The sequence below is a fragment of the Orcinus orca genome, chromosome 18 (assembly GCF_937001465.1).
Source record: "Orcinus orca chromosome 18, mOrcOrc1.1, whole genome shotgun sequence".
NCBI classification, from domain to species: domain Eukaryota; kingdom Metazoa; phylum Chordata; class Mammalia; order Artiodactyla; family Delphinidae; genus Orcinus; species Orcinus orca.
In genome coordinates this window covers 32,219,481-32,462,912 of record NC_064576.1, presented here as the reverse complement: position 1 = coordinate 32,462,912, position 243,432 = coordinate 32,219,481, and the positions used below count along the sequence as shown (strand labels likewise).

General features: G+C 36.5%; 2 protein-coding genes and 2 pseudogenes across 12 annotated transcripts; 2 read left to right on the top strand and 2 right to left on the bottom strand.

The window, feature by feature from the left end:
• Nucleotides 1-1,700: 1,700 nt before the first annotated feature.
• On the bottom strand, nucleotides 1,701-29,709 carry DIS3 (DIS3 homolog, exosome endoribonuclease and 3'-5' exoribonuclease). Of its 4 annotated transcripts, XM_033403255.2 has the most exons (22): nucleotides 29,482-29,620; nucleotides 29,148-29,214; nucleotides 28,721-28,878; nucleotides 25,927-26,120; nucleotides 25,438-25,511; nucleotides 18,358-18,525; nucleotides 17,441-17,605; nucleotides 16,159-16,272; nucleotides 15,890-16,027; nucleotides 15,162-15,308; nucleotides 14,669-14,785; nucleotides 14,304-14,405; nucleotides 13,288-13,352; nucleotides 13,117-13,201; nucleotides 11,524-11,651; nucleotides 8,509-8,595; nucleotides 6,234-6,390; nucleotides 4,725-4,939; nucleotides 4,448-4,616; nucleotides 4,162-4,320; nucleotides 3,345-3,467; nucleotides 1,701-2,697 (listed from the first exon to the last, which is right to left on the bottom strand). In XM_033403255.2, exons 4-22 carry the CDS (start codon nucleotides 26,018-26,020, stop codon nucleotides 2,614-2,616), a joined length of 2,391 nt encoding a protein of 796 aa, XP_033259146.1. In that variant the 5' UTR covers nucleotides 26,021-26,120; nucleotides 28,721-28,878; nucleotides 29,148-29,214; nucleotides 29,482-29,620; the 3' UTR covers nucleotides 1,701-2,613. The 4 variants fall into 4 exon arrangements, with proteins under 4 accessions (XP_033259146.1, XP_004278550.1, XP_033259145.1 ...); XM_004278502.4 differs by lacking the exon at nucleotides 29,148-29,214 and having other exon boundaries at nucleotides 29,482-29,709; XM_033403254.2 differs by lacking the exons at nucleotides 17,441-17,605; nucleotides 29,148-29,214 and having other exon boundaries at nucleotides 29,482-29,709.
• On the top strand, nucleotides 29,673-242,390 carry PIBF1 (progesterone immunomodulatory binding factor 1). 8 transcript variants are annotated; one of them, XM_049700971.1, is made up of 19 exons: nucleotides 29,673-29,805; nucleotides 30,131-30,360; nucleotides 31,392-31,691; nucleotides 46,069-46,169; nucleotides 48,997-49,195; nucleotides 51,876-51,995; nucleotides 74,302-74,435; nucleotides 79,431-79,539; nucleotides 79,811-79,992; nucleotides 81,310-81,435; nucleotides 103,019-103,117; nucleotides 157,717-157,882; nucleotides 162,857-163,007; nucleotides 169,446-169,536; nucleotides 176,771-176,873; nucleotides 207,589-207,719; nucleotides 213,956-214,040; nucleotides 230,770-230,943; nucleotides 241,884-242,390. In XM_049700971.1, the coding sequence occupies exons 3-19, from the start codon at nucleotides 31,440-31,442 to the stop codon at nucleotides 241,932-241,934; spliced, it is 2,274 nt and encodes a 757-aa protein (XP_049556928.1). In that variant the 5' UTR covers nucleotides 29,673-29,805; nucleotides 30,131-30,360; nucleotides 31,392-31,439; the 3' UTR covers nucleotides 241,935-242,390. The 8 variants fall into 8 exon arrangements, 7 of the variants coding, with proteins under 7 accessions (XP_049556928.1, XP_049556929.1, XP_004278548.1 ...); XR_004476096.2 differs by lacking the exons at nucleotides 29,673-29,805; nucleotides 241,884-242,390 and adding an exon at nucleotides 209,961-210,125 and having other exon boundaries at nucleotides 30,020-30,360; nucleotides 230,770-230,798; XM_049700972.1 differs by lacking the exon at nucleotides 29,673-29,805 and having other exon boundaries at nucleotides 30,020-30,234.
• On the top strand, nucleotides 113,897-125,872 carry LOC105748446 (rab GDP dissociation inhibitor beta-like; annotated as a pseudogene).
• Nucleotides 187,254-188,059, bottom strand: LOC101275463 (small ubiquitin-related modifier 2-like; annotated as a pseudogene).
• Nucleotides 242,391-243,432: the final 1,042 nt, after the last annotated feature.

Sequence of the window (243,432 nt, the reverse complement as noted above, 5' to 3'; positions counted from 1 at the left end):
AATTTTTAAAATTAAACAAACATATTCATGTTGGGAGTAGAATGGGTATATAATTTGGAGGGAAAATATTCTTTACCTTGGGAGAATGTATACTCGTATTTTACAAATTACCTTTTAAAAACTGTCTCATTCAGGACGGAATAATTCATACGTAGCCCTAGGAAATAAAGACATACTCTCATTGTGTCACGTCCTTCCTTACTTTTCTGCAACTTGTAAACTTCCTGCCAACCTGCAAGACTTATTTCTTGCTACGTACCTGGCTCATCCTCTCCCCTCTGTACACTAAACATTAAAGCCATTAGCCACTAGGTCCATTGCTAAAGATTAGTGCATTAGGAGGCTGAGTCCTTAATCACAGGCTTTAGAATTAATAGGAGCTTAAAACAATTGTACATAAGAGGAATTCTAGATCCTAAGGGTAGGTGCTTCCCTGGCTGTGTTTTTTTTAATAGCAAAACTCAAGAAACAACAAAGTTGTGATTGTAACTTGGATTCAAATCCTCCTCTGTCACTTATGACCCAAAATAGGCCATAAACCATCAATCTCCCACGGGTTAAATGGGGATAATAGTCCTTACCAAACAGGGTTTTTTGTTTTTTTTTTTCGGTATGCAGGCCTCTCACTGTTGTGGCCTCTCCCATTGCGAAGAACAGGCTCTGGACACGCAGGCTTCGCGGCATGTGGGATCTTCCCGGACCATGGCACGAACCCGTGTGCCCTGCATCGGCAGGCGGACTCTCAACCACTGCGTCACCAGGGAAGCCCAAACAGTGCTTTTTAAATGAACTATTTTATGTCAGCTGTGTAGCATAAGTAGTGGCATTCAAAGCATTTCAGATTAGCAAGGAAGAGGCTTCAGGGTGAAAATAAGGTTTCTGGTCATCTTGAACTACTCAACAGGGACTAGAGCCTGAAGCAGGCCTTCTTCATAGAAGAGGTGTAAGAAAACAAACCTGGAAAGACAGATGTGAGGTCAGCATAGCCTTGTTTTACCCAGAAGCCTTCCTTTTCCTCGACTGCAGGTAAACTATGGCCCATGAGCAAAGAATTTTTCAATGGCTGGGGGGAAAGGTGCAGCATGGAAATTGAATTTAGTAGTATTTTGTTAAACACATGAAAATTAGGAAATTATTTCAATTTCCCTGCCCGTAAACAAGGTCTTGTTGGAACGTAGCCATGCTCGGTTGTTTACATATAGTCCGTGGCTGCTTTCATTCTGTAAGAGCAGAGGAGTGAGTGGAGAGCTATGGTTGTGACAGAAACCACCCGGCTGGCACAGCCTGACTTGTCCGGCCTTCACAGAAAAGGCTTGCCCACCGCTTTAGGCGTTAGTCCCCTCAAGGCTCTCCGAATGAAACAAGTTCTGCCTCAATGTATGGATGTTTTCCTCAGTAACAGGAAATGGGAACAATCATTTTAATTACTGAAGTGCCTGAATGTACACATTGGAACTATTCTCACTTACTACACCTGCCGATGTGTTCGCCAGTCACTTCTCACTGTACTGCAAGCTCCTTCAGGGCAGAGATCGTTTACTTGACTGGTGAGGAACCTGGTACAGTGTCGGTACTTCAGAAATTGAATGAGCCAAGTAAAATGTTTTAAGGTAACTCTATCTCGAAATATTCTTGAAGACACCTATTTTATCATTAATAATCTTTGTGGTTGACAAGGAAGTAGGCACGGGCACACCAAGTAGCAGTACTTCAATCTGTTCCCTTTAATGTCCTCATGCAACCCCTCCTTTCCTCCATAATCTGATATATATGCAATTTAAAAGCCATTATTAATTGCCTCCTTATTTTATAAGTAACACGATGTGATGTTTAAAGGGCCATCTCTATTCTTTCTTTGAACCCTAATGCCTTATTTTTGGGGAGATATTTGAGCTGAAGGTCAAGGATGAAGATCACACTTATTATCTGGTATTAAAAAAAAACTATTTTTCCAGTTAGATCAAAATATTCTACTTCACCTTCCTTCAATACCCAATTCCCAAACATTCACAGCTGTTCAAGAACCACTAATAAAATGCAGGAGGCTTTTTAACAGTACAGGAACACTTAGTATAAGTCAGGTAAATTAAAGGTGGCAAAGGAGATTAAATGCTGAAGTCCCTGACAGCTCCTGACTTCACTGTCTTGAAATCTAAAAACTGCCGTACCACACACTGACAGCTTTCAAGACTCAGAAAGAATAGACTGTTCCTTCTAAAAATGTTATATTTTCTCCATAGGAAAATTACAGTTTTTTTCTATCAATAGTAGATAATCAAATTACTTATGCAAAATTCATCTCCTCTTCAGTGAGCAGATGAGTGCTCCCTTTAAATGATCTTTACAGATCCCTCAAGTTGTTATCCTGTCACTATTTAAGTGATGGTTATTCAATCGAATTTTTCTGCATAAATAGTTCTGTTCAATCCAGAAAGGAAGTAGTATGATGGGACAGACACAGTCAACAGTTCAATAAAAATGCAAATTTCAAAAATTATTAAAATGTGCTTAGAAGTAACAAACTATCACACACTTCTTAGGTTTACAAGTGTTCCCTCAAGATTTTTTTTTTAAGGAAACCAATCTTTGAAGCTTTTTTTTTCTTGACTGTAGCTATTTTTGAAGCTTCTTCTTCTTTGTCTCTGGTTCACTAATGTCCATGTTTGAAGTATCAGTAGGAACGCTTATTCCTGGTATCTGAAGTAATGCAAATGGGAAAAATAGATGAGTAAAAGCGTAAAATAAGGAATAAATCTTTCTCATCTTCCCCTTCCCCACTGACGCTTTTAAGTTCAAAAAGATGCAGGGGTGGTAGGGGGAAGAAGGAGCAGATTTTCCACAGGATATATGTGTTGGTATGTATTTCACACACAAAGGAACAGTGGTTCAGAATGTAAAAGGCAGACATGATCTCAGCAGGTAGAAGCATGTCATTTGGGAAGGGTGGGTTTAACCAAAACGTTCAATTTATCCTAGCTGTGAGCCACTCTGTCAGGATCAGAGGCCTCAGGTGTGTCGGGGGCAGAGCCAAGGTTAAGAACCAATGTCTTAGGTGGAAACACACTTTAACTTGATCTTCAAAAGTGCGGATTTCAGAAAGAACTAGGCAGATCTCAGAACTCCACTTTTGGCCCCAAGGACCTCAGAAGAAGCCCAGATGCCTGGGTTCCCATGGCCTAAGGAAATCAGTGAGAAAATAGGATTTCCTATGCAGGTATTTGTCTTCCACAATACTTACAGGATTCTATCCTTAAACAGGAATAACTTATGACTATATCACTCTCTTTCACAAAATACATACTGTTTATTCCACCACAACATGGACACTCTAAGTTTGGTCTTACCTGTGGTTCTACCAGGGACATTCGGATCTTCTGATGCTGAAGATTAGATGAGTCTAACATGATTTTCACTTTAACTTTATCAAATATATGAAACACTGTATCTTCTATTTTAAGTGATGGTATCTAAACAAAACACATTTTACTATTTTTAATTGCTTTCTTACACTTGAGGCTTGGTTCTAATTCTTTATAATTTATCTTCCATATTAATTTAAAAGTTTAAATTCTAAAATAACTTCAATATTTATTCAGTATCTAGGTGTTCAACATAACAAAAACCACTAATCTAACAAACTCATACATATGACCTAATTATGTGCAAACCTCCCCCTTTCATTAATGTGGTCCCAATATATATTCATTAACTGTAGGATTCTCACCCCTTTAATTAGCAAATTGTTGGTGTTATACAGGAGCACAAAGGTAATGTGGGCAGAATTTATTGTTCTGTATTTCTACTAAGATTAGGGAAGTAGGGAGTGTGTCAGGTAAGAGACACTTGGAATTGGTTGAAAAAATTCCCTTCTTGGAGCTATAAACAGCCATTTATTCCTTTACTTTAATCCATTTGTCCACTAGGGACAAAGCATAATTCAAGTTTTCCTTAGAGGGGAAAACTTTTCATGGTATAAAAGAAAGAAATCAAGAAAAACTTTTGTATATGGCAAGAAACACTGAGCTGAGAAATAGTAAAATGATAAGCTTAGCTAGCATAAAGTTCTGTAGGGTACAAAAATAATTTTACCCTTTATAGGTACCATTTGCAACTGTCCCCCCTCCAAAAAAAGCCAAAATAAAAACATTAGAAATACTGTACCTCATCATCGTAAGTAAGCCGTGGCTTTGGTTTGTCCTTTTCTTCAAAAAACACTGTACCTTCTAATCCATACTTTGGAATTAACACCACAAGAGCATTCTTTCTCACAAATAGAATATAAGCTTCTTCACTTACTATTCCTTTGCTTTTGAAAAATAACTGTAAAAAAGCATACAACCTTATCAAGGATTGTCTTAAGATATTTTGAAGTTAACAAAAAAAAAAAATTCTGCAATTAAAAGTGAACGAAACTTCATTTCTAACATTAGTAATAGAAGGCAAATACCTGGGTATGAAAAGCCACAGATGCACGCTGAGCGTACTGTGCCATTTTGTGCCGAAAATTGAGATTTTTACATAATTCTGCAAGCTTGTGTTTGTTTGTCAACTCTGGGTAAGTGCAGTCAGCCCCGACAGCCACAGCCAATAACCGATGAACGATGATGTCTGCGTATCTAGATATATGAAGGAGAAATAAGAATCATGCTATGTTAGCATTAAAATGTCTTTTTAAAATTTGAAATCAACTGTTTTCTATCTCTAATTTCATAAGGAAAAAGTACCTTCGTATGGGTGAAGTAAAATGTGTGTATATTGGGGACGCTAAGCCATAGTGATGAAAATCGGTATCCATTCCAGAGCAGAAGTACACAGCTTGCATCATGCAGCGAGTTGCCAATATTCTTAACAGGGTGTTTAGATATGGGAAGGTAAGTGAATCAGCCCGGTCCAAAGAGTCAGCCAAAGCCTTGGCTGTATCAGTTTTAATTTCCAAATTCTGTGGATAAAAAAGAGGGGAAAACGCATCATATTAAACATTTTAAAATCACTACCAGCATGTCTTCAAAATATAACCAATCAGATTGAACAAATATGGTGGTTTTTGACCACATATTAAGTGTTTATATCTTTTATCCTAAACCTAGGAGAACTAAAAATAAAGTCATAAAAAGTAATGGCTGTTTTTTGCAACATTAAACCTTAAATTTTTCTGAACGCATTTGAAGGTACTACAGTATCAACATTCTTAAGAAATTTCAAGGGGAAGAGAATATTGGGAGCAGTAGTGCTATCTCTCAAAGTCCAATCTGTACTTGCCTTATCTCTGTTGGGGCAGAAAAAAATCAAAGTAGATCTGGATATTTTTCAGCATATCTGGATTTTCTCTGCAGAGTTTCCCTCCATTCAAAGTAGAAGATCAGAGGCAAAATAAAACTGTATTGGTTACTACAGCTCAACGTGCTGATACAGCAACTGGCTGCTTGTTTTACTTTGGGAGATGAGGCAAAAATACTTATATCTTCCTTCCTCTACCCAGGTCATAGAAAGAAATAGGACAGTAAGAGAAAATTCTCCAATTTACAGTACAATCCTTAGAGCAGAGGAGAAGCTGATTCTGTTCTGATGGATATGATAGGAGCAGGCCCACCATAAAGGTCTGAAAAATCAGAAATCAACGTCATCCTGTTAGAATAATACCCTGAAATCCAAGCCACAGTCACCCCAAGTGTAGGGATAATCATGCCTAAATAAGTCTACTAACCAGAGGCAGGGAGCATAAGGGGCTGAGGAAACGGGTGCCCTTTCTATGTTTTTCCTTTTTTCCACATATGCAAAAATGGACTTCTTTCTTAGGGACATGACATAAAGAGGGCTTAAGTGAGTTGAAGATAAAGAGAAAAAAAAACTATCTGTTAAGTCTCTAAAGGTAGACAGTTTGGAGGAGGCATGAAATAATACAGGCATAAAAAACATGTGTAAAGGCACAGAGATATGGAAGAGCTTAATACGTTCAGGATATTATAAATAACTTAGTCTGGAATATCTGGCTTTAGTATAGGGCTCTCTTTATTTAAAGACATTAAAGGATTTTATTAAACAAATGATTTCAAGGTGCGAAGAGATGACCACACCCAAGTTAGATGACTTCTTTTTTTAATTGAAAGAACTACGGGCATATTTTTGCATCAGGAGACAACAAAATTTTTATGGAACTGTAAATATAGATTGTTCAGTGCAATGGCTGGATCACTACACAAATACAGATGCTTTTTCAAACTATGTGACCTTACCTTGGATTTAGCTGCCTTAACAAGAATTTCGTAATTTGATGGAGGAGGGGCAGGATGTTTTCGAAGCAGAGCATGCTCAGGAAATTCTTCGTGAATTTTTTTTGCAACAGAGATGTTGGCAAGTAACATAAATTCTTCCACCATGGAATTTGTTTCTCTGCCAATGGCAAAATCGTTAAATAAGGAAAAAGAATGAGACTTCTATATATCGTTCACAGGTTACCTTCTCTACCAAGAGATAATGAAAATTCCTATGTAAACATTCATGTGTGTATGCACATGTGTTTTTTTAAGAACTTAGTATCCCTTTCATTTCTCAGCTACTGTGCTAACGATCTCTTACTAGGCATCTACTCCATGAATAAATCTCACGCTAGAAGAGACTTTACAAATGGCAATAAAAAACAGAAGTTTTGGGCTTCCCTGGTGGCGCAGTGGTTGAGAGTCCGCCTGCCGGTGCAGGGGACTACGGGTTCGTGCCCCGGACCGGGAAGATCCCACATGCCGCGGAGCGGCTGGGCCCGTAAGCCATGGCCGCTGAGCCTGCGCGTCCGGAGCCTGTGCTCCGCAACGGGAGAGGCCACAACAGTGAGAGGCCCGCGTACCGCAAAAAAAAAAAAAAAAAAAAAAACCAGAAGCTTTAGTAACTCTAGTAATATATAAAATCTAAATCATAAGCATTTTCACCTCTTTATACTGAGTACAAAGAGATTTTTATTCAATTATAAGTCCACAGAAATAAAGTTTTCTAAGAATTAAAAGCTATTTAGGTCATATCAATTTTGGCTTTAAAAAAATGAAAACTTTCACTAATAAACTTTCACCCCAAAACGAAGAGATATTTAAAATAGCTATTTTGGGTGCGTATTATGGCCCAGGCATTGTGCTATAAGTGCTATATACATTGCAATATGTGTGTGTGTATACATACACATATACAATACATATACACACATATGTATATATATATATGGATATAGATACTAGTCCTGTTTTGCAGGTGAGAAAACTAAAGATGTGTAACATTATTCTCTTGCTCAAGATTAGAATTATCAGTAGAAACAGGATCTGAGCCCATATAATCTGACTTCAAAGCTCTTAACCAATGTGATATTGTTTTTCATTCTACATAGCCTATGTCCACTTAAAATTTAGTTTAGTAAATGATCTGTGTTGTTTAATAGTGCTTTCTTTCTCCCAAGTTACTGAACATGCATTATTAATCTGTCATTCATGTTTCCATTTTTAACAACATCTTATAACTTCTTGACAAGATTCCTAAAATATATTAATTTTTTTTTTTTAATATTAGGAAGACCTCTAATTGTACCTTTAAAACTATGGGACAATCTCTTAGAAATGTGGTTTTTCTTCTTGGTAAGAAGAAATGGGTGATGTTCTGCTTTGGCAAAACTAGATTCAAGATCTTCCTCAAAAAAGCCCTTGGTATTGGGTTCACTGTTCCTATTAACATTAGACTTATTTGCACAGAAATTCACCCAAAGGTATTTTTAAATTTTAGCTCTAATGCTATAATGCACACACTGGTCCTAACTAACAAACTTGAGAATATTCCCATTTTTAATCCTTGGTCATCTACTAGAAAAGTGTAAATGCATGATTAATTTCAGATCACCTTACATAACAGGCATGGAAAAGAGGCCTAACTCTGATTTAATCCAAAACAACCTTGCTCCCTAAATCTTAGCCCAAATCAATAAAACTGTAACAACAATACCTAACCTCTGACTATTCTTCGCAACACCCTATGAGGTAGGTACCATTACCAATCCTATTTTACTGACAAATAAATCGAGTCATAGAGAGGTCAAATAACTTGACCGGAGTCACTGGCAGAAGTGGGATCCAAATCTAGGCAGTCTGGCTTCAAAGCCCAGTGTTTGGCCACTATTCTACCCTATCACAGTATATTCTCTATTAAATACATAAGAAATTAATGCGGGTAATCTTCCTTTACTTACCATAGCTATTACTAGTCAAGTTCTAATATACCACACATTAAGACAAACCAAACTGGCAGTTTTCCTTTTATAATATTTATCTTATAAATAAGATACATAGGTTTTATATAAAAAAGACTAGAAAGTGAAATCATTTACTTTTCTCTATATTTCATAAGTAAAAAAAACTCTGTAGAAATCATAACCCTACTAAAAATAGATATTTGGGGTACAAATATGTTTTATTAATATATATACTAGATATTACCTTAAAATCAAAATCTTATCTACTACCCATCAAAAAAATTGCATACCTAAGTTCCTTGGTCTGCAGATCTATAGGATCATGAGTTTCACTGTCCATGTGGAATCGAACTTCTGGAGAAGAAAGAGTCAAAGCCCTAAATAAGATAAAGAGGTGAATCAGTCATGTGAGCAGTAACAGATATAATTCTGGAAGTGATTCTTTTAAAACAGAAAATGATTAGAGCAAGTTTTTCTTATGAAAGCTTTATGACCATCTGCTAAGTTTTATAACAGTTTTTCTTATGAAAACAGTTTTTCTTATGAAACAGTTTTTCATAAGTTTTTCTTATGAAAGCTTTATGACCATCTGCTAAGTTTTATGTTCCATTTTCACGGATAGCCTAATATTTTACAGCTCTAAAATGCATTTAAAAAGGGAGGACAGTAGCAACACAACAAAATGAGTCCTTGTGTTTCTCAGGATTTGAATGACTTCTGTACCGAAACTGAGTTTTTACTTAGCTACAAGAGTTTGTAATCAGTTTTATAAATAAAGAAGGTAATCAATAGTATTTTATTTACTATAGGAAACAATGTATTAGGGTGAGGGATGGTGGAGAGAGGCAAAAGGGAAGCTGCCATGGGTAGATCAGTAACATCAGAAGATCCCCAGTTCGAAAGTATCTTCCACATACACTCAACCAAGGAGAGGAGACAAACTACAACTAATGTCACAAACACTAATGGCTATTAATATCTGAGTGCTGTGGGTCAGAGAGTGCACTAGGCTAAGTGCTTTACATGCACAGTTCATTTAATGATTTGGCAAGTTCTCCTTTGAAAAGTAAATTCCCACAAGGCAAGGCAAGTATAATGTTTCTACACACCTTGATGCTATTTTCATCAGGTCAGCTCCAAATCAACCTAAAACTAAGAATTTTAATGAGGCTGGGTAACTTTGGACAATCACAAAAAAGGGAAAAAGATGATTTGGGGCAAGTTAAGTGGGATTCCAAGTCCTTTTTTCCCTTGACTCTTCACCTTTATTAGAAGAACTACAGAAGAAATACTAGAGAGGGAATCCCGACAAATATTCCTTTCTTTCCATGCATAATTTACAATAAGGTTCTAAACCACAATTAATCTGTGTTAATCTATACATCTTGACCTAAAGAGCAAGGTATACTAATCACATTTTGATCACTTTTTCTTCACAGAACATTTAAAACGTGACATTTATTCTTTAACATAGACATATGATAAATATAATTTAAGACACAACACATCCTTTAAGAAGGTGAAAGACACCAATTTTTTTTTACTGATTCCTTTCTCTATTCATCCTAAGACTGAGAAGACTCGATGATATGTTTTACCAGTAGATGACTATCTATCAATACTTACAAAACTAGAAGTACAGTGTTCAAGTTAACGAAATATCTTTCCTGTCCTAATTAGCGGAAGCTGTTACAGATGCAAATTTACATCTCTTACTTTAAAACTGCCAAAATAAATACAGTTTCAATTTGTTTTATTCACTTTGCTTTTACAACAAACTTTCTTCTGATGCCTGGCATACTGAAAACCTTCAATAAACGAATACTTGATGAAAAATGTGTTGTTTTGTATTACAAAAGAAATCTAACTATACTCCTCTTATTTACATCTTAAGGACAAACTTGAGCAATAATTTCATTGGGTTTTACTACATCCAAATTATCCTTATATAGTTCCAAGTTTCAGGAGAAAATTCCCAGAAAACTGAAGTGTGAGTAGAGATAGGGTTGGCTCAGCATAAATGCCTAGAACAACACTGTCCAATGGAACTTTCTGCAGGGATGGAAATGTTCTCAATCCACCTTGTCCAACATGGTAGCCACTAGCCAAATGTGGCTACTGAGGACTTGAAATATGGCTAGTGTGACTCAGGAACTGAATTTTTTATTTTAATTTTAATGAATTTTAATTTAAATAGGCACATCTTATGAAAACAGCACAGATCTAGAGTTTGCACTCCCCAACAAAAACACTTTTAGTAACTACTTGTGACCCTACCCTAGATGGGCACAGGAACCCAGAGACCAACATATGAAAGGCTCAAGAACCTGCTTTACTCTGACAGTTGATGTTTTTCAAGAATCAAATTTCTTCTAACTATTTCAACAAGTTTGGGTACTTGGATACTCCTTAAAACTCCTCTGCAGTTTGGCAAATGCCATGATATAACAGCTAAAAGTTGTAAACCTGCCGCTAGCAATCAGATCTTTGGTAAGACTGCTTCTAGGTAACTCTTAATCATTTAAAAAATGAAGGTGTTGGGGGCTTCCCTGGTGGCACAGTGGTTGAGAATCTGCCTGCCAATGCAGGGGACACGGGTTCGAGCCCTGGTCTGGGAAGATCCCACATGCCGCGGAGCAACCAGACCCGTGAGCCACAACTACTGAGCCTGCGTGTCTGGAGCCTGTGCTCCGCAACGAGAGAGGCCGCGACAGTGAGAGGCCTGTGCACCGCGATGAAGAGTGGCCCCCACTCGCCGCAACTAGAGAAAGCCCTCGCACAGAAACAAAGACCCAACACAGCCAAAAATAATAAATAAATACATAAATAAAAATTAAAAAAAAAAAAACTTTAAAAAAAAAAATGAAGGTGTTGGATTAAACAACCTCTAAAATCTCTTCCAACTCTAAGTGCAAGAAGGACTTCATCTATATTTATTTTAATATCTGAAAAACCAATGTTCAATCTTGAAACTCATTTCTAATTAAAATCAGGAACGATCCAAATAGAACAGTCTTAAGACAATCTTGCCTTCCTAGAATTTCTTCAAGATCTTTAACTCAAACATATCAAGATCTTTGACACAACAGAACTCTTGAACAAACCAGAATCAAGTCCAGAATCAAGCTGCTAATATTTAAAAAGGTATCTAGAAGAAACGGAATGTTTCTACTCAAGAGTCCCTATTCAGCCTATTAAATAATTCATCACTGTCCATGATAAAACACTTTAAAGAGTTCACAAGTTAGCTTAATGCCAGGATAGGTGAATTAAGACAAATCTTAATAACTATTTTTGAAATGTACCCATTTTCAATTCTTCCTTTTTTCAAAATTTTAGCTAGTTTATTTAGTCCACGGAGACTAGTAGTAATACTATCATTCATGGTTGCTGAATCAATTCTCATCTGAGCTTCAGCATATGTAAGGGAAGCCTAAAAAAGAAACCATATGTTAATACAATGCTTATAAAAACTGGCTTACTATGTTCTCATATTTCCACTATATAAAATCCATGATTTCAGAAAACCTAAAATCAATAACAAAAGAAGAGATTCCTATCTATAATATTTATACTCCACACCTATGATTTCTGGTTCATTTACTCTTATCTGATGCATTACACAACATAAGCGAACTTATGTTAAAACAAAATAAAATGGTAGAATGGTTAGTAAATAGTTTAAACTATTTACTCATAGTTCAGTTAATGTATAAATACTTAGGTAATGTTAAAATAAAATAAAAGGAAGGTTAGATTCTCTGATAATGACTGTAAAGTGAAATCCTTTCCGGAGAACCAATACTGCCTTACTCACAGCAAATAATTAATAAAATTGTAATAGTCTAGACATTGTGTTTTATAGGAAATCTACTAAATACCCAAAATTAGGTATTTAACCTAAGAATCGGAAAAATCATAGTAGAAAACATTAATTTCCAATTACAATACAAATAGTACCTCTGTTCCTATTTCCCTCCTTATGTAAAACACCATTTTTTAGCTTTTTTTTTTCTAAGCAGCTTTTTGAGTAAAAATCAGGAATAGTACAAGAGAGTTAGGTGATGCAGACCAGGTCAGATTCTTGGGAGAACCAACTTATCTATTAGGGGATAAGAGTTCCCCATCTAAAAATGTTTTCTGTTATATGCTTACTAATTTTTTTTTCATATAATTTTGTTACACTGACCAAGTCTAGGAGAATTATAAACTCATCCTATTTAAAAATACTAATCTAGGAAAATTTAAATCATTCCCACATTACTATCTGTCAGTTTAACATTGCTTTCTTTCCAATCACTAGCTGATTAGAAAAGAATGATGTCAAAGGGAGAGAAAAAGCCGGCAAACTTGGAAAACAGATCATTGGAAGAAAAGTGGTTTGGCAAACATCAGAGGTAGATTCGGGGCAAAATGAGAACACAAGGGAATCTGGGGAAAAGTATTAAAAAAAGGAGAAGAATGAGAAACATAATCTGGCTCCGTTCTGTGTGAACATCGAGCTCAGGCTAGTCCTACTGGAATTCAACCATGATTTATCACATTATTTCAGTGAGAAAGTGTGAGGAACAAGGAGACGGTGTACATGCCATCTTTTAAAATACTAACCAGTTATAAACTGGGACAACTTCAAACACTGGAGTTCCTGAGTTAGGGCTAAAAGAAACCTACTTGGTCTCCTCAAGTATATAGGCTTGGTAAGTTTCTGAATACAGGAATAAACTCATTTCTAAATAACAGCAAAAATTAAGCAAGTAACTGAAAACAACTAGAGTTTGCTGCAACACTGGGGAAAAACTTCTTCTTATTATTAATAAGCCTAACTTTTTCAAAACAATCTAGAACATTGTTAAAAGCACCAAAGATGTTAAACATGAAGTAGTAATCATGAAACCAACCTTTGAATTAATGACACTTTTGGTAAACCTTGTTTTTAAGATTTCTGCATTGTGATTCATTTCCCAAATACATGAAAATGCCAACCTATGAGGAAAAATAGATGGTATCTGTTAATGGGAATCAGTTATAGAAGTAAATACTATGTTTTTATGAAGAAATGTGATAAGTACCTGTCAACGTTAGATCTTAGGGAACATAAGTTAGAGCTAAGCAACTCTGGAACCATGTCAATCCTCTGGAACAAATAAAATAGAGTTGTGGATTACCGAGCTGTCTCCACATGTTTTTTGAGGTTCTACTCTCAAATATCAATAGCATTGAACTTACAAGGGGAAAAAAAAGGCCTTTGTGAAAAGAAGTGAGAAAATGTGAAATAAAAAGTCTATTTCTAGAAAAGTAGTTACACACAATTTTTACAAGAGGGAAGCAATGAAAGAAAACTGGATTTCATGTCAGTCGGTCTAAGTTTAAGTTCTCTACACTACCCACCTAGCTGTGCTCTGAAACTTTGAAATCTCTGGCCTGTACAATACGTTTCTACCAGATAACAGACACAGGCCCTAATAGCTCTACGACTGGACCTTCCTCCAATACTTCACACAAACTACATGGTGTTTTCAACATTCTAAAAAAAGAGAAACACTAAAATTTTATGGAAAAAAGCTACACAGAAGAACTTTGACAATGAATTTACCACAGACTAAGCTTAACTTTCCCTTCTACTTTCACAATTTTTCTCTGTAAGTTTATGGGAGCATACTTAATGAAGAATAAATGGTAAATTGTGACAGAACAGACTCGACTTAACTATATATAAGAAACAGAAAATATATTAATTACCCACCAATAATAAGTTAAATGCTACACAACAATTTATATCAACTACGTCTACTTGTTATTTGGGTCACTCAATAACAAAACACATTGCAATATTTTCACTGATTTAAGGCCATCTTATTCTATGTATGTCTTTTAGCTAATTCATGTACTATTCCAGACTGTTCAAGAATCCAAAAGTGCCCATGATTTTGACAAACTGCACAATTAACAAAGTAGTATTTCATATTTCACTATATACTGAGGCTGTCCTCTTCTCAGGAAATACCTCAGATGGTTTTATTATTAAGAATAAAACAGATGATGGAAATGATGTATCAAAATTCCACTCTAAATTTAATATATTTACCTTTTCACAAAGATACACAGTTGTTCCCCTTCTAGCTGATTCTTGATCCAATGCATTTCCTGGTCTAATAAAATAGCTAACATCAGCAATATGAACACCAACCTTAAAAAGATAAAAAGGATGTCAACATGCTTAATTGGGTAAATGTACTAATGGAGTTCTAATGAGAAGAAATACGGCCAAAAGGAAAAAGGACCTTAGTCACAGTTACCATTTCAATTTTTTACATGCCCATTAGTCTCTGCAGCTACAACTGACTCTACTTGACATAAATAACTCACAAACAAATTCTACAATAGGTCAAAAGAAAATTAACTCAAGACCAGAACTATATTTGGATAGAACGTCATTATAATTATGAATACCTCCAAATTTCCATTTTCAAGTTCTCTACAATGGAGAGCATCGTCTATATCAGTACATCCTGGGGGGTCCACACTACAAACACACAGATGTCTCAGGTCTTCTCTGTTTTTCATGTCCTAGAAGATGCCACATTATTAAGAAAGAAAAAACTATTTTGGTGGTACAGATGTAACACAAGCTCTTATGCAATCAACAATATCTATAAATTAAAAAAAAACAGCTTTATTTCTTAATTATAACTGCACATCATGATTTATAACTTGTGAACTCTTCATCTTAGGAAAATTTGACATAAGCTAATGTCTGTCCCCTAGAAAAGTCTGTCTTTCAGTAAAGCAAATGATTTCCATGATACCTAAGAGTTCTGTACCAAACTAAATGCAGGGGAGGAGGGAACTACGGTTTCTACATATTTTAAAAAAACACATACAGAAATCAAACAAAATTAGTAGCTCAGATACAGTGATTCACTAAGAATTCTTTTCAACATACCTTCTCAGTGATGCTCCAGGGCATCTTTGGTAGAAGGCTAAGAACAGCCTGTGAGAAAGGCTGATGGGGAACATCATGCTCAAGTAACAAAACTTCCGTTTCAGTCTCTTTGTCTCCGACTTCACCTAAATTTTTTACAAAGTGCCCCTAAAACCAAAAGATATTATTAGAAAGGTGTATTTTACAGCTTTTTGTTTGGCAATTTATATTTTACTATCACATTAAATCCCTGAACATTTACATATCACTTTAGTATTTCTAAATGTTCTCCACACTTCTTAAAAATGACAACTAGGTAAATTAAAGCTAAAAATGACAAAGACTTCTCAAGTGATTTATGGGGGAGACTTCCCAAGGGCCTGGTTCTCATATAAAAAGGTGTCTGTTTATTTTCTATTATTTTTCAAGTTTAAAATGTGCTTCAAATATCCTATCTTCCAAATTTGTTTATTTACAATCTACTTAGGTCTCAAATGCTGTTTTTGTAGTAGCTGTCACCAAAAGTTATTTGTTAGGAAGTCTGAGTAAAAGTCACCAAATGATTCACACTGGAATTTCCTAAAATGAATTTTCAGCTTGGACGTACACTTACCAGGTAACTGTGAAATACTTCTAGATCTCAGTATGTATTTTATACAAAAGCAGATTCTATTTTCAGTAAAAGAAGCAACTTTATTCCCAAAGTTTTAATTAAATATTCTAAAATAAAATGATTAATTCAAGCTTACATTTGGATATCTGGAATTTCTGGGCCAACCATCAATAGCAACAATAATTCTCTGCCCTTCTAATGTAGAGGCCTGTCTGGTTTCTATCCGAATTCTAGGGATTCTCTTATCAGCAGGAGTAAAGAGATGTCTTCTTGACTAGAGAAAATTAGGAAAAAAGATTTTACACATACAAAAAAGGCTGGGGATGGGGGCAAGGTGAGTGAGGGCTGTAAGTTCTATTCAATGTATTTCATTTTCTATTATATAGCAACATGCTCTTTACTCACCTCTTTAATATCAGACTTGGAAAGCATGCCACAATATGGTCTCCAGTTCCTTCTTATTATTCCAACAACTCTACCTGTAGGCTTTAACATTTTTTCACTTACAGCAGTCTTAAGCTGACATGTAAAAATAAAAGTAAAAATCTTCAGTTATCTTTCCTGTAAGGATAATGAGACAATTTCCCTTCAAAATTAGAACACAGGTACTTTCTCAGGCAGTAAATTATGACATAAAACTAAGGAATTTTGATGCTTCAAAATTCTAGGCAAGAGCATGCCAAACAAAACTACAAAAACAGTTCCATAGTAAAGCACTACAAAAAAACAAAAGTAACTGAATAAATATGTCAGAACTGGACTCTGCAGTTTTAATATGAAGATTTACTGACTTGCATACATGTGCGTGCACACACACACACACATGCACAGGTCTGGTAATTAAAAGACTAGGATTTTAGTACTAGTTTTCAATAATTAGCTGAGTGGCATTCATTAATTCATTAAAAAAGAGATGTATCTTTAAAGGTTCGTCCTTATCCAAAATATAAACCCAAACAAATAATAGTTTTTATTAGAAACAGCAGAAGAACCTTATGGTATTTCACCTCTAACACTCTCTTATGGCCTGGACTCTGCAAAGATAATGTTATAGTAAGACTCCAGAGTAGTTAATATAATTCATATAAAGAGAACTACTACTAATGTTGTGTGAATTCCAACTAATTGTATTATTGTTGTAATTCTAAAATGGGAAAATAAATAGGTCATATCAGGTAGACTTTAGGTCAAAAGAAACACGTGAAAGCACTCTCTTCATAATAAATATGGTAATAGAGAAGGAATTATTAAACAGACCTATTTGTAAGGGCCCAGAAGTACATCTCTTATGCTGAGGGAACTTTAACATTACATAAAGGCATTTCAGAAAATTTTAAATTTTTATTTACTTAAACCTCACTAATTCAGCCAGACCGTACACCTGAATGTCAGAATTCAAGTTTCATACTCAAGTCTTTTTGTATTTAAACCTTTGTTTTATTTGAGCAAAAGAAGACATTAATTTAAAAGCAGACTACTTAGAGGAAAAGAAATCAACTATGTGTATGACATATATTATTAAACTGACAGAACTATAATTTTATTCATTATACCTAGCGAATAAAATAAATATTAATAAAATAAATCTGAAAGCAATGAAACTTGTTTAATTTTTTCCAAAGACAATACATTAACAACTTATTCAAAGCTACACAGACAAAAAAATAAAACTTTCTTGGTTTCATACAATGCATTCTCTCTCCTCTTCTTTCTCCATATCATCTTCATTTTGACCTTCGTCAAGTAAAACCACAGAAGATGGTGCTACCCACTGATTCTTCGGAAGAAGCTCCACAGCCACAATATCTTCATGAATAGCTCGGTTTAAATTTTTAAGTCCTTGTAAGATTATCTGTGTGAAACAGCAAATGACACGTGCCCAGATATTTTCAAAGGCAATATAATAATGGGAAGGTTGCCTACAGAAGTTTAGATATATTCTGATGTCTCTATGTTTCTATTTCCCCTCCTTTATATATTTTCTTCCTTTATAGTGGGGCCCTTTACTCTGCCCTATTAATTTCTCAATAGCAAATAGAAAAAACATGGTCAGAAAATATGGGTTGTGTTCATGGCTCTACCATAACTCTTACATTAGTACCACAATTTCTTAATCTCTCTAAATCTCAGGGTCCTGATTGGTAAAACAAAAAAGAGAGTACCTACTCTTACAGGCAGAGTTGAAAATATATGAAATGCAGCATTCAAAGCAATGAGATGAGTACCTGCCCAATAGTGAGCACCCCAAAACAACTGCTATTTGCTTTAAAGTGTGTGAAGCTCTCCAGAGCAATTATACATTATGTAAATAGTATTTCCCACAATAGATCATAATACAGAAAATAAAGGTACCATAGTGGGGTTTTTTATTGATTAGATTTTTATTCTCTTAAAAGTGGGTTAATAGTTCTTTTCCTCAATAAGCAGTTTTTTGAAAAAGTGATTAATTCTACTAGTATCTACGACCTTTCACATAACTTTCTTCAAGCTGATAAATTGGGAGGATAAAGCAAACTTAACTTCTTGTACAAAAATGTTAAACACTTGTGGAAAAAAAAGAACAGAAAACATTTTAGTGTAAAAGGAATTTATGTACACACTTGCCTCTTTATTGTCTTCAGTGTCACCATGAACCCATACTGTAGCTTCTAAGTAATTTTCCCTGCTAGCTCTAAATGTCCCTTGAAGGTATGCACCAGATTTTATGCCTTGTTGTAGCTTACTTAATGGAAGATGCTCTGAAAATATTATTTTTCCACTATCTATTTCATTCTGTGAAATAAACAAACCAAGAGATATAGTTAGTAGTGAGTCTTTTGTATGCTCCATATACAACTATTAACACCATCAGGTATTTTTTAAAACAACCATCACATTATGGTATATACCACTGTATGAATTTGAATGAACATAGCACAGTAAGAAAAAAAAGCTTTCTATTCTTAGAAATACACAAACATTTCCATTTCATTATATTTAGGTATCAGCTACAGATGCAGAACACTAAGAAACTCTGTGTACCCCCCTACCCCTACCCAGGCCTCCTGGAATGAAGGTGTGTAGTTAGGTGATCAAGTGAGCGGGTAGGTATATAAAGGGTAATGGAAAGCCTCAACTGCATGAAAAGACTGTGGTTCCTGAAAGCACAAGAAAAGCTATTTTTATTTGGATTATTTTAAACAGCTAAGGATGTTAGATAGAGGTAGGCTGGCGTCTACTGTAGATCCACCACAACACCTTCCAGGATTCTCTAAGACGTCAACATCCACAATCCTGACTGCTTGGCTCCTTTAGTTTTCTTCATTTCCTAAATTCCCTACCTTCTGAGGAGATCACTTTACACCTTCTTTTTTCCTGCTTAACTCTCCAAGTTCCTTGTCTTCCTTCCTCACTCTCAGATGAAGGACCTCAATCTCCACACTGAGAATCAGAAGCAGTCACTCGAGACCTACTTCACCTCCCTACCACTGAATCTGCTCACCTATGTGAGCATCTCCTCTCCTCTATTCAACAACTTTGTCCTGTAATTACTTTCTCTCTCTGGAATCAAATTTCCCCCCTCTCTACTATAACATCCTCACCATCATATAAACTAATATAACCTATTTTTAAAAAATATGGACCTATTAAATACTATGATCCATTAAATAAATTAATGATATGGTCTATTAAAATACATTAATTAACTGATTATTTCCTCATAGCCCCAATCTATCACCAAGTCCTAAAATCAACAAAATATTTGTATCAACAAAATATACCCAATATCTGATCTACTTCTCACCACCTTAACTGCTGCTACCGTGATCCAATTTTCTGTCTTGTCTCCCAGGGGTACTAAAATATCCTCCTAACTGGAGGACCTTGCTTCTAATCTATTCTCCTTAGAGCAGCCAAAATGGATATTACTACTCTCCTGCTCAACAGCTGTCTAGCACTCATGGGCTAAAATCCAGTTTTTTTTCCATGACTCACTACACCCTAAATGATCTGGTCTCTACCTACATTTCTGACTTCATCCCTAACATTTTCTCCCTTGCTCACTCCATCCAGCCACACTTTTAGCTATTTCTTGATCTTGTCAACTTATTCTAACCTCAGAGACTTTGAACTTACTGTTCCTTCTGCATGAAATGCTCTTCCCCTAGTTAATGTTAATACATGGTTAACTCCCTTACATAAAGTAGCTAAAATGTCTCTGTTTCAAAGCAATTTGCTTTGTTAACATCCCTCCTAGCTCAGCTTAGACATTACTTCTATCAGGAAGCCTTGACATCCCAAATCGGGGTTAGATGCCCTTGCTAAGTTCAGTCAATTCTCCTATAATGTTTGTTTTGAAGACACAAATGTGTTCCAATGCAATTGATGTATTAAAAAATACCAGGTGACAACATAGGAGCACCTCAATACATGAGGCAAATGATAACAGCCATAAAAGAGGAAATCGACAGTAACACAACCATAGTAGGTGACTTTAACACCCCACTTTCACCAGTGGACAGATCTTCCAAAATGAAAATAAATAAGGAAACAAAAGCTTTAAATGATACATTAAACAAGATGGACTTAATTGATATTTATAGGACATTCCATCCAAAAACAACAAAATACACTTTCTTCTGAAATGTTCATGGATCATTCTCCAGGATAGACCATATCTTGGGTCACAACTCAAGCTTTGGTAAACGTAAGAAAATTGAAATCGTATCAAGTATCTTTTCCGACAACAACACTATGAGACTAGTTATCAATTACAGGAAAAAAATCTGTCAAAACTACAAACACATGGAGGCTAAACAATATGCTACTAAATAACCAAGAGATCACTGAAGAAATCAAAGAGGAAATCAAAAATACCTAGCAACAAATGACAATGAAAACACGACAACCCAAAACCTATGGGATGAGCAAAAGCAATTCTAAGACAGAAGTTTATAGCAATACAATCCTACCTCAAGAAACAAGAAAAATCACAAATAAAAAACCTAACCTTACACCTAAAGGAATTAGAGGAAAAGAACAAAAACAACCCAAAGTTAGCAGAAGGAAAGAAATCATAAAGATCAGATCAGAAATAAATGAAAAAGAAATGAAGGAAACAGTAGCAAAGATCAATAAAACTAAAAGCTGGTTCTTTGAGAAGATAAACAAAATTGATAAACCATTAGCCAGACTCATCAAGAAAAACAGGGAGAAGACTCAGATCAATAGAATTAGAAATGAAAAAGAAGAAGCAACAACTGACACTGCAGAAATACAAAGGATCATGAGAGATTACAACAAGTAACTATATGCCAATAAAGTACACAACCTGGAAGAAATGGACAAATTCTTAGAAAAGCACAACCTTCCAAGACTGACCAGGAAATAGAAAACACAAACAGACCAATCACAAGCACTGAAATTGAGACTGTGATTAAAAACCTTCCAACAAACAAAACCCAGGACCAGATGGCTTCACAGGCAAACTCTATCAAACATTTAGAGAAGAGCTAACACCTATCCTTCTCAAACTCTTCCAAAATATAGCAGAGGGAGGAACACTCCCAAACTCATTCTATGAAGCCACCATCACCCTGATACCAAAATCAGACAAAGATGTCACAAAGAAAGAAAACTACAGGCCAATATCACTGGTGAACATAGATGCAAAATCCTCAACAAAACACTAGCAAACAGAATCCAACAACATATTAAAAGGATCATACACCATGATCAAGTGGGGTTTACCCCAGGAATGCAAGGATTCACTGTTGGCAGATGACATGATACTATACACAGAGAATCCTAAAGATGCTACCAGAAAACTACTAGAGCTAATCAATGAATTTGGTAAAGTAGCAGGATACAAAATTAATGCACAGAAATCTCTTGCATTCCTATACACTAATGATGAAAAATCTGAAAGAGAATTTAAGGAAACACTCCCTTTTACCACTGCAACAAAAAGAATAAAATACCTAGGAATAAACCTACCTAAGGAGACAAAGACCTGTATGCAGAAAACTATAACACACTGATGAAAGAAATTAAAGATCATACAAATAGATGGAGAGATACACCATGTTCTTGAATTGGAAGAGTCAACATTGTGAAAGTGACTATACTACCCAAAGCAATCTACAGATTCAATGCAATCCCTATAAAACTACCAATGGCATTTTTCACAGAACTAGAACAAAAAATTTCACAATTTGTATAGAAACACAAAAGACCACCAAAAGCCAAAGCAATCTTGAGAATGAAAAACGGAGCTGGAGGAATCAGGTGCCCTGACTTCAGACTATACTACAAAGCTACAGTAATCAAGATAGTATGGTACTGGAACAAAACCAGAAATATAGATCAGTGGAACTGGATAGAAAGCCCAGAGATAAACCCATGCACATGTGGTCACCTTATTTTTTTTATTTTTATTTTTTTTGTGGTACACGGGCCTCTCCCGTTGCGGAGCAGAGGCTCCGGACGCGCAGGCTCAGCGGCCATGGCTCACGGGCCTAGCCGCTCCGGGGCATGTGGGATCTTCCTGGACTGGGGCACGAACCCGTGTCCCCTGCATCGGCAGGCGGACTCTCAACCACTGCGCCACCAGGGAAGCCCGTGGTCACCTTATTTTTGATTTAGGAGGCAAGAATATACTATGGAGAAAAGACAGCCTCTACAATAAGTGATGTTGGAAAAACTGGACGGCTACATGTAAAAGAATGAAATTAGAACACTCCCTAACACCATACACAAAAATAAGCTCAAAATGGATTAAAGACCTAAATGTAAGGCCAGACACTATCAAAGTCTTAGAAGAAAACATAAGCAGAACACTCTATGACATAAATCACAGCAAGATCCTTTTTGACCCACCTCCTGGAGAAATGGAAATAAAAAGAAAAATAAACAAATGGGACCTAATTAAATTTAAAAGCTTTTGCACAGCAAAGGAAACCATAAACAAGACGAAAAGACAACCCTCAGAATGAGAGAAAATATTTGCAAATGAAGCAAGTGACAAAGGATTAATCTCCAAAATTTACAAGCAGCTCAAGCAGCTCAATATCAAAAAAACAAACTATGCAATCCAAACATGGGCAGAAGACCTAAAAAGACATTTCTCCAAAGAAGATGTACAGATTGCCAATGAACACATGAAAGAATGCTCAACACCAGTAATTATTAGAGAAATGCAAATCAAGACTACAATGAGGTATCACCTCACACCGGTCAGAATGGCCATCATCAAAAAATCTACAAACAATAAATGCTGGAGAGGGTGTGGAGAAAAGGGAACTCTCTTGCACTGTTGGTGGGAATGTAAATTGATACAGCCACTATGGAGAACAGTATGGAGGTTCCTCAAAAAACTAAACATAGAACTACCATATGACCCAGCAATCCCACTACTGGGCATGTACCCTGAGAAAACCATAATTCAAAAAGAGTCATGTACCACAATGTTCACTGCAGCTCTATTTACAATAGCCAGGACATGGAAGCAACCTAAGTGTCCATCGACAGATGAATGGATAAAGAAGATGTGGCACATATATACAATGGAATATTACTCAGCCATAAAAGGAAACGAAATTGAGTTATTTGTAGTGAGGTGGTTGTACCTAGAGTCTGTCATACAGAGTGAAGTAAGTCAGAAAGAAAAACAAACACCGTATGCTAACACATATATATGCAATCTAAAAAAGAAAAAATAGTTATCAAGAACCTAGGGGCAGGACAGGAATAAAGATGCAGATGTAGAGAATGGACTTGAGGACACAGGGAGGGGGAAGGGTAAACTGGGATGAAGTGAGAGAGTAGCAGTGACATATATACACTACCAAATGTAAAATAGATAGTGGGAAGTAGCTGCAGAGCACAGAGAGATCAGCTCAGTGCTCTGTGACCACCTAGAGGGGTGGGGTAGGGAGGGTGGGAGGGAGACGCAAGAGGGAGGAGATATGGGGATATATGTATATGTATGGCTGATTCACTTTGTTATAAAGCAGAAACTAACACACCATTGTAAAGCAATTATACTTCAATAAAGATGTTAAAAAAAAAAATACCAGGTGATTGCAGAAAACTGCACCTAGCTGAACCAAGCTGAATCCACACGCACACACACAAACACACTCTCAAACATCTATCAGTTACTTCAGATCACTGTGTTTTACGAGCCACAGCACTTCATCTGGTGTAACAACTTTCTGTTCAAATTTAGATAACCCTCTTTTCACCGCTTCATGAAGTTTCTGAGTGTTTCCCTAACCACATTTCCCCTAAGCTCTGTGGGTTTCATTATATAATTTTGCATGGCACAGTGACTTTGAGGAACACACATGTGTTACAATAGTCAACTGTAATTTCACCATATCCTACACTAACCCTACCACAGTGCATAATCAAATACTGTGAATCACCAATGTTGGATTATTCCTTGTTTCTTCTTCTAGACCAAAACAACTATGTGATAAAGGGAGTGTTCTTTTTGTGATCTCCAGTATGGTAGTCACTAGGCACAAGTAGCTCCTGGTTGCTTGAAAGTTGACTAGTACAACTGAGAAACTGAAGTTTTAACCTGAATTAAATTTAAACAGCCGCATGCAACTAGTGGCTACTCATTAGACAGGATAATCCTAAATCTGTATTCTAAAAATCAAGCCCAGCTTTTATTTTCTCACTTCCATTTAGTTTTGTAAAGTAGCTGGTTGAAGACAAGCAGGGATGGAGAAAATGCTGTAAAGACTGGATGTACGTATAATGTTATATTACATAAAACCTATTTTTGTATCAATAGTATCTACCATTTACATTTACCATAGCTGTTTGCCAGGCACTGAGATAAGAATTTTATGAACACAACTGTTATCACCTCATTCAACCCTAATAACAACACTATGAAGTCATTATTGCTAAGCACACTTTACATACAAGGAAATATTGGCTCACAAAGTTTAATGGTTCCCTCTCAAGTCCACTATGGCAGTGATCCCTTTTCTCATCCCTCTGCCTCTAATCTTGCCCTTGATACAATGCATCATCTTACAAATCGAAATTGGAGTAGTCTCCCAAATAAGTAACAATTCTGGTCCTTCTCCTTTGTTCCTCCTAGACACACTCTCATCCACCTTTAATGTCTTTTAGCCTGACAATATAAGGTAGGGAGCCCAGAATCCTATCTGCTAACTTCTCTTCATAGAAGCCTTTTAGGGAGACCTTTACAAGACAGTTTAAAAATTACTAACAGAATAAATTGTTAAGTCCACACTATCTGGCCCCTTGCCTTCCTGTTCTACCTCTTATGACTTCCTCCCTCCTCCTATGGAATTGATGCTACAACTGTATGCTCTCTCTGCAGTGCCCACCACTTCTTTGTCAAATACCTACTCATCACAAGCCAGCCATGAATTCCTTCATTTATTAATCAAACAGATAGTGCCACCTTGTGCCAGGCCCTACTCGGGTTGCTGAGGATATATCAGTAAAGAGCGCTATTTGAGAAAGTCAAGTCTTTAGGACATTTTGATAAGAAGTCTATTAGAGCCACTCTTGTTTATAACCCAACTCCTATTCCAATTCCAGCTTACCCACTGATATTCCAATTTTTAAATTTGGTAACTATGAGCCTAACATCCGGAAGTGGATACATTAATAATTTCACTTTTCAAAAATAAAATAAAACAAACTCAAACATACCCCTTCTTCAGACAAACAAGCAAGACGATCTATGAGTTCGGGGTTAGCAGTTAGGCTTTTTACATATTCTTCACCTGAAAAATAAGTTTTTTGTTCTTGATAAATTCAAATGTGGTTTTTTTTCCTCCTTAGATATGTTTTTTCCCCTTCTTTTGTTTGTGACAGTACATATGTCAATTTTTTTTGGTGGGGGGGAAGCCCTCTGTTGAGGTGGTCACGCCCAAAAGGCAGTGGGTCAAGTATATCTATAAGCTTTCATTGCTAAGCCAATTCCAAGTCTTGATAGGGAAATTAATAGCCACTGGTGGCACAACTCACTTAGCTTAGAAATGCTGAGAAATAAAAAAAAAACACAAAAATATCACATTAAGTTATATAGGACTATGAAAATACCAAATGGTCAAATGAACATCTGATTATGGGCCTGATGATAGTTTTTATATGCATTTGCAAACATGAACTAACAGTCCGGTCTCCATGGAGACTTACAAGTGAAAGCTGGTATCCCTTCTTCTATGGCTTTCTCTTTGTTTTTCCTGTCATTGGTTATGAAGATAACTCGCAGCTGATTCTCTGCCGACATTTTCTTCAAATGTTCATTGTACCACTTTGCTGCTACTCGAATGGCTCTATCATTCCTGTCATTAGAAGTTTCTCCCTGTAATTGTTCTACATAAGTTTCTCTAAGTGTAATAGAAAGGGAAAAAAAAGAAACAAATGGAAAACAACAGAATCAAGCACATGTAAAAAGTCTTAGGACATAAATGCCTAATAATTACTAAACTTAAAGTCAATGGTACATCTTTTTCTCTTGAATGTATTCACATTTATACCTCAGAGTGGAAACAAATAAGATCCCTCTAGTCACGTTTTTAAGACAACAACTTACTTGGAAAAGAAGAAAATCACATTAATGGAGCAATAAAAAAGACTAAAATAAATTTTTCTCACCAAAAGAAAAATTCAAGATCAGAATTTCTACTTGAGGTTGGGACATTTAAAAAGTAATAGTCTGTTGGAAAAAAACTATACTAAAACTTTGCAGGTCTGATAATGAGATTTCATTCAAACTGTAGATTAACAGGAATTCCTAAAAGCTATTGATTGTATGATTAGATGATTTGTGATGATATGATTAATGTATAGTTATTAAATACATAATGCACATAAATTATCCATGGTAAACCCTGAATAAATGACAAACACCACCTAGGGACTGAAAGACCAGATACAGATATGATTGTATATTCCTTCTAAGTCTATCCACTCTGAGCTATCAAATGTCAGCATACTTATTTCTTTAAATCTGTTCTTCGAAGCTAAATTTAAGTACAATAACAAAATTCAGCATAACAACTTCTACCTACTTCTTAAAAATTACAGGCTCAATTTTAGAATTCTGTACTTATTTATATGGTTTTCAGAATTATTTTATTATTCACCATTAAATAAACCTGATAATGCTTTTAAGCTTATCAAAGACACTCATAAATTTTTGAATTGGTTTTAGCATGACTGAGCAACAACCTGACATGAGATTTGCTCGAGTGTCTTAATTCTTCCTGTCAACCCCAGTATTGCTAAGCTCTATTCACTGCACTTAAGCTAACAAAATTGCTAACCTTGGATTAAAAATCCAATGATCATGCTCCACAGAAACTAGGTCTTTGAGCGCTGAAAAACAGTGAAGTTTCTGTTTCTGGATTTCGAGAGGAGACAGAAATAAGAAGTCTACAGGTGCTTTACTGATGTTCTTTATAACAACAGTATTTAAGTGTGGGATATAAGAATAAAGAAGAGAGGGCTTCCCTGGTGGCACAGTGGTTGAGAGTCCGCCTGCCGATGCAGGGGACACGGGTTCGTGCCCCGGTCTGGGAAGATGCCACATGCCGCGGAACGGCTGGGCCCGTGAGCCATGGCCGCTGAGCCTGCGTGTCCGGAGCCTGTGCTCCGCAACAGGAGCGGCCACAAGAGTGAGAGGCCCGCGTACCACAAAAAAAAAAAAAAAGAATAAAGAAGAGAAATTTGAGAAATTAAATATTTTTAATTTGCATATTCCAGTGGGATTTCATTATTACATCTACTATCTAATCTAGCAGTTCTCAACCAGGGAGTGATTTTCCCCGCCAGGGGACATTTCACAATGTCTGGAAACATTCTAGGTTGTTACAGCTCGGTGGATCGGTGGGGAAGGGGAGGTCTGTTACTGGCATCTAGTGCATATAGGCCAGGGATGCGGCTAAACATCCTACAATTCCTAAGACAGCCTTCCCATAACAAAGAATTATCCAGTCCAATACGTCAATAGTGCCAACATTGAGAAACTCTGATCTAATAAAAGTAAACTAGGGACGTCCCTGGTGGCGCAGTGGTTAAGAATCTGCTTGCCAAGGCAGGGGACAAGGGTTCGAGCCCTGGTCCAGGAAGATCCCACATGCCGCAGAGCAACTAAGCCTGTGTGCCACAACTACTGAGCCTGCGCTCTGGAGCCCACGTGCCACAACTACTGAAGCCCTTGTGCCTAGAGCCTGTGCTCCTCCACAAGAGATGCCACCGCAATGAGAAGCCCGCGCACCACAATGAAGAGTAGCCCCTGCTCACCGCAACTAGAGAAAGCCCGTGCGCAGCAATGAAGACCCAATGCAGCAATAAATAAATAAATAAAATAAATTTATAAGGAAAACAAAGTAAGCTAGGACTCATCATAAATTATTTCTGTGACATAAGGAACAGGCAATATCATATTTTCTAAGATCACACATTAAGTTCAAACAAAGGTCTTGAATCTGAAACATAAAGAATTCTATTTCTTAACCTTATTGTCGTCAATATGATCTGTTATAAGGTATTAGTTTAACTGTTAAGAGCCCATTAAGAATATATCTGCTTTATATTTTTAAAGCTTTCCTTCACAAACTCCTATATTTTATTAACCTTTGTTGGTTATTCGCTTAATATGGTATACCAGGAACCTAGGCAAATCTCGTCTTCCAAAATCCTATTGCTCGACTCATGCTAAAACCAATTCAAAATGAAAACATTTTGGAAATTAAAATACCTACCATAGCCGAGGAGCCAGGAGACTTTGGTTCTGGGTTTGACCCAATCAATGCCTATGTGACCTTAGCAAGGTTTGTAAACTCTGTAAGAACCAATTATTACTCTCAGAAGTATGAAACCTATGGTGTATCTTCTGACGATGTCACAGATTACCGCCAGGAACTCTCCCCCCAGTTTAGCTAATTCTATAGTTTCCTGATAATTGACGTAATTTCCCCCCTACCTATGGTGCTCGTTAGTAAATGTGTAGAAATGCTTCTCCTGGTTATTAGTCACATCTCGGATTCGTTTATATACCGGAGCACTCCGATTTCTCACTTCTTGGAGAACTGTTTGTAGCACAATGACATTCCTGATGGCAGGGTCCTCAAGGACATCAATCTTTTAAATAAATAAACAAATAAATAAATAAACGAAGAGTTAATTTTTCCTCTGTTCATTCATAAATTGCTTCTGTTGAACGTGAAACTCTGCCGGTTAAAAAAAAACACTAACCGTACATTAAATAAGGAGCTATTTTGCAACAGAAAACCCTTCAGGTCCATTAAAAAAGTACACATGTAAATAGGCTAATTACAAAACTTTGTAGAATTAACTTCATTAATAAAGTAATACGTTGGCCCACATAGCTTTCGTTCGTAGGCACTTACAAGCTGCCTGGGGGTCGCAGGCTGGAGGCCACAGAAGCCCAGGTCCCCGACCTCCAGACATTAAAATCTAAGGCAGAAGAGACACCAGGAGTTAGAAAATTGACGTATTTAAAATTCCTATAACTCCAAGAACTCAAAAAAAAAACCCAAAACAAAACAGAACATGGAAAAGAACCTCGGCCTGGGGGGGCAGGAGGCATAGGTCCTGACGGGGTTTGCCTCTCCCTAAGTACGTGATGTTGCCCAAGACGCTCCTCCTTGGGCATCAGTCTCTCTATCTCCCTTTCTCCCGGTGGCGCCGCTGTGCCCGCGGTTCGCCCGCCTACCAGCGCACCTGGTGGAGCAGCACGTTGGTGTCAGGCAGCAAGTAGTGCGGCTGCGGGCAGAGGCTGCTAACCCGATCCAGGGGCTGCGGCTCGAGGACCGGCCCCTCGTGCGCACTTCCGCACGCCGCGCATCCAGACGCACCGCAGCCTATGTCGTCTCGCAAGTAGTGCTCGCGCACGATCTTCATCACGCCGCCCGCCCGCGTCTTTTTTAAGAAAGTCCTGGACTTGAGCATCTTGGCTCGCGGCTTGGAATCCCGACCTCAACAGTTCTCTTCCGGCGGAAAATGTCAAGCTTGGAGCCCTGTCGCACAACTACACTTTACCCAGAGGTTTGCTCCTTCCCCCTCCAGGATATTAGTAAACCCCTCTCGCGGGGAAACCTCGAGACAGCCGTTGGTTGGCTCTCTGAGGGCTGCGAGGATTGGGCGAAAGCGGATAGATGGGAGGAGCCCGGAGCCATTTCCGCCCGTGAATTGAGCGGGGCCGCCTCCGGACTCCATCTCCCAGCATGCTTTGCTTCCCGCGCCTGGGTGGACGCGGGAGGGCTGAGTTCCGGTAGCGTGGGCATCTGCCTGCTGCAGCTTCCTCCCTGTGCGGAAATGGTTGTTTTGGTTACGGGTGCTAACGGTCACCGACCTGTGATTTCTCGTTAAGAGACTGCAACCCGAGCTGCTGTCTGGAGACACCTTCAGCTCACCTAAAGTAGCGGCGGTGGTGGCTTCTCTAGCCTGCGACGTGGAGTAATTGAAGCTTTCCAGGTAGCTCACGGCTCGCCCCTTCCTTTTTTGCCTGGGACAAGGAATCTTCTGATGCTGCCAAATTCGGCTTTTATTCTTCACGCCGCACGTGTGGGCAGTGCCAGTCCCGGACCCTTTGTATCCCAGGTGATGTTGCCTGTCTTTGATTTCGCCTTTCCTTATCCCTTTCCCTTTAAAAAACGAGGGAAGCCGATCCAGTCAGAGTTCTTAGGTTTCCCTTCCACACACCTTTTTTCTAATCGTTCAGTTTAGAAAAACTGATATCTACAATACCGTAAGTAATTTATTATATCGTGTAGTATTAAAACGAGGGAGTTGCTGAAATTTTTGTGAAAGGGTAAAGAGTTCGAGGAATTTGTCTTTTACTCTCTTGTTTTCATTTTGCTATCTGCAAGTCTATAAAAAAGTTTTATCTCACTATTTCCCTTTTAAAAAAAACTTAACTGATGCCTCATTGCCTGTAGAATAAATTTCGAACATACTGAAACATTCAAGGTCCTCCACAGTCTTGATTATGTATAAGGGACAACCCTTCTGTGTGTTTGTGTTTGGAGTCACTACTCAGATTCACATGGGCTTGGCCCAGGCTGACTACTACTATGTCCCTCTGTTGTTTTACACTTTCATCACTTCTATACCAACCTTAAAACGTGAATGATTTTCCCTTTTTATTACTCCTTTCCAAATCCTTCAAGATTCTAAGTCCTACCTCTGTATAACCTTCCCCTGACCAACTCAGAAGAAACTTCTCTATCTTCAACATGTGCTGCTTTTATTAGTAGTATTCCTGGGTACTAGCGATTTAGGGCTTTATTGTTTATCTCATACATTTCTCTGTTTACTCCAAGTAAGAGTCCTGCCCCCAGGAACTGGGTTTTCTATTCATAAAAAGTATGGGTTCAAAAAAAAAAAAGCATTGTAAAGCAACTATACGCCAAGAAAAATTAATTTTAAAAATGTATGTTTTAGAATAAGACTTAATGAGTTTGATTTAATATGTTTGATTTGAGCAGTAACTTAACCAATCTGCCCTAGATTTGGGGTCCTCCAGTTTGCCTAATATTTACTTAGGGAACCCTTAGTATCTCTTTGATATACTTTATGCTTTCCATAGAGAATGTTTGAGTATGTTTAAATCAATATTTTTTAATCTACAGAAAATTGAAATAGAATTGGAGAAGAAAAGTGTCCCATAATAATTAAAAATGTCTCAAAAAGTTGCCAAGCCATCAAAAACACTGAACATCTCTAGCTCTCTGGAATCTGAAGATATTAGTTTAGAAACAACAGTTCCTACAGATGATATTTCCTCATCAGAAGAGAGAGACGGTAAAGTCAAAATCACCAAGCAGCTAATTGAACGGAAAGAACTGCTTCATAATATTCAGTTACTGAAAATAGAGCTATCACAGAAAAATATGATGATCGACAATTTGAAGGTTGATTATCTTACAAAGGTAAGATCATGTGTAAATTTGCTATCTGTGTGCTTTATTGTCTTGAAACTGCAGATATATAAGAATTAAGTTTATGTAATCTGAACTTAAAATGATAAATTTAAAATATCAAGAAAAGAATTATATTTTCTTGCATAGTTTAAAAAAGCTGTTTTTAAAAAGAGAAGGGGGGCTTCCCCGGTGGCGCAGTGGTTAAGAATCCACCTGCCAATGCAGGGGACACGGGTTCAAGACCTGGTCCGGGAAGATCCCACATGCCGCAGAGCAGCTAAGCCTGTGCGCCACAACTACTGAGCCTGTGCTCTAGAGCCCGTGAGCCACAACTACTGAAGCCCACGTGCCACAACTACTGAAGCCCGCGTACCTAGAGCCCGCACTCCACAACAAGAGAAGCCACCGCAACAAGAAGCCCGCGCACCGCAACTAGAGAAAAACCACCCACAGCAGTGAAGACCCAAAGCAAAAATAAAATAAATAAATAAATTTATTAAATACATAAGTAAAATAAAAGGAGAAGGGAAGTGAATAATAGTTCTGTGTACCAAATAAAAAGTCTTGAAAGAAGGGGTGACTTAAAGGTGGGCAGGGATGAATTCCTTCTGTAGGCTCAGTTTTTTTTTTTTCTTTTTTGGCGATACGCGGGCCTCTCACTGTTGTGGCCTCTCCCATTGCGGAGCACAGACTCCGGACGCACAGGCTCAGCAGCCATGGCTCACGGGCCCAGCCGCTCCACAGCATGTGGGATCTTCCCAGACCAGGGCACGGACCCGTGTCCCCTGCATCGGCAGGCGGACTCTCAACCACTGCGCCACCAGGGAAGCCCCTAGGCTCAGTTTTTTTAATGTATTATGTGTGAGGTATATTTTCTCCAGTGTTTTTTTTCTGGCCAAGTTTTTTCTGCTTCATTGAGAATTAGCTCTGATGTGACTAGTTGGATAGGGAGAATCAAGATCATTATTACATTACTGAATCTGTTTAGTCCTCTAGCATGGAGATTTGGTTTCTTTATATCTTGCTCTTTGATAGTTACTGTGCCATAGTACCAAGTGTAACAAATTCACTTACCCTATTCTTTAACAAGTGGTATCTGCCAAGTAACAAGGGATGCCCTAGTCCTTGTTTTTCTGCCTTGTGTGTTTATTTACAGTTACGGAGTGTTTTATGTAAGGCCTGGTAAAGTTGTCGCTAGTTATAAAAAATTTACAGTGATTTCAGAAAGACAGGATAAACGTTGTAACTCTTACTACTTCTGTCTTCTGAGAAAGTCTTTTCTTTCCAGTAGTAAACCCTCCATCTTTGCTCCTGATCCCACCTCTTCCTATCTCCTCCCCTCCCCATTTTGTTTCAGTTATATTTACCTTCTCTCTTGTTAAGTCAGTCTTGGTTAGTTCTTGCCTATGTATAAGTATCATGCTGCTAGAAAAATTTCTTGACCATGCCTCTCTAGGAAAATGAAATGTCCTAAATCCCAAGGTCTTGATGATGTAAAGAAATCATTTAGGTACATTTAAATATATATATTAGTAGCTAACATTTATTGAGTGCTTATTCTGTTCCAGACCCTGTTCTGTGAGCTTTTTCATGTATTATCTCATTTAAGCCATACAGCTCTTTGAGGTGTAGGAGCTTTTAGGGGGATCTTCTCTGACCTCTCATATTAAATGAATCAATAGCATAAGTTAGACTGATATTTAGTAAGCACACAATAAGTATTAGTCATTGTTGCTGTTATTAACTAAAGTAATATTCTCATTTTTTTCACTCTGCTTATTTTCTGTGCCTTACATCTATGCTCATAGGACTACCTGCCTTGTTTGTTGGGTATTTGTCTCTCTTAATAAAGTGTAAGGATCCTGAGGACAGGGACTTCTTTGTAGTCCCTGTTGTATCTCCAGCACTTAGAACTGTCCCTGGCACCTAGTAAGTGCTCAGCTGTTTCTTAACTGAGTGACTTAACCTCATTTTGCTGTTGAAAAAAACAGAACCATAACTGGTTAATAGCTTACCAAGGCCATTCAGATGGAAGTGATGGAGCCAGGTGGGATTAACACCAAGAAGTCTAATGCCTATGCTCCATCCAAGTAAACCTCCTAAGACTTCCTTTTAGGTTCTTTATGAAGTCACCTACCTAGACTAGGTCACTTGGTATTTTATCAGTGTATCCTGTGGTTTCCCATTCTTTTCCCTTAGTCATATTGTTTTTACTCTTCAAGTGGACTGCCACAGTGTCTAATGCCTATGCTCCATCCAAGTAAACCTCCTAAGACTTCCTTTTAGGTTCTTTATGAAGTCACCTACCTAGACTAGGTCACTTGGTATTTTATCAGTGTATCCTGTGGTTTCCCATTCTTTTCCCTTAGTCATATTGTTTTTACTCTTCAAATGGACTGCCACAGTGTTACTGGCTCATGTATCTCTATCCTTAAGACCTCCTTCAATGGAAGTCATTGAAGAAGCCTGAGGTAGTATCCCACTTGTTAATCTACCCACTCAGTCAACAAATATTCTATTAAGTGCCAACTGTATACCACATGGAAAATTACATTTTGTTTGGCCACTTTTTAAATTATTTGTTTTCAGCTTGCATTGTGCTTGGTTATAAATAGCTTCTCTCCTTTTTAAAGTGTAACGTTTACATTATTGGCATGGTGGTTTATTCATGAGAGGCTTTCTGGTATAATAGATCAGAGCTGCAGTTCCAGACACACACAGTTTGAGTTTGAATCCCAGCCCTTATAGTTACCTTGAGCAAATTCCTTAAGTTTTTATTCCCTGATTTCCTGTAAAATAAGAATAATCATAGTTTTTACTTCATAGAGTTGTTGGAGGATTAAATTAATCAAGGCACATAAGCTCTTAGATGCCTGGTATATAATAAATAATAGTAGTTATATTTATTCAGCACTGTATATTATTATTATTTTATCCCATGGTGCTTAGTATAGTTTTTTACTTTTGTGGTTTTCTGGTTGGGCTGAAAATGTAGAAGATTAAGTTAGTCATATTCCTGAGCTTATGACACACAGTCATCATTGATCCTTGCAAGATCACTTCTTATTTTGTACATTTATTCTTTTTATTCCCATAATTCATTTCTCTTCCTCCCTTTCTCTATGTTTATTTTTTCCTTTTAACATTTATTCTTTTAAAAAAATTATTGAGGTACAGTCAATTTACAGTATTATATAAGTTTCAAGTGTACAACATAGTGATTCACAATTTTTAAAGGTTATACTCAACTTATGGTTGTTATAAACATTTATCTTGAACACGAGTATTTTTCTTATTTTTTACCTTTACATAAATCTGAATTGCATGTTTTGTTTTAGATTTTATTTCTTTTATAGTTTTTCTTTCAACTCAGTGCGGTTTTTAAGATCCTTCATGTTACCACGTGCAAGTCTAGTCCTTTGCTTCCAGCAGCTACACAGTTCAGGTGTGTGTCTACCCATCCGTCCACCCATTCCCGCAGCGATAGGCACCCAGGGTGCCTCTAGCTCCTTGCCACCACATGCAGTGTGGCCTTCTTTAGACATTCCTCTTCTGGACCTGGTGTGAACATTTCTTTGACATATATACTAAGGAGTGGAATTTCTGGCTCACAGGGTATATGTCTACTTAATTTAAGTGTACTTCCAAATTGCTCTCCAGAGTAGCTGCCTGCTCTACATTCCTGTGTTTTTTGTCTATGAGCACTAGGGTTGTCCTGCTTAGAGACCCCTTGGGGTAATATATTTGCTGTCAAATATGGAAGTATTATATGGTAGAAGAATTACTCTTCCTTAATTCGTCAAATCCAAGCCACCTGGATTGGAAGACGGACCACTATGTGTATTACTAGGGTTAAACACTGCCAAGTTAAACTGTTATGTGCTGTAGTTTGTAAGATGCATTCCAGCTTCAGAGATGAAAAATGTGGAAAAGTGTCAGTCTGGGATTGATGAAGAAACAGTATTTTTAGCCACTCATTCATTCTCCAAAGCTTACCAGCACATTGAACATCAGGGATACGAAGATGAAAATGTCACATTCTAGCATTACAAAAATAAATTTCCCTCCCAAGACTATAGCTCCATGATAATGGTTGGAGTGGGAAGCTGGGAAGTGTAAGTCTTTAACTGGACAGATTGTTGTCTCTAATAAAAACCAGAGTTACCTGAGAAAGAGGGGAAAACTTGATGTTGGGAGACAAGTAACAGTTTTTTCCATTCATCAAGGTCTTTTTTAGTTCGGAAATATGTGAATCTATATAATATAACTTCTCTCCACGCCAGTATGGCAAGGGTACAATGCTTATGTTTATTACAGCTTATTACTGGTGGTACAGTTTATTACTAAGAATGTCTCGACCCATGTTGATTTGACAGAAGCAGGTTGGTCCCAGGAAACTTAAAAAGCATGGATTCCCCCTCCCCACTCAGCTGCTTGCCGACTGAGAGCACTGGGAAGGCGAGCCGCTCAGGCCAAACTTCCTAATCTTAGAGGATTGTTAGCTTCGCACTTTTATCCTCACTTATTGCTACCTAAATCGCTTTCGTTATTCCCCTCCTTACTCCTTTCTTCCTCATTCTTCTTGCTTGTCAATTTTTAAATGCCAAAATCTCTCTTGGTTTATTTCTCATTGGAGATCTGTGGGTTCTTTATTGCTTGGAAATGGAGGAGTGAATCTCCCTAGCTTGACTGTCTCTGAGTTGAGGGACTTAATCTAAAAGTCAGTTAAAATTGTAGAAGTTCTAACCCTGGAAAAAACGGAAGTTTCTCCTTGTGGTGACAGTTTTCTTGATTTGCAAAATAGTAATTATGAGGAATGTGGTTATCTTTTGTTGATTTAAGACATTTATTGAGACATGTTGCCAGGAATATAGCAGTAAATATGACAGAGTCCCTTTTTTATGGAGATCACATTCAAGTGAGAGACATGATCAAACAACAATTAAACAAGATATCTTCAAGATATGTGACGTGACATTGCTCAGCAGTGCGAGTTTTCTGCTTTGGATAGGGAGTCAGCAAACTTTCTCTGTAAAGGCCTGGGCCAGACAGTAAATATTTTATGCTTTGCAGGCCACATATGGTCTATCACATATTCTTCCTTCTTCTTTTTTTTTTTCTTTATAAATGTAAAACCTATTCTTAGCTCATGGATAATCAGGAACAGGACATGGGCTGGATTTGGCCCATCACCATGGTATATTAACCCTTGCTTTAGATTATGTAACAGAGACGTCATTTGCAGATTTTAGGCACCTGGAGTGACATGTCCTGATTTTTATTTTCAAAATGTCGGTGAAGTAATAGACTAAGAGCAGATAAGGTAGAAGAGGAAGGCAGTATTAGGCTATTGCCTTACGTAAGACTCCTAACTTTTTGGCTTCATCACCTGGAGCCATTTATTGAGAAATAGAAGGCTGGGAGAAAACTGATATAGGAGATAAAGTTTAAGTTCTGTTTTGAATATGTTAAACTTTAAATGTCCACCCATTAGACTCATAAATAGAATTGTCGCTCTGACTTTAGAGGACAGTCCATGACCAGGGAGTTTGGGGGGGGGCACACACACGTAATATACATCAGCATGTAGGTGCCACTTAAAGCTATGGGATTTGGTGGCATTACGTGGGGAGAGTAGAGGGCCCCAAACCAAGTCAATGAGTAGTCAAATATTAGAAATGGGTTAAAAGAAGAAAATCCAGCAAAGGAACCTGAGAACCTTGAGAGGGTCCAGTGAGTTAAGCAGGAAAACCAGGAGGAGTATCACATAAGGTGAAAGAGGATGGAGTGGTCAGCTCTGCCAAATCATGTTGTCAAGTAAGATAAATACGCAGAAATAACCATTGGACTGGGCATTGTGGATGGGATTCATAACTTTAACGAGAATTGTTACTGGAATAGTGTGGGACAAAAACCATATGGAAGTTTTGCTCTGATGATGAGCAGAGAAAATGGTACTGTGGCAGAGGAAGTGGTGGGATCAAGGGAGTGTGGTTTGTTGGGTTTTTTAATGGGAGACAAAAACATGTTTGTTTAATGACAGGAATAGTTCAGTAGAGAAGGAGAATTTGATGACACAAAAGGAATTCACTTGAATATATTAAGGACTGACTGTTAAATTAATCTGCATATTTTAAAAGGTGAACAAGAACTGCCTGGGTTGAAAGGGAAAGAGTAAAGAATTTTTTAAATAGTCTAAGAGTGAACTCGGGTGCATGGAGGCTTAAAAGGGAGCACAGCATATTGGGGAAATGGCAAGCACTTACTTTTGCTGGAACAGAGTTTGCTTTTAAGCTAGGGATGAGAGACATGGTAGGTAAAGGCCAGATCAAGAAATATTAGTATAGTATGCCATTAGGTTTGGAATTTATTCTGAAGACAGTGAGGACCCTCTGAAGGATTTAAAACTGGGGAAATAAATTTTTGATAGCATTTTTAAAAGATAAGATGAAGATAGTTTTGGAGATTGGCAAAACTGAAAGCAGGGAAACCAGTTAGGAAACCATTATAATAATACAGGTGAGAGATGACAGGGGTCTAACTGAAGACTTGTCACTGGGTATTAAAGAGGATGGTATAGTTTTGACAGCTTTTTACGGAATAAGCTCAACAATAAAAACAATGATGTCAGAAGAGGGGGAAGATGGCGGAAGAGTAAGACGCGGAGATCACCTTCCTCCCCACAGATACACCAGAAATACATCTACACGTGGAACAACTCCTACAGAACACCTACTGAACGCTGGCAGAAGACCTCAGACCTCCCAAAAGGCAAGAAACTCCCCCATGTACCTGGGTAGGGCAAAAGAAAAAAGAATAAACAGAGACAAAAGAATAAGGACAGGACCTGCACCAGTGACAGGGAGCTGTGAAGGAGGAAAGGTTTCCACGCACTAGAAGCCCCTTCGCAGGCGGAGCCTGTGGATGGCAGAGGGGGGAAGCTTCAGAGCCGCGTAGGAGAGCGCAGCCACAGGGGTGCGTAGGGCAAAGTGGAGAGGTTTCCACACAGAGGATCAGTGCCGACCAGCACTTACCAGCCCGAGAGGCTTGTCTGCTCACCCGCTGGGGCAGGCGGGGCTGGGAGCTGAAGCTGGGGCTTTGGTCGGATCACATGGAGGGGACTGGGGTTGGCTGCGTGAACACAGCCTGAAGCGGTAGTGCACCATGGCTAGCCAGGAGGGAGGCCAGGAAAAAGCCTGGAGCTGCCGGAGAGACAAGAGACTTTTTCTTCCCTTTTTGTTTCCTGGTGCACGAGGAGAGGGGATTAAGAGCGCTGCTTAAAGGAGCTCCAGAGACGGGCACGAGCTGCGGCTAACAACGCGGACACCAGAGATGGGCATGAGACACTAAGGCTGCCGCCACGAAGAAGCCTGTGTGCGAGCACAGGTCACTCTCCACACCTCCGTTCTGGGGAGCCTGTGCAGCCCGCCACTGCCAGGGTCCCGGGATCCAGGGACAACTTCCCTGGGAGAATGCATGGCACGCCTCAGGCTGCTGCAACGTCACACCGGCCTCTGGTGCTGCAGGCTCGCCCCACACTCTGTACCCCTCCATCCCCCCGGACTGAGTGAGCCGGAGCCCCCGAATCAGTGGCTTCTTTAACCCCGTCCATCTGAGCAAAGAACAGATGCCCTCCAACGACCTACAAGCAGAGGCAGGGCCAAATCCAAAGCTGAACCCCGGGAGCTGTGAGAACAAAGAAGAGAAAGGGAAATCTCTCCCAGCAGCCTCAGGAGCAGCAGATTAAATCTCCACAATCAACTTGATGTACCCCGCATCTGTGGAATACATGAATAGACAACGAACCATCCCAAATTGAGGAGGTGGACTTTGAGAGTGAGATTTATTATTTTTTCCCCTTTTCCACTTTTTCTGAGTTTGTACGTGTACGCCTCTGTGTGAGATTTTGTCTGTTTAGCTTTGCTTTCACCATTTGTCCTAGGGTTCTATCCGTCCATATTTTTTTTCTTTTTTTACGTTAAAAAAAATTTTTTTTAATAATTATTTTTCTATTTTAATAACTTTTTTGTTTTACCTTACTTTATTTTATTTTCTTTTATCGTCTTTCTTTCTTTCTTTCTTTCTACTTTTTCTCCCTTTTATTCTGAGCCATGTGGATGAAAGGCTCTGGTGCTGTAGCCAGGAGTCAGTGCTGTGCCTCTGAGGTGGGAGAGCCAACTTCAGGACACTGGTCCACAAGGGACCTCCCAGCTCCACATAATATCAAATGGCAAAATTTCTCCCAGAGATCTCCATCTCAACACCAACACCCAGGTTCACTCAACGACCAGCAAGCTACAGTGCTGGACACCCTATGCCAAACAACTAGCAAGACAGGAACACAACCCCGCCCATTAGCAGAGAGGCTGCCTAAAATTATAATAAGTCCACAGACACCCAAAAACGCACCACCAGACGTGAACCTGCCCACCAGAAAGACAAGATCTGGCCGCATCCACCAGAACACAGGCACTAGTCCCCTCCACCAGGAAGCCTACACAACCCACTGAATCAACTTTAGCCACTGGGGACAGACACCAAAAACAGTGGGAACTACGAACCTGCAGCCTGTGAAAAGGAGACCCCGAACACAGTAAGATAAGCAAAATGAGAAGACAGAAAAACACACAGCAGATGAAGGAGCAAGATAAAAACCAACCAGACCTAACAAATGAGAGGAAATAGGCAGTCTACCTGAAAAAGAATTCAGAATAATGATAGTAAAGATGATGCAAAATCTTGGAAATAGAATAGAGAAAATGTAAGAAACGTTTAACAAGGACCTAGAAGAACTAAATATGAAACAAGCAATGATGAACAACACAATAAATGAACTTAAGAATACTCTAGAAGGGATCAATAGCAGAATAACTGAGGCAGAAGAACGGATAAGTGACCTAGAAGATAAAGTAGTGGAAATAACTACCGCAGAGCAGAATAAAGAAAAAAAAATGAAAAGAACTGAGGACAGTCTCAGAGACCTCTGGGACAACATTAAATGCACCAACATTCGAATTTAGGGGTTCTAGAAGAAGAAGAGAAAATGAAATGGACTGAGAAAATATTTGAAGAGATTATAGTTGAAAACTTCCCTAATATGGGAAAGGAAATAGTTAAGTCCAGGAAGCACAGAGAGTCCCATACAAGAAAAATCCAAGGAGAAACACGCCAAGACACATATTAATCAAACTGTCAAAAATTAAATACAAAGAAAACATATTAAAAGCAGCAAGGGAAAACCAACAAATTACACACAAGGGAATCCCCATAAGGTTAACAGCTGATCTTTCAGCAGAAACTCTGCAAGCCAGAAGGGACTGGCAGGACATATTTAAAGTGATGAAGGAGCAAAACCTACAACCAAGATTACTCTACCCAAAAGGATCTCATTCAGATTTGATGGAGAAATTAAAACCTTTACAGACAAGCAAAAGCTGAGAGAGTTCAGCACCACCAAACCAGCTTTACAACAAATGCTAAAGGATCTTCTCTAGGCAAGAAACACAAGAGAAGGAAAAGACCTATAATAACAAACCCAAAACAATTAAGAAAATGGGAATAGGAACATACATATCGATAATTACCTTAAATGTAAATGGATTAAATGCCCCCACCAAAAGACACAGACTGGCTGAATGGATAGAAAAACAAGACCCATATATATGCTGTCTACAAGAGACCCACTTCAGACCTAAGTGAGGGGATGGAAAAAGATATTCCATGCAAATGGAAACCAAAAGAAAGCTAGAGTAGCAATTCTCATATCAGACAAAATAGACTTTAAAATAAGGACTATTAGAAGAGACAAAGAAAGACACTACATAATAATCAAGGGATCGATCCAAGAAGAAGACATAACAATTGTAAATATTTATGCACCTAACATAGGAGTACCTCAATACATAAGGCAAATACTAACAGCCATAAAAGGGGAAATCAACAGTAACACGTTCATAGTAGGAGACTTTAACACCCCACTTTCACCAATGGACAGATCATCCAAAATGAAAATAAATAAGGAAACACAAGCTTTAAATGATACATTAAACAAGATGAACTTAATTGACATTTATTGGACATTCCACCGAAAAACAACAGAATACACATTTTTCTCAAGTGCTCATGGAACATTCTCCAGGATAGATCATATCTTGGGTCACAAATCAAGCCTTGGTAAATTTAAGGAAATTGAAATTGTATCAAGTATCTTTTCCGACCACAACGCTATGAGACTAGATATCAATTACAGGAAAAGATCTGTAAAAAATACAAACACATGGAGGCTAAACAATGCACTACTTAATAATGAAGTGATCACTGAAGAAATCAAAGAGGAAATCAAAAACTACCTAGAAACAAATGACAATGGAGACACAACGACCCAAAACCTATGGTATGCAGCAAGAGCAGTTTTAAGAGGGAAATTTATACCAATACAATCCTACCTTAAGAAACAGGAAACACCTCGAATAAACAACCTAACCTTGCACCTAAAGCAATAGAGAAAGAGGAACAAAAAAACCCCAATGTTAGCAGAAGTAAAGAAATCATAAAGATCAGATCAGAAATAAATGAAAAAGAAATGAAGGAAACGATAGCAAAGTTAAATAAAACTAAAAGCTGGTTCTTTGAGAAGATAAACAAAATTGATAAAACATTAGCCAGACTCATCAAGAAAAACAGGGAGAAGACTCAAATCAATAGAATTACAAATGAAAAAGGAGAAGTAACAACTGACACTGCAGTAATACAAAAGATCATGAGAGATTACTACAAGCAACTCTATGCCAATAAAATGGACAACCCAGAAGAAACTGACAAATTCTTAGAAATGCACAACCTGCCAAGAATGAATCAGGAAGAAATAGAAAATATGAACAGACCAATCACAAGCACTGAAATTGTAACTGTGATTAAAAATCTTCCAACAAACAAAAGCCCATGACCAGACAGCTTCACAGGCAAATTCCATCAAACATTTAGAGAAGAGCTAACACCTATCCTTCTCAAACTCTTCCAAAATATAGCAGAGGGAGGAACACTCCGAAATTCATTCTACAAGGCCACCATCACCCTGATACCAAAACCAGACAAGAATGTCACAAAGAAAGAAAACTACAGGCCAATATCACTGATGAACATAGATGCAAAAATCCTCAACAAAATACTAGCAAACAGAATCCAACAGCACATTAAAAGGATCATACACCATGATCAAGTGGGGTTTATTACAGGAATGCAAGAATTCTTCAATATACGCAAATCAATCAATGTGATACACCATATTAACAAACTGAAGGAGAAAAAAAATATGGCCATCTCAATCGATGCAGAGAAAGCTTTCGACAAAATTCAACACCCATTTATGATAAACCCCGTGCAGAAAGTAGGCATAGAGGTAACTCTCCTCAACATAATAAAGGCCATATATGAGAAACCTACAGCCAACATCGTTCTCAATGGGGAAAAACTGAAACCATTTCAACTAAGATCATGAACAAGACAAGGTTGCCCACTCTCACCACTCTTACTCAACATAGTTTTGGAAGTTTTAGCCACAGCAATCAGAGAAGAAAAGGAAATAAAAGGAATCCAAATCGGAAAAGAAGAAGTAAAGCTGTCACTGTTTGCAGATGACATGATACTATACATAGAGAATCCTAAAAATGCCAGCAGAAAACTACTAGAGCTAATCAATGAATTTGGTAAAGTAGCAGGATACAAAATTAATGCACAGAAATCTCTTGCATTCCAGTACACTAATGATGAAAAATCTGAAAGTGAAATCAAGAAAACACTCCCATTTACCATTGCAACAAAAAGAATAAAATATCTAGGAATAAACCTACCTAAGGAGACAAAAGACCTGTATGCAGAAAATTGTAAGACACTGATGAAAGATGATACAAATAGATGGAGAGATATATCATGTTCTTGGATTGGAAGAATCAACATTGTGAAAATGACTCTACTACCCAAAGCAATCCACAGATTCAATGCAATCCCTATCAAACTACCACTGGCATTTTTTACAGAACTAGAACAAAAAATTTAACGATTTGTTTGGAAACACAAAAGACCCTGAATAGCCAAAGCAATCTTGAGAATGAAAAACGGAGCTGGAGGAATCAGGCTCCCTGACTTCAGACTATACTACAAAGCTACAGTAATCAAGACAGTATGGTCCTGGGACAAAAACAGAAAGACCGATCAATGGAACAGGATAGGAAACCCAGAGATAAATCCACGCACATATGGTCACCTTATCTTTGATAAAGGAGGCAGGAATGTACAATGGAGAGAGGACAGCCTCTTCAATAAGTGGTGCTGGGAAAACTGGACAGGTACATGTAAAAGTATGAGATTAGATCACTCAAAGTTAAGCTCAAAATGGATTAAAGACCTAAATGTAAGGCCATAAACTATCGAACTCTTAGAGGAAAACATAGGCAAAGCACTCTGACATAAACCACAGCAAGATACTTTTTGATCCACCTCCTAGAGAAATGGAAATAAAAACAAAAATAAACAAATGGGACCTAAGGAAACTGCAAAGCTTTTGCACAGCAAAGGAAACCATAAACAAGACCAAAAGACAACCCTCAGAATGGGAGAAAATATTTGCAAATGAAGCAACTGACAAAGGATTAATTTCCAAAATTTACAAGCAGCTCATGCAGCTCAATAACAAAAACACAAACAACCCAATCCAAAAATGGGCAGAAGACCTAAATAGACATTTCTCTAAAGAAGATATACAGACTGCCAACAAACACGTGAAAGAATGCTCAACATCATTAATCATTAGAGAAATGCAAATCAAAACTACAATGAGATATCATCTCACACCAGTAAGAATGGCCATCATCAAAAAATCTAGAAACAATAAATGCTGGAGAGGGTGTGGAGAAAAGGGAACACTCTTGCACTGCTTATGGGAATGTGAATTGGTACAGCCACTGTGGAGAACAGTGTGGAGGGTCCTTAAAAACCTACAAATAGAACTACCATATGACCCAGCAATCCCACTACTGGGCATATACCCTGAGAAAACCATAATTCACAACGAGTCATGTACCAAAATGTTCATTGCAGCTCTATTTACAATAGCCCGGAGATGGAAATAACCTAAGTGTCCATCATCAGATGAATGGATAAAGATGTGGCACATATATACAATGGAATATTACTCAGCCATAAAAAGAAACGAAAATGAGCTATTTGTAATGAGGTGGATGGACCTAGAGTCTGTCATACAGAGTGAAGTAAGTCAGAAAGAGAAAAAGAAATACCGTATGCTAACACATATATATGGAATTTAATTTTAAAAAATGTCAAGAAGAACCTAGGGGTAAGACAGGAATAAAGACATAGACCTACTAGAGAATGGACTTGAGTGTATGAGGAGAGGCAAGGATAAGCTGTGACAAAGTGAGAGAGTGGCATGGACATATATACACTACCAAACGTAAAATAGATAGCTAGTGGGAAGCAGCCGCATAGCACAGGGAGATCAGCTTGGTGCTTTGTGACCACCTAGAGGAGTGGGATAAGGAGGTTTGGAGGGAGGGAGACGCAAGAGGGAAGAGATATGGGAACATATGTATATGTATTACTGATTCACTTTGTTATAAAGCAGAAACTAACACACCATTGTAAAGCAATTATACTCCAATAAAGATGGAAAAAAAATAAAAATAAAAATGATGTCAGATAAGAATAAGCAATGGAGGAGATATATCAAATATGCGTGACTCAGATTTTTTTGCTTTGGAGACCAGGGAGATGTAAGGAATATAAGATAAGTGAGGGTGATGACTAGGTTCATTTTGGACATTTATTGCAACACCCATGTAATCAATTGAAGATGTATAGTTGGCAGAGATTATAGATGGATCTGAGGTATATATTCAGGGTCTGGCCAGGAAATAATTAGCTGGGCAAGGTACCAGCATAAAAATTCCAGTTGTCAAAGGGTTTTTCACTTAGATTAGATTAACGGGAAAAAATGATCTTAATGACAGCCTGGCAAAAAAACATTCATAAGGCAGCAGATTCAAAGCATAGTTTTTTTGTTTTTTGTTTGTTTGTTGCGGTACGCAGGCCTCTCACTGTTGAGGCCTCTCCCGTTGTGGAGCGCAGGCTCTGGACGCGCAGGCTCAGCAGCCATGGCTCACGGGCCCAGCTGCTCCGCGGCATGTGGGATCTTCCCAGACCAGGGAACGAAACCATGTCCCCTGCATCGGCAGGCGGACTCTCAACCACTGCACCACCAGGGAAGCCCCAAAGCATAGTTTAACAACCATTTTTATGAACAAACAGAAGGTTTTATTAAACGATAAATTTGCGAACTGACCGTATAATTTATCTTTTTCTCTTTTTTAAGATTGAAGAATTGGAAGAGAAGCTTAATGATGCACTTCACCAGAAGCAGCTACTAACATTGAGATTAGAAAACCAGTTGACTTTTCAACAAAAGGATGCCAGGTAAAAGTTTTAAAAAGCAGCAATACCGGGCTTCCCTGGTGGCGCAGTGATTGAGAGTCCACCTGCCGATGCAGGGGACACGGGTTTGTGCCTCGGTCCGGGAAAATCCCACATGCCGCTGAGCGGTAGGCCCGTGAGCCATGGCCGCTGAGCCTGCTCGTCCGGAGCCTGTGCTCCGCAACGGGAGAGGCCACAACAGTGAGAGGCCCGCGTACCGCAAATATATAAATAAATAAATAAGTAGCAATACCTGTCTAGCAGTTAGTAATGTCATTACGTTATTCATGCATGTGATCGTAAGCTAATATAGAGAAATCTTCAATCAAAGACGGTAATAATTTTTACATCCAGACAAAAAAAACTACTTGATACGTACACAAAATTCAAAAAGGCAGAATTCAACATTCATTCAACAAATATTGCCAGTGTCAGTGAACCATAAATGACAATGGAAGCTCTCTAAACTCACCACCACTTAACTGGCTGTCTGGATTAAATTTTTCATTTGCTCTGTAGAACATACTGATATATTCTTATGGCCCATTGAATTCTTCTGGGTTAATGTACCTTTTGTTTGCCTACATACTTCCTCCAGCTCAGTTGTGTGTTTATGCAGAGTCTGTTGTGTTTACTCTCAAATATGCCTATGCCAATCATACTTATTATACTTACATAATCATACTTACACTTAATTAAAATTATATTTTAAAATGAGTACAAAAACATGTCATTTATTTGCAAACTATAATGAATTCTTTGGAAAGATTCAATTAAAGCGAGTGACTAAAAATCATCAAATTAAGTGTAAGCAAGAGGTGTTTAGAGATTAGGGGCAAAAATCAAATCCATAAAAAGTATCCTCAGATTTCCCAAGTGTCTTTTCAAAAGGTCTCCTGCCATTGTAAAGAAATCAGATTTGGAAATCATGAAAAATGATTTACAGAAAAACAAAGCATATCTCCATATTACAAAAAATCTGTACCCTATGTAAAAAATGTTGCCAGTGAATGTTTATGTCTATATTTTAATTAGCTGTAAATGTGTAAAGTAGGTGTCTTTTCCCTTTATAAGATCTTACTCTTTAACTGATATTTTAAAAAATTATCAGACCAATTATCAGCTACTATCTCATTAGATAAGTGGTTCTCAAATTTTAGCATGCATCAGAACCACCTGCCGGGCTGAAAAAAGATTGTTGGGTCCCACCCTCAGATTCTGATTTGAGTTGGGCCCTGAGAATTTGCATTTTTACCAAGTTCCCAGATGATGCTAATGCTGCTACTGGTTTGGGGATAACACTTTGAAAACCACTGCATTGGATAATAGGACTTCTACTCTATTTCTTTAGGCACTGATCAAATTAAATGAAGTGGAGAGGGCAGTAGGAGACTATTGCAGTAATTCTCTTGATAGCTGATAGTGGTAAAAAGTGGTTGGATTCTGAATATATTTTGAAGGTAGAGTTGATAGGATGTCCTAATGGATTAGATGTGGGGTTTAGGAGAGAAAGAGGAATCAAGGATTGTACCAACATTTTTGGCCTGAATAAATGAAGGGATGAAATTGCTGTCAACTAAAGATGGTTGGGGGTGGTGGTGGGATGAATTGGGAGATTGGGATTGACATACATACACTAATATGTATAAAATAGATAACTAATAAGAACCTGCTGTATAAAAAATAAATAAATAAAATAAAATTCAAAACTAAAGATGCTGAAACCATAGTGGAATAGGTTTGTGAGAGAAGAGCAGGAGTTCAATTTGGAACATGTTAAGGTAGAGTTGTCGTATTAGAAATCCATGTGGAGGTATATGAGAAGTCTGATCTAGAGATATAAATCTGGGTCATTAGGATATAGATGGTATTTAAGTCACGAGACTGGATGAATTCCCCAAGGGAGTGAACACAGACAGAGGAGGGGACTGAGTACTCCAACACTAAGGCAAACTAGATAATAAGACCGAGAAAGTGCCACCAAGAAAATAGGATAAAAATGAAGAGGAAAAAAATAGGGTATCTGGGAAGCCAGATGGAGAAAGGAGGGAGAGATCAGATGTCTCAAGTGCTATTGATAGGGATGGAAAGAACTGAGAATTGATCATTAGCAATCTGAATGTTACCAGACCTGATTGGCCTGGGTTTAAGAGGAAAGGCATTGAAGAGAGCACATACAGAATACTTTAGAGAAACAAAAGGGGCAGTGAAAGGGGGTCAAAAATTGTGGGAGCTTGTTTGTTCATTTAAGACAGGACGAATAACAGCATGTTTGTATGTTGATGGGAGTGATACAGTAGGAGGGGGAAAAATCAGAGGGTGCCTTCCTGCTCAAAATTTTTGGGTGGGCAACTAACAATGTGTACTACATGGATTCCTTGAGAAAGGCGGTTGATTATGTGTGGATTACTGATTTCATTACCTCATTGGTTGAATGAATACATTATGGTGGTTCAGTGTTGCCATCTTAAAGAGGTATACCTTGAAGTACCTGGATAAAGACAAATGAAAATTACTTTAATGAGTAGGGTCCAAAGCAGGTATATAAGATTTACACCTTAAGGAGAAGACATGTATAATTTTATAATTTGAATTTTAAATGTTATTAAGAACATTAATTTTCTATTTAATAATTTATGTGGCTACACATTCAGTAATTAGTGTAGCATTGTCGTTTCGTGTTTAACTGGTTAAGTCAGCATTTAGTTGGAGCCAAAAATACTATTAAGCTTCTCATTTCTTAATTTTACGTTACTATAAAAAAGGAACTTTGAGAAAATTAGATCTCAGTGATTTTTTTAAGCTTGCTATACATTCTCTCCTAATGTAGAAAATATCAAGAACTAATGAAACAAGAAATGGAAACTATTTTATTGAGACAGAAGCAACTAGAAGAGACAAACCTTCAGCTAAGAGAGAAAGCTGGAGATATTCGTCGAAACCTGCGTGACTTTGAGTTGACAGAAGACCAATATATGAACCTAAAAGGTCTTCCGGAAGATCAGCTTTCTATTCCTGAATATGTGTCTGTAAGTGTCTTGTATCATTAAAAAAAAAAAAAGAATGCATATATTTCCAGACTAAAATTTGCCATTTCTATAGTAGCCATAACTTTTTTTTTTTGCCATAACTTTTGAAGTACCTAATTGATAAATTATTTTATGACTCTGATCTGAAGTGAGTGAATGGTGTTCAGATCACCAAATTTTAAAGGGTCTTGGCCATTGACCTCCAAAGTCAAGCAATAAATAGGGCTCTAAAGTTAATGGCTGGATAATCCATAGAAATGAATTATTTTATCATAAACTGTGGCAGTTTATAACGTTCTCAAATGAAAAATTATAGAGATAACAGATTAGTGTTTGCCAGGGGTTAGGGACATTAAAGAAGAGGGGAGTGGTGTGATTATAAAGGGACAGCATGAGGGCGATCGTTACGGATCTAGGTCAGGATCTCAACTGCAGTGTTGGTTACACAAGTCTGTATGTAGGATTGATCTATGGCAGTATTCTCAAATCTTTCTGATATCAGCATCCATTTACACTCTAAAAATTATTGAAGACCCCAAAGAGATTTTGCTTATATAGACTATATCTGTTAATATTTACCATATTTGAAATAAAAACTGAGAAATTTTTACAATATAGGAATACACAAGTACACACTTCATTAGCCTTAAGAGCAATGATATCATCACACATCATGTAGCCACCGGCAGACACTTAATGGGCATAAGATTAAGAGTAAAAGAGGCAAAAAATCTTAGTATTACTAGGAAAATAGTTTTGGTCCCATGGATTTCCTGAAATGGTCTCAGAGTGGCAGGGTGGGACCAGGGCTCTCAAGAGCACACATCTCACACAAACTGCAAGTTTGTGATATACAGAGGTCATTTCACCCTAAGAGGCTTGATTTTTTTCATCTGTAAAAGGGTTAATAATAATAACAGTGCCTTTTATTCAATAGCTTGTCATAATCTATGATGAAAAAGAATCTGAAAAAGAATATTTATATGTATAACTGAATCACCTTTCTGTATAGTGGAAACTAACACAGCATTGTAAATCCACTATGCTTCAATTAAAAAAGAATAATACTAACAGCAACTTTCTGTTGAGGTAATTGTGAAGATTAACTATGAATTTGTATGTAAAATGCTTAACACAGTGCTTAGAACATAGTAAACACATAATAAATATTATCAGTTCTTTTTGCTGTAGTGGTTGCTACTCTTGGTTCTCATTTGGATAAGGCTTCCAGATTAATGATTTCCTACAAAACGGAGTACTGTTTTTTGTCCAGCTTTTTATTTAACATAGCTTGAACATAATTGTTCTGCCCAAAGTACTGTCCAAAACCAATTAAATATCTCAAGTGCTGTCATTGAGGCTTTATCCATTGTAGATGGAAAGTATCCCATTAGTGGCAGGCATACATATTTTTGTTCTCTGATCTGTTAATGTTCCTTGTCTTATCTTTTGTTTTCAGACAGTACCATCCTAACTAGTTAATTATACACAGGTTCATTGTGTCAAGTACTAGCCTTAGGACTTGCCTCTTACCAAATATGGTACTCCTGCAATACAGCAATACATTAAGGAGTTTCAGACTGTATGCCTATACAATAAGTAGTCCCTAATTGTCCTCTCCTAATTTGCTGATAGCTTAGTTTTGTAGGAGCTTGTTAGTTGGAACACTTTACTAAGTTAGGGCAGGCAAATTCCCCTGAGAGAATTATGAGTGGGAAGAGAGGTCTGAACTGAATGGAACAGTGACATGAAAATACCTCCTGATTCATCCTGATTATCCCTTCCACAGCGGTGGTAGTAAGTAGATTTCACCAAGAGCCTGGGGTGTAGGCTTTTCCTATATTTAGGCATGGGAGACAGAGCAGTGCACAAACCAGACAAAAATTCCTGTCCTCACAGAGCTTACATTCCAATGGAGCAACACACACAACAAATTAAAATATGTAGAACGTTTGTCCTAAATGCTATGGAGAAAAGAGCAGGAATGAAGTGTGAGGATGCTATTTTAAATCAGCGTAGGGGAGGGAGTTCCCTGGCGGTCGAGTGGTTAGGACTTTGTGCTCTCACTGCCAAGGGACCGGGTTCGATCCCTGGTTGGGGAACTAAGATCCCACAGGTGGCGTGGCCCCCAGAAGAATCTGGTTAGGGAAGTCAGGGAGGGTTTTACTGATAGGGTGATGTCTGGTCAGAGACCAGAAGGGAGTGAAAGCATGAGCCGTACATTTATATGTGAGAAGAGCTTTTCCATCAGAGGAAAGAGCAAGAGCAAAACTCTGGAACACTTGATGTGTTGAGGAAATAACAAGTGGATAGTGTGGAGTGAGCAGTAGTGGGAGGTAAGGAGTAAGGAGAACATGGAGGACTGATAGAAGAGAGGAAAGAGAGACCGTGTCACAGGTGGGGAGTTACAGATAATCTGGGCCTTGAGGGGACTTAATTGAACATTAAGACTTAATGAAGTATTAGTGGTCAGGGACAATTAAAGACTGTCTTGTATCATTTTTGTACAAACAAAACTTTAGTATACAGGCATATAATCTGAAACTCCTTAACACTTTCCTTTATTATCTTAATACTTTTCCGTGTAGTACTGATAATTGAGAGTGCTGTTAATTAGCAAATTTTAATTGTAATTTGGGTCTCGAGACTGCTTATTAATATGATTTTTTTTTTTTCAAAGATTCGGTTCCATGAACTAGTGAATCCATTAAGAAAGGAAATCTCTGAACTACAAGTGAAAAAGAAAGACCTGGCCGAAGAATTAAGTGAAAACAAGGGTCAACTGAAACAACTGACTGAGGTTTGTATAATTTTGATCCCTGGTGTGAAGAAGCTCCAAGAGGTCCTTAAGATTTGTGATAGGGAATATAAAAATCAGTGAAAGAAAAATGGAACTCGGGGATGCTGACTGCTGTGATTCTTCATAAGTAGTGGGAAGGAGGTGAGACTGGAAATAGCCATCTTATTTTGGCAGGGTACGTCCATGATATTGGCCATAATCCCCAGCTGAGTGTTTTGTTGTTGTATCTCATTTCATTCTCAGTTCTTCATTACAGATCCGCCCTGTTGGTGATAAGAAAGGAAGCCCTTGTCCATTTATAAGTCATTTTGCCTCTTCATCCAATACAGTTAGCTCTCCTAATACCTGTTCAGAGCACATGCACTAATGTTAGCATCCACCCCACTGATGCCTTGTGCTGTGCTAGGTGCTGGCAACAGTGAGTACAAGAGAGACAGTGCCTGCCCTTCCAGAGTTCAAATTCTAGTAGGTTGGAGTTATACCTTAGATGATATCTTGACACTCATTCTTTGTGTGACCTTGAACAAGTCATTCAATGTTTCCTGCTCTGTCAAATGAAGAAAATAATACTATTTGTCCCATTTACTTCATTGAATTGCTCACAATTCTGTTTCAAAGTAAAAATGTGATTTTTAGCAAGGTTGCCTATAAACTATTTTGTGTCCTATTTCAAGGGCAACTTTTACCAAAGATCTGTTATCCAGAAATAAACACTTATGATTTAATTTATATTTTGATGCTCTGATTTGCTGCACTGTTAGTGCTGGATGGAATCTACTTCGGTCATTATAGAGCCAATATTACAGGCAAATGAAGGCTCAGCTTCCATCTGCTCATAGGAGCATTGAAGTCATCAGGAGTGATGCCAGAGAGGCCGATGTGCTGATGTGAACCCTACCACAGGGGTCTATTATGGTGGTTTTTTTCTGCTGCTAACCTGCCACATTGTGCAGGTAAACTGTTTTGCACATTTAGAAAAATAGCTCTTAACTTTTAAAAAATTTGCATCTAAAGTCAAAATAATAAAGGACAAAGAAGACCTCAATTTGGCTACTAACTAATTTTGCAACCTCGGGCAAATCATTTAATCTCCATTGTCTCTGTAGAATGTCCAGGATGGTGATGGTGGCAGCAGCGGTGGCGGTGTGCCACATGGTTCGTTAGAGACAAGGCAGATAAGTTTTCAGGCTTAGTTCTGCAGCACCTTATGGTACGTCAGTGTCCCTCAGGGACTTCTTATTTTTTAGAGGGAGGACTGGAGGAGCTTTCTATCCTTGTTTCTATCAAACCACCTCTATTTTTTTTTTTTTTTTTTTTGCGGTACGCAGGCCTCTCACTGTTTTGGCCTCTCCTGTTGCGGAGCACAAGCTCCGGACGCGCAGGTTCAGCAGCCATGGCTCACGGGCCCAGCCGCTCCACGGCATGTGGGATCCTCCCGGACCGGGGCACGAACCCGTGTCCCCTGCATCGGCAGGCGGACTCTCAACCACTGCGCCACCAGGGAAGCCCAAACCACCTCTATTTTAATCTCTTTTGACATTTGGGGATTCTAAGAGTACCTTCTCCTAAACAAAGGATTCTTTGGACCAAAAAAAAAGAAGGCTTGGATCTCTAAAATTACCATTAGTATGTGACATATTTTTACTGTGTGGTAAAGCAAGTCTTTCTACTCTCAAGGGTCAGTAATGGCATTGTATCCCAGATTTTACTTTGTTTCAACCTTCCTAATACCTTTAGTATTTTATTGACATGAAAGCATAGAAAATTAACACTGGTTTCACTCATAGAGTTCCTTAGTGTTTTTAGTGCATGAATACCTCTTGAACACAGAAGCAGTTTTGTTTGTGAGCTTGTGTTAGGGTTCTCCAGAGAAACAAAGCTAACAGGATATGTAAATATATATGGAGAAACGTATATTTTAGGGAATTGGTTCTTGTGATTGTGGAAGCTTGGCGAATCCAAAATCTAATGGGGTAGGCTGGCAGGCTTGGAGATTCAAGGGAGGGTTGCAGTTTGAATCCAAAGGCAGTCTGCTGACAGAATTCGTTCTTGCTCAGGGGAGGTCAGTCTTAGTTCTAGTGAGGCCTCAGCTGATTGGATGAGGCCCACCACGTTATGGAAGGTAAACTGCTTTACTCAGAGTCTACTGATTTAAACGTTAATCTCATCTAAAAAATGCCTTCACAGAAACATGTAAAATAACGTTTGACTGAATATTTGGGTACCGTAGCCTAGCCAAGTTGACATAAAAAACTAGCCATCATAGAACCTTTCTATGTGCAAGTTTGCTTCTTAAAGGTTTACCACCTCTCAGCTGAAAATATAATCTTCTGTCTTAAACCTTTTCCTGAACTTAATATAAAGAAGGAACTGAATCACATTCAGGAAAAAAGAAAAGTAATGCCTTATCTCCATAATAAAAGGTCTTAGAAACTCAGAGAATATGATTTAGACATAATAGAATTACTTTTGTATTAAAGCCACCCTTAAAGTTAGATTCTTCTTCTCTGTCAAGGGCCTAGTACAGGTCAACTTGCCCAACACTCAGAAAATATAGACTGAAAAGTTTTAAATGAAAAGTCACCAGCTAGGACCTTTTTATAAGGATATAGTGAGTGAATGTTAATATCTAATATTAAAAGAAATTTTTTTAGCAATATATTGTGGGGGGTTATTTTTTGAAATGATTTGTTAAATTATTTACTGCTCTGGTATCTGGGGAATTCAGAGATACTAGTTTGAGTTTCATCTCTGCAACTCGACGATGGTGTGATGATCTTGGATAAAAAACTTAGTCTTTACTACCCCTCCCTGCAGTCCCCATCTGTAAAATAGGGATGAGAATATGTAACATCTGCCTCACTCACATGGCCATTATTATGAGAATAAAATTTATTCAATAAATAATTCACTATACCTTGATTATGTGGCAAGCATTGTTCTAGGTGCGTGGAATACCTCAGTGAACAAAACAGAGATCTCTGGCCTCATGGAATTTATGTTTTAAAAGGAGTGCAGGGAGCTTCCCTGGTGGCACAGTGGTTGAGAATCCGCCTGCCAGTGCAGGGGACACAAGTTTGATCCCTGGTCTGGGAAGGTCCCACATGCCGCTTAGCAACTAAGCCCGTGCACCACAACTACTGAGCCTACGTGCCGCAACTACTGAAGCCCGTGCGCCTAGAGCCCATGCTCCACAACGAGAAGAAGCCACCGCAATGAGAAGCCCGTGCACCGTGATGAAGAGTAGCCCCCGCTCACCACAACTAGAGAAAGCCTGTGTGCAGCAACAAACACCCAACACAGCCAAAAATAAATAAATAAAATAAATAAATTTATAAAAAAATTAAAAGGAGCGCAGGGAGGGACTTCCCTGGTGGTCCAGTGGCTAAGACTCCATACTCGCAATGCAGGGGGCCCAGGTTCGATCCCTGGTCAGGAAACTAGATCCCACATGCTGCAACGAAGAGCCCATGTGCTGCAACTAAAGATCCTGCATGCCACAACTAAGACCCGATGCAGCCAAATAAATATTTTAAAAGTAATAAAATTAAATTTTAAAAAAAGGAGTACAGGGGAACAAACAGTAAACATTATATTGGAAAGGAAGCACAAAGTAAAATCTCGAGTTTGCAGATAGCAAAGTTTTTCTGAGTGGTAGAGTACTACGCTAGTAAGGCAAATTGGAGGAAGATCTCAGAAGATTAGCAGACTGATTATAACCTGTGTGTTTTCTTTTATGTAACCTCTCAGTTTATGATCCCCAAATCAGCATATTCAAAATTGGTCACCAACCCTAGAGACTATTTTTTTTTCTATTTTATTATGAAAGTTTTTGAGCATAGGTAACTAGAAAAAATTTTACAATGAACACCAGTATACCCGTCACCTAATTTCTGCCATTAGCATATCACTATACTTATATTAATCACATACCTGTCCATCTATCCATCCACTGGTCATATTTAATTTATGAGAAATTGCCAGACTGTTTTCTTTTTAATGTATCAGTAGTTCCTTTTTATTTTTGGGTAATATTTAATTGTATGGATATATTCATCCTCCAGTTGATGGGCATGTGAGTTATTTCCACTTTGGAGACGTTATAAATGAAGCTGCTACAAACATTTGAACATTGGCTTTTGTGTGGACATACTTTTTTGTTTTTCTTGTGTAAAATTTAATAGTCAGATTTTTCACTTCTAGATTTCCATTTGGTTATTATAGTTTTTATTTCTCTGCTATTTGTGTATTCATTATAAGCACATTTTCCTTTACACCACTGAGAATAGTTAAAATCTCTGCTTTATAATCCTTGTCTGCTAATTCCAAAATCTGAGTCACCTCAGAGATTGTCTCTGTTGATTGTCTTTTCTTTTAAGGATGGGTCACATTTTCCTGTTTCTTCAAAGGTTGAGTAACTTTAAATTGATAATTTAAATCTGAGTAAATTTAGATCTTAACATTGCAACTGTTAGGTTGTGGAGACTGCATTTTGACAGTGCTGATGCTTTTGTTTTAGCAGGAATTTAACTGGTTTGTACTCAGATAGCATGCTCTGTCTCTTGGGCAGCAGCTCAAATTTCAGTTAGGCTTTTCTGGCCTTAGTAGGACTGCTTGGGTCTGTCCTACACATGTGTTGTTCAGAGGTCAGCCAGAGATCTGGCAGAGATTATCTGCAGAACTCAGAGTACCCCTTTTCTGGCTGTCTCTAGAATTCCCTCCTCACTTTAGAGCAGCTGAGTTGCCCAAAACTCTTGTTTTCTGGTTCTTCAAGCTAGAAAGATGAAGGATATTCTGTTGTACCTTTATCATCCAACTTGGCACATAGTAGGCCTGCCTTCCAGCTAAAAGGCATTTTAAAAAGAGAGAGAGAGACCAGGAAATTTACCCAATGCTGTTCCCTTCTTCCTCTCGTAGAAGACATCCCTCCAGAATCTGCCTGATTTTGGTCACTTTCCTGTGCCTTCAGATGGTTGTTTTATATTTCGTCCAGAATTTGAAGTTGTATCTGCAGTAGGGTTGGTCAGATGGGAACTTGGAACCATCACCAGAAGTGGAATCACCTTACAATTTTGTTTTAAACACAGGTGAAGGAAGAGAAAAGCCAGTCTGTGCATGTAAAATATTTAGCTTTGAAATCCTCTGTTTTCTCTAAAAAGAATCTTAGCTTCATTAGAGAATCTTTTTTCTCAACATGTTTAACTTTGTACTGATATGGGTGATGACTCGTTAGGCATTATGAAGAAAAATATTAAAAGCAAAATAAAATGCATCACTAGACCTTGAACAAAATGTACAGCTTTGAACATTGTAATTTTGGTTGTTTGCACTACTTACCTATTAATGATTATTGAATTCCTGATATAGCCATAAATTTCAGAGTTTGGAAAGTAAGATCTGGTATTTGGGCAGCTGAGTTTACTATCTGAGGACATACAAAGATTAGTATGTGTCAGATGAACACCAACAGCTGGGGAAAATGTGATTGAAGTTCATAGAATCACAAAATCATAAAATCACATAAGGTGAGGATTGACTTGCAAGGGGATAAACTCAGGACAAATACAAGATGGTACTACTATTTTATAGAACAAGTAGTAAATTAATAGGAAACTTAAAAGAGGAGGCAAGAGCCAACAAATATAAATGCCCCAAAAATGGCAGCATCATGGCAATTCCATGTGGGTTACTAAGAGAAACTAAGGTATTTTTTAGTTATGTCTCTGAGTTTTAAAACTGGGAGTTGGGAAAACAAACTTTCCGGTTTACTAAGACTGTTGGATTGAGTTTTGTTTTTTCCAAAAATGAACTGAATTTTTTTTTTTTTACCACATGGTGGCAGCATATATCCATTTATTTCTGTAACCAGTTTTGGGCTACTCAAAACATCTTGTCATTTTTGACCTAGAGGCCAAAGTGTTGCATTGTTACCTTATTTTCATTTATATTCCTTACTTCATATCCATTGCCTTAAATCAATCAAATATTATGTTTTTTTAATAAAATTTAGTAGATCTATAACTGGGAGATAGAATTTTTAAAAATTGAAACTTTTCTGGCAAAACATGTAGTCTTCAGATCAAAGGTGTCTCAGTTATTACACTGATTTTCATAATTACACCTAACAAAAGCATTCAGAGATGTTAAAGCCCCACAAGTACACAGTTAATTGTGCCTTTATTCATATAAGCTCCTAGTTCATGGCAGATATGAAGTGAAAAACTGATTTGTTCAATATCTATTACGTGAAATGTAATAAAATGTGATTTTTGACCTTTAAAAAAGAAGTCGCTCTTCCTGAAGTGCCAATTTTAGTAGATTTCTGGAATTTTCTTTCATTATTTTTTTCCACATCTTTAGTTATTTGGAAATAATATCTGGATACTAACCCTGGAAAATAGGGCTCATCTTTTACTTCAAGTTGAGAGTTTTTTTATAAGCATCAGTAACATAGTCTAATTATAGCATATTTTGAGCTGTATTTCATACATGAGCTTGTGTATGGTACTTAGTGTTTTCATAAGTGTTATACGTTTATTTCCTATTTATGAAATCTCTTTGTAACAGGTCAGAATTTTGGTCCAGTACATGTAGCTAAGCTATGTGCAGCTGTTGTGCTATTGTAGTTATTTCAGAATGTTTCTTTTCAAAAGAAAGAAAAGTTAACAATATTATATAGGGCATTAATGAGTCTGTACTTAGAGCCATTAAGTTTCATGAGGAAATGGTGAAATACTTTTCTCTTATGAGAACTTTGGTAACTAGGAAGCAAGAAGAGTGTTTTGTTTAAGAGAACTTCCTTGTTTAGGAAACATAGTTACATTTATTGAGAAAAATTCTGCAAAATTACCTTGAGCCTCATCTTAAGTATTCATACATGAATAATCCTGTTAATTTTATTTGAATGAAAATGAAGTATTTCATTAATGATACATACTTGTTAGTCGGGTTTTTTAATTTCAGGGCATTATTAACTATTTGTTTTCTGAAGTTTCTTTTTTATCCTGCCCAACTGATGAATTTAAAATTCCTTTATAAGATACATGTTATAATAATACTCATCAGTTGTAATTATTTTTTGGGTATCTGACAAATTCATTAGTAAACAATAATAGTTTTGCCTCTCTGTATTACATTTAAGTTGAATAAGCTCTGCTTAAAACTTAGATTCCTGGATACTTTCATAGATTCTGGTTTTGGTTTGAGACGGACCTAAGAATCTCAATTTTAATAAATAACCTAGGATTCTAATGTGGCAGGTTCATGGACCATGAACACAAATCTCCTTTGTTGTTGTTTACTTATTGAGGTACAAAAACACTTTATATTCTTAATTAAATTTCATATTTTATATACTATAATAATTAATATTTTAATGTATTTATAACATCCACGAATATAATAATTAGAATAACACTAGCTGTAGTATTACTACTTGGAGGTTCTAAAACCCATTTCTTACATATACATCTAAAACCTGTTGCTTCTTTATAAACTTGTTGTATTTTTACAAATTATGTAAATGACTTAAAGATAAAACTTCATGAGGAGGGAACAGTTCATGGGAAAGCTATAATGAAGGCAGTTTAAAATAGGATGTTATCGGGGAGAAGCCTCCTTTAGCTGATTGTTTCATACATGGCTGTAAGAGGAAAAATTTTTTAAAGAGTAATGTGGCCTTTTTTTTCCCCATCTGCCACTGTGTTTATAATCTTAAAGAAATCCAGTGACATTGTTAATTTATTTCAGGGACAGATTTTGAGGGGATTATTAGGTCTTGAGATGAAATTTTGAACCTAGGGGCCAGGATGGTATATCATCATATTTTGGGAAGGGAAAACAACTCATGAGGGACCTTACCAAGTACTGTAGCTTCAATCTGGGTACACTATGAACACTTTGTTCTCTTGCTATACACATCTCAATCCAGATTCTACAGACATAATTTGGAGTGTCTAAGAGGGTTTTTTTTAATCATTTTAACTTTATGATTTAATTTCTTTATCGATATAAAAAAGTAATTAATAGCTGTATATGCTGGATCATCTGAATAAATAATTTATACTGGACTATTATCCCCATGACATTCATGCCTATGTTTGCATTTAATTTTGTCATGGCATTAGCAGCACAAAAAATAATTTTAAAAACAGCCATCAACTTGATATGTAAAATAGGCATTTCAGCCAAATAATGGCCAGATGTTACCATGGGTCACTGTATGAATAAAGGTTTCACAGCTCAAATAGAGAAAAATAGTGTCAAAATTGAGTCATCATACTACTGGGTATAGCCATGCCAAACTCAAACCTCAATAAACTCCCACTTATTGTAACACTTTGAAATTACATGAGATAGTCAACGTAAACTACGGAAAGAATAAGCCTTGCTATTGAGGCATATTTGAAAGAGATGACACCCTAAATGCATTTCATTTTTCCTTTTTTTTCAATTCCAATGATCTGCCTCTTCTTAGCCAAGCTCACATTAGGGTTAGGAGGTGGCTAGACCTGACTGAAGTCTGGGGCTTTGGGAAAGCTAATGTTCCAGTTATGTATTGCTGCATAACAAACCACACTAAAAACTTCGTGACTTAATTTTTATCTGTCACAGCTCTGAAGATTGATAGGCTCAGCTGGATATTTCTTACCTGTCTGAGGCTGGAGTCATCGGAAGTCTTCATTCACATGTTTGGGGCCAGATCACTCTCTAGCTGGCTTCTCCATGTGACTAGTTTAGGCATCCTTCAACGTGGCAGCCTCAGGACCTAGCAGTTGGTCTCCAGAGTAAGTGTTCAAGCATAAAGAAACCCAGGCCAAAGCTGAAAGTCTTCTTAGGACTTTAAAGTCCCACCAACATCATCATGTTCTCTTAGTCAAGCAGAGCATTAAAAGGAATAGTCTTCAGTCAGGGAATATCTTGCCATATACAAGGGAAGAAATTGATAGAGGCCATCTTAGAAATAGGCTACCATGTTTGGGGTTTTTCTCTCCTGGCCTGAGTGAAAGCCTGGACACAGTATGAGAAAGCCCTAAGCAAGACCAGAACAGATTGTTGACAGAGCTTAACCTGTAAAAATCTATAGGACTCCCTGCCCCTCCCACTCCAGATAAGGTGGATAAAGACTCCTTTGCCTCCAGAAAGCTGAAAAATAAAGTATTCCATTTAAAGAGACTGCCATATTGACTGTAAAACCACACTCATTTCTATTTATCTATAAGGAATATGCTTAATGCATATTGATAAAGATTGAAAATTAAAGGGATGGACTAACAGTTATGAAAAAAGAACAAGAATGTAATAGTAATATAAGATTAGAACCACAAAACAGGGTAACAGAAAACAATAATGAAAGGTGATTTTAGAGACATAAACTTCTACGTATCAAGGAACATAGTAATTATAAAGAAAAGGGTTTTAGAAAAACAAGGAGAACTTAATGGAAGTGTAATGATGGGGGGAAAGTTTATAATGTACTTTCTACAGAACTGGATAGATTTAATAGACATAAAAATAAGTCAGGGCTAGAAGAATAGATTCAATCAATAATTTTGATTTAGTTGCTATGTATAGAGCTTAACATTCCTTGACCAGGGAATAACTTTTTTTTTTAATGTCAATGAAGGGAATTCCCTGGCGGTCCCATGGTTAGGACTCTGTGCTTTCACTGCCATGGGCCCTGGTTCAATCCCTGGTTGGCAAACTAAGATCCCACCAGCCGCACAGGGTGGCCAAAAAATAAATAAATGAATAAATAAAATGTCAGTGAAAAGTTGACAGAACTATCATGTATACACTTGACCACATAGTAAAATAAATAAATTTTTAAGTAAGGATTTTGTAGTCCCTATTTTTATCCTAATTTAGTAGTGACAATTAAAAGGTGAGCAGAAAAAGTTTAGAAATTAAGAAACATTTTTTAGATCAAAGAAGAAACAAAAAACAAACGAGAAACATATCTTTTAGATCATAGAGGAAGTGAAAACAAGAAAGCAATTAAAATGAGAACATTCTATATCAAAATCTTTTAGACACATTTAAAGCTGGGCCAGAGGAAGACCTATCGCCTTAAAGTGCCTTTATTATTAAAGAGAAAGATGAAAAATAAAGACATTTAGTAGTCATCTTAGGAAAGAAAACAGAACAGTCAAAATAAGGAGTTTGGAATTATTGGACATTAATATTGCATGTGGCTCTGTGAAAAGCTTGAAAACTGAAAAAAATGTCCCAACGAAATATAGATTACTAAAATTAGCAGAAGTGGAGAACTTGAATAGAATGATTACCATAGAGGTATTACAGAGTGAGTAAAGATGTACTGTTGATGAAGTTACCAGGTTCACAGATGGATTACCCTGATAGGTTTACAGTTGATTTCTGTAAGCACAGCTGATTCCAGTTAAATAAACTATATGAAACTAGTATTGAAAAAGATGGAAAGCTCTGAGAAGGATAGTACAAAAGCAAAAAAAAACAAATCTATCAGCTAATTTTACTTATTGCTAAAGATGCAAAAACTAAATGTTCAAAAATGAATTCTAGCATTGTATCAGAAGAATAATACTTTACGACTAAGTAAAGTATATTCTAGGACAGAAAGGATTATCCATTATATCAGCAAGTTTAAGGTGAATAACCATGTGATTGTATCATTAAATGATAAAGGATGTTAAAATTCAGTGACCATTCCAAATAAAGAGACTTTAAAATATTTACTTAAAAAATGCCCGCAAAAACTTTATCCTAAATGGCAAAACAGTAAAACCTTTTTCTGTAAAAATCAGGAACCAGACACAGACTGAGTTGCTCATTATTACCTAACATGGTCTTAGAGGGACCTAGCAGATGCACTAAGAAGAAAAAAACTATCCATGTAAAAATTTGAAAGGAGATTAAAATTTTTTTTTCTGTTAGTTTAAAAACCATCTAAAATTAATGTAGAAATCTGATATTGTGACTGAATGCAGGATAAATGTGTAATTGACCAATAGCATTTCTCTAGGTTTAGAGTAATAACTGCTAGAGATGGACTTGGGGGAAAATACTTAATTCATGGGGAAAGTAATGGACTTATATGAAGAAAATGATTAAATCTTATTGTTGTACCTGGAAGCACTATATCTCAGAAAGGAGACAAAGTCATAAAAATAGCAATTTTTCCACTGTTAATATATTAATTAAATGCAATTATTTATATTCTGAATAAATAATATATAATAAAAGCAGTCATTTATATTATCTATATTATTATTAGTATATTAGTATATACTGTTATATACAATAATATATTAATATATACTGTTATTAATATATGCTACATATTAGTATATACTAAATATATATTGTTATGTGTGTTCATATGTTAATATTAATATATACTGTTAATATATTAATTAAATGCAGTTATTTATATATTTATATTATAAATAAAATATATAATAAATGCACTTATTTATATTATTTATATTATAAGTTAAATTATATCCCAATAATTTTGTTATTTTCTATGTTTGATATTTTGGTGGAGGAGAGAAATGCCATACAAGGATTGGGATTGGATAAATGATTTTAGTTTATGTGAATAAAACAAATGTTCTGAAATTGCCAAGAAAAATGTGGGGGGAAGAAATGTGAAAGGTGGGGAAAGCTGAGATGCTGGGCCTACCAAGATCCCAGTATATACTTCAAAACTACTGAGGTCAACTAAATGTGATATTGGCAGAGAAACAAACATCAGTAGAACAAAGTATAGAAACAGGTCTAATTATATACCACAATAGTGGTCGTTCAATTCAGTTGAAAAAGAGTGTTTTTTGTTTGTTTGGTTTGGGGTTTTTTTTTAATTAAATTAATTTATTTATATTTTTGGCTGCGCACGGGCTTTCTCTAGTTGCAGTGAGCGGGGGCTACTCTTCGTTTCGGTGCACAAGCTTCTCATTGCGGTGGCTTCTCCTGTCGCGGAGCACGGGCTCCAGGCATGCAGGCCTCAGTAGTTGTGGCACATGGGTTCAGTAGTTGTGGCTCACGGACTCTAGAGCTCAGGCTCAGTAGTTGTAGCGCACGGGCTTCATTGCTCCGTGGCATGTGGGATCCCCCCGGACCAGGGCTCAAACCAGTGTCCCCTGCATTGGCAGGTGGACTCTTAATCACTGAGCCACCAGGGAAGTCCCAAGAGTGTTTTTTTAGTATAAGGGTCCTAGCACAACTGGATGTTATTCATCCGTTAAAAAAAAAAGTTGGTCCTCACATTCCATACCGTATACACATATTAATTCCAGTTGGATTAAAATTTTTAGAAGGAAATCTAGGCCATTACTTCAGTAATCATGCAGATTCTTAACTCAGGGTCCACAAGCCTCCAGGTGGAATGGGGAAAACGTTATTTTCATTTCTTACTGAAATTTAGCATTTCCTTCAATTACAGGTAAATACAAAAACCACAGTAGGACTGTCACTGCCGATGACTCTGTCAGCATTAGAATTCGGGTATTTCCATATCACAGTGTAGTTATTGCAGGTATCTTTAGAGATTATGCTCATCACTACTTCAACTTCATTGTAGTTGAAGATCCCTCACTGGATCTTATCTTTAGTGCATTAATAAAAAAGGACATGTATAACTTTAAAAAATATTTCAGTAGTTTTATTGCAGTATACAATTAACCCCTGAACAACATGGGGTGCCGACCCTCTGCACAGTTGAAAAAATCTGCATATAACTTGTAGTCAGCCCTCCCTATCAGCAACTGTGCATCTGTGGATTCAACCAACCATGGATCGTGTACTACTGTAGTATTTATTATTGAAAAACATCTGCATGTAAGTGGACCTGCACGGCTCAAACCTGTTGTTCAAGGGTCAGCTGTAATTTGTTTCCTTTGCCATTCTGTGTATTTTAATTTTTGATTTTAGAGACTTCAGTCTCAGAAGGGGTTCACAAGTATCACCAGATTGCCAGTGGGGTCCATGGCCCAAAAAAGTTTTGAGACTTCCTAATTTAGATGATTATTAGCAGTGCTTCTCAAACTTTAATGTAAATATGAGTCACCTGGGGATCTTGTTAAGATGAAAACTGACACAGTAGTTCTGGGATGGGGCCTGAGACTGTTCACTGTTGGCACACCTCCCGGACTGTATTAGTGCTCCTGGCCTGAGCCAGTTCATGGACTACACTGTGAGTAGCTAAGTTCTGGACTGAGTTGTCCAATATAGTGGCCACATGTTTACATTTAAATTAATTAAAATTCCATTCCTCAGTCTTACTAGCCATACAGGTAGTTAGTGACTACTATATTGGATGGTACAGATATAGAACATTTTCACCATTGCGGAAAGTTCTATTGGACAGTGCTGTTCTAGAGGTTGGGGTAATCTTAGCCAAGACAGAGAAACAAAAAGCTTTAAAAGAAAAAGACAAAAAGGAAACCACAAGCAAAGTTTAATATTTAAAGTACCCATTTGGGACAAAAATTGGAATGCAGATGATCAAAAGTTAGTATCAGCACTATTTCTAGCTCTTAGAAATTAACAAGAAATAGACAACCCAATGGAAAAATGGGCAAAGACTATAATAGGCATTTCACGAAAAGTGCAAATCCAAATGTCCAGGTGCTCAAACTAGCTAGCATTTTGGGAAATACAATTAAAGTAACAGTGAGAACTCAGGTTGGCAAAAATGGAAAAGGTCTGATATCTGTGTAGATATAAGGAAAAAGATACAAATGTTACTGGTGGAAAAGTGAACTGCCATAGTCTTTTGGAAAGACATCTGACAACATCAGTTAAAATGGAAAATAAGCGTTCTTCAACACAGCAACCCCAGTGCTGGGACTCTGTCCCATAGAGTAAAATACTAGTATGTAACCATAAATGCCTGTCAACACAACAAGGAAACGTTTGCATAAACCACGTACAGTGTACACCCTGGAATATTGTGCAATCATTGACAAGAATGAATTAGAGAATATCAGTTGATTTAGGATTTACACCAGGTATCCATCCTCCCATTTGTGTTGTGTGTGTTCATGAGTATATGAACATGGAGAAGAATAGGGAAAGATACATGTTACTTAACGTGAGTTACCTGGGGATGTGGATGGGAGTCAAAGAGGAAGAGAGGGAAGAAAGAGATTAAAAAATATGAAATTCTTGCTCTTAAACTTACCAGTATGTAATGATAATTCCATAATATATATCTTTTCGTTTATAAAACTTATAAAAATTTATAAAATTGTTTGTGTATGTTTAAACTGTTGAAGTATTTTAAATAATTACAGTAATTTACTTGTAAAACAAAAATGACTTTCTTTTGCCATGAATGAGTCACCTGTTGTTGCACCATACATCCTCATTTGCTTCAAGAGCTAAAAAAGGGCTTCCCTGGTGGCGCAGTGGTTGAGAATCCGCCTGCCAATTCAGGGGTCGCGGGTTCGTGCCCCGGTCCGGGAGGATCCCACATGCCGCGGAGCGGCTGGGCCCGTGAGCCATGGCCGCTGAGCCTGCGCGTCCGGAGCCTGTGCTCCGCAACGGGAGAGGCCACGGCAGTGGCCACGGCAGTGAGAGGCCCGCGTACCGCAAAAAAAAGAGCTAAAAAAAAATTATTTGAACCTGACCGTAAACTGGTGAATCAACTTAATTTTTTATTCTTTCTACCCACACTTATTAATACTTTTAATGCTTATCTAAATCACTTAAAAGGCATGGGAAACCATACCTTTTTGCATTGATATACTTAATTAACTTCTTTGAATTGTAAGGGAGATTTTAAAGATAATTTAGCCACTTGGTCTATTTTAAAATGTTAAGATTTAAATATTTTTGGTTCAGTCATATTTGGGTCAATACCTGTTGAAAGGCCAGTACTTCAAATTTGTTCTTGTAGTTTGCCGAATAAAACATTGGCTATAAAAGTTGCCTCTCAACAGATCAACATATGGTTTAGCAATGGAGGGTTCTGCTAGATCCATGAGCTAGTTATGAATAATAGTCATACAATGTTTAGTACAATAGTAGGCACATAAAATGAGTTGGTGAATTAGTGTCCTCACTTTGCAGAGGCAGCAGTTAAGATCCAGAGATCTTGGGAATTCCCTGGCGGTCCAGTGGTTAGGGCTTGATGCTTTCACTGTCTTGGGCCCGGGTTCAATCCATGGTTGGGGAACTAAGATCCCACAAGCCACCCAGTGTGGCCAAAAAAAGAGAAGGTCCGGAGACCTTGGCTTGCTGGGGCAGTTAGTAGCAGAGACAGATTTGACCCCATGTCTCTATCTTAATCTGATGTCCACAACGCTTGATGAAAGTTACCTTTCTTCATCTCTCATCTCTTTCTTCATTATTGTTTAAAATTTTTCCTTTTAGAAAAGCTTCAACTTTTATGTTTGAGTTCACATTTATTGAAAAGATATTGAAGATTATCATGTAATATAAAATATTTAAATGTTCATGTTTTCTTTTTAACCCAGAGTAGACTTTCAGTTCTTCAGTTTTGTCTTTTTTTCCTTAAGACCTTAGAAGAAGTCCAGAATTTTTTCTTAAATAATACATTTCTTGAGGATCTTAACAACAACAAAAAAGTAGTCTCTGGGAGCAAACAGACTGTTGTTTCTTAAAGGAACAGTCTTTAACAATCAAAGATTAATTAGGTTTCTTGTTCTTTTCGGTATTTAGTTGCTTGGAGTAGATTATAGGCAATGTGAAACTTGTAAGAGTTCTGAGGAGTGAATTCTCATTTTCTCAGAATAGCTAATCAAGACATTTCTTCTCATTCGCTAAACTGCTATCCAACGTAAACTGCTTCTGATCTGAACCATTGACCATAAGATAAATGACAGTATTTCCCATTTCTAATTTTCTTAGCTGCTCTGTCTCTCCCCAGGCAGGAGATCACTTCATTTATTAAAGATTTATTTTGAAACATAGGTTACCACTCTCTTCTCAGTTACATGGTGTGAGAGACAGATGATTTAAATGATGCTTAGAAATTGTATCTAAAGTAATTGCTTTTGGGTTTATACAGCAGCTGTTTAAAATGTGCCTATTGAATCTTTGAATACATTTTTACTTTTTGTAGAAAACATTTAGGTTCGATGTTATTTTGTCAAATTATTTTTTAAATATGTATTTAAGGAATAATTGTAGTAATTGTTTTAAAGGAGGGGAGTCCAAATTTAAATATGAATTATGCATGTGCCATATTTGAACCTGTAAAATTTGCAATAAGTTTTTTTAACACTCTGGATTTGAGCAGTAAATAATATTAACTTCCAATCAGTGGTTTTATAGGTTCCATGGAATAGAATCTTTAAAAAACAGAAACTTGAAATTAAGAAAGGAATGAACTATTTATGAGTTCAAGAACCTAAACTCTAGCTCTATCTCTGCTAGCTCTGGAATCCAGAGGTTTATGTGAGTGTGGAAGTGCCACACTTAAGGACAAATCACTTAACCCCCCTAGGCCTTAATGTTCTTGTCATGGAAATAAGAAGTTAGTAATAGATTATCTCCAGTCTGTCTTTCATCTCTGAAATTCTGTAACTGTGAAACGCTCAGCTGGTGGTGTTTGGAAATAAGAGCCTTGCAGGGGGATGGGGGAGAGAAGACATCTCATTTTAAATATAAAAGGCCTAATAGTTGATAACTTTGCCAAAACACTGTATAATATAATTTTTTCAGTTTTTATATCAAACAGTAGAGAAATATATAGAGTAAAAAACTGAGTGTCTCTTTATTACCCCCTTCCATCCTGCTCAGCCCTTTTCCCCTTCAGTGTGACCCTTGCATGTCCCCCTTTCCATTCCTAAGACAAGGATCCCTGCAGAACTTCTCCCCAGTTAGCGTTTTCCTGGTTGAAGCCTCTTGTCTTACTTTTTTAAAACGTTTGTGTTGTAAAGAAATTTTAATTGACTTTTCACAAAGTGAACACACCCATTTAACCACCACCCAGACTGAGAAATAGAAGCCCCTTTCAAGCTGCTTTTCTCAAAATCTTTGAGAAAATTCTGCGTATATGTTGCATTGATATCATTGTTTCAACCTTGGTGTTTTATTTGCAGATTTATGATAATATTCTTTAATTTCAGTTGGAAAACTGATGATTTATTAATCCTTAATTTTTAAAGTCACTTTTGCTACATCTTGAGCTGGTTATTTTAAATGCTAGTGCTGTATAGTCCCTTTATATTTCAACATTAGTTGACACCACAAACATTTCCAGCGTTAACTACTATGTGAGGGTTACTGGCTGTAACCAGAGATAAGGCAGGTCTTCAAGGAGCTTCAGGGTGCGTATCAGGAAAACCGAGGATTACAGACAAGACAAGAAAACTTGCAACTACAATAACAGATTTACTTTTTTCAGGCTAGAGATAGCCTTCTATTATTTCCTCTTATGAATAATTTAGGAGATGGAAAAGATGACATTAACTCTGGCAATCAAAGTCAGTTCCATTCTAGATGTGTAGAAAACTGGCAAACAGTTGAAATCTCAGTGACTTAATTGTCATTATCCCTATGCAGTTTTTTTTCTTTATTCAAAAAGGACATTGAGACTTGCTGTTAACCAAACCTATTTACTTCTTATGTAGAAATTTTCTGTTAGAAATGGCTGGTGATTGGAAATTTTGTGTTCTCTTTCTTTATGTTTGAAAAGATTAAGCTTTTTCCTTCTTTGGTTTCAGTCTATTTAATATCCTCTTTTGCTCCTTCTTTTCCAGAAACATTAATTATATACTTTCTATGTTATAGGCAGAGTACTAGGTACTAGAATTATAGAAAATTTCCTTTAGTTTTTCCTTTGATGTGAGAGGCAAGTAATGGCTGCTCACAGCACATGTGATGTGTTTTCTGATGAGGTAAGAACCAGGTGCTGTGGAAAAATGTAAGACAGACATCTAACTCAGATTTGGGGCTTGGAGTCTTCCCACAGAAGGTATTGCTGAGTTCGGGTCAGGAAGAATACATAGGAGTAATACGAAGTAGTCTTCTCTACCATCTTTAGCCTTAGCCTTAAAGTTCTGCACAGTCATGGGTTTGATTCATTTTTTATTTTTTATTTTTTTTCCAAAGCTATGCCTTAATGTATTTTATTTGCTAATAGTAAGTGAAGCAGATTATTTTTTTCAAAATATAAGGGTAATCATTTTATTTAAGGGGAAGTTTTTCAGTTGAAAAGTCTTAGAAGATTTGGTAGGATATGTACATTCCTGTATTGAACTTCTGCTTATACTTGGTCATATAATGTTTATATTTAAAGAATGAATATATATATATATATATATATTCACACCCACACATATATACTATGTTACAGACATATGCATGTACAATATAATAAATACACACATACGCATATCTCCTATGGAATTGCTCTCTGCTCCAGAAGTTTATACCCTGTATATTTCAGGGCAAGGTATTGATGTCCTCTCTAGATCTTAGATTTTGGCACTTCCACACTCACATAAACCCCTACCTTTGAGGGGGCATTCATTTCATCTAGATGCCCTACTCTATAACCTTCTTCATTTGCAGACCACTGGGACATTGTTTTTTACTCAGTGGAACCCGCGGTCTAGATTTAGTCTTCCTTTCTACCTTAGCAGCTGCCTGGGTTACTTCTTGAGATTCATCCACGACCTTGGCCTTGCACGTCATTGATCTTCTCATTCTGAATGATTACCTCTTCTTTTCTTTAGCACTCAGGTTCATGGCCCGCGTTCTGTTCCTTGTCTCCCAGAACTGATTTACTTCTGAAGTTATCAATTCAGGCTGACCACTGAACATACTACTTCCTATATTTCCACGTTTTTCAATCAACTGCTTTCAACCTATCTTTAGCAGAATTTCCAATCCATATAATTTTTATTTTATCCATATCTTCCTAAATGTCTTTTCTTCCCTCTTCATCACGTTATCAGTCTTAAACCTTTCTCTTGTCAGTGTTGTCGAATTCCTCCCTGTCTTTTTATCGAACCTGCCTGACAGAATCTCAACTCTTTATTTTTCTACATGAGCGCTACTGGAGAAAATCACAGAGGCAGTAACAAGGCTGTAAGTTTATTGTTACCGACTTCAAACGGGCCCACACAATTGTGCTGTAATTCTATTTTTTCTAGTTCTCTCATTTTTCACAGCAGTTATTTTAGGCATTCACCACTCTCCTCACATCTCCAGCTTTCCACTTTCCTTCTCCCTCTCAGCAAATGACTTGGTATTCCATTGCACAGAGAAAATGGAAATCCTCAGATGAGAACTCCCACAGTTTCTTGCCGTAAGCATATTTACATCTGCACTCGTTCGGTTTTGTTTGTTTGTTCTTACTGTTTATAGTGGGAAGAGCCTTTCAAGGAGTGGAAAGTCATATGCCTTTAGAAACCAAGTGATAGTAGAAAATAGGTGAAGCAGTAGGGTAAGGAGTATTCTGTGACTTGTAGGGCATTGATAAGAGCTACCTGAGGACATCCAAATTCAAGTTTTTAACACTGTATCAGCTGGAGAAAAGCCTGCCATGATATGAGCATGGCTGCTGGTCTAAGACAAGTCTTCACAGTGAAGATGGAGCCCACACCCTGAGCCTTCTTAGGGGCTTTACTGCTCTGCCCCCCGACCATGCCCATTTTCTCCAGCATCAGTACCTCTTTTGCTGTTCTTTCCCATCGATATTTTAACATGTCCAAGCTTGTTCCATCTTTTGAAACCTTCATTTATCTCTATTTTCTTCTCTAGCTACTTCACTTTCTCCACTCTTAAACTAAAGAGAGAATTGCCTACAGTTCGGGTGTTTGACAAATTTAGATTGGAGTCCTTACCACACTGTTCGTGAGCTCTGAGACTTTTATCCTCTCCAAGCCTAGTTTCCTCAACTGTAAAAATGAGGATAATACTTTGCTCCGTCATAAAGTTAAGTATTAAGCAAGAGAATGCATGTATCATAACACGAAAAAGGACATATTGTACATTCAGATATATTTGCTTTAGCCCCTGGCAGTCTACTTTCTGTCCCCATCCCTGAAGAGTTAATGGATTTGTTTATGGGTCTCTTCTCAGTAGTAATTAGTACCCCTGACAGTGTTGTCTCCTCAAAGTAGCTCTTCTACGGTTGTCCCTGCCACACACCCCTGGTTCACCCTCTGTTTCTGTGAATACTCCCTCGGGTTCCTAGGGCTCTTTGTCCTTTCCTCACCCTTTAAATGTTTATATTCCTCAGGAGTCTGTCCCAGTCTTTGTGCAATTATTAAGGTCGAGCTATCAATTTGGCTATAATCTCCCTAGGAGCCAAAGCAAAGGAAAAGCATTGTGATGATATTAATTTATAGTTCATGATCATTTACTATGTGCTAAGCATTTTTATAAGCACTTTTCATGTATTACTTGATATAATCTTCACAACAACTCTACAGGGTAGATGACGTAGATGAGGACAATCAAGTGCTGAGACGTAAACCTGCTCGAAGTGTTACTGCAGGTAATTCAGTTCCGGACAGTTGAATTCTGGAGCTTTCCATCCTAACTATAACACTATACACTCTCCCAAAACAGTTACATGACTAGTAGTGTTTAGAAGGGTAAAAGCATTCTTCAGGGGAACTAAAGCATCTTCTGGGACTTAGGTCAGAAATGACGTGTGTGATGATACTTTGGGGAGATGATAGAGTATCCTCAGCTATGATCCTCTAATAAATACCACATAGTAGCATTTCATTCTCATGGAGAACATCAGTGCAGAAGAACATAGTATGTACCAAAGCAAAGCACAGCCAGTATAGTTTTTCCATTATTACATTTTTCAAACAGCCCTTTGATAGAAATTTGGGAGCTAACATTTCAAAGTCATGTCTAATAGTTTAAAGGGGACAAAAACAGTCTTACTTATCTTTGTATCTACAGTGTCTAGCCCAGGACCTGTCACTTAGAAATAGTTCGGTCAGTATTTGTGGACTGAATCTGACCACACTGAGCTCATCAGCTCCTTAAAAAAGAATGACTTGGGACAGGATGTATTTCCCGTGACAGGTTCTGGGGGTGGAGTTGATGACTGCTTGCAAGATCTGATGAGCTCAAAGTGGGAGAAGAAGTGGGAACTCCGTCTCTGTGTCCTGCTTCTCCTCCCCATTCCCATATTCCTGCATTTCTTCATTGATTTATTGAAAAGTATTTCATTCTTACTCTATACCAAGTCCTGTGTAAAGTGATGGAGATCCAATGGTGAGCAAGACAAAGTCCATGCCCTTGAGATGTTTACACTCTGATGTAAAAAAACGAATTTGATGATACACTAAGATCAATACTCTAAAGGAGTATTGACAGTATTCAGCTATTCAGGCAGTGCGAACAGATTAGAGCAGGGGTTCCCAACCTACGGGCCACGGACCGCTACCAGGCCACGGACCGCTACCGGGCCACGGCTTGTTAGGAACTGGGCCGCACAGCTGGAGGTGAGCAGCACGTGAGCAGGTGAGCAGGCGAAGTTTCATCTGCCACTCGCCATCGCTCCCCATCACTCGCTTTACTGCCTGAACCAACTGCCCCCCCATCCCCCACCCCCGCAGCCCCAATCCATGGAAGAATTGTCTTCCACGAAACTGGTCCCTGCTGCCAAAAAGGTTGGGGACCGCTGGGTTAGAGGAAGTGTAGTGTGTTCAGAGAACCTCAGATCTTTATTAGGGTTGGAGGTGAAGTATGATTATGAGAAATGGCGAAAAACGAGGCTTGTAGTAAGCAGGGCCAGGTGTGCTTTTAAGGTTTTCACTTCTACCCCTCTTCCACATCTCTGCAGTCCCTTTCTACCAGTCTGATGAGTACAAGGAAGATCAATGTAGAAATAGGTTCCAAGTGCCACAAAACTCCTTTTTTTCTGAATACCACAACTGAAAATGCGTGGTTAATCTCTTCAGTAACTATTTTTCATTGTGAATGTTTGATGTTCATGTGGCTCTTTGTCTCTCGTTGTAAACTCCTCAAGAGCAGGGTCAGTGTTTTATTCATTTCTGTGTCCTTAGCATCTGATAGTAACTCAGTAAATGTTGAAAACATCCTTAACATTAGTAGTCATTTTATGTATTATTCTATTAACCAAAGCATAGTTGACCTATTTTTTCTTTAAAAAACAGAGCTCAAGTTTTAAACAAATGAATTTACAGACTTCTCAGTGAGTTTAAGATTACCTGTCTTTGAGTAGGGAAACATTACTAAATAAAAAAATTGAGGATTTTTTAAAATTACAAAGATATGCACAGCTTAACAGAAGAATTCAGTACAGAATTTGGTCAAGTACGTTTGGTTTGAAATGCCTTATTATTGTTTTTATTTATAGACTTATGAGGAAGATCGCAGAAACTACTCTGAGCTTCAAATTAGATGTCAACGTTTGGCCTTAGAATTAGCAGACACAAAACAGTTAATTCAGCAAGGAGACTACCGTCAAGAGAACTATGGTAAAGTCAAGAGGTAAGTAGTTAAGATGGCTACAGTTGTTCTCATTTTTAGCATGCATCAGAGTCACTTGAATTCTTACCATCAATGTCGTTAATTCTACTTTGTATCTTATTTTTTTTCTGTCTCCATGGTTTTGCCTTTTCTAGAATGTCATATAGTTGGAATCATACCATATGGAACCTTTGCAGATTGGCTTCTTTGACTTAGAAATATACACTTAAGGTTCCTCCATGTCTTTTCATGGCTTGATAGCTCATTTGAATAATGAATAGTATTCTTTTGAATAATATTCATTGGATAATAATGTGCTATTGAATAATGAATAATATTCCATTGTCAAGATGTACCATAATTTATCCATTCACCTATTGAAGGACATCTTGGTTGCTTCCAAGTTTTGGCAGTTAGGAATAAGGCTGCTATAAATATTCATGTGCCAGTTTTTTGTATGGACATAAATTTTCAACTCCTCTGGGTAAATACCAAGGAGCATGAGCATACTTGTATTGTAAGAATATGTTGAGTTTTGTGAGATACCACCAAACTGTCTGTTCCAAAGTGTCTGTACCATTTTGCATTTCCACCAGCAATGAATGAGAGTTCCCATTGCTCCACTCCCTTGCCAGTATTTGTTATCAGTGTTCTGGATTTTGGCCATTCTAATAGGTGTGTAGTCATATCTCGTTGTTTTAATTTGCATTTCCCTGATGACATGATACAGAACATCTTTTCATGTACTTATTTGCCATCTGTATATCTTCTTTGGTGAGGTGTCTGTTAAAGTCTTTGGCTCATTTTTTAATTGGGTTGTTTGTTTTGTTACCCTTGAGTTTTAATAGTTTTTTATACATTTTGGATAATAGTCCTTTATCAGATATGTCTTTGGCAAATATTTTCTTCCAGCCTGTGGCTTGTCTTCTTATTCTCTTGACATATACCTTATGTCTTCTTATTCTCTTGACATATACCTTAGTCTTCATTGCGCAGAAACATGCAGTTTTGGCAGTTTGTTGGATTTAGATTGTATTTTTATGTCAGTTGTTTTTATTTTATTTAGAAGCTGCTTTTGTCTTTTAAAATGTGATGCCTTAGAAGATAGGAACCCAGTGAAATCCTATGTGTGTAAATATTTTTGAAATCTTACTTGATTATTTTTATTTTATGGCATCAATTTAAAGTTTGCAGTTTTATCTAAAGTTTTTTCAGCTATTCCTTTTTGACAAAAGGCACACATACTTTCAAAAAATAATACTTTCTGAGGATATGTTTCATATTGTGCTGCTGCTAAGGCAAAGAATTTTCTTTTTGCTGGAATGTACTAATGAACCACCACTTTAGCTGTATGTCCCTAGGAAATCTTAACATTCTAAGCCAAAGTTTTGTCATCTCTCAGATGGTGCTAATACAATAACTGCACTATATAAATTAAGAAGATCAAATAAAGTAATATTTATGAAAGTATATATATGTATGCGTATATATAGAGAGATGATCCTAATTGTTCACTGCTACATCTACCTGCACCTAAAATAATTCTTGAACTAAAGCAGTCACTCAATGAGTGTTTGTTAATTGAATGGATGCTTTATAAATTGTAAAACACCATAAGTAAATTTGCCAGGATCTGGGGGATATAACATTGGTGCTCCTACTCCCAGCATGACTGACATGCATTATGTATTATTATGTATGCACTGTTATGTCAAAATATAGTGATTGTTGGAGCTTGAAATCCATGACAGCTATACTATTGGGCTTTCAAAGAAAGCTAGATTTCAAAAGAATCATTTCAAAATGAAGTAGGTTGTGATGGTAAGATGATACTTTGAGTTGGTGTTTTGATGTCCTGTCTGCCGCTATAAATCTATAGCAATAATAAGTGAAATATGAAAGGAGAAACCTAAAAGGCATAGTCATCAGAATAATCCAGGGTGGCCATGAATGAAGGGTAAACAAACCAAGATGAGTCCTGAGTTGATAATTCTTGCAGGTGAGTGATGAAAGTGGGGGTGGGGAGGTGTCTCACTTTAGCATCTCTCTTTATGTGTGTTTTATTTTCTATAATGAAAACCTAAGAAACAAAAACATAATAAGCATCATCATGTGCTAGAAATGGAACAGAAAAACAACCAAGCAAGAGTGGCTCAAACTGTGAATCCTTTGGTTCACTCAATAGAAAGAATGGATTTTTAAAAAATGGTCTGGTCACAAACATATAAGATAAACTGGGGGAAAAAAATCACTTTTATGTCCTTGATAAATTCTCACAAAGGTGCAAAAGAAAACAGATATATGGATGTTAGCTGCATCATTATTAGAAAGAATTCAAATGCTTTTCAACAGCAGCATGGAAAATAGATTGTGATTTATTTTTATAATGTAATTCTACGTAACAATTAAAATCATTAAATTAGATCTGAATGTATATATGGATAAGTCAAACACATAATATTAAATTTTAAAAAGCAAAATGCATGTGCCCATCTTTCTTTCTTTCTTTCTTCCCCACCCTCCCACCCCCAAAGCAAGCAGTTCCTAAACTTTCTGGCATAACAGAAAGTTCTCAGGTTTATTTTGTGACTTCGTTGCCTCAGCCCTTTCTTTAAGGAGTCTTGGTTCCTTTTAGTGGAGAATGCTATTCAGAAACTAAGATTTGGGTCCTGGTCATTGCTACATTGAATGTTATTTCTAGGCCCTTTCAGTAGGCAAAGGCGCAATGAAGAGGCAAGTGAAAGGATGGCTTAACATACTATGGATAAGATCATACCGATATTTCTAATTCCAATTCAACACCACGATAGCTAGTTTGAAGGGGATCCAACTGGCCAAATAGGTACAACTTGAATATCAAGATGAATATTAACGATAATGAGTTACAATCCATTGAACAGAATAAGAGTCCTTGAGTGTGTGCTAGTAAATAAAGAGGATCTTCACAGTAGAATGCCAACCAATAAATACATATGCTTATTGGAATTACTATTTTGTAACCTCATAATACTGTTTGATTTAGAGTTATCATTGGAAGCTAAAGCCACTGGGTAAAAGTATATTAGAGAGCAGAATGTTAAAATATATCCCATAGCAAATTTGGGTGAATATCTCTTCCTTTCAGATGTCACTGAAAGTGTGTAGAATCAATTATCCAGTTATTTTATAGGACTCAGTAAACTGTGAAGCGTTGTAAAAGAAAAAAATTCCCACAGATTACCTATTAATTGCAAAGAGCAAAAAGATACCTTTATAGTTGAGAACTTCGGCAGATACCACCTTAAGCAAATGATCAAAGTTATTGTCACCAATAATGAGATTAAGTGACATCATCTCAATATATCTTTATTTGATGTATTGGGGACACATTATCACTTCTGTAATATTCCTGCCCAAAATGCTTAATCTAAATCTAGTCATAGAAAAACATCAGACAAATGACAGTTGAGCAACATTCTATAAAGTTGGCCTGTGCGCTACAGAAGGTCAATGTCGTGAAAGACAAAGGAAGGGAGAATTTTAACCACTGGACCACCAGGGAAGTCCCGATGATTATATTCTGATTACATAAGAGAATATCTTTAACCTTTGGATTCACACCAAATTATTTAGGGATAAAAGGACCTAATGTCTGCGTATGACAAATAGTTGAGGGGGAAAAAAATGCACATGTAGAATTGTGTGCGTGTGTGTAGACGTGTATACCTGTATATGCGTATGTATTTTTATATATGTAAATTCACATATGTATATTTATTCACATATATGAACAACAGAGAGGGAGAGAATAAATATGACAAAGTAATATTTAGTAAATATTACAAAGTAAATATGACAAAATATTAACAATTGGTGAGTAAAAGTATGTAAAAAAACATATGATATGGAAATTTATCATTGTATTTAGGGGATGATATTGGAAAAGTGAGAAAATATAGGGAACTTCAGCTTTACTCATAGTGTTCTATCTTTTTAAAAAACAGAACAAAACTTTAATGCAAATATAGACAAATGTAACTGTCATCAGCTGTGGATAGCAAGTTCATGAGTATTTTGCTGTATCATGCTTTATAATCTATTTTTTACATTAAAAAATCATAGCAAAAGTCCTTACTTTGTGAGAATAAAAACATTTGTATGTAAAGGCATAAAATACTTAAAGTAATATTACCAAAATATTAATAGTCATCTTTAATTAGTGGGTTTATGGGTGATTGTTATTTTTCAATTTGTGCTTTGCTCAAGTATAATTATAATACTTTGTTAAGCAGAAGAAATCTTAGAAGTCATCTTTCTAAATGAGTTATTGAAAATCTAATGAAAAGAAAAACAGTTCTTAATAGCTCTCTCCATGGAAGCACCAGGGGAGTAAATGAAATCAAGTGCAAAGGAACTGATTCTCACTGCAGAGAACAAGTTAAGAATTAGCAAATCTATTTCTCTGCTCATTTTTTAAGATACCTGTTTGTAGGGTTGGTCCAGTTCTTGGTTTTGCTGTGTTGGGGAAAGAGCTGGTCTGAAAATGGAAATAAGAATCTCTGGGTAATCATAAACAATTTGTGAATGAAATAACCACAAGAATGCCTGCCTGTGTATCATCTATGCAATCTGAGTGATGATTTAAGGCCTTTTTAGCCTAACAACTGAAAGCCTAGAGCCATGTTTTAAATTCTTTAAAAGTCAAGATTAGACTGAAGATGATTAATGAAAAGATACCAGAGTGTACCTTAGAAAGTTTTATTATTTACTTTGCTGATTAGTGTAGCTTACATATTTATTTTTTGAAGATAATAAATTCATGTTTATGTATCTGAACAAGGTCTTGAACAGAGTCCCTTCTAAATTTGAAAAGCAGATACTTTATCGTTCATGGAATGACACTGAAGTATCTCTGTTCAGTTTCCTGAAACATAATTGACGCTTTTAAAATGTTCGTTATAAAAAGAGACATAGAATTTACATATGTGTTTGAGTTTTATTTTAGTAAAAATAAATAAATGTATTTGAATTTTATAGTGAGCGTGATGCACTTGAACAGGAAGTAACTGACTTAAGGAGAAAACATGAAACACTTGAAGCCTCTCACATAATTCAAGCTAAAGAAGGAAGTGAATTATCAAAAGAGGTAAGCTTATAGAGTCACTTGTATTTTATTGTACCGTGATTGTGGACACAGCTCAGGGCAGAATTGTGAGAGGGACATTTTTCTTCCTTTCTGATGTAATCGCTAGAAAGAAGGGATTTTTTAGTAGCTGTGTTTATATGAAAATTTTCATGGTAAGGATTAGCCCTCTTTATATGTTGAACAAAAGCACAAATGAAAGAAAATAACTCAGTAAGCCTTGAAAAGTAAGATGACATTGCTCTGGACACTGTCTGTCTCTGCATGTGTGTAGGTAGCCACCTTACAGCATACTGTTACTTTACTGCAAAAAGATAAAGAATATCTCAACCGCCAAAATATGGAGCTTAGTGTTCGCTGTGCCCATGAAGAGGATCGTCTTGAAAGACTTCAAACTCAACTTGAAGAAACCAAAAAGGCTAGAGAAGAGATGTATGAAAAGTACGTAACATCAAGGTAAGATTTACATTATTTATCATATCAATAGATATAAATTAACACCAGCTTCTTTGAGGGAACTCATGGCTTTGGGGAAGAATAGTGATTTTTTTGTAAGGTCTATAGGATGATATTACGATAATCGTTCATTTTGTTTCCTCATAAGTTACTCATTCTAATTGATTTTTTTCTTAAGATATTTTGTTTTTTCCAACAACCAAGAGCCTATTTCTTTTAGGTAGCGATATATACACTATGATTATTTTTATTTATTTTTTCTTATGATATAACCTTTTTTTTTTTTTTTTTTCGGTACGCGGGCCTCTCACTGTTGTGGCCTCTCCCGTTGCGGAGCACAGGCTTCGGACGCTCAGGCTCAGCGGCCATGGCTCACGGGCCCAGCCGCCCCGCGGCATGTGGGATCTTCCCGGACCGGGGCATGAACCCGTGTCCCCTGCATTGGCAGGCGGACTCTCAACCTCTGCACCACCCGGGAAGCCCGATATAACCTTTTTAATTCCCAGTGACTAAGATCTCTACATAAATGTTTTATGGAAATATATAAATATCTTTATAGAAGTATATTTTTGAAGAAAATGTAATTGTGTGGAGCCTGACTAAGCTGACCTTTTCTTGACTGTGTGAAACATAAAAGAATAAGGAGAGACAGCATTGAGTACTGGTTTAAGAAATCAGACTCCTGCATTTCAATCCTGTCTTCTCTCTTCAAGTAGATGAATAAGCTATTCCTTTATACCAATAGCCTTTATAATCCTTGAATTATTTATTCTTAATAACTTTTTTCCCAGCTTGTGGTATTTTTCATCAGTTTGTGCTTCTGCTAATACCCTGTGTAACGCTTTGTGACTTTGCTAAGAGATCACAGTGGCTATGATTGTTGTGCTTAGAAGGAAAGGTTTTGTAAAGAGTACATTCGGGTCATTTTTTTTAAGATTAATTGTCTTCCAATATGCACCACATCAGATCATTGTTTCTAAATGAATGACCTTCCATAATGCATTAGTTTTCAAGTCTTTTGCCATATGCGTTAAATTAGTAAAATATTTTTGAAGATGAGTAATTATTCAACATGAATGAACATTTTATATAGTAATTAAGCCTTTAGGGTAATATGTTTAAAAGAAAATCTCAGATGGAACTAGTTTGGAATGGTATTTTTAAGAATTTTAAAGCTTTATATCTAAACTGTGTTTTTCAAGTAACATTGTATGTAGAGCATATTTGACATAAGATATTAAAATATTACATGAAGGGCAAAGACCTATTTCTTTTACAAACAACAAAAAAAAGGATATTCCTTTTGACTCTTTGCAGAGACCATTATAAAACAGAATATGAAAATAAACTACGTGATGAACTGGAACAAATCAGATTGAAAACTAATCAAGAAATTGATCAACTTCGAAGTGCCTCCAGGGAAATGTATGAACGGGAAAACAGGTAAAAAAAAAAAACCAAGAAGTTTATGTGATATTTTATTGCTCTTTGTTTGAAACTTATAGGTTTTTTTTTTCTTTTTAAGTATTTATTTATTTATTTATTTATTTATTTATTTATTTATTTATGGCTGTGTTGGGTCTTCGTTTCTGTGCGGCGGCTTTCTCTAGTTGTGGCAAGCGGAGGCCACTCTTCATCGCGGTGTGCGGGCCTCTCACTATCACGGCCTCTCTTGTTGCGGAACACAGGTTCCAGACGCGCACGCTCAGTAATTGTGGCTCATGGGCCCAGCTGCTCTGCGGCACATGGGATCTTCCCAGACCAGGGCTCGAACCTGTGTCCCCTGCATTGGCAGGCAGATTCTTAACCACTGCACCACCAGGGAAGCCCGAAGCTTATAGTTTTATCAAAGTTAAACTTTAGTTCGTGACATAATGTCTTTTTTAATACATTAAAGAAAATTTGTCATAAATCTAAGTATAATGGAATATTAAAGTTCTAAGGTCTTTGATAACTAGCTTAGAACAGGGTTTATCAGATGTTAGGCCTGTTTATTCTGGTATTCCTATTATCTTTTTATCACCCTGTTAGCTTTTCCTTTTGCCTTTACCTTAGTTCAGATGAAGGACAGAAATGAAAAGGAAATTAGAGAGTACTAAGAGATACCAGTAGTTCTTCCTATAATATGCCAGTGATTTCTCCAGGAAATTTTTAGAAACTGGAATTATAATATGAAGTATCGCTTATGCCTCATATAGCTGCTGGTCCTAAAGACATGTTAGATAATCTTTAAGAAGGATCAGTTTTATTCATGCAGTTACTTTTAGAACAGCATATATTAGGTTTTTTTAGAGATTGGCAGCATTAAGGGAAAAATAAATGCTACTTATTTCAATAGCAGTTATTTTTATATACCATCATTATGGTCATATGGCTTTTCAAAATTGATGTTTTAGAAGGAAACATTTTTGAAATGGACTTAATTGTCATACTAGTTTATCAGAACCGACTTGAGTGTATGCTATTATCTTTGCCAACAAGCAAGACTTTAAATCAGACTAAGGTTGATATTAGAGAAGGTTACATTTGAGCTCTAAGAACAATAAATTTACTTATTTAGCAAATATTTATTAAGGTCCACCATGTTCTAGATATATGTCAGATGCCATAGATACAGTGGTGACCTCTGCCTTTGCAAAGCTGGTAGTCTAATGGAGAAATAGAGAAACCATGATCAAAAGTATGATGATAATGAAGCAAATGGCAAGATGCACAGGGTGAGACCACATAGACTCAAGGTATATCCAACTCAGCCCTGGGAGGAATCAGGGAAGATTACGTGGAGGGAGAAGTACCCATGCAACACCTGCATGATGACTAAGAGTAAGACTGTCAGTTATGGGAGGGAAGGGAATTAGGGGAATTAATGCACACCGTGGAGGCAAGACAAAATGAAGTTTTTTGAACAAATAGAATAATTCAGAGTGGTTAGACCATAGACCAAGAGGCAACGAGTTGTAAGGGATGAAACAGAAGAGGGAAATAGGTCCAAATCATGCATTTGAGCCATTGTCTAAGACCATGAACAATTGAAAGATTTGGGGAATATGCGTGATATGATCTAATTTTATATAAAAAGACCATTCTGTGATGTGGAGGATAGACTGGAAGAGTATAAGGCTATAGACAAAGAGGCCACTTTTAGAGGTTGTTTCCCTTATCAAGACGGGTAGTGAAGATGGAACTGGATTAGTAGCAGTAGAGACGGGGAGAAGTGGGCCAGATTGGAAGAGTGCTCAGGAGATGGAACTAACCTAACTAAACAGTCAGGAGGATTCATTGGCTAGATTGGATTGGGGAGTGAGAAGTTACAGATGTCACCAGGTTCTTGATTGGGCAGCTGCGGGGATAGTGATGCAGTTTTTAAAGCATTAGAAAAAGACACGGCTTTAATTGGGAAACATGACAAATTTAGTTTAGTTTCATTAAGTCTGTGTGACATATGCAAGTAGAAGTTGATTATATAAGGTCTGACTCTCAGGAGAAAGATCTAGATGTGAGCTAGACCTGTGGCATAGGTGATACTACTATTTTGTTTTACAAATAAGTACTTATAGTCCTGTGGCTCAATTCTGTTATGGATTTTATAATAAAGGCTTTTATTGGCCAACTTAATAACCTTAAAATTCATGGGATTGTTTCTATGGTAACGTGTGATTACTTCCAAACAATTCACATAACCACATAAACCTTGGTATGTAATCATTTTGAGAATGCACTGATTTTTTAGTTTTTGTTGTTGCCGTTGTTGTTTTACTTTTTAAAGACTCCTTTAAAATGCATCCCCTGGTAACATAAATTGATGTAAACTAGCGCCTGTTCTCTAAGATGATTGGTAGAGGTAGGTTGAGAAACAGTCGACAGAACCATTTCCGGAAGCAGGGAAGCTGAAGACAGGTTTCCTTTTCCCCTGTGTTGTTCTGACTCCATAGCCACGTCAAAGTGGATACCACCTAGTCAGGGAATTCCTGGGACTGGGGCTACTGCCCTAGAAACCCCAGTCAGCCACCAGATCCAGAATGACCCCATGGATATTAAAGCTAGGGTGGATGGTTGCCACCAGGTGGTGCCAAACTGCATCCCAGGCCTAAAGACATTTGAATTGCACAGGACTTCTAGCCAGCTGTATGTAGTATAGACTCACCTTTATCATTGTATTAACCTCACAATAATCCAACCCTGTGTTTTGTGTGGCTGAATCTTTTTTAATCCCAGTTTCTTCATTCTGGCAGGATTTAACTATAGTTAGAGCTTACGTTCCACTGGTCTTTCACAAGGTAAAAATAAATTGCAACTTATTTCTTTTTAAATCTTACAACTTAAAATAATTAAGGAACGGATTTTAGTATTCCTTGTTATGAAACATGAGATTCAGAAAACACAAGTGTACACATTTAGATATCTTTGTGTCTGAGCAAATTAATCATGTGCCTTGGACTTACACGTTTAATTGTGTCAGTTTTATTTTAGCAAAGTATGCTGTTACAATATGAATTAAAATGGATAAAGTACTTACACTGGCATATTGGTACTTAGTCTCCTTGCCTCTTGGCCAATAAACATTTTTAGGATAAAGTTAAATAATAAGATTAGAGAAATATATTTTGCCTTTGGTTTGCTTTCTATACGTTGGGGGATATTAAGAGAGTACCTTTTTAAAGACTTAAATATACGACATGACACCATAAAACTCCTAGAAGAGAACATAGGCATAACATTCTCTGACATAAATCATAGCAATGTTTTCTTAGGTCAGTTTCCCAAGTCAGTAGACATAAAAGCAAAACTAAACAAATGGGACCTAATCAAACTTACAAACTTTTGCACAACAAAGGAAACCATAAACAAAATGAAAAAACAATGTATGGAATGGGAGAAAATATTTGCATGCGATACAAGGCTTCATTTCCAAAATATACACTCAGCGCATACAACTCAATAACAGAAAAGCAAACAACCCAATCAAGAAATTGGCAGAAGACCTAAATAGACATTTCTCCAAAGAAGACATACAGATGGCTAATAGACACATGAAAAGATGCTCAACATTGCTAATTATTAGAGAAATGCAAATCAAAACTTTAGTGAGGTATCACCTCACACCGGTCAGAATGGCCATCATTAAAAAGTCTACAAATAACAAGTGACAGAGAGGGTGTGGAGAAAAAGAAACCCTCCTACACTATTGGTGGGAATGTAAATTGGTGTAGCTACTATGGAAAACAGAATGGAGGTTCCTTAAAAAACTAAAAATGGAGTTGCCATATGATCCAGCAATCCCACTCCTGGGCATATATCTGGAGAAAACTCTAATTCAAAAAGATATATGCACCCAAATGTTCATAGCAACTCTATTGACAATAGCCAAGACATGGAAGCAATCTAAATGCCCATAGACAGATAAATGGATAAAGAAGATGTGGTATATGTATACTGTGAAATACTACTCAGCCATAAAAAAGAATGAAATAATGCCATTTCAACATGGATGACCTAGAGATTATCACACTAAGTGAAGTAAGCCAGAAAGAGAAAGACAGATAACATATGATATCACTTATATGTAGACTCTAAAATATGATACAAATGAACTTATTTACAAAACAGAAGTAGACTCACAAACATAGAAAACAAACTTATGGTTACCAAAGGGGAAAGGGAGTGGGGGAGGGATAAATTGGGAGTTTGGGATTAGCAGATACAAACTACTGTTACATAAAATAGATAAACAACAAGGTCCTACTGTATATCACAGGGAACTATATTCAATATCCTGTAATAAACCATAGTGGAAAAGAAAAAAAAAAAGATATGTACTCAAGGGTTGAGATTTAATAAAGTAATTTTACTGCTTTAAGAAAAGAGAGAGAGAGTGCCTTTTATTTTCTCCTCTTAGATGTGGAAAAGAAAGATGGAACTCATGCCATGCAATCTTGGTATCTGCCCCTGCAGTCAGTCATACCAGTAGTTTGTGAAGTTAAGGGGTTGAGAAGGAAGAGGAAGAGAAGAGATAAAGACCTAAGAAAAGGCAGAGATAAGCAAAGAAAGAACTTGGGTATTTGGGTACATCCAAAATACTATAGTTGGGATTATAATGTGTATGTATGCTTTGGCTCAGTCTATGAGTTAGGTTTCTTGTCTTTTTCTGTACTTTATATATAGTTGCTTTAAAATGATATTTTGGAACTGTGGGAAATAATGAGTGAAACTCACTATGGTGGTGAGACTTATTGTATAAAAAACTTCTTACATAGTAGGACCGTCTTGCACATTTGGAAGAAAAGCATTATTCCCTGAACAGGGAGTATATTATGAAAGAGATTTGGAATGAGACTAAACTTAAATCTTGGCTCTGCCACTTACTAGCTGAGTGAATATGTCACTTAATATCGCTGAAGTTTAATTTTCTCTTTTATAAAATGAGCTCATAATACTCTTTCACAGGGTGATCTGTAAGGTCTAAATGAGATAATATGTGTAAAAAGTACAGTATAAATTATAAATCTGTATGTAAATGGTAGTTATTTAGATACCTTTTGCTTATGAGAAATACTTTAAAAAATTATTTTATCCATTGTGTGGACAATTTAAGTAAAATGAGCATTATATAAAAGAAAACTGGTAACGTTATGGAATTGTTTATTGTCACTGAAAGGCACTATTAGAAAATATATAATTATTCTTAAGTATTGATCTCCGTGGCATTTAACCACTTTTGTTGAATGAGACAATATAGACAGAGAGTCTGCATGCCATTTGTTTCAATCCAAATTTTTGCATAAGATGGCGAACTTATTTGTTCCTGATTAATACTGTGAGATAATGAAATAAGAGGAGATAAATTCAGCTGATTGTTTTCTCAGAAAGTAAAACTACCTTTACCTAAGAAAGGCTCATTATTATAAATAGTCTCATTATTATAAACACAGAAAGAGCTAGCCTCATAGTAATGCTGTAAAAAGGGTAAGGATGAGTTTGTTAGAGATATTCATTATACTCTTTATACTGCACAGAATATGGAGATTCAAATTGCTCTACAGTTATTTGAAAGGGGGAAGGCAGTAGGGAAAAGGGATCAAAAATATGTTTTTAAATGTAACAATTAGTATTGCTTTAGTGATTTTATTTTCCCACCGTATGAAGAAAAGCTATCTTGACCACAGTTTATCATCCTCCAAAAGTACTCAAGAAGAAGCTTAATGACGTAAACTTAAAATATGCATAGAATCTCAGAGTGATAGTAAACACTTTTGAATCTTGAATCTAAGTTTATTTACAAAGGTTAGTTGAGTATACCTAATGCATTACAATAGGTGAATTGGAACTAGTGTACAGAGGTTCCATTCATGATTTAAGAAATATATGTCCTCATTAGTGCTTAAACAAACTTCTTTCATTCATATCCTACCAGATATCTGTATAATTTTTAAAGTTCTTTTATGAAAAAACTTAAGAATATTCTACTTTATCTTTTCAGCTAGACTATTCTGAAAGTATATGGCTTTACAGATAAAGCCATAACTCAGTATCTTAACTTCTCAAATAATTGTAAATGAAATTTTATTGTTAGCTGTCTTTTATTGTCAACTATATTCTTTATGCCTATAGGTGATTACACATGCGTTCACTTTTTAATTAATAATATTTAAGAATTTCAAGGTGTATAGGGTGTTCCAGGTATGAAGCAAGGACAGTTAGGGTTATGCAAAAACTTAGATTTTCCTTCATTGTATCATTCATAGGGTGGTGAGGGAGGCTGGTAAAGGGAAGGGTCAGATTTTAAAATGTCCTGTTGTCAGTTTATGTGGGGAGGTTTTACAGTAAAAGGGTGGCATGATATATTCATCTTTTGTAACCATGGTTGCAGTGTGAGGTGGATTATGGTTGAAAAGGACATGGGGGCAGAAAGATTGGTTGGGAGACAGTTGCAAAGTTTAAGTGAAGATGAGAAATGGAATAAGAGCTGAATTTAAAGATTATTTATGTAGTAGAATTGACAAGACCTGGTTATTGACAGGAAGTGGACCAGAATAACTCCACCTCTTCTGCTTTCCTGGTCTCAGAGAGATGGATTGTTAGGCACGGCCATTAACTCAAGGTTGTAGACAAGATTGAGAAAGGAAGATAACACTTAATTCCTGATGTTTTACAGATATGGCAGCTCTGATCAAGCCCCAAAGTAATTCTCTAAGATCACATGGTTTATTTGTTTGTCTATTATTCATTAATTTTATTATTACTTATTTTATTTTTATTATTTTATTATTACTTATTTTATTATTACTTATTATTTATTTTATTATTACTTATTTTATTATTATTTATGAGGTAACATTGATTTATAACATTAAATAAGTTTCATGTGTACAGCATTGTATTTCTACTTCTGTATACCCTACAACATGCTCATCACCAAAATTTTATTTTTCACCTGTAATCATACAGTTAATCACCTTTACCCATTTTGCCTTCCCCTTCCCCTTCCCACCACCACTCCGTTCTCTGTATCTACGTGTTGTTTGGTTTGTTCATTATTTCGTTTTTATTTATTTATCAGTTTTTCATATTCCACATATGAGTTAGATCTTACGATATTTGTCTTCCTCCATCTGACATATTTCACTTAGCATAATACCCTCAAGGTCCAACCATGTTGTCACACATGGCAGATTTCATCTTTCTTTATTGCTGAGTAGTATTCCATTGTGTGTGTGTGTGTGTGTGTGTGTGTGTGTGCATGTGATATATATATATATATATGCCACACCTTCTTTATCCATTCATCTGTTGATAGGCTTAGATTGTTTCCATATCTTGGCTATTGTAAATAATGCCACAGTGAACATAGGGGTGTGGATATCTTTTCAGATTAGTGTTTTCTTGTTCTTGGACTATATACCCAAAAGTGGGGTAGCTGGATCATATGGTAGTTCTATTCTTAATTTTTTTTTGAGGAATCTCCGTACTGTGTTATAGTGGCTGCACCAATTTACATTCCCACCAGTAGTGTATAAGGGTTCCCTTTTCTCTAGATCCTCTTCAACACATGTTATTTCTTGCCTTTTTGTTAATAGCCATTCTGTCAGGTGAAGGTGATAGCTCACTGTGGTTTTGATTTGCATTTCCTTATTAATTGGTGGTTTTGAACATCTTTTCACGTGCCTGTTGGGCATCTGTTTGTCTTCCTTAAAAAATGTCTGTTAATCTCCTCTGCCCATTTTTTAATCAGGTCGCTTTTGTTGTTGAGCTGTATGGGTTCTTTATGTATTTTGGATATAAACCCCTTATTGCATATATCATTTACAGACATCTTCTCTCATTCATTAGGGTCATTGTTGAGTTATTAATGGTTTCCTTTGCTGTGCAGAAGCTTTTTAATTTGATGTAATTCATTTGTTTCTTTTTGCCTTTGTTTCCCTTGCCTGAGAAGACATATCTAGAAAAATATTGTTAAAATTGATGTCAAAGAGCATACTGGCTATGTTTTTTCCTAAGAGTTTTATGGTTTCAGGTCTTACATTCAAGTCTTTAACCCATTTTGAGTAAATTTTATGTATGGTGTGGGATAGTTGTCTAGTTTCATGTTTTTGCATGTGGCTGTCCAGTTTTCCCAACACGATTTATTGGAGAGACTATGCTTTCTCCACTGTATGTTCTTTGCTCCTTTGTCGTAAATTAATTGTCCATATGTGTGGGTTTATTTCTGGGCTCTCTATTCTGTTCCATTGATCTATGTATCTGTTTCTCTGCCAGTACCATGCTGTTTTGATTACTGTTGCTTTGTACTATAGTTTGAAACCAGGGAGTGTGATGCCTGCAGCTTTGTTCCTTTTTCTCACAATTGCTTTGGTTATTCAGGGCATTTTGTGGTTCCATATAAATTTTAGAAAGTTTTGTTCTATTTCTGTGAAAAGTATCTTGAGATTTTGATAGAGATTACATTGAACCTGTAGATTGCTTTAGATAATAAGGACATTTTGACAATGTTAATTCTTTCAATCCATGAGCACGGAACATTTCTCCATTTATTTGTGTCTTTTTCAATTTCTTTCAACAGTAAGATCACATAGTTTATAACTAGAAAATTTTCTCTACTGTGCCCCAGATACAACTCCCCTCACTTCTCAGGTAAGGCCCTGAGGCAAGAAGGGACCTTAAGGTGATGAAGCTTCTCCAGCAGTTTTCTCTGTTTTCCCCATGGTACTCTTAGAAATATTATAATTTTCTTTATATACAATAAAAAATCTTGGGAAACATTGCCCTAATTATCATTCTCTAAGTGAATACCTTCATATTTTTAATTTAGATTTTCATATTTTAAAAATTTTGTATTGAAGTATAGTTGATTCACAATATTATATTAGTTTCAGGTGTGTAGCATAGTGATTCAGTATTTTTATGGATTATACGCCATTTAAAGTTATTACAAAATCATGACTATAATTCCCTGTGCTGTACAATATGTCCTTATGGCTTATTTATTTTACACATAGTAGTTTGTGTCTTTTAATCCCATACTCCTATCTCACCCCTCCCCTAGATTTTCATATTTAGATAACATACTAACAATAACTACTATTTATTGAGTATACATAAATAGATGTATCACATACGTTATAGAGAGAATTAAATGGGACAGTTTATGAGGTTGTAGGTATTAGTATCCCCATTTTACAAATGTGGAAGCTGAGACCCTGAGAGGCTGTGATTTGTCTATGATCATAGACTTTTTAACTGGTGAAACTAGGTAGCTCTGACTCTGCAGTGTAATGCAGACTCCCATCTTACTGGGCAAGGCTATGAAAATTGACAAAAGATTTCTTATTGAAACTCTAATTTTGGACTTCCCTGGTGGCACAGTGGTTAGAATCCACCTGCCAATGCAGGGGACACGGGTTTGAGCCCTGGTCCGGGAAGATCCCACGTGCTGCGGAGCAACTAAGCCCGTGTGCCACAACGACTGAGCCTGTGCTCTAGAGCCCGCGAGCCACAACTACTGAGCCTGTGTGCCACAACTACTGAAACCCGCACGCCTAGAGCCCATGCTCTGCAACAAGAGAAGCCACCGCAGTGAGAAGCCTGTGCACTGCAACAAAGAGTAGCCCCCACTCACCACAACTAGAGAAAGCCCACATGCAGCAACGAAGACCCAACACAGCCAAAAATAAATGAATAAGATAAATAAATTTATTTTTTTAAAAAAAGAAAGAAACTCTAATTTTAGTGGTAATGTTTTTAGAAAAGAAACTCGGTCTTTTAAGAGAGTTTGCAAACCCTGCTTCACACTTGAGGGCTGAGTGCGGATTATTAGAACTTTATAAAAGCAGTAAAAGCATTCGTAATTTTGAAAATTAGGGAAGAGGCCTTTATTTTTCTATAAAATGGTATAATTTTTTGACAAGGTCTGCCTCTCAGACACTACTCTGCACTTATAACTAGAGCCCATCCCCTCTTGCTATATAAGGACACACTCCAGAAATTCTCCTCTATGTCTCCTATATTGACAGTTTTCCCGTCTGCCATGTATAAACATATTATTTCTCCCCTTTTTAAAAAGCCTCTTTTATCTCCACTTCCCCCTCCAGCCACTGCCCCGTTTCTTTGCTCCCCTTTGTGACCAGATTCCTGCAGAGTTTATATACTCATTCCTTACCCTCATTTTTAAAATTCCACTACCAAACTTTGCCTCCATACCAGTCAAAAAAAGCTGTTCTTATCACAGCCCCCAGAGACTATGTTCCCAAAAAGTCTAGTGGTCAGGTTCTCTTCTTACCTTGCTTGACCACAGCGATATTGAATATAGTTGATCACTCCCTACTCCTGGAAACACACTCTCTTTAATGGCTTCCAGGATCCCACACTTTGACTGTTCCCCTTCCTCACTGGCATCTTTACTGGTCTTTCCTGTCTCCTTGACGTCTTTTGCAGCTGCCTCCGTGACATTTCCACTTGGTTATCTAATAAACGTCTTAAATTTAACATGTCCACATGCAAACTTCTGTCCCTCCAACCTTGCTCTGCCTCAGTCTGACCCAGTGCGATTAAGGACAGCTCTAGTCTTCTTGCTCAGGCCAAAAACCTTGAGGTCATCTTCAACATCTTTTTCATATTCCATATGTTATTCATTAGCAGATCCTTTTGATTGTGTCTTCAGAATTTATTGATCTTTTATCATCAATAAATACTACCTTGGTCCAAGTTATCATTATCTCTTGATTGATCTTTTATCATCAGTAAATACTACCTTGGTCTAAGTTATCATTATCTCTTGCTCTGATTACAAGAGCCACTTAAGTGGTCCCCCAGCTTCCTTCTGTGTTCCTGTTAAACAGTAGGTCAAATTGGATCACTCCTCTGCTCAGATAAAAAGGCACTCCATCTCACTCTGTCAAAGTTTAAGTGATTAAAATGGCCTGTGATGCTACCTCATCTGTGCCCAGCATTCCCACCCTCATTTTACTACTCTGTTCTACTCACTCACTCAATCACACTGCCTCCTGTTCCTTTAACAGTGGCGTGTTTCCCACCTCAGGTCTTTTGTATTTACAGTTCCCACAGCTTAACCACCACTTCTGGATACCCTGCAGCCCTGTCTCCTCTCTTTCTCCACATCTTCAGATGTCATCTGCTCTCTCCCATCTTTCTTGACCACCCTGTTTAAAATTGTGAAGGCCCCCCACTCCTCCCACACCTACTAGCCCACACCCGTTAGCCCCTTCTCTGCTTCACTTTTCTCCAGAGCACTTAGGACCTACGGACATGCATTTGGTTTCTTTCCTACTAGAATGCAATCTCCACGTGAGCACGGATTTTCCTCTGTTGTTCACGGTTGGATTCCCAGGTACCACTGTCTGGTCTGTTGTAAGTGCTCAATAAATATTTGTTGAATGGAAGAATGAATTGCTCCTACTTTTGAGAAATCAGACTGTTGCTTTAGATGAAATGAAAAGCTGCACAAAATTTATAATGAGATGGATTTGATCAAAACCAAGCATGGTGACTGACATTTGTAGTACCTCAATTAACCATCCACCAGAGTCACCTAGTTTCATTTCAATATATTACATTTTATTCCATTAGCTACTTATTAAACCTCAACACATTAATGGATTTCAAAGTGTTTTGCATTTTGGTGCTTACCTTCTTTTTATAATTAAAAAAATCATTTATTTACTTTTGGCTGAAGTTTTCATATCTATAAAATGAAAAAAAATGTGCTTGAGCACCAACTAAAGTAAAAGGATAGGAAAATGTAGCTTCTTCATTTAACAGTAATCTCAAAAATTTTCCACTCTTAAAATGCGTAACTTCCCCCAAGAAATCGTTACATAAAATTTATACTTTGTTGTTTTTTTCATGTCCTATTCATTCACTTTTCAACTATATTAAAGGAAAAGTTATCAGTCATTGATTATATAATGAAAGATAATCCACTTGGAATTCTTTTATTTCATGCCACCTTTTTTTTAAATCTTCATTGGAGTATAATTGCTTTACAATGGTGTGTTAGTTTCTGCTTTATAACAAAGTGAATCAGTTATACATGTACATATGTTCCCATATCTCTTCCCTCTTGCATCTCCCTCCCTCCCACCCTCCCTATCCCACCCCTCTAGGTGGTCACAAAGCACCGAGCTGATCTCCCTGTGCTATGCGGCTGCTTCCCACTAGCTATCTATTTTACGTTTGGTAGTGTATATGTGTCCATGCCACTCCTTCACTTTGTCACAGCTTACCCTTCCCCCTCCCCATATCCTCAAGTCCATTCTCTAGTCGGTCTGTGTCTTTATTCCCATCTTGCCCCTAGGTTCTTCATGACCTTTTTTTTTTTTCTTAGATTCCATATATATCTGTTAGCATACGGTATTTGTTTTTCTCTTTCTGACTTACTTCACTCTGTATGACAGACTCTAGGTCCATCCATCTCACTACAAATAACTCAATTTTGTTTCTTTTCATGGCTGAGTAATATTCCATTGTATATATGTGCCACATCTTCTTTATCCATTCATCTGTTGATGGATACTTAGGTTGCTTCCATGTCCTGGCTATTGTAAATAGCGCTGCAATGAACATTTTGGTACATGACTCTTTTTGAATTATGGTTTTCTCAGGGTACATGCCCAGTAGTGGGATTGCTGGGTCGTATGGTAGTTCTATTTGTACTTTTTTAAGGAACCTCCATACTGTTCTCCATAGTGGCTGTATCAATTTACATTTCCACCAACAGTGCAGGAGGGTTCCCTTTTCTCCACACCCTCTCCAGCATTTATTGTTTGTAGATTTTTTCATGATGGCCATTCTGACCGGTGTGAGATGTTCTCTCATTGTAGTTTTTTAATTTTTTTAACATCTTTATTGGGGTATAATTGCTTTACAATGGTGTATTAGTTTCTGCTCTATAACAAAGTGAATCAGTTATACATATACATATGTTCCCATATCTCTTCCCTCTTGCATCTCCCTCCCTTCCCCCCTCCCTATTCCACCCCTCCAGGCGGTCACAAAGCACCGAGCCGATATCCCTGTGCCATGCAGCTGCTTCCCACTAGCTATCTACCTTATGTTTGTTAGTGTATATATGTCCATGCCTCTCTCTCGCCCTGTCACAGCTCACCCTTCCCCCTCCCCATATCCTCAAGTCTGTTCTCCAGTAGGTCTGTGTCTTTGTTCCTGTCTTACCCCTAGGTTCTTCATGACATTTTTTTTTCTTATATTCCATATATGTGTGTTAGCATATGGTATTTGTCTTTCTCTTTCTGACTTACTTCACTCTGTATGACAGACTCTAGGTCTATCCACCTCATTACAAATAGCTCAATTTCGTTTCTTTTTATGGCTGAGTAATATTCCATTGTATATATGTGCCACATCTTCTTTATCCATTCATCCGATGATGGACACTCAGGTTGTTTCCATCTCCTGGCTATTGTAAATAGAGCTGCAATGAACATTGCGGTACATGACTCTTTTTCAATTATGGTTTTCTCAGGGTATATGCCCAGTAGTGGGATTGCTGGGTCATATGGTAGTTCTATTTGTAGTTTTTTAAGGAACCTCCATACTGTTCTCCATAGTGGCTGAACCAATTCACATTCCCACCAGCAGTGCAAGAGTGTTCCCTTTTCTCCACACCCTCTCCAGCTTTTATTGTTTCTAGATTTTTTGATGATGGCCATTCTGACTGGTGTGAGATGATATCTCATTGTAGTTTTGACTTGCATTTCTCTAATGATTAATGATGTTGAGCATTCTTTCATGTGTTTGTTGGCAGTCTGTATATCTTCTTCGGAGAAATGTCTATTTAGGTCTTCTGCCCATTTTTGGATTGGGTTGTTTGTTTTTTTGTTATTGAGCTGCATGAGCTGCTTGTAAATTTTGGAAATTAATCCTTTATCAGTTGCTTCATTTGCAAATATTTTCTCCCATTCTGAGGGTTGTCTATTGGTCTTGTTTATGGTTTCCTTTGCTGTGCAAAAGCTTTGAAGTTTCATTAGGTCCCATTTGTTTATTTTTGTTTTTATTTCCATTTCTCTAGGAGGTGGGTCAAAAAGGATCTTACTGTGATTTATGTCATAGAGTGTTCTGCCTATGTTTTCCTCTAAGAGTTTGATAGTTTCTGGCCTTACATTTAGGTCTTTAATCCATTTTGAGCTTATTTTTGTGTATGGTGTTAGGGAGTGATCTAATCTCATACTTTTACAGGTACCTGTCCAGTTTTCCCAGCACCACTTATTGAAGAGGCTGTCCTTTCTCCATTGTACATTCCTGCCTCCTTTATCAAAGATAAGGTGACCATATGTGCGTGGGTTTATCTCTGGGCTTTCTATCCTGTTCCATTGATCTTTCTGTTTTTGTACCGGTACCATACTGTCTTGATTACTGTAGCTTTGTAGTATAGCCTGAAGTCAGGGAGCCTGATTCCTCCAGCTCCGTTTTTCTTTCTCAAGATTGCTTTGGCTATTCGGGGTCTTTTGCATTTCCATACAAATTGTGAAATTTTTTGTTCTAATTCTGTGAAAAATGCCAGTGGTAGTTTGATAGGGATTACATTGAATCTGTAGATTGCTTTGTGTAGTAGAGTCATTTTCACAATGTTGATTCTTCCAATCCAAGAACATGGTATACCTCTCCATCTATTTGTATCATCTTTAATTTCTTTCATCGGGGTGTTATAATTTTCTGCATACAGGTCTTTTGTCTCCTTAGGTAGGTTTATTCCTAGATATTTTATTCTTTTTGTTGCAGTGGTAAATGGGAGTGTTTTCTTGATTTCACTTTCAGATTTTTCATCATTAGTGTATAGGAATGCCAGAGATTTGTGTGCATTAATTTTGTATCCTGCTACTTTACCAGATTCATTGATTAGTTCTAGTAGTTTTCTGGTAGCATCTTTAGGATTCTCTATGTATAGGATCATGTCATCTGCAAACAGTGACAGCTTTACTTCTTCTTTTCCGATTTGGATTCCTTTTATTTCCTTTTCTTCTGTGATTGCTGTGTCTAAAACTTCCCAAACTATGTTGAATAATAGTGGTGAGAGTGGGCAACCTGTCTTGTTCCTGATCTTAGTGGAAATGGTTTCAGTTTTTCACCATTGAGGACGATGTTGGCTGTGGGTTTGTCATATATGGCCTTTATTATGTTGAGGAAAGTTCCCTCTATGCCTACTTTCTGCAGGGTTTTTATCATAAATGGGTATTGAATTTTGTCGAAAGCTTTCTCTGCATCGATTGAGATGATCATATGTTTTTTCTCCTTCAATTTGTTAATATGGTGTATCACATTGATTGATTTGCATATATTGAAGAATCCTTGCACTCCTGGGATAAACCCCACTTGATCGTGGTGTATGATCCATCCTTTTAATATGCTGTTGGATTCTGTTTGCTAGTATTTTGTTGAGGATTTTTGCATCTTTGTTCATTAGTGATATTGGCCTGTAGTTTTCTTTCTTTGTGACATCTTTGTCTGGTTTTGGTATCAGGGTGATGGTGGCCTCGTAGAATGCGTTTGGGAGCGTTCCTCCCTCTGCTGTGTTTTGGAAGAGTTTGAGAAGGATAGGTGTTAGCTCTTCTCTAAGTGTTTGGTAGAATTCGCCTGTGAAGCCATCTGGTCCTGGGCTTTTGTCATGACATCTTTTTTTTTTTTTTTTGCGGTACGCGGGCCTATCACTGTTGTGGCCTCTCCTGTTGCAGAGCACAGGTCCAGACGCACAGGCTCAGCGGCCACGGCTTACGGGCCCAGCCGCTCCACGGTATGTGGGATCTTCCCAGACCAGGGCACGAACCCGTGTCCCCTGCATTGGCAGGCGGACTCTCAACCACTGTGCCACCAGGGAAGCCCTGTCATGCCGTCTTAAAATCAAATGCAAATGGACAGTTTTATGTTTTGTCCGGGAAGAAGAATCTGAAGGTAGAAGAGATTAATTCAGATGCTTTTCCTGTATGTAAGGTTGCCATATAAACAGCCTGTGTAAGTCCCTTTTTGTTCCAACTGGAAAACATATGTTCACTTTTATTGACCAAAAATATTTTTACATGGGGGCAGAAGGAGGAGAATGGGTTGCTTAGTTGTACTTGCTAAGCTCTGCTGACAACCCTGTTTTTTCACTGTTTATCTTTAGTAAATTTCAGGTTCTGAGGCATTTGTGATGTTTATTCAGGCTAACACATGCTCTTGGCATTGCCAAATTCTAATTTGTTCCTGTTAGAATTTTAAGGGTTCCTGAAGTTTTTCTCATTTTTCTCACATTTTCCTTCCACTTTTCAAGGATCTATTTTGATTTGACCTATTGGTACCATGAAATTGGTCTTCTAGTAGGAAGGAAATATATTCCTTCCTGTACAGAAATCTGATGATATTGTATGTTTTGTACTGGGGTTTTCAGTAAATCCTTTTATTGGAGAAATCATCAAGAACTTAACTCTTTAAGTTTCTTGTTTGAATGTGATAATTTAAGTGATATCTCCCAGTTGCTTTTCCACAAAAGTTCTGGTTTATGCCTATTTCTGTAGCGTAATTATTAATAGCACCCCTTTCACTCTAAGACATGCCTAAGTTAAAAAATATATTATTTGGACACTAGTGATAATACTACGAAACTCACTTTTCTTTTGCATTTTACGTAGGATTGATAAGGTTTCTTTTCCTTTTTCTGCCATCTTTCCTCTCAATCCACCCCACACACACAAATATAGGATGGATGGGGAGAAATCAATGTGTGTTATGGAGATGGAGTTAGTAAGAAACAACATGAAAGAATTATGAAAAAATTTTGGGAATCAAATGTTAGCTTTCTTTTTTTTTTTTTTTTATTTTTTTTTTGTGGTACCCGGGCTTCTCACTGTTGTGGCTTCTCCCGTTGCGGAGCACAGGCTCCGGACACGCAGGCTCAGCAGCCATGGCTCACGGGCCTAGCCGCTCTGCGGCATGTGGGATCTTCCCGGACCAGGGCACGAACCCGTGTCCCCTGCATCGGCAGGCGGACTCTTCAGCCACTGCGCCACCAGGGAAGCCCAAAATGTTAGCTTTCTAAAAAGCATTTCTAGGGATTAGATATTTGAATTTTTATATTTTAAAACATTTGTTATAATGTTGGCCAACTCCCAGCATCTTTCTCTGTTATGATTACATTTGATTATATACTCGGTTTGGACTTTTAAAAGTTTAGCTCCATTAGCTTGTTCATGCTGTCAATTTTTATAGTTTGTCTTTTGAAGAACATTTGAATTCCTGCTATTTGTTCTGTAATTGTATTTCTGTTACATTTTCTAATGCATTTAACATTTTTAAATGGATAGTTTATTAGTTATATGGCAGTTATGGTTTTATCTGTGACAGGAATCAATCCATCTAGTGTTTTATCAAACCAGTCTGAGTTTCAAAGAGCATGGGCCAGAAAAACAAGTGTATAATATATTCACAATTCTTCCAAGAATTGTTTTTGATTTAACATCTATTTTTGTTAGGAGATAATCATGTAATATAAATCTCATAATGACAGAATTTCCCAAGGAGAAGATTTCTGTGAAACAAGGGGACTCTTCAGAGAGGCAGCCTAGTATGATGGAGAGCATAGACTCTAGCACCATATGGTTTTGGTTCAAATTTGGGCTCCATAGCTTACTTGCCATGTGACTGTTGTAGGCAAATACTTAACTTCTCTGTGTTTCAGTCTTCTTCATAAAATGGAGATAATGATACAACCTACACTTTTTGCAGTTGTCATGAAGATTAAATGAGTTATTATATGGGCTTCCCTGGTGGTGCAGTGGTTGAGAGTCTGCCTGCCGATGCAGCGGACACGGGTTCGTGCCCCGGTCCGGGAAGATCCCACATGCCGCGGAGCTGCTGGGCCCGTGAGCCATGGCCTCTGAGCCTGCGCGTCCGGAGCCTGTGCTCCTCAACGGGAGAGGCCACAACAGTGAGAGGCCCGTGTACTGCAAAAAAAAAAAAAAAAAAAAGAGTTATTATGTGTACACTGCCTAGCAAAGTTCCTAGCACAGGGTGAGTACTCTGTGTTTGCTATTACTGTTATTGTCAGTGGAAGAATCGCTCAGTTTCTTTTTCTCAAACTTAATTTGAAACATTAAAAGTCAATTAATAATATTAAAGGAAGTATTTCTAATCTTTATGTTAAAAGGAATTGTGCTGCTTCTTACTGAAGTATGCAGGTTGTGACAGGATGTGGAAGACATGTTACCTGATAAGAACCGTTTACAGGGACTTCCCCAGTGGCACAGTGGCTAAGAATCCACCTGCCAGCGCAGGGCACACAGGTTCGAGCCCTGGTCCAGGAAGATCCCACATGCTGCGGAGCAACTAAGCTCATGCGCCACAACTACTGAGCCTGAGCTCTAGAACCCGCAAGCCACAGCTACTAAAGCCCACGCACCTAGAGCCCGTGCTCCTCAACAAGAGAAGCTACTGCAATGAGAAGCCCGCGCACCTCAACGAAGACCCAACGCAGCCAAAAATAAATGAACAAATAAATACATTTATATAAAAAAAAAAAAAGAACAGTTTACACGGAAATCTTACCAGCAAGCACCTATGAGAGGATCTACTGGTAGAAACTTCAGCTTCTAGCATTTTCTCCCATTCATTTCAGTTTTTCTCTTTTTGAATTACCTTTATTTATTGGTCCTTCAAGCCCCAACTTACACGGCTTCCCATCATTCACTCATCTGTTCCTCCAGTTAAAAATAATCAACTCCTCTTCTTTGTGGCCATAGAATTTTGTTCATGCCTAAATATAGCACTAATTATAGTTAACCGGATGGTGTAGATTGTAGCATGGTGAATACCCTGGTATCTTCTAATGACACCTCCTTTCATAAGCCCTAATGTTTGTTTATTCTGGGTTTTATTTCTTTCTCTGTTTCTTCCTTTCTTTCTTCCCTCCCTCCCTCCCTTCTTTCTTTCTTTCTTTCTTTTTCTTCTTTCTTCCTTTCTTTCCTCCTTTCCCCCTTCCTTCCATCCTTCCTTTCTTTCTTTTTTCTTTCTCTTCCAGTTTTGAAATACAATTGACACACAGCACTGTATAGTTTCAGGCATCCAGCGTAATGATTTGACTTACATACGTCATGAAGTGATGACCACAAGAAGTTTAGCAAACATCCATCATCTCACAGAGATACAAAATTAAAGAAATAGAAAAATTTTTGCCTCACAATGAGAACTTTTAAGATTTACTCTCTTAACACCTTTCGTATGTAACATACAACAGTGTTCATTGTTTTCATCATGTTGTGCGTGACATCCCTAGTAGTTATTTACCTTATAACTGGAAGTGTGTACCTTTTGACCCCCTTCATCCAATTCCCCCTCCCCCCATCCCCACCTCTGGTAACCACAGATCTGATCTTTATTTCTGAGTTTGTTTGTTTGTTTCTGAGGTATAATGACCTACAATACTATGTTAGTTCCTGTTCCACAGCATAGTGATTCCATAGTTCTATACATTTCAAAATGATCACCATGGTAAGTCTAATTACCATATTTGCTTTTATTTCTGTTGCCCATTTTTGCAGTAAAGAAAATATATATAGTTAGGGACTGAAGCTTTGCCATCTACCAGCTAAGCATTCATGATTAATTAGTACTGTAAATGTATCTACTTGGAATTTTGCAACTGAAATAACTTATAGAATAATAAGGCTATAGTATTTGAGAAATGAAAGTTGTGACCAATTTTGGATGGTTTACTGACTAAAATATATAGATTCTCTAGGGATGAAAAATATATAAATGTTTAATATACTTTGAGAACTTCATTCTATCTATAAAATTAAAAATTTCATGTTTCAGTTAATTTGAGAATAGTAGAATATTTCTGAAGGTCTTTGCAGTCAGGATGATATCAGAAAATAATGACTTGCTATTTTGTGATATCTAACTTAAAATGTACCTGCACTTAGATAATAGTGTACAAAAGTTATTTTCTTTTTAATAAGAGTTATCTATATTCCAGTTTTTTTAAATTATTTTATTTCTGGCTCATAAGCTATTTTACTGATGAATCTCTATTGGCTGACATATTCTAAGTTTTAAAATTGTTGTTAGCATCACCATACAAAAGATGACTTTGAGCACTGCCACAGCAAGTATGACCACTAAATATTTCTACCTAATAGTTATTAGATAGATTTACTCAAACTGTGTGGATTTTCATGGCTCCCTACTGACATTCTCCATCAGTAATAAAAACCAAATCTAATATCCAATCCAGTTCTTTATGGGAGATAGGTTGATGTGATGTAAAAAACACTTACATTGGAGTAAGACATAGCTGGGCTCAAATTATGGCTTTAACACTTCAGCTGTGTGACTTGGGCCTAGAGATTTAAGCCCTCTAAACTTCAGTTTATTCAGCTGTAAAGCAGCTTAGAAAGTATAACATCAAGGATTTGTAGGGATTAAGTGAGCACAATCATTTATGTTATACTCCAAATTTATTTATGTTATAACTGTTAGAGAAGAGGATTTTCAAAAAAAATTAAGTGACTCTGAAAGAAGAGTTACTGTTGGTATTTTTCTTGATTCAAACTTCCACTTTGATTAAAAAACAAACAGGATTTGATCTTTGAGGGCCCATATCTGTCTGTATCAGTCCTAATTACTCACTATTGTTACCTTCCACCTTTTGGACATTCCCCTTAACTGTCACTCAGTGTATCGTTCTGTCAATTTCAGTTCCTGCTGTCATCAGCACTGTAAGTGGATGACTCATAGTCTGACCTCATACTTCCTTGAGGCCTGCATGAGTATTGACCTTCATCTCAGCTCTTTCATATAGCTACTCTAATGTCACACCTTGCATCTTATGAACTAAAATTCCAGGGCTGAAGACACTACTCTACCTCTGAATCACTGTTCTCTGACAGCAATCTCTAGTTTTCCATCTTGCCTGTACAACCACTTCCACTTAATCTGTTAGTTATCTTATCAGGACTTCAAGTCCTTTGTCCCTTACTTTCTCCTAATCTCAGTCCTTTTGTGTTCCCTTCTCTTTCCTTCCTCTCCATGTGAGACCCAGGGTCTATCAGTTTAGCTGTTCTCCTGCTTTTGTCCCAAACTTCATTTCCATTTGGATTCCTGTGATCTCTATATCCCTCATTATAACATTTTATATTGCATTTATTAACTTCTCAAAACCTCAGCTCTCTTGTGGATAATATGTTGGTAATTATACCTACCTCATTAGATTGTGGTAAGAATTAAATGAGTTGCTATAAATACAGACTGTTTACCCTACCTTCCCTTCGACCCTTGTGGAGAATAATTGTGGAGAAAGGTAACATGACATTTAGAGAGTAGACCATGTTTGTACTTACACTGCTGTGTGCTGCTAGAGAAACTCACCAAGCCAGGCACATTTGTATAATATACACTGTGGGACACCAGCCCTTAAGGTGTCCCTGAGATTATCAGTTAGTCCAATTCCAAGCAAGCCCATTTATGAGTCTTTAAAAGATGGATACTTGTGTAGTCGGAATAACTGAAGTGTACATTTACACTTTAGAAACCTCCGAGAAGCAAGGGATAATGCTGTGGCTGAAAAGGACCGAGCAGTGATGGCTGAGAAGAATGCTCTAGAAAAACATGATCAGCTCCTAGACAGGTAAGCATCCTGAAAATAGAAATGTTAAGACTCTTCGATTTTTGTTCCTGTTACTCTTTCTTTTAGAATATATTTTTTTAATAGAAGTTTAATTTTCATTTCAGTTGAAGTGTAATTTACATGTGATAATTTACATATGTAATAATTGCATATATTGAAACAAGATAGAGAAGAGTTTCCTTATACCCCTTTGGTCAGTCTCAACTACCACCCATCAAGAGGCAAACACTTTGTGATTTCTCTCACCATAGCTTAGCTTGTTCTTCATGGACTAAAAATAAATGGAATTGTACAGTATGTACCCTTTTGTGTCTAGCTTCTTTCACTCAACATTATATGTTTTCATCCATTTTATGTTGTATCAGAAGTTCATTTCTTACTGTTGCTGGGCATAAATATACCACAGTTTGTTTATTCATTCACTTGTCAATGGACGTTTAGTTTGTTTTCAGTTTGGCGCTATCATGAATAAAGCTGCTATGAAAATTTTTATACAAGTCTTTTTGTGGGTATATGTTTCTGTTTCTCTTGGATAAATACCTAGGAGTGGAACTGCTAATCATCGAGTAGATGAATGTTTTACTTTAAAAGAACCTGCCGGACATCTCCAAGGTGATTGTACCATTGTATACTCCCCAGTTTATTTTTCAAAAACCTATATTTTCTGGTTCATGTCTGTTGGAGGGAGGGGAAGAGAGAGAGTAATTTGTCTTTAATTAATCAATAGAAAATATATTTAATAACCTAGTTAAAAGGAAAATCACTGATGAGTATTAAAGTAAATATCGTTACCTCATCAAACAATGTATTTTAGTGGTTCAACTACATGCAGAGTAAAGAGAGTGGTTACCTATTTTTTTTTAACTTTTTATTTTGAAACACTTTCAGACAGAAAAGTTGCTAAAATAGTACAGAAAAGTTTTCATGTACCTTTCACATACTGGTAAACTTTGAAAATAAACTTTGAAGATAATCTCAGTGGGTCTTTTAATTGTTAAATGAAGATTAATTTGTGGTTTAAGCAATACATGGAACTAATAATTCAAGCAAGTTTTCACATAATTAAACTATTGCTAATCCTCTAGAATGTCAAAATCTTTTAGAATGGTCCAAATTGTTATACTTCTGAATTCACATCAACCTTATAAACTTGACTCATGGAGAAATTCTAATAAATGTAACAATGAAGAAATCTTTTCTATAATGTGAAAGTATGTCTAATTCTAAAGATTTTAATATAAAATTAAACATTTATAAACCAGCTGCTTTTATTAGCGTGCTGTTGCAACCTATCTTAAAATTATCTTTTATTATGTATAATCCTTCTGTTTATAAATCTATATCATGTCCACTAAAGATTTACTTAGCTCCTTGTTGTTGTTTTTGAATGTGATATATTTAGTAATGGCTCTAGAATAATATTTATGGACCAACTAGCAAGCTTTAAAAGAAAGAGTAAGTAAACCAGAACTTATATTCACGCAAAATTTCATAACTTGCTAACTTGGTATGTGGTTGTGAGTTTGGAGAGAGAAGGATTGTAAATGTGGCCTTAAAATTGGCTGCTTATACTAAGCTCTGTAATGTCCTACACTCTGAATCTAAAATCCTTCTTATCCTACTTGTTCACACACTAGCAACTGGGTATTTATCCTGAAAGCCATGCGATACTTTAATATCTTCTGAATTACAGAGAATTCAGTCATTTAATGTTTGTAAAGCACATTAGAACAGTGTCTTGCACATAGTAGTTCTACAGAAATTATTGGTATTATAGAAAAATTTGCTGAGTTAATTCTGCTTTAACTAATGGAATTTTTGCTCTTAATTCCTTGAAGTGATAGTAAAACTTTTCTTATTTGGAGCCTAATTTTCATCCAACCTTAAAAAATTAGGACAGTTTTAAAATCAGGACAAAGAAGGAAAAAAAGAAAATGTTTCTAGACACACTAGAAATAACCTATGAGCAGCAAATAGTGTTAGTGCTCAGAACTTTAAAGCACATTATAGGACCAAGGATTTATTGAAAAAATGAGAATAATGTCTGGAATCTAAAACTCAAAATAAGCTTGGACTTTAATAAAATGCCTAAAACAGCTAAATGTACTTATCTGTTTTTTGAGCTACAATATTAAAGTAAAGGGGAAAATCCCCATGCTTAGGGTTATAATGTTGCTAGATGATTTCAAAAAAGTAAGATTCTAGATATCCCCACAATTTAATTTTTCCTTAATTACTCTATAAACTTATTACAATTCATGTCAATAATTTCAAAAGACTTTTAGTGAAACTTGACCAACTGACTCTAAGATTCTTTTTCAGAATCGCTGTGGCTATGCTTGTGCCTACTCTTGTACGTTTACTCTTCCACATGAATTTTTGTAGTTATATTTTTCATGTTAATACCTTTCATCCGTCCAGAGTTCATTTGGGGGTATGGTGTAGATAGAGAACGAATTTTATTTTATCTTGCTCACTATTAAGTTAACTGTACATGTAATGGCATCCAAATAAAAATACCAGCAAGATTTTTTTCTGCTTAATCTACACTCTAACTTTCTCTTGTGTTGGGTGGTATGGGAGTAGCACAGGCCTTTTGGGATCCTGGAAAGGGTAAGTGAGTTAGGGATGTATTTGGATTAAGTGGTTTTCAGTCACTTCTGTTTACAGTTAAATTATTGCTAGCCATTTCTGAGTATCAGTGGCTTCCAGGAATATTCTTATTACCCACTGTGCAACATAGGTTGTGAGAGATAGGAATGTGTCTCGGGTACCCATTACTGGAACCAGGGATTATTGACCTTCTTTCTTGGTGGAGGGATAAGCAAGATGCAATCATTTATCCTTTATTTGGAGGGGAAGCCCTGGCAGTCCTCTGACCAGTGGATACTTAAACTTCTTACTGATGTGGTGGCTTCTCGAATCTTCATAGGGTTTTTTTTCCCCAGCTTTATTAAGGTGTAATTGACAAATTAAATTGTAAGGTATTGAAAGTGTACAATGTGATGATTTGATATACACATACATTGTGAAAGGGTTCTCCCCTCATGGAGTTAATTGACACATCCACCACCTCACATATTTACCTTTTTTTTTTTGGTGGGAACATTTATGGATTTAAGGTCTCTCATAACAAATTTCAATTATACGCTACAGTGTTATCAACTGTTGTCACTGTGTTATACATTAGATCCTCAAACATTATTCATCTTACAGCAGGATTTTTTTTAACCAGACGTATCAAATCTATGGTTCATATGAAAAAATTAAAGATATTTCTTAAATAATAAGACTTGAAAGTCAAAATTACTCCTTGATCCATGGGCTGCAGAATCGATGTGTTAGCAGGCATGAAAACAACATTCATCTCATTGTACATCTATCCTCAGAGCTGTTGGTTAACTAAACACATTGTCATTGAGCAGTAATATTTTAAAAGGAATCTTTTTTGTTTTTTGAGCAGTAGGTCTCAACAGTGGGCTTAAAGTATTCAGTAAAACCATGTTGTAAACAGATGTGCTGTCATCCAGGCTTTGTTGTTCCACTTATAGAACACAAGTAGAGTAGATTTAGCACAATTCTTAGGGCCCTAGGATTTTCAGAATGGTAAATGAACATTGGCATCAACTTAAAGTTACCAGCTTCATTAGCCCCTAACAAGAGAGTCAGACTGTCCTTTGAAGATTTGAAACCAGGCATTGACTTCTCCTCTCTAGCTATGAAAGTCCTAGATGGCATCTTCTTCCAATAGAAGGCTGTTCCATCTACATTGATAACTTGTTTACTGTAGGCATCTTCATTAATTATCTTAGCTAGATCTTGTGGATAACTTGTTACAGCTTCTACATCATCACTTGCTGCTTCACCTTGTGTTTAAGTTTTATGTTATGGAGATGACTTCTTTCCTTAAATTTCATGATCCCATGAACCAGCCTCTTCAAGGTTCAAACTTTGCTTCTGCAGCTTCCTTACCTCTCTTAGCGTTCAAAAAATTGAAGAGACTTAGGGCCTTTCTCTGGATTAGGCCTGGCTTCAGGGAGCGTTGTGGCTGGTTTGGTCTTCTATCCAGACCACTAAAACTTGCTTCATATCAGCAGTAAGGCTGTTTTGCTTTCTTCAATCCTGTGTTCACTGGAGTAGCACTTTTAATTTCCTTCAAGAACTTTTCCTTTGCATCCACAACTTGGCTAACTGTTAAGCACAAGAGGCCTAGCTTTCAGGCTATATTGACTTTCAACATGCCTTCCTCGCTAAGCTTAATCATTTCTAGCTTTTGATTTAAAATGAGAAATGTGTGACACTTCTTTTCACTTAAACACTTTGGAGGCCATTGTAGGGGTACCGGTTGGCCTAATTTCAGTATTGTTGTGTCTCAGGGAATAGGGAGGCCCAAGGAGAGAGAGCGAGCCTGGGAAGATAGGCAGGGAATCTGTACATGACCTTAAATGCTAAGCTATGCAGTCTGGATGCCATTCTGTTGAATGACATGATCAGAGTTCTGTTTTAGAACAATTACCCGAGAAGAATGAGGAATGAAAGTAATACTAAACTGATAACAGGAAGATAGTTCAGAGAACATTATAAATAGTTTGCTATCTTATATAGGCATGGTTCATGGCGCCCCCAAACAATTACATTAGTAACATGAAAAATCACTGATCCCAGATCACCATAATAAATATAATAATAATGAAGTTTGAAATATTGTGAGAATTGCCAAAATATGACACAGATACTAAGTGAGCAAATGTTGGGAAAATGGCACTGATAGACTTGCTTGATGCCACAAACCTTCAATTTGTAAAAAAATGCAGCATGTGCAAAGTTCAATAAAGCAAAAGCACAATAAAAGGAGGTATGTCTGTATAGGCTTGGAAGATTTTAATGTGGAGATACTATTCTACAGTAATGGAAGTTATATCTAGAATGTGATTTGTGATTATCTTATTTATAGAATCATGCTGGGTCTGGGCACCGAAGCTCCAAGCCAAAGGTCTTAAGAGGAAAATGACCAAACATATTCAAAAGATTAGAAAATGTCCTATAGTGTCAGGTTATAACTGTCTACAGATATTTGAAGTGTACTTTTCTCATGTGGTCAGGCCTAAAGTAGTAGAATTGGGACCACTGTGTATACATTACAAAAAAGGGTAAAGATAAACTTTCTAATAGGGATTTTCAAAATGCCTTGGCATCAAGTATATTCTTCATCATTAGAAGTGTGCAGGCATCAGCTGGCCAGGCATTCAGTAGGATTGTGTTTGTAAGCATCGAAGTATCAAGTGGGTAGCTTGATGAGTCTAAAGTCCCTTTTGATTCTGAAATTATCTGTAACAACAGCTCAAAAGAGTTGATACAATGGTGAACCCAAGCTGTTTTTGAGTGTATTTTTTTAATCTCTGCAGTTCACTTTTCCTGTTTTTTGTTTGTTTCAAAATAAAAATCTAGTATTTAGGACTATTATTTGAAAAAAACACTATATATTTTTTAAATATCCACTGGATTTTTAAAAAAATATTTATTTATTTGGCTGCATCGGGTCTTAGTTGCGGCACATGGGACCTTTTAGTTGCAGCATGCAGAATCTTTAGTTGCAGCATGTGGGGTCTTTAGTTGCAGCATGTGGGATCTAGTTCCCCAACCAGGGATCGAACCCAGGCCCACAGCATTGGGAGTGCATTGGGAGTGCAGAGTCCTAGCCACTGGACCACCAGGGAAGTCCCTCCACTGAATTTTTTTTGGGTATAGATTGCCTAAGAATATTTTGGGCATATCATGTATAATTTTTGTATATACTGAAACCCAAGGAAAAGTATTATTTTATTTTTCAGAGGTTGAGTTTTTAATACTCAGGTGTGTGATTCTGGTTTCCTTTGTGTCAAAATCAGAATAAACAGATGTATTTCAATCTTTACATGCATTGTGATTTCTGTGAATCATGCTTAAGTAAAGTCCAAGACATGTCTATACACAATTTTCTAGTCAGGTATAACTAATCTCAACTTTTTCATTTTGTTGAAAGTTTTACTTTATCAAATGCTTCATTTAATGATCAAACAACCTGTGTTATTGTAAAGAGAAATGTAAGGAAGTAGTATGCCACTTTCAAACATGAATGAAAAAGGCTTTTTGCTGAAGGACTTTAATTTTCTACAAAAAATGGACTTTTCTCAGGCATATAAAAGACCTGTGTATGTCCCAATTCAAGTCCAACAATTCATTTAATAGTAAGTAACAAATACCCAGCTTTCATGAACAGGAACAGTTATTACCTCTTATTCTGTTGCTTTGAATCTCTGTAAGCACTCTGAGGATTCTTTCTGCCACAAAGGGGAAATTTTTAAACTCAATCAGTGTGACTAGAATAAATTTGAATACACTGTTACATCTGTGGGATCCTACAGAAGAGACCTATGTTTGAATCTAAAGTGTTAGCTTGTAATCCAGAATTAATTTTAATAGCTTTTTTTTTTCAGTTATAGTTGTTTTAATTTTTTTTTAAACTATGGTTTGATGTATTCGGAATAGTTTTTTCAGTTTGTTAAGTATTTTTAAATGAATATTACTTAAATTATGCTTTCATAATATTTAAATTATGTTTTCAATCCCTACAACTTCTCTGGTAATAATAGAATTTTGTCCTCATTTTTTCTCTTAGAAGACCAAAGTAAGGGGGAATAGATCTAGTGAGTAGATTGAGTTTATGTTATACTGGGCTAGTTTAAAGCTTGATATAGCAGCCAGCTGTCCTAAATTTCCATTCAGTGCTTTATCCCCCAGAGTAGAACAGTTCTGACATGCTTTTATTCTACCTTTTGTCATATTCTTATACTGTTTTATCTTTGTTTATCCGGTTTTTTAATCTTGCCTTGCTTCTTCAGCAGGCAAGTAAATGTTTGTGTCATTTTCAATATAAACTTAATGGGATAAAGGATATTGAGATTTGAAATAAAAGCTATAGTATTGTACTTAAACTTTGTTTACTTAATAAATTCTGTGATAATTTTATTCATATTATTCTTAGTTTTCATGGTTACGTAAAGTAATTCACATCATAATTGTTATTTGAATGCAGAAATTCTTGATTCTCAGTCCTATATTGTTATTCTTTTGACATACCTCTTTATGAAAGAAAAAATATACCATAAATTCGTGCTTCTTAAATAATTTTTAGTATTTGATTTTTTTCTTTGAAAATTTGCAAAATACTCTAATTATAAGCTACTCTAATGATTTTTCAGAGTTTATAAAATTATCTTTTGTTACTTGATTTCTCTTATTCTTTAAAATGTTCTATTTGCCTATTGGTTTGTTTCATTTATATTGAAATAGTCTAGCCCCATGTTCTCAAATTTCTCTTGGCTTTTAAGCCGCTGTTCCATCTGACATATATTTGTCCACTTATATAGGATATCTCAAGCTGGTCTCATTACATCCTAAGTTACCACAATTGACTCTATTCCTTTCCTAATAAAGGCTTTGGAAATAGTAGTACATAATGTAGTATACATGAGAGCATTAAGAAATTTATTACTGAGGTGAAAAATATCTGTTCCTTCTCAGTCTAGACACAAACCTTTGAAAGGAACCGATAAGAAACACCCATATTCAGATCACAACGTATGGATTTTGTTTTATCCACCTCTCATCTATCTTCCTTTTTCCTTATTAGGTATTGGTCTGATCTGACATTCCTTGCCCCACCAGAAACAATGGCCCAGGGTGTCCTTTAACCATTCATGGATAATTTGTTGCTTATAATTGGGCTTACATGGCACTGCTAGTTCTGAAGTGATACACCTATTCTCCTCCACTTCAAAAGAATGTATCTTTTTTTTTTTTGCCACATCTTATTTAATTATGAATAAATTCAGAGATGTGTGTTGTATTTATAATTGAACCATTCTGCATTCATGTTCTCAAACATAATATAAACTTAAGTCTCTAATATTCCCATTATTTTCCAGATGGGAAAGAAAAACCTCATGAAACTTGGAAAATAAATTTTTTGCAAAAGAATGTATCTTGAATATTTTTGTGCAGCGAGTCAAAATACACACATACACAAAGCAATTAGATATTGTTTTCTGTCAGTCTTTTTTTCTCAAAGAAGGACTGGTGGCTTCTGTGGCCAAAAAGGATATTTACTCTATATCAGGAGAATTAATGATGGATGCCAATATTGTTAACCTGCAAGTCCATGGGGTAGAACATCTTTATACAGTAATAGACTAGAGTTATCAGCATATTTTGTTGTTTAGGTGGAACAATTGAGGTAGAGAAGGCTGTTTTCATACCTACCGATTTAAACCTCTTCTCTCCTCAATCCTGAATAACTCTCAATGGCCGTCACTCTCAGGAGATCAATTCACTGTTGATCTTATAAAATCAAAGCTGTGCTCCAGCATTCTATCTTGGTCCTTACTCTTTTTTAACTTCTTATTTCAAATTTCATGTGTGCACAAAAGCTACAAGAATGATGCAAAGAATTCCTTTATATCTTTTATCTAAATTCACCCCTTTTTAACATTTTGCTACATTTGTTTTATCATTTTTATTCTCTCTCTCTTTCTCTTTCTCTCCCCTCACCCCACACATTATTTTTTTTCTGAATAGTTTAGTAGACTGAATGCATCATATACTCTTGCCTCTTCAAGGTTTATTTTCTAGGAATAAGAATATTCTCTTATATAACCACAGTACACTTATCAAATTCAGGACAACATTGATAATAATACTTTTATCCATTTTTGTCAGTTGTCTGAATGATATCTTTTTATAACAGTTTTTTTTCTGGCACAGCATCCCGTCCAGAATTATGTTCTGCTTTTAGTTATCACGCCTCTTCAGTCTCTTTTAATCTGAAACAGTTCTTCAGTTTTTCTTTTCTATTTTGTTTTCATGACATTTGATTATTTTTATGTTGGATCATATACACATATATGTCTCTTCCTTCTGGGATCTCTCCTTCTCAGCTTTAACTGTCACTTTAGGGAATGATCAACAGTTTTTAAACTCAAACCATACCTTTCCTTGTGTTTTGTAAACTTGTATTTCCAGCTACGTGATTGGCATTTTTATCTCAGTGTTTTTCTGGGACTTTAAACTCAGTATTTGTGAAACAAACTCAGCTTCCTCTCACATTTACCCTTCCCAAGACAGAACGTGGCTTCAGCTGACTTCAAGTCAGTAAACTATACTGCCATTTTTAAGTCATTTCTGTTTGAACTTTCATAATAATAATCCTTTCCTCTTGCTCCTGTGTGTAGGTTTGTCAAATTTCATAGCTTCTCCCCCTATAGTATCTCTAAAATCCTCTGCACTCCTGCTGGCAGTCATCCTGGGTCAGCTTCTCGTTACTTCTTGACTGGGGTCATGCTGTAATTGTGTACCATAACCTCTCAATTCGTTGCTCCATCTTTCCCCCTCGCTTAATCCTCTTGCTCAGACCTTTTCTTCTGCCATAGTTTTGCATCCTAACATCATCATTTGCCAAGACACTTGAACAAGAAAGCTGGTGGTTCACAACTACTTTTTTTTCCTCACTCTCCTTCCCATTTATTCAACCAACAGGTTGTTTATTGATAACTGCCATGTGCCATTTGCTGTGCTAGATGTTGATGTACATAAATAAATCAATAAATGGGAGGTTGCCCCTGCTGAGAGTCAATTGAGGTAAATGGAAAATAAGCAAACAGATTCATAATTGTTATAATTATGTGTTTTGATGATTGCTATGAACTAGATTGTGTGAGGAGGAATAATGGCTCCAGCAGGGTATATCATGATAGGATAGTCCAGAAAGGCCTCTCTGAACACTTAAACTAAACAAATATCATGTTTTTTCTAATTCCTAAATACATCTAATCTTTTCCCACCTCTTAATCCCAGGTGCCACTGCTTTAGTCAAGTCTTTCTTTTCTCTTGCCTGAACTATTTATAATAGTCTCTGAACTATCTCGCCGCTTTCAGTTTAGTCCTATTTTCATCACTTATTCTTCCAGGGTAATTGTTCTAAAACTCAGAACCCTAATTATGTCATTTAGCAGAATGGCGTCCATACAGCACACAGCTTAGCTCTTAGGGTCATTCACAGACTTCTGGCCTATCTTCCCAGTTGCAGATATTTCTTTTGATTCTCCGCCATTTACTCAAGACAAACGGATCTCTTCAAGTTCTGTAAGTGTTTATATGGGTTCTTTGCTAGGAATGACCTTTTCTCTTCCCTTGCTCATGTATCTTACCATTCATCTACTAGGTAGATACCCATTCATTTGGTAAGAATGAAATCCATGATCATGTCTTCTATGCATACCTTAACTTCCTGTCAGAAATGCTGAAGTCTCTTCTCTCTGTTTTCTAGCATTATATTATAATTGTGTGTTTGTTTACAAGTCTTTCCTCTGAGGTATTGGGGGTTTTTTTGAGGTCAGAGATTTCCTCTTCCCCATTTTTGCTTCTCTAGTAAGGTAAGGCCTCTACTCAGTGTCTTTGATGTAAGTAATTCTCAACAAATATCAATTTCAGTTGATTAGAGCTTACCATGTTCATTTTGACTTACAACTTTCCATTATGAAGGCAGTTCAAGTGCTGAAAAGAGTGCCCAGGACTCGTCTTCATTTTACTGTATCAGTGGTTCCCAAATCTAGATGAATTTCAGTCACCTGGAGAGATTTTTTTTTTTTGGAAGACGTATTTTTTTGCCTCCCTCTACTCCTAGTATCTAGTGTACTTCCTACAAAACCCCCCAAATAATCCTAAACTATCCATTCATCGAATATGTGTTTGAGAAACACGACAACAGCTTTTGAAAACACTTGTAAGCTATAAGTTCTAAAGAAATGCTAGTTATTACTGTCTATCACTATGCCCTTCTTGGTGCCTTAACCAGTAATCTCAAAGAAGATGTAAGCTTCTTCTCGAAGGCTAATGCCCTAAGTACCCTAAGATTTGAAAGAACTTGAGCAACTGTTGGTTATCTTATTAAAACATTGTTATCAGACCAAGGCCAGAAGACAGGAAGTAAACAAATGTCCCTATGCTCTGAAACACTGAAGAGGAAAGATTCTAGAACTATATACATCAGTAAACTTGAATGTAGCCCACTATGAACATTCTAAAACAGATCATTAAACAGATAGTGAGCATTTAGAAATGGAAATGGTGAAAACCAGAAGTCACCATTAGTTAACTATTAAGTCTTGACAAACTACTTTTACTTCTTTTTTTTTTTTTTGAGGTATTTACTAGATTTCTAGAGAAGAGTGCCAGTGATAGAAGGTATCTCAATTTCAGCAAAACATTTTATTAAGATTGTCTTTGTAGAGACATGGGAATTGTGAAATTAATAACACTGTAAATAAGTAATGAATTGAAAGCAGTTTAAATATCAGTTTCAAAGAATGTTGATTAGTAGATCAACCTAGAGGGACATTACTGATGAAATGTTTACAGGCTTTTTACTTAATTCTTAACCTGCCATTGGTTAAATCATATTGGTTAAACCTAGATTTCTCAGTGAGCCCAGTGCGTAATTCTCTTCAAATTTCACACTTTAGACAGACTTTCATTCAGTAAATAAATTTAGTGAATTGTGCACCTTGTACCTGTCACATACCCCATTTTGATATCCCTCTTTCCATTCTCAGTAATTAACAGGGAAGTAACTATAAGTTAGCCAGTATTGCATAAAATCATAGGCTAGGAAACTCTGACCTATGATTTAAAGAAAAATTTGTTTTTAAGGGAACTCTGAAATGTTAAGTTGATGGAGGACTTCTAAAAATGAAGATTTTGTAAGAGCATTTTTAGGATTTTCTCTGTTTGAATATTATATGGATGAAAATAAAATGAAGAAGATACTCTCATCTCCACTGGAAACTAAGGGAAGCCTCAATATGGTGTCATAAATTTCAAAGAATTTTGGTCAGAAACAGTGTAACCAGAACACTCTACAATTTAGCAGGTAGAGTACAGTGAGGTGGATAGTATACAGAGGAAATTCTGTGCAGCTCCTGGAACTCTGCAGTAGAACTTTCTGTAATAATGGAGATATTCTTTATCTGCCCTATCCCATACAGTAGCCACCAGCCACGTTGGGCACTTGAAGTTTAGCTAGTGTAGCTGAGAAACTGAATATGTTTTATTTTAATTAACTTAAATTTAAATAGCTACTTGTGGCTTCAGGCTCTTATTATATTAGACAGCTTAGCCCTAAAGTGAAGGGGTAAAAGCTGGAAATTTCAACCTCTTTCTCCATCATATATCTGCAGGAATGCCAGGCTAGAGGAGAGCCTGTTTAGTTGTGCTGTATCTTTTTTCCTTTGGTGTGATTTAGATTCTCAACCAAGAGTGATGGGGTTTGTATTAAAGCAAACCAAATAGATGTAAAACAGATAAATTGCAGAGAAGAATGCTTGCTGTTCCATAGTTTGAATGGGGGTTATGTAAAAGCTGAGGGGTTATGATGAAATTTGTAGTCTAAACTGACTTTTTACCAATATGACTAACTCTCCCAGAAAGAGAGAAATAAATACAAAATATGAGAGACAAGGCTTAGAACTATAAACTTCCAATCCCATAAACTTGACCATGGGTAAAAGTATTTGGAGAAAATACAAACATAAGCTTCCAGACTTGGAACCTCAGCTTTCTCCCCACCTTTAAGCAAGGAAATTGCTGACCAGATAATATTTTCCTAGTCCTCCAGTTCGTTGGATAATGGAACAATCCAAACAATGTTTTGTTAAACAGGAAAGAGGCAAAATGAAGGCTTGGCTAGAACTGCCTTCATTCAAAGATTATTAAGTGATGGGGTGGGGGGCGGTTCAGGGAAGACAAGTATGAGATATATGTAAATATTTTTTTAAGTGGAAGGAGACAGCAGGAGTCCTATAAAAGCTGCAGAAGATAAAGAGAACATTTTAAAAGATCTATGCTAGGAATCTAGAAAGATTTTATAGATTATAACCTATTCACAACTAAAAGAATTTAAGAAAGCACAGAACTCTTTGAAACCAAAGACTTTGCAAAAGAATAAGATGGAAGGTGACTGGCAAAGTTAAAGAAAAAGATTACATAGAAAAATGACATACAAAACTTACAAAGGAATTAAAGAGAAAAAGGGGGGGTAGGGAGATCCAGAAAACTGAATTAAGGGGGGGGCGTTTATAAAGCAGAAAGAAATCAAAAAAAGAAGAGAAAAAGCAACAAAGAAGTGATGCAAATGGTTAGAGAGGAGGTATTAGACATGGAGAACAGACAACACATATCCACATTCAGAAAATTAGTGTGTCAATGGAAGAAAACAAAATGAAAGAGGAAAAAAATATTTAGAGATACAATAAAAGAAAATTCTTTCTGAAATTTATCAGAACTCACCACATTCTGGGTGGTGTGAAGAGGATGGGAAATAGCAATGTAGTAAATCCAATTGAAGTTATTGAATATGAACATTAAAGGAACATTATTAGAAGCATCTGGGCTGGATAAGTAAGTCATTTGCTAAGGAAAAATTGCAGGTTGAGCTTAAGTTTCTCCTCCATAACTTTATACTTTATTTATTCATTTAGCAGTATTTATGAACAACCTGCTTTAAGCAAGCACTTTAACACTGGGATTGAAGGTTTAACAGTGGTCTCTGTCTCAGTGGAATTTACGTTCCTATGATGTAAATCAACACATATAAATAAACGACAAAATAAAGAAGATAATTTTAGAAAGTAACAATTATTTGAGAGAAATAAAACAAGAGTGTGATTCAGGTAAGTGAGACTATGTGAGGGGTGACATTTTCTGCCTCCTGAGTGATGAAAACTCACTAGTCATGTGAGGACTCAGGAAGCCTCTTACCCATGTGGCATTCCTGAAAAACCTACTTGAGATGGTAACCTCACTAACCAAAGAATCAAAGAACTCATTAAAAAAAAAAAAAAACTCATGAATTGAGATGTCAAGGTATAAAAGAACTGGCAGTGAATATTTAATGTAAAATTAAATCTCAGTAACTATTGTCATTCTGCTTTCAGAACACATTATAATCATAATTGTTATGGGGAAATTACAACATAAAAATAATAATTTAACATAAGTAGAGGCAAAAATAGCAACTTGCAACTAAAATTAGAGAATTGATGGTAAGAGGAAATAGTGTGTATATAATATACTTAATATTGTATAATTATAATTTCCTCAAACTTCATAAGAATTAGTGGTTTTATCAAGAAATATCTATTTAAACATATTAGGAAACAAAACATTAGTTAAACTGTAAACAGATGATATCCTTTGTATATTGCCAGAGGAGAGGGAAGAAAAAAGAAAGCACAGACCTTATAACAAAAGATAGATAACAAAGCAAACAACAAAGAAGCAAAACACAGAAAATATAAATTTGTAAGACGGCAGACGACCAATTGTGTCTTTTCTGACAACAGTTGTAAATGTGATGAACTCACTATTATACAAGAAAAGAAATACAGTTTGGGTCAAAAACTATATTCTTTTCACAATAAGTGACTCTGGATGTATAAAGATGAAAAAATGAAAAATAACACAGGATCTAAATCTCTTCTGCAATAAATATTTATTAAAATTTGTTTTAATAATTCAGGATCTTGAGACTCCCTTTGTCATGACTATATATACACAACGAAATGCTCCAGAGCATTTATGCGTCGAATTTGCCACAGGGAAAGTGCTGATTGTCCCACTTACAGCCCACACCCAGACTGCTCGCTGTTGCCAGGGATCATTTAAAACATGGTTTGAGGGTAGGGATAGTTTCTAGATAAAATTCCTAGATAAAGGGGGGTGCCAACAGTTACTATAATGAACTGTTTACTACACGTCCTGATCGATAAATAATTGATGAAATAGGAAATAAAGCTCAGAAAATTTAAACAAACTGGAATCATGTTGTTAATTCATAAGCACTTTTTCACTGAATTCAGCTTAAGGGTCACATTAAAGTTATGATCAAAGATACAGTTCAGTATGTGGCTTATTAATTAGCTTAGAGAGAATGTGTGGTAGTGAGATCAAGGTTTCAGGTCCATTCACCTTGCAGACCTTTTTTTTTCTTTTTTTTTTTTTTTTGCAAAGGTGAGTGGAGGGGGATGAGTGGGGTCTATGATCTTTTCTAAATCTAGCCAGCTGCGTCAGAAATGTGTAATTTTGGGTCACAAGCAGAGAGAGTAGATAGAATCAGTACAAATATCTAAGTATTAGTAGAAAAAGAACTCAAGTACATGTCCTCCTGGTGACTGATCAATAATGTTGTGTTTGTAAATGAAAGAAAACACTTTATTATATATCTGCACATTTTTTAAGATGCTTTCTTAGAAATCCAGAGTCATAGGTGGTCAGTCATTATGCATATGAATTGAATCACAGAGTGTGTGTGTGTGTGTGTGTGTGTGTGTGTGTGTGTGTTTGTACAGCTTTCTTTATAGGCTGCTGCTCTGTTGCTGAGGGGGAAATTTTCATAGATTTACATTTGGTAAATATATCCACGTCCAAAAAAAGATGTGTAAAATATTGGAATGCCAGCTGACTAAATCAACTCATAAAAACTTCAGTTAAAAGTAAGATATTTTCCACGATTATTTTAAAATATGATGTTTACTGGAAGGAAAGTCCAGAGAATTACCACAGTTGAAGTGTGAGTGTATTTCTCCCACTTGTAAATGAGCTCTTATTTCCTACAGTGTATATTCTGGTCCACAATGAGTCATTTTCAACATGTTTCAATTTAACTCCTAATACATTTTTAAACTTGGCAGGCATATTTAGATGAACGTTACTTCCAGTTTTAGAGACTGCTTCTAAATTATACTTCAGTACTGCAGTCATTATGAAAAGTTCTTTCAGTAAAACGGAAACAGGATTGATTGGAAGTGTATGTTTTGAGGAATAAAAAAATGGTTGTCATGAATAAAAATCAGATAGTTAAGCTTTTAAAAATTTTGTTACTACATAAACCCTCTTAATATTATATTAAAAAGTTGTAGTATAAGGTTCTTTTTATTGATAGAAGATACTTAGGAAAAAATAAGATTTATTCTAGATAATAAAGTTAATATTTATTGATCTCTTACTATGCCTAGCACTTTTGTGTGTTAACTTTTTTAATACCCATATAATAGGTAGTAGTTTAGTTTCTATAAACCATTCAGGCTTTTTTTCTATTATAGTGCATGGAGCCTAATACATTTCTGGACATATAACTGGTGCTACATGAATGTTTGTAAAAGCTAATACTTTATAGAGAATTTTACATATTGCCAACTCTTAATAAGTATTTAATAATTACCTTTTATAAATTTATGCAATCCTGTAAATCTTATGAATCTTCTGGCAGATTTCAGTTGACCAAGCTGTCCATTGTTAACGATTTTAATATCTTAATTTTTATCATAATGATGTTTACACTGTGCCTTACTCTTTTTAACACTTTATTTTGTATTTAATTTAATTTATTGTTTTTGGCTGCGTTGGGTCTTCGTTGCTGCACGCGGGCTTTCTCTAGTTGTGGTGGGCAGGGGCTACTCTTCGTTGCAGTGCATGGACTTCTCATTGCGGTGGCTTCTTGTTGTGGAGCACGGCCTCTCGGCACATGGGCTTCAGTAGTTGCAGCACACGGGCTCAGTAGTTGCGGCACATGGGCTCAGTAGTTGTGGCACACAGGCTTAGTTGCTCCGCGGCATATGGGATCTTCCCAGACCAGGGATCAAACCCGTGTCCCCTGCATTGGCAGGCAGATTCTTAACCACTGCACCACCAGGGAAGTCCGTAACACTTTAAAGATTCCCAAAAGTTTAGAGTTGGGAAAAACTTAGAGGTTATTGAAAACAGTCCACCCATTTAGCAGATGAGGAAACGAAATCCAAAGAGGTTATCTGACTTGTCCTGAGTTACACTTACTAGGAGCAGGGCTAGAAGTAGATACACGTTCTCTTTGTTCCCATCCAAGTTGTTCGTTCTGCCACACAATTGTGTCCTTCCATCAGTAAACAGTAAACAGCATATGAAGCACAACATGTGTGATGTTAAACAACATCAATAGGTACATCTTTTGCTCTCCAGTATGCATATTAAAAACAACAGGCTCTTCTCTTCCCGTCTGAGGTGGCAGCTGGCTCCCTCTTCGCCAGCTCCGTTTTCCCTCTGCTCCTGCTTCACTTTTCTCTCGGGCTGGCCCGGCCTGAGCGCTCCGCCCGCCTCCTCAGGGTGGCCGCCTAGCCCCCGACCCCTGGAGTGCTACGCCTTCTCCTTTCTCTGGGCTTCAGTCTGCACCCAGCCCCTCCGTGAATGAGGAGTACATGATCATGCTGGGCACCGGCCTGATGGAATGTATCCTGTCAGGTATAATGTCAGTGAATGGAAAGAAAGTTCTTCACATGGATAGAAACCCATATTAGGGAGGAGAGAGTGCATCATCTGTAACACCACTGGAAGATTTATACAAAAGATTTAAAATACCTGGAGCACCACCGGCATCAATGGGGAGAGGAAGAGACTGGAATGTTGACTTCATTCCCAAGTTCCTTATGGCAAATGGTCAGCTGGTTAAGATGCTGCTTTTTACACAGGTCATTCGCTATCTGGATTTCCAAGTGACTGAAGGGAGCTTTGTTTGTAAAGGAGGAAAGATCTACAAGGCTCCTTCCACTGAAGCAGAAGCTCTGGCATCTAGCCTAATGGGGTGTTTGAAAAACGTCGATTCAGAAAATTCCTGGTGTATGTTGCCAACTTTGATGGGAATGATCCTAGAACTTTTGAGGGCGTTGATCCTAGGAGGATGGCAATGAGAGAGGTGTATAAGAAATCTGACTTGGGCCAAGATGTTATAGGTTTTACTGGTCATGCGCTGGCACTTTACAGAACTGATGACTGTTTATATCAACCATGTGGTGAAACCATTAACAGGATTAAACTTTACAGTGAGTCTTTGGCAAGATATGGCAAAAGCCCATACCTTCATCCACTCTACAGCCTTGGATAACTGCCACAGGATTTTCACAGCTAAGTGCTATTTACGGAGGTACATACGTGCTGAATAAACCAATTGAAGAAATCATTATGCAAAATGGAAAAGTGATTGGTGTAAAATCTGAAGGAGAGATTGCTCGTTGTAAGAAGCTCACCTGTGATCCCAGCTACTCCATCATCTTTGATCGAATAGAGAAAGCGGGCCAGAGACTTCCCTTGTGGTCCAGTGGTCAAGAATTCACCTTCCAATACAGGGGATGCAAGTTCGATCCCTGGTCGGGGAACTAGGATCCCACATGACGTGGGGCAACTAAGCCCGCGTGCCGCAACTACTGAGCCTGAGCCTACGCTCTCTGGAGCCCGAATGCCACAACTAGAGAACCCGAGCACCACAATTACTGAGCCCATGTGCCACAACTAGAGAGAAGCCCATGCACTGCAGCAAAGGATCCTGCATGCCACAAAGAATATCCTGCGTGCCACAGCTAAGACCCAACACAGCCAAATAAATAACTATTAAAAAAAAAGAAAATTGGGCCAGGTGATCAGAGTCATCTGGATCCTCAGCCACCCCATCAAGAACACTAACAACGCCAGCTCCTGCCAGATCATTATTCCACAGAACGAAGTCAACCAGAAGTCAGATATCTATGTCTGCATGACCTCCTCCACACACAATGTGGCAGCACAGGGCAAGTACATAGCCATCGCTAGCACAACAGTGGAGACCAAGGAACCCGAGAAAGAAATCAGACCAGCTCTGGAGCTCTTGGAACCAACTGAGCAGAAATTCGTTAGCATCAGTGACTTCCTTGTACCAAAAGATTTGGGAACAGAGAGCCAGATCTTTATAACCCGTACATATGATGCAACAACTCACTTTGAGATGACCTGTGATGACATTAAGGGCATCTATAAGAGGATGATGGGATCTGAGTTTGACTTTGAGGAAATGAAGCAGAAGAAAAATGACATGTGTGGGGAAGGCTGACAGTAGTACATGTTGCCAACTAATTAGGACATACTTAAAATTTGGCAAATGATGCATATTGTATGAAATCAATATTGTAAGGCCTGCTTTTGTAATCAAAACTGAGAGATTGCAGAGCACCATACCAGTAAATATTCCTCCCCTTTCTAATATCATGTATTAACTTGTTTTCATGGAGTGACTCTTCAGAATTGGCAGGTTCCCACGTTTTGTTCAATTTAACCGATACCAGCTTATTTTTTCTAGTGAAGAATCAGTTTTAAAACGTCATACTGATACAGAGAACTTGATATAGTATTTGTATCTTTTAATCAGTGTAACCTTTACAGTTATGAGCTTCTGCTGCTCGAGAGCTGGGTCAGTACAGTTTGCATGCCATCTGTCCTCTGGGCATTAAGGAGATTCAGAATCGAATGTTCCATAATCAGGGATAGCATCCCTCATTCCTCCCCACCCCTTTTCATTTACATCACGTGTTATAACAGTGCCTAGGCAGCACAGCCACAAGCTTGGTTTATGTGGGCCTCCAATTCTAACCAAACTCCAGACTTTGAGAGTCATTTTGGAGGAAGCCTCTGTGCAGTGTTTTAACCTAATAAAATTGATGAGAGCAGAGGGAAGAGAAACCTATCATAAAGCAGGTAAATGTAGAGCTTCTTTTGTGTCCCAGGTGTGACTTCTTCAATGGACCAAACTGCAACGCAGTTATTTATTTGACAGAGCCTCTGCTTCAACGATGTCTGTCTCACAGTGGCTCCGAATGATTTCTGTACTGCAAAATGAAGCCAAACTCTGGAAACCAAAACAAAACAACAACAACAAAATTCACAGTGATACTATATTAATTTCCTGTGGTTGCCATAATAAATTACCACAAACTTGGTGACTTAAAACAACAGAAATTTATTCTCTCATAGTCTGGATGCCAGAAGTCTGAAACCAAGGTGTCTGTAGGGCCATGCTCCCTCCACAAGCTCTAGGGGCAATCTGTTCTTTGTTTCTTCCATCTTCTGGGGCTCCAGGCATTCCTTGCTTTCCTTGGCTTATGGCCACATCACCTCCAGTCTCTGCCCCCGTCTTCACATCACCTTCTCCCGTGTATGTGTTTTATAAGGATATATGTGATTGCATTCAGGACCCACCCAAATAACCCAGGACAGGCTCTTCTTCTCAAGATATTTAATTTAATCACATCTGCAAAAAACCTTTTTCCGTGTAAGGTAATATTTACAGGTCCTAGGGATTAGAACATGGACATATATTTTGGGGAGGGACCACCATTCAACCCACTCCATATGCCTTTTAAGTCATTTGAATTAGTATTTATTCAGATCCTCCAATCGGAATATGATTTTATTTTTAAGTTATCCAACCAGAACTTTTTAAGGTATCAGCGAATTTTAGGAGTTATTAAAATTCTATAAAGTTAGATTATCTTTTCAACCTACTAACTTGACATTTAGCAAATTACTTGCTGTTGAGCAAATGGCACCTTAAAGATTCTAGACTCTGTACCATATGATGTTGTGGCATATTTATTATGAATTAAAAGACATCCTACATGACTTTTAGTAACATTTTTTAAGAACATCATGGCAATGACATTAAGGGTTAAAGAAATAGAGTAGGACGTTTTCAACAGAAACAGTGTAAAAATCTAGCTTTAAGCTAAGCTATATTAACTTCGTTTAGACCGTATAATTGCTTTCTTCTATATAGCGATTGAATTTTGCTTTACTCTATTTAAGATTCAGTAAGTAAGATCTTGAATGCTTTAATAATATAATGACTTTCACGTTTTATTTTTGTTCTACTTATTTTTTTCAGTCAGCAAACTTTTAGCCCTTCCTGGTTTTAACAAATGTATGTGTAACCTGTTTATTTCTATGGCATATGCCAGATATGTGATCATTTAGTTTCTCCTTCTGTAGAAATCATTGTAACTAGATATGAAGAAATTCCAGAAATCATTGTTACCAGATGTGAGAATATTCTCAATTCCTTTTATTCATTAAAGTGTCTTACTTGTAAATGAAAGAAGAAAACGTAACTGATATTTTACATAATTCTGTGCATCACAAAACTAAATTATATTTATTATACAGTTTTAAGTTCTCAGTAAATGTTAACTATTATTATTTGTTCTCATCATCCAGTTAGTTGACTTTTAAAGTTCAGTTGTGTCTGTTCTCTATTCAGTACGATAAAGATAAAGGGTTAGGAGCAGTCTCTGACACAATCTAGTAAAACTATTTCATGCAGATGGATAACTGGACTTGTTACAGGCTCTCTGAAGAAGGGGATCCCTTTCCTCAACTTAGTTTATTTTAATTATTAGTAATTTACTGTTGGGATTTCCCTTGCATTGTTGTGAGTTTTAAAATATATATCCATGTATTTTTTAAATGGATTTTTTTAGCTTAAAGGCAATGTGTTTTTATTTTACAAATGAAAAGTCTAATCTGTATATTTGTTAAAAGTAGGAAATGAGTTAATGGGTCTTCAAACAGTGAAACTTAACTGACATCCACATACTATGATTAGAATTCAGATGTTTCCTCCTAATTCACTGGGACCCCAAATATGAACTTCTATTAGCTAGAATATTCATAGATACTCCAAATGTGATGATGCCTACCATTTCTAAAATTCCTTTTGTCCAAAATCACAGATGGAAAATGCCCAAAAGAATGCATCTCCCAGCCTCCAGGCAAGGGTGCACCCAGATCATTCTAGTCAGATAGACTGTCCATATGTAAACCTGTAAAGGAACTCATATACCTGTAAATGACAATGAAATGTTAGCTTTGAAATTGTTTTTTAAAGTAGTTTACAGGAAAATCAAGGTATGGTTAATAGCCTGTCATTTATGAGAATGGAATGTTCTGTATGTTGCTACCACAGGACATGTCTGTTCTTACTCACTTCTCAACTTTTGCCATTGGTTGAACTGTGCATTGATCCAGAAATAAGTCAACATGTTTAAATGGGAAATGTGTTATTAAATTCAATCATTTGTATATAATAAACATTTTTTTTTGGACCCCAAATAGCACTTGTAAAATATAAATCAGGTTGTTTAACTAAAGTGCTGGTCTCTAATTTTTGAAAATTAAAACTATGAACTGAATGCTTCTAAAGGAAAACAATTTTTTAGCCAGTTTTCCATGTTGCTAGCTACTCTACATTTATATGTGTTATCCATTATAGTAAATAATGCCTCTTTTCATTATAGAAACCACCCCTTGCCCACCACTATCAATAGCTCCCTTAGATATTAAGCATTCCACTTATAAGAAATTGTAAGCTCTAACAACCTTTCTGCAGGCTTATGTACCAGTTCTCATCCCACAAATTTTAAGCACTACATTTACAAATTAAGGTATACTAAGACATAGCTAAAGTTTATGACTTCTTAAACCATACATATGTCTTTGATGATAGAGAGCACTAGAGAAATGTTGAACTAATGGCTCAAACTTTTTATAAGCTTTCAATAAAAAGAACAGCAATAGTAATTCTTGGGGTTTGTTTGAATAGAACTATGAAAAAGGTATCTAACTTTTTGCTTTTTATGAATTTTATTTATAAAAATTATGATAGGGCTTCCCTGGTGGTGCAGTGGTTGAGAGTCCGCCTGCCGAAGCAGGGGACACGGGTTCGTGCCCCGGTCCGGGAGGATCCCACATGCCACGGAGCGGCTGGGCCCGTGAGCCATGGCCACTGAGCCTGCGTGTCCAGAGCCTGTGCTCCGCAACGGGAGAGGCCACAACAGTGAGAGGCCCGCGTACTGCAAAAAAAAAAAAAAATGATATAATTTTATAAACACTTCTAAGAATTTTTAGTTGCCAATACTATCTGATAGGTGTTACAAATTTATACCTACATAATTGTACCTAAAGTAAAATTCCATACAGCTAAACTCATTTTCCTTGACCATTTTAAAATAGAACCTAATGGAAATTAATTGCCGTGACTGCCTCTTCCCTGTGAGAATTTGAGTATCCATTGCACAATTCTATGAAATGTTCTCTGCCTCCCTCGTTTCTTTAATATGCGGATGAACTTAAGGCTTCCTTCCTGTCAATTCCAAATGTTTAACACTGCTTGCCTTATTTCCTTTTATTTTAAATGGGAGCCAACATCATGAACTCCGTACTTTACAATGAACCTCAGAAAGCAGAAGAGAAACATATCTCTCCCCATAGTTTCAGAGGAGAATGTGGAGAAAAATACGTTATGCTGTGCTCAGATTTCTCTTTGGTGGAGTGTGAACTATGATAACAGTAATAGGAAGGTAAAATCTCTCTCTGAATTTTTCTTATGCTGGACTAGAAAGTATTCAACTCAATATTCATTGAACCTTTGTGCATAACACTGTAGAAGAAAAAAAACTTAAAATATGATTTTTGTTTCCAAAGAGCAGAAAGAATAAATGTATATATATATTTATATTTTAAAGCAAAATGTTCTCTATCTTAAGGAGTCAATACTGGTCTATGAATGTCCCTATCTATTTTAAAGCAAAATGTTCTCTATCTTAAGGAGTCAATACTGGTCTATGAATGTCCCTATCTATTTTAAAGGAGTATCGGGAATGACCTTTTAGAGGAGGTGGTCTATGAAATAAGCATCTGAAGTATGAATTGTGATATGCAGATCTGAGAGAAGGGCAGTCCCAAAACTTTATAAACCTTCCTAAATGTAGGAGAAAAAAAAAGTAAAGGATTGTCAGGAAACAACAGATAATTCAGTCAACTGATTTGGAGTGTACAGTTAGGTAGAGAATATAAATAATTTCATATTCTGGTAGGCCTGAAATGTCAGAATGAAGAGCTTATATTTCTTCAGTGAGCAATGAGGGGTGTTGTGATAAAAATCATTTTAGAGAATTAACTTGGCAGTAATATATCTATATAGACATATTTTATATATATATATATTATATATACTTCTATATATATATTCAGAGTAATTCAAGATACCATGAATAGGAGCACCTGAAGCTCAGGTGACATGTAACCATGGCCTCAATTGGTGTGATGGCATAGGGAATAGATGGGAAAATTGGTTTTAGAAATACAGCTGGGGGATGGTGACTTATGGAGATTTTTCTACCCTGCTCTCTACTCACCACGCTCCCTTTCCTAGAGAAAAGAAATTTCTACTATGTTTGGATCCTATTCCAAGACATTGTTCGGGCCATGTTTCTAGTTGGGTAGTCTCTAGCAAAAAGGTCAAAATCATGAGGACAGCTTGCTCTTCCGCTTCCTCTTTTCCTGTGACTAGAAAAACAGGGTTGGCGATCACTTGCAATTTTCAGCCTTTGGGAGTATATATGCGCTGATGTATATAGTCTTCAGAAGCTAGCCCGTGTTAAGATGGGACTGGGGCTTAATGGCCTCTCTTAAACCTATCTCATTCTCCATCCACATCTACCAGAGACCTCTGAATTGGGGTTTTCACTATGAGCCCAGCAAATAACATAGTCATAATTTTATTTCCCATTTGCTCCTGGCCTCTTTGCACCTGTCTTTTTCAAGAACATCATGCTGAGGGTGCATTAATGCATTTAATGGAGCATTAAATATTTCTTGGATTCTCCAAATATTCTCTAATAGTACCCAATCCCACTATCTTCACAAGCAAGTGGATCCTACAGTCTGCACACATTAGAGGCAATATAATTTATGTTTCAGATTACTGTTTCTGGACGTAGATTACCTAGCTTATGATACTGGCTCTGTTGTTACTGGGTGCATGCTTTAGGAAAGATATTTAACCTCTGTGTCTCAGTTTCCTCATCTATAAAATGAAGACAGTAATAGTAACTTAACTCATAGAATTGTTGTGAAGACTAAATTAGTGTTTGGCATAGAGTTTGTCACATAATCAACATTAAACAGTAGCTATCGTGGTTATTAAGGACTCAGTAACTGAGTAGATTTGAAAGTATGTTTGGGGCAGTTATCAGTGATTCCTACAAAAGTTTGGATAGTGGAGTTGACAATGATTTCATTCAGAAATAAGACTTTCTGAAAGCAGAGGTGATTCATGGATGAATGAAGGTTATGATATTGATTTAGGACTTGTACCTGAAGTTCTAACACACCATTGACATAATAAAAATATGGTAAATAAATGGGACTAAGGAACTCAAGCCTGGGAGAAAGATCAGGCCTATAAGATAAAAATTTTGGACACGTCAACATTGCTGAAAGTTGTACTAAGAACTGTGAAGTTTGGGAAGAGATTTAATAAGTGCTAAATACTTTCTGTGGGTTAGATACTGTGCCAAATGCTTTGAGAGTTTTTTTCCTTCCTTGATTAATTTTTTTCTCAATTTCTGTTATTTCTCACAAATGCTAATCTTTTTAAGTGAGGAAATTAAGGCTGAAGGAGGTTGTTTTCTTAAAATGTCATAGCTGAAATCTACAAGCAAGCAATTAAACTACTGTAACTTTAGCAAGATTACAGAATACAGGGTCATCATGAAAAAGGGCAATTGTATTTCTGTATACTAGCAATAAGCAGTTGAAATTTTTGAAAATTAAAAGTTTTTTAATACTATCTGTAATAGCATCAAAAATACTAAGTATTTAAGGATTAAATTAACAAAATATGAAGCAAGTACACGACACTGAAAACTAGTAAATATTGCTGAGAAAAAGTAAGGTAGACCTAAATAAGTAGAGAGACACATCACGTTCATAGATTGGAACACTGAATATTGCTAAAGTGTCAGTTGTCCCCAAAGTGATGAATAGATTCAGTGCAATCATGATGAAAAACTCAGCAGGTATTTTGTAGAAAATGAGAAAGTAACCTAAAATTTATATGGAAATGTACAGGACCCAGAATATCCAAAATTTTTTTTTTTTTTTTTTTTTTTTTTTTGTGGTACGCGGGCCTCTCACTGTTGTGGCCTCTCCCGTTGCGGAGGACAGGCTCCAGACGCGCAGGCTCAGCAGCCATGGCTCACGGGCCCAGCCGCTCCGCGGCATGTGGGATCTTCCCGGACCGGGGCACGAACCCGTGTCCCCTGCATCGGTAGGCGGACTCTCAACCACTGTGCCACCAGGGAAGCCCTATCCAAAATAATTTTTAAGAGATGAAAGTACCAGGATAATTCAATAAGGAATTACATAGTCTTTTCAACAACATGCTAGAATGTTTTGATATCCATACGCAAAAATACTACACCTCAACCCTTACCTCAAACAAAATATAAAAATTAATTTATAATCATTCATAGATCTAAATATAAGGACAAAAACTAGAAAAAAAAACATAAGAGAAAAATCTTATTAACCTTGGGTTTATCAAAGAGTACATAAATAGGACACAGAGTGAAGCATGAAGAAAACACTTGTTAAACTGGACTTCATCAAAAAAGAAATTTTTGCGCTTCTGATAAAGGAAAAGGCAAGACACAGACTTGGGGAAAATATTTGCCAAAAATGTATCTAATAAAGGACTTGTATCCAGAATGCTTACAACTTAAGATAAGCATTCCAATTTAAAAAAAAAAAGGCGGGGTGGGGGGGGCGGTGTCCAAGGTTTGAATAGACATTTCATGAAAGAAGAAATGCAAATAACCAATAAGCAAAAGAAGAGATGCTCAACATCATCTGTCATCAGGAAAATGAAAACGAAAACCACAATTAAATACCACGACAACCAGAATTCTACAATCTAGAATGGCTAGGTTTTAAAACACTATTGTTACCAGATGTTGACAAGATTGTGGATTAGCTGGAGTATCCATACATTGCTGGTACAAATGCAGAACGGTACAGTCACTTTGGAAAACAGTTTGGCAGTTTTTTATAAAGTTAAACATTAACTTACTATGTGATTCAGCAGTCCTGCTTCTGGTTATTTACCCAAGAGAAATAAAAACGTGTCCACACAGGACCTGTCTGTAAATGTTTATAGCAGCCTTATCATAATGGTCCAAAACTGAAAACAACCCAAATACTCATCAGATAGTGAATGAATGAACAAATTTTGGTATATTCATACTATGTAAAACTACTCAGCAAGAAAAAGAAACCAACTACTCAACATACAATAACATGGGTGAATCTTTTAAAACGCATTATGTTGAATGAAAGAAGGCAGTTACAAAAGGCTACATACTGTTTGATTTCATTTTTGTGACACTCTAGAAAAGACAAAACTAATGACAGATGGTCAGTCACCAAAAGCCAGAGGTAGCTAGGTTAAAAATATTGACTTCAAAGTAGCACAGAGAATTTGGGGGTTTGATGGAAATGTTCTGTATCATGGTCGTGGCCATGGTTATATGACTATAAACATTTGTTGAAACTCATAGACTTATATGCTCAAAACTGGTGAACTTTATGTATGTAAATTACATCCCAATAAAGCTGGGTTTCTTTGAGTGATTAAAAAAGGTATAGCCAATGGGTGGTTGTGCCAGTATTCAAATTTATTTCTCTACTTTATGGCCGGGGTGGGAGCGTCAGACAAAAAATAATTGAAAGTTGGGAAGCAGAAGAAACCTTTGCTGGATAGATAACTGATCTTAGTAAAGAGGAAGTCGTCAAAGGAGAGTGAAGAGGGCTCTGAATGTCTTAATAAAAGACAGCAATTTTTGGAACACCCAGTGCAGAGAATATAATAGTCTAATAGATATGAATAAGTTTATTCCAAGCAGCAGTAAGAGCCAGGTCATGGACTTGGTTAGCATGTTGTCAGTAATGTTCCAGAGCTTCTAATCAGAGGTTGACAATTCAAATCAGAGCCAAACCAAATCTAGCCTGCCATCTGTTTTAGCACAGCCTGCAAGCTAAAAATGGTTTTTATATTCTTTAATTATTAGAAAAAAATCAGAATATGTCATGACATTTGAAAATTATGAAATTCAAATGTTAGTGTCCATAAATAAAGTGTTATTGGAACACAGTACACACATTCGCTTATGGATCATCTATGCCTCCTTTCATGCTACAACTGCACAAAGCCTAAAATTTTTGCTTCTGGATCTTTACAGAAGAAGTTTGCTGATTCCTCATCTAAAGCATTTATGCCAGCTTTTCAGGAGCTTCCACAAGTAGCAGTGGTCATTATCCACCTCCTTCTCTGTAGCCATTCCCAGGTCTGAGTAGGCGGGTCACCGTTTGTGGACTGCTTCCTGGATATCAGCATGCTTTTCCCAGTGCATCTCTTTAGCTGGGCAAATGAAAAATTATTTGACTTTGAAGACATAGTTCTGTGTCTTGGTAAGGATAACATTCTACTACTGAAAAAAAAATCAAGTTCTATGCTTCCAAAATTTCTATATTTCAAGTAATTAGAACATCTTATGGTTCATATGAAACATGATGAGACATGTAGGCCAGATTGAAAAATGGAACTGCTTGGCCAGGAAAGCATGTAAGGTCACCTATCGTTTTACCCATGACAGCCCTTTTTTTTAAAATTTTTATAAAAAGTGTCTGGCAATCTTGAGTATTTAATTTCATTCAATAAATACTTAGTGTTTACTGTACCAGCAGTTTTAAGCATTTTACTAATATTAGTTCATTTAATCCTCATAACATGATATTACTATAATTATTCACATTTTATAGCTGTGGAAACTGAGACATAGGTAGAAAGGGGAAGGTGTGGACCCACACAGTCTGGCTTTAGAATCCTTGCTTGATTTAGTTATATGTAAATATTTAAAATTACATTATGTAAAAGAATGCTTCAGTCTCATTACATGAATCTTCAATATCACTTGAGGCACTTTTTTAATTAAAACAATTAAAATAGTTTCCCAAAACAAGTCATCTTCACTGCTTTTTTTTTTTTTATACAGCAGGTTCTTATTAGTCATCAATTTTATACACATCAGTGTATACATGTCAATCCCAATCTCCCAATTCATCCCACCACCACCCCCACCACCTCGCTGCTTTCCCCCCTTGGTGTCCATACGTTTGTTCCCTACATCTGTGTCTCTATCTCTGCCCTGCAGACTGGCTCATCTGTACCATTTTTCTAAGTTCCACATATATGCGTTAATATACGATATTTGTTTTTCTCTTTCTGACTTACTTCACTCTGTATGACAGAATCTAGATCCATTCAGGTCTCTACAAATGACCCAATTTCATTCCTTTTTATGACAAATATTCCATTGTATATATGTACCACATCTTCTTTATCCATTTGTCTGTCGATGGGCATTTAGGTTGCTTCTGTGACCTGGCTATTGTAAATACTGCTGCAATGAACATTGAGGTGCATGTGTCTTTCTGACTTATGGTTTTCTCTGGGTATATGCCTGGTACTGGGATTGCTGGGTCATATGGTAATTCTATTTTTAGTTTTTTAAGAAACCTCCGTACTGTTCTCCATAGTGGCTGTATCAGTTTACATTCCCACCAACAGTGCAAGAGGATTCCCTTTTCTCCATACCGCCTCCAGCATTTGTTGTTTGTAGATTTTCTGATGATGCCCATTCTCACTGGTGTGAGGTGATACCTCATTGTAGTTTTGATTTGCATTTCTCTAATAATTAGAGATGTTGAGCAGCTTTTCATTGCTTCTTGGCCATCTGTATGTCTTCTTTGGAGAAATGTGTATTTAGGTCTTCTGCCCATTTTTGGATTGGGTTGTTTGTTTTTTTAATATGGAGCTGCATGAGCTGTTTATATATTTTTGAGATTAATCCTTTGTCCGTTGATTCGTTTGCAAATATTTTCTCCCATTCTGAGGGCTGTCTTTTCGTCTTGTTTGTAGTTTCCTTTGCTTTGCAGTCTTTTAAGTTTCATTAGGTCCCATTTGTTTATTTTTGTTTTTATTTCCATTACTCTAGGAGGTGGATCAAAAAAAATCTTGCTGTGATTTATGTCAGAGTGTTCTTCCTATGTTTTCCTCTAAGAATTTTATAGTGTCCACCCTTACATTTAGGTCTCTAATCCATTTTGAGTTTATTTTTGTGTATGGTGTTCGGGAGTGTTCTAATTTCATTCTTCTACATGTACCTGTTCAGTTTTCCCAGCACCACTTACTGAAGCTGCTGTCTTTTCTGCATTGTATATCCTTGCCTCCTTTGTCATAGATTAGTTGACCATAGGTTTGTGGGTTTATCTCTGGGCTTTCTATCCTGTTCCATTGATCTATGTTTCTGTTTTTGTGCCAGTACTGTATTGTCTTGATTACTGTAGCTTTGTAGTGTAGTCTGAAGTCAGGGAGTCTGATTCCTCCAGCTCGGTTTTTTTGCCTCAAGACTGCTTTGGCTATTTGGAGTCTTTTGTGTCTCCATACAAATTTTAATATTTTTTGTTCTAGTTCTGTAAAAAATGCCACTGGTAATTTGATAGGAATTGCATTCAATCTGTAGATTACTTTGAGTAGTATACACATTTTCACAATGTTGATTCTTCCAATCCAAGAACATGGTATATCTCTCCATCTGTTTGTGTCATCTTTGATTTCTTTCATCAGTGTCTTATAGTTTTCTGAGTACAGGTCTTTTACCTGCTTAGGTAGGTTTATTCCTAGGTATTTTTATTCTTCTCATTGCAGTGGTGAATGGGATTGTTTCCTTAATTTCTCTTTCTGATCTTTCATTGTTAGTGTATAGGAATGCAAGAGATTTCTGTGCATTAATTTTTTTTTAATTTATTTTTGACTGCATGGAGTCTTTGTTGCTGTGTGCGGGCTTTCTCTAGTTGCGGTGAGCGGGGGCTACTCTTCATTGCAGTGCAGGGTCTTCTCATTGCAGTGGCTTCTCTTGTTGCAGAGCATGGGCTCTAGGTGCACGGGCTTCTGTAGTTGTGGCATGCAAGCTCAGTAGTTGTGGCTCAGGGGCTCTAGAACACAGGCTCAGTAGTTGTGGCACACGGGCTTAGATACTCTGCGGCATATGGCATCTTCTTGGACCAGGGCTTGAACCCATGTCCCCTGCATTGGCAGGTGGATTCTTAACCATTGTGCCACCAGGGAAGCCCCGTGCATTAATTTTGTATCCTGCAGCTTTACCAAATTCATTGATTAGCTCTAGTAGTTTTCTGGTGGCACCTTTAGGATTCTCTATGTATAGTATCATGTCATCTGCAAACAGTGACAGCTTTACTTCTTCTTTTCCAATTTGTATTCCTTTTATTTCCTTTTCTTCTCTGATTGCCATGGCTAGGACCTCCAAAACTATGTTGAATAATAGTGGTGACAGTGGACATCCTTGTCTTGTTTCTGATCTTAGAGGAAATGGTTTCAGTTCTTCACCATTGAGAATGATGTTTGCTATGGGTTTGTCATATATGGCCTTTATTATGTTGGGGTAGGTTCCCTCTGTGCCCACTTTCTGGAGGGTTTTTATCATAAATGGCGTTGAATTTTGTCAAAAGCTTTTTCTGCATCTATTGAGATGATCATATGGTTTTTCTTCTTCAATTTGTTGATATGGTGTATCACATTGATTGATTTGCATATGTTGAAGAATCCTTGCATCCCTGGGATAAATCCCTCTTGATCATGGTCTATGATCCTTTTAATGTGTTGTTGGATTCTGTTTGCTAGTATTTTGTTGAGGGTTTTTGCATCTATATTCATCAGTGATATTGGTCTGTAATTTTCTTTTTTTGTAGTATCTTTGTCTGGTTTTGGTAGCAGGGTGATGGTGGCCTCATAGAAGGAGTTTGGGAGTGTTCCTTCCTCTGCAATTTTTTGGAAGAGTTTGAGAAGGATGGGTGTTAGCTCCTCTCTAAATGTTTGATAGAATTCATCAGTGAAGCCATCTGGTCCTGGACTTTTGTTTGTTGGAAGATTTTTAATCACAGCGTCAATTTCGTTACTTGTGATTGGTCTGTCCATTTCTTGCAGGTAGTCCGTTTTATTAGCATAGAGTTGCTTGTAGTAGTCTCTTATGATGCTTTGTATTTCTGCAATGTCTGTTGTAGCTCCTTTTTCATTTCTAATTTTATTGATTTGAGTACTCTCCCTCTTTTTCTTGATGAGACTGGCTAAAGGTTTATCTACTTTGTTTATCTTCTCAAAGAACCAGCTTTTAGTTTTATTGACCTTTGCTATTGTTTTCTTTGTTTCTATTTCACTTATTTCTGCTCTGATCTTTATTATTTCTTTCCTTCTGTTAACTTTGGGGTTTTTTTGTTTTTTTTTTCCTAATGTTAGATTGTTTATTTGAGATTTTTCTTGTTTCTTGAGGTAGACTTGTATTGCTATAAACTTCCCTCTTAGAACTGCCTTTGCTGCATCCCATAGGCTTTGGATCATCCTGTTTTCATTGTCGTTTTTCTCTAGGTATTTTTTTGATTTCTTCAGTGATCTTTTGCTTATATAGTAACACATTGTTTAGCCTACACGTGTTTGTGTTTTTTATGGTTTTTTCCCTGTAATTGATTTCTAATCTCATAGTGTTGTGGTAGGAAAAGATGCTTCATACGATTTCAGTTTTCCTAAATTTACTGAGGCTTGATTTTGTGATTCAAGATGTGGTCTATCCTGAAGAATGTTCTGTGTACACTTGAGACGAAAGTGTAATCTGCTGTTTTTGGATGGAATGTCCTATAAAAATCAATTAAATCTATTTGGCCTATTGTGTCATTTAAAGCTTGTGTTTCCTTATTAATTTTCTGTCTGGATGATCTGTCCATTGGTGCAAGTGAGGTGTTAAAGTTCCCCACTATTATTGTGTTACTGTCGATTTCCTCTTTTATAGCTGTTAGCAGTTGCCTTATGTATTGAGGTGCTCCTATGTTGGGTGCATATATATTTATAATTGTTATATCTTCTCCTTGGATTGATCCCTTGATCATTATGTAGTGTCCTTCCTTGGCTCTTGTAACATTCTTTATTTTCAAGTCTATTTTATCTGATATGAGTATTGCTACTCCAGCTTTCTTTTGATTTCCATTTGCATGGAATATCTTTTTCCATCCCCTCACTTTCAGTCTGTATATGTCCCTAGGTCTCAAGTGGGTCTCCTGTAGACAGCATATATATGGGTCTTCTTTTTGAATCCATTCAATGAGCCTGTGTCTTTTGGTTGGAGCATTTAATCCATTCACATTTAAGGTAATTATTGATATGTATGTTCCTGTTACCATTTTCTCAATTGTTATGGGTATATTTTTTTTTCATATTTGGCACCATTTCATTAGAATACAAATGTCATAGTGTGACTAACATACCACTGATGAAAACATTTTAAATTACATTAGCATTGAAATTTAACCAATTTGTAAGTTTTAACATTAGTGACTATTAATCTCAATCAAAATAAATTTGTTTGATAGTGCCACTTAAACAGATCAATGATAGTGTTTTGGGTTTTTTTGGGTTTTTTTTTTTACATCTTTATTGGAGTATAATTGCTTTACAATGGTGTGTTAGTTTCTGCTTTATAACAAAGTGAATCAGTTATACATATACATATGTTCCCATATCTCTTCCCTCTTGCGTCTCCCACCCTCCCACTGTCCCTATCCCACCCCTCCAGGTGGTCACAAAGCACCAAGCTGATCTCCCGGTGCTTTGCGGCTGCTTCCCACTAGCTGTCTACCTTACGTTTGGTAGTGTATATATGTCCACGCCTCTCTCGCTTTTCACAGCTTACCCTTCCCCCTCCCCATATCCTCAAGTCCATTCTCTAGTAGGTCTGTGTCTTTATTCCTGTCTTACATGACATTTTTTTTTCTTAAATTCCATATATATGTGTTAGCATACGGTATTTGTCTTTCTCTTTCTGACTTACTTCACTCTGTATGACAGACTCTAGGTCTATCCACCTCATTACAAACAGCTCGGTTTTGTTTCTTTTTATGGCTGAGTAATATTCCATTGTATATATGTGCCACATCTTCTTTATCCATTCATCCGATGATGGACACTTAGGTTGTTTCCATCTCCGGGCTATTGTAAATAGAGCTGCAATGAACATTTTGGTACATGACTCGTTTTGAATTATGGTTTTCTCAGGGTATATGCCCAGTAGTGGGATTGCTGGGTCATATGGTAGTTCTATTTGTAGTTTTTTAAGGAACCTCCATACTGTTCTCCATAGTGGCTGAACCAATTCACATTCCCACCAGCAGTGCAAGAGTGTTCCCTTTTCTCCACACCCTCTCCAGCATTTATTGTTTCTAGATTTTTTGATGATGGCCATTCTGACCGGTGTGAGATGATATCTCATTGTAGTTTTGATTTGCATTTCTCTAATGATTAATGATGTTGAGCATTCTTTCATGTGTTTGTTGGCAGTCTGTATATCTTCTTCGGAGAAATGTCTATTTAGGTCTTCTGCCCATTTTTGGATTGGATTGTTTGTTTTTTTGTTATTGAGCTGCTTATAAATTTTGGAGATTAATCCTTTGTCAGTTGCTTCATTTGCAAATATTTTCTCCCATTCTGAGGGTTGTCTTTTGGTCTTGTTTATGGTTTCCTTTGCTGTGCAAAAGCTTTGAAGTTTCATTAGGTCCCATTTGTTTATTTTTGTTGTTATTTCCATTTCTCTAGGAGGTGGGTCGAAAAGGATCTTGCTGTGATTTATGTCATACAGTGTTCTGCCTATGTTTTCCTCTAACAGTTTGACAGTTTCTGGCCTTACATTTAGGTCTTTAATCCATTTTGAGCTTATTTTTGTGTATGGTGTTAGGGAGTGATCTAATCTCATACTTTTACATGTACCTGTCCAGTTTTCCCAGCACCACTTATTGAAGAGGCTGTCCTTTCTCCATTGTACATTCCTGCCTCCTTTATCAAAGATAAGGTGACCATATGTGCGTGGGTTTATCTCTGGGCTTTCTATCCTGTTCCATTGATCTATCTTTCTGTTTTTGTTCTAGTACCATACTGTCTTGATTACTGTAGCTTTGTAGTATAGTCTGAAGTCAGGGAGCCTGATTCCTCCAGCTCCGTTTTTCGTTCTTAAGATTGCTTTGGCTATTCGGGGTCTTTTGTGTTTACATACAAATTGTGAAATATTTTGTTCTAGTTCGGTGAAAAATGCCAGTGGTAGTTTGATAGGGATTGCATTGAATCTGTAGATTGCTTTAGGTAGTAGAGTCATTTTCCCAATGTTGATTCTTCCAATCCAAGAACATGGTATATCTCTCCATCTATTTGTATCATCTTTAATTTCTTTCATCAGTGTCTTATAATTTTCTGCATACAGGTCTTTTGTCTCTTTAGGTAGGTTTATTCCTAGATATTTTATTCTTTTTGTTGCAATGGTAAATGGGAGTGTTTCCTTAATTTCACTTTCAGATTGTTCATCATTAGTGTATAGGAATGCAAGAGATTTCTGTGCATTAATTTTGTATCCTGCTACTTTACCAAATTCTTTGATTAGCTCTAGTAGTTTTCTGGTAGCATCTTTAGGATTCTTTATGTATAGTATCACGTCATCTGCAAATAGTGACAACTTTACTTCTTCTTTTCCAATTTGGATTCCTTTTGTTTTCTTTTCTCCTCTGATTGCTGTGGATAAAACTTCCCAAACTATGTTGAGTAAGAGTGGTGAGAGTGGGCAACCTTGTCTTGTTCCTGATCTTAGTGGAAATGGTTTCAGTTTTTCACCATTGAGGACGATGTTGGCTGTGGATTTGTCATATATGGCCTTTATTATGTTGAGGAAAGTTCCCTCTATGCCTACTTTCTGCAGGGTTTTTATTATAAATTGGTGTTGAATTTTGTCGAAAGCTTTCTCTGCATCTATTGAGATGATCATATGGTTTTTCTCCTTCAATTTGTTAATATGGTTTATCACATTGATTGATTTGCATACATTGAAGAATCCTTGCATCCCTGGAATAAACCCCACTTGATCATGGTGTATGATCCTTTTAATGTGCTGTTGGATTCTGTTTGCTAGTATTTTGTTGAGGATTTTTGCATCTATGTTCATCAGTGATATTGGCCTGTAGTTTTCTTTCTTTGTGACTTCCTTGTCTGGTTTTGTTATCAGGGTGATGGTGGCCTCGTAGAATGAGTTTAGGTGTGTTCCTCCCTCTGCTATATTTTGGAAGAGTTTCAGAAGGGTAGGTGTTAGCTCTTCTCTAAATATTTGATAGAATTCTCCTGTGAAGCCATCTGGTCCTGGGCTTTTGTTTGTTGGAAAATTTTTAATCACAGTTTCAATTTCAGTGCTTGTGATTGGTCTGTTCATATTTTCTATTTCTTCCTGATTCATTCTTGGCAGGTTGTGCATTTCTAAGAATTTGTCCATTTCTTCCAGGTTGTCCATTTTGTTGGCATAGAGTTGCTTGCAGTAATCTCTCATGATCTTTTGTATTTCTGCAGTGTCAGTTGTTACTTCTCCTTTTTCATTTGTAATTCTATTGATTTGAGTCTTCTCCCTTTTTTTCTTGATGAGTCTGGCTAATGCTTTATCAATTTTGTTTATCTTCTCAAAGAACCAGCTTTTAGTTTTATTGATCTTTGCTATTGTTTCCTTCATTTCTTTTTCATTTATTTCTGATCTGATTTTTATGATATCTTTCCTTCTGCTAACTTTGGGGGTTTTTTGTTCTTTCTCTAATCGCTTTAGGTGCAAGGTTAGGTTGTTTTTTCGAGATGTTTCCTGTTTCTTAAGGTAGGATTGTATTGCTATAAACTTCCCTCTTAGAACTGCTCTTGCTGCGTCCCATAGGTTTTGGGTCATCGTGTCTCCATTGTCATTTGTTTCTAGGTAATTTTTGATTTCTTCAGTGATCACTTGGTTATTAAATAGTGTATTGTTTAGCCTCCATGTGTTTGTACTTTTTACAGATCTTTTCCTGTAATTGATATCTAGTCTCATAGTGTCGTGGTCGGAAAAGATACTTGATACAATTTCAGTTTTCTTAAATTTACCAAGGCTTGATTTGTGACACAAGATATGATCTATCCCAGAGAATGTTCCATGAGCACTTGAGAAAAATGTGTGTTCTGTTGTTTTTGGATGGAATGTCCTATAAATATCAATTAAGTCCATCTTGTTTAATGTATCATTTAAAGCTTGTGTTTCCTTATTTATTTTCATTTTGGATGATCTGTCCATTGGTGAAAGTGGGGTATTAAAGTCCCCTACTATGAATGTGTTACTGTTGATTTCCCCTTTTATGACTGTTAGTATTTGCCTTATGTATTGAGGTACTCCTATGTTGGGTGCATAAATATTTACAATTGTTATATCTTCTTCTTGGATCGATCCCTTGATCATTATGTAGTGTCCTTCTTTGTCTCTTCTAGTAGTCTTTATTTTAAAGTCTATTTTGTCTGATATGAGAATTGCTACTCCAGCTTTCTTTTGGTTTCCATTTGCATGAAATATCTTTTTCCATCCCCTTACTTTCAGTCTGTATGTGTCTCTAGGTCTGAAGTGGGTCTCTTGTAGACAGCATATATATGGGTCTTGTTTTTCTATCCATTCAGCCAATCTTTGTCTTTTGGTGGGAGCATTTATTCCATTTACATTTAAGGTAATTATCGATATGTATGTTCCTATTCCCATTTTCTTAATTATTTTGGGTTCGTTATTCTAGGTCTCTTCCTTCTCTTGTGTTTCTACCCAAGAGAAGTTCCTTTAGCATTTGTTGTAAAGCTGGTTTGGTGGTGCTGAACTCTCTCAGCTTTTGCTTGTCTGTAAAGGTTTTAATTTCTCCATCAAATCTGAATGACATCCTTGCTGGATAGAGTAATCTTGGTTGCAGGTTTTTCTCCTTCATCACTTTAAATATGTCCTGCCAGTCCCTTCTGGCTTGCAGAGTTTCTGCTGAAAGATCAGCTGTTAACCTTATGGGTATTCCCTTGTGTGTTATTTGTTGTTTTTCCCTTGCTGCTTTTAATATGTTTTCTTTGTATTTAATTTTTGACAGTTTGATTAATATGTGTCTTGGCGTATTTCTCCTTGGATTTACCCTGTATGGGACTCTCTGTGCTTCCTGGACTTGATTAGCTATTTCCTTTCCCATATTAGGGAAGTTTTCAACTATAATCTCTTCAAATATTTTCTCAGTCCCTTTCTTTTTCTCTTCTTCTTCTGGAACCCCTATAATTCGAATGTTGGTGTGTTTAATGTTGTCCCAGAGGTCTCTGAGACTGTCCTCAGTTCTTTTCATTCTTTTTTCTTTATTCTGCTCTGCAGTAGTTATTTCCACTATTTTATCTTCCAGGTCACTTATCCTTTCTTCTGCCTCAGTTATTCTGCTATTGATCCCATCTAGAGTATTTTTAATTTCATTTATTACATTGTTCATCATTGCTTGTTTCATCTTTAGTTCTTCTAGGTCCTTGTTAAATGTTTCTTGCATTTTGTCTATTCTATTTCCAAGATTTTGGGTCATCTTTACTGTCATTATTCTGAATTCTTTTTCAGGTAGACTGCCTATTTCCTCTTCATTTGTTAGGTCTGGTGGGTTTTTATCTTGCTCCTTCATCTGCTGTGTTTTTTTCTGTCTTCTTATTTTGCTTATCTTACTCTGTTTGGGGTCTCCTTTTTTGCAGGCTGCTGGTTCATAGTTCCTGTTGTTTTTGGTGTCTGTCCCCAGTGGCTAAGGTTGGTTCAGTGGGTTGTGTAGGCTTCCTGGTGGAGGGGACTAGTGCCTGTGTTGTAGTGGATGAGGCTGGATCTTGTCTTTCTGGTGGGCAAGTCCACGTCTTGTGCTGTGTTTTGGGGTGTCTGTGGAGTTATTATTATGATTTTAGGCAGCCTCTCTGCTAATGGGTGGGGTTGTGTTCCTGTCGTGCTAGTTGTTTGGCATAGGGTGTCCAGCACTGTAGCTTACTGGTCGTTGAGTGAAGCTGGGTGCTGGTGTTGAGATGGAGATCTCTGGGAGATTTTTGCTGTTTGATATTATGTGGAGCTGTGAGGTCTCTTGTGGACCAGTGTCCTGAAGTTGGCTCTCCCACCTCAGAGGCACAGCACTGACTCCTCTCTGCAGCGCCAAGAGCCTTTCTTCCACACGGCTCAGAATAAAAGGGATAAAAAGTAGAAAGAAAGAATTAGTAGAAGAAAAAGAAAGAAAGAAAGAAAGGAGGGAGGGATGGACGGAGGGAGGGAGGGAGGGAGGAAGGAAGGAGGGAAGGAAAGAAAGAAGATAAAGTAAAATAAAGTAAGATAAAATATAATAAAGTTATTAAAATAAAAAATAATTATTAAGTGAAAAAAATTTTAAAAAAAAACGGACGGGTAGAACCTTAGGACAAATGGTGGAAGCAAAGCTATACAGAGAAAATCTCACACAGAAGCATACACATACACACAAAAAGAGGAAAAGGGGAAAAAATCATAAATCTTGCTTTCAAAGTCCACCTCCTCAATTTGGGATGATTCGTTGTCTAAAGGAGGGAAGGAAGGAAAGAAAGAAAGAAAGAAAGAAGATAAAGTAAAATAAAGTCATTACAATAAAAAATATTTATTAAGAAAAAAAATAAAAAAAAAAAACACAGACAGAACCCTAGGACAAATGGTGGAAGCAAAGCTATACAGACAAAATCTCACACAGAAGCATACACACTCACAAAAAGAGGGAAAGCGGAAAGAATCATAAATCTTGATCTCAAAGTCCACCTCCTCGATTTGGGATGATTCGTTGTCTATTCATGTATTCCACAGATGCAGGGTACATCAAGTTGATTGTGGAGCTTTAATCCGCTGCTTCTGAGGCTGCTGGGAGAGATTTCCCTTTCTCTTCTTTGTTCTCACAGCTCCCAGGGGCTCAGCTTTGGATTTGGCCCCGCCTCTGCATGTTGGTCAGCCGGAGGGCGTCTGTTCTTCGCTCAGACAGGACGGGGTTAAAGGAGCAGCTGCTTCAGGGACTCTGGCTCACTCAGGCCGGGAGAGGGGGGCCGGGGCGGGGGGAGAGGGAGGGGCACTGAGTTCGGGGCAGGCCTGCAGCTGCAGAGGCCGGCATGATGTTGCACCAGCCCGAGGCACACCGTGCATTCTCCTGGGGAAGTTGTCCCTGGATCCCGTGACCCTGGCAGTGGCGGGCTGCACAGGCTCCCCGGAAGGGGGATGTGGATAGTGACCTGTGCTCACACACAGGCTTCTTGGTGGCAGCAGCAGCAGCCTTAGCATCTCATGCACGTCTCTGGGGTCCGCACTTTTAGCCGCAGCTCGCGCCTGTCTCTGGAGCTCGTATAAACAGCACTCTTAATCCCCTCTCCTCGCGCACCAGGAAACAAAGAGGGAAGAAAAAGTCTCTTGCCTCTTTGGCAGGTCCAGACTCGATAGTGCTCTTTTATTAATAGCGTAGGATATTTTTTTCCTTTGGGCTTAGTCTGGCTTCGCTTGCTCAGAGGGTGGCGCGTGCAGAGGCTTCACACCCATCCTTTCAGACCAGATTTCCTGGTGTGAAATGTTATGGGTTTATTTTTGTAGCTCCTTTTCTTCTCTTGTGTTTCCCACTTAGAGAAGTTCGTTTAGCATTTGTTGTAGAACTGGTTTGGTGGTGCTGAATTCTCTTAGCTTTTGCTTGTCTGTAAAGCTTTTGATTTCTCTTGTCAAGTCTGAATGAGATCCTTACCGGGTAGAGTAATCTTGGTTGTAGGTTCTTCCCTTTCATCACTTTATTTTTTTAATTAATTTATTTTTATTTATTTATTTATTTATTTATTTATTTATTTTTTGGCCGCATTGGGTCTTCGTTGCTGTGTGCAGGCTTTCTCTAGTTGCAGCGACCAGAGGCTACTCTTTGTTGCGGTGTGCAGGCTTCTCATTGCAGTGGCTTCTCTTTTTGCAGAGCACAGGCTCTAGGCACGCGGGCTTCAGTAGTTGCGGCATGCGGGCTCAGTAGTTGTGGCTCGTGGGCTCTAGAGCACAGGCTTAGTAGTTGTGGCGCACGGGCTTTGTTTCATCACTGCATGTGGGATCTTCCTGGACCAGGGCTTGAACCCGTGTCCTCTGCATTGGCAGGTGGATTCTTAACCACTGTGCCACCACGGAAGCCCATTATCACTTTAAATATATCATGTCACTCCCTTCTGGCTTGTAGAGTTTCTGCTGAGAAATCAGCTGTTAACCTTATGGGAGTTCCCTTGCATGTTATTTGTCATTTTTCCCTTGTTGCTTTCAATAATTTTTCTTTGTCTTCAATTTTTGCCAGTTCAATTACTGTGTGTCTCAGCATGTTTCTCCTTGGGTTTATCCTGCCTGGGACTCTCTGCGCTTCCTGGACTTGGGTGGCTATTTCATTTCCCACATTAGGGAAGTTTTCATCTGTAATATCTTTAAATATTTTCTCAGGCGCTTTCTCTCCCTCTTCTCCTTCTGGGACCCCTGTAATGTGAATGTTGTTGCTTAATGTTGTCCCAGAGGTCTCTTAAGCTGTCTTCATTTATTTTCATTCTTTTTTCTTTATTCTGTTTTGTGGCAGTGAATTCCACCATTCTGTCTTCCAGGTCACTTAGCCGTTCTTTTGCCTCAGTTTTTCTGCTATTGATTCCTTCTTGTGTATTTTTCATTTCAGTTACTGTATTGTTCACCTCCGTTTGTTTGTTCTTTAATTCTTCTCAGTGTTTTTTCTCTAATTCTTCTAGGTCTTTGTTAAACATTTCTTGCATTTTCTCAATCTTTGCCTCCATTCTTTTTCCGAGGTCCTGGATCATCTTCATTATCATTATTCTGAATTCCTTTTTTGGAAGGTTGCCTATCTCCACTTCATTTAGTTGTTTTTCTGGGGTTTTGTTTTGTTCCTTCATCTGGTACGAAATCCTCTGCCTTTTTATTTTATCTTATCTTTCTGTGAATGTGATTTTCCTTCCACAGACTGCAGAATTGTAGTCCTTGCTTCTGCTGTCTGCCCTCTTTCTGGAGACAAAATCAGTGACATCATCTGCCTTCCAGTGGAAAGAGTACTTTGTGATGTACCAGTGTTAGCCTGTCTGATATAATAGGTCATACAATATGGGGAAGGAAGTTCACTGCTTTTTATATTTTTTCACTGTTGGAATCCCTAGATGGTACTGTTGTCAGATTTTCATCTTTTGCCACAGTATCCATTCAAAAACCATTTTTTTCCATTTGTTTTTTTGGTGTGTTTGTGATCTTCACAGTGTGATTGATTATGTTTCTTTTTTAAGATAATCTTTAACACCTACTTGTGGTGTAGTTGTGAGGCTGCATCCCAAAAATAATTATTATATGTGTTAAGTATCTTTGCTTCTATATTTATTGATTCTTTTAAGAGAACAATATTAGCATCAAAATTTGCATTGATTATGGTCTTTGCAAGCCAATGTGTCCTCCCTACACAGTGTCTTATATTTCCAAATAAAGCTATTGAGAGAATACTCAATGGGAAGGATTTTATGAAAACTCAAAGAAAAAGTGACACCCTTTTTGCCTTCCGAATGATTTGAGGGAAAGGCCTCATCTTATATTCACACCCGTACTGTAGGTATTGGTGGGGCACAGAGCCAACTTTGTCCAAAGCAACAGGAATAACTTTTCTCTCTAGATTTCTTTCTAGGACATCTATAACACCTTTAATGATTTGAACCTCCTTAAACCCCACACCTAAACCCAGGTTTACTCTCCCCATGGGGAGTCATTGTGTGTTTGATTCTTTTCGTAGACAGCCCTGGCCTGTTTCATCTTCTTTTTTCACCTTTCAGTCATGCCCTTTGCCTCTGCTGTCTTCCTTCTTTAGTTGTGTCTCTCCTCACTTAGCTGCCAACAGGGTATTGCTGGAGTTTGTGTATGTCTTTTTGGTACATACTTTATTTTTATTTAAAATTTTTTTTCTCTCTTGGATACAGGTTGTTATAGGGTAAGAGCGCAGAAATTTGAGGCAGGCCTGGGTGCAAATTCCAGCTTTGTTACTTACTTGGGCAAGTTACTAACCTTTCTAAGTCTCAGTTTCTTTATCTCTGAAAAGAGAATAATCTGAAACTCTGTTAAAATTTTAGAGATGATTAAGTGAAAAGCATATATATACATGAATAGCAAATATAAACATAAGGCACTAAAACGTTAGGCTCCTTTCCTTTGTATTGTTTTGTACACATGCTGACAGGAGTCGTGCCAGTTCAAGTTTCCTTGTAGTAAAATCCTATAGAGTTCATCTCTGACTTTTGATCACAAACCTCTCTCTCACTTGCTATTCTAACCAAGACCCAAAGCCTCCTACTGCTTTGGGTCTCGGTTAGAATAGCAAGTGAGAGAAAAGGAAGAGGTGGCAGGCTGTAATCGGTGGGCGGTAATAAAAGTGCCAACTTTCCCCCAGCCTAGGGAGGAGGAGCACGAGAAGCAACCAACAGTTGCTGGGATGGAAGGGTATATATAGGAAAAGTATAGGGAGACAGGTGAGGCTCCGGAAAATATTTAAGGGGAGAAAGCATTTCTTCAAAGTACTAATGTGAGATTTTTTTAATGTTTAATTTTTTTATGTTTAATTTTTTTCATTCAATTAATACTTATCTTTGATTATATGAGATACTTTATTATTTCATTTTTATCCTGATGCATTTGTAGCCATAAATAGACAGTTAAATAAATACCTAGGTATGCAGACATTTTCTGAAATTTTATAAGCTTTCTCATTTGACAAACGGCTGTAGAAAATAAAAAGTATGATAACATGATATGTTAACTGTGCTAACATAACATTGTCTTATCTATCTAGTTGTTTGAAAATCCCAAGGTAGTGTTGTATAGAAAAACTAATAAGCAGTTATTTAGTCCATTAAGTCTAATGAGAGAAATTTAGAGACGAGGAAGTAGACCTAACAGAGTGATTTAGTTCTTCTCATTATTATGTTATGTTTTTCTTCTTCATTTCTGTTTTACATGCCTTCATGAGAGACATTCATGCTAGTGAGTTGCAATTATATTTTTTAAATTGTGTGTACATTTTGCAACAACTTTAACTCTTTACAGAATTTAGATATATCATGCTATCATGTCACACTAACTTTGCTCCTTGTTTGTATGTCTGTTTTTTAAATGTTTTTTGAATGTGGTCACATCTCCATCCTACCACCTTAGCCATTAGGTAAACTACATTTTTAGAAACTTTAATCTTTCTTGTAGCTCATTCATACCTATCCCATCATTTTGGTTTCTTTTTCCTTCATTCCCTGTGATTTGTTTTCATCTTACACTGACACCCAAACCTGGAAATAATCATCTTAATTCACTAGTTTTGTCACACTTCAGAAAAGACTGTCCCTCATCAGATTAGTTTATGATACTTTAGTGTTTTCTACCCTGGCTTGAACCGACTTAGTAATTTCAGTTTTATAACACCCAAAATGGTTAATATGACTCCATTTATTCATTCAGTAAAGAGTCATTAAGAGTTTCTTATATACCAGGTGATACACTAGATCCTAAGAATCCAGAGATACATTAAACAAGATTCTTGTACTTTAGTAACTTTTAATTGTACAAGGCACTGTTGTGAGCATTTCACTTATATTTGCTCATTTAGTCAACTAGAACTTAGTATTCCCAAGTCTATCCTTAGAGATTTTGATGCAGTAGGTCTAAGGGGGAACCGCGGCATCTAGAATTCTTACAAGTACCACAAGTGGTTCTGAGGTCATTCCTGATTGGGTAGATGGAATCAAGCTTAGGAGTCATCCTCACCCTTAGAAAATAAAAAAGTCTTCCTAGTGATCCAGCTCTACTATCAAACTCTATGATTTTGAAGACCCAGGACTCTGGTTTCTAGATCCCTATTCAGGAATTTTCTGAGAGTTCGCGTGGAATTCTTTAGCCTATTTTCAAAACACATTTATATAAGTTAAGGTTTGTAGTTTTTGCCTGTTAATAGGAAGTTAGTCTAAATGACCTTTATATTCCTTTTTGCCTTATACAGTACTTTGTGTGTTAGCTGTAGTAAGTTGATATCCTTTCTTTGCACTATGTCTTCTGGAAAAATAGGACAAAACCATGATTAGCTTATATTCTGCTACTGTTCATACCTGACACTATTCTTCATAAAAGCATCCCCCCAAAGTGTATTTTCTTATGAATTTTTTTTAAGACTTCATTTTTTTAGAGCAGTTTTGGGCTCACAACAAAGTTGAGAGGAAAGTACATACAGCAAACTTCATGACTTTTTTTAGATTCAGCTTTATAATATTCTGATCTTTTTCTTTAATGTAGCCTAACGCTCTAGGGTCTGTATTGAAAGCAGCATGAAATAGCTTTGAGTACTCTGATGCACTGATATAATAAATACTCTTGGTTCAGAGGATGATTCAAGTTGAATTTTTAGTATTGTCATGTTGCCACCAAAGAGAAAACAGCTCCCCATTCAAACACTGTTATAAAATATTTTACTCTAATTTTATCTCATGCATGCTTTGATTTATTTTAAGGCTACATTCCTTTCATTATATTTGTTTCACTTAAGTACTTACTTTTATCTTCACATACCTGGTATCAATTTTTTGCCTTTATAGACAGCCAAATATTACTACATATTGTTTATTAATGACATTACATATTTTATTTGATCATGATATGATAGATGCATTGAATTACTCTAAATGCATGCTTGAAATTCTTATAAATCCATGGTACAGTTGTTAAACATACTCAGCATTTTTAACTCAGCAAAAAAAAGATCTCTCACATTCATTTAAGAATTAGCTTGTAAGCCAAAAATGACAGATGTAGTATTACAGCTGAGCAGTGGACTTGTTGAAGAAATCATCTAAATGGCAGAAGCATTTGGACAGATACCCAAACGCCTTTTAAATTCCTTCCTCATGTCCTGTAGTAATCATTGTTGCAACACTGATAGTCGTTTTATAAGTTTTTTCTGCCTGCTTTTTCAGATTTGAAAATTTCACACTTGAAATGGAAAGACCAGAGTTACTAGAATTCTGTTTCTCTGTAATGTTATATATATATATATCTTTAAACTGCAGTCATTGCTCTTCTAATTTTCACTGAAAATAGTTTGGATTCAGTATCTAAGTATATATTTTAAAATTTTGTAATATCGAGATGACAAAAATAAAAGAACAGTTGGTAGAACACTAGGTAGCAATAATGTATAAAAGTAAAATCTTTAAAATAACACTTTCCATTTCAATGTCAATGAAAAGAAAGCAATTTCAGCTATATTCTCTAATATATATTAATTGTTTTAAACATGTTTCCTACCTTCAAAGCTTTCACATGGGCAACGTGGTCCTATCAGTAAATTTCTCTCATTACATACAGCAATTCTCGATTAGAAAACAAACACTTCCCAGTGGGAGGGCATATTAACAGGATAGTAAATTAGTATGTAATCCGAATAATAGGAGATTCTGACCTACTCCCCTTTCCAACTGATATATAAATTCATAAATTGAAGAATATAACTATATATTTAAATATTAAAGATATAATGATATGAAAAGTTATTTTTAAAGAAATACCTGTAGAAATTTTCACAAATCCTCCTTTCAAAATTCAATTCTAAGTTCTGGTATTAATTTGTATAAATGTAAATGTGTATATAAATGTGCATTAATTTGAAATATGTAAAACTACATAAAATTGTGGTTTTTTAATTTGGGGTTTTGTTTTGTTTTGTTTGCTTTTTTAAAGTAATGGATTAGAAATTGTAGATTAGGTCTGGTAGAGCAGGAGTACTTATTTCTGGCTTCAGAGATCTTTCAGGTGTTTTCAGGATATTAAAAAACTTAACCAACCAAAGATTTAACTTTACTAGACAGTAATGATGTAGTGATAAGTACTTCATCCCTTACTTGGCTAATAAGTACTTTTATTTTGAGAAGTAAAATGTATGTCAGCCAAAATTATTTAAATGGAAAGTGCTTAAGTTTACATTTTTTAATTGCCCATATCAAAAATTTTTGAGTTGCCTTTAGCAAAATTAATTTTAAGTCAAACCACATAATGTAAAAAGAGTAACTTTATTTCCACCCTCCCATCTCCCAGATACCTTTACCTACAGTAATATCATTTCTCCCAAATGTACACTTTTCTTTTTAGATATCTGTAAATGTCCTTATGTGATTTTAGATATATCCATGATACATGTATAAATATGTGCATACGTAATGAGTCAAGTTTATATTTTTTTAAAGAAACACATCAGGATATATGGATCCAAACAATAATATCCTCCACAAAGTAGACACATTTGGACCTCATATACTTTTCGCAGCTATCCTGGCATTGCTCAGTATGGTTACTTTATAGCACAGCCTTTGATTGTAAGAGTCTTCTTCCTTCAAAGATGTATTTTGTTTCTGGAAATTCATACTTTGCTCAGAGTAAAGAATAAACTGGGTACGACTATTTGGTATGAACAATGAAGTAAGAAATTGGGGAGATGCTAAATGTCTGACAATAGAGGAATAATAAAGAATGGAAAATTATGTGGCCAATAAAAATAATATTTATAAAAGGGGTTTAATAGCATAGGAAGATTTTTAAGTTATATCGGGGGGAAGGGATAGCGAATTCTATATGAAGATATGATTTACATATATAATGTGCATAGCAAACGTTTATATATGATAATATCAAATATTGGTGAGGAAGTAGAGGAACCATATTTCATACACTTCTGGTACCATTTTTAATGGATATTGCCACTTGGGAGGGAAATTGGGCAGTATCTCTTAAAATTTAAAATCTTTTGATTCAACAATTGTACTTCATGATGATCTTTCTTAGAGAAACATTCGCTCGTGAAGTGGAGGCATTATTTATGGTGGCCTTTGAAACACTGTGGATAATTAAAAATTGGAAACAATCTAAATGTTCATCAGTTTAGGATAAAATAAATGAATTATAGAATTAAATGATTATGTCCACATTGTGATCTACTGTGTAGCAAATGGAAAGAATGAAGTAGAAACATGGATGGATCCCAAAACATATTCTTAGGTGAAAAAAATTTACAGACTGTATGTGACATGAGCCACTTTTTAAAAAATGAAAAAGGAGACTGATATATCCTTCTGTGTATAATACACATGTATTGTTTAAAAAAAAGAAAAGAGGGCTTCTCTGGTGGCGCAGTGGTTGAGAGTCCAACTGCCGATGCAGGGGACATGGGTTCGTGCCCCAGTCCGGGAAGATCCCACATGCCACGGAGCGGCTGGGCCCAGGAGCCATGGCGAGGCCCGCATATGGCCAAAAAAAAAAAAAGAAAAGAAAAGAAAAACCACAATGAGGATGCACAGAAAAGTGATAAATAGGAGGTCTTTAATCTTTACTTGTAATATTTGAAGTTTTTTCCCTAAGAATGGATGTGATAAATTACAGAAATAAAAACTTGAAAATATTTACTTGTGCAGAGAAGGAGATATATAAAAACATAAACAGCAATTATCATTATGAGCTTACAGTTGACATTTTCTTCTATTTTCTGTATTTTCTAAAATTCTATAATAAATGTATTATTTGTATAATCAAGACAAAAATTGTAAAGCTATTTTCAAAAAGACACACTATAAATGATGAAAGGACATTTCTTATGTGGCTTATGAATTACTTCAGAATAAAAATGAATTCAAAGCATTTCTTAAGTTGATCGAATTGTTTGTTCAAATAAGTGTGTATTTCCCAGTCCTGTGAAATAGTAGCATTCATCCTGATGTCACCAATGCATTTGTTAAAAATTCAGTCCCCTTTGTTCTAGTTACAATTCATATAGATTAGACTCTCTAGTAAATCCATTAGTATAGTTTGAGTAGGTAATTTTAACTACTGGTTTAAGATACCAAGTTTCAAATCAGTGTGAAGGACTCCTATTGCCTTCATATTTTTAACATTGTATCTCTTTAAAATGAAAAAGTCTTTATTATATAAATCTTATATAATACATATAATCTTTACATGGCCAGTAGCTATTTTTTTATTAATCACTTATTTTAGTTCTAAAATATAGATTTTATTAAATCCTTTGCTCAAATATCACCTTTTAACAGAGCGATGCCTTCCCTGCCCAACGTCTTTAACATAACACCACCACTAATATCTCTATCATCCTCTCTACCCTCACTCTATTATTATTATTAGAATTTATTAGCTTATCACCCTACGTTTGTTTGCCTTTTCATCATTACAATATGAGATCCTTAAAGAGTAGTGATGCTATTTGTGTTTCTCTGGTATCTAATAGTACCTGGCACATTTAGATACACAATAAATATTTTTAAATGAATTAGATGTTGAGGAATGAAATATTCTGGTTGGGACTTCCCTGGTGTTCCAGTGGTTAAGACTCCACGCTTCCATTGCAGGGGGTATGGATTCGATCCCTGGTGGAGGAACTAAGATCCCTCATGCTGTGCAGCATGGCCACAAAAAAAAAAAGAAAAAAGAAAAGAAAAACAAGAAAAAAAAAGAAAGAAATATTCTGGTTAATGGAAAGTTAGTCCTATATAAAACAGCAGATATGAAAGAGGAAATAAAAAGTGTACTTTTGTAAAAAGTATTAAGTGTCTTGTACTTCATACTCATTATGCTTTAAATATGTAGTTGATAGAATACCAGTTAATATAAGATTAGACATGGGTCTATAAATATAGATATACAGATAGATACTATTGAGAGCAAAAAAAATCTTTAGGGATAATTGAAAAATCAGTGGTTTAGTATCTTTAACCTAAGATGATTAGCTTTTCCTCAGTTCATAGAAGCAGAAAATCCAAACAAACAGGTTTTTGTGTCCTGTTTTTTTTTCCCCCCTCAATTCTTAATTGGCATAAGTGGATCTTAGGGTTTGGTTAACTATCACTCAGTGACTCATCCAGAAGCATTTTCAGCATGTGGTACAGGGCTAGTAATACATGTAGGACAGGTTCAGAAACACAACCGAAATTCTCTGTAAATAGAATGGAGATGAGTTTTATCCCCTGAGAATTACAAATAGCAGGGACAAAGAGTAGTTAAGGTGTGGATTAGTTAAAATGAATAATTCAAAGGGAATTGAACATCAACTCGATGAAACCTTATTAAAAGAATAAGGAGAGGGCTTCCCTGGTGGCGCAGTGGTTGAGAGTCCGCCTGCCGATGCAGGGGACACGGGTTCGTGCCCCGGTCCGGGAGGATCCCACATGCCGCGGAGCGGCTGGGCCCCTGAGCCATGGCCACTGAACCTGCGCGTCCGGAGCCTGTGCTCCACAACGGGAGAGGCCACAACAGTGAAAGGCCCGTGTACCACAAAAAATAAAATAAGGAGAAAGAGGAGCCCGAGACACCAGAATAAAATGGGATCAATGTCCCACTCAGGTAAGCAAGATTGTTTCTCAGTCGCTTAGAGATGGCAGCTTCTGCCCTTGTCAACTCCAGTTTCCCACAGCGAAATCCCTATCTGGAGTCTCAGGCCCATCTCTGTTTAAAAGCAATTTTTTTTTTTTTAATACACGTAGAAAGTTTATCAGCAGCGTATGCCCCAGTTGCTTGTCGAATTTAGAATTAAATTATCCTCCCCAACACAAAGGATTTAGTGGTCCAGCCATGACTACCTGCTCCCATGTATTCTTTTAAACCCCACAAGTATTTTCTCTATATTGACCCAGAGTCCCTTTCAAAACTTAATCTAACTGATGCCTAACTACTAAAATCCTTCCCTGAACCCTTTCCTGTAACTGGAAATACTGTTACTTTGCTTAACTTCTTTTACCAATCTTCCTTGTGCAGGTGTTATTTCCTGTGCTCTTTATCTATCTATAGTTGTTCTCCTGAACATAGACAAATGCCTTGCCTCAGGTGCTTCACTGCCTTACTTCTAAACTGGGCCAGCTCTCAGAAAATCTTAATGGAAGGACCACTTACTGGTCCTGGTGATTATAGGAACCTTACCACTTACATAATATTTGGGGGTATTTTGCCTTAGAAAGTCTATCTAGGAAATGAGATTAGATAATTGGGTTCAGAATAAATATCCAGTTTTATTTTTTATTTTTTTTTTAAATTTTATTTATTTATTTTGGCCATGCCACGCGGCATGCAGGATGCAGGATCTTAGTTCCCTGACCAGGGATCGAACCCGTGACCCCTACAGCGGAAGCGTGGAGTCTTAACCACTGGACTGCCAGGGAAGTCCCATATCCAGTTTTAATATTGGAGAAGCCATGAACCTTTTGTGGATAAAATTCAAAGATCAGTTGTTGTTTCTCATTGCAATAAAAACTAAAATGAATAATTATAGGAGTCTTTGACTTTTGTACCAGTGATAATCTTGTTGATAGAGATTGGAATAAACAAGCATTGCTTGGCTTAATACATCAGAGTGTAATGAGCAAACTTTTCACCATCATATATATGTAAAGACTGCTGATGTAAATATTGTTATGAAAACCTGTTGCTATTTAGTGTTTTATCTGGTGCTTTTGTTCAAGTGAGCTCTCCCATTTCTGAGAACAGAACTCCATGTTGATGTCTCTCCTGCAGTTATTTCTCAGCACTGCAGAATATGCCATGCTGCTTGGAGTTTAATTCACCATAGCTGAGAGCATTTCTCATGGGTTAACATCTCTGTTGTTTCCTGTCTAATTGCTGATTTTCACCTTTTAACAGGTAAAATTCTCCTTGTTTGTCCAGCCCAAAGTACGTTGCAGTGAATATTCCTTGAGAGCAAAAACAGTTCATTCTAGGTCCTTATATTACTATTTTTAAAGTAGTATGTGATTTATGAGAAAGTCGTATGAAAACTAAAAACCCAGCTAGCATAAAGACTCATCTAGTCACGTTGGGGGCCTGGGCTAACAATAGTTGGAGATTCTGATTATACTTTAACTTTGTAAGAAATGTGACCTCTTAAGGTTACTATGCTGAGTTAGGATATCAAACATAAACTTTTTAACATGTGAATAATATTGACTTAGTTCAAGTAAGATGTTCACATTAAGAGGATAAAATGAGAAGTCTGAGTCAACAAAGTAAAATGTGACAGGTTATATTAGCAAAACAAGTAGGAGGAAGTTACCTGAGATTGTCAACCTGTACCCTTGTCATCTGTTCCTCACTCTGGAACTGCGTTTGCAGCTCTAATGTTTCCTCAGCATTTTCACAGTTCAACTTAAATTAGAAGAGTAACTATTATTACAAAGTCAGAATGATTTGAGGCAGATTTTCTTTTACTGTGTAAGCAACATGAGAATAGATGAGTCTTTAGAATTATCATTTGAGGGGGGTGGTGGTGGTGGTATGAATTGGGAGATTGGGATTGACGTATATACACTAATATGTATAAAATAGATAACTAATAAGAACCTGCTGTATAAAAAAATAAAAAATAAGTATATCTGGTTAAAAAGAATTATCATTTGGTTCATAGAAGTGTCATTTTATTAAACTTAGTATCCTCAAATTTCTAGGAGGTAACTACTTAACTGTTCAGTATAGGGGAAGAATAATAGTGCTAAAAGTAACTTTCAAGTGTCATATAATGAATAAGAAGAGCAGGTGAAATCTAAAACCTAAGTCTTTCATTTCCTGTTTGGAGTTAGCATTGACCTCAGAATTAACCACAATGTCCTGAATCCAGAAAAAGGCAAACTTTGCTGTTTAATTTTTTCGAAACAAATTCTTTTAAAGATAAATAGCACATTCCAAATGACTTATCAAGAATATATTTCAGTAATGAAGTCTAGTGTGTCTCACAGTTTAACATACAAATAGGTATGGATTTCACATATGTTTTATGCATTTATAAGACAATTTACCCCAGGGAGTACAGGGCATTTTCATGTCAGTAAATTGTTGAATTAATAAATTTTTGAGAAAAATAATTTTTTACTACTTCACATCCATGATGATGGCTATCATCAAAGAGACAATGGTAAGTTTTGATAAGGATGTGGAGAACTTACCACCCTCGTAATTGCTGGTGAGAATGTGCAACCACATTGAAAAGCAGTTTGGCATTTCCTCAAAAAGTTACAACTGGAGTGACCATATGACCTAGCTGTTCTTTTATACATACATAAAATTAATGCCTGGACTTTCCAGAAAGTTAAAGACACAAGCTGCATTCACCTTAAAGCCTTGGTATGAATTAAATAATGTGTAGCAATATGCTTGAATGGAACTTCCACCAATCTGATTGTGAGATGCTTTTACTAAAGATAAGAGTACCAAGAGTGAAGTAGCCTGTAGCAAGTATCTAAATGCCTATTTTCTCTGGTTATACTTTGAATGTTATTGTCACTTACAAGAGTGAAATGACCTTTAAAACACATTTGAAAGTTTATCTGAACTCAGAAATGTCAGTTAAGAGTACTGTGTAATAGTGGAAAGATCATTCCTGTAGACTCAAACATAGCTGAATTTGAGACCCCACCTGAAATTTACCAGCACCTTCTTCCTGTTTAAAGAAATTAATCTCTGAACGTCTGGTTTTTCATCTGCAAAATACCTAATAGAGCTGTTGTAAGGATTAAATGAGATACTATGAATAAAACAGACTATGCTCTCTGCTTCCCGCCCTGCACATACTCTTGTTTCTACTTCCGAGAGTACTTTCCACCCTGTACCTCCGCCTGCTGCGCACACACAAACACACACCTGCACAAACTGAGTTAAATCTTCTTCCTGTAGGTTCCCATCGAACCTAGGGATTACCTTATTGAAGCACTTAACATATTCTATTGAATTTTCATGTATATTTTCCTCTCTTCCCCGGAAAACTAAGTTCTTTTTTTTTTTTTGCCACGCCACGCGGCTTGTGGGATCTCAGTTCCCCAACCAGGGTCTCAGTTCCTGGAACAGGGACTGAACCCTGGGCCACAGCATTGAAAGCGCCAATCCTAACCACTAGACCACCAGGGAACTCCCAAAAACTAAGTTCTTTAAGGGGGAAGAAAAAAAAAGAAAACCTATTTTGTCTTCCATTGTATACATATTTGCCTGGCATGGTGTCTAGCTCAATAAATATTTGAAAAAATGAATTTTAGGAACATCTAGCATTATACTGGGTTCATAATAGCTCCCTGAAAAGGTGTAATATGTCTTTGTTTGCTTTCTGTTAGAACACAGTCAACTTGAAGCATTTTCAAATCTATAATATGCAGTGATTTATATGTTAAATGGAAATGTTTTCATTACTAGCTATACCTGTGGAATGAAGAGAATGTTTCTTATCTGTGTTGTAATAGACTGCTTATCATTTTATATTTATCTTTGTACTTTGTACATTGTGTTTTCTTGTAATATTCAGATATATATATTTACTAACTTAAAAATTTATTTTACAAATATCTCAAGAAGATGCAGGTTAATGTGCATATTTCATGCCATTCTTCTCCATCTGATATTATTTAGACTTAGATGAAATAGCAAGTTTGGAAACAATGCTATAGATTTAAGAAGGCCTATGAAATATATGGAAATTAAGTCATTTTAAGCAATATAACTGAAATTTGTTCTTACCATTTTTTATTTTAAATGTCTTACAAAATAATAATAATCATAGAGAGGTAATAACTATTTTTGGATGGAAGGAATGAAAAGAAGGGAGGAGTAGAGGAAGTTTAATTGGTATGTTTTGTTTCCTGGACTTAGCATATTTCCATACATATGCCTCTCTAAATTATTTACAAAAGCTCTGCTGAATAAATAAAAGTTATTAACTGCATAATAATATGGGGATATAGAAAAAAGTAGAAGTAAGGTTTATGTTTCTATAAATTGAGATTTCTTTAGTGTTTCATAATTTTCTTCTTTCAGGTACAGAGAACTACAACTTAGTACAGAAAGCAAAGTAACAGAATTTCTCCATCAAAGTAAAATAAAATCTTTTGAAAGTGAGCGTGCTCAGCTTCTACAAGAGGAGACTGCAAGAAACCTCACACAATGTCAGTTGGAATGTGAAAAATATCAGAAAAAATTGGAGGTACATATATAAGCTTTTCTTTTAAAATTAACACAGACTGTAAGCTCCATAAGTACAAGGTCTGTATCATATTGAGCTTTATAAATAATATTTGTGTTATGTATGAGAACAAGCCTGTGTCCTTAAGTTTTAAAGATCTCTTATCAAGAGGACATATCTTCCTCTTTTAGATAAAGAGGTGGAAAGAAGGAAAGGACCATTTCTAAGAAAAGGAATGCAAATTGCCATAGGTCTGTTTGTTGTTTTTAAAATACTGGCAAAAGTACCCTTAAATCGGAAATCTCATTTAACTAGAAAGTGGAGGGCTTCCCTGGTGGTGCAGTGGTTAAGAATCCACCTGCCAATGCAGGGGACAGGGTTCGAGCCCTGGTCCAGGAAGATCCCACATGCCGCAGAGCAACTAAGCCCGCGAGCCACAACTACTGAGTCCATGTGCCACAACTACTGAAGCCCGCGTGCCTAGAGCCCATGCTCCACAACAAGAGAAGCCACTGCAATGAGAAGCTTGTGCACAGAAATGAAGAGTAGCCCCGCTCCCTGCAACTAGAAAAAGCCCGCGTGCAGCAACGAAGACCCAATTCAGCCAAAAATAAATAAATTTATTTAAAAAATAATAAAAAATTAAAAAAATAAAAACACTGAATGAGGGACTTCCCTCGTGGTCCATGCTAAGACTCCATGCTTCCAATGCAGGGGACCCAGGTTCGATCCCTGGTCAGGGAACTAGGTCCCACATGCTGCAACTGAAGATCCCACATGCTGCAACTAAGCATGGGACTTCCCTGGCGTTCCAGTGGTTAAGGCTTCACCTTCCAATGCACTGGGTGTGGGTTCCATCCCTGGTTGGGGAGCTAAGATCCCATCTGCCTCATGGCCAAAAAACCAAAATGTAAAACAGAAGCAATATTGTAACAAATTCAATAAAGACTTTAAAAATGGTCCACATCAATAAAATCTTTAAAAAATAAATAAATAAAATAATAATAAAAATTAAAAACATGGAATGAAAGGTGCAGTAATACCATTAAAAATAAAAAACATGGAAATATCATTAACATGATTAATTAGCTAATGATGTAAGTATTCATTACAACAATCTTTCAGAAATTTCATTTCTGAAGAGTACTCTGTTAAGTAAAACTAACAAAATAGAGTCTCAGAAAATAAAGCCTTAGGGGAAAACATAAAAACAATGTTAAATAATACATATTTAAAGAAACGTAAGTAAAAATTGTAGATGATGCTTACTTCTAAACAAAGCAGTGTTCAGCATTTAAAACTTCTTCAGGTGCCTTCTTTGGGAAATTGCTGCAGTCATAATCTGCTACTGCCGACTCTCCCACACATTTTAGATTAGATTAGCTCTGATTTTGTATTCATCTTTTGCAAATTTTTCATGGTTTAATTTTATAATTCCTAGCAATTTCTTTTTCTTTTCACATTGGATGGCTGTGCTTAAGGATGTGTTTGGGTTGGGGGGGTGGGGTTATACTTAGGAAGGTAAAGAAGCACTTCCCCTCTCTCTGTACTGAAATAAACATTTCACTAACCAGTACTTCACAACATACAGTGCTGATATTTTCTAAACCATTCTATTCTATTATTTTTAGCTGGTTGGAGTTTAAATTGATTTCACGACCTCCTAAAGGTTGTGACTTTAGGAGGTCTATGGGAAAGTGGTATGAAAACCACTTTCCCATAGACCTACCCACTTGGTCTGTGGATGCATAATTATTGTGTTCTCTTGTGTAAAGGTCTTACATGGAAAAACAACTTTGTAAAAAATATTATGATTCTAAAAACTTTGGTTGATGAAACTGAAGCTGTAGGGGAGTTTCTTTACAGCTTCTCCTTTGTTAAACTAGGATCTTTGAGAGGACAAGGACTGTTTATTTATTACTGTGTCACCAATGCCTAACACAGCGCCTCACTCATGGTGGATGTTCAATAAGTATTTAATGAGTGAGTGACTGGTTTGATGAAAACCAATATAATACCATTGTTTGAATCCATTTTTCTGATAGCAGAAGGTATCTTAGACAATTGTTATTTATAATGAATTTAGAGAGAAATAATTTTGTGAAAGGTAGAGATTGCTATAATTATGTACTTTTCAGTGGCTTTTACCCAGTATTCTCATTGATTTATAACTTGGGAACAGTTTGTTTTATTTTTTCGTAATTATCAATTGCCAAAAGCTTTCAAAACACTGGCTTTATATTTTTCTCTCTTTTTAAAGCAATTATTGACCTGTAATTTTGTATTTTCATTCATTTTATATATGTGTTATCTATATAATTTTATATAATTTTGTATTATCATTATTAAAAGGAAGGAGATATCCACTGTGAAAGCTTGATATTTAATGGATTCCTAAAAGCCGTTGACCTATTTTTTGCATTCGTGTTTAAACTCAAATGTTCATAGACTGGTTTTTTCCTAAAGAATCTTTAATGTAATAGCCTTCCATGGGTCCAAGAATCAAGTTCTTCAATGGCTTTTCAGAAACTGTAATAAATTTTTTCATAGCAGCCACTCAGACAAATCCATAATAAAGGAGAATTCACTACCATGGGGTACTGAGGTATTGGAAGGTACCCCAAATCAAAAGTTTCTGACAATCTCTTCTCTATGTTATGAATGAGAATTTTAAATTGTACCTCTCAATTTAATACTACTTTTAAAGTCTCTTCTTAAAATAGTATTTTATGAAATATCTCATCTTCAACATTTTGATTCTTTATCTCTTTAGATATCCATTTCTGCATTTTTTCTTTGTGTGGTATTTTTATTGGAGAAAGTGGGGTACAGATGAAAGGTATCAGCTGTGCTGTAGGAATTGCCATTTAACACTATCCTTACTGATCCTCTCTTTGACAAGGAATTCAGCCACCAGATTCTTAATTACATCGCAATGTAGTGAACTCTCTGAAAGCTCCAGATTGTTAAACTGTGCGGTGATTTTGTTATAATAAATTCTCTAGAAAACATTTCCAGCCAGCAAGAATGAATAATGCTAAAACAGGAATTTTCTTTTTCTGACCCAATCAGGGACACTAGAAATCATACTACGGATATTATTCCCATGTTATTCTTTCTCTGCCCTTCAAAGGAATGTATTTGGAGGGTGGGAATGATGTTTAGTTTATCTAGGGTTGGGGGAGGGGGGGTTAATTAATTTATTTATTTGTTTGGCCGCACCGTGCAGCATGCGGGAGCTTAGTTCCCCAACCAGGGATCAAACCCATGCCCTCTGCACTGGGAGCACGGAGTCTTAACCACTGGACCACCAGGGAAGTCCCTCAGGGGGGGAGTTCTGATGGAAATAATTGAAGAAAATGAGATGGAATAGATTAAAAGAATATTAAATCAAAATTTCTGCTTGTTAAAAACTGTAAATAGATCTTCCACATCTTCTTTCTTACCATCACAGGAAGCACACAATCACATACATTTGTTAAGGTGAACTTTGTCATTAGAGAAACTAATAGAAAATTCAGAATAATTAAAGCAGTACATCTCATTTTTACAAACCATTTAATACAAAGTTCTCATAGTTGTATTTCCTGCAATGGTAATAATATTTTTCAGCACTTTTACTATGTTCTAGGTACTCTGCTAAGCACTGTGAGTTTATCCTCTCACGTAATCCTTCCAGCAATATTCTGAGGTAGGCATAGAAAGAATAATTACCTAAGATCACAACGAATAAGTGTCAAAGCCAAAACTGAAATCCAAATCTTTCTGGCTCCAAACCATATTCTTACCATAATATTCTATTGCTTCTCAGGAAATACTACATTACTTATGTTGTGTTAGGAAGTAAGTGTAATACCACCCCATAATTTAGTCTGTACTAGTAAGTAAACTTTCTAGATAGTTGGAATTTAATGTAAGCATTAGAACATTCCTTTGTTACTAGAAATGTCTCCTGTTTTAGTGAATTCATTATTGTCACCCTAGTGATTCCTTCAATGAATTACCATAGGAAAATTCAGGATTTTTTGTTCTTACATAAAATAACTCCAATTTCCATGTCTTTTATATCTCTTTTTAATAATTTTTTAGCCTTTCTTTCTATACAAAGGCATTTTCTGATACTGCCCCGAGTAGCACTTCACATTTACATTTTGATTTGCTGCTTTGAATTTTTGATTGTTCAGCAAACCAAAAATCTTATTAAAACCATGGTAAGAGTAAATGAAATAGGACTTCCCTGGTGGCGCAGTGGTTAAGAATCCGCCTGCCAGTGCAGGGGACACAGGTTCGAGCCCTGGTCCGGGAAGATCCCATATGCCACGGAGCAACTAAGCCTGTGTGCCACAACTACTGAGCCTGCGCTCTAAAGCCCGCAAGCTACAACTACTGAGCCCATGTGCCACAACTACTGAAGACTGCACACCTAAAGCCCATGCCCCGCAACAAGAGAAGCCACTGCAATGAGAAGCCCACGCACTGCAGCGAAGAGTAGCCCCTACTCACTGCAACTAGAGAAAGCTGCACACAGCAGCGAAGACCCAATGCAGACATAAATAAATAAATAAATTTTAAAAAAGACTAAATGAAATAATCTCTGGTGAAAAACTGAAGGACTCATTATGAGTGTATAATTTTTACATACAGCTCTGTAAGCCTTTCTCAAATACCTGTAGTCACCAGATAAATAACCTCCACCTAGGTGAGGAGTATAGCATTATTGAATTTTTTGAATTCTAATAAGCAAATGCTAATGTTACTCCTATAACTATCACTAAGTTTTAATTTTTTTTCAATTTATATAATAAAGTGCTTCATAATTTTCATTTAAAAACAAATTATTTTCCTCAGAAATAAATGTATTTTACCTCCTCAGTCATCTTAATTGAGCTACTTCATGTCTAAATCATTAAAAAAAAATTTTGTATCATGTTTTTTTTGTCTTAACTGTCAACCTATTTAATTCTGCTTTTGCAATTTTTTTTCTTCCACTCTTAGGTTTTAACTAAAGAATTTTATAGTCTCCAAGCCTCTTCTGAAAAACGTATTACCGAACTTCAAGCACAGAACTCTGAACATCAGGCAAGGCTAGACATTTATGAGAAACTGGAAAAAGAGCTTGATGAAATAATAATGCAAACTGCAGAAAGTAAGTCTCCCACCACTCCACACACAGCTTTTTTTTCTGGCAGCACAAGGAACCTGATATTGTTTCTAAAACTGCTTTGCTATATTTCTTTGAAATATAACTTGTAACTTTTTGTTTGAAAGAATACTTGACATTTTAAAAATTAGTTAACTTTGGACTTCCCTGGTGGCGCAGTGGCTTAGAGTCTGCCTGCCAGTGCAGGGGACACAGGTTCAAGCCCTGGTCTGGGAAGATCCCACATGCCACAGAGCAGCTAAGTCTGTGCACCACAACTACTGAGCCTGCACTCTAGAGCCCGCGAGCCACAACTACTGAAGCCCATGCTCCTAGAGCCCGTGTTCCGCAACAAGAGAAGCCACTGCAATGAGAAGCCTGCGCACCGTAACAAATAATAGCCTCACTCACCGCAACTAGAGAAAGCCTGTGCGCAGCAACGAAGACCCAAAACAGCCTAATTTATTAATTAATTTTTAAAAATTAACTTTAATTCTAGTAGTTGAGATCAAAAAAAATATAACTATGATCGATTTTATCTTTTCACTTATTTACCTCACTCATTCAGCAATAAAGTGATTACATATGCCAAGGTTTTATCTATTCATTTATTTAGCTCATTCATTAAACAATTATTAAGTGAATACATATGCCAGGATCTGGGGATATGGAGTTCATGCAATAATTCTTGCTTATAGGTATTCCTAGTCTAGTCTGCTGGGAGAGACAAACATATTAACAGATAATTAAAGTGCTATTAGCAAGAGAGAGGCAGTTCTTGGTATAAGTACAGAAGAGATCTTGAGTTAATTCCATGTTGGAGATGAGGAATCCCTGAGAGGGGAGATGACATTTGAATGAGGGACAGATAGAAATTGAGGGACAGATAGAAATTGAAGGACAGATAGAAATTCATTGCATACACTGTGTTATAGACTTTGACTTTAATTTCTACTTCTTTTTTTTCCTCTTACTGTCTGTCTTCCAGTGTTATCCCTGACTCCAAGGGAATATTCTAAATTAACATTTCACCATTGACTGTGATGTTTGCTACAGTGCATTATTTCTGTTCAGAAGTTAGAAATAATAGTGGCATTCTTATAAAAATGGGTTTAAAAACTTCAATTGAAGTTGAGGTTGACTTTATATGGGGCACCTTTTCTCGTAAAGACTGTATTGTGTTGATAGCCCAGTTTAAGAAAAACTTGTTTTATTCCTATCATTGCCTTTTTTTTTTAATTTCCAAGGCCAGTGTCTGATAATTACAATAGTTTCCAAATTTATCTTCAGTTTCTTCATGGAGTCTGAGTAATCTTTATAAAATACAGATTTGATCATACCATGCACCTGCTTTAATTCCCCTATCAACTTTAAACAGCCTAAAGTCAAATTCCTTAGCATGTCTTTTTATGATTAGACTTATTTATCTTTGTACTTTTTTATGCCTTGCCATTCCCTATCATATTGCATTATTTTGAAAGTTCCATACTTCTGTTTCTCTATAGTTTTGCAGATATCCCTCTGTCTAAACAAATTAGGAGTAGAAGAGAACTTCCTCAATCTGATAAAAAGATATCTACAAAAAACGTGCAGCTAATATTATACCTAATGATGAAATATCAAATGCTTTCCCTTTAAAGGAGAGAACCAGGCAAGGATTTCTATTTTCATAACTTACATTAAACATTGTATTTGAACTCCTAGCCCGTGAACTAAGGCAAGAAAGGAAAAATAAGTATAAAGATCGGAAAGGAATAGGAAGACTGTATTTTCAGATTACAAAGCAATCACTAACACTGATAAGTAAATTTAACAGGCTATAATAATTACACAGAAATATACTAGAAGCTCAGACTTCCCTGGTGGTGCCGTGGTTAAGAATCCACCTGCCAGTGCAGGGGACATGGGTTCGATCCCTGGTCGGGGAACTGAGATCCCACATGCTGCAGAGCAACTAAGCCTGTGCGCCACAACTACTGAGCCTGCGCTCTAGAGCCCGCGAGCCATGACTACTGAGCCCGTGCACCACAACTACTGAAGCCTGCATGCCCTAGAGGCCACACACTGAAACTACTGAGCCCATGCACCGCAACTACTGAAGCCCACATGCTTTAGGGCCTGCGTGCCCCAACTACTGAGCCCACATGCTACAACTACTGAAGCCCACGCACATGGAGCCCATGCTCCTCAACAAGAGAAGCCACCGCAATGAGAAGCCTGCGCACTGCAACAAAGAGTAGCCCCCGCTTGCTGCAACTAGAGAAAGCCCCTGCTCAGCTACAAAGACCCAATGCAGCCAAAAATAAATAAAATTTATATATATATATATATATATATATATACACACACACAGACACACTAGAAGCAAACAATTGGAAAAAGAAATTTAAAAAGCAATTTCATTTACAATAGTATCAAAAAACATAAAATGTGTAGGAATAGATTGAACAACATGAAATACAAACCATTGCTAAGAAAAATTAAAGAAGACTTGCTAAAACATCAATAGATACATCATGAATTCTATAAAATCAATATCGTCCTAATCATAATTCCTTTTTCTTTTTAACATTTTTGTATTCCATTTATGTGGAAATTCAAAGGACTTATTAAAAGGTCTACTTTTAATAATACCAGGGCACACCTACCAGAATGGCTGAAATTAGCAAGACTGGTTATACCAGACGTTGGTGAGACTGTGGAAGAACTGACACTTTGTTATAAAACCAAACAGCCTATCCAGTGATCCAGCAATTTCATTCCTAGTTATTTGCCTAAAGGCAAAGAAAACATATGCATACTAGAATAACCAAAATAATTTTGAAAAAAAAAGAACAAGATTGGAAGAGTTACACTTCAAGACTTAATATAAAGCTACAGCATCAAGCTAGTATACTACTGACATAAAGAAAGACAAATACAACAACAAAATGGAATAGAGAACTAAGAAAGAGACCCACACTTGTCTGATTATTTGATTTTTAATAAAGGAAGCATACCATTCAGCTAGAGAAAGGAAAGTTTGTTCAATAAATGGTGCTTGGGCTTCCCTGGTGGCGCAGTGGTTGAGAGTCCTCCTGCCAATGCAGGGGCAACGGGTTCGTGCCCCGGTCCGGGAAGATCCCACATGCCGTGGAGCAGCTAGGCCCATGAGCCATGGCCGCTGAGCCTGCGTGTCCGGAGCCTGTGCTCCGTAACACGAGAGGCCACAACAGCGAGAGGCCCGCGTACCGCCAAAAAAAAAAAAAAAAAATTCATGTTTGAGTGGACCCAAGCAGTTCAAACCCTGTTGTTCAAGGGTCAACTATTTATATTTCTCAAAATTCATTGAATGATAGACTTAAGATTTGTACCTTTCACCATATGTAAATTTTATTTTTAGAAAAGAACTATAAGTAATATTCAACTATAGTTGATGATTTACATGTTGAACTGTTTGGAGGTGAAGGCACAGGTCTGCAACTTAATTTGAAATGCATCAAAAAAATAAGATGAATTCATGAATGGATACAGTGATAGATAAATGTGTGAGAAATAAATATAGTACGATGTTTAATTTGAATCCAGATGTTGGATATATGAGTGTACACTTCTTTCAGCTTTTCCATGAGTGTAAATATTTTCTAAACAAAATCTTTAGAAAAGATACATAAATTAATTTTTTGCTATGATATTTTATAAACCATCTTAAAAGTATCTTAAAATAAAATACATTTGCTTGTACTTGGAAGATTAGTAAACTAGGTTCTTTTCTATCTGTTGACATTGGAAATTAGAATATTCCTATCCTTGTTTAATGAATACTTACTGATTAAACAAAATTTGTAAGATGTAAGTGCAAAACATTCTTTTTTAGTACTATAGTGTGTACAATATTCAAAGGATTATCATCTAATTCACCTGAGATGAAGATGGTTAGACTTCATTTGTTAAGGTGTAACCATGGCAAATTACAGTATCCTGTTTACACTTGAATTGCTTTTTGTAATCAAATAAGTTTAATATTTGTATATTTGAGGAGTTTCGTTTTCAAAGATCGTCATCAGATTGTTAAAAGTACAGGTATTGTCTAGAAGCTAAATAAATTTTTTTTAAATATCAGATTTCTAATTGTCAAATTGAGGGACCTACTCTCCAACCTCATCCTACTTGTAACCTCTGCTGGGCATTTGTCACATTTCTCAAAACTCTTCTCTTGCTTAAGTCACCTGCCTTTGATTGTTTCTTCTCTGTCGCTTTTGTTGTCTCTTCTTTTATCTAACTGTTTCTGGTTCCCAGGATTTTTTTTTTTTCCCCTCATCCTCTTCAATTCTTACTTACCTACTTTCTGGATAATTTTATCCCTTTCCACAATTTCAGTTACTGGCCACAGGCTAGTGATTCCACAGGTCTGTATGGAATTCTTGCAGTCATTGAAGATGTAACATTATTTATATTTTCCCTTCCTTCCCTAAGACGTATTAATTTTCTTGTATTCTCGATCTGTTAGTAAGGTTAAAGTCTGTCTAATTACCCAACTAGCTTTTGTCAACCTTGATTCCTCCCTCATCCTATCTAGTGCCTCATCTCACCTGCATACCTACTCATTTGTCTAGAATCCAGGTTCGTTTCTCCATCCTCCATTGCTATTATGGACCAAGTCACAACTGGATTATTACTATAACCTGTAAGGAGTTCTCTGTGCTACCAATCTAGGTCACCCTTTTCCCATTATTGGAATTTTTTTTCCTATAATATCAGCATCAACAACAAAAATCTATTGGTCATGTCACTTACCTGTACTAATCTCTTAATTTCTTGTTGTCTCTAGAATAAAATCCAGACTCTTTAGCCTAGCAAACAAGACTTTAGTCCCATTCACAGTTGGAACTTGGCCTCCCTTTCTCCTACTATTGTTTTCCAGACTAACTTCAGCCACTTTTCTCACAATTACTGAAACTTCACAGCTCTGTGCCTTTACACATTGCAGTTCCTTCCTGCACGTTCTCTGTGAATGTCATTCTCCCCATACCTTCCTAATGCCTCTAGCATGGGAAAAATAGTGGTACTAAGGCACATTCATATCTCTTTAGTACCATTTGCCATTTTGTGTAGGACATTGTTTCTGTAATTAAATCACCACTAGAATAGTTAGCCCATGAGTTATTAATCCAGTAAGTATTAAACTCAAATTTAAGTTGTCCATCAATATCTGATGGGTTTTTGAGATGTTAGCTAAATTTACCCCTCTTTCTTCTGACCTTAGAACTATTTAAGAGAAACAAGTGTCAGATAGGTATCTAAATGCCTGCTCTAGTTCTGATAGAGCTGGATTGGAGAAGCCAACTTGGATCTGAGCAATGATAGATGTTACTATCAGCAATGGCACATAGGATCTCTTGCTTACACTTGTCCCTCATAACTACTAATCCTACCTCTGAAAACTGATCTTGGTTCACTGTGAATAGGGTCAAAATTGAAGGAAAAAAAAACACTTATGAATATTCCTGAAATGTTTACTACAGAAGGATCAAACAACAAATAAGTGCATATTACAGTGATAGGCCTGCAAATAGCTTCACTTACTAATGTAAAATATTTGGCTTTATTTTAAACCTGAAACATTTCTGAAAGTAGGTTTCTCTTTTTGACATTAAAATACTGGTTATTGATGAATAATGTTATAAAAATTGTTATATGTCATGAACTGCTTTAAATTTAAATTTTAAACCTTTTTTAAAGGTTTAAAAAACCTTTAGCTTTTATAGCCTTTGATTAAATATTTTTTCATCTCAACTTACAGTAAATTGTCATCGCATTTAAACGTTTTACCCATAAAACATTAACCTGTTAGTTAAAATTCCTTTGGGGGAGTGGTGTGACAATAGCAAAATTTAGAAGTAAATGGTGTTACTGTGTTTTCTGTAATTTTTTTTTAAATGCCATCAATAGATTCTTAGGACTGTACATTTTCCTCACAGAGTAGCCTACTTAAATGCATAATTTCATTATTGCAAGTTAGGATAAAGTTGTTCTTCTGATAAAATAATGAACATCTTTCCTAATTAAAAATAATCATTTCTCTTAATCAAGAAAAGAAGTAATGAAATTGAGTTTATCATTACTTTTTCAGAAGTACATAACATACATTTCATGCAGAAAGCCTTTGAACCTCAGAGTAAATAACATCTGTATTATTATGCTTTATAACAAGAAAACTTAACGTGTCATATGATGCAGTCCCTTACTAAACCTTTTAAAAATTGATGGAACAAATCCAAGCAAGCATATACTTTACGAAATAACTGTGCTGCTGCTTACAAATGGTCTGCTTGAGGTTATGCATTAGCCCTTTTAAATGTTCTTATGCTCCTTAATTCATTATTATGACCTCTTTTATTTTCACTTCTGCCATACTTTTTAAGAAAAAAAATATTTCACATTGTACACTTCAATATTTTCCAGTTGAAAATGAAGATGAGGCTGAAAGGATTCTTTTTTCTTATGGCTATGGTGCTAATGTTCCCACAACAGCCAAAAGACGACTAAAGCAAAGGTAAAATCAATATATATTCATTTCACTTATCCGTTCAAGCTAAATGTAATTACATTGTGCTTTTTGATGAGGTACTGAGTGGAGTGACAAAATAAAGTTACTTTATTCTTAGTATGCATAAATATTAAATTGCTCACAAACACAGTAAGTAATAATCATGCATTTCATGTATTTTTAAGTGAGTTTAATGTTGGGTAGAATGTAAGTGTACATTAGAATTTTCCTAGAATTGGATTCAGTGATAATGACACCATTTTAAATTTATTTTCATCATAATTTCAGGTGAGTTACAAATGCTTTTTTGTACCAACAGGTTTCAGGTTAAAATTAATGAATTATGCTTCCTTTTTTTTTCACTTGTTTTTTATTCACCTGTCTACATTCCTTGATGTATACTTGAGAGAGAGAAAAAGAAAGAGATTGGGAGAGAGAGATAGAGCTAGCATATATACTGTGATTGAAAGTATAAAACACTTTGTGAAGACCAAGAAAATTTTTAGAAGATCCACTAGTTATTTGTTGAGATACTATTTAAAGTATACTAAGAGAAAATTGTACCTATGTTAATTGGTTTTCTAGTGACCTAACTCCTAACTCCTTTCTCCCACCTGAATTCATACTGCTTTGCAGAAAGAGCCCTGCTTGCTACCATAACAAATCTAAATGTTTCTATCAGACTTCTAAGCCCTTCCATGTGGCCCTACCTCTCCAGCCTTATTTACCTCTCTACCCCAGATGAGGGTAGTATATCTGTCTGCCTATAATGTCTATTTTCCACATACCATACAACAGAGCATTTGTCTTATCTCACTAGCTCTCATTTTCCATATTGTTTCCCCAGCTAGATGGAAAGTTCCTCAAGGTCAGCAACTACATCTTATTCTTGTTTATTCTCCATTGTCCCTACCTAGCATGGTGTAAGATACCTAGTAGAAATGTCTCTTCATCTGAGTATTTGAGGATTCAGAGCTGCTATCTGTTATTTTTACATGAATAGATTTAAACGTTTAGAGACATTACACACTAAGTAAGAAAAACAATTCATCTTAATTCTAATACTTTTGTAGAAACTTTGGCTCAGAGGGTAACGGCTCTTTACAGCTATCTAAAGTGATGTAAGATATAGACCATTTTATGAGAAGTAACAACAGGATGCTTAGAATTTAAGTTTCTTACTGGTTACACTGAACAGATCAAGGGTAGAAGACTACCAGATATCAAATTGTAGTTGGAATGGTTAGTTCTGTTTAGTGAAGATGCAAGTATTTCTAAATTATGTATTACTTGAAAAAATCGGTTATAGTCCCATTCCATTCCCATTCTCCCCTGAGTCCCTCCTGAGGGTGACCTAGGATAATTTGTGATTTTCAGCATATCTCTGTTTTTGAGCATTATGTTGCCAAGGGAGGAATAGAAATGTAGTTTTGTGGGCAAGCGACTTTTTTATCAGTGGCAAATGATTGGTGAAATGCTAAAAACGGAAATTTGAAGGAGGAAGTCCATTCTCTTCTCTATTTTATCATCTGATTCCTTCAAAAGAATCTTGGTCACAAGAAGAAAAAAGAATTTTTCTGTTGTAAGCTTTCTTTCTTTAGCCCCCAAATGCTGAGTTCTTCTAAAATTGAAAGCAATTATTACTATTATCTTACTATTTTTTTAAGAATTTCCAAAACAGATGTTGATTTCTTAATATTGAGATTGAAGATTTAAGGAACCACAACTGATTTATATTCTGAATAATCTTAACTGTCCAAATATTTCTAAAGATTTTATCACTGAGCTATCTATGTGCCTTGAACAAGTGCCTAATGGGCATGCTATTAATATCTCCTACCAGCTGGTGCCAGGCATTCTTCTCATGATGAACCAGAGGGTTATTTTGAGGAAGTGCTTCTGAGGTCATCTAAACTGAGTGAAGGGAAAGTAAGTCTAGATAGCCAAAGAGGACATTTATGCATTCCTTTGCACATTCATTCAACAGCTTCTATTGAGTGCCTGCTGTATGCACAAAATCAACCAATGGCAAAGAAGATCCCTGTTTAGGGTCTGATGCATTTCTGAAGTTTGCAAAGTCCATATTTGATTTCTTAATGGATATTTGTAAAGAAGTCAATGGCTTTGTGCTCTAAGTTTAATTTATTTAAGATGAAAGCAATATAACCTTCAAGAGAATCTATATTTAATTTGTCACATTTGAAATTAAAGCAATGGAAGCTTAAGGTGAATTATAAAATAACTCAGTCATAATGGCAAATGAAATATTTGCATAATAAAGTTTTCATTATACATCAGCACATTTCAAAATATATTAAAATTTCAAAGGAACTTATTTCTCATCTGCTACACAATATATCCCATTCATACTAAATTTGATTTAAAATTTCATATATTCAACAACCAGAATTAAATATTTTAGGGTAACACTTAATTGGAGGGGATTTCTGATTATAAAAATAATATATGTTTATTTTAGAATATTAGGAAAATTACCAGTAATCCTACTGTCCAAAGATAGCCATTCAAAAATGTATACAGATACATATATTTTCTTATGTATTTAGGGTATTATTGTATGTAACTTAGAAATTTAATTTTTTATCTTATAATTTCACCCTGAACATTTTCTTATATCATTGAATATTCTTCAAAAAGGTAATTTTTAATGGTTATACACAACTTTAATTTTTAGGCCTTCTGTTTTTGAGTGCCATATTGCTGTTAGTAAATTGGATAGCCACTGAAAATTTTCACTAGTTACCTATTGCCACCCAATGTATATTATGAAATTAAAATGAGAAAATGGATGCAAAGAAGTTCACCACACAGTGAGTGCCTGGCCTAGAGTAGGTGTCCAATAAAAGTTTGTTATGTCAATTAATGTTTCTTAACATAAATAGATCACACAGTTGATTTTCGAGGTAAAGCCAATGTTCCAGAAACTTTAATGAGGCACAAGGTGAGTTTTCATTTAAAACAATTTTGTTTTAAAATTTTAATGAGACCTCTTGAAATAATTAGTGGAAACAACTCCTGGACATGAAACTAGTTTTAGATTCACTTTCTTTGATATTAATCAGTTTCTTAAGACATAGACCATAATGCTAGTTTCCAATAAAGAAGTAGCAAAACTAATTTTTCAAAATTAGTTTGAAAAATAACTTCCAAAAGTGTATCTTAAACACATTATAATTGTTAAACAAGGTTACTCACATTTTGAATTTTCAGTAGCGGTATGAACAGTAACTAAATATTGCATTAAGCTTTCTGGGACAAAGTTGTGGAAAGTTAAAAGGGCATATACAATTAAAGTCGCTTAAAATAAAAAAGGCTCTTCTTGACTAAACTTGAAAATCTGAAGTAATGTTTTTGTTTTGGTAGTGATTGTTTTGAAAATAGCAAACAAGATTTTCTAGTTGCATGTTTTGGTTATGTTCTTTAACCTGTAACACTAAATGGGTAACACCCAGGCACTAATGTGGCCTTAGTGTGTGCTTCTCTGTTTGTTTTGGCATATCTGAATGTGGAGACTTTTCTGAAGGTTTTTAAACCTTTCAAATTGCAAGATTTACTGCATACTATTGATCTTTGTTTTAGTTTCTGTCTAGTTTTATAAAGAGCTTTAAGTTGAAACTTTCACAGTAGACTAATCTTTATAATAAAGGAAAAAATAAAGCAGAGGAAGCTTTTATTTTCCTAGCAAACTTGTGCATAATGAAATTTTGTTTTCATCTCCTTTATTCTCACATGTGTGAGTTCTCATTTTCCTCCTTAGAGAAAGTTTTGCTTATTTCATTTGGGTTGGTTTTAGAAACCTTTAAAAAGTTATTGCTAATCTACTCATGATCAACTTGAAAGTTTAAACCTATAGAAAAACTAGAAAAAAACTCATATAACTATAGGTAATCATAATGCACCACTATTTAGTCCTCAGTAACTGCCAAGAAAGCAGTCAGTGCAGGGAGCAACCTTGTGCTTTCTGAAGCTGAAATCGTTCTGGCCCATGTACCCTTTTTTTGAACCATTTTTCCATGCCATGCTAATTGAGACAGGACTCTGACCTGTTAAAACTGAAAAAGAGCAAAAAACCAAATGTTATTTCAGACCAAGTAACTAATTAGCAGGTAACTAAGTACCTACACTTATTTATTTGGAGTTTTGGTAATACTAAGAGAACCATCCAATATTGAAGGACTCAGGACAGAGCATCAGTCCTCCACTGTGCTCTGATATCTCAGATATAAATGGAGGTCGGCCATGTTCACACTGCCTGGGCTAAGGCTACTATGAAACTATATGTGATAATCAGAAGTACTGACTGCCATTGACAAATCCAAGAGGATAACTTTTATTTTGAGTCAAGAGGTGCTGAGAGAGCTAAGATGTAACCCTTGGGGAAGTAATTTTACCAGATAAGAGGTGAAGTTTTAGTTTAAAATTCAAATACAAAACTATACTCTTGTGGTATTGGTTTCTAGTTGATGTAAAACTTAATGTTGGTGCAGGTAAAAATCACATGGCAGTTATATAATTACAAAGAAGAATTGTATGCTGTACGTACGTACGTGTCCCAACAGAGAGCCTGTAAAAGCAGTGCTTTCTTGAGGAATTCAGTACTAAATAAATAAATAAATAACCAAACAAACAAACAAACTTTATCAGGAGTCATTTCCCCTAACTGTATCCATGGTTACTCATTATAAAAAAACTCATTAAAGATTTGTTTTCATAGTATGTACATTGTCGTTAAGGAGACATAAACTCAGCTAGTTGAGCAATTCTTCTTTTGTCTTGCTTTGAATTTCAGTTAAACTAAACTCCCCTCCTGTCTTCTGACTTCTAATATCCCAGATTTCTAAACAGAATCCACCTATAGCACCAAATCACTCAGCACAACAATGTGCCACATTTAAAAGTTTAGGAGGTTGAAATATGGAAGCGGTGAATTGGTATCTGTGACATTTGCCTTCTTCCCTTATAAACTTTATGCTCTTTTTTATTACTAGTTCAATGCTTAGATGCTGAGCATTAGTTGTACTTTAATATTGAGACTCTGCAACCTTGGAATATGGTTTGTAGCAATTTGAGCAAAATTCTAGCATTTGAGCAAAATTTACTTAAAATCAGTCAGGAAGGATTTAGTAAGTGCCCCCTCTGTTCAGCACACACCACAGAGGGTAAGTCTTCATTTAAATTGTATCTGTTGGGGGAAAAAAAATGAACACCTGAAAGACTATCAAGAAATATCTAAAACCATATAATTTAGCACTGTATTCTGTGCCAGCCTATGTCAGTCAGAGGAATAGAGATCAGTGAAGGCTGGCCTGGTCAGAAATGGAGGAAGTGGACCTCGGAGAGAGCCTTCCAGAAAAAGCTGGGCTCCCAATCAGTGGAATAACCTATCTTCTCCAGACTGGAGGACCAACAGAGGTACAGTGGAAGGAATATACAAAACATGTTTATGGGACATTAAGCAGAGTAGACATTAATGGAAAATAGGTTGGTTCTGTTGAGATTTTGGGAGGCCGTGATATTTTTAGGTAATTTAGATGTAGAATAGAGTTAACCACGTAGGTAAGATTTGAAGTGAATGGTAAAAGGACATAAACATCAGTTTATTAAATAAGAAATACAAATGTCTGACAAATGTAGAGATGTTTAACCTCACAAATTTAATTTAAAATAAGATTCTATTGTTTATATGTAAAGTTAGCAAAACTTTTAAAGATTGATATTGCCCAGTGTTGGCTAGGGCATAAAGAAACAGGAGGTCTTGTATAAAGTTCATTCACTGAACAGTTTATTACTGAACAGATTATTATTGTACCAGGTATTCTCCAAGGCACTTAGAATACGTTAGAAAACAAATTTTTAAAAAATTTCTGTCATTGGAGAACTTTCATTCTAGTTCATAGGAACTAGATATATCAATCTAGTTCCAATCTAGTTCATAGGAACTGAGCCTAGATGCGTACCGCAAAAAAAAAAAAAAAAAAAAAAATGACTGACAGAAAACGGGACTGTGTCTTTTCCATCTCTGACTCCAACTGATTATTAAGGCAAAATCTTATGCCAGTTGAAAGGATAGGAATTTAGATATGAGCATATCTAAATAAGCTACCCAATTCACTGTATAACAAAAGAACTCATCTTTTTCATTTGGAATAACAAGTTCTTAGAAATAGATGTATAGGGTGACATTTAGCATTTTTTTTTCAGAGTTTTGTATGAATTCCTTTATCTGATGTTAGGAAATATTTGAAATACAATGGAATTATTTCTGTCCTATAATTTCTTTTAGAACAAAAATATTTTACTTCTTGTCATTGTAAAACATCTGCCTTCTCAGTTTCTACAGATTTTGCAATTCAGAGATTAATGGGTTAAGTCACATAGAATATGAAAATGTGATAAATATTAAATTTTTAAGTTTCTGGAATTACAGAGAGGGGCTTTGGAGCAACATCTGTTCTCAACATTATTAGCAGATTTTTTAAAGAATTATGCCCCAGTGGTTAGTAGGGATGATTTTATGATTCTTATAGCTAAACCTTTTTTTCTTAATTATGTCTTAAAAGTAGAATTGGGACATTTTACATTTAATGTGATTTAAAATACTAAAGATTACACTCAATACAATAAGTTGTGATCATCTTGTGATGATCACAGTGTGATCTTTTAGTGGTTTCTTTTAATACAGAATTGTTGCCTTTACTGTTAGACATCTGTCTCCACTTTTCAGACATCTTTTCCATCTCTTTTTTCAATAGAAAATCTATTCAGTTGTGTTTTGTATTATAAAACGCATTATGTTGTCTGAGGAAAACACTGATGCTGTTAGTTACTGTTTCAACTAATTGCCTTATTTGTTTGTAAATGGTAAATTTTTATAAAAATGAAGAAAAGCTGTGAATTGCTTTCTTGCGGTCTTTTCAAGCAAGTATCATAATGTAACTTTCCACTTTTATAGCAAGGGCTAGAAACTATTACTGTGATAATCAATATATCACAGTTACATTATTATGCAGATTTTTAATGTTACTTTCAAATTTTGAGTTGTTGGGATATTGGTCTTCCACTGTTGACACCTGAAAATATTATTCGACTCCATATTTTTCCTGTTAATATTTAAGTATTATTAGGAAATGGTTAGTTTTCAAGCACACAAACACATTTTGAGTATTTGAGATAGTATTCCTCTTTTGTAAGCATTAATTTTCTTATTCCATTCTCCTAGTGTCCATTTGGCAAGAAGAGTGCTTCAGTTAGAAAAACGAAACTCGATGGTTCTAAAAGACCTGGAACATCAAAAGAACCAAGTAACACAGCTTTCACAAGAGGTAAATAACCTAAATAAAAGAAACACATATAAAGAACCACAGTGTTCATTTTAATTCCTTGTTACTCCTTTATGTATTTTCTGAGCAGTTTTAAAATAAGCTGTTCGCTAGTATAAGATGATTTTACAAGCTATGAAACTAACTTAATGGTAAAGCCTTATAAAACAACTTAAAGTGTATGGCAAAACCTAAGATCAAAAGAGAGATTAAATGCCCAGACTAAATATAAATGCAGACTAGACAGACAAAGCTTTGATTTCTGCAAATATCAACTGGCAAAACAAGTTTGGCAAATTTTGGTAGCATTTTAAGTTTTTAACTAAAACCTCATTTTTAAAATAGATTTCTTTTTGCCTTCTTTGATAAAAAATCACTTATCTATTAAACACACTTGACTTGGTATACACTTAAGCTCTCACAGTCTTTGGTATATGATAGTTCCCAAATTATACTTATTCTTTAAAAATCAGATTCATAATTATTTTTCTTAGCATTCTATTGTATCATTTAAAGAATATATATACATTTTATATAGTATTTCCAATCTTCTTATTTAATCACTATCTAATTACACTTTATATGCTTCTAAAATTCAAGTAATGAAACAATTCAAACCAAAGATGCTACCTCCCTAGGGTTCTTTATTTCCTGAGCTTCAGCATAACAAGTTTCTCTGTGTTAATATTTTGGATCTTATAATAAAGGAACTTTAAAGGCATATATTAAAAATTATTAATACATACCATGTATTCTGCATTTGTTTTCCTACAGACCTATTCACATTTGTCTATTTGGTGCCTTCTATTTAATGTGCTTTTAATACTGTAACATTAGAAGGATCGTTATGCTCAAATTTCAAAAGACAAGAAATATATCATGTGACGCCAGTACCTGACTCAGAGTTAATGCTCAAGGTGGAAGCAGTGTTGTGCTGGCCACTGTTAACAACAGGCTGTCCAGGCAGGGGTGTGAGGGATGGTTCTAATTTGTAGCATTTGCTTATATCTGTGGCATAAATATTCCCACCATGACTAACTTCAGGCCTCCAACATAACATTACTAAACACGGAGTAGAGAAAAGATGCTCAGTAGCAAACATGATGTTTCCACCACACAGATATTGTACAATAGACATGTAAACTGAAGAGCATAGATAATAGTAAAATTAAAATTGTTGAGTTTTTGAGTATTTGGGGTTTTTTAATAAAATTTGTTTTATTAAAAATCTAAATAATTTTTAATAATAGTGATGTTTAACAACCAGCTCACAAAATTCCAAAAACTTTACCAGCCATCTCTCACAAACTGCTACAAGCCAGCTCCACTACTGGCTTGGAACTGGGTGGAACCATGGAAGGATATATAAATAAGTGAATTACTAAAGAAACAAATGAACCTCTGTTTGTTAATATATTCTAGATCCCTCGTGTTTGTTTTAATTTCAGAATAACCTATCAAAAATATTTCTCTTAAAAATATTAACATTCCTATAAACTTATACATATGTCTTTATATTGCTTTTCTTAAAAACCATCTTCCTGAGCACTTCAGTTAATGAAACAAGAATTTCTAAATGGGACACACCCCTATACAAATTGTAGGGGAGAAGCATAAGAAATTAAGTGTTCTGGTAATGAAGTATAATTAACTTTGTGTGAGGCAATTTTTTAGAAAGCTGTTGGCATATTAGAAAAAGATGTAAATATTGAAATATCTGTGATATGAAATGGTATGATACCTGGAATTTGCTTTAAAATGTTCCATGAAAAGGTGAGGGGAGCTCAATAGATAAAACAAGAATCTCAAAATGTTGATAATGATTGAAGCTTGGTGACAGGTACATATAGATTCATTATTCAGTTCTGTACTTTTGTGTGTGTTTGAAATTTTTTCGTAAGACATATGGAGAATCAGTACCCTAAATTAAAAGGTCTGTGCTGACTGTAGCATATAATTTTTCCCTTGAGATTGAAAAAAAAAGCGTTATAATTTGAAATATTCCATGGATTTTACTTTTGTCTGCCTCACAAAAATTGCTTGCTTAAATTGAAAAACAATGACATAATCTAATTAGCTGAAAGATGGTACTATTAGATTGCTTCTATACCAATAGACTATTCATGATAGATGGTGAAAAAAACAGAGAAGGAAAGTTTTTCAAAATCTGTATTTTTTTGAGCAGGTTATATATTTAAACTAGCTTGGAGTTTTTGCGAATAATATGGAGATGAAACTCAAATGACTGATATTAGAATTAACAATAATTTATATGCTATTCAAAATATGTCTGAGATTATACATAAATGAATTGCCAAAATTAAAGTGCTAAAAAATATTCAAAATGAAAACAAATACTCCTTTTATAGCAGCTTTATTGAGTCATAATTGATATAAACTAAATTGCACAAATTTAAGCTGTGCAATATAACTTTCGACACGTATAACCATGAAACGATCACCAAAATGAAGGTAATGAATGCATGCGTCACCACCAAAGAGCCCCTTAGGAACCTCTCTCTCCCAGCCCTCTCCACCCGCAACCTTGTCCCCAAGCAACCACTGATTTGCATTCTGTCACTGTAGATTAGTTTGCATTTCTTAGACTTTTATATAAATGGAATCAATATATACATTATGTACATACATATACACACACGCGCACACACGCACACACTACTTTTTTTAAGTCTTCTTTCATTCTGCAGAATTATTTCAAGATTTGTCCATAGTTCATTCCTTTTCATTGCTGAGTAACATTCCATTGTATGAATTTACAACAACTGTTCATCCATTCACCTGTTGGTAGATATTTTGGGTTATTTCCAGTTTTTATCTATTATAAATAAAGCTGAGTACAGGTCTTTATATGAACATATGCTTCTGTTTCTCTGGGGTAAATACCTGGGAGTGAAATAGCTGGATCATATAGTAGGTATCTAATGTTTTAAGAAACTGCCAAACTGTTTTCCAAATGTTCGTATTATTTACTCTTTCCACCAACAGCCTATGAAAGTTCTAGTTCCTCTACATCCTTGCAAAGACTTGATATGGTCAGTCTTTTTAAGTTCAGCCATTCTAATGGGTGTGTAGTGGTATCTCATTGTAGTTTTAATTTGCATTTCCCTAATGATTCATAATTGTTGAACATCTTTTCATGTGCTTCTTTGCCCTTTGTTGTTTCTTATTGGGAGAAGTGTTCAAATTTTTTGCTCATTATATCAGATTGTTTTCTTATTATTGAGTTTTGAGAATTATTTGTATATTCTAGATACAAGTCTCTTATCAGCTATATGATTTGCAAATATTTTCTCCCCCTCCATGGCCTGTCTTCCCATTTCTTTAACAGTGTTTTTTGAAGAGCAGAAGTTTTTATCGTGTCCATTTTTTCAGTTCATTCTTTTTTGGACTGCGTTTTGGGTGTTGTATCTAAAATATCTTTACCTAACTCAGGGTCACAGTGTTTTTATATGTGTTTTCCTTTTTTTTTTTTTGCGGTACGCGGGCCTCTCACTGTTGTGACCTCTCCCGTTGCGGAGCACAGGCTCCGGACGCGCAGGCTCAGTGGCCATGGCTCACGGGCCCAGCCGCTCTGCGGCATGTGGGATCTTCCCGGACCGGGGCACGAACCCGTGTCCGCTGCATCGGCAGGCAGACTCTCAGCCACTGTGCCACCAGGGAAGCCCTGTGATCCATTTTTAACGTTTGTTAAGTGTGTAAGATATAGATTGAACTTCATTTATTTGCATATTAAAACCAAATTGTTCTAATATCGTTTGTTGAAAAAAGACCCTTGTTGAAAATCAGTTTAAAAAACTGTGTGAGTCTGTTTCTGGACTCTCTGTCTGTTCCAATTATCTCTTTGTCTTTCTTTATGACAGTACCACACCATCTTGATTACTGTAGCTTTATAATGTCTTGAAATTAGGTGGCACTGGTCCTCCAACTCTGTTCAGGTTCAAAGCTTTTTGGCTATTCTGTGTCCTTTTCATTTCCATATGAATTCTATAATCATTTTTACAAAAAAAAAAAAGCTCTCTGTGATTTTGATTGGGATTGCATTGAGTCTGTGGATGAAATGAGGAAAATTGGCATCTTAATAATATGAATATTATGACCATGAACCCATTATATCTTTCCATTTATTTAGATCTTCTTTAATTTCTCTTAGTGGTGTTATTTTTTAGTTTTTATTTTAAAGTTTCACATCTTTTGACTAGTGTTAACAGGGTATGTGTTTTTCCATCCTTTAACTTTTAACTTGTTTATGTCTTACAGTTGTCTTATAGGCAGCATATATAATTGTATCTTGCTTTTTTATCCAGTCTGACAAAATACAACTTTTAACTGGAGTTTGGAGAACGTTTACATTTAATGTGTTTATTGTTATGGTTATTTTTAAGTCTGTTATCTTGCTATTTGTTTTTTATTTGTCCTAGCTATCCTTCCCCCCTCCCTTTTATTTCCTTGCCCTCTTTTGGATTAACTGAATATTTTTTATCACTTTATCTCACTTTATCTCATTGTTGGCTGATTGGCAGTAGCTCTTTGTTATTATAGTGGTTGCTTGAGATTATACTATATACATCTTTAACTTATCACCACCCAGTTTCATGTCATACTTTACTACCCCATGCATAGATTAAAAACTGTACCATAATACGTACTTTCCTATGTCCCCACCCAGCCTTTGTGCGCCCATTGTCACATATTCTATTTATACATGTATAAGCCTCACATTAAATTGCTATCATTTTTACTTTATCTTTTAAAGAAGTATAATAATATGAAGAAAATGTATTACATTTAACCAAATAGTTACCATGACCTGTGTTCTTTATTCCTTTGTGTAAATCCAAATTTCTACCTGGCATCACATTGCTTCTGATTCATCTACTTCTTTTAACAATACTTATAGAGCAGGTCTGCTGGTGATGAGTTCTTTTCACTTCTGTATGTTACAAAAAGTTATTTTACCTTTTTGTTGTTTTGTTGTTTGGTTTTTTCTTTTTTTTTTTTTTTACATTTCTATCTATTCTTAACAAAAGTAAAGATTAAAACATATTTCTCTTGTTATGCTACTATGGCCAAATAGACTGAAAGGGTTCACTCTTTTTTATTGGAGTAAAATTCACCATTTTAACCATTTTAAATTGTACAATTCAGTGGCTTTTGTTGTGTTTGTAATGTACAACCATCATCACTATTTAGTTAGAGAACATTCCCATCACCCAGAAGGAAACCCTGTACACACTAAGCACTCACTCCCCAGTCTCCTCTCCCTCCAGCCCCTGGAAACCACTAATGTGCTTTCTGTCTCTATGGATTTGCCTGTTCTACATACTTCATATAAATGGAATCATACAATATGTGACCTTTTGTGTCTGGCTTCTCCCATTTAGTGTAATGTTTTCAAGGTTCATTCATGTTGCACCATCTGTCAGTACTTTATCCCTTTTTATGACTGAATAATATTCCATTGTACAAATATATCACATTTTGTTCATCAGTTAATGGACATTTATTGTTTCCATCATTTGGTTACTGTACATAGTGCTACTATGAGCATTCATGTACAATTTTTTTGTTTGTTTGAACATGTGTTTTCAGTTCTTATGGGTATATACCTAAGTAGTAGAATTGTTGGATCACACAATAACTTCTGTTTAACTTTTTGAGGAACCACGAAACTTTTTCACAGCAACTGCACCATTTTACATTCCCATCAGCAATGTCCAGGGTTCCAATTTCTCACATCCTCGCCAATGCTCATTTTTCATTTTTTTGTGTTTTTCTAAATTCTAGCCATCCTAGTGGCTGTGAAGTGGTGTCTTGTAGTGATTTCTACTTGCATTAACCTTATAACTAATGATGTTAAGCATTGTTTTGTGTTCTTATTGGCCATTTGTATATCTTCTTTGGAGAAATGTCTGCTGAAGTTCTTTGCCTATTTTTAAATTGAGTTGTTTGTCTTTTTGTTGTTGTCATAAGAGTTCATTATATATTCTGGATATTAAATCCTTTTAGCTATATGATTTTCAGATATTTTCTCTCGTTCTGTGAGCTGTCTTTTACTTTCTTGTTAGTTCATTCAATCACAAAAGTTTTTAATTTTGATGAAGTTGAAGTTATCTGTCTTTTCTTAAGTTTCGTGGCCTTCACCTTTGGGAGTTTTTGTTTGTTTTGCAACTTGAATTTTTATTTTTGCTTTTTTCATTTTACTTTTTAATTATTTTTAATAAAAATTGTATATGTTTAAGGTATACAACATGATGATACATATAATGATTACAACAGTCAAGCTAATTAACATACCTATCTCTTCACATACTTACCTTGTGTGTGTGTGTGTGTGTGTGTGTGTGGTGTGAGCATCTCACTATAATGTACTATACATAATACTGTATAATACTGTGTATAATGTATAATACTATACGTGAGGTAGTAAAATATGACATGAAACTGGATGGTGGTAAGTTAAAGATATATGTAGTATAATCTCAAGCACCTGAAGTCTACTCTTGTAGCAGATTTCCAGATATATCACATTTTGTTTATCCATTCATCCCTTGATGGCCATTTGGGTCATTTCCATCTTTTGGCTGTGAATAGTGCTGCTATGAACATTTGAGGACAACCACCCTATACTTAACTACCTATTTTAATTTTTTTTTGAGTATACACCTAAGAATTGCTGGGTTCATCTTTGTTTTGTTTGTTTGTTTGTTTTCATCTTTGTTTTTGAGAGATATTTTTCCTAGGTAAAGAATTCAAGGTTGACTTTTTTTCCCCTCTCTCTCTCTTTTTCAGTACTTGAAAGATGTTGCTCCACTCTCGTCTAGTTTACATTATTTTTACCAAGAAATATGCTGTCATCTGTACCTTTGTTCCTCTCTAGGTAATGTGTCTTATTTTTCTAGCTGCTTTAAGATTTTCTTTTTTTCACTAGCTTTAAGCAATTTGATTAAGATGTGGCTTGCTGCTGTTTTCTTCATGTTTCTTGTGGTTGAGATTTGTCAAACTTCTTTTCTCCGTAAGATCATCAAATTTGGAAATGTTTCAGCCGTTCTTTCTTCAAATGTTTTTTCTGTCCTACCCTCTCTCATCCCTTTGGAGACTCCATTACACATATATTTGGCTGCTTGAAGTTGTCCTACAATAGAACAAACGATGTTCTGTTCAATTTTTGCAGCCTTTTTTTTTTTTCCTTTCCTTTTGAATAGTTTCTCTAACTAAGTCTTCAATTCCACTAAGTTTTTCTTCTCCAATATGTAATCTGCTGTTAATCCAGTCCACTATGGTTTTCATCTCAGATATTATAGTTTTCATTTCTAGAAGTTCAATTTGGATCTCTTTTGTATCTTCCAGGTTTCTATTTAACCTTTTCAAAGTTTATTTTCTTGAGCATATGAAATACAGTTTCAATAACTGTTTTGTTATCCTCATCTAGTAATTCTGTTATTGTGTCATTTCTTGATTGGTTTCAATTATATTGATTTATCTCATTATATAGCATATTGCCCTGCTTCTTTGCATGCCTATAAGTTTTTATAAGCTTTTTTCTCAGACATGATTAAGTTTCTTGGAAAACTTTTTGTCCTTTCAAGTCTTGCTTTTATAAACAAAGAAGTGTTCATCTTAAGGCTAATTGTTTTCCCTACTGCTGAGACCAAAGTCTTTTAGTTACTATACCCCATGTCCTGTGAATTAGTAGGTTTCTTACTCTGGCTGGTGGGAACAGTACAATTCCTGGCCTGTGTGATCTTCAGAGATTGTTCCTCCTAATCTTTTCAGTGGTTCTGTCTCAGTCTCTCGTAGCTTCTTTACACACATGCACTGTTCAGTGCCCATGTGAATACTCAAATTTTAGTGTTCTTTCTCTGTGCAGCTCTTTTATTCAGCACTCTGCCATGTGAACTGTAGCCACCTTAAGTTCTTCTTCTAGCAGCAGCTCCTTAATTCAAGGAGTTTGGCAGGCTCTGCCTTGATTCTCTTTCCCTGCACCATGGCCTGGAAACTCTCTCCATGCAGTAAACTGGAGCAGTTGTGGGGCTGGGCTCACTTTGTTTCCCATGTCTCAGGGGTCACTGTCCTTCAATGCTTGATGTCCAGTGTCTTCAGACCATTGCTTCATTAGTTGGCCCAGTGTAAAAGAGAAGAAAGTTAATTGGCTTCCTTTTTTGTGTGTATGTATATGTCCACCTAATTCTCAAGAAACCACCAAGTTAGTTAAGAGTGTCGATGTGGAGTTTATTAAACAGTAGAAAATCTAGGCTAAATCATAAATTATGCCACATTACTACCAACAAGAATTGGTCTTCCTTCACCTCCTTACTCCAGATTCTTGCTCTTTCTCTTTCTAGTCATTCAGTAAATATTTATCAAACTCCCACTGTATTCAACCACTGATAAACAAAGGAGGCATGGTCTTGCCCTCTTAGGGTATACACCCTTTTTCACAAAGGCCTTGTCCTCTAGTGTAAGCACTTACAGATTTATCTGTTATAGCTAGCTTAATTTTAGAAAACTTATTTAGAAAAGGACATGCACAATCTCAAGTGACCAAATGGATTGAGTTGCCTGGAGTTTTGTACTTAGGAGGCACTTAATGCAATCCAGGTAATTTGTTACAAAAGTTTAGATTGCTAGATTTTTTTTTTTTTTTTTTTTTTTTTTTTGTGGGGTGCGCAGGCCTCTCACTGTTGTGGCCTCTCGCGTTGCGCAGCACAGGCTCTGGACGCACAGGCTCAGCGGCCATGGCTCACGGGCGCAGCTGCTCCGTGGCATGTGGGATCTTTCCAGACCGGGGCACGAACCCATGTCCCCTGCATTGGCAGGCAGACTCTCAACCACTGCGCCACCAGGGAAGCCCTAGATTTTTTTTGAATAGATCTTTATTGGAGTATAATTGTTTCACAATACTGTGTTAGTTTCTGTTGCACAACAAAGCAAATCAGCCATATGCATACACGTCCCCATATCCCCTCCCTCTTGAGCCTCCCTCCCATCTTCTCTATCCCACCCCTCTAGGTCATCACAAAGCACGGAGCCGATCTCCCTGTGCTGTGCTGCTGCTTCCCATCAGCCAACTATTTTACATTCGGTAGTGTATATATGTCGATGCTACTCTCACTTAGCCCCAGCTTCATCCTCCCACCCCATGTCCTCAAGTCCATTCTCTATGTCTATCTCTTTATTCCTGCCCTGGAACTAGGTTCAGCAGTACCATTTTTTTTTTTAGATTCCATATATATGCGTTAGCATACAGTATTTTGTTTTTCTCTTTCTGACTTACTTCACTCTGTATGACAGATTCTAGGTCCATCCACCTCACTACAAATAACTCAATTTCATTTCTTTTTATGGCTGAGTAATATTCCATTGTATATATGTGCCACATCTTCTTTATCCACTCATCTGTCGATGGACATTTAGGTTGGTTCCATGTCCTGGCTATTGTAAACAGTGCTGCAGTGAACATTTTGGTACATGACTCTTTTTGAATTATGGTTTTCTCAGGGTATATACCCTGTAGTGGGATTGCTGGGTCATATGGTAGTTCTATTTTTAGTTTTTTAAGGAACCTCAATACTGTTTTCCATAGTGGTTGTATCAATTTACATTCCCACCAAGAGTGCAGGAGGGTTCCCTTTTCACCACACCCTTTCAAGTAATTATTGTTTCTAGATTTTTTAAAAAAAAACAAGAAGTTTATTTAAACAAACAGACGCTTGACTTGAAGGGAAAACTATCTAGGATTCATTTATTTTACAGTAATTTATCCCTACTTAAAGACAGATTGCCCTGCATGTAACAGCTACGTACAAAAAAGTTATAAAATTGTCCTTGGTTTTACAATGATAAATGAAAAACATTAAAATTCTCCAATCGAACAACGTATGCAAGAATTTTTATGTTCTTGTTTTGTTAAACAGTGAGAGCAAAATATCTTACTGGAATATAAAGATAAGAGCAGGGCTTCCCTGGTGGCGCAGTGGTTAAGAATCCACCTGCCAATGCAGGGGACACGGGTTCGAGCCCTGGTCCAGGAAGATCCCACATGCTGTGGAGCTACTAAGCCCGTGCGCCACAACTACTGAGCCAGCTCTCTAGAGCCCGTGAGCCACAACTACTGAGCCCATGTGCCAGAACTACTGAGCCTGTGCTCTAGAGCCTATGCTCTGCAACGAGAAGCCACCACAATGAGAAGCCCACGCACTGCAATGAAGAGTAGCCCCCGCTCTCCGCAACTAGAGAAAGCCCACGCACAGCAACGAAGACCCAATACAGCCAAAAATAAATAAATAAATAATTTTTTTAAAAAAAAAGATAAGAGCGGATGAGCATGCCACTAATGGAGAAAAGGGGGTATCTTCACAGAACCAGTATTTTTCCCCATTCCATCTCCATTTGATGTCAATCAAAACATACCATTGGCCATTTAGTTAAAAAAAAAAAAGCAATATGCTTGTGCACATATACCAGTTACTTTATGTATAAAAATAAAGGAATGGGGAAGGGGAAGAATGAAAGAATAGAGAAACTATACTGTAGTAGCCAGGATGTGGTGGAACCAAATTGCTGTTTTCTAATTGAGAGTGTCTTCTTGGTCAGGAGGAACAGAACTCTGGAGTAAAGTAGCAGGTTCCCTTTTTAGTAGACACCTCCTGTCTGCTGCTGGAGCACATCAATTGTATCTTCAGCCTCCATTTCCAGCTGCAGGTGTGTCTGTTTCATTGATTGGCTGCCCGTTAAATTGGAATCTGATCTGCCTCATTGACAAACCCTATCATTCACAATAGGCTTTCATTAGTTTACTAAGTGGTGTATGCCTCTTAATCTTCAACTGCACCACAGAACCATCCTGCCCCGTCACCTTCAAATTAATACGATCGTTGTTCTCAGTCTTGACTCCTTCCTTGGACTTTTCATGGGCCATGGCGAGCGCCGGAGCCTCCTCCGCTGCCGCTTCCCAAAAGAGGTACCAGGTCCGCACCGAACGAGCACACAAGCAGCACCAAGAGGGCTGTTTCTAGATTTTTTGATGATGGCCATTCTGACCAGCGTGAGGTGATACCTCATTGTAGTTTTGATTTGCATTTCTCTAATAATTAGTGACGTTGAGCATCTTTTCATGTGCCTTTTGGCCATCTGTATGTCTTCCTTGGTGAAATGTATACTTAGGTCTTCTGCCCGTTTTTTAACTGGATTGTTTGTTTTTTTGATATTGAGCTCCGTGAGCTGTTTGTATATTTTGGAGATCAATCCTTTGTCTGTTGTTTCATTTGCAAATATTGTCTCCCATTGTGAGGGTTATCTTTTTGTCTTGTTTATGGTTTCCTTTAGATTGCTAGATTTAAGAGAGACTTCAAGATGCATAGGTAGAATAAAGTAGATCTATATGTACTAACTTTAAAGAACATTCATACTATCTTGATAAATATTTTTAAAAGTAAGATTGCAGAATAATATTGTGTTCCTCCATTTGGGTTTTAATGTGTGTGTGTATGTGAGTGTGTGTGTAGGGGGTAGGGTTGTGTTTCTGTTAAAACGTAGAGAAAGGGCTTCCCTGGTGGCGCAGTGGTTGAGAGTCCGCCTGCCGATGCAGGGGACACGGGTTCGTGTCCCGGTCCGAGAGGATCCCACGTGCCGCGGAGCGGCTGGGCCCGTGAGCCATGGCCGCTGAGCCTGCGCGCCCGGAGCCTGTGCTCCGCAACGGGAGAGGCCACAACAGTGAGAGGCCCGCGTACCACAAAAAAAAAAAAAAAAAAAAAAGTAGAGAAAAAGTTTAGAAAACATACAACTGTCATGCCAGGGGCTTACAAGTACCACTATTCACGCATTATGAATATAAAATCAGCTTTATTTGATAAACTTACAATCAAAGAATTAACAGAGCATACACCATCACCCAAGTTATCTTCCCACAGATAGGTGTGCTTAGGCGTAGCAGAGAAGGTCTGGATGCACCACATAAAGGGATCTGATAGAGATCCCCAAACACTGTGCACATTTAAAGTGGAAGAGGGTAGGGAGCATCTAGGTGACTGTGTAACAGTGGAAGAGGGAACCTCTAGAACTTACCGCCTATCAGCCTATTCTAGTAGTAGGAAGTGAGCCTCCAGGACCATCCATGTCTGTCTCTCTGACATCAAGCAGTGGTACCACTGGGATTGGGAGTAGAAGCGAGGAACTAATTTTCACGGTATTTTTTTTTTTTTTTTTTTTTTTTTTTTTGCGGTACGCGGGCCTCTCACTGTTGTGGCCCCTCCCGTTGCGGAGCACAGGCTCTGGACGCGCAGGCTCAGTGGCCATGGCTCACAGGCCCAGCCACTCCGCGGCACATAGCATCTTCCCGGACCAGGGCACGAACCTGTATCCCCTGCATCGGCAGGCGGACTCTCAACCACTGCGCCACCAGGGAAGCCCCTGTATTTTTTAATTGTTGGGATTTATTCCAACTCACATAAGATTTTTCAAAGGCATAGATTTGGCAACCAACGCATTATCGAACTCATAATAGGTATAAAATAAATGTTGATTCATTAGCTCGATCATTGACGTAACCCATCCACCAAACATAGGTAGATGTATAAAGATTATGAAAATAAGTGGTAAAATTTTTTCTAATGTATCTGTAAGCAAGGATTACATTCCAACAATATTGTTTGTACCCAAAATCTAACTGCCAAGTAAGTATATACATACATATACTTGGAGACCCATACATACACACCTAAATGTGCTTATGATGTATGCATGGAAATACTTGGAGTGATGCACTCCAAAAGAAATCATTGATGTTGGTTATTATTGGAGAGGAGGTACTGAGGTTCTAGGATGGATGGAAGAGATCCTTTCAGTTAATATTCCTCCTCTGTAGTTTGAATTAGTTACTGCGTACATGTGGTATTCCCTCTCTCTCTCCCTTTCTTCCTCACCTTCTCCATTCATTATCAAGAGCAAGTATATTAAAGGAATATGGAAATGTTACAGCATCCCAGTAAAGGGATTTACTATAGGAAAAATTCAGAAGCATCTAAAAACATAACATGTGATTTGAAAGCTTCAAGACTGAGAAAAGGAGATAGCAAGGGTATCTAATGTATGCTCAGACAAGGAAAAATTATGTGGCAGAAGGAGTTCGTGCTTTATGGAGTCTTTGTAATACTTGCCTGTGTGTTCTAGTATCTACTAGTGACCTTGGGAAACATGATTTCCACAAACATAGTAAACATAAGTATCTAGATGAGTAAAACATTTGCCTCTGTCCTTTGAGTTACCTGACGCTAGTAATTGCAGGGAGTGTTCTGCCAGCATCCTCAGTGAGCCCAGTCCCTTGGAAGGAGTCTATAGTACACACGACTCCTACAGCCCCGCCTCAGCGTTTTAAAGGAGGATATTCATGTGCCAACCCCAGCCCTAAAACTTCAAGGTCAGCCTTTCCCACCATATTTCTAGCATTCCATTGGCACAATAAAAAACTCCACTATTTTATGTACTAAAGAATAAAAGCGGGGATGCTGCCAGTTAAACTGTGATGCAATGCTTTATTATCACTTTAATTTTAATTTTAGGCAAACATTCCTTTAGTCTTTAGGCAGTGATTTTTATCATACATTACACAACTTTTTCTCTATGCTTTTCTTCTAACACAAACTTTGTTTCAATGCCAAATCACGTTGTAATCTTTATGAAGACACTTGAAATGGTGGCTAAACTCAACCTATGAAGGATTATCCATACTCAGAACTCAATTGAAATCACAGTATAAACAGCTACGACCAAATTTCTTCATGTGCAAGCATGTGCAAGCATGACCTTTCCTATGAAAACCTTTCCATTTTCATTTCATAGGAAAGGTGAAAAATAGTGTGATTTATTGGGTCCCATTGCCTCCCAAGGTGTTTTCCTGAAAACTTGTTGATACATAAAATTCCTTTAATAAAGAACAGTGCTTTTATTTCACCATTAGAAATACAAGGCTTAAAAAGTAAACACTTGGATGAGGTACTGTGTTGCCTACAATTTTTTAAATTTAGCAAATGCAGTTTAATTCATCAGTCCATCAAAAGTCTTTCTTCCAACCAGAACTGTCCTCCCTACTGTAGATCATGATTTCCTATTTTAAAATGTCCATTGCCTCCCAATGTCCAGATTCTTTAGCATGGCATAGAAGACCAATTTGACCCTAACCTACTTGTCGTCCTAATTTTCTGTTACCCTCCCTTCCCCAGGCCCTTGCTTGCAGCCGCCTTCTCCGCCAGGTAATGTGTCTTTTGCTCCTGCCCCACCACTTTATTATCCTGCTACTTCTCAGTCTCCTTCGTTTCCTTTTGTTCCTCTGTTCCGTAACTGTCAGCGTGCCCCCGAGTTCTGTCCTGGCACTGTTTTCTTCTTACTAAGATGCACGTCTTACCTCATCTTGTTCTGTGGCTTCAGCTACCACCCGCAATAAATCTTTTTGTTTTAACCTTTTTTTACTAAGTCAGTTGTGTATGGGCTAAGTATAGATAATCATAATTCAAAGAGTACAGAAGGAGTATTCAGCAAATACCAAGTCCTCCCCGCTCTTTTCACATCATCTCTGAACGTCTCTCTACTCAACCTCCTGCGTTAGTGGTACTGACTGGGTACAACCTCTTATACCATCTCTCATCTGAATTATTTTAGTAACCATCTGTTCCGCCTTACTCTATTCTTTAAGCCCTCCACCTTGTTGCCAGAGTGCTGTTTCTAAATATAAATCTGATTTTGTTTCTCCCACAGTCAGAGTTGTTTGTTTCCTAAGAATAATGATATATAAGACCGTCCATTATCCAGCCCCTGCCCACCTACCCAGTTTCATCTTACATCACACACACACACACACACACACACATACACACTCTCACTCACTACACCATGCTCCCTCCATACGTAACTACTTGTCCTTTACTTGTAATTCTCCAAGCACTCTATGCTATTTTGTGTCTCCATGCTTTTGCACATTCTGGTGTCTGCCCAGCACACGCTTGTCTAAATCACAGATACTTGTCTTTCAAGATCAATTTCAAGTAATCACCTACTCTTTTAAGCCTTTTCTGAACCCCAGGTAAAAATGACTTATGTATCCCCATGATACCAAATATACCTATACACACACACACACACACACACACACACACACACACACACACACACACACATAATTGTTGACATGGCTGTCTATAAGCTTTATAAGGGGAGGGACTCTGTTTTTATTGGTCTGGGTATTTCTCCCATTTAGTACATTTCTTGTTTCTAGTAGGTAGTAAATAGACATTTGTTGAAGGATTAGTTTTGGGTTTTTATGGGACAAAGTATATTAAAGTATTGAGGTATACTAGAATGAACTTGAAGCAGATTGGAGATCCCAACCAAGAAGGCCAAAGAATGACAGTGAAATCAGAGCTGCTAATCAGAGAAAAAAAGAAAACCTTATAGTATCACAGACTCTACCACATGCTTTCTGTTATATATGGAACCAGAAGTCAGTATATATCATCTCTACCCACCACCACCATGAAAAAAAATACTTCAATTGCATGGGATCCGTAGAATCATCAACCTTTATTAAAAACACTGGGGAGTTTTTTCTTTTGCTTTGTTTTGTTTTAGGGTGAAAGGGAAATAAAACCAATAGCTAAGATGAGTAATAAAAAGATATAATAAAGGTTAAGAACGTCTTACATGTCTGTAGCGCTTAAATGTTGCTATATTCACTTACCATTGGATTATGAAAGCCATGGGCTTTCAAGTAAGGCAGACTGGCGTACATGACTCTAGGCAAGTTATTTATCCTCTGTAAGCCTCAATTTTTCAACCTGTAAGGTGGGAATAATAATACTGTATATATGTTTGCCCCAAGAATTAGAGATAACCCAATCTAAGATAAGCATTTAGCACGCTGACATGTTAATCACTCAGTAAATGCTGACAGTTTTGTTGTTTGTTTGGTTTTTGTCCTATATGTCATTATATTTCACCTGGCCATGGTATTGATGAAATAAGTATTTTATTAATAAAGGTGGCATTTTTTAAAAGAAATAGTAGTTCCAGAATTGGAGTAACTTATGCTTATTTTGCCTATATGGAAATATTCAGAGTGAACTATTCGAATGAATTTTAACACAATATAGTAAGATTTGTTAATGATAATTAATTTCTGTGAAGACGTACATGGTATTAAAACTGCAATTAAAGAGTAATCAGTTGCTCTTCTCAAATGAAAAAGTATATATATATATATATATATATATATATATATATATATATTTTTTTTTTTTTTTTTTTTTTTAATGGTACGCGGGCCTCTCACTGTTGTGGCCTCTCCCGTTGCGGAGCACAGGCTCCAGACGCGCAGGCTCAGTGGCCATGGCTCACGGGCCCAGCCGCTCCGCGGCATGTGGGATCTTCCCGGACCAGGGCACGAACCCGTGTCCCCTGCATCGGCAGGCGGACTCTCAACCACTGCGCCACCAGGGAAGCCCGAAAAAGTATGTTTAATTGCATACAAACTTAGCATTTTAGGAGAAGTGTGCCAAACTGCATATTTTAAAACTAATAAAAACTTCAAATTAACTAGAATTGTTCAGTTTAAATTAGAGAACATGAATTACTGATAAAATTCAACTAATTTGTTGAATCATTATATAGAAAAGCAAGAGTTAAGCAATAATAATATGTAATAAGATAATTAAGATAAACATTATTTAACAGCACTGATAACATAGTCTTTATTACAAATATTTAAGTAAATACTTTATTAAAATCAAATTATGTGAATAGATAATAATAATAAAGGCTAGCAATTTTGAGTGCTTACTTAATACTAGTGGTACTATGGTGTGAAACCATAGAAATGTTCCTTGGGCTAACTGAAATCTTCAGAGTGTGAGACCCATGAGTTTACCAGCCTGCCAGGCTTCCTGAGGCCTGAAAGAAGTTCTTGTGACTGAGTGGACTTCATTAGATTGCCAAGTGTATCAGAGAAGAATCAGAGAATCAGAAAAGTGACTCAAATGCAAAGTCTATTCAGTTCATTCAGGTTCCTGATGGATATGCTGTTGGCCTAGTTAGCATATTGAGTACTGTAACACATGGTCCCTTCACTCTTCAGATCTAAAATTTTCACTTAGTGATCAAGCCCTCAGAAAACTGGCTACAAAGTTGACCTGAGACTGATTTGGATTTGGACTGATTTGAATATAAATCTGGTCCTTTATAATTAAAGATGTAACTACCACCTGGACAAATATCTTTCATATTTTTTTGACCATGACCTGTAGTAAGAAATGCATATTACATAGCAACCCAGTACATATGTATGTATGTGTATTTGCTTGTGTGTGTGTGTGTATATATGTATATAGGTATGTGTGTGTATCTGAAATGATTTTCCCATCACAATGAATACCCTTACCACGTGTAGCACCTTCTATTCATTGCTATTCTGTTCTGTTTCTTTTTTCTTTTTTTTAATACGGCTTGCAACCCACAAAGTGCAAACACTCATCTGGACAGATATGTAACACATTTTTTTCTCCTTATGGAAGCCTTCTTGAGAAATCAGTTTAGGGGTTGAAAAGAGAAGAAAGGTGAAAAAGTAAGAATGAGTAAAGCATGTTAGAGAGATAGGGAGTCATCTGGTGTGACTGTCGTATAAAAACCTGTAATGCTTCCCAGTTGTATGTATCCACCATCTCCAGGAGCAATGCTAATCTAATCTCTCATTTTGAATTAATAGTGTCATGGTGAAGCAATTGTTAATATGTTTCCATATTTTTGTCCTGCCCCTTTTCAATCTGTTTTTTCAGTTTGTTCAAGACTGCCCCTTGAACAATCTTGAACAAATTTACTGTGGTTTCTCCCGTTGGTTGGAATTAGTACCATTTACAAATATGAATAATTTCAGTCTGTAACTCTCCACCAAATTATTTATAATTCATATGTATGACCATGACTCAGAGAACCCCACTATTTTCCTTCTTTATCTAGGGAAGTAGTCAGGCTTCATCTTCACAAAAAGGCAACCCTCTCATTCCATGGTGGTTCCCTTCTTAAAATAAATCTTGTTTTACACTTTACTGAGTTTTTTTGAAGGCCTTATATCCATGTTTTAACATTTTTATCACTAAATCACAGACATTATTCTTGACAAACTCCAATAAATAGCAGGATTTTCCATTATAGAAACGATGTTACTTTTCCCCCAAATAAATTTGTATCCCTATGGCTCTTCACACAAGAAAGGACTGTGTAGGAAAAATTTATGAAGGTAATGTTATTGTAAAATGTCTTAGTCTATTCCATGTCATTTAACACAGCCTAAGAAATAAACTATTTAGGGACTTCCTAAATAGTGCAGTGGTTAAGAATCCGCCTGCCAACGCAGGGAACATGGGTTCTAGCCCTGGTCCAGGAAGATCCCAAATGCCACCGACCAACTAAGCCCGTGCGCCACAACTACTGAGCCTGCGTGCCACAACTACTGAAGCCCGCGTGCCTAGAGCCGATGCTTCGCAGCAAGAGAAGCCACCGCAATGAAGAGTAGCCCCTGGGCTTCCCTGGTGACGCAGTGGTTGAGAGTCCGCCTGCCGATGCAGGGGACACGGGTTCGTGCCCCGGTCCGGGAAGATCCCACATGCCGTGGAGCAGCTGGGCCCGTGAGCCATGGCCGCTGAGCCTGTGCGTCTGGAGCCTGTGCTCCACAACGGGAGAGGCCACAACAGTGAGAGGCCCGCGTACCGCAAAAAAAAAAAAAAAAAAAAAAAAAGTAGCCCCTGCTCCCCACGACTAGAGAAAGCCCGCGCTCAGCAATGAAGACCCAACACAGCCAAAAATAAATTAATTAATTTTTTAAAAAAATTAAAAAGGAAAAGAAGAAATAAACTAAGTAAGTGACTTTGTCAAATGTTAGGTAGTATTTATATGAAATTCAGTCTTACAGTAAATATTTATTGAACGCCTACTATGTGCTGGGCACTGTTCTAAGCCCTGGGAATAATCAGTGGATAAAACAAACAAAAATTCCTGCCCTTTGGAGCTTATGTTCTACTGGGATTAGAAACAAGGATTTGTTCCAAGTAAAATATATTCTCAATTAGAACTTAAGTTGTATGAAGAAAGTAAAGCAGGAAAGAGGATAGTGACTGTTGCTGCCTATAGTTCTAGCCAAATGGGCACAAGAAAGACATAAAATGAATGCCATGGTTCTTGTATATCTTCTGAAAGTGACCAAAGCAGCAAGGAAAGTGGCTCTAGCTTGAAAGTCCCACATGAACAGAGGTGCCCGGGTAGAAGCAATCAGATATTTTTAGCATGGAAGAATGGCTATGAAGCATATTTCTTTGTGGTAAATTGGCCACATTTCTTTACTGTTTGTCTGTGTGCATATACATGCAAGCTTTTAGTCCACGTTCTTTATTTTGGGAATAAAGGGTAAGGGAAAGGAATTCTTATCTCTTCACATTTTGGGCTAGTCTTACATAATACTGCTTTCTTTTCTGTTATCGAGAGGCAATGATGAATATTGGCGAAGCACGTGATACTGGAGCCAGACCCACTGGGTTAAAATCTCATTTTTGGTAACTTACAAGTTGTAAAAGTTGGATAAGTTGTTTAACCCCTCTGTGCCTCATTTTCCTCATTTGTAAAATATTAAGTTCCAAATAAAATGTTCTATTGAAATTTGATCAAATGAGTGGATTACTTTTAGTTTTGAAGACAGATTGTTTTGTAACATTTAATACAGAAAAAAAAACAAAAGCAAGGCAGAAGGAGAAAAAGTAACTTTTAAAAACAGACAAAGACATTCTGAAAAGACTACTTACTGTATGGTTCCAACTAAATGACATTCTGGAAAAGGCGAAACTTATGGAGACAGTAACAAGATCAGTGGTTGCCAGGAAATAATAGACAGAGCTACAGGGGATTTTTAGGGCTGTGAAAATATTCTTTATGATATAAACAGTGGATACATGGGATTACGGTTGGTCCTCCATATCCACAGATTCCACATTCACGGATTCAACCAACTGCAGGTCAAAAATATTCAGGAAAATGTCTGGAAAGTTCTAAGAAGCAAAACTTGAATTTGCTCACACCAGCAACTATTTACATAGTATTTACATTGTCTTTGCAACTATTCACATAGTATTTGCAATTATTTACATAGCATTTACATTGTATTAGGTATTATAAGTAATCTAGAGATGATTTAAAGTATATGGGAGGATATGTGTTGGTTATATGCAAATACTATGCCATCATATATATTTTTTTTAATTTATTTATTTTATTTATTTATTTTTGGCTGTGTTGGGTCTTCATTGCAGCACGCGGGCTCTCTCTAGTTGCGGTGAGCGGGTGCTACTCTTCGTGGCAGTGTACGGGCCTCTCACTGCAGTGGCCTCTCCCGTTGCGGAGCACAGGCTCCAGGCACGCAGGCTTCAGTAGTTGTGGCACACGGGCTCAGTAGTTGTGGCTCGCGGGCTCTAGAGTGCAGGCTTAGTAGTTGTGGTGCACAGGCTTAGTTGCTCGATGGCATATAGGATCCTCCCAGACCAGGGCTTGAACCCGTGTCCCCTGCATTGGCAGGCGGACTCCCAACCACTGCGCCATCCAGGAAACCCAACCATCATATTTTATATAAGGGACTTGAGCATCCTCGGATATTAGTATCCATGGGGGGTCCTGGAGCCAATCCCCTGTGGATACCAAGGGACGAGTGTACATTTGTCAAAACCCATAGAATATACAGCACCAAGAGTGAACGCTAATGTAAACTGTGGACTTCTGGTGATAATGGTGTGTCAGTGTAGGTTCATTAATTGTAACAAATGGTGATGACTGTGGGGTTGTGGGAAGGCAGAGAATATGTGGGGCTCTCTGTACTTTTGCTCAATTTTGCTGTGAACCTCAAACTGCTCTAACAAAAGAAAAAAACAGAGACATGAAAGAGAATGAAATCTGAGAACCACAGAGAAAAGATAGGAGGAAAGGAAAGGAAGGAGTGAGGAAGATGTCAGTGACTCACTTTTCTGTGAAGGTAACTGTGGCCACCTTTTGTCACTTGTGCGATTTGGCAGTCCTTAAAGCTATTTTTGTTGGTAGCAGGAAAATACCCCCGGGAAAGTAACATTGTCTAGAGAAAAATTAACTTCTTGACATAGACAACAGAACTTACTTTTTTGTAATGTTAAGGAATTTGGGAGAGACTTCGTTTTCTCTGTGTGTCTGTGTATTTCATGTGGTACATCACTCCTTGTGAAGTTAGTGTTACATATTTTATGGATGCACACTATGTAATGTGACTGGACATGAGGAATAATTAAATTGTTGATGAGTAATAGTTTCATAAAGATTTAAAGTGAAGAGGCTGTTGGAACAAACAGTATTCATAGGTAATATGTGACATAATCAAAACACAATACCAGAAATTGCCCTTAACGTGTATAAATTTTCATTAATTATTGTCATTCTGTCTCTTATTTTTTGAGGTTCTGATGTAGAATTATATAGAAATTAACCTTTTTATTTTAGTAATGATGAACATATATTTACCATACAAAGGTCTGATTCATTACGTGGACAAAACATTAACTTTAATTGTAGTAACAGCTCTGTGTCTAACCTTGCCAAGTGCTTAAACCAAGATGTCTTTGTTATAGTTCATTCTGGAAAAAAATTCAATTACATGGATCCAGGACAATATACTAGAATTTATTCTTTAAGCCATCTTTTTAAAGGTTCACATACCAGGTCATATGAATGTGTGTGTGTGCACGTGTGTGCACCAAATGCCAGCCACCACTGAAGAAAAACAATGACTTATTTATAAATTATATTCTGTTTACACATCAAACAAATAATATAATTGTTTAAACTTTTTCCCTTACTGGTGTGCCTTGATAATTCATAAATGACTATAATTTTTTTCTTTCAAGAGCTATTACAAATCACACTATAAATCCCTCCTTCCCCATCAGCATTGTTGTACAAGTGAACCACATTAAAATGAATTTCTCAGGGGCAACTTTGAGGGGGAAAGAAATTTAAAGCACTTGATCTTGAAAATTCCATTCTCTGACACTAATCACCGGTCCTTCCAGCTCTCCCAGTCCTTCCAGCTCTCCCAGTCCTTTCATTCCCAGTAAATCTGTGCTTTATTTGTACTCATTAGGAGTCCCAGACTCATAAACTCTTCGCATTTCCAATCTGTCAAGCCCCTCCTGGCTCCACTTTGCCTCCTAACCCAGCCTTGGACCTTATCAACCATCTGAGCACTACATTCATGAGCACTCGCCATTGCTTCGTTGCCAGATTCATCCATCAGGCTTTTCTTGACATTCCCACCTTTAGCCTAGTATCTTACAATCAGGTAGTTACTCTATCAACATTTAATGAAAGGGAGGAGAGGAGAGAAAATTCTTTGATTCTGTGTTAACATACTGAAAATTTCTTGTGGAAATTTGTTACTTTTGCTGCTTGGAAGCATAACAGATTCATGTTGTTGAACATCAACAAGGCCCTCATTCCTGTTGCCCGGTATTTTTATTTTTCTGTATCTATCCTATTTCCCATTATCTTTATTGCAGGTCACTTCCACTTCCCCAAACCATCAATTCCATCATATATCTTTTCATTATTACAATTAAATCATCTAAATTTATTTTCCTGAGTCTTTTTCACCCAGGGATTTTTTAGTCTCTTCCCTTACTTTTCTTCCCCTGTGGTCCCTCTTCAACAAATGAGCACGAGTGCGCGTGTTCGTGTGCGTGTTAACATACATAACTTTCAAAACTTAACCGTTCTCTCTGTTCTTAATTCCTTCTGCTCTCTCCCCTCTTCCTTCAGCTATGCCCTTCCTCAGTGATCACCAATGACTTCCTCATTGTCAGTATTCTCGTCTCAGTCCCCTGATCTATCTGTGGCATGACATTATAGATATTATAGATATTCTAGAAATTTTGTCCTCTCTTTGCTTTGCAACACCGTTCTCCCTCATATGGCTCTTTAGTCTTCTTAGCTGATATAGTCATCTTCTTCTAGACCTGGAATGTAGGTGTCCCTCATTGTCTGCCCTTTGCTCTGTTCTTACACCTCAGTGGTGGTTCTCAAATGTTAGTGAGTGTAAGAATCATCTAAGATTTTTGTTGAAAATGCAGGTTTCTAAATCCTGCCCTCAGAGACTGTGATTAAGTAGGTCCAGAATGAAGCCCAGGAATCTGCATTTTTAACAGGCTATTCTTGTGACTCTAATAAAAGTGATACAGAAAAGAAATAATCCTCTGCCGTCCTATGTACTCCTGTGACTTCAGTCATCACTTCCACACTGATTACTTTCAAATATTTTAACATCCTCCTCTCATGAATTTCTCCTTATTATCTGGACCATACTCAGGACCAGCACAGGGTTGACAATCAATGAGTATGCGCTTGCTTTTGGTTATTAAAATAATAGAATATTTGCACAAATATTTGTAAAACAGATGTTGCCCTCAGCCCACAAGTGTCATTCTGCCACCACTATCCGTCTGTCCTGGTCCCTCTCCTAAGATCTTCTAGACCTCCCCATCTTCTGGCAACAAAAAAGTAACACCTAGAACCACAGAGTTTCTTCAGGATCCTGCCCCAGTGCAAAGGCTGACATCCTAATTGGTGACTTGTATCCATTAAATATTACCCCTGTTGAAGATGATGATGTCATTAACCATATAGGGACCTAGGAGAAGAAGCCAGCGTTAATGGGGAGGATGGCAAATTCAGCATGTGAGATGGTTTATGTGCAGTACTTTTAAACCTACTAGAATAGTTGAATGGAGTGGCCTATAACAAGTCCAAGACCACAAGAGCTGTGCCTTCCAAATTGGACTGATCATCAGAATCTAAGGCCCAACCCTGAGAAATTTTGATTCACTGGGACTGGGGCAGAGCCCAGAAATCCACTTTTTAACATTTCCCCCACTGCTTCTGATGATTGGCTGGGTTTGAGAACTACTGCTGTGGACTGAGAACACAGAAAAGTAGTACCAAAGTATTGCCCCCTACTGGACCTCAAATAGGCATTTTCCATTCCATGGCACAGTCGGAAAGATCAGGCAACAGGATATGTGGGTTTTTCAGCACAACTAATTACCACTACTAGAAGGTGTCACTTGTATATATTTTATACACGGAAAGCATCTCAATGTTAAATTCCATTCAACAGAATGCGTTTTGTCCCTGGTAAGGAAGAGTACCATTTCTAGGAGTTTCTTTGAAAATAAACTCCACAAGAAAAAAAATCCCACTTTTAGGAAAAACACAACAAATTGTAGTCACCTTCATATGTCTTTTAACTTTAAGAGAACATATGTATTATAATCAGGTGTTGCTTTTCTCTGAATCATGTGTACAGTTTACTGAAACAAAGGAGAAATAACGATTCTATAAAATGTTGTATCATGGGTTTGGTCCTGCATCATTCATTACGTATATGATTCCTGAGTCACTAATTACTAAGGCTTTATAAGGAAAAGATTACTAACAATAGGCAAAGTGAGCGATTGTGAAACTTTTTTTAATACTAATGATTATAGTTACAGAAAGATTTTTTAACCATATTGGAGGAATTAAATTCTGTTAAGTTACACTGATTTCAAAAATAGATATTAGCATCACTTTTCACTGAAAAATATACGTGTACTTTTCCCTGAGTTATTAAATTAAATTTGGGGGATTTAGAAGCTCACAAGTTTATAAAGAAACATTCTTAAAATTGACAGCACTATAGAAGTTTTATTATCTAGAGAGTGAGAAGTTTGTAGGTTGTATAGTAGAAATACATTCTGAAAGTAAGGCTTTTGACCCTTAATTTTGTTATAATACTAAAACCTAATATATGTAATTGCAGTAATGAGAAAAAAACGAACTAAAATAATTAAGACTAATGCCTGCTGTTATATTTTTTATGTAACTGAAGTCAGGTTTGATAAGTTTAAACATGGCTCATTCTAGACTACAGCTGACTACAATTTGAAAATGCACTTAGTTCTTTCCTGCACCACCCAATCCCCCCACATGCACCCCGGGCTATTCTGCACTTCGAAACACAAAACAACTTGCCAGTTCAGTTTATTCAGTTAGGGTCAGTTCTGTAAAAACAAAGTCAAGGCAATTGTTTGATTTAATTAACTAGTGAAACTGGTTGTACAGGTAAGTAGGACTTAGTTTTATTTTTGTCCAGCTGCATATTTGAATGTTCATAAAGTAACTTAGTAGAGTAATAAGATTCCAGTGACATTATAATAGATTTTAAAGAATGATTACCAAAGCAAGGAAAAAGGACACTAAAACCCAAACTATAGAAAATATTTATGGTATTTTTTTCTTTATGGCTCTCCTTTCACTGCAATGAATTGTGTCCAAAAAAAGTCTTCTTTCCTTTCACTATTCATTTCTTATTCTTTGAGGAATTTTTTCCTGGGCTATACTTAATGCAGCCATAACAAAAATGTCTAGTATAATTTAGATGAATAGTTTACATAGCTTTTATAAAGTGGTCCTCAAACTGTGTGCAGATATCCTCTAACAGTTGGTCAGCCACCTCTTGGCTTCACTTTCCTCCTCACCTACCTGGACCTCATGGTTGATCATTTTCACAATGAATGTTTCTGCCTTTGATTCTTTCTGCTTTCCTCTCTACCTTCCACTATACCCATCCTGCCCTTCTCTCCACCTTCAGCTTCGAGGCTGCTAGTAACTCATTATTTTTTTTTCCCTGTGAGAGGGAGACCAAAAAACTTGCAGTGCTACGGACTTCCCTGGTAGTGCAGTGGTTAAGAATCCACCTGCCAATGCAGGGGACACAGGTTCAAGCCCTGGCCCGGGAAGATCCCACATGCTGCAGAGCAACTAAGCCCATGTGCCACGGCTACTGAGCCTGAGCTCTAGAGCCCATGAGCCACAACTACTGAGCCCATGTGCCACAGCTCCTGAAGCCTGCACGCCTAGAGCCCGTGCTCCGCAACAAGAGAAGCCACGACAATGAGAAGCCCACACACCGCAACGAAGCGTAGCCCCCGCTGACTGCAACTAGAGAAAGCCTGCACGCAGCAACAAGGACCCAACACAGCCACAAATGAATTAATTAATTAATTTGTAAAAAAAAATGCAGTGCTAAAATAAATATGTTTAGATCTTAATTTGAAAAAAAAAATGTATAGAACTTGTAAATGTAGTTTATTTGAGAAGGAAATAGAAATCATTTCTTGTCCTAGAAAAATAGCAAATCTTTAGCCTCAAACTCGTTAGGGGTTGTAAAGGAAAGAGGAAAAAAATTTTTTTCATATAAAAAGCTAGAAATTTTTTGTCAAAGGACATTTAAGTTCATAAATCAGGAATTTTATAATTTATTATTCTGCATAATAAAATACTCCCTTCCCCACCCCCTCATCCTTATAATAATAGATATCCACCACTTTTGTTCTTATTGTTCAGTTTTTGCATATCCAACTTTAGAATACCTTTTTTGAGAACTTACTATATACCAAAGTAGGGGCCTCCTGATACTGACAGTGCTGTGTTTAGTCCTGTTCTAGCATACATTTCATATTTGCTTAGGAGAAAAAGAGTAAACACGAAGAAGCAAAAAGAAAACTAAGGTTGGGACTTCCCTGGTGGCCCAGGGGTTGGGAGTCTGCCTGCCAACACAGAGGACACGGGTTTGAGCCCTGGTCAGGGAAGATCCCACATGCCGCGGAGCAACGGAACCCGTGCACCACAATGAAGAGTAGCCCCCGCTCGCCGCTACTAGAGAAAGGCCACATGCAGCAACGAAGACCCAAAGCAGCCAAAAATTAATTAATTAATTAAAAAAAAAACACTTAAGGTTGGTTGAGTATATAAAATGATAAAATCCTTTAGAAAGAACTTTGGTCTTATGTGTCAAGAGTATTACATAGTTATACCCCTTTAACCTTAGTGCATCTTCTGTTCTGAAAAAATTTAACAAACAAAATATTAAGAAAAAACGTCTAGGGACTTCCCTGGGCGCGCAGTGGATAGAACTCTGAGCTCCCAATGCAGGGGGCCTGGGTTCAATACCTGGTCAGGGAACTAGATCCCACATGCATGACGCAACTAAGAGTTCACATGCCACAGCTAAGGAGCCAGCGAGCCACAACTAAGGATCCCACGTGCTGCAACTAAGGAGCCCTTCTGCCACAACTAAGGAGCCCGCCTGGCACAACCAAATAAATAAATATGAGAAAAAGATAAAACATCTACAGTACAAAACTAGTTTGTTTTAGCATTATTTATACTAGTCAAAAATTGATAGCATCCTAAATGTTTACTAGTATAAACAATGTAATTAAACTCTAGCACATTGGCTTACTAGACAGTTTTGTAACCATTAAAAATACAAAAATATAAATGAAGGTATTCTAACAGCCTGGAAGAATGATTATGATATAAGGTAAAGTAAAAAAAGAATAATATAAAGTTGTACATAGTATACAACATAGTATATATACAACTATATACATAGTATACAACTGTACTAAGTTGTACATAGTATATTAACATTGAACAATCCAGAAAGGAACTAAAACAATTTCATTTATAAAATAAAATAGAAATAAATTTGATCAAAGGGGAGAAAGACTTGTACACTGAAAACTACAAAACATTCCTGAAAGAAATTAAAGAAGACCTAATAAATGGAAAGACATCCCAGGCTAATGGATTAGAAGACTTAAGATTGTTTTTTGGTTGGTTGTTGGTTGGTTGGTTGGTTTGGGGGTTATTTTCTTTAATTTTTTAAATTGAGGTATCATTGATTTACAACATTGTATAAGTTTGAGGTATACAACATAGTGATTCACAATTTTTAAAGATTATACTCCATTTATATTTATTATAAACTATTGGCTATATTTCTTGTGGTGTACAATATATTCTTGTAGCTTTTTTTTTTTTTTTGGCCACTCAGCTTGTGAGATCTTAGTTCCCCAACCAGGGTTTAAACCCGGGCCCTCAGCAGTGAAAGCATGGACTCCTAACCACTGGATCGCCAGGGAGTTCCCACTTATTTATTTTATACCTACTAGTTTGTACTTCCCCTACCCCTCTCTTCCCCCTCCCTCTTTTCCCTCTTTCCACTGATAACCACTAGTTTCTTTTCTATATCTGAGAGTCCTTTTCTTTTTTGTTATATTCACTAGTTTGTTGTATTCTTTAGATTCCACAGATAAATAACATTATAGTATTTGTCTTTCTCTGTCTGACTTATTTCACTAAGCATAATACCCTCCAAGTCCATCCATGGTGTTGCCAATGGCAAAAATTCATTCTTTTTTATGGCTGAGTAGTATTCCATTGTGTGTGTGTGTGTGTGTGTGTGTGTGTGTGTGTGTATACCACATCTTCTTTATCCATTCATCTGTTGATGGACACTTAGGTTGCTTCCATGTCTTGCCTATTGTAAGTAATGCTACTGTGAGTATTGGGGTGTGTGTATCTTTTCAAATTAGAGTTTTCATCTTTTCTGGATATATGCCCAGGAATAGGATTGCTGGATCATATGGTAGTTCTATTTTTAGTTTTTAAAGGAAACTTCAGACCGTTCTCCATAGTGGCTGTATCAATTTACATTCCCACCAACAGTGCACGAGGGTTCTCTTTTCTCCACATCCTCTCCAACATTTGTTATTTGTGGTCTTTTTGGTGATAGCTGTTCTGACAGGTGTGAGGTGGTATCTTACTGTGATTTTGATTTGCATTTCTCAGATGATTAGCAATGTTGAACATCTTTTCATGTGCCTGTTAGCCATCTGTATATAGAAGACTTAATATTGTTAAGATAGATAACAGTACCACCCAAAACAGCTTACAGATTCAGTGCAGTCTGTATCAGAATCCCAAAGGCATGTTTTTGCAGCAATAGAAAAACCCATTCTAAAATTCATGTGGAATTTCAGGTGACCCCAAATAGCCAGAACAATCTTAAAAAACAAAAGTTGAAAAACTCAGATTTTAAAATTTACTGTGAAGTTACAGTAACCACAACAGTGTTGTGCTGGCTTAAGGATAGACATATAAGACTGATGGAATAGAATACAGAGCCCAGAAGTAAATCTCACATATATGGTTAATGGTTTTTCCAGTAAGGTTGCCAAGACCACTCAATGGAGAAAAGACAGTCTTTTCAACAAATGGTGCTGGTAAAATTGGATATCTATGTGTAAAAGATTGAAATTAGACCCATGTCTTACACTATATACAAAAATTAACTCAAAATGGATCAAAATCCTAAATTTCAAAAAGAAAGGTATAAAACTCATAGAAGAAAACATAGGAGAATATCTTTATGACCTTGGATTTGGCAGTGGTTTCTTTAAAATGACACCAAAAGTATGGACAACAAAAGAAAAGTAGGTAAGTTGGATTTCATCAAAATTAAAAACTTTTGTGATCCAAAGGGCCATATCAAGATAGTGAAAAGACAACCCACAGAATAGGAGACAATATTTGCAAATCATACAGCTAATAAGGGCTTAATATCCATAATATATAAAGAACTCCTACAATTCAACAGCAAAAAAAAGAAAAAAAAAGACAGCCTAACTAAAATATGGGCAAAAGACCTGAATAGACATTTCTCCAGAGAGGATATACAAATGGCCAATAGGCACATAAAATAACTTTGTTGGCGAGGATGTGGAGAAATTGGAACCAAGTGCATTTCTGGTAGGAATGTAAGATGATGCAGCCACTATGAAAAACAGCTGGCAGTTCCTCAAAAAGTTAAATATAGAATTATCATATGACCTAGCAATTCCACTCCACTCCTAGGTAGATACCCAAAGGAATTGAAAACAGGGACTCAAAACAGATATTTATATACCACAACATTGGTCACAATAGCCAAAAAGTGGAAACAACACAAGTATCCACCAACAGATGAATGAATAAACAAAATATACTATAAACATACATTGGAATATTATTTAGCCATAAAAAGGAATGAAGTTCTGATACATGGTACAACCTGGGTGAACCTTGAAAACATTACAATAAGTAAATTAAGCAGACAAAAAATGACAAATGTCATATGATTCCACTTACATGAGGTATCTAGAATAGGCAAATACAGACAGAGAGAATAGGGGTTTCCAGGAAATGGGGGATAAGAGGAGTGTTTTTGCTTAATGGGTATAGAGTTTCTGTTTGGGTTGATGAACATGTTCTGGAAATAGATACTAGTGATGGTTACACATCAAGAATGTACTTAATGCCCCTGAATTGTACACTGTAAATTGGATAAAATGGTAAATTGTATGTTGTTTATATTTTAAACATAATCGTTTAAAATTTTAATTTTACATAGTGATTTAGGTACGTAAATTATACATAGTGGTTTAGGTACATAAGTAAAGATGGAAGGGAATATGAAGACATGAAAAATTACTAAATTATCCTGTGATTATATTATTTTGAGTAGAAATAAAGTTCAAATAAAAGTTTCATTTTTAGCTAAAGAATAGTTATGTTGATTAATAATTTTTAAAACCTTCGAATTTATACAGGAAGAGCTTTTCAGAGTAATTCATATAAGGGAGAGTTGGTGTACTGTATCTGTGCTAGAACATTCTGAACAATTTTAGGTTCTTATAAAATTGTCTAGATTTTAATGAAATCTGTTTTTCTTTAGCTTGACAGGGCCAATTCTCTGTTAAACCAGACTCAACAACCTTACAGGTATCTCATTGAATCAGTGCGTCAGAGAGATTCTAAGATTGATTCACTGAAGGAGTGTATTACCCAACTTGAGAAAGACGTCAGGTAAACCATCTACAAATCTTTTATTTGAGTAATAAAGGCATTGTAAGCACAATACTGCTATAGACGAATTCAGGTTGGAAATTGTGAAGAAAATATTGAAATAACGAAGGGGGTCTTAAATGTAATGAGTTCAATTTCTCTTAGAAAAACTAAGTCACATCACATTAAGGTGTTCACAAACAGATAAAATGTACAAATTTACTTAGATTCATGTTGACTTTACCAAGGAATTTTTAGGCGTTTCTTCCACTGACCCTTTACATGAAGTAAACCATGAATTACCTCAATGTAAATAAATTCCTTTCACTTCCTTAGATTGAAATTGTTTTCTTACATGACACCTTATCCAAAAGACTTGCTCCACTGAATAATCATTCAAATTCTTTACCTGTTCATCTATATGATCATTTTAGTCTTTTTAAATAACAGTAGAAGAATGATTCTATATAAAGAAAGAGGTTTTAATTCATGGATGCTTAGTTAGTTGGCTTGTTATTAGATCTTAAGATTATTTAGAATAAGTAAGTAGATAAATTATCAACCAATTTATAAAGGTAGAAGCAAAGAATTAGATGGGAGAGAAAATTCTTAAATTAAGGAATTAGAAAAGGTAGTTTATTGAAAAATATAGTTATTGGAAAAGATAGCTATTAAATTCAGGTTTCCTAAGATATATAACCAAAAATATAAAACTGCTGGTAATTAACTCCAAACTGTGAGTGTTCTTTTTGATAAATCAGAGTAGTTATCTTTTCCTCTCGTTTCTACCCCACCAAAATAATTGGTCCAAAACTTTATTCCTGATCAGAATTTTTTGACAATATAATGAAGTAATTTTAAATCACATTTATGTTTTAAATGTCAACATGAGTAACAATTTATTTGTAGATTAATTTTAAAGTTAAAATTAATATTTAGAATATTCATAACCAGCATTAATAAATCAATTCAGTGAATTAATTAAATAGTTCTATAAATAGCTATTGGGAGCAATAGAAATTATGTCTCATCATTCACTGGAGACTTGCTTATCTTAAGGAAATTGAGGAAAGAACCCCAAAGAGAACCTTTTCTTTCCATATTATATATTTGATATATTTGAAGTTTTGTATAGTGTTTTGTCTTACCTTTGTAATCTTGGAGCAGGGATATATAAAAGGCCTGTGGAAAAAATTACCTCTTTCACAGTTACCTTCAAGTAAGTTTATTTGAATAGTTATTTTACTAAGAACTAGGAAAGCTGAAAATGTTTAATATAAAGAAAAATAATAGCCAGCTACAGGAGAAAATTGTAATGATGAACAAATTCAGCCCTAGAGAAATTTAGCAACTTGTCATCTAAAAACATATTAGTAAAAAAAAAAAATAAAAAAAAATAAAAACATATTAGTTTTGTGATAGGGCCAAAATTTGAATCCAGATCTGTCTGCTTTCTAATTCCATACTCTTAACCATTATGTTATACTGCCTCCCTATGTTCTAATCTGAATAAGGGATAATTTTTCTTTAATGTAATTAACGAAGAGAAGCAAAAAAAAAAAAAGTGTAGAATAGTGGTTAAAAGGAAGGCTTTTAATGAGTTGATAATTGTTGAGGCTGGGTGACAGATACATTGTTATAGTTTCTCTCTTGAAATATTTCATAATAAAAAAAAAAAATTCCCTATCTACATTGTCCAGTATGGTAGCTGCTAGCTACATGTGGCTATTGGGCATCTGAAATATGGTTAGTGTTACTGAGGAACTAAAATTTTAATTTTATTTGAATTAAATTAATATTAATTTTCATTGCCACTTGTGGCTAGCTAATAGCTATGGTATTGGACCCTATAGCCAATTTTCTCATCTGTGAAATGAGAGTGGCACCAACAGCACTTAATTCACATGGTTATTCAGAGGATTAAATGATATAACCTTTGTAATATATATAGCACTATTCCTATACATTGTTAAAAATGCTTTTTAAATGTTTGCTATTACTAGTATTGTCTTATATTTAACACATTTTTATGTTGAAAATTATCTTTGAAGTGAGAAATAACATTTCTCAAAATATGCTGAATTTTGACAAAAATTAGGACTCCCTTAATTACAGCAACAGTAATCACAAGAACTATGCCAATTATGGAATTAAACAAAAAAAAATATTTTGTGTGCTAAACATCTGAAGGCTTTAAAGCTGTCTGTGTCTCATATATTTATTGTATACTATTTTAGTAGATTCTGAACTAATATTTCACAGGATATGAAGTCTTGCTCTTCATTGAAGCAACTGTCTTCTAATGTGAAAAGTTAAGGTGCTTTCCGAATTTTAATTATGGCTTGTGAGATGCTGTAGCTGTACCCTGATGACGTGAATGAAAGGATGTGATGCCATACAATACAATCAACAAGTCAGATACAACAGGTTAGATCACATTTCTATCTACCATCACCCTGACTCTGAGCCAACGGCATTTCAAATAGAGTAGAATTATCCTGGGCTTTGACTACACGTCAGCCTGATTTCTCTTCTCATGGTAAATGTGTCTGTAAAATGTAGATACTAATGTGAACATCAAGGGGTAGTTGTGAGAATTAAATGAAGTAACATATATAAAAAGCTTCCGGCACACAGGAGGAGCTCAGTAAATGTTACCTCCCTTCCTTTTGTCCTTCATTAATTCGAAATTTAAACATTCGATGATCCATCCAAAAAGATGACTAAGTGATTATGTTCCTTGATCATTCCTGTTACTTTTTGCTGGGTGTGGATTTTAATTGTAAAGAATACTTACATTAACTGGTTAATTTGTAAATGTTTCTCTAGCTTATACAATAAAAGCTCTTTAAAGAACTGAATATAAATTTTATCATTTTCTTACAAAATAAAACAATATCACATCCACAACTTGCCAATTTAGCCATCGATACAATTTATTCAATGCCTAGAAAGATTAGCGCAAACATGCACTAAAATGAAATCGTGATAAACATGTTAAAAGCTAACATTTGAGATATCACTACTAACTGTCATTAAAGTAATACTCTGTTCTAAAAGTAGTACTTTTAACTCTCCTCCACCAATCTATAAGAGACAATCTGGGTTATAGTGTTTGATCTATAGTTCAGGACCAAAGGAAGCACGGAAAGAGAATAATTAGCATAAGTTTTCTTTCTCTGTTTTCAATTCTCCATTTATCGTTAACTAGTCATTTAGGAAGAAAAGACTACTTAGGCACTTATAAGGCTAGGCCAGAGTATATTGATCCAGGAAGTTAAAGAACAATATATCAGGAATATGTTTTCATATAGCAGGTGAAACAGAGCCATAAACATGAATTTCTGAGTAATAATTAACAGTGAATTGAACAATTATGGGTGTAATATACCATTCACGGTAGACGTGCTCATAAGGAGATTTGTTTTGTAGTTGCTTTATGAGTCACGCATAGAAGCTTTGTATTTTTAAAGGTAAGTTTCCACTGTTATGAAATGTCTTATGGAGACTAAACTTCTATTGAGTAATTACTGTGTGTGGAAGAACACAGAGTATAATCATCATCGTATTCAGTTTTAGAGACCCACGTGTTGAAGGTAGTCTCCCTTGTAATTTAAGAAAGAGAAGGCTAAGACTTTGAAAATATATATCCAAGTATTGTCTGTGGAGCCAACGTCTTGCAAATAGAACTGAGTTGCTTTGTCAACCAGTTTATCCACTTACCTTTTATTCCATGTTATATGTTTAGTTTTGTTATTTAAATATGGAATACTTACTTTATTCTGAAAAAATTAAACACTACATAGAAAGCATTTCTAATGAATTATTCAGTCAAAATTCTTTAATTACATCAACATTCCGTTCCTATTACACTACACTTTATTTAATGGGTCTGTTGGTGTTTGAGAGCCTACGTGTGTGTGTCTGTGTATCTGTGTATGTGTTTGTGCGAGCGCACCCATGTATGTACTGCATGTAAGCGCATGTTTACATTCTGTGTGTATGGGGGTACATGTATACGAACATGTATATGTGCATGTATATGAACACATCTGTTCCTTGAATATTCCTATTCGTATTTACTGAACATTTATTTTCACTTTGAAAAATATTTTGGGGACTTCCCTGGTGGCTCAGTGGTTAAGAATCCACCCACCAATGCAGGGGACACAGGTTCGAGCCCTGGTCCGGGAAGATCCCAGATGGCACAGAGCAGCTAAGCCCGCACACCGCAACTACTGAGCCCACGCGCCGCAACTACTGAGCCCACGTGCCGCAACTACTGAAGCCTGCACATTCTAGAGCCTGTGCTCTGCAACAAGAGAAGCCACTGCAGTGAGAAGCCCGTGCACTGCAATGAAGAGTAGCCCCTGCCCGCCGCAACTAGAGAAAGCCCACATGCAGCAACGAAGACCAAACACAGCCAAAAAATAATAGAAAAATAAAAGAAAGAAAAAGAGAAAGAGAAATATTTTGTCTTCAGTGTGACCCTAGCTAAAGAGAGAATTTTAAAGTTACAGAAACACCTGATCTTTACCATGCTTTGGGGGACTCAAGCAGAACACAGCACTCAGTTTCCTTTTTATCATCTAGTTCTTTTTAACTCCTCGGCTCAGTAGGATCTCTGACGCCTAACTCCAAAAGTCAGTTTGTTTTTATGCTGAGCTGCTTACCTTTATTGACATTTAATTACTGTTTTCCTCTGATGACTGTTTCTCATCTAAATTAGTAAAACGATATAGCATTTTGTAGAGTTTTATGTAATCATTCATTAGATAATTCACATGTCCCTTTGACATACATGAGTATTATTTTCCACTTTTACGGATGTGAAAACAGGTTCAGTGGGGTGGTATGTGTCGTGCTTTACACCACACAGTTGAGTCAGTGGCACAGTTGGAAACAGAAGTCAGAGTTGCATCTAGTCTTTCTTCTCAGAGGACAAACTCTGATGCTTCCTTGGGGAAGTTCTCAATTAGTAGGAAGGAGGAAAATGTACATTTTTTTTTATTCTTAAGTCCTTGGAATTACCAGTGCTTTCAGAATACTACTACTATTCACTGAGTTTAAAAAAACTTCTCCCTAATATTTTGAAAATTGGTGGCATTCTATTTTCTTAAAGTATAACTTAAAACATCTTACCTGTTCAGCAAAACAATTCTCATTAATTTTACCTTTACAGATTTTGTTTTGACATTCAAGGAATTACGTTGCTTCAATTAAGTGTTGCTTTTCTTAATCCTTGTAGTGCTGTCTGGGTAGACTCATCCCAGTGTCTTTCAAAGAATATTTTATTTAATGGTTCTAAATATTTTTATTTAGAGTTGAATAATCAAACTAAATATTTTTATTTAGAGTTGAATAATCAAACTCCAGACAGTATAAGACAGGCCTCAAATATTTATGTTTTAAAATATTAACATGTCTTTCCAATTAGGCTTCTCACCCTTTCCTATCAGAAGATAGGTCATTTCAAAGAGAAATTCACAATGCGGACTTAGAAGTTGAAGATTGAACTAAGAATTTGGAGACAAAAATTGTTTCCCCGAGGGCTTCCCTGGTGGCGCAATGGTTGAGAGTCTGCCTGCCAATGCAGGGGACACGGGTTTGTGCCCCGGTCCGGGAAGATCCCACATGCCATGGAGCAGCTGGGCCTGTGAGCCATGGCCACTGAGCCTGTGCTCCGCAACGGGAGAGGCCACAGCAGTGAGAGGCCTGTGTACCGCAAAAAAAAAAAATTGTTTCCCCGAGTTTACTGTAGATCAAATATCTGGTTCATTTATCTCACTCAGTTATATACCTGGTAATTTAGTATGTGATAAATTATAAGATACTACTTTCAGTTTTAAGGATAAATGTTGTAATTTGACTTTCAGTGTCTCAAATTTTAATATGGTGCCCATACGTACTTTCTTTTTACCTTTTATATAAGTCCCACTTCATCTTTTTACATTTCAGGAGTAACCAGTCATCTTTAAAACACCAATTTTATGCCCCTACTAGGCAGGAAAGTATTCTCAGAAAGCATCTCAGTTGCATTGTCAAATAGTTGTGAAAAGAAAAAATATTCTTATAAAATAGCCAGGCCAATGATTGAATCAAACATTGTAGTCACTGATCTGATATCTTTATGAACTATAAATTTAATTTTTCTTTAATTCAAACCATCAGCTTTAGTCTTTTGCTATTTATTATTTGTTAATTAAATTTATATTAGTATGAAAACTTTTAAAAACTTGGTGGGTTTTTTTTTCCAGCAATTTAAATAAAGAAAAGTCAGCTTTACAGCACATGAAGAATCAAATGGCATTAGATTTGGAACAACTTCTGAATCATCGTGAGGTACTTTTTCCATTTTGTCGTAATTTTTACCACCTTAGGCTTTTTCAAAATCATATTGGGTTAAGATTATTGGATCCCAGTAGTCTGTGTTCATTATGAGTTAATTCTTATTCCTGGAATGCTCCTTCTTGATGGCCCCTATTGCCTTGTTCATATCTCTGTCATTGAATTTCCATGTTATTTAATAATTATCTGTCTTATTCCTTTCTCCCTCTAGACAGTAAATTTCTTTTTTTTTTTTAATATTTATTGGGCTGCGTCGGGTCTTAGTTGTGGCATGCAGTATCTTTAGTTGTGGTATGCGGGATATTTTAGTTGTGGCATGTGGGCTCTTAGTTGCAGGATGTGGGATCTAGTTCCGTGACCAGTGGTCAGACCCAGGCTCCTTGCATTGAGAGTGCTGAGTCTTTGCCCCTGGACCACCAGGGAAGTCCCTAGACAGTACATTTCTTTAGTGTACCTCTGTCTTATTCATCATTGTATGGCCAGTGCCTGGTGTACAATATTTGTATTGAACTTCAAAATTCATAAGTTTTCTTTTAATTTGTTCCTCACAAAAAATATTTTAAAGGTAACAGAATCCCTATTTTATGAAAGAAGAAAATCAGGTTTTGGTGGCTTCCCCAGAGCCAGGTGGTAACTAAGAGATAACCCCAGTTTTTTTCCCTCATTTTTTTAAGTCAGATTTATTGAGATATGATATACAATAAAATTTACCCTTTCCAGCATACGTTTCTATGATTTTTGACTAATGCGTACAGTTGTGTAACCATCACCATAATCAATATATAAAATCGTTCCATCACCCCAGAAAATTCCCTCTTGACCCCTTTGTAGTGACCCTTTTCCCTAACTCCAGTTGATCTGTTTTCTATCCCTATAGTTTTGCCTTTTTTTTTTTTTTTTTTTTTTTTTGCGGTACGCAGGCCTCTCACTGTTGTGGCCTCTCCCACCGTGGAGCACAGGCTCCAGACGCTCAGGCCCAGCGGCCATGGCCCACGGGCCCAGCCGCTCCGCGGCATGTGGGATCCTCCCAGACCGGAGCACGAACCCGTGTCCCCTGCATCGGCAGGCGGACTCTCAACCACTGCGCCACCAGGGAAGCCCTATTAGTCTTTTTAGTCTCAGTTTTTTCACTTACCATAAAACAGATCAATCTATGTTGTTGTAAATATTAGTAATTTGTCCTAATTTTTATTGCTGAGTAGTATTCCATTGTATGGATATACCACAGTTTGTTAATCCATTCACCAGCTGATGGACATTTGAGCTGTTTTCATTTGGGAGTGCCTATAAATAAAGCTGCTGTACACAATTGTGTACGTATTTTTGTGTAAATATAAGTTTCCATTTCTCTTGGTAAATACAAGGAGCAGGACTGCTGGGTCATATGGAAAGTGTTTCATGTTGTAAGAAACTGCCAGACTATTTTCCAAAGTGACTGTATCTTTTGCATTCCCACCAGCAGTGAATGAGAGTTCCAGTTGCTCTGCATCCTTGCCAGCAGTTGGTACCGTTAAGCCTAGTTTTTTAATCCATGAATTTTTTCCACTGTACTATCACTGCCTTGTCTTAGCCGTGTTTTTACCGTTTTGCTGTCCTAACAGAGAAAAAATCATTGGTTTATGAGTATCCTGAAGACATTGTTTCCTAGTCTGGGAAAGATATATCAGGTATTTGGGAAGAAATTATTGGAAGGAAATTATTGAGAGAGATGAACTAGCGAATATTCCTGGAAGCAGCTCAAAGATGCATATCATCTAGAAATGGTGTCAGGGGAATTGGGTGAAGTGCCCAGAATAGCCAATAGATAACAGTTGAATAAGAATAACTTGGATAAATAAAATTTTTTGCAAGTTAAAATCAGGGCTGAGACTAAAGTGAGGGCAGCCAGGCACTGAAGGCACAGAATAGAGGAGGTGCCCCCTCTCAGAGGCATGCACAGTGCAGCGCTGGCACCTGAGACCTTGCCTCACCCTAGTCAGGACCCTGTGAAAATGATCTAGTATGAATCATTGCTTCAATCAGCTAAATTTTCTCAGTTTAAATTAGTGACTCATAAAGAGACCAAATGAACATTTAAAGTGTTTCATTTTCTTTTTGCACTGGGCAGCTCTTGCTCTAACTTTTTAAGTGGTGTCACTTAGTTCTGGTAAGACTGTTTATGGTAATATGAAATGAGATCCCCACCTCATTTACATAGTTATCCAATATGTGTTACATGAAAAAAGAAAATGAGTGGGATAGTTCTAGGTTGACAATGCTAGGATAGTTGAGGCATGGCCACAGAAGATTTATTTTCTATTCGTGTTAGCTCAAAACTGTTAGCTTAAAACTTCTCTCACGTTGGGAGTTCAATTGTGGTCTTAAGGGTTTCCAGGAATGATAAAATCCATAGTGGCCTCTTATTCTGTAAACTTGTAGCATTTATACATTCAAAAATGGTTGTGTGGGGCTTCCCTGGTGGCGCAGTGGTTGAGAGTCCGCCTGCCGATGTAGGGAGCACCGGTTCGTGCCCCCGTCCGGGAGGATCTCGCATGCCGCGGGGCGGCTGGGCCCGTGAGCCATGGCCGCTGAGCCTGCGCGTCCGGAGCCTGTGCTCTGCAACGGGAGAGGCCACGACGGTGAGAGGCCCGCTTACCGCAAAAAAAAAAAAAATGGTGGTGTGTATTTGGAAAGTGTATTAGGTGATTTTTATTCTCTTCTTTAGAGAAAATGTATTAACCTAATAATAAAAAAAAGTGAAGAGAGGGTGAGTATGGAGAAAAATAGCCTTTTTTAGTTTGCCTTTTCAGACTACAAAGCTCAGCTGAGATGAGTAAATGTATTAGGTTAAAGGATCTGCACAAAAAATACTAACTGAAAGATGTGATCATAAATTGAATTGCGATCTCATATCTGTCCACGTCCGTCTATTCTGAATTCTCCAGGTTCTGTCCCTGTATTCAGTGAAACCTTCGGAAAGCAGAGAGCAGGGGAAAGGGGCAAAATATCTCTCCTAACAAAATTCCTTCCATTAAGGCACAATTGAATGTCATGACCTCTGCCTTTATAGAAGATCGGAATAAAATCTGGTGTCATTTCTCTTTGTTTCATGAAACTATTTAAGGCAATCTACTAAGTACTTCCATTTATATTACATAATTTAGTCTTTGCTACAGTACCCTGAGATAAATATCATTGTCCCTACTTTTACAGACGAAACTGATGCTGATAAGAGTTAAGCAACTCAACCGTACTTACTGTCGAAACTTTTTTCTTTTTTTTTCTGAAACAAAAGCTTATGATCTTTCTCCTTAGTCCCATTTAGACAAAAATCTCAGGATGAATTACTGCTTGTGTGAGTTCCAGGAAAATTTGTGCCTCTGTAGATGAAGTTATATCCTTCTGTCTTTTTTACAGAAAATGAAAACTATGTAATTTAATGTGCTTCCTTTTCGTCTTAGTTGCCAGAAAAGTCAGAGCTGAATATCTTATCCAGGTGTTGTAATCTTTTTTTTCTTTTCTTTCACTTTTGATGCTTCAGAATAACTTTTTCTTTGTCTTTCAAGTGGAATGTAATCTTTTTTACCCTTAAATATCTTCATTTATGCTAAGAGCTTTTAGGTATAAAAATATAAAATATAAATCTTAAATAATTAGGTTTTACAAAAGGTAAAGGAAAAGATTGATAGGATCTCACTCTTAGTTAACATTGTCAGGGCTTCAAATTAAACATTCAGTTTTGAGTATACGAAATGTGATTCCTTAGAATGGCTTCTCTCTCGTTGAGCATACCTCTCGAGTCTTCTTTAATGGCCTTCATTTTTCATTCATATTTATCCACTCATATTTGCCTTAATGAAACAAGATTTGCTGAGCACCTTTGGAAATTTTAATTCTGCTTTTATTTGTATATATTTCATCATGTGTCCTTAGAATCTAAGCTTTCAAAAGTAGGAGAAGTATCTTTAATCAGCCATGTATCTAATAGAATACTGAGCATAATTTTAAGAAACTGATATAAAAGCCTTTTTCTGATTTCTTTTGCAGCTGTATTAGGGGGAGTGGTAAGAGCCCCACTTAGGAAGCTATTTCAGTATTTCATTGAGCAATAGGTGGTATCGTGAACTAAACTGGTGATGATGGTGTCCAACAAGCAGGGACCAATTTGAATACTATTTAGAAAGCAGAATCACTGGGCTTGGTGACTGACTGAATTTAGAGAATGATGAAGAGAGGAGGAATGAGAATTGATGCCCAGGGTTTTGGCTTGTATCCTGGGTTTATGGTGGTGCTACAAAGAACATAGGAGGAATAGGTTTGGGAAAGAAGAACTCAAGAAAATATCTAAGTGGATATATTCAGTAGAGAGTTAAAAATGTAGGTTCTGGAGCCCAAGAAAGAGAAGTTATCTGGAGGTAGAGATTTGAGTCAACAGCATAAAGATGGTGCTTTACATGGAAGTAGATTAAATGAACTAGTCAGGGTATATAGCGTGAGAACAGAAAAAGGCCTAGGACAGATTCTTGATGAGCACTAATATTTAAGGGCTGGGCAGAGCAAAAAATGCTTACTCAAAGAAGAGTGAGGAGTGACCAGAGAAATGGCAGGTGCCTCAGGAAAAGAGTAGACCCACGCGAAGCCAGAAGCATTCAGAAGGGAGGAAGTTGTCAGCAGTGGCTTAGGCTGCCAAGGGGCCAAGTCGAACAAAGATGAAAAAGAAAATGGTATTTGGATTTAACAAGATGTTTAAAAAAAGCAGTTTCAGTGGCACTAAAGGCAGATTGCAGTGAACTGATAAATAAGTAGAAGTTGAAAAGTAGTAAAAGGAAAACTAGGCAACCCTTTGAATAAGAGAATATAAGGTGATCGGGGAGGGAGCATGAGATCAAGGGCCTTTACCTCCCAGAGTTGGAGAGTGTCTGGCTTAAATGGGGATAGGAAGGAACTAAACAGAGAGAGACATTGAAAGTACAAAAGAGAGAGGATGATCAATTGAGCAAAAGTGTTGGGAAAGGAGCAGATCCAGGGCGAAGTGATGGGATTTAACTTTAGACAGGTGGGGCACCTTTTCCATTTTGCAGGGGAGAAATCAAAATTACGTTAAAAGTAATAAGTTAGTAGGTTTGGTGGTAAGAATTTAGGGAGTTCCCATCTAATGGTTGTTTTCTAATGGGCAAGACACATGATAAGATAAGAGTTTTGAGGAAAATAGAAGTTTGAAATAGCTATGTAATAAATGAGTGATGTACATTACAGAAACAAATAATTGCCAAGATGAAATGTCATATATTTGTAGTAGTGCCATTCTGTGTAATTTTTCTCTAGCAGCTTACACTCAGCATGCTAGGTGTAACCATGGAGAAGGTGGACAGCTGGATTAACCCAGAATTACATATCTACTTGTTCAGCTCTCTTCTTAAATTCTAAGGCTGGAATTACTCTTATATTCCTTACATCACCTATGATTTGAAATACTGTGGGAAATGCCAGCAGTCAGACAGGCAAGATGGCTCTGCTACTTAATAGCTATGGATTCTTTTTTTTTTTTTTTTTTTGGAAGACAATTTTTTAGAGCAGTTTGAAGTTCACAGCAAGATTGAGAGGAAGGTACAGAGATTTACCATATACCCCCTGCCGCCGCCCCCGATGCACAGCCTCCCCAGAGTGTGGACATTTGGTACAAATGATGAACCTACGCCAACATGTCATAATCACTTAAAGCCCACAGTTTAATAGCTATGGATTCTTGAGACAATAATTTAACCCCTCTAAACTCAATTTTCTCATGTATAAATAAAGGTAATATCTACTTTACAGGGTTATATGAGAATTAAACAATATAGTACATTCCTGGCATGTGACAGTAACTCAGTGAATGTAGGACCCTTCCCTCTTTTCCTTCCTTTTCAAGAGTCAGTTCAAATGTTATCTATTCTTTGAAGCCCTTCATAACTCAATAAAGAAAAACTTATCTTTTTTTTTACTTCTTTCCCATAACTTTAAAAATACTTGTATTAATATTCCTATCACTATATATCACAATTACGCATCTGTCTTGCCAATAGAGTGCCTAGTTTTCCTTTGTGTATTAGCCTTTAGCACAGTATTTGGTAAGTATTCAATTGAATGTTTGTTAAACTAACTATGATCTTTTCCAACCTTCAATAATAATTGCACTAGAAGCTGTCAAATTAGAAACCAGCCTTTAATATATTCACATTCTCTCTCCTCAAAAGTAAATATTTGTGGAATATAAGAAATCTGTTTCTCAAACCTGAGATTCTTCTACCCTTTCACTCACTACTTCTGCCAATAATCTCTCTCAAGGTCCACAAGCATTTCAGTTAGTATTTAACCAGCATTTAACCAACCACTTCTTACTAAGTGCCTAGCGTGTGCAAGGCCTCACACTTACCTGGTTGGACTAACTCCCATGGTTCCAGATAACTTGCCTTTTATTTCAGTGAATGTCACTTAACAAAAAGAAAACAAACCCTGCAGTTAGCCAGGTTTCTGAAAAGTGAAGTCACAGTATAATTATCATTCTTTTATGGTATGTTTATGTTCCAGGACTCTAACTCCTGTGTTCTTTGTGATTTCTCGGAAAGTTTCAGGGACATTTCAGCATCACAAGTGCCCCTTAGGCAATCCACTTCATAAAGGGTTCAAACAAATTACATATTTCTATATGTGTGTCATTCTTTTTGGTTCATACTTAACTGTTTTGAAATTTTCTTAAGAATACCTTTTTACACGATTTTCGTATACACATATGTACTTAAATTTTACAGTCAGAACAGTCAGTATGACTAAAAAAAACAAAAAGTGTGTGGGTAAGTTAATTTTTCTTTAAATGAAGATGTAATTATTTCTCAGATTCATACATTTCTCATCGTAGTGGTGCTCTTCAAGTTCAAGTTTGTTTTTGATTTCCTAGATGTAAATGTATATTTTAAAGACAGTTATTATAGTGGAAACCTAAAACACATACAGTATAAGTCATATTTTCCCTATAAAGTTTTAGAATGTTTATTTTTTCCATATAAAGGTATGTGAATTTAGGTCTGAGGAAATTCAGGGAGTAAACTATTGCAAAAAATACTCATTTGTGAATGTTGAATTTAAATATACTTTAAGTATGACAAAACTAAACCTACTGTATAAAAGTAGTAATAATATCTTGAGTTTTTATAACTTCTTCCTACCAAAATGTTTTAAAATTTTTCAGCCCAATTATGTTATACTAAAGTGTCCCAAGAGCTCTGTGATGGTCTTATACCCATTTGACAGACGCAGCAACTGAATGTTCCCTCTCCTCAATTTTGAATTGCATAAAAGATACAAATTTTTTTAGATTGTACTCTGTGGACCTCTATGTTTATGTGGACTTATACAAAACTTAGTAGAACTAGGTCAGATTATTTTGATTTTATAAGTATTTTGGCTTCATTTTTCATCTTTTCATCATCAGCTTTAAAATTACAAATATCTCTGTTGTGTCCTGCAAGTAAAATTCTGTCTTGTGTGAAACATTCTATCTCATCATAAAAATACTTCATCTGTGTATATATGCTCTTTTAACTTTTTTCACATCACACTTTCACATCTATTATGTATCATACGGACCTGTCATTTTCTAGTTTTTGTTTTTGCTTTTTTTTTTAAAGAATGAAATGTGTATTTTTCCCACTACATTTTAGAAGTTTGGTATGTTTTCTTTTAAATAGTAAGTACACTTCTCTGACCCTTTTTTATCAGTAAGGAACAAGTAAATGACCTCTTGCTATCATTTCTAACCCTGTGTTTTTATGACTTCTAGAATAGCAGCAGTTTATAACAAACCAAACAATTCTAGGGTATAAGGAAACACGCAAAACAAACTGCAAAGCTATTAAAGTAAGTCTCTGGAAATATGTTGGCCAGGAGAGATTATTAACAATGAAGTGAAATGATTATGGTCTTATTTGGCAGTATTTTAATTTAAACTTAACAAATCTATATCCCGTATGAAGGAGCTGACACTGAGGGAAGGCAGGGAATACAACACGGAGAAGGTACAGGCACTGGAGTGAGTCACGCTCTGGCCACCAGTGCTCAAAATGGAGGATAGAGTCTGGAGTCTGAAATTGATGATGGAAATCAACAAGAACATGCGTCAAAAACTGTCCGATTACACTGAAGTAGTAAAGGCCAGACAGCAACTAGATGAATACTGGTATAGAAGGGAAAGCCAGGCACCAAGAGGACGTGAATACCAGAAGGCAAAGCAGTTAGAAGTCCAAGGTACTATTCAGTAATCAGATGAGTGAAAGGGTCTGCGCAAACCAGTCAGAACAGAATCAAGGTGCCCACACTTGTGTTTTAAGTCAACAGTCGCAGCAGATTTCAGTTCAGAGGGGCCTACTTCAGTGTGTTACTGCTAGCTTCCTCTACCTTCCGCTGTTGAAGATGACCTTAAGATTATATCCAAATTTAGGAAAGAATGTTGTAGGTGATTAGGTACGTCCCCTAGGCTATGACAGCACGGTTGTGTCTCATTCACCAAACACTTGAGCTCTCACTAAGCTTTCAGTGGTAGATAGGGTATGACTCCAAAAATGTTTGTCATCTGAAATGCATTAGAATAAGCAGTAGATAAGCCTAACTTCCCTCTGCTCTGGTCAAGACTCCTTTCTTTATTCTGTCCTAGGCCCAAAACTTTGACTACTAGGAGATAATCAGAGGAAAATAATCAAGATGATAAAAGAATTCTTTTCAGTCATAAGAGAGACTAATGGATTGGGGGTGTTTAGAGAAGAAAAGACTTAGAGAGATACAAGAAATTCAAAGTAGGCAGAAATAGACTTGCGATACATCTCTGCAAAGGCCGAAATTAAAACCTAAGGGTAGATATTATAAGGAGACATGTTTTGTTTGCTTTGTTCAGGTGTTATTGCTGTTGTTCTGCTTTGTTTTGTATAGAGGTTAAATAACTTGAAGGTCCCTTCCAAACCTGAAATTGCGGCTATCAAAGGCCTTGACAGAAGGCATCCGCATTACTGTGTACATAACGTCTAAATAATGACACCTTTGAACCCATTTGAATCCTGATTTCATTTCTTAATAGCTAATGAATCTGGCTTTTTTTTTTTTTTTTTTTTTTAATTTTTGGCCGCATTGCGTCTTCATTGCTGCACGCGGGCTTTCTCTAGTTGCGGCGAGCCAGGGCTGCTCTTCATTGCAGTGCATGGGCTTCTCATTGCGGTGGCTTCTCTTGTTGCAGAGCACAGGCTCTAGGTATGCAGGCTTCAGTAGTTGTGGCACGTGGGCTCAGTAGTTGTGGCACATGGACTTAGTTGCTCCACGACATGTGGGATCTTCCTGGACCAGGGCTCAAACCCATGTCCCCTGCATTGGCAGGCGGATTCTTAACCACTGTGCCTCCAGGGAAGTCCTTGGCTATATTTCTTAAAATCTTCTAAACCTCAGTTTCCTTATCTTGAAAATTGAAGTCATATCTACCTCTTGGTATTTGGGAGAGGATTAAATTTTTATGTAAAATACTTAGTGCAAAGCCTGGCACATAGTAAATACTACATGAATGTTAATTTGCCATACAAAATCTGTTTTGTGTATTGTTTAGAATATAGTGCCATTGACATTCAAGGTGTATTTTTACTTCTTCAAAAATCATACATTGAACTATGTTAAAAATTTGTTTTGATAATATTAATAATTTAAAATTCTCATTGAGCACTTAGAGTATTGATAGATGACTTTGAAATAAATTTACATTTTCTTTTAAACTATAGTGTTAGATATGATAATGATATTGTGGGGTTGGGTTTTTTTAATCTTTATCTGTTAAAAATCTCTACTGAAGTATTTACAAGTGAAATGATCTGAGGTCTGAAATCTGCTCTAAAATATTTCAAAATAACTAGAAAGGAAGTAGATAAACAGTGTTGACAGAACATTATGGCAGTTCCTCAGATGATTAAGCATAGAGTTACCATATGGCCTAGCAATTCCACAACTAGGTTTATACTCAAGAGAAGTGAAAACATGTCTACACAAAAACTTGTACATGAATGTTAGATGTTAGCAGCATTATTCACAACAACCCAAATGTTCACCAGCTGATGAATGGGTAAACAAAATGTGGTATAGCCATACAATGGAATATTACTTAGTCATAAAAAGAAATGAAGTACTGATAGATTTACAACATCGATGAACCTTGAAAACACTATGCTAGGTAAAAGAAGCTGGTCACAAAAGACCACATATTATATGATTCCATTTATTTGAAATGTCTTGAACAGAGAAATCGACAGAAACAGAAAGTCAATTGGTGGTTGCTTAAGGTTGGGAAGTTGAGGACCAGATGGGATAGAGGAGTGATTGCTAGAGGACTTGGTGTTTCTTTCTGAGGTGATTTAAAAAAAGTTTTAAAATTGTATGCTTTAAATGGATAACAATATGGTATGTGAATTGTATCTCAATAAAGCTGTTTGAAAAAAATGATACTGACAAAATGTTGATAATGATTAAAGTTGGGCAATAGACACTGGGGGCTCACTATGCCATGCTCTCTTCTCTTTGGATCTTTGAAAATTTCCATAATAAAATGTTGTTTGAATACTCTTTTAGATGAAGTTTAAACCTCCAAAATATGGATGTACTTGGTTTAAAACAAGGTTGGTTTCTACCTTGCATTAGCTCAGGTAGGAAAGATGCACAGAATTCTGACTTGACTGCCAGATACATTGTTACTCCTCTAGAAAAGCACTTACATTTAACCTCCAGTGGAGCACATAGTTTGCATTATACTTGTCAGAGCTATTTTCATCAAGAAATGCCATCTATGTGTCCCCTTGCCAACATCTTTGCAGAGTTTACAACTTTCAGCAATTTATTGGCATCAACTATGCAATACTCTTAAGCAGCTGCTCTGCAGTTGAGCTGTTTTAATATGCCACCCTCTATGCAAATAGTTTATATTAAATGGCCAAGATATGTGCTTTTGGATTCAAGAGAGCAATTTATCTCTTTTATAGAGACTGTATAGTAACAGTCATCATCTTCATCATCATCATTATCTGGAATTTTCATAAGAATGTCCTTAACTTTTCCATTTTGAAGAGTACTGTACTGCAATGTGCTTTTTATTGTTTTGTTTTAAGTTTCAATTGTGTAATCAGATGCGGTTCTACATTTGTTCGTTTTAATGAAAGTTTCCTTCATTCTTGAAGTTACTGTAATTGTCTTATGTATTTGATATACTAGAATTATAAGATATATACTATTAGGTTTTTGAAAATCACTATAAAAGCATATCAGAATTAATGAATATTATTATAAATCAAACTGTTATAGAAGAGTGTTTAAAGGTCTCATACAAGTGGTAAAAGGAAAGAATTTGAGGCATGGCACTTTTGCTGTATTTGAATTTTATAATGAACAAGTAATGCTTCTATAATTTTAAAAAGCAGGAATTTAAAAAGATATTTTGACAAATGGCTTTCTAAATTAATGGAACATTTGCCAGGAATAGACTAAGACTGCCAAAACAAAGGGGCCACATATTAGGACACTCCACATTTTGTCATTTTGGACAAGAGAGCCTACTTTCCACCTGAGGACCCTAGAGTGGAGCCTGCTTGACAGATTTTCTTATCCACATATCCAGAGATTGTACTCAACTGTCTCATTCAGATGAATGGCCCATAGCAGCAGAAAGAAAACATTTAATCTGTTCCTTCATTCATAAATTGGAACACACAACCAAAGACCGTCAGAAACTGGAAGAAAATTAATAGCACAAAAGGGAAAAATCACAATAAACAGAGAAACTGACTCCCTTCTCCAGAGAAAACAAAAATTTCTGTAACAGAAAAGAACTTACAAAGTATTGTAATTAGTTTCTTCAGAAAGATTTGAGGAAGTAGTATTTACAGAAAATAAGCATTATTCAGAAAAAGTTTCTGGTGTTTTCAAAAATTGCTAAAATCAAAATCATGAAGTTATTATAAGTAAGTAAAAATGCCAGTAGAAGGATGTCAGGAAAAGCCACTGAACTCTCCTAAAGCTTAGAAAAAGGTAAGAAGACAGAAATTAACAGGGAAAAGCTAAACAATATCAACAATTCCAGAGAGAAATAAAATACCTGCAAAGAAATAAAGATCAGCTTGGCCTCATAGTTCCTAGAAATTTGACTTTAGAAGATAGAGATGTAACACGGTCAAAGTTCTGAAGGGAAGCACAGTACTTTACCACAGTACCCTCTCTCATGAAATTACTAGATTGTTTGCCATCAAACGACAGAAAGAGAGCAATGCAAGAAATAATGGAACATGCCAAGATGTGCAATAAAAAGAAATTTCAGAATAACAACTGTGCAGCTGTCTTAAAAGAAGTCAGTACAAAATTGATCCCAGCAAACAGTATGATTAAGCTAGATAATCTTAGGTAATATGGAAAAAGACATATACTAGTTCCATCAATGAGGGAAAAAAAGGCAAGAACTCTTAAGAAGAAGGGGGGGAAAAGTCTCTATGAGAAAGTCAGGGCCCAAGTAGGAATCTAAGTAAATGGCATGATTTTGAGCGATAGATGCAATGTAAGAAAAAGAATCCAGTTGAACTTGATACCTGAAACATTTTCCTTTGAACATCACAGGTTCCTTTTCTGTGGACCTAATCACACTCTCTGCTCTGCAGTGAACAGTATTTATAAATCATTAAACAGTAGTACAAATAACCCTGCTGACCAATCACAGAAGGACAGTTAGAGAACAGAGAAAAGCAGAACCAAAAGCTAGAGAAATGACATGTGAAAGTCAAGTCCAAACAATAAGAGCAGACTCTTAATAGGAGGCGGAGCCAGCAATCAGGAGGCAGACAAGAGAACGTGGCAAGGACCAAGCCAGATTTCAAGATGACTTAATCCTAACAAAGGATCCCATTTTGTAGTGACAAGTTTTTCTGGTTCTTGTATGTTATGTTGGTTTATTTTTGTTTGCTTTGTCAATATGCAAATTGGGATTTTGTGAATCACAAACATTTCATTGTAATAGTAACATCAACTAGGGAAGGACAATTTATGCCAAAAATGTAGGTAAAAGAAATATTAAAATATTTTCATGGTAAGGAAGATTCAGTATCATAAAAGCCAGTTGTAAGTTGTTGTTTTTTTAATTCAACATAAACCCACCCATATCCCTAAGAACATAGCCCAAAAAAACCCTCAATCATTAAACGTTAAAACGGTGTGACATGGGTGCATGAATAGACAATTGGAATAGAATTTAAAAGTCCAGAAATAAATCATACACTTATGGAAATTCAGTATATGATAAAGATAACATCTCAAATCAGAGGAAAAAATTGTCTCTTTAGTACATGATGTTGTTATTACAGAATAGCCAAGGGGGGAAAAATGCTGAATCCACACCTTTCACCATAAGCCAGGATAAACTTCAAACAGATCAAAGATCTAAATGTTTGAAAGAGAAAAGAAAAAGAAACCATAAAGTAACTTGAGGAAAATGGAAGAAGGAAACATGGGAAGACCATAAAATTAAGGATTGCCATGTTCAGCTACATCACAACCAGAAAGTTCTGCACAGGAAAAAAACAAAAGAAAATAAAAAGCATAAACAAAGTCAAAAAAAAGATTAAAAGGGAAGAAAAACTGCCGTTCATATTACAGATAAGAGCTAATGTTTCTAACATGTAAAGAGCGCCTTGAAATGTAAAAGAAAATGACCGGTCACCCAGTAGAAAACTGAGCCAAGGATATCAACAAAAAAGGAAATACCCTTAAACAACTGAAAAGCTGCCCACCCTTACAGCAGGAGAAAGGCAAAATAGACATACCCAAACACTTATCAGACTGGCAAAAATCCAAAAAGGTAACACAGACATACATTTTATCAATTAGGAAACTGAAGCTCGTTCAATCAGAGTAGATTGCTTAAGTTTACACAGTTAATAACAGAGTCAGGAATAGATGTGTCTTTGACTTCTAACCTCATACTAAAATATCTCCACTACCTATGCTTGGCTTTCTGTGTGCTCAGTCTGTGGTGGTATCGTGGATACTATTTGATGTTAAAGTGGAATTTTCTTTGTTCAAATTTACAATTGATATAAAAGAGATCATCTATATGACCAAACATAATAAAACTGAACAGAATTGTTCTGCATGTTATTTTGGTGTCCATTGTAGCTGTGTATTATCCTAATAGGAATTTTACAGAATTCTGTTGCTTTTTCAGTGTTCTTTACTTAGATTTCAAAAACCCATGCTAACATTGTATAATACTATCAGATGAACAAAAGTGGTACTGTGACAGCATGCTAAGTTGGGGTGATCCTAGTCTAAATAAAGCAAACCTGTGAATTTCCCTTCTGTCTCCTGACCAGCATCAGGGGTGATCTGCTTCCTGTAACTGTTCCTATACGAGCAGCAGGTGAAGCCAGAGAACAAAACTGTGGCCTCCTCTTGGGCACTCAGGAGCCAAAGCCCTCTGCCTGGTACCCCACCAACTCCTTCCTTTTCTTCCTCCTCAGCCTTGCTCTCCCTCCCTTCCCTTCTGCCAGGAGGTATGATCCCCTTGACCTTATTTATCTGTAATAGAGTGGTAGGTTGTAATAGAGGAAATTTTTGCCTATTATTTTATTTTCTCTTCATGCCAAGGCACAAAAGTTACGGCTAGTAAAAAGAGGTTCTTTCAGATAAAAAGTGTTTTTTTGATAGGCTGAGAGACCGTCATCTCCCCTCTCCCCTCTACTTATCGTGTGGTAAGTAAAGAAGGAGCTGAAATCTACCATAACACAAGACATGTTTAACATTAAATCAGTGGTATATACTTCACTAAAGGGAAGCATGTAAATGAAGTAACGATCTCAAAAGCAATGAGTCCTCAAAAGGGTCAAATAAAAGTGTATCAGATTGGCAGTTTCTGAAGGTAGACACATCCTCATGTGCATTGGCCAAGCCAGCCTCAGTCCTGCAGAAATGAGAAAGTGGATTCTGGCACCATTTCTTCCAGCTCCTCTCTCGGCCCTGAGGTTTATTGAGACTCTGTGACTTAAACTCAACAGCTCTGTTTTAAAATACCCACTCAAGCTAGATGGTTCTAAATAGAACTAATGACAGCCAGAAAAAAAAAAAGGCCTGTAGGAACTTGCTCTGACACAGAGCTGATGTCTATAAACAGATTAGTAGAAGGGAGCAGAACATCTTTCTGTAGCCCTAACTTTTGTGTCTTGGCATGAAGATGCAATAAAATAATAGGAAAAAATTACCACCAACACAGCCTACCACTGTTGTACAGATAATAAGGTAAAGGAGAGTTCAGTCCGCCCTCTCTCCATATTCTTGTGTTTGATTGAATCAATTTAGTACTTAAGCATAAATATCCACTAGTTAGTGTTTGGTGCTAAAGGTTTGACTATGGGGGAAAATAAAAGACAAAAAAGACTTGGAAGAGGGAATGAGTGGAAATTTTGATCCGGGTTCTTCAAGAAGTTCAGCGTAATGAATTCTTAGTTCAAACAACGACTGATAAAGCTAACTCAGGTTTTCATTTGTAAAAGAAGAGGGAATAATATGTTTTGTTTTGTTTTTACTGAAGTCTAGTTGATTTTCAATGTTTCAGGTGTAGAGCAAAGTGATTCAGTTTTATATATATATATATATATATATATATTCTTTTTCAGACTCTTTTCCCTTACAGTTTATTACAAGATACTGAAGACAGTTCCCTGTGGTATACAGTTGGTCCTTGTTGTTAATCTATTTTATATATAGTAGTCTGTATCTGTTAAGCCCAAATTCCCAATTTATCCCTCCCCGCCTCCTTTCCCTTTTGGTAACCTTAAGTTTGTTTTCCATGTCTGTGAGTCTGGGAATAACATGGTTAAAGAAATCCTGAAGCTATGTTAAACTTACTGTTTGAACTGCTGATTAATAGGCAAGAAAAAAATTTTTGGACTCTTTTTCACTTGCATCTTCATGTAAGACTTCAAAAGGAAATAGAATAGTTTAAGAGGCAGAAGAGAAGTTAAGTGCCTAAATAATGTGCTTATCAAGCATGTGTAGAGAAACTATGGGGGAAAGTAGCTATGCCAGTGGTTCCCAAATTTGTTAGAATCACCTGGGGATCTTTAAAAAATTTCAGAGCCGAGGCCACACCCCAGCCCAATTATCTCACAGTCTCTGGGGGTGGGACACAGGCATCAGTTGTTTTAGAAGCTCCACAGGTGATTACAATGTGCAGAAAAATTGGGGAACCACTAGGCTACAGAATAATACTTTTTTTAATTGAAGTATAGTTGACAATACCATGTTAGTTTCAAGTGTACAGCAAAGTGAGTCATTTATACATATGTTTTTTCAGATTATTTTCCAAGATGATGAATATATTTCTTTATTCTGTTCAGTAAATCCTTGTTGCTTATCTCTTTTATGTATAATAGTATATGTCTGTTAAACCCATGCTCCTAATTTATCCCTACCCCCTTTCCCCTTTGGAATGATATATTTATCATTTAACGGTATTAATGACTATGAGATTCATGTGCATAATTATTGAATATTAATATGTCGTTTTTTCACAACTTTCCTCATTTATATAATGTAGTAATTGCTTCAAATGTTTTTTCTACTTCAAGAATAAAAATAAATATTTTAACATCAACATTATGAGTCTGCTTGTTAAAATCATACTTCCATCTTCTATTTTCATACACAACAGGAATTGGCAGCAATGAAACAGATTATCATTAATATGCATAGTAAGCGTTCTGAGGACAACTTGCTTTTTACTAAAATGGAATCCAAAACTGTGACAGGAAATCAGAAATCAAAGACTTTGAATGTGCCTAGAGAACATGAAGACAATATATTTATACCCAAACCAACACTCTTTGTAAGTACAATAAAAATTAACTTAGAATGTTAGTGTCTCTTATTTTTACTAAATATATTTTACTTAAATTTCTTTCCTCTCATAGTGGTTTCAAACTAACTTTAAAAGGTCTGTATTTATCCTTTTTCTGAATGTATATGTTACCTATCTTAACAGTTGATAGTTGGGGTTTATATTTCTAGTTAACATATCAGACTTGCCTAGGAATTAGCATTACTCTAGCACTGTCCTCCTCCAGTCTCCAGGGACGACTTATAAATGAATCAGAAAGACAGCCTTGATTTGACTGGTTTACAGCACGATCTCTCAGTTTTCAGTAGGATGTAGCTGACTGAGGTCATACCTTGTTTGAAAATTTTTCTCTTGTATATAAAAGAAAGTTTACTGTAGAAAAAAAAGAAAAATACAGATAAGCATAAAGAAGTTTGTTTGTTTGTTGTTGTTTTGCCGTGCCTTCTGGCTTGCAGGATCTTAGTCCCAGCCCAGGGATTGCACCCTGGGCCCTCGGCAGTGAAAATGCCAACCAGAATTGCCTGTTTTGGTCATTTTAAATTTGCATAAGAATAAAAGGGATGCAAAATATCACCCACCCCCTCTTATTTGTAAAATAATATATTTTGCTTTGAGTTTTCTTATAAAGTATAAAACCAATCGTATTAACATAAACTGAAAAACTGAAATGCATTATTAGGTAAAAATGTATGTGCCCGGAAATTAGTCGAAGAACAAGAAATTAGAAAAATTTGGATTAAAATAGAAAATAAATTAGGAAATATTGAAAATGATGTTTTAACAAGTAATAAGAATCCAAAGGCAACAGAATCGAAATAGGAGTAACCTCATTAAATAGTTCACTTTACTTCAACATGGTTTCCCCTCCATACCTTAATTTCTCAGAAGAAACATTTCTACCATCTGAACATAGAGACTCAAAACCAGAAAGATTTTCTGTATGATATTCTGATTCAGTGAGTCCCCAGAATCTTAATTTTTTTTTAACTCCCTAGATGATTATAATAATCAGTCAAGTATGGGAACTTCTGATCTAAGCTATTTCATTATACATTCAGAACATGCTACTCAAGATCAATGGGATGTGAGAGCTTGCTTGGTGATTACATAGTTCAACCTCCTTTTTTAAAAAAAATGACAGAGTTACAGTCTAAATGAAATAAGGGATAATTATCATAAGGATCCTCGTAGCAATACAGGCTGAGCTAACAGGGTGGAGAACACAGGAAATCGAGATTGACCAGCCTGGGTACAAGGCAGCTCTATGGATTTCCACAGCTGAGTGCATAGGTCTTTTCCTCTAGTGGTACTTCAGCTTCCCTATGTTTCTCTCCTGGTGTCTGCTTACTCATGTTTTCCAGTTCCTCATCAACTTGCTCACAGCCCCTTGTCTTGAGACGTATTTCTATGCATCCTTTCCCTAATCTCCTCTCTTATAACCTAGTTCTTCCTGTATTTTCCAAAAGCAAGTTTAATTGGCCCAGCTTCTCCTTGTTGGCAGATACCCCTTGTGGCAAGACTAGTTAAGGTTATTAGCCAGCCTACTGAATGGCTGCCCTTACCTGTGACCAAGGGGTCACAGGGTACCAAAGAAAGTTGCCTAGGGCTATTTATTCAGAAGGGCCATGGCTAGGCAAGTTTGCCTCAGAAAGTCGGCTAAGATTGTGACAGACAGTGTGATGTGTCTATTATTATATTATAATCTACAAGAAGAGAGAAGACTGAATACATAGATGCTAATGGAAAACGTAGGATTGGTGGAAAACCGCAAGATACAGCCACATACTTAAAGCCTATCACACTCCCTGATCTGCTTTTCTGACCCTTCTCTGTTCCAAGCAATGAACTATTCCTTCTGACCCTGACCTCCTACATTTCTGACTTTAGCTTGGTAACCTGATTCTGATATTCTGAAATCCTGTCACCAGTACATAAGTAACAGATTTCTCCAGTATCTCGAGATAAGGTTCTGCAATGAAAAGAAAATGAAGAAGATTTGAAATATGAAGTATTAATTGGGTAGTTTTTATTTCCTTCTTTATGCTTACCTGTATTTTCTTTTTTTTTTCTATAATAAACTATCTTTTGTATACAAGAGAAAATTTTTCAAAAAAGGTATGATCTCAGCTACATCCTAATGAAAACTCAGATATCGTGCTGTAAACCAGTCAGATCAAGACTGTGTGCTAATACTGCAGAATTAGGAATGGGAACCGACTAGGTCACCTGGGGCAAGTCATTTAAATGCCCTGAATTGGGTTTTATCTATAAAATTAGGAGGGAGATTACATGAAATGAGGGCTGGACTTCTTTTATACTAACGTCCATGATTCTCTTAAGGCATCCTAATTTTTACGGTTATTATTTTCAGTATTTTCAATTTTCCATAATAGTGCTTTTCTTACGTTTTTCTCTCATCTTGTCAATAAGGAATTTATGGTGCAAATATTTGAAAGTAAGATCTAATCATTACATAATCTTATGGTTTTATAGCTAAAATGGAAACATTTCTAATTTACTTCCAGATCCTTTGGCTGATATTATCTGCTGTTGGTATTTTTCCCTGATATTCAATTCAATGATAGAGAGATGGATCGATGGATGTGTGTTTATATGTGCACTGAAAATATGAGGAAGACACACAAAGCCCCTGTTAAATGGGCAGTGGGGTGAACGTAGAGCTGTGTTATGTTACAGAGGAGGAAGGGGAGAAATAAAAGCTTGAGACATTTTTCTTTACATATTTGTATAATCATGTGAATGTTTTGCAGTGCTCATGTGATATTTACATAAGAAAACCCCAAAAGGTGTATTTTATAGAAAATCTCTGACTGTTGAAATCACAGATGTGGGAGAATTGTTTTTCAGGCATTCGATGCACCAACAAAGACTAAATTGAACCACAGAATGTAAGTGCTTTGAGGATAGAAGCTGTGTTCCCATTGCCTTACATAGCACATGATCAAAGCAGGTACTCAATAAATATCTGGTAACACAGCATTAAAAAAAAAAAACAACAGTTATTTGCCTCCCCAGTTTAGTTATCTTCTTAACCATTAAAACTCTTAACTGTGTGGGGAACTTTAGTGTTGAACTAAATGAACTCCAGGGAGAGTGAAAGCAGCAACTTCCAAGACCATGGTCTTGGAAGGAAATACAAACTACTTTAAAGGAAATATAAACTGCTATGGAAATTCAAAGAAAGAAGAGATAATGTGATGTTGATGGACTCCAGGAAAAGAAAGTATTTGAGGTTGACCTTGAAGAATGTCTAGGATTTGACAAGGACAATAAGGGTTAAAGAGTGAGAAATTCCAAGGGCAGAGAGTATAATATTCACAAAACATTTTCTAATTTGTGTTCCTTTTCATTATTCAAAACTAGGATGTTTAATAATCTAGACTTTATTCCTCTCTTACTACATTCTTATGCCTGACTTCAGTCATTCACCACTTAACACTTTTCCTTAGGAGAAAAGGAAAATACAGTGGATAGGATATACCTGGAGTAGTCAAATTCAAAGAGGCAGGAATTAGGATGGTGGTTACCAGGGACCAGGGGGAATGAGGAGTTATTGTCTAATGTGTGCAGAGTTTCAGTTATACAAGATGAAAAGACTTCTGTGGATGGATGGTGGTGATGGTAGCACAGCAATGTGAACATACCCTATGCCACTGAACTGAACTGAACATACCCTATGCCACTTAGAAATGGTTAAGATGGTAAATTTTATGTTATGTGTACTTTACCAAAAAAATTTTAAAATTTAAACTGATAGGTTATAAAAAGCAGTGTTTCTCATTATTCATAAAGAAAAGTTTATAACTTCATTAAAATGGAATTTAGCAGTTATTTGTAATATACTTAATATAATGAATACAACTCATTGGATGTCTTAAGACACAGGGTGCCGCCCTGGGATAGCATTACCACAGAGCATGTCCTAACTCTGTGCCACCTCACATTTTTCACATTATAACACACATAGAAAAGTATAGCATTTGTATGGCACACCAGGTAAATGAACTTTGCTGGTAGATTGAAGGGGCTCCAGCCATGTCTAGGAGCTGAGGGAAGCAATTGCTCTTCATACCTCTAATGCTTTGTCACATTTGTTTTGAAGCTCTGGTCTCACTTTCTCTTTTCTTCTTCTTTTTTTTTTTTTTTGAATATTTATTTATTTATTTGGCTGCATCGGGTCTTAGTTGCGACACGCGGGCTCTTCGTTGCAACGCCCAGGCTTCTCTCTAGTTGTGGCGTGCGGGATCCAGAGCACGCAGGTTTAGTTGCCCCACGGCATGTGGAATCTTAGTTCCCCGACCAGGTATCAAACCCACATCCCCTACATTGGAAGGCAGATTCTTAACCACTGGACCACCAAGGAAGTTCCTGGTCTCACTTTTTCATGTTGAATCTAGATTTATCTGACCAGAACATGCTCAGACCTCAAGATAGCTAGCTATGTACATTTACATTTTTAAAAATAATTTTTCAATTTCGAGTCTCAGGAATACTAATTGCAGCCTCTTCCCGGTGTAATATAGCTCTAAGCTAAATTAGAAATAAGGAATTTTTTTGTGAGCGTGGAAGTAGAGCCGTGAGGGCTGAATGATCTGGGGCAGTTTCTCTTTTTGTCACTTTGTTGGTAGGAAAGCTGGGTCAGCTCTCTTAGACACATTTTAGTTGGGCCCTGCCTCTGAGGAATCATAAATATTTATTTCCTCAATTCCTAGCTTATATCGTTTTTTTAAAAAAACAAGTAATTATATCTACTAGACATAGTATTTCTTTTCTTTAGAGAAGTGGCGCTGGTTGAACACTAATAGATTCTTAATTTCTAGCTCTTTTTCTAGATTCCAGGAATAATCCACCAGGCTTATTATGTCTGCATTTATCAGTCAGCATTCTTTCTCAATACGTTATAATCCCCAAGTTATAGATTAATGTTTCAGTTGCCTGCTTATGAATGACACAAAAGTACCCATCTTATCAGTTATTTATCTCCCAAATCACACTGGAACAGTAAACTACTTCTGGTTGCTTTACAGTTAATCCTGTCATTTGTTTTTATCACAGCCCTCTGAGCTCTTTCCTACATCTGGAATACAATTTACTTCAGGGCCTGTTAACACCACTAATTTGTGCTGTTTCTTTATACAATTACAAATATAATTAATCTAAACCAGCACATAAAAATTAAAGCAATGTTCCCAATATAAACGCTCACTTTTAAGTAATTTGTATGTCTAACATCACGTCATATATATATGTGTGTGTGTGTGTGTGTGTGTGTATGAAAAATATATTATGAAAAGGGTTTCATACCATGGAACCTATGAAAGTCTTAAATTCAAAAAAAAAAAAAAAACAGAAGTGTGAAATAGTCAGAAAATAGGGCCCTCTTCAGTTAAAATATTAACTCTGTTAATAACTGCATAGACATTGGGACTTCCTTGTTGGTCCAGTGGTTAAGACTCCACGCTCCCAATACAGTGGGCATGGGTTCGACCCTCTGGTCGGGGAGCTAAGATCCCACATGCCATACAGCGTGGCCAAAAAAAAAAACTAAATAGGCACAACAAAATTTGTTACCCGAAGCACCATCTTATAGGTAGAAAGGGTAAATAACTTTAAGATAGTAACATAAAAGAAACACTACTGTTTAAATAGGTAAAGAAGTGGAATTACCAAAATAAAAAGCAGTTAACTGTTAATCTGAATTTTTGTGCCCACTTTATTTAACAGTCATCTATCAGGAGATGGCAGATTTTTCCTTAAAGGGCAAGACAGTAAATATTCTAGGCTTTATGAGGCACATACCATCTTAATGCATATTCTGTTTGGTTTTACCTTTCTTTAAAAATGTTAAATCCATTCTTAGCAGGCAATCCATACAAAAACAGACCATGGATCATAGTTTGCCATTCTGTGCCCTACCTTAATGCTAGTTGCTCAGTACTAATCAGGAGTTGGTAAAGGCTTAGAAACTTCCAGTGGCTGGAACTTCGGGCCGTCACTAATGGATAGTACCTTACTGACAAAATATCTAGAAATGAAGAACGTATGTCTCACGAGAATCAGAAATCAACTTTCCAGAATCATTATTATCTCCATGAAATTTGTTTGAATTTTGGTAGTGTTTAGACATAGATACTGATGTAGATGAGAAGTTGGCCTATTCTATCCTAATGTACTTGCAGGTAACCTGAGTTTCAGACCGTAATGTGACTGAGAACAGAACTTTACCAATAGAAAGATTGAACATATCTTGAGTTCATACAACAGAATATGCTATTTTCATATCTTACTGCTTATTTTCATTTCCACTCAATAGTTGCAGTGTTACTTAGAATCATAAATACTGCCCACTATGCTTATAAAGGGCAGTGTTACCTGATTAGTTGGAGCCATATTATTACATTACTGTAGTGGCGTTTTCTTTCACATTACATAGGGGCAACTCTTGAATATAGACTCTCATGAGGCTTTATGTCTAGATTTAAATTGAACTGAGAGGCATCTGTAATAGTAAACCCAAACAACATTCATTTAAAAAGTTTATTGGGGGGCTTCCCTGGTGGCACAGTGGTTGAGAGTCTGCCTGCCGATGCAGGGGACGCGGGTTTGTGCCCCCGTCTGGGAAGATCCCACATGCCGCGGAGCGGCTGGGCCCGTGAGCCATGGCCGCTGAGCCTGCGCGTCCGGAGCCTGTGCTCCGCAACGGGAGAGGCCACAGCAGTGAGAGGCCCGCCTAAGTTTATTGGGAGTTCCCTGGCAGTCCAGTGGTTAGGACTCGACACTTTCACTGTGGTGTGCTAGGTTCAATCCCTAGTTGGGGAACTAAGATCCTGCAAGCCGCATGGCATGGCCACCAAAAAAACAAAAAAACGAAATGTTTATTGAGCACCTCCTTTGTGCCAAGCACTGTTAGAGGCAATAAAGGCATAAAACTTCCTGCCTCCACGAAACTTACATTCTTTTTTGGAGATTAGACTGTAAAGCAACAAACAAACCAAAAAATAAATTGTAGAGAAAGTGAAAAAATGACAAATGCTATGGAGAAAAAATAAAACAGGGCAGTCGATGGGTGAAGAATAGGGAGGGATGGCCTCTCTGCGAAGACGGCACTTAAATAAAGGCCCGAAAGAAGTAAAACCAAATGCTCAAGGTTTTTGAGCAGCTGAATTTTGCAAGATCTCATCATTATCTTAAAACTAAGGAAATTTTAAATGGCAGTATACCCAGGTAAAAATAGATTCCGATGGAAACTTGCTTTGCTATTAAATATGTAGGAAATGAGGTCCTACTACTCTCTTTGTTTTTTCTATTTTAGAATGTAAAATATCTAATAAAATAGGTAACTTTCTTTAACAGCAAAGTCCAGGTAGCTCACATTGGAAACAATACACTTTTTCAGTATTGCTGCATTTTTTCAAAACATTTTTTTAAAAAGCTCTTGGTATTTTTGTTTGTTTTTTATTGTGATAAAAAACATATACAGTTTACCATTTTACCCATTTTTAAGTGTACAGTTTAGTAGTATTAAGTGTATTCATATTGTTGTGAGACAGGTCTTCAGAACTTTTTCATCTTGCAAACTGGAACTCTGTATCCATCGAGCAATGCCTCCCTTCTTCCCCACCCCCACCTCTGTAGCCCCTGGCAACCCACCACTCTACTTTGAATTGCTATGAAATTGACTGTTTTGTATACCTCATAGGTGGCATCATACCATATTTGCCTTTTTGTGACTGGCTTATTTCACTTAGCATAACATCCTCAAGGTTCTTCCACGCTATATCTCAAAGCATTTTGCAGTACCTCTTATGGAATTGTCTTTTGAGTCTGTGGCACATTCTTTTGAAGCTATTCATTTATTCAAGCCTTATTCCATGCCCAGGGCCCCTGCCTCAGAGTGCCTCAGAGTCTGATCATGGAAACCGTGTGTCATATAACATGTGTGATAAATACCAAATAGGAAGCAAGTAAAAAATACTGTGAGGGTCACGTTTGTATTTTCAGACCTGGACAGCAACAGTGAAAGATGAACTAGAGGAATGGAAAGAAAGAGCCAACAGACTTTGATATCAATTCAGACAGAAATTAAGAAGGTAGCAAAGGTGGTGGTGGAGGAGAAAGACGAGGCAGATGGAGGGATAAATTGGAGGGAGTGAGAAACACCTCTATAGGAGAAACAAGGAGGTAGAAACCAACAGGCGATAATGAACATTTTAGGCTTAGTAACTATGCAAAGTTATAAACACTCCTAGGTCTCAAGGGGCAAGGAGAGGAATTAGAGCCTTCGTAGGAAACTTTGGTCTTCCATAGAAGAATTTACTACTACCAAACTATGGCCAGGCAAAGAAGGAGCTAAAGAATAGCTATCCCAACTTCTTTCTCCTCTGACCCACAAGCCCACTTTGCAGCTCATTAACTGAACCTAATCAGAAACCATAAGCCACCACTGACAGCATCCTGAGGCACAGCAGGTCTGAGGGTACCCAGAATATCCATCACCGTTATTTTTTATTCTCCTCATATTATGTGTGAAGTAACTGGTCATCAACTTGCCCGAGTTTACAAATAAATGGCTGGAGCCTGTTTTATTCCAGAGCCTGTACTTTAACCCATTATTCTGTACTGTGCTCCAGCTACAAAAAAAAAAAAAATCAACAACAAAAGAAGCATGTCATTGAGCACCTACTGCATGCCAGACACTTTTCCTGTGTGCAGAAAATACAACATGAAACAAATGCTATAACTTACTTAAGGATTAGAGTCAGTGTCTAGGAATTACGTTCCACTGCTAGTTCAGTGACTTAAGTAGATTGTTCTGGCTCTCAGATAAAAGCCTGAAGATAAGCTTTTCAGGGCTAGTATGTGGCCCTTTGAAGTCATCAAGGACCTAGGTTTCTTCTGCCTTTCTCTTCAAACCATCCTTGGTGTGTGGCCTCTGTCCTCAGAATATATAGCAGCTATATCACAATATAGCTGCTGTAGCCTAAGCCATCACATCTGCATTCCAAGCAGGAAGCAAGAGGAAATAGGGGGAAGTTACTGGGAGGAGGGGATGGAGGGCGGATGGTCTGCAATGGACCAGACACAGATTGAAGTAGCCAGGAAGGACAGTCTACCATTAAAATGCTTGTACTGTCCCTTATGAGTCTTAAGATTTCCTTTTAATATCAAAAGTTTTATTTACCTTCTACTATACATACATACATACATAGTAGTAAAAGAACTTTTAGTATCAGTTGATTGAGAAAATGCAGATATACAAATTCTGTGCCTTTTGCTTGATCTGTAGAAGTTGCTTTCATATTTTTTTGTCCACGAGCCACAGTTAAGAAAAACAGTTTACACTATGACCTAGTGAAGATCACAGTTTCTCAAAATGGAACTTATCCCTCCCCTGGCAGATCAGCTAGCATTCTGGTTTGTACTCTGGTTTCTTTTGGATTTGGTTAGGCCCTGTCACCTTTGAATTCTCTTGGAAGACAGCACCTGGCTTTTCCCTATGATTTCCTTATTTTACCCTGGAAGCTTCTTTCACCTTTAATACTAATAACTTTGGACTTTCTATTAAAGAAAAACTACTAAAGTGTTTTAATGCAGATTTGCATTTTAGAAAGATAAGCTTGGAGGGATTGTGGGTGATGAACATAATAGAAGAAAAAGCCAAATCAGAATTAGGAAATTCTTGCGGGAGTGAAGCCCAGAAATGATGAGGGCCCAAGGTAAACCTTTTGGGGTCAAGATAGAAGCAGAATAAGGAGTTTAAAAGATATTTCTACAAATGTTAGGGACTGTTTAGAATGAACGTAGCAAGTGGAAAAAAAAAAGGAGAAATCTAAGATGAAGAGGAATTAGTCATTTCTGTTTTAGATGACTGAACAAAATATGGTACCATTCACCAAGACAGAGAATATGGCGATTGGGGGAGTTCATTTTGACATACTGAATTTTACTTGCCTTTAGGCATCATGTAAAAGTATTTGTAGCTCAAGTTAGAGCTATGGTTATACAGATGGGGCTGGAGGAAGGAGGTGGAGGGTCTACTGGTATATTTGGTGGTAATTGAAGCTGCCCAAGGGCATGGCTAAGGGCAAGAGGAGCTGACCATTGATGTCACTTCTAACATTTTGTGCATCAGCTATGGCATATGAAAAAGATAAAATTGTCATAACTTATCTTACTTATCTATATGCCAATGTATATATATTTAGGAATGTGGTTCTTCATAGTTTTAAGGAGATATAAGTGGGAAAGGAGTAATTGCATGTTTGATTTATTATATTATATAAAATAAGATGTTTTGATTGGCATCAGTATCTTATATAGGGAGTTCTAAGTGCTCTATCACAGACCACCTTCCCTGCTCTTTTGTTACTACTCTGTATAGCCAGGCTCTTTTACATTGAAATGATTGAGCAGTAAACCCAAGAAGTACTCTGGTAAATACTTAGCAATGCAGAATACCCAAAGCACAATGATTGGGATCTAGAAATTCTTTACTAAATATCTATTGAGTGAATGAGTATCTGTATGTAGATAGATAAGACAACTAAAAAGAAGCTGTGCCCTTGATTTTTTTATAATTTTATTTGAAAATAGAATCAATTCATAAAATATTCGCCTCTGTAGAATATATTAAATATCGGATTTAAGCCAGAAAACACAGCTGTGTATTTATTTTAATCGACATACCAGGTGGGAGATTATTTCTGACAAAAGACAAAATCTTTGCCCTTAAGTCTCTTTCTGAATTACAAAAAGCAATTATTTACTATAATTTTACATAAAAATCCCCAATGTATATAGGTACTTAGTTATTTGAATTGTTTCTCTTCTCCTCCTTATAAGCATTTTACATAATTTTCTTTTCTTCTTCTTCTTTTTTTTTTTTTTTTTTCCTTTTTTTTTTACAGACCAAAAAAGAAGCACCTGAGTGGTCTAAGACACAAAAAATGAAGACGTAGTGTTTTGGACAGATTTGCTCTATCATTATTTACTCCTGAAGGTCTTTTTCTGATGAACAAAATTTATCTTAATCACGTACTTGACATTTTTTAAATAGCTAATTTAAAGTTTATTTTAACTGAATGTTAAATTAACAAATTATCATAATAATCAAACTACATAAAGTGCAAATATTTGGTTTTATCTATTTTGTTACAAAATAAATATTGTATACTCTACTATGATTTAAATATTGAAGCTTTCGTAATTCTTTAAGGCATTTTAAACATGTGGCTTATAAATATTTTGATTAGTTATATTGGTGAGTATTTTTCTAACTATATAAATTTTGAATTTAAATGTCATAACACAAATACCAAGACACCTTACAATTTTTAAATTAATAGTCATCTGTGAAGTCTACTAGAAGGCATTTTATATGCCCAATAATGGTGGTCAGATATCATGTAAGTGGATATGAATTGCTGATTCTTTCTTTGGGCTCTGTTTTTTCTTATATTTCATATTATTATTAACCAATACAATCTGGTACAAAGTCCGTTATTCCATTGGTCAAGTAAAAATTTGGTGGAAACTGTCTTGTTACTTTGGTCAAAACAGATGCAGTATGGACCAAATATCTAGTCTGTAAGAAAAAATCAGTAGCATTTTCTCTTTTTCTTGGCATAAAATATGCTCCATTTGTCATTCAAGAGTTACAATTTAAAAGAAAGAAGAGGGGTGGAAGAGAAAGAAAAGAAAAAGAAAGAAGTATATTTTCATGTATCAGATTTTCTCAACCACTGTAGACATAGAGGCTGGACAATTCTTTATTCAGGACAGGAGTGGGGCAGTTCTTTGCCTTGTGGGATGTTTGTCAGCATCTCTGGCCTCTACCACTAGATGACAGTAGCACCCGCACCCCCAGCCCGAGTTGTGACAGTCAGAACCCTCTCTGTCCCTCAGGGTCGCACATCACCCCCGCCTCCTAGTGAAGCACCACTGATGCGCAAATCACTGATTATCCTGGCAGATATGAAAAAAGAATCTATCTAATCACTGTGTTCTTTGAAAGTTTACAGTATCATAGGCTATTAGTTGAGTGTGAGAGAACAGAAAAAGCCTCTGATAATAATATGCACTTGTAAATCTACTGTTGGCCTAAAAACCCTAATCTCATCCTTCCCTTTTATTTCGTTTGGATACATCTAAAATACGACTTTCTGCAACAAAGATTTGTGAAAACAGCCTTTCTCAGGCACGCATCCTAAATCCAGATGCGCTTATAATTCATTAAAACTAAATTTGTAGCGTAATTTGTTTCTTTCCAAAATGCTAGAAGAGAATGTCTGTTTTATTTTCACCTCTAGTTATTAATCGAAAAGCATTTTATAGTTTAGTTCAGTCAACGCTGTTTGTTATATGTACATATTTTAATATAAAGGAATACTGATTGATTATCCAAGTTAAAGTTATGGTGTGGACAAAGGCACAGAAGCAGGAAAATTTGGAGCTAAT

What these genes read in the sequence shown, in the direction of transcription:
- PIBF1 (XM_049700971.1), top strand. Translation starts at nt 31,440, where the DNA reads ATGTCTCAAAAAGTTGCCAAGCCATCAAAAACACTGAACATCTCTAGC. An exon ending in CTATTCCTGAATATGTGTCT is followed by an intron (nt 49,196 to 51,875) that starts GTAAGTGTCTTG and finishes TTTTTTTCAAAG; the next exon opens with ATTCGGTTCCATGAACTAGT. An exon ending in TAACACAGCTTTCACAAGAG is followed by an intron (nt 176,874 to 207,588) that starts GTAAATAACCTA and finishes GTTTTTCTTTAG; the next exon opens with CTTGACAGGGCCAATTCTCT.
- DIS3 (XM_004278502.4), bottom strand. Translation starts at nt 29,709, where the DNA reads ATGCTCAAGTCCAGGACTTTCTTAAAAAAGACGCGGGCGGGCGGCGTG. An exon ending in CCAAGTCTGATATTAAAGAG is followed by an intron (nt 16,028 to 16,158) that starts GTGAGTAAAGAG and finishes AATTTTCTCTAG; the next exon opens with TCAAGAAGACATCTCTTTAC. An exon ending in AAAGGAAGAATTGAAAATGG is followed by an intron (nt 8,596 to 11,523) that starts GTACATTTCAAA and finishes TATCTTATTTAG; the next exon opens with GGCTTTGACTCTTTCTTCTC.